This window comes from Myodes glareolus, chromosome 18 (genome assembly GCF_982192425.1).
Source record: "Myodes glareolus chromosome 18, mMyoGla1.1, whole genome shotgun sequence".
Taxonomy (NCBI): domain Eukaryota; kingdom Metazoa; phylum Chordata; class Mammalia; order Rodentia; family Cricetidae; genus Myodes; species Myodes glareolus.
Genome location: NC_142043.1, coordinates 35,407,439 through 35,651,231, shown reverse-complemented (window position 1 = coordinate 35,651,231; position 243,793 = coordinate 35,407,439). Strand labels below are relative to the sequence as shown.

At 44.2% G+C, this 243,793-nt stretch overlaps 1 protein-coding gene and 1 long non-coding RNA gene across 9 annotated transcripts; one reads left to right on the top strand and one right to left on the bottom strand.

Moving 5' to 3' along the window:
• Positions 1-595: 595 nt before the first annotated feature.
• Vwa3b (von Willebrand factor A domain containing 3B) lies at positions 596-190,263 on the bottom strand. 8 transcript variants are annotated; one of them, XR_015735457.1, is made up of 28 exons: positions 182,116-182,245; positions 160,487-160,581; positions 156,525-156,775; positions 154,531-154,693; positions 147,832-148,001; positions 144,697-144,812; positions 112,774-112,899; positions 95,176-95,366; positions 88,764-88,918; positions 82,992-83,130; positions 81,506-81,637; positions 73,583-73,681; positions 67,324-67,503; positions 59,660-59,793; positions 57,442-57,599; positions 51,901-52,035; positions 50,303-50,390; positions 50,052-50,208; positions 37,859-37,977; positions 32,088-32,138; positions 30,685-30,886; positions 18,022-18,133; positions 13,397-13,521; positions 11,981-12,118; positions 10,524-10,624; positions 1,507-1,683; positions 1,067-1,302; positions 596-655 (listed from the first exon to the last, which is right to left on the bottom strand). XR_015735457.1 is itself a non-coding variant. In XM_087898072.1 (28 exons), exons 2-28 carry the CDS (start codon positions 182,228-182,230, stop codon positions 1,179-1,181), a joined length of 3,753 nt encoding a protein of 1,250 aa, XP_087754198.1. In that variant the 5' UTR covers positions 182,231-182,351; positions 190,144-190,263; the 3' UTR covers positions 596-1,178. The 8 variants fall into 8 exon arrangements, 7 of the variants coding, with proteins under 7 accessions (XP_087754198.1, XP_087754200.1, XP_087754197.1 ...); XM_087898072.1 differs by adding an exon at positions 190,144-190,263 and having other exon boundaries at positions 596-1,302; positions 182,116-182,351; XM_087898074.1 differs by adding an exon at positions 190,068-190,224 and having other exon boundaries at positions 596-1,302; positions 154,576-154,693; positions 182,116-182,351.
• A 24,936-nt stretch (positions 190,264-215,199) lies between these two features.
• LOC125397824 (uncharacterized) lies at positions 215,200-223,246 on the top strand. Its single transcript, XR_007231194.3, has 2 exons — positions 215,200-219,825; positions 222,793-223,246. It is a non-coding gene; the product is annotated as an uncharacterized LOC125397824 (long non-coding RNA).
• Positions 223,247-243,793: the final 20,547 nt, after the last annotated feature.

Below are 243,793 nucleotides of genomic sequence, written 5' to 3'. Positions count from 1 at the left end.
GGGACCTACCACCCTTCCTCAGGCTTTTCTCTCAGGACTGAAGAAGAAAGCTGCTTCGGGGCTACCCTGCCAACAAGGGCTTGAGTTTTGTCTTTGGGGCTAAGGTGGGGAGGCGCAACAGGCCTCCCACAGGCTCCCCTGCCTGCTTCCCACGTTCTGCTCACATTTCAGCCTTCAGCGCCATCCTCATTTTCTGATGGGATTCAGCTTAAGCCGGAGCTCATGTTTCTCATTCTCCCATGATTTTAGAAGTGGGTGCCTCCTCTCATTTCTCCAACTTTAGCTTTCAGGAATGTGAACACCATGTTTAACTAGCTTGTCTACTCTCTGAATATCAGAACTCTTTCTCTCTTTTCTTATTAATAACCTGTTTCTTATTAATAACCTGTTTTCTTATTAATAACCTGTTTCTTATTAATAACCTGTGCTGGATTTTGTTTGCTTGTTTGTTTTTCACAGTCCGAGGACTGTCACCGCCTGGAGGAAGGAGACTTCGAGAGAGCTATTTCAGCCCTGAAGTTAGTGAGCAGAGCTGAATGCTTTTGCATTAGCACTAAACATTCAAAGAATACAGTAGCAAAGGAGCAGCCAGAGCAATGTTTCCAATGTAAGATTTTATTCAGCTTCTGTACTCAATAGAGGTACCTACAACAGACTACAGACACAACCAATTAGGAAGGGCTCAACAGAAATGTTCAGAAAACAGTAACACAGAGACTGCTCAGGCTTACAGATCCCAGGCAAGCTACCAACCAGGTCTTAATTTCAGTCTTCATGTTATGTGACAACATTCTTAACTCACAAGGAAGAACCAATTTAAAACAAGATTGTAGGTGTGGGGCCTAACTAAACGGACTCCCCCAAACCCCTGAGAACATTCTGATAGTAGCTCATCAAGCTAGTGCTGCTACGTAGACAGAGTGTATCAAAAGACTGAGAACAATTTGTGGTGTTGGGGAAAAAGCGGGATACGGGATGGCCAGAAAAATCCCTAAGCTCAAATAGCAGGTTCTGGCTGGTTCTCATCAACAGGGAAGGCGTTGATCGGAATGAAGGGAAGCCTTACCTCAGAAGAGAGGCTTGCTCCACAGGGTCCAGAGGCTAGGATCTGAGCAGCCCTGGAGGAACAGTGGCTTGCTTAAAGTTAGCTGCCACTAGGGTGTACGCCTTAGGGTTCCTCAGCGATGGGTCCTCAGCCCCTTGCGCTGTGGATGGCTGGAATCTGTCAGAGCAGGACTGCTTCTGGTGCTGGTGGAGCAGCGAAGGCGAGGTGGGCAGTGTCCTAGGCCTCGAGTGGAGAACCTTCTCTGGGAAAGTGGATGTCAGCATGACTTGGGGGAATGGGGGCTGCTTTGTTGGGCCGGGACCTACGCTGGCCCGGAAACTGGGGAATGATCCCACATATATTATTCTTGAAAGAGGTTTCAAAGTGTCCTATAGGTTCAGGGTGCCTCCCAATCCCCCACCCTGGGCTTATGAAAGGTTTTGGGGTTAGACTCTGGGGACCTGGTGCCATGGGACGAGCCATCTGAATCCGAGGACATCATCTCCCTGAGAGGCGACCTCTTGGTGGGCTTCTTTTTCTTTTTTTTAAGGTTCTCTTGTCTCGATAGTTTCAATTTTCCAGTGTCTTCTTCAATCACTGTCCAGAGTTGGGAAGGTTTGCTTGCCTCTACTTCTTTCCTAGAGAGAGAGAGAGAGAGAGAGAGAGAGAGAGAGAGAGAGAGAGAGAGCAGAGCTTGAGGCTTATTTTAGACACCCTGGGCTTGACTGCTACAGTGTGTCTGCCGAGATCTCCAGCTCATGCCTGTGCAAGTCTCTAAGCCTTGCCCGCTGCCCTAGGTGTTGGATACTTTAGACTTAAACTCCATTCAGTTCATGCCCATAAGTAGGAGTCCCACACAACAGGGAAAACATAACCACATGTACCCAGTCCCTACCCAGTCAGTGAAGAAACAGCAAACTCAAGCTCAGATGCCCCTAGCGCACACTTTAGCACTGCCCACTTGCCACCATAGATGTGCCAGCCCAGGTCTATCACTGCTGAGATTTCTCAAACTACGTAGCTCAATGCAACATCAGAAACCCCAAATGCCAGCAGCGCTGAGACTTTTTATTACATTTAATAGGAAAAGCACAGGTCTGCCTATGATGTCATAGATAGAGACTTATTTAGAAAATGCACCGGACGAAGCTTGTTTATCAAGGAATGCTGGCTTTTCTTCCGAGAAAGCATCTTGGGAACACCATGACTTCATTCTAGCCCACTCATCGTGGCCCACTGATTCGTCAATTTCACTTTTTTCAGACCTCCGGACTGTGTTAAGAGCACTAAATACCTGGGTTTAAACCCTGCTTTGTTTCACATTTCTACACGGCTCATCTTGACCACCCTTGCCTCCACTCAGAAACATTTGGGTTTTGGTTTTGCCCTGAAAAACTTCGAATCATTACTGTTTCCAATTCTTCTGGAAAAAATGTCAGAGAAAAATATGAGCTGAGAAAAGGCCCTTAGTTATTTTCAAACAGAAAATCCCATTATTCAAATTACTCTCTGTAATGGATCAAGATTGTATCACATGTGGTTATTTTTCAAAGACTAGCACAAGACTTAGAAGGGAATTCCCGAGAGAGGCAAAAAAAAAAGAAACCAAAAAACAAAAATTGGCCCTAGCAGTAGCAGTACACAGAATAAAAAGGTTTTCCTGGATCCCCCACATGTGAAGTCTGTGCTTGTGTAGATGCAGCTCTCTGGGAGAACACCTGCCTAGAGATATGGAGACCACACCTCCAGACTGCACCAAGAACACCTGCCTGTGAAATCTGAGCTCTCCTACTCCAGGTCCACTGTTGCTCACGCTGCCGCTTCCCTTGAAGCTAAGTTGGTTCTATTTTGTTTTTCTCCACTGGCCATCCATTAGAATCAGTTTGTTTTATAACAGATGGCTTCTTAGGAAGACAAGCACCAAGTAAAGGGTAGCAGAGGTTTTCCAGATGTGTTAAAAGCACTCAAAGCATAAGCAGAGATCTGTCTACCTGTCTGCAGGAGCTGGGGAAGAGGGGGAGCCAAGGAGCAATACATGTATAGCTTTTACAAGGTTTAGTCCTATGAATGAGTTATAGGTCACCTCGTAATGTAATTTCAGGCAGGCAATAATGAAATAGCAGGGGCTACTGTTATGGAAAGAGGTAATAAATATATTAGTAAGTGGGAAAAGAGTTACAAATGAGAATATTTATGTTTTCATTTTTGTTATTAGAGTTGTGAATAGGCAAAGAAGACTAGACACCTTGAAGCAAACTAGAAACAGTTGCCTCTGGGAAATGAATTCCAATAGAATTGATATGTTATTCACCTTTTTACATTTAAGAAATTACATTTATTTATTTATTTAATGTGCATGGATATTTGTATGTCTGTGTACCACATATGTGCCTGGTGACTGTGGAGGGCAGAGGAGGGGGTCAGATCCCTTGGGACTAGAGATATGAACAGTGATGAGCTTCCATGTGGGCCCTTGGAATGGAACCTGGGTCCTCTGAAAGAGCAGCTAGTGCTTCCAACCACTGAGCCATCTCTCCAACCCCATGTTTCCTACATTTAAAATGTTTTGCAACTGTTACACATGATAAGTAAAAACAATAGCGCTTTTGGCTTTGAAGAAAAACATGAATCAACACAGCAGATGAAAAAATCTAGAGGAGTGCACACCAAAACACAGTGCTTATTTTTGACATGTTAGGTTGTGAATTTAAAAAAAATGTTTTCCAGTTGCTTTTAATTTATAAGTAATATTAGCTGTGCATTACTTTTGGAACAAGAACTAAATAAGACCAGTAGTCAAGGCTAGAACAAGAAGGTCTGACCAGGAGAAAACTTTTTAAAAATATTTGCTTATTTTTATTTTATGAGTGCTTTGCCTGCATGAATTTAAATGCACCATGTGTGTGCACTTCCCAAGGAGGCCAGAAGATCATCAACTGGAGATTGGCTTACAATCTACAAGGGTGATCCTCCACAGTAGGCTGATATGCAAGCTCCTATTCCTGCCCTCCCCCTACATCTTACACTGTTTCTTGGCCACAGCCACTATGGAGGCAGAAAGGGCTGCCATGACCCTATGGATATAAGCCATAACCATGACTGGATGTGATCCACTCAATGACTTTCTTTAGTCCAATCTCACACTAAAGAAGCATTAAACTAGGTAATGCACTAAGTGTTTTAGGTTATAGATTTGATTGAATACAGGGTTAAATGTCCCTTATCCAAAATATTTGGGACCAGAAGTGTTCCAGGTTTTGGATTCTTTGCATACATGAGACACCTTGCAGATGGAACCCGAGTCCCGAGTCGTAACATGGAGTTCAGTTCTGTTTCCCACACACCCCTATGCATCTTGTGTAAGCGGATGCATACTATACCTTTGCTGGCTCTGAACTGTGGTTGCCGCCTGACACCTGAACCAGGTGTGAGGCTTTTCACTCATGGTATCGTGTTTGTTCTTTAAAAAAAAAAATCAATTTTCTGAGTGTGGTAGTCTGAACGGAAAGCACCCCACAGGCTCACAGGACCTGGCACTATTGATAGGTGCGGTGTTGTTGAAGGACGTGAGTCACAAGGGGGCTTTGAAGTCTAAAATGCTCAAGCCAGGTCCAGTGTAGCGTTCACTTCCTGCTGCCTGCTGATCCAGAACACTCAGCTACCTCTCTAGCCCCGCTGTCGTCCCACCGTGATGACAACGGACTAGACCTCTGAACTGTCAACCAGTCCCAGTGAAATGCTTTCCTTTATAAGAGCTTTCTTGGTCATGGTTTCTCTTCACAGCAATAAAACCCTAAGACAGTGAACATGTTGGATTTCAGATTTGGGGATTAGGGATAATATGCAATATACAATAATACAAATTGCAATTCGATAAACAGGATCAGATACACATAGTGGGATAGAATGAGGAGCCAGGCATCGTGTCTTAACTGGTTCAGGACTCATTTCTAGGGAGAAAGTGTTGAGAAACCATGACACATTTTTTTCTGGGTTCAAAATCCACCTATTCAGTTGATCAAGATTTGTCAATACCCTGGCTCTCTTGCTGGCTCCCAGAGGCCTCTTTTCTACATTGTCTCTTTTGCTTAGGAATAGGCACCAGACAGATATCTCATGGGATCAGAAGGCCTCTGAATTGACAACTGAAGGAGAAGATCAAGAGGCTGATACCATTGGTCTGAAAGTCTCTGATTCTTGAAGACACCCTAGCATTCTCTCGAAAGTAGGAAATGGCCTTTGTACTTACGGACAGCATAGGATATGCACAGGCAGATGTATATACACAGTTTTTGCTCTCATCTGACTGCAGGGATGAAGGGATAACGAGACGCCCAGCTAGCTCCCAGGGAAGCTCTGTCAGGAGCGACTACGTCAGAGCAAGGGAAGTGATGTGTTCACACAATGCCAGAAGCAGCTCTGGGCTTTGATGTTTCTCCAATGAGCTCATTCCACCGCTGTGGGAAGGCAGTGTGAGGCTCTTCCGCACTGTCCAGGAAGGAGGCTAAGTCGCTTGGGAATCGGCCCTCCCACGGAAATATATGCCTAAAGCCATGGGAAGTCACCAGGCTGCTCAGAGGAGAGACAATGGGATGCTAATGTTCTGTGCAACAGGGAATAGTGAGCTGACCACAGACTCAAACGACCACCTCCAAGGCCTGGGAAAGTCTTCCTTTCGGCCGTCTCACACACAAGAGGGTCCCCAAGACCCCACAGCGCCAATTGAGCAGCAAGGGAAGACGAGCCCTTCCCCTCAGGTGCCTGATTTTTAATTCCCATCCCATGGATTTTTCTGGAGCCCAAAGAAAATGGGTTAGTCCCACTTGGTTTTCCCACAATCACATTTGGAATACTGTCACTACTGTTGCTATTGTTGTTATTATAACTGGGAAATCATAAAGCCTCTTAAGAGAACATCTTTCTAGAGGGCTGACTTGCCCAGGCCTGGCTCTGTCGAGTGGGCAGGTAGACGCCAGCTCTGCTGGAGGGGTTTGCAGCCAGCTACGGGGCACCAGGTGTGTGGACTCTGCTCAGACCTGCCAGACGCCCAGGTCTGGAGCTAGCTAAGTGACACCTGGCTGAGGGGATTTTCCTCAGGGGAGAAATCCGGAAGCCAGAGCATCAAACCCACCAGATGCCCCCTTCCCCTGCAGCAGAGGCCACGGACCTCTGATAGAAGGGAACAGGACCCTAAAAGAGGCGACCAGACTGGTTGAAAACAGAAGACTGCACAGACTCTAGTTGGTCCCTTTTGATCTCAGTATCCCTCTGACCAGTTTCCACCACATCTTTCACTGGTTACACTCTCCACTGGGTACCAGGAGAGGGATCTATCTGCAGGGAGCACTCTGTTAGTCACAGCTGAAGGCCCCCAGAAGGACGAAGAGAAGGTGAGATGACAGGCACCAGCATGTTGCTCATGCTGGTCTACCCAGGTGACTGGAGGTGACACGCCCTGGCTGATCATCCCTGGATTGATAGGCACAACTGAGTCAATACCTGAAAAGAAAGTCCGTCAGAATCATGACCTGGGGTACATTTCTTTAACGACACATACACACGAGGATCAGGATTCTCCATAATGGCCTCCTTGGCATACAGGCCGGAGGACTCACATAGGCATCCACAAGGTGATGGTGGCACAGGAGGCAAGTGGGAATTAAGTACCAGGGGAAGACCTCAAAGAAGGCAGAGACTAGAAAACAGCTATACTGCACTCTTGTATTCAGCCCTGGTTATGGAAGCAGAGACTCATTAAGCTCTGGAATTAGCAGGTTGAAGATGGCTCCTGCTTGGGAAAATTAAACACGGTTTGTTGCTCCGAGGAAGGCACTGAGAGTGAAAAAAAGGAGAAAGGAAATTAGAGAGTCAATGAACATATCTCCTGTGTGAAGCCCTCGAGGTGAGAGTGGATAATTAGCAGCTGAGAGATGTAAATAAGGCCCAGGGAATGTGAGACACAACGGTTTTTCCTTCATACAGAAAGGAATGGATTTTAATTAAAAAATGATTAACGATAATGCCGAGTTCAGTGAAAATAGTCAATACCTAGACTAATTATTCATATTCCTTTATCATGGGCTAGAATTTAAAAAATGTTTCTCTCCAAAGGTTCATATGCTGTATGTAGGGTTGATCTTTAGTATAGCCATATGGAGAGGTGATGATGGGTCCTTTAAAAGGTGAGTCCCAGTAGGAGACAATTAGGTTACTGGGGACTTGGCCCCTTTAAGAGATTACTGGGGTCTCCTGAAGTGAGCAAGTTGACATACAAGAATAAGTCAAACCCCTCCATAGTCTCTAGTTTCCTTGTCTCTCTGTGTTACTACCCTTTACTCTCAGGACACTATCCACTATGTCCTAACAAGACCAGAAAGGCCCTTACCAGAGGCCAAGTGGATGGAGTCACCTGACCTTGGACTTCCAGCCTTCAAAACTGAACTATAAACATCTTTTTTTCTTCTTCTTCTTTGAAAAGTTCTTTAGCCTTAGGCATTTTGTTATAGCAACAGAAAGTGGACTGAGACAGTCTAGCACTAGGGACATTTTCTATCATGAAAACCTATAGAAGATGTGGTGGGACCACTTTAGTACATTGGAGAAGCTAGCTAGGTACCAGGACATTTCATGGTAGTGGGGATGCTGGTGTCCGATATTAGGATTTCTCAGGTGGCTAAGGAATAGTGTTCTAAGACTGTAGCACACAGTTTATGCAAAGCACGGAGACCTGAGAAAGCATGGCGTTGGGAAGCAGTTAGTATGCCCTGGAGGGCTGGGAGACAGGCTACACCACACATAGGAGAGGGTAAGACAGGAAAGAGGAACCCAGATGGTGGTGAGGTCTGAGGGTTTTTAAGTGAGGGAGACAGTACAAGAACCATTTGCATTGCCTGGGTTGGCAGGCCTAGATGGGAGCAACTCGGTGCTCCTGCCTAAAGCACTGAGCCTCCACAGAGCTGCAAACTATCTCCAAGCCTGGATTGCAATAACATGGAGACAGATGGGATGGGTAACTGACTAGCAGATGCCCGCTTGCACAATTCCATGACTCCTGGGAAGAAGAGGAACCCAGACAAGGAGCCCAGGGTTGGGAGTCGCAGGCTTGAGGTACAAGCTCGGTCTGTATGCATTGAGTTGGAATGATGGCAGGTGCAAAGAGTCAGGGGGAAGCTAGCGAAATGGTTTTATTGCGAAAGCAAGCAGACAAGTTCAAGTTCCTGGCAACTACATAGAAGTTGGACATAGCTACACATACCTGCAACCCTAGTGTTGGGGGGTGGAGACTGGGGGAATTCTGGGAGCTCACTAGTCAGCCAGTGAGAGAACTTGTCTTTAAAGACAAAGTGGAAAAGTGATAGAGGAAGACACCCAACATGCTCTGGTGGCCTCCATATGCACACACATGGACACCTACACACACACACACACACACACAGACACACACACACACACACACACACCAGTGGGCATTTGGGAATAGTGCAATTTCCATGGCGTAGAATACCTACACTGTGACAAGCATAGCCACAGACAGTCCTATCTTAGACCTCTGGTCCATAGGTGGGGCAGGATATGGAGCTAAGACTGTTTCTAAAGTTTCCTCTCCATTGTAGCTATTTACTACAGCTGCCCATTGCTTACACGTGGGCAGCTTTCATAAGGGCTCGCTGGAGGTCCATTCCTAAGCAGAGCCAAAGACTGGGTTAGAGAAAGAGACACAGGGTTCTTGGTGTGAGTGGCACCATGGAAGCAATGGTGTGAGTAAAATCAGGCAGAGAGGAAACCTACAGAGCCATAGCAGGCCTGAGAGGGCAGGTTCATGCGTCAAGGGCAATCCCAAGAGTAAGCATGGCCAGGGTGGGCAATGCCTGAGGCCTGGGACAGGTCTGGGGTCTCAGCTGGCCTGAAATCCCTTTCTGGTAAGGGGTATGGGGAAAACTGATATCAACATTCAGGGAGGGAGCTAAATGGAGTCAAGGTTCTCCAACTCTACAGAAGAGACTGACAGAGAAGGGAAGTGTGAGTTAATCACACTACAGCTCCAGGAGGAGGGAGCGGTGAGAGAGCGGTGAGAGATGGGGGGAGGGATATGTGTACAGGCACATAGTTGGACACTCTGTGGGCGAATGCAGGGGAAACTTGTTTTCCCTCTGAGTGGGGGAAGCTAAGGAAAGAGGATGGTGGAACACAATGGTCACCCTCAGTGTCAGGACCCAGGACATGGAGGAATGGGCTTCCAGAGCGGGTGGGAAGACCAGCTTTCAATTACATGAGACACACTAATGTTCTTTGACATCACAGAGAAAGGTTAAGAGTCCCACATGCCCCAAACTGGGGGATACAAGATGTTTTGTTTCTGTAATGAAGGTGAATGAAGGCTAAAGGCTACCCCCAAAATAAAATAAAAGGTTCACTCTCCAAAACAACACATTCACTCTATGAAAGTGGAAGGTGCTTCCTGAATCCCCTACTACAGCCCTTGCTCAAAACCCACATTTACTTCTTTAGGTGCCTTTAACTCCAAGCTGTGACTTCACCCTTGCTCTTGCTGGCCGCATGGACATGGGTTTTACCTGCTCTTCAGGCCTCAAGTCTTTTCCTGTCGACACTGGGCCAGTCTGCCTGCACATCTCTCAGTAATTCTACTGCTTCAGGTGGAGATTTGTTCACCCCAGTGTAGGCCCTGGGAACCCCAAATCACCCCAACATACTCCTCTGGTAAGCCGCTTCAGTACCTCACTTCTCCCTACTAAATGCACCTATATGGAAGGGACAGTTAGGCGACAGTTCCCAAGTGAGGTTTAAATAGAAGGCCTTGAATTCTTACATACAAAGTGGCGTAATCACCTCTTTTTCATGGCAGGGTTGAATGTGTTTATGAAGGGCCAGTGAAAACAATGTTGGCTCTGAGATTAGAGCCAGATGGAGTGACAAACAGCAGCTCAATGGAAGGAGACGGATTGGCTAATGCTCACAGAACCGAGGCTTCCGTCTCTACCTGTACTCAGAAGGTGTAGATCTCAGCAACAGAATAAAGGTGCAAAGATTTAAGCTGATATTTAAGAGGTGGGCATTTGGGTGGAAACGTCACCCCAGCTCCTGGCATTCATATACCCAAAGAGTCTGGAATGTTTGGGAGGAAGTTCCAGCCCAAGCCCGCTCCCCTGGGAGTTGCCTCAGTCCAGACTCCACCTTCAAGAAAGCCCACCAAATAATGACCCATCCCTAAAGATGCTCAAGACCACTCCCATAGGGTATTTAAACTGCCCTCCACCCCCGAAAACAAACATGTGGTTTTCTGGTCTTTCTTCCCCATCTCCTCTCTGAGGTGCTGAAAGGCTACCCCAGAGTGCTGGTATCCATTAAACCTGGGCTTTCCCTAATTTGGTTTGATTTGGTCTGATTTGGATTATTGCATCGACAGAGAGGTTAATCGGGGTGCAAAAAAGCTTCTCAGTAGGAAGCTGGGTGTACTCACACTGCTTGAGCCTTCTCAACCTGGGACGAATTTATGTGAGAGCAAGAGACAGCATACTTGTTTTGGCTGATCTTTATAAGTGCACTCCGAGGGCAAAATTCCTGTAATCACACCAAAAAAAAAAAAAAAAAAGCCATTGAACCCAAGAAGCCCCCAAGTCATGAACAAGTTTATTCCAGCTCAAGTCATTGACAGCGCCAGTAATCATTATCCCATTGGGGTGCCACGCAAGAGAGCAGGCTAAATTCACATTGCTTTATAATTCTTTGCCGAGTAAGTCATTGTTAAGTCCTCAGTCATTCATCTAAATTCTACGTCACCTGCCAAGTCTACCCAGGTCAGTCACACATGTACACACACGCATGCACCTTTTTATCTTGGTTTGCAACCTCGGGTATCTTGGTTTTAGATAGCTGTGACCATGACCCTGTTGCTGAAAACCCTGTTTTCCCTTGTGAGGTTTCCCAGAATCTTTATGAGAATCTTCGATGTCCTTTCCCCTGACTACAGTATTCTGGCCCCCTAGGGACTTCCTGCCCTGAGAGTCAACTCTCTGGAATCTGAGGCCTTTCTTGAGGGACCCCAGACCATCTGCTGTGCATCTCTCCCTGTCCCGGAGCCATGCCTCAGGACATCACTTCTCATGCCCCTGACTTTCTTTTGCCCCTGTAGATTTTCTCAAGCAGCACTGTGCGCTGGGGATGCTCATCCAACAGGCAGATCATGGGGTGGCAGAGGAAGACAAGGCTGAGAAAGGCCCAGGAGATGCCTGTATTTACAGCGCTTCCAGAGGAGCACAGGCAAGAACAAGAGGTCACACACACACACACACACACACACACACACACACACACACACAGAGTGGTACTGAGGCTGGGGTGGTAACTAAGAGGGTAAACAGATTGTCATGCAAACAGGAGCAGAATTTGGATCCCTAGAAACCATGTAAAAGCTGCATAGGCATGGCAGCCCATCTCTGATCCCAGTACATCAAGGGCAGAAACAGGATCACTGGCTAGCTAGACTGGCTGAATGGGCGAGTACCAGATTTAGCAACAGTAAATAAAGTGGAGGGTGATGGAGGAATATACTTGATGGTAACCCTTGGCTTCCACAATCTGACCATGCATACAGATACATATATTCCATGAGACACACACACACACACACACACACACACACACACACACACAGAGAGAGAGAGAGAGAGAGAGAGAGAGAGAGAGAGAGAATGAAAGAACGAGAACAATCAGAGTAAACCTGTTTAGCTGTCAATTGCAGTTTGAGAAGGAAAAACAAATGACTCTCCCATATAGAAGCAAGAAGAGCACAGTGCTCTCAGCAGGAACAGGGTCCAGACCACAGGGATGCGTGGGTAGGGGAGTAGACACTGTGTTCCCTCAGCTCCCACCCATCCTCGGCCTAGCGAGAAGGCATTTGTCTGGGTGGACACTTACTCTGCGGTTGTTACATTTCAAAACTGTGTAGAATTTCTCTGAAGCCACATCCCGATTTGGAAGTGCTATGACAATGGCGGGGACATAGAAGTCAAATCCTTTGCTTGTCTTGATTTTGGCAAACACATAATCTCCAACCTGTAGCAGAAATCACGTTTCACAGCAAATAATTTATTTACAGAGCTCATACATAATTTAATATAAGCTTGTTTCACAATAACTCCTGATTACTGGCAGGTACTGGTGATAAAATTCTGATATAGAGCTTTAAAAAAATCAGATAAGAAAGAGATCCAGAATTCTCTGAGTTTGTTGGGCTACACCTACAATTTTGAAAAACCCAGCTTTGGTAGGAGTTTGGCAATTGACAAGGGTCCTGGGACAGTCAGCAAGCTGGTTAGGGTTCTGAAACTTAAAGAAATTGGTACAAACAATGACTGGGGCTGAAGGAGCATCTAGGGGGTTTGATATAAAGAAATGGTGGGCGTGTCCTCAGTGTTAGAAGGGCTGTTCCCCAGACAAAAGGAAAGAGTGGGTTTGGTGACCATTAGTCCCAGCACAGACGTGGAGTTCATGGGAAAGGTCACCCAGAGGTATAGATGGCTCTGCAAACGGGCTCATGTAAGGAACAGCAGCCCTGAGGCTTTGAAAGGCTTTCCTTTTTGCCTGGCCCTCTGCCCCATCTTGGTGTCAAGACAGTGGCTGGTGGATGACCCAGACACGGTATAGTGCTTGTTCATTTACAATCAGATGAGAGCATATTCGTCTGTCTCATTTGTGGAACACACACTTGGGGGAACTGCATTATGACATCACAGGTTGGCGGCGGCTGACTGCAGGGTCACAGAAATCCCTCGCTCTGTCTTTAGTACATGTAAGAAAATGCAGTCTTCTGCAGAGAAAGCTTCAGGAGCACTAGGAGCCACACAATTTCCTGCCCCCTTGTGACAAGTATCACAAGATATATAAGCCACTATACACAGTGGCCAGCTACATTAAGAGGAACCTGGCAATCAGTGACAGAGAAATTGCCAAGTGATGGGGAAAGAAACTGGATACTGCTCTTCCTGCCCAATCACAAGCTCCCTACAGGAGCCCAAGAGGGCCATAGGGACCTCTGTTATCCTCTGTAATCCAAAACGCTGTGGACAGAATAAAGCAGTGGTTCTCAACCTTCCTAATTCTGTGATCATTTAATATATAATTACTCATGCTGTGGTGACCCCCAACTATAAAATTATTTTCATTGTTACTTCATAACTGTACTTTTGCTACTGTTATGCATCATAATATAAATAAAATAATCTAAATATCTGGGTTTTCCGATGGGTCTTTGGCAACCCTTGTGGGGCTGTGACCTACAGCTTGAGAGCCACGTGTATAAAAGGGTCCCAGAAGGAACCAGAGAGTAGGTACCTGCAGTTGCGGGCAGGGCATAGCGCCCCCAACAGGTGTGATGAAGGAGATGGGCACCGCCTTGGTTTCTCCGTACCTGAAGTCTACCAGTGCATGGGTGGGGCTCAAACATTTCTTCACGACCCCTGGAGGAATCAAGAGAAACAACACCCGATGAGATGACGGCAGCCGGTCTGCTCCACCCTGTGGTCTGTGCTCAGTCACGGCACATGCCTGTTTAGGTCAGCGCACCCTACATGTCTGTTTAAACCAGTGCACCCCAGCCAGGCTAAGTGTGCACCAGTGTAGATCCGTCTTCAGGCAATGGGCACCCAGCTCACTACTGCAATGCTGCCTGCTGCTAACAGAATTTCAATCAGACCTTTGCTTGAGGAAAGATTAGGAGGTTTAGAACAACAGCCACCAGAAAGAGTCACCAATAAGTTGTCTATTAAAACCAATTTGCCCCCCTTTTTTTTTTTAAAAAAAAAAGAGATATTGCAAACTCATACCAACCATATGGTCCAAATTACTACCACTTAGAGGACAGATGGACATCATGTGCCTCTGGACAGAATGGCACCTGAGTGATATCACCCAGGTTGTCTGGTAGGAAAGAATGCACATATTGACTGTGAGCTAAATCAGACTGAGTAAGGCCATCCTTCAATTGCCCTTGCTTTTAACGTTAGCATCATGAACGTTTACAGAAAAGGTTAAAACAAAATTCTAGACTTAGGAGTGTTGTGTGGTGGCTGTACATACCTTTAATCCCAGCACTCAGAGACAGAGGCAGGCAGATCTCTGTGAGTTTGAGCTCAGTCTGGTCTACAAAGCAAGTTCTAAGCCAGCCAAAACTACATAGTGAGACCCTATTTAAAAAAAGAAATCACTAAGGGGTCATGTTAGCCAAATGTAACATGTGGCTCTGGATTAGGATCTGCACTAAAGAAAAAGTGGAAGGCACTGGCTGGCAAGTGACAAAGGCAGAAGCACATGAAGGTGTACGGTGATGTCAGCGTCCCTGAAGGCCATGCTCATGGTGGTTCTACTAGGTGAGTGCCTGACGTTTCAAGTAGAGTTGTGATGAGTGCTGTCTAACTTCTAACAGTTTAGAAAAGGGGTGTGTGTCTGTCTGTCTGTGTATGTATATGTGTCTGTGTGTGTGTCTGTGTGTGTGTGTCTGTGTGTGTGTGTATCTGTCTGTGTGTGTATGTCTCTATGTGTGTGTCTGTGTATCTCTCTCTGTATGTGTGTCTCTATGTGTGTGTCTGTGTATTCTGTATATGTGTGTCTCTGTATGTGTGTCTGTGCGTGTGTGTCTGTGTGTATGTGTTTGTGTGTGTCTCTGTGTGTGTGTCTCTGTGTGCGTGTCTCTGTATGTCTGTCTCTGTATGTGTGTCTGAGTGTGTGTCTCTCTGTATGTGTGTCTGAGTGTGTGTCTGTGCATGTCTGTGTGTAGGAAAGGAAAGTGAAAATGTGAAAAAGTAAAAGACTCACATTATAAAATGTGACAAAATGTTAAAAATTAGCAAATCTGGGTAGAGTGAATTTAAGAATTCTCCATTTTCCTTATAACTTTTCTACTGTTTTTTGTTTTTGTTTTTTTTTTTAAGAAAAACAGACTCTGGAGGGAAAGTTACAGGCTCTCCAATTTTAAAAAGATCCATTGACTTTGAAGGGTGGAAAGGCACAAAGTCCGTGATCTCCAACTCTCCTGCGCAGTGCACTTGTTTGTGTGGGTGAATGCCGGCGCACACATGTGGAGAGGTCTGAGGGCACCCTCAGGAGCTGCTCCTCTCCTTATCCCTTGCAAACTCCTCTCCCAGGACAGAGCGGGCTGTTAGCAAACCCTTGCCACTTGTTCAGCACACTACCTACACTTGTGAGTTCATCCAGCAGGCTGTGACCTCAACTCCAAACGCTAACAATGTGCACCCTTTATCCCCTGTTGGAGAGCCTCTTGTTCACCACCATCCACGCCAGGGGAGCTGCGCCATGAACTTCCCCTCTGTCTCCTATCTCCCTGTGGGAGTGCCGGCATTCCAGATGGGCACTGTTGCGCCTGACTTAGTGGCAGTTCCGGGGACCTCAAGTCAGGTCCCCATGCTTGTACAGCACGTGCTTTACCCACCAACCGGCCCCACAGACTGACACTGAATTTGGTGGCGTTAATGTTTACTGACAAGCCACAGATCAAAATGACTGGTTCTGTGACTAAATTCAAATGTTTACTTCCTCCACATCAACATATTTGAATTCAATCACAGCTGCAACAAATTTAAATGTTTCTCTCAGGCAGCTCACACGCAGTTATGAGGACGCTTACTGGCTCCGATGGCACGTTTAAGAACAAATTGCCATATGGTCTCAGGGACTTTAGGTGGCTATGACGTTAACCCTGTCTCTCTGTTCCCCCAGCCTGGACACACACAGCAGTGATGCTGGGGAAGTCTGAGCCATTCTTCATTTTCCTAGAGTCCTAGCCAGCAATCAAACCCTACTCTATAAGCCACCCATCTGGAATGCCCATTGTACATTGTACACCCATTGTACATTCCACTTAAACTGCAGATTCACTTAGGATCCTCTCCATGGCTTACCTTGAGAAAGTCAAGATGCCTCCCCAGAAGGGGCCTCCTGTGACCACCCCCCAACCTCAAGCAAGGGGAGCTTCCCATCCCCACCCTACCACTGATCCGGCACAGCACTTTCATGCTTCGGCCTGTGAGCTATTTCAGAGCCTAGTTCTATATCTTTCTGTCCACTAAACTCCAAGTTCATTTTCCGGATTTCAAAGAAGACATCTTAGTCCATAGTTGTAGCCAAATGCTTTGCCGAATTCACTTCTCACGATGTACAGAGATTATCTAATTGCATTTGTTGATGAATGGTGAGGCTTCTGCATTTTAATTGGCTCTTCCTTCCAGGCTTCTCCAGAGTCATCTTTTGCCTGCTCGCCCTTCCCATGTTTCAGTGGCACTCCTTACGTGGTTGTTTCCAGACTCTCTGCCTCCAGAGTCCCTTTCCAGACTCCAGAGGCTTCTCTAACGTTTTCTGCTGGGCACCTTGCAGGCACCCTCAGTGCGATCCTGAGCACATATCCCTGTCTTTTCATCCAGGTCGCGGGGTCGTCTCTCCAGCCCCTCTCCTGGCTTTAAACATAACTTTCTGATGCCCTGAGAGCAAAGTGCAAACTGCTCAGAAGTGCCTGCTGTGAGCGACCCCAGGCTTACCGACCTGGAAAGCTTTTGTGACGGCTAGTTTTATGTCAGCTTGACACAAGCTAGAGGAACTATCTGAGACGAGGGAACCTCTACTGAGAAAATGCCTCCATGGGATCAGGCTGTAAGCAAGCTTGTAGGCAGGCATTTTCTTCATTAGTGGTTGATGTGGGAGGGAGCAGTTCATTGTGGGTGTGGGTGCTATAAGAAAGCAGGGTGAGCAAGCCAAGAAGAGCAAGCCAGTAAGCAGCATTCCTCTGTGGCCTCTGCATCAGTTCCTACCTCCAGGTTTCTATCCTGTTTGAGTTTCTGTCCTGCCTTCCTTAAGCCATGAACAGTGATATACAAGTGTGAGCCAAATAAACCCTTTCCTCTCCAACTTGCTTTTGGCCATGGTGTTTCATCACAGCAAGAGTGACCCTGACTAAGAAAGCTTTATTATTTCTCACTGCTCTCCGGTGTTCCCGGTGCCAACCAGAGTTGCTTTTCTATCTCCAGACACAGAATCTTTACTCCCTAGCTCTTGCTAGGTATTATTTCTGCTGTCTACAAAGCCCTTTTCACACCTCCATTCCCCGCTGAGTTTATCTGGCTGGTTCCTTCAGGAATCACATCTCGCAGGATGTCTTAGGAACATCTCTCCAGTCAAGTGTGCTAGTCTGCTTCCCCTGAAATGGGTTTCTTGCATTTGAGCCTCGAGTCTTTCTCCCAGGTAATCTAATGGTGGCACCTCCTTCTCTATGTCCTAATCATGTCATGCTCCCCAGGAGCCTTTCCGTAAGCACTATATTTAGAATCGCAACCTTCTCCGTGACACGGTTCTCTTTGTGGTTTGGTTTTCCCCTTATGGTACTATACCTACCATGTTAAGTATTTTTACTGTTTATCTGGTGATGCCCTTGCCCTTGGTAAGAAACAGCATCCCTGAAGACAAGAATATCCACGTGTCTGTTCACCATATTACATGGGTACTTCCAGGGCTGGTGAGGAAGCTCGGGAGGTGCTTGTGACCAAGCCCAATGACCTGAGTTTGATCCCCAGAACCCATATGGTAGAAACAGGAAACCGACTGTGGCAAGTTGTTCTCTGATTCCTTCCGGACACACACATGCCATGGCACATATGTCCACCCCTCCCCCACAAATAAAATAAATAAATATAGATTGGCATGTTCGGAATATTATACATATATGCAACATAGTAGTTGTAACAGAAATGTGTTCTCTATACAAATGAGAGATTAAAAGAAATGTTATTTTCTACTACTCCTTTGCCCCACCTATGAGAAAGAACCAGTTTTTGCTTGAGAAGCAGAATATCTTTAGTCAAGCTCACGAAACATCAATGTTCTAGGGAAACTTCGGGTTGAGCCCTCTACTCCCCAGGATCAGGTTGCTTAGCAAATGAGTCTGAAAAATGTACCTGGAAAATAGAAGCCATTCTCCTCACATCTGGCAACGACCTTCTGGCCTTTGAGGGGATCTACTTTCCTTGATTTGGTTTTCTTTGTTGGACACCCTTGTAATTTCTGCTGCTGAAAAAGATCAACAGTAGGAAGTGAGGAGCAAAAGGCAGTGCAGACAGTATTGACTAGAGGGAGCCCCGTAGCCACCACTGCTCATTGTGTGTACCACATGTTCATCTGGACACTTCTGTCCTGCATTAACTAACTACCCTTCCTACACGGGTAACTTTGGGGCTCTCTCTTTCTGTGTCTCGCTCTCTCTCTCTCTTATTAGTATTTCACTCTAAACTAAAATTTATTTATTTATATATTTTATATAATTATATATTATGTAATCATACATATATATAATGATGTGGACATATTTTATATAATTTATGTAATATATATAGTTTCTCTTTTCTTCAATTAGTTATCCAATTTCTTCACTCTAAACTAATTATATGTATTTTATTATATGTTATATATAATTACATATCATATATAATTATATAGTATATAAATGCAAATGTTATGTGTTATATCATATACATATCATATATAATTATATATTGTAAATGTTATCTATGTTACAAATATATAATTATATGTATACTAATTATATATAACATATAATAAGATATATATATATAATTTAGTTTAGAGTAAAAGAATTGAACAACTAATTGAAGAAAAGGGAAACTTTTCAAAAACTGTACATACACCTAGAATCCCTAAGATTCTAGATGGCATCATGGCTGGATGCAGACTACTTGAGAACCATGGCTCAAGCTGCTGCCTTCTCAGAGCTATGAGGAGATTGTGCTTTCAACATAGAAGTCAACCACAGTCAACATCTCTGAGAGGCAAGTGTGAAAACATAGGGGCTTACAGAAACACAGAGGCCTACCCCACCCCTCCATGGCAACGACAAACCCTTAGAAACTCAACCTCACAGAAAAAAAAATGCATGGGCTATGGACTGCATCATCCAAGCCCTCACTTCCCTTGCTGGGAAAACCATCCCACTAGAAGGCAACGGGCCACCCTTTTCCAAGTTCTGGAAGAAAACCCCAATCTAGGATTCTAAACACCAGTAAACCATGAGTCAAATCAAAGGGCAACTTAAACATAAAATCATCTCCCTAAGTGGAAGCATCTCCCTCCAGTTCATCCTGGCTTAGGAAGCTTGGAAATGTTCTCCAGCAAAAAGAAGGAGCAAAGCAAGTAAGAGCAACAAGAAACTCTAGGAGGCAGGATTCAGTCCAAGAGCAGGAAAGAAATCTCCAGGGAATAGCTGTGTGCAGTCAGACCAGCAGGAAATCATGGGGGGTGGAGGGTAAAGACATAGGAATCCTGAAAATACATACAGATAGGGATACACACACACATGTAAACCTAAAGCATACAAAAATCATTTAAATACAGACAAAAGTATAGCACAACCTTACGCACCAAGGGGCAAGAGTTAAGGAAATCATTTTCTCTTGATATTATTAGCAATCTTTGATTGTCTGACTTTAAGACCTTCAAAGAGGCCATGAGCTCTTAACCTATGGTTTATCCTGATTTTGGACAATATAATTATAGCAATGTAGGTGCTACCTTGTGGATTCTTAGAATTTTTCCAATGACTCTTTGGAAGCACACCCGCCAACAGTGTTCTAAAAGCTGCTCTTGGAAGATGGAATTGAAAGCCGAGAGACAAAGTCCTAGTACGGAGGGGCCCGCCATGTGACACAGGAACTGAAGAAAATGGCATACCCAGATATAGGCTTCAGCATGTTGAATATCACAAAACACAAGTAGAAGAAGGGAATGAATGACGAAAGACATTGTCATTGAGTGGGATGGGACCTATTGTTTAACTATGAAGAATAGTGACTTAGAGGATCAATCAAGTGTGAACCGAAGAACTGAAAGCCAACCTCCCCAGGATGCTGCTTCTGAGGCGTGAGACTGGCATGGAAAGTGGAGGACCATTATCACCAGCATCCCCTCGACACTAGGTCAGCTGTTGCCATTTGAAGTATTATGGTAAGATTAAAAATGGGGCAGTCAGTTTCAGAGAGGAACTTGGGCTCACCCAGGAAGTGCACACGTGCAGAAAGGAGAAATGCAGCAAGTGCTCTGAGAACTAAACTGAAATGCAAACCACTGCCCACGACCCAGAGCCCCAGCTAAGCCTCAAGCGATGTGAGTGAGGGCAATACAGAGTGGACATCGGCCTTCTGAAACTGAGCTGACGTGGGGACCCCTGCTAAAGGCTCAGAGGAGAAGAAGGACGTGCCTGTAGAAGAAAAATGCAACCAAGTTTTATTAAAAATGCTCATCCTTCAACAAAGAATTTAAAAACAAAATCTTGAATGCCAATATTCAAAATGTCCATTATACAATAAAAATGTAACATACAGAGTAACACAAGTAAACAATAAACTATGAGCAATTCTTCAGGTAAAAGGTAGCCAATAGGTTACAATATTGAGATACCTAGGTGTTAAAAAGATTGATAAAACTAAAAACCAGCAATTGTAACCATAGCCCAGTTGTCTTAAATGACAATTGTTTTATAAACAGCAGAAACATATAAACTGTTATTCTATATGATATATATGGAAATTTTAGAGATAAAATAGAATACACAGACAAACATTATATCTACTTAATAATAGAACTGTCCTATTAAAGGAAAGATCAGTATACCTGACTAACAAAAGACAGAGAGAAAATAGTGTTTAAGAAGGAGCAGTGTCTATCTTCTGAGTCAAATAATCCTTTCTGGCCCAACTCAGCGATAGCCTTTATTCAGGTCACATTCAGGGAATTTCAAAAAGAACACAGGAAAAGACAATTTTCTTATTTTCAAATGGTGTCATATGAGTTAAAGTTGGTGTGAATGTCTTGACTATGTCTACTACATGAAGAAACTAGTAATATTATCTTACAAACGTCCAAGAGAAACTTTTAATTTTAATTATATGTCTATGTCCACGATGTGCATGTGGGTGCAGGTACCCACAGAGGCCAGAAGATGGCATCAGATCCATGACAGGCAGTCATGGGTGCTAGAAACTGAATTCAGGACCTTTGCAAGGGTAGTACAAGCTCTTAACCACCAAGATATCTCCCCAGCCCAAATCAAAACAGTTTTGAAAAGGAACAATTTGGATGCTTTCTACTTTTCTTTTTCAAAACTTACTTTAACCTACAATAATGAAGAAAGTATCATATTAACATATAGAAGGTCATATGGGACAGCATTAAGAGTTCATTAATATGTTAATAATTATGGTCAATTAATTTTTTATTTGAAAGGAAAATTGATTCTTTCTTAAACAACAAATTTACCATTTGACTGGTAAACAGGCACCTCACTAAGATAAATGGAATCTTATAACCATGTAAAGACATACAAGCAAGTATGATATCAGCATTATTTATGAGGATGAAAAAGCAATCAAGTGTCTACTAACTGGAAAGGGGATAAATACAATGTGGTATACAGTAAGATTTTGTAAGCCACTTACATATGAAACACACAGAGCAAGCTAATTTATAGAGCTAGAAGTTGATTAGTGGCCACCTGGAGCTGAAGGTGTGATCAGATTTTATGATGATGGCTAGCAACTGTGATAGACTGGCTTTATCAACATGACTAACCTGGAACCTGGGAAGAGTCTCAGTCAGCGAAACCCTCCACAATGGGTTGACTGTGGGCATATATGTGTCAGTGAGTGGGGTTGTCATGGTGGATTGAGGTAGTTGCTTTGGGAAGACCCAGCCCACTGTGGGCAGCACCATTCCCTAGGCATTGGCTCCTGAACTGTGTAAGAGGAGGAGGAGAGAGCTGAGCAGCAGGCAAACAAGCAAGTGACCATGAATGCATTCGTTTCTCTCTGCCCTTGACTGTGGATGTGACGTGAGCCTGGAGTTCTAGCTGTCTGGAGTCCCTGCCCCTGTGACTCCCTTGCAATGCTGGTTTGTAAGCTGGGACTGTGAACTGAAATTAAGCATTTCTCCCCCAAAACTGCTCGTCGTTGGGGTATTTTAGCACGGCAACAGAGGCAACTGGAAGAACAACTGGGTCAGGTTTGTTGAAAACCACTGAGGTGAAATAGATAAATTTTATGATGTGTAAATTATACGCCCAACACATCTGCTTTTTGGGGGAGGGGTGAGTAAAAACAGGTAGCCATTTGTTTCTGGCTTGCTCTCTCTAACTCTAGTTGCACATAGTGGGCCAGGCGATGGAATGTGCACAGAAGTTTCCGGGTCTATACCAAGCCACATCCTCCACCCTGAATCTGCTTTTAGAGCGAAATGTGAATGAAACAGCTCTTTCCCACCTCCTATGCTGCACAAGCTGGGGCCGTCTACCTGGGATGTTCTTTACTTTTTTCTTTGTCATCAACTCAGTCATTGTTACAGTGCCCATCAAAGGCATCTTGCAGGTTCTTCTCTTTACAAACTGTCAGATGCCCCCTTCCTCATGATACAGACTGCTAATCAGGGGTAGTTTCCACTGGCATTTTGAGGCTGTCTTTGGTGCTGTGCCAGCCGTCAAACTGTAGCTATGAATTTGCTATGCTATGATTTTATCACAAAGAAAGTATGCAGCACGGTGCTTTATGAGTTCATCTGCAGGCTCTCGCTTTGGGAGGTCTCTAATTCGTGATGGAGATAACCGTAAACATATAAATAACTTCAGGCCATTCCTGAGTCATGACTCACATTCAGTACAGTTTGGGTTCTTTCTGTTAGTTACGTGGTTCCTCTCCTCAGCGACCCATGCAAGTGGGTCCTATGTCATCATCTGTCATCTGTCATTGCCATCTGTCTGCTGACACCTTTATTAAAAGGAATAGACACATGGTCTGCTTCTTCAGAGATTAAAAACTCGGACATGGATCTTCAGAAGTGGCCAATCAGTGAACTAAGGGTTAAGGGGCCTTCAGGATATAATCTATTCCTTAGATGAGTGTTTCCAAAAGCGTGGTCTGAAATGTACAATGTATACTGCTTGTTTGACAGTCCCATCTAGCCAGGGTTTGTATGCCCCCACACCCTTTCTTTGGAACCTGTACACTCACTGATTTAACCCGTCTACTACAGAGAATGCCCAGCAACCCTGGATGGTTTGAATGGATAGAGAGCATCAATGGTGGATGCTACCTCCTTATTTCTGGGCTTTCATACAGAATCTAAGCCCTCATAGGAAGTTCATAATAACCTTCTCCTGACTACAAATGGCCTCTGGAGGATGAGTCTGGACCAGGAAACAGACACCACATCCCTGCGTGCTGTCTGCCTGGTTGAATGATGGGCAGCATCTCTTGACCTTCCTAGAAAACCACATGCTCTCAGCCGTCCTTTAGCTTTCTGTTTCTGTCTGGAAAGATCTGCTTCTGCACTCTAGGAGACAGCTAAGCCTCATGTGTACCAGGACACAGATACCAATGTGTTGCTCATATTTTCAGTGCCGGAACTAAGAACATGAATTCTGCAGATTTTCTCAGCCAAAGCATCTTGCAGGCAAAATTCACTGAAAGTGTCCTTGTAGAATATTCCAGTCATTGGGAAAATTGAGAGACTGGAACATATCGAGTCAAATCAGTGACGGCTTAAAAAAAAAAAAAACTCCACATTGATATAAAGTTTACAATCTCTGTGCTTCTTGACACCCGTGTTCACATCCAAGACCAAGTTGGCTGCCAGGAAGTCTGCCTGCCTCCGAACAGACCACAGCGTGCTATTCCAAAAGCCACATGCGCACAGCAGTTCCAGAGAGGCTGTTGTGGCAAGTTGCTCATTAGAACCCATGTCTGAAGTCCTTTCTTCAGGCTCACAGTTAGACTATCAACATTCATTTAACTCGATTCTTTTTACCTTTGGATCCCAAGCTCTTAATGTTCCAACCAGAAGGCCATGGATTCATTTTTCTTTTGTGTTTTTAAAATGGGTTCATGGTACAGATCTATGAAATCAGCTTGCCTAAAATACCAAGTTCTTTTCTCTTTTTTTCCCCCATTGTAATTCTTCCCTTGTCAGTTCATCTGATGTGCATCAGCCTTTAACTCTGTGGAGATCTTCCTCCACACGGGTGGCAACAATGGGCGGGCCACAGTGGAGAGAGTGCTGGCTTTCATTTTAAATGCCACAAAGGTCTTTCTAAATGGCTGAAAGTATTGTTCCCTTCAAACCGTTCAGAGACATGACTAACACTGAAGTGCCAGTGAGTCCCATTTACTGTTAAGCTTTTCAACTGCTCCTGCCATTGGCAAGAGTTTCTTTCTAGTCGAGTCCACAGCATCTAATTTTATGGAAAGGGCACTCACATGGCTTCCTCAGGGGTATTTTCGTACCTCAGCATGACGGACGAGACTCACAAAGCTGAGTCATCAAGGAAAAGCACATCTCCAGGGCCTGCATCAATACAACAATTTGTGCCTCACAAGCAAAACATGGGCATCCCAGGGTAGGAAGACAGATCATCAGGGCTGTTAGACAAGCTGTTCCTGCAGCCAGAATTTTGACAACTTTTCCCCAAAATTTGATAGCCGATGTTTTTGAACTGTGCTGACGGCTTTAGAGATGCTGCATGGTCCACGACAAAGAACACCTTAGCCTATCCCTTTCTTGCCTTAGCTCACCTAGGTACATGCTCAAAATACAAACCAAACACTGACTTCTACAAAGGCATCCACAGGATGCAAACATTGGAAGAAACAGAGAGCAGAAAATACTGGCCGACACATCTCTAAGCTGAAGCTTGGGCCCCGAAGAAGAGTGCCAACAGGGTCCGCAGAGGAAGTCAGAAGAGCAGCGGCCACGGGGAAAAGCTTCAGCCTTGCCTTCAAAATCCAGAGAATTCATTGACTTATTTTTCCAGATTTGGTCACCAGGTGATGTATGCCAGGATCCCAAGAGATGTGACCCTTCTGCCATGCCATGGCTCCTTTCCAGTTCATGTTCTTGGGATTAAATTGTTAGGAGCAGCATGGTTCCTCGATATTCGGTGCTTTTCACTTTCCCATTCAGTAACAGCGCGCTTCTGCAGCAGCTGTAGCCGCATACCTACAGTTCACTACTAATCTCCACTTTAAAATTATGCAAAAGAACTATCCCTAAATGTTTCTGCTCTCTGGAATCACCGAACTCCACCACACAGAACCCCAAAATCACTTTAGCAGCACCACTGGTTTGCTTAGTAACCCCTGCCTTGTCCTTTGGTCAAGGCGGTCTGTGACTACTGTCATTAAGATAAAGCATGGCAGGCCAGCGTGCTCTGACCTTTCTCTCTAGGGGTCCCAATTATGAGACCAGAAATTTTGCAAACTGCCTTTATGAATAATATTACTCCATCCAGAGGCTTGGTGAATAGGACAGAGCCAGTGTGACGTGACGTGTTCTCTGCCTCCCTCCTCTCCCCCCATGCAGATGTCCTCCAACCCTAAAGACATCCAAGGTCTTTACTCTTTTAAAAATGGACTCCAAAGAGAGAATGAGAGAAAAAATGTAGAGAAAAATGTAGGAGAAGAGGGGGTAAACTCTCTACCAGCTCCAGGAGTCCACTGATGGTGTCCATGGTGTGTTCATCTCAGCATGATTTCTCTCTTTGTAAACTTGTAGTTTTACCAGAAGGTAGATAGTGTGTCAAAGAAATGTGCTCTGAGCAGGGTTTTCTTAGTCCTGGAGAGGAGGTCAAGTCTTTTGGCAAAGGTTGTCTCCAAATAGCAAGTTTGCCATCCTGCTGAAGAGGGACTTTGGTCCCCACCCCTTTCAGTAGTTGTGGGTACTTAACTTGGCTTTTCAAAACCAGAGGGAGGTGGGGTGGCTTCTCTAAAAGAGCTGTCTTCTCTCCTCCTCGGGAAGGGGGTACCTTGAGAAAAACAGCATGAGAAACGAAGGTTCCCCAAACCTCCCTGCAGCTTCTACTTCCCTCCTGGGGTGGGATTCTGGGCAGATCATACACAGGGATTGTCTGGTCTTTTACACATCCCAGTCAGCGACACTTTGTGAACAGCTACTATGATGCTTAGGAAAATGTTATAGGGATGAAGCCCTAAAGAAGAAGAAGACTGGCCATCCCCTCAACACCGAAGACAGCTCTGGGCTCTGGAGGAGACAATCTCTGAAGGCAAGGCCTCCAGTCCACTGTTCTTAGCAACTTCAAGGGCTATCATGAAAAATCACCATACCTGTTTGCTTCTCAAGGGGAAAAATCACAGAAGGAAAACCCCCAATGTCTTAACTACCAAGTGCCGGAAGTCACTGACGCTTGGGGACCTGCCACGTGGATGTCACCGATGCTCCTTTTGTGTCACTGCCTGGCATGTGGCCCAACACCAGTTTCCTGTTTGATGTATGTTTCTCATGTAACTCCATGGTGTACAAATAAACTCTAGGTCTTTAGGAAAACCTCTCAAGACATCTGTGTCTCTGGGCGATTCTCCTTCCACCCACTCATCCCCTACATACACTCTCTGCTCTTCTCTGAGGGCCCTGCTCTGTATCCCCAGACACAGCTCACCAGGGACCAGACCCTGCTTCTCTTACTGGTTCTGGAACAGCAGACTACGGGAGGTACTGACTGGGAACAGAAAGGAAAAGGAGAGAAAATTCAGGGCAGCAGTCTCCCTGTTGTTGGTTTCTGTGGTTTCCACCATCCCTTGCTGTTGTCGGGCTCTAGGTTTCCCATTCTTTCCTGTGGCTGACTCCGACGTCCCTCACCTGAATACAGACCTTGCCCGGATGCTCTTCTGTGTGGACTGACTAAATGGATTGCTTTGTTCCCTGCCTGGGTTCCACTGACATGCTTTCCACTCAGTTCTTGTATTCCGGATAAGTGGGTAAAAACCATTCCCAGACCTGTTTATGGTGCTTGGGCGGCATCTATGCCAGAGCACAAAGAGCGCCTTGGCGGCGGGAGAGCACTAGGATCCATCCAGTAAGAATCTTCAGTGAGGGGGAAGCCTTTAGCTGCAGTGGAAAGTGACAACAGGGATGTGGCTTTTGCCACCTTAGGGATCCTCAAAGTTGACATCTTACTCCGGAACAAGATACCAGTCAGAGGGTTTCTTTGAGTCAATGGCATTTGCGGTGTGTGTATGCACATGTGTGTGTGCGCACACACGTTTTTGTGTGTGTTCTCCTTCCTTTGATTTCCTCCAGTGACCGAAGTTCCTGGGCCGCGCACTCTGCTAAGAACTCTAGCTTCTGTGGTCACTCCAGGGCTGGCCGCGTGTGCTCTCTGTTATCCTCTCTCGCCCACCCTTCCACCCCTCCGTCTGTCCGTCTGAGAGTTTTGCTCATTTAGGCCATCACACCTATGCAAGTTCCAGATCCTAGCCCGGCACTGCACTGCTGTCCGGGGATAATGTGGCTGGTTTTCACATGCAATTCTTTTTCAGCTGACGATACCATTATTGCATAGCCCAGACTTGTGTCCTCCCGTCTTCACATGAGAGGTCGTATACTATCAGAGAATGTTCACAGTGCTAGGGAACCACTGTTCCATTAGATCCAGATGTTAGCATAGCAGACAGATGTTTTCACGGTGGCACGACAGAGGCTCACAAGCAGGGCTAAGCTGTGATGCCCCTTATCCTCTTTAAGAGGGAATCTGAAAACTGTAGACAAAATGGGTTGTAATGCACGACAAACAACTGGTACAGTTACTATCTGGAAACAAAGATGCTATACAGATTCTGACTTCACTTTATACAATTCAAAGATGTTTTCTTCTAGGTCCCCATACCCAGCATTCCTCTGACACACAGTGTTCAAGTCACCACCTGGCATAGGGTCCTAGGTTCAGAGGGTCTCCCCCCCAGTGGCACTTTACCAATTCACTCACACCTCTTTTCTTTGTGAGTTTTCCTAACACTCTACCCTGGAAAAGTTTTCCTAAAGTAGCACACCAAATTCATCATTCATAAAATCCATGGGCTCCAGATTCCGCATTCGCCATGCCTTTGAGAAGCAAACACATGTCGCCAGCTGGGTGGCTACATCCCCGAGGCTTTGCCGGGAGTGTTGATGACAGGTTCTCAGAGCTTTAAAAAGATTTCACGCTGTCGAATCACCCCAGGTGGTCAAGGCCACGGGGATAAAGAGAGCTTTGGATCTTTCTAGCTGTGGATTCTGTGGGATTTGCTATGGGAACAATCTGCATCTTAGGAAAATGCTCAGAACTGTGCATCTGAGTTTTCCTAGACCAGGCTCCCACGGAGCCCACAGAAAATCAGTGATCGCTTCCCCATGCCCTTCACAGCCCAGCTTTGGGGCTGCAGGCTTAGCAAGGGAGAGTGAAATCTGAAATTATGGCAATAAGGTGGTGCTGGGTGAGAGGAGTTTTAAGCACTTCAGACTTAAGGTTTCTCATTATATGGTCAGGGAGCCAAGCATCTACCTCTGGGGACGTCATAAAACTGGTGGATTATGGATCGCGGGGGAAATCATTAGGTACTCAAGCACAGAGTGTTCAGGATGTTTGCAGATCAGTAAGGATGGTAGTTCTCAGCTTACAGTCCTCCATCCATCCATCTATCCATCCATTCTCATCTGCAGCCATCCAAGGATGGTCAGGGGAAGTCCGAAGGTGAAGAGCAAGGCCAGACTCCCTGGTCATAGTGTTTATAGCTCATCTCTTTGCCTTACTATCAGAAGAGTCATGATGCTTCCCCCAAATCAAGAGTCAAAGGGACAGTTACGGTGAATGACAACGCCACTGCAGCAGAGGGTAGGGAAAAGCCGTAGGTCTCCAAACTCGACCACACACTCTAGCTGGTCCAAGCAGTTTGAGAGTGACCTCAAACTTCAGAATACACACGAACATTTCTCATAGATCCACGGGAAGGGACTTGGACCATTATTGTGACACATTAAATTCAGGGGTCTTAGGAATTGAAAGTTTGTTCTTCTCTAACTTATAATCATTGTTCCAAGTCATTGCCCTTTGCTAAAAGAATCTAAAAGAAGACTATACATACGTATGAAGAGGTTGGAATGAGAAAATCTATTATTGGGATTCAATAATTCTCTCTCTCCCCCATCCAAATGAGAGCAGGACTTAGTGTGTTCTAGACACAGCTGGCATCACACCTAGCTCTTTGGAGATGCTCATAAATATTTTAGGTAGTAAACGAAGGAAGAAGTAGACAAAGAATATATTCTCAGGGAAAAGTAGGGAGTTCATGTTCAGTCCTCTGGATTCTTAGGTATCCTTTGACACCCGGCAGTCAACAGAGAAATGCTGGTAGCCAGAGGGAGCCTTACCAGGATGCAGTGAATGCTTCCGAGGAAGTCTCTTTGAAAAACAGGAATAAACATCTAATGCTTCATGATACCATTTTTTTTTCTGCGTAAAAGGTACAGTTTCTCACATTAAGGGGAAAGTACAATTTGTGGAGCTAAAAAAAAAGAACAAAGAAAACAATAAAAGCAAAGGGACCGGAGAGATGGTTCAGCAGCTGAGAGTATATATTGCTTTGGCAGAGGACCTGAGTTCAGTACCCAGCATCCATGTTGGGTACCACATGCACATGTAGAAACCCACATGCAGATACACATGAATAAGTATAATTCAAAGCAAAAGCAAGAATCTAAAATAGTGGCTATGGGAATTAAAGCCAGGCAAACCCTGCCTCATTTGATGGATACTGAAATTAACAAAGAAATCCTGCATGACAGTTGTCCCGGCATGGTTTTCAGACCTTTGTTTGGTGGCTGTATGGAAGCTCTCTGGGATTTTGGATGGACTAGGCCACATCTACAAGTACCTGCACGCAGTCAGAAAGGAGCACTGTATTTAATAACACCAGTGATCATGTTCTGTGGTCCATAAATGCCACTCCTAAGACAGGATGCTCACAAAATAACTGTATGCACCATGGGATTCACAAGAGCGTGAGAAAGAGGCAAAAACAAAACAACCAAAAAAGGCAAAAAAACAACAAACCAGAAGGAGTCAGTTCAGTGAAGAGTTAAATACATCCCGTATATATCCACCAAAGACGTCGGTCTGAAGAGTCCGTGCAAACACAGAGACTGTATGAGATAATGCTAAGTTCAAAGCAGACTATAAAATACTAAAGACTCCCCAAGTATAAGAAAAGAGAAAAGATTTATCTGAGGAGGAAGAAGGGTCAACAGGAAACCTTGCAATGGCGCTAGCTGGACAGTGAGGTGATGAGCTGCTCTCTTTTTAGGATTGTTTTCTTAATGGGAAAACTGATGCCATTTTTGTGGGCTTTCAATACTAAAAACATAAATACCCTTCCTATCTAACAGTGATCCAGTGGGCTTTAATACTCTTAGATATAAAAATATGAATGTTGAAGGAAATGTGAAAAACTGTCCAAGACAGCATAAAGATTAAGTAGTTAAAAAAAAAACTCAGGTGAGTACTCTATCTGGTTTGGATCAAAGTCTGGGCATCTCATCAGGACAAAACGCTACTTTTCAATTTTGCCTCAACTTAAAGATGCCTTATTCTAAAACTAAGAAGTTAAAATCAAATAGTATTTCCTTTTTCTCTCTTATAAAATCAGTATGTGGCGGGTGGGAGAAAGAGGAGGCCCAGGCAGAGACAGTAATGGTGAGAGCAGGGAGGGTGGGGTACAGAGAACCCGGGGACCCACCTCCTCCAGGGTCTTGTTTGTGCAGTTCTTCCTGGCAGCCTCCTGGAGCTCCATCGCCTGCTGGATGTACATTTTCCCAACCAAGATCTCATTTTCTAGCACCGACAGCTCTTTCAAGGAAATGGGCCAATTCAGGCGCTCCAGGGCTTTGTTTAAAACTGCCTTGTTTTCCAAGTATTGCAGGGGCTTGATAGCATCCAACCTGAGAAACACAGAAAGAAGGCAACAGGAATGAAAAGATAAGAGGAAGACAAGAAAAATGTACTCAGTTTCCCAATAATGCTCCTGAGACTCATCTGTTGACGCGGACGTCAGAAGACAGTGCCAGCCGTGCCTCCGGGTCCTCCTCTCCAGCCCTCAAAGGTCCCACTTTTCAAGATTAGTTATAATTAGAAATAGTCCTTGGAATGGATGGAAAACAAGCCTGGGCACTGTGCAAGCCATGTTGCTGTATGACAGAGGTTCCTCAATTACATCAGCTAGCAATATGGCCATCTTAGATGGGGGGGGGGCAAACTGCCTAAGGACCCATTTATCGGTTTGTACAGCTGGACTTAAGTAATTATCATACCCGGTGGTTTGTTTTGTTGTTGTTGTTGTTGTTGGTTTTGTTTTTTGAGGCAAAAATTTTATGTAGCCTAGGCTGAGGTGAGTCTCCCCACCACTAGGATTATGGGTACTCGCCATCACGCCCATCCAGCGGCCAATGGTGAGGACACAGGGAAGTGAGAACGGAAATGCTTGTGCAAAGACAGTGGGACTGTGAAGTAGTGTGGCTGCTGGCAGCAAGCCTGGAGCATTCTCAAAAACCGAAGCAAGAATTATGGTGTGATAAACCTACTCCTCACCATATATGCTAGAGAAATAAAAGTGTGTTCATACTGAAATGTCCACTCACATGAGCACAGTGGTGCTCTTCATGACAGTCAAAAAATGTGGAAACTGAAAGGTTTATCAGTGGGAGTAGATAACCAGTGGTGTGTGTGTGTGTGTGTGTGTGTGTGTGTGTGTGTGTGCACGTGCACGTATATGTGGGTAAAAGAGAACTTCCTTAGTGCGTGCATATATGTATACATGTGCATATATGCTACAACTTTCATGGGCTTTGAAAATATTAAACTTTCCCATTAAGTACTAGAAGACAGAAACAGAAATGTCACGTGTGTGATATATCATGTGAGAGGTTCACAGAAACAGAAACAGACTGGAGTCAGCAGCGGCTGGAGAAGAGAGCGACAGGAAATACCTGCTTTAGGGGTACATAGAAGTCTTTTCCTGGGGTGATGAATATTTGGGGGGTACACACTCTAAACACCGCTGGACCCCATGCTTTAAAATAGCTAACTTCGGTTACATGAATTTCACTGGTATTTCGAAACTGAGGCAGAAATGGAATGACTTACTTCTCTTTTTCCTCTTCGGACAGTGCTTGCCAGACGATTTTATTTAAGCGTCTGTTAAAAAAAATATAATAACAACAATTTAGGAGCAATAACTTGTTTTAAGTAAAAAAAAAATAGTTGACTGCAGGCTCTAAGAGGGGTTACAAAGGGGAGCCCAAGCCAGCTGCCAACCATTATTGGGCCCCACCACTGTCACCTACTTAAAGAGATTGCATAGGCACATCTCCTCCCTAAGCATCACTGAGAAAGCCTGGTCGCTGGGTAGGAGTTGTGTCAAAGTCTTTGCTCACAAGTAAAAGTTGTAAGCAAGTTGGTCCTTACCATCTCTGCATTTGGAAGTTTCTCATTGATCGGCAAGATGGTACAGCAGAAAAGAATGCTTGCTGCCAAATTTGATTTGCCAGGATCCACATGGTGGAAAATAAAAATCGACTCCCTCAAGTCGTCTTCCACACAAGCATTGTGTGTCATCACACACACACACACACACACTCACACACTCACACACTCACACATGCACACACTACTAATGCAATACGAATTACATTTAAAAAACAATTTCAGGAGCTACACTTTTCTTTCTAAGGCAAATGTAAGCACTCTTAGCTTGCCTTCTGCAGACACCCTTCTGCCTGGACTCTGAGAGCAAAGGGAGCTAACGGGACCATAAGCCTTACATTCAGAACTCATGCTATATATCATGTAGTCTAACCACCTTGTCTTCTGGGTAACAGAGCAAAGATGGGCACACAAAACACCTCAAGCATCCACGTGGCTAGCTGTCAGTCAGGGAACTGAAGCCCCTCACTGATCATATCCTCAAAGGGAAGCCACCTGACCAAGAGGAAAGGGAGATGAAGTTCTGGCTCCTTTCCTTCTACCCAACCAATGATGCTTCTTTCAGTGGATCCTGCCCATTCTGCGACAGTATGCCATCGCCTCGGGCTGTATGGACAGCAGGGGACAGAACACTGACTCCAAAGCTTGTGGAGCAGGGAACATTGCCTTCCACAGGAAGCGCTCCTCTGACCACTGAGGCCAGTTGGCATCAGCACGGTATGCAGAGAATACATTGTGGGTGGACACGGGCCTGGAGGGGTTGGGAAGACAAGACAAAGATGGCTCATATGGGAGAAGAGCCATAGCACTGGGACCCAGACCTCAGCTTCTCCCATTCCTGGCTAAGACTTTGGACTAGAATGGAGTCAACCTTTCTGTCAACTCAGGCTGACAAGAGAATCCCCACCCCCGGTGCAGCCATGAGGACTCTGCAAGGACTTGTGTGCATAGCATATATATTGTGTCTGGTATTGGCAAAGTCTCTGAAGTGATGGCAAAAAGTCAGGAAGAATGGGGCTAGAAAGATAGCTCAGCCATTAAGAGCACGTGTTGCTCCTACAGAGGACCGCTGTTCTATTCCCAGCCTCCACATGGTGGCCCACAACCAGCCATAGCTTCATTTACATGGAATCTGATGCCTTCTTCTTGCCTCCACAGGCACCAGGCATACACATACACACATATTCAGGCAAAGCACCCAGAAAACAAAGTAAAACAAATGGATCTCAAACACCACGAGCCAGGAAGAGGGAAGTAGGCCAGCTCGTCCTTTAGTCTTTCTCGAAGGTTTAGGACCTTTGGGTTCCATTAGGAAATTGGGTTTCTTTAGTCACTTGGCTCATGTAACAATGATCAGGGCTTCTGAGACTGTTTGGTTTTCTGTGTTTTTCTTAAAATATGTTCAACTCTCTCTTCAATCAGACTTGAAAGCAAACTCAGTGTAGCGCGGAAGCAGGGAGGGCAGAAGAGGGCTTTAGCGCAACACAGACCTGGGGTCAAGCTCAGCCCCCAGCTCCACCTGGTTGCTATGTGATCCTGCTGGGCAGAATCCTTTGAAGTGCTGCTTTCTCAGGGATAAAAACAAGGCTAGCAGCATCCATCCGTGGCTTTGAGAGGATAAAGGAGAAATATAAGTGAAGTACCAGGAGTACCTCAATGTTCCTCCTCCTCTGGATGGATCAAAAGAAAGGTGAGCCTAGAGACACAGAGAGGCCATAGGTAATGTGGGATTACTGGGTCCAATTCAATTCAGCATGGATTGAATTTGAACTCAATACTTTAGAAAATATTTCCCAGGGGCACATATTCAGAACATGTGTGCCCCCTCTTGTCCACATGCTTTGCAACATTTCAATGCTTTACTCAGTTGGTAGAGTGATTATGGCAAAGCCACCAAGAGTATATGATGACCATTCCTCTGAGGCACCTGGAGGCCATTGAATGTGAGGGTCTTCTGAAGCTGGTCCAGCCCCCGAGTCCTGGCTGCTGGTTTGCATCCATTGGACCTGCTGTAGCTCAAGCTGTAGCAAGAAATGACTTGCCTACAACACAAAGTTTAACTATTGACCCTCATAAACCTGACCAGCAAGAAAGAGAAGACCTTAAACAGAGTCATCGAAGCCCGGCCCTAGAGCCAGACTAGACCTGAGACTTCTCTGTGGATTTGAGGACTGGGATCTTGACTTTGGCAATCAAAAAAAGCTGTAAGAAAAACGCTGCCTCTGAATGTGAGCAGCCCTAGAAACATTCAGGCTTTTGTTCAGACACACAGAGCCCAGACTCTCGAAATCCTGGAACTGAAGGACACTGTGTCAAAAATAGCTCTCCTTTATATACCATTCTGTGAACTTCCATTTGCTTGGTCATCGCTAGCTTGAGTGAACCTATGGATGTATAATATCATTTATTTTCAAAGTGACGTTGGCTTACTTTGGAGGAACAACATCATAGAGATGTGAGAGCGGATGTGGGACAGGATACGTGCCCATCACTCAGCATTTGCACACCATGAGAAAGATACACATGGGAAAACACAAAAAAGGGAACTGGCATTTATACAAACAAAATTCTTCAGTGCTACTGAATTCAAAGGCTCAGGAAACTTTTGTCCTGTATAATATTGTTATTATTAATACTACTGAACATAATATTAAATAATTTAACATACACATCAAGACAACAAATCCAGTATTAGTTAAATAAATAAAAATATTAAACATTAACTATACTAAAGCTAATCTCATTAATGTAAAAATTATTATTACCGAAAGTACAAGTTGAAGATCTCTTATCCATAAATGTTTGGGATTTTAGATTTTGAAATATATTTGCATGTATGTAACAAAATATCTTAAGGATGGGACCCAAATCCAAACACAAAATTTACATAGCTTTCCTATCTCCCTTATATGCACAGCCCAGAAATAAATTTGTGCACAATTATTAGTGCATGCACCAACATTTTCACTGTGGTCTTTCCCATGTGATCAGGAATGGGATTTGCCATATGTGGCATCATTACGGGCACTTAAAAATGTTGGTGTCTAGAGCATCTGAGGCTGGGAACTCTTAGGAGGTTTTGTTCAACTTGTAGCAACAATACTACTCTAGCATTAGCAGAAGAGTTTTTGAGAGTTACTCACAGGGACAAATCACTCACTCTGTCTTTCTCAAGGGAGTGTTGTTCTGCCTGGGAATAGAGGCCTCCCTCCCTTCTGAGATCCTCAGGAAGAGGTGGACATGGTAGAAGGAGTCAAGGGGCTGCTGTGTTGCACACAGTCATGGTTATTTTAGGATCAACAGATTCGGGGTGGGAAGCAGATCCACGCGGAAAGCTTCTTACGTGTGGTCTGAACAACCCTCCCAACAGCCCTGTGCCGTGGGTTCTGCAAATAAGTTATCTGCTCCCAATACCTAGAAGTAGGCACTGGTCTGGGCTAAGGACAAAACATGCAAGCTCTACCTGACCTCTAAGCCTGCACCTCTGTACCCGAGGTTTATAGGCCAAGTGATTATAGAACTCAGCTATCTGAATATTTCAAGCAAATGACATTAGAATTTAAATGGAATTTTATTGCATTTGAATACCCAAATCAAACTTGAACATTTTAATAATGAAACTGGAATCATATCAAATCTGAATGAATTTCAAATAGTCAGGTGCACAGGCCTCTGCTAGAAATACATGAAAAGGAAAACAAGGCTGGCCCAGCTGTAAACTAGTGGACTGGAATGTCAATGAGCTCCAGTGGACAGTGCACTAGCTGAGAGTGTGACAGAACACAATAGGGGAGTAGCTGGGGGGTGTGTGTGTGTGGAGGGGATGTCCTCTCTGAGAAGGCCATTAGGAAGAAGGACCAGTTGAGGGACAGCAGAATAACAGTCCCTGAAAGGGAGGACACTTCATGCAAGCACCAGGGAGAGGAGGAAGCTTAGCTTTTTATCTTTTGCTACCAAGATAAAAATGGAGGACAGAAAGATACAGAAAAACAGACAGAGCATCCCTAATCCAAAGACACCCTAGATCCCAACACCCTTTTTGAGTTCCAACGTGACAAGTAGGAAATCTCACCCGTGTCATAAAACTTTTACTTCTGGCATGAAATTATTTCAAACAGTGAAAAAAAAAGTGTTTGGACTTGAGTCCAATTCCCAGGGCAACCCATTTCATGCATAGTCAAGTATTCAAAGATACGGGGGGAAAAAACCCTGAAATTCTCCTGACCCTTTTTTTCTGGATAAGAGATCACACCCTGTGCTGATGACTCTATAAACACCACTGATGGGGCTCATGTGAGGGGGGACCAGTCCTTCCGGAAGGGCAGTGAAGGAATCTGATACTAAGAAGACTGAGGAGCCATACAGTGGTGGGGAAAGGCCTTTCTGTGGATTGACTGTGTGGGCAGGAGTCGGGCTCTGAGTACACACTGAGTTATGATGGTGGATTATGATGGTTGGGGCCTGGCCACATCACTAACCTCTAACCTCTATGTGTCTTATTACTTATACTCTGATGTGTCGATAACAAAAACTCAACCATGAAGCTTCTGGAATCTAGAATAAGCTTCCCAAAGAAGCTGGGCACCTTCAAAAATTCCTTAAGTGTGCACACTAAGGGTTAATTCTAGGTGTGCAGGTCATGGGCAAAGGTGACAGACAGGCCACCTGTCCCTGAGGAAAGTCTCCACCTTTTGAACTGTTTGAGTGTAGAATTCTCAGTAGTCATCTTAATCATCCTCTTGATATAAAACATGTAAAAAGTAAGCTATATTTATAGAGCTACCCCTCAGTGTTCGTGAGGAAATGATTTCAAGATCTCCCTTTACGGGTTACAGATTTATCAGGGTCATGGACACTCAGTTCTTGCATGTCAATAGCTATTGCATTTGCATATAATCAAGGCACACCCTCCCAGACACTGTAAGTCACATGTAGATGACTCCCAAGACCCAAGATCATGTAAATTGTGTACACATACTTGCTTTGTATTTGGAGGAATGTGACAAAAAGCAGTCTGCCCACGTTCGGGTCAGACACCGTTTGCCTTCCTGGTTATTTTTGCTCTGTGGAGGGCTGAGTAGAAGCAGCAGCTATGTCTCGACTGTGGCGCTGTTAGTTATTTTTCAAAGTGTTAGCCCAGGCCGATGTGATCAAAGCTACTGCGGTAAGAGGAAAATTTGGAAGGTTTCCTGGAAACACAAGATTTCTATGGAGTTTACGATGGGAAGGTGGTTTATTTCAAATTGTTGGAGAGATCAGCTTAGGAGCCTAACCCAGCACCCAGTAGGACCACACGTGAGCTATCGCTTTGTGTTGATACTGGGCCATTTTAAAACTGCTATTTCAGATGAAACAATCTAAGCCAAAACAAGAGAGAGAGAAAAAAAAACAAAGCAAATTATCTTTCAAGAGCTTTGGGGAATAATACTCACTTTTCGTAGGATTTAATGGCCTGTTCCACATTTTGCTTGTAGATATTGAGTTTGACTCCTTGGGGGTTAATTAATATCATCTTATTGGTGTCATTGCACACATGTGCCAGAGGGGACATCTACACAGCAACGGAGACAGGAAGGCAAGTGTCACTTGATGGGTTCACGCGAGCTCTCAAATGTGTATTTATATGGGTACATGCCTTTCTGACTATAAAAACAATGCTGGAAGTGCAGAAAAGTAGAATGTAGTAATTCTTAAAAGTAAGGATAAGAAATATAATTACTAACTTTTCTTTTTCAATTTTAAAAGCTACATATTTTCAAAATCACCACCACAAAACCAACAGAAGAAAACCCAAAACTGTTTCAGGGGACCCTTGTCATCACCGAGTGTTATCTTTAAAAGCTTCTATTAAGTTGGTAAGAGTAGGCAATAAGAAATAGAAATTATATATATAATTATACATGTTATATATAATTATGTTTGCTTATGAGTACATATGTGCACCACACACATGTCTGGTGTCTCTGGAGGGCATCAGAGCCTCTGGAACTGAAGCTGTGAGTGGTTAGAAATCATCATGTCGGTGTTGGGAATCGAACCCTGGTCCTCCACAAGAGCAACAAGTGCTCTTAACCACTGAGCCATCTCCCCAGTCCCAAGAAATTTCTTTTAATAGGGAAATCATTTTACTTTCAAGCAAGGTTATGAAGTTCATGCCGTTTGGTTCCCCAGCTTCTAAAACTGTGCAATAATATATTAAGAAACTAGTGCAAAGAAGAAAGAAGATAGAGCTATAAAAACTGAAGAGAAATGTAAAGAGGTGAATCAGGGTGAAGCTGTGGGTCGCTGACTCTGTGCCCAGTGATAACAGGGCAGTGAGAGTCCAACTCCCAGAGCTAAGTGGGATTATGAGTGTTCTGGAGAACCAGGGTCCAGGTTGGGCTCAGGTTAGCTGAGGTGACTGAGTCCCTCATCCTTGGAAGAAGGTACTGATTAGCAAGAGGGGCATTCACATAGCCTCAGAACCAAGAACCAAGCCTGGGGAGAGTATCAATGTACACACACCTTCTGTGTTGCCTTTATCTACTGCAAGAAGGAACTCTTCCCCCCCCCCCCTTTCTCAGCTGCGCTCAGTTGGGGCTTTGCACTCAACCGAGAGGAGGACCTATTGTTTGGTGTCAATTGGGCCGCACCAAGACAAACAAGAGCTCATTGAAATTCTAAGTAGATGCAATTTTTTTTGAATCTTGGAAGAATGACGTTGGAACTGGAATAAAGGAATGATCTTCATAGATTGAACAAAGTTGAAACTAGGCATAATCACTTAAAAAGAGCCTGTGAAGTAGTGGCTTATAGAGGCCCCCACAGACATAAACACAGGTAAATGGGCGACAGAGAGAGGGATATATGGATAGCTATTGAGAAGCTTCAGTGTATAGTAATAGAAACGTCGAAAGAATACAATCAAAGAGGAAGGGCACACAGGAAGCGACATCTGACGGCGCGTGCGGAAGCTTCACAGATGTGGCCGTAGCGAAGCATTAGACTGCGAAACGGTCGGAAAGACACCATTTGCTGACAATTGACGTTGGTGCTGGCCAAAGTCAAGCTGTTTGCTAAGAAAAGAGCCAGACACAGTCTGTCTGTGTGTTCTGGGGAATGGGAGGGGGGTGTCTGGGTCCTAGTACAGAGAGGGTGCAGCTGTTGGGGATCTTTATTCACTGGGTCAGCTCTCACAGCAGGGAAGGGAGAGTCTGCGGCCAATTCAGAGGTTCAGCTGCTAACCTGTCTTAAGATTTAACAATAGCCTGGCCTCCCAAATTCCATTTTCAGTCCCCAGAATAAAGGTTGCACCATGTTGAATACTTTTTAACAGTAAAGTTTTAGGTTAGAAACATGGCTTAGTATTTTTGTATTGAGGCATATACAGAAACTCTGGTTAAGAATTACCTTTGAGGAAGGAGGGAGGAGAAGTGGTCAAAAAAGGTGCCATGGGGGTCCTTTATATTACTTTTAATTCCTTAACTACCTTTTAAAGTGTCTAAAACAAGTCGGGTAGTTGTGGTGCAGGCCTTTAATTCCAGCACTCAGGAGGCAGAGGCAGGCAAATCTCTGTGAGTTCGAGGCCAGCCTGGTCTACAAAGTGTGTTCCAGAACAGTCAGAGTAACACAGAGAAACCCTGTCTTGAAAAACCAAACCACCAACAACAAAAAGTATCTAAAACATGCATAACATTGGGTTTTAAACTATCAAAAGTAGCTATGCCTAAAACTTGGGACTTCCAGGAGGAAGGCAAGAGTTTAATGATTTTACTGTTTAAGAATTTTAAAATACACACATTTGTCCTAGAATTAAATCACTAGGACCCATATGAGCAAAATGGTCAAAGGTTTGGAAAATGGAAGAGAAAGGCAGGAAGTGAAATGCTTTGGAGTTTAACCAACTACTGAGAAACCACACAGAGTCAGCATGCGACTGCTAAACGCGCCTTTCAAAGGGAAGGAAACAGAACAGGAGGCTAAAGGTGAAATGCCTAGGTTTTGAAACTGAAGATTGCATAAGTGTGTAAAAAAATAAAATAAAATAAAAAAGATGAAGGAGAAAGAAAGAAAAAAAATCAGCCCTCAAAATAGAGCAGTATCACAAAAGCTTGAAAAAAATCAATGCCAACCAAAATGAAAGACAGTTATGCTTTCCAGAGCCTGTCAGGAAAGCACTCCTTCAGAAGTCTGTAAGTGTCTCTCCTAGTTTGCCAGTCTAGCGGTCAACGATAAATCAGTACTAAAAAATGCTTAGTCAAAATCCTGACTCTTGACTTCACCTGCTCAACTAAAGGCAAGTTCATATGGTACTTCCCTCTTTGGTAGGTGTAGATTTCATGCCTGGCATGGCCATCACGGACTTGAGTGTAGCTGTTCAGATTTGACTTGTGTACCACCCACTCGCCTTCCTTTCTGCAGGCAGGATTGGGGGACACAAAGGCATACTCCACACCTTCAGTCTTTTGGTCTTAGTTTACAGCATGGTGGTTACTTAGAGGCCAGATGATCCACCCTCTTTATGATGTCAAATTTAGTGTCACAAGGGGCATTCCAGGGCTTAGGGGATCACAGTCAGGCTGCCTAGCATCTGGGAAGAGTGAGTGGGGAGGGCAGTGAGGTTCATGAAGAAGCTGAGGACTCGGTTTGGGAGAGAGTAAAAGGCATGTGATCACAGCCTCCTTGAAAATGACCTCCTTCACACTTTTATAACAGAGAGGGGGATCCACCTTATTTGGGAATAAGGAGAAGCCTAAGGCGCCATCTTCTTTAGTTCTCTGAGGCAAAACCAGAGTCCTCACCAAATTCATACAACTACCCCTTAGTGACAAGATTTTAACTAGGAGAGCAGTAGGCTAGAGGGGCACCAGGAGTAAGTTTGTAGAGTTGGGGAGGAATAGAGAAATGGATAGAAAGATAGACCATAGAGGTAGAAATTTCTAGAATTTATGGGTAGGCAAAATTGGGCTGATAGTTATAATTGTTCTACTCTTACATATAATACCTTGGACCATCAACTGGAAAGCAGGTTCAAGAAAATACAACAATAACAACAACAACAATAATAATTTATCCCCACTCTCTGCCAGGAATAACAGAGACATTCTCCTCATATGCTCTCATCCAATGCCATTATAGACAAATACATTTAATTGTAGCTTTTGTTATATGGCCAACTAAACTGTCCGCTAAGCTGTAATGTCTTCGTTATTTTATGTATGGGCATTTTGCCTGCATGTATGTCTGTGTACCATGTGTGAGCAAAGACCAGGATAGGGTGTCAGATCCTCGGGAACTGGAGTTACAGGTGGTTGTGAGCCACCACGTAGGTGCCAGGAATCAAACCTAGGTCTTGTGGAAGAGAAGTCAGTGCTCTGAACAGCTGAGCCTCTCTCCAGACCCCTTTAGTTGGCTTTTATAAGGATTGCTTATTGGGGGGGTCAGTGAAATGGCTCAGTGAGTACAGGCTGTTTCTTTTATACAAGCCTGTCTACTTTAGTTCAGTTCACCAGAGCCCATGTAAGCTGGGAGAGCATCTACTCCACAATCTGCTCCTTTCACCTCTACATGCACACTGTGACCTGTGTGCTCTAACCCTATAACACAGATACATTCCAAATTGCTGGTATAATACATGTACTAAACATAAACATATAATAAAATATGCATAATATGTATTGAATAACATGAAAGACTAAAATAGAGATTGATATACTGTAAAATATAGTTAAGTTTAGATTCTGCCAAGTCTGTCTTGTTAGAAATGGAGGCACAGGACAAAGGGAGACTTTATCTGCTGGGTGGGGAGTTTGCCGAAACGAGCAATGTGAAAAGGATTTTGAAGAGATTTATTTCTTTTTCATTCAAACACGGTAAAATACTTGAATGTTGAAATGAAACCATGATGCTGTCACACCGTAATAGAAAAGGTCAAGTTTTTACTGGGTTTGCTGTATGTGTGCATGTCACTGTTTCTTAGTGACATCAGAAAGACAGAGACGATGGGTGCTCTCAGGACTTCATGCAGGTTGCCCCATATGGGAGGAATAGCTCGATATGTTGTCACAGTTTAACTGTCATTTTAAAAAGATATTTTTAAAGTTTTAATTATGTGTAGGTCTGTACATCTGTGTTGGGTATGTGCACACATGTACAGGTACCCATGAAAGCCAGAAGAGGGCGTCAGAGCTCCTGGAGCTGGAGGCATAGGCAGCTGGGAACCATCTAACATGGGCGCTGGGATTCAAACTCAAGTCCAGTGGGACAAGCAGTGTGTGTCTTCGGCTCCTATTAGTAAATGTTATTAAAACTTCTCCAAAAAATCATTATTACATAGAAACATGTTCAGAGCAGAAGCTAGATGAATAAAACATCATGTGTAGTTATGTACACGGCTATTAATTTTCAACATAAATCAGAAGGAATTTATCTGATGACATTAGAAGTGGCAAAGATGAAATTGAGAAAACTGTGTGAAATTGATGGTTTTACATTTCACTGTTTAACCTAGACCAAATTTATGAATTTCAATGTTTTCCAATAAATATCTCAGCACTCAGTGACAAGCCAGGCAAGGGAAAGCTCTAACTGATGTGTCTAATGAAAATGCAGAGCTCCCTGAGTCTCATGTGGACATATTTCTGAATGTGGACACCATGGTGCTCTAGAAATTGCCGTTGTCGAAACTGCTGAGCCCTGAATCTTAAGGGTATGCTCTTCAAATGGCAGCTTCTACAATCTCTGCAGATCAAGTGAAGCCAAGGTTCACAGAACCGACTGGCAAAGTGGTGGTCGATGACATCGCTCAAAGACCATGAAAGTGTGTGACTGTGGTGTCGACTGTCATTCACATTTTAGCTCTAATTTTGTTTTTTTAAAAAAAGTCAGTCAACATTTGCTGACATTGAGTGACACTTGAGGGATGGAAAATAGGGCCTCAAAACTTCATGCTCAGTTTTACTTCGCTGAGGTTAAAATCCGAAGGAAGAACAAAGGACATGTAGGCACCAAAAGAAAGGGCCGGCCAGTCCGTGGCTTCTTTTCCACATAGCTACACTGTTTCATCTTTCTGTGTGATGACTATGTAAACAGCTTTTGTAATAACTGCCATTTAAACATTTTAAACTTTCCATTCAGTAGATTTAAGTCTAATCCTCCTGTATTTACTGTTTGTTTGCTGGGTTGTCTGGTTTGTTGCTGCTTCTTTGTTTGTTTGTTTTGGAGCCCAGACTGGTTTCGACCTCACTATGTAGCCCAGGCTGGGTTACAACTTCCAGTAGTTCTCTTGCTGAACCCCCTAACTATCTGCTAGGGATAGAAAAATCCTCCCATATCTGAAAGCAGGAAAACATAATTTAAACAACACCCCTGGTCTCTTTGTAGCTAATATACCTCTCAGCTAAATGTGAGATGAATAGATTCCTCACAGGTTGCTCTAAGATTTAGGGCAGATACTTTAATGACATCAAATGTTTTTCTCAGAGCTTAAGACATGGTAAGTATTCATCATAGAATAGATTAGAGACCTCTTTGTGGTCCTCCAGGAATAAATGACAGAGATGCCATACAAAGGCACAAGGCTATGCATAGAGCCCAGAGGACAAGGCAGATGGCCTTTATGGGATGCTATAACAGACACAATGAAGAAGAAGATGATGATGAAGATGATGGGTGTCGTCAGCTCTGCAGTAATTCACGCCAATCTTCCCAAATTATCTTTTTTAAAGGCAATTATCAATAAAGAGCTCTGAATTCTAGGCTCATCTAATGGCTAAAGCAATTTTATTCTGTGTATGACTTAGTGATGAATTCATCTTTTTGAAAGAGCTAAGATAAAATTATCTGGCCTATTTTATATCTTGTAATGAACAGTTGCTAGGGCAACCTTCCTGCTCAGCATTTCATTTCCAAGGTGACAGATTTGCTACTGGTCCAGGAAACTGGAAAGCAAAACAGAATTGTGCTTTGGAAGAAGAAAGATCCCCCAAGTAAGCCATGAATGAAACAAAGACTCCTCACAAAGCCGGATGCTGCTTCTTGGCCCATATAGACGCTGCCATGCATTGAACAGAGAGGAGTCAGTTAAAATTCTCAGGGCAGAGAAAAGATTCAGGCCCACCTGCTTGCCAGTTCCATCTTTTTCACAAAATAGTCCTTGCAATTTAAAAAAAAAATCTCTCTAATAAGCTGGGAGACATTTTAGCATATTCTTTTTCTATTCTTCCCATTTATAGCTGAGGGTTGCTTCCAGTCTAAGGAACTATTAGGGAACAAAAGGTACAAACAGAAGGCATTTGGAGTTTACTCATGTAGTCATTTTGCAATGCACACTACATTATTTACTACTGAAGCCGCACACTCTGCCATGCAATAGATCTCAAAACCTATTCCTCCCGTCTGTCTAAAGCCTTGTACCCTTTGATCAACAGCCCCCACTGTCCTCCTCTCCGCTCCCTCCCTGCAGGCTCTGGAACCAGCACTCCACCCTATGTCTAGGAGCTCCACTATTTTAGACTCTCTATATAGATGAGATCATGCACTCTCATCATTAAAACAACAAAAACAAACCAACAAAAAAATAACGGGGGCTGAAAGGATGGCTTGGTAGCTAAGAGCAAGTGCTGTTTTTTGCAGAAGACCCTGGTTCAGCCCTCAGCAGCCATGTCAGGTGGCTGGCACCATGGCAACCATGCCAGGTGCCTTCCTCTGCCCTTTGTGGGCACACTACTTACATGTACATACACACACATATGCACATACATTTTTTTTAAAACATCACAGATAAGCAAGGTGTTGGATATGCTAATTGGCTTGAATTAACCATTTCACATTGTAAACTGATATCAAGTCATCACAGTATGCCCTGTAAACATATAAAGTTAGGATTTGTCAAAAAAAAAAAGGTTAAAAATGTAAAGACATAAAGATGATGAGATTGAAATGCATTATGGTCTACCTCTATTGTCATCTAATTCTTGCCTATCTGTTAGTGATGAAGGGTGAATTGCTGGGCACCACACTATCCTGTTTGGATACTTGGGATGGGAGTGGACGGCACCACAAAAGGTGCCAAGCACAAGTGTCCATGGGGAGATGTCCATCCCCTTCTCTTTGGCCTTGGTTTCTGGAAGTAAAACACTAGAATGTTCTCCTAACTATCAGGATCCTAACTCTTGCTCCTCCCGAATGTTTCTGTTGTAACAACCAAGTCTGGAATCTAGCTTATACTAGCATACAGTGTAGCAGTTCCATTGTGGTATTTTTAAAGCAAAACTGACTTTGTTTCTGTTACTTCTCCTCCCCTATTCTCCCGGGCACTCTTCTTCCCTCTTCCCTCCTCCCATCTGCAGCAGCCACCTTATGTGTCCTGTGCATCTTTGAGCTTTCCTGACCCTTCTGTCCTTCCTTAATAACGTTCTCCTATCTAGTCTCATAGTTTGTAATTCTTCTCCCATCCCTTTATTTACATACTGTAAATATTAAAAGTCAGGATCGATGGTGGCTTGGATAAGATGCCCCCCACAGTCTCGGTATTTTGGAAAAATTTAGGTGATGTGGCCTGGCTACAGAAAGTATGTTGTTTGAGGCAGGCTTTGAAATAAAAAGCATTATACCACTTGTATTTTGTTGCAGTTGTTGGCGTCATTGTTTTCTCTGCTCGGTGCTTGCAGTAAAGGATGGAGTTCCCAGCTTCCTGCTCTGGCCACGCCGGCTGTCCGTGGCTGGCTGCCGAGCCGTGCCTCCCCACCACAATGGACTCATCCCTGGGAACTATAAGCCCAAACTCTCTCATCCTTAAATTGCTTTGGTTGTGGCCTTTATCACAGCAACAGGAAAGTAACTGATTCAGGATCTGCATATGAGAATATGTGGTTTCTGTTTTTCTGAGTCTGGGTCATGCCACTTAATATAAAACTCTCCAGATTCATCCATCTCTCACAAATTTCAGTTTTCTTTAACATCTGAGTAATATACCAATTGTTATATAGGCCACATTCTCATTATCCACTCATCTATTGATTGACACCTAGGCTAATCCCGTTTCCTGGATGTCGCAAATATAGCAGCAATAAGCGTGGAGCTACAGGCTTCTCTCTGGTAGGATATGAAATGCTCTGGGTTTTTGTATTCAGGGCATATCATAGCCCTATTTTGAATTTTTTGAGGACCATTTCCACACACACCCCCGGCAGTGATTCAAGGGTCCCCCATCCTTACATCCTTGCCAGCATTTAGGGTCATTATTTTTATGATGTGAGCCATTCTGACTGGGGTGAGAGTGAACTATTAAAGTGGTTTTAATTTGCATTTCTCTACTGGTTAAGGATGTTTAGGGCTTTTAAAAATATTTTTTGTCCATTTCTGTTTCCTCTTTAGTTAACTTCATTTCATTATCCCATTTCTCAATAGATGCTTCATTTTTATTGTTTAATTCTTTCAATTCTTTATATACTGTAGAATCAACCTCCTTGTTGAAGTATAGCTGAATTTTGTCTGAAGTACAGCAAAAACTTTCCCCCACTCTGTGGGTTGTGTGTTTGTTCTGAGGATGGTTTTCTCTGATGTGAAGAAACATTTTAATCTCACGTCACCCCATTTGTTATTCTTGGGCCCATCTCCTGTGCTGCTAGAGTCCTGTTCAGAACAGTCCTCACTGTGCCTATGACTTGAAATGCGTTCCCTACATTTTCCTCTGGCAGTTCTGGTGGTTCACATTTTAAATGGAGGACGTTGATCCACTTTGAATTGCTGTATCTCTAGGATGAGAGCGGCTGATCTAATTTCATTCTGTTGTGTGGCATATCCAGTCCTGCCAGGACCGTGTATTAAACGGTCTTTCTCCCCTGTGCGCTTCTGATGCCTTCATGCGGGTGAAATCTTGGGACTCTCTGGACACCTCAGCCCCACACCATTCTGTCCCACTGATGTGACTTCACACCGGCCTCCACCTCTGCCCCGTGTCATCACCGAGTCATCGGTGTCTGGACTTGCCTCTTGACTGCCGCGGCTTCTCAGCCTCGCATCTCCACACTGCCTTTTACTTAGGCAGCAAAAAGTCAAAGCTCTTTTCCCCATGATAAAAATCTTTTCTATTTTCCTCAAGACAGAGTTGAAAATCCTCAAGCTCAATTAAAGCTTTACTTTCTCCACACAGACGTAGAAGCCGGAGGACAACTTGCCGAAGCATCTTTTCTTCTTCCTGTTACAGCCAGCCTTAGTGGCAGGTGCCTTCACCCACCAAGCCATCTCGCTGGCTCTTACATTTTTTAAACCTTTCCATTTTGATGGGGGAGAGGTTTGTCAAAATTTTAGTTGTCAAAATTTGTATATTTCTTACCTCATTTACCTGGTTACTACTGAAGTTAAATATTTTGGTGTGTCATTTTGGCTTTTCTCCCTTTTATCTCAGATTTCTCGCTGAAATATTTATCATGTCTATATACCTTCATTGTGAAGATACGCGTGTGTGTGTGTGCGTGTGTGCATACAGGCTGAATACCAATTTATGCACATACTGATATATACTTCAGCAAGTATATTAATAATGTAATTCTTATGACCTTCCTTCATTGTATATGCTACAAACATTTTCATATATCTGTGTTTTACTTCATATATTTTTATGCAGATGTCATTTTTATTAATTCTTTGAGAGTTTCATATGATGTAGTTTGGTAACATGCATGCCCCTCCTCTAACTCCTCCCAGACCAACCCTCCCTTGCCAATAGCTCCTCAGCTAGGGGTAGGGTTTTGTGCCCACCTCCCCTATCGATGCTGGAGTTTGGACTGGTTTGAGCCTGCATGGTCTTGTTTAAGTGGTCAGAACCACTGCAAGTTCGTGCAGCGAACACTGCGGTGTGTGTCTGGAAAAGTATCTCCTGGCCGTCATCCACTGCCTCCGACATCCCTCCTCTGCACTGATCCATTTCAATGTAGTTAGGGGATAAATATTCTCCTTATGGCTTCTTCTTTTGGCCATACGCTTGTATTCCCCTAGCCTGCCACATGTGCTTTTGAGACCTTTCCATTCCAATGTATCTCAAGTCACTGGAAGACTTACAAGGAGGGATGAGATAAGCCCAAGGAAATTCTACTTCCAGGAGGAAGTCATTAAACAGGTTTGTTCCAAATAAATCCCAAATATATGAATAAAAGAAATACATGGAACTTGAAGAAAATGTCACCAGACTTCCTGGAAGAGACAGTCAGTGATCACTCACTTTGTCTTTGGAGCCTTGAGGCAAAAAAAACAGGGCAACCAGTGCCACCCACAACCTCCAGGTGAACAACAGCCAGCAGGGTGACACCGACCTTCATTGGTCACTTTTAAATGTGACTAATGGCTAGCAGAAGAGAATCTGTTGCTCTGTCGGCTGCTCTAAGTATGCTCGCCCCAGCGAGGTCAAGGCCAGTTAGAGCCTTTTCACCAGATGTTCTTGTGGGAAATCTCAAATACAGAAAAAAAAAAAACAGACAGAATCGCACAATCATCTGTCCTCCCTGATGACCTTTTCCCAATTTAAAAATTGCTCCGGTCGCTCTTACCCCCACCCTGTCCCATCTAGACCTCCTGAGGCAAACACCGAGCATCCCATCCACAAACATCTCAGGATGTTCCTTTAGGGATGCCATTCCCTTTAGAGCTGGGAAGCCCGAGGGTTGCTACTTGAACTTTCAGCCTCTTCGTATTTCCCAGCGGACCTTGGTCCTCCTGTTCGCGTCCCCTCTGTGTTTGACATCCCGCTCTAGCGCGGCTGTCTCAGAAATAGCTCTCCCTGAAGCCAGGGAGCTTCTCATCACCACGGGTCCTCGCTGCGGGAGGGCCGGCTCCAGAACATATTGCCACCACTGTCGACACTCTCAGACCCTTCTGCACAATGGAGGGGTTTCTGCACATAGCCTCCCTCCATCCTCATGTCCCTTAAGTCATCGGTGACTCATTAACTCCCACGACAAAGTGCATGATGTGTGAGAAGCTATTATATCGCATGGTTAGGAAGTAATGGGGAAATGTGCATGCTCAGTGTAGATGTCACTTTTGATGTAAGATTGGCTGAAGCCATAGATGAAGAGTTCACAGACACCAAGGGTCAGCTGGACCTAAGGGGACATGCATGGCCTCGGCCACATATACCCTACCTACCACACTCTCACACTAGAGGCTCTTTTTCTTCCCCGGGAGTATGACCATTTCAAATCCAGCCCCCACGCACGCCTCCTCTCTCCTTGCTTGTGGTGGCTTTTATAATAGAGAAGGTGTCATTTAACTTGGGAAAAGAAACGGCCTCATCTCTCTGGCGAAGCCCTCCCTCTTCCCCCGTCCTTTGTCCCTAGGTCCCTGGATGCCCACTCGTTCTCTGGGGAGCTTTCAACAGCTCTGCAGCTCCACACATCCCCACAGCAGCAAGGGGCTACAAACTGCCAGCTCAGCGAAGGCCAGTTCCTCCCGCTCCAGAAGGGAGGGATGAGTGAGGGTCCCCACTTCTCTCCCTCATGTACTACCTCTACATATACCTTCTTCCAAGACAAATACCTCTTCTACAATGGCTCAAAAAATTAAAGCAGGTCATTTTTTATATGAGTAGAAAATAAAAAAAATCATCTGGAGCGGGGGGAGGGGCACCCAAACAATCCATCACATTACCTCATCGAAGACCTTGGAGGCAACATGCTTATTCAGGATGGGGACATAGGTGGCATTGTGGGGCACTGCCGTTCCAGCCAAGGCATCCATGATGGTGAGTTTCTTGGCCACGAGGCTGTGGGTTTGGAGCCAGTTTTCAGAGGACATGTCTGCAGAGCTGAAAACACAAGACCCTAGAATTTAAAACCTGCAACTTAGTCATTCACAAACAAAACCAGAACAAAATGTCCGCCTTGGATTAAAGCACTCACGTGTGGTCAGTAACGTGGCTTCCATTTCTGGTGAGTCTCTCAGACAGTTTGTCATCTAGGTGCTTATTCATCCACAGGATGCTCATTTCTGTGGAGTGAGACGGCAGCCATGTATATTGGGGCTGACATCAAGGATCCATCACTCTTGCTCAGATGGAGGGCTAATGGCAGCCCACACCTCAGAGGCCATAGTTTAACCTACCAGAGCAGGCTTTCAGGCAAAATGCATTAGCCGCTTCCACTGCAGCCCCGGGCCTAGGTGACACAGCCCTGCCTTACCCACTTGCTCCCCACCCCCCACGCGGTGAGCGCTCTCTCCACAGAAGAATCAGATGCACACGCAGTCCCTTTCTTCAAAACGTTTAACAAGACTACGATTTACCAGCGATGGCTCAGCATCAGGACCCCCACAACTACTAGCGGAGGGATTTGATCGACATTTTCGATCTGGACACTTCAGCTTAGTGTGGGAAACCAAAGACTGTTAGAGTCAGTGGAATCGTTAAGTTCAAATTTTGAAATTAGTATTTGGGGTTTTAAATGTATATCCTTCTGTAGCCTTGGCTCTCTAAATGGAAAGGAGTAGGTCCTTCACGGAGTTAGCAGCAGCTAGGGCAGCAGGCGAGGTGTGTGTTGGTGAAGTGCCTAGGAAACCGTGTTCTAGTTGACATGTGCTAAGTCCCATAATGAATGGACTTATATGTGCATGTTAGGCAGCTGAGGACATGCAAGCTAGTAGGCTGCATGTGTCTGACTGAGGACATACAAGCTAGCAGGCTGCATGTGGCTGGCTGAGGACATGCAAGCTAGCAGGCTGCACGTGGCCAACTGAGGACATGCAAGCTAGCAGGCTGCATGTGGCTGGCTGACGACAAGCAAACTAGCAGGCTGCATGTGGCCGGCTGAGGACATGCAAGCTAGCAGGCTGCATGTGGCCGGCTGAGGACATGCAAGCTAGCAGGCTGCATGTGGCCGGCTGAGGACATGCAAGCTAGGTTGAAAGGTCCCCCACACAGTGGCCCTGAAGCAGAGTCTGACTCAACCATGACAAGTTAACGCAGGAGCACAATTGTCACTCAGGGGCGTCCACTACACAAGGGACTGTGTTCTGGGCACAGGATTTAGTAACTAACTGTTTGAACTGTAGAGAGTGCACTATAGGATTCAATTTATTGTTTTAAGAAACGTCATCTCCTAATTAGTCACTGAGTGGACAAGTTCTACCTTCCTCATACTTAGCCTTACGAGTTTGACAGCTGGAACCAGAGGGAGGCTGACTGGGCGGCAAGAGTTTCAGAATTAAAGGACACAGTAGCAAACATTTCTTTTGACATGGTAGTCGAGTGAGCCACGAGTGTGCCAAACACCCAGACACGAGTAGCCCAAATCTAGCCCTAGGAAAATGCAGTGCACTTAAGTAGGTATTCCTGACTTACAAGCCAGCCTGTGTGGGAGGAATCTGTAACACTTTAAGCGTGGCCTTTTTTTTTTTTTTTTTACTACCCCCAACAGATCCCACCCGTGTCTTTCAGGCATAGAACAGTGGGCAAAAAGAAGATGAATGGGGCTTGCTGGGGTAGGGACCCTCTTGTGCTTGCCTCTGTCACTCGGAACAGTGGTGACGCAACTGTTGGGGCTCGAGCTGTCCTTGGTGTGGCTGGAGCTGTCCTGGGTGTAACTGCAGTTCTTGGAGGTGGCTATCTGGCTTCTGAGTTGGCTGGTTTTGGTCGATTCTGTTGACACCACAGAGAGAGGGGTTATAAGAACTGGGGGGTGGACGGAGATGTTTGAGTAGATAGAGCTGCTTTGTTAAATTAATGTAACTTTAGGCTGGAGACGTGGCTCAGTCAATGAAGTGCTTGCTCTTCACTTACGAAAACCTGAGTTTGCTTCCCCAGCAACTATTTGAAAGCAAAAATGCCAGGCGGGGCTGTCATCCTCTCACTGAGGATGTGGCAGCTCCTTAGGGCTTGCTGATCCACCAGGCTAACCTGGTGGGAGAGATCCAGGCCAATGAAAGACCTGCCTCAAGAAAACAAGGCAAAAGGCAGGTGAGGAAGAACACCCAAAGGTGACCTGTCTCCTCCATAAGTGCACACACACACACACACACACACACACACACACACACACACTTAAAAAAATATATATTTAACTTTAGCTTTCCATTTTTCAGAGGATGATCTGCCGTACTGATTGTATTCTTTAGTTCAATTCAAGCTATGCCTCTGTTGAAAAGGAATCTGCTGCCAAACTCATTCAGATTAGAGGAGGAGAGAAGGAAAGGAAGGAGGAGGGAGATAAGGAGGAGGGTGTAGTTTCTTGAGGTTGTAGAGCTGAGGCCCAGCTTTCCACACAGGCAAGGGGTCTTTCTCAGCTCCTGGAGATACTGTGCATATAGCTTACCACGTGAGTCCCCGTCTTTAGGTCAGGCACGGTGCATGGAATTCCCCTCATTGTTTGGGACTCCCTGACTTTCTCTTCTGCCACCAGCCAGAGACAAAGTCCCCATTTTTAAAGGGATTTTGTGTGGTCATACTAAGCCCACTAGGATAACTTTGTGTTTAGGTTAACACAATATAATCCACAATTGCAAGAGTTGTGTGATGTAGGGCAAGATATCTCTACTAGGTCACTTAACAAATGTTGATTATCACGGTTGCTGCCAGGTCATTTACATTACATTATCCTGTACCCTCTGTTGGTCCTTGCCACTAAAGGACAACATTTATCAGATATTGACATTGACTTGTATGCGTTAAGGACTAATGTGCCTATGGCAAGACATTTTGGTTACTTTGCGCATTTCGTAACACAAACACACTGGTGGTAGATGTGTTCTGTGCTCTTTACAAGCTGGAGGGACAAGCACCCACAACGTCAAGTAGGCATTGGTGAATGAATCCTGCTGTGTTCTCAACCTGGACTCGCTCTTCCCCACAAGATAGCAGGAATGATTACAAGTGGAAAATCTTCAAATGGCCAGGTTTTCTTTCCTCTTCTTTTACACACAATAGTAACCCCAGTGAGTTCCATAGCTGGATAAGGGAGCTTGCCATAGGAAGCTCATTGGCTTTCTTAGAGGTCAGAGCCTATCTTGGCTGCTTCTGTAGCCAGGAATTGAAAGAAAAAGAAACAAAGAAAAAAAAGACGCCTTTTCTTGGGAACGGAGTATGTGGGCAAGTGATCAATGAATCACAGAAGAGAGCTAAGTGAAAAACTGTATTTGGTAATGGTGTATCTGTTCCCCACAATGTCTACTCCCCCTCCATGTTTCATTTCTCTTCTGCATTAAACATTAAGGTAAAATTAAATTTAGTACACGGCCGCCTGTGAATATCCAGGATCTGAAGTCTAAGTGATGTGGTGGTGAAAGAGGCAAAGGTCACTAAGACACTTAGGAGAAGTATAAACTAGCAGGTCTAGCCAAAGTCAGGCTCAGCAGAGACAGGATGGCAAAGGATCGGCCAAGGACGGGAATGGAGCCTGTTTGTTTCCACAGGCCTAGCCTGTTTCCCTTCTGGACAGTGTCATCAAAATCAAGCAGACAGGACATACATGAGGCTCAAGGGCTGACTGCCTTGTCTCGCCTAGACTCATGAGACACCAAGCGACAGCAGTGGGAGAAGTCACTCTGCTCCTAAGATACACTTAGCATTCTGGTCTGCAGAGCCCACTGCTGCCACCTCCAGCAGTGCCAGCAGACAGACAGACAGACAGACACACATACACACACATACACAAAACCCTGTCACAAATGCAGTGAAAATTACTAAATCATTGGAACCACAACCCACAAAAACAGGCCACAGTCAACATGTCTGACAAACACAATGGCAACATGTCAAAATAAAAGACCTCAATAGGATCCAGTGTCTCTAATATAACAGAGTGCTCAGGGTACGATTTAAAAACATCACTTAGAGCTGCAGAGATGGCTTGGGTAGTTTTAAAAAGCCCATGATGTTCCTGCACAGGACCAAGTTCAGTTTCTAGCACCTATGTCAGAGAACTCACAACAGCTTGTAAGCTCCACCTCCAGAGATCTGACACCCTCTTCTGGCTTCTGCAGTTACCTACACTCATATAAGTATACCTAGCACACATACATACACACATATGTTACAAACACAACACATACAATCACATACACAGTACTACACACACAACACACACGATTAAAAATAAATATTTTTCAAAAATACATTTTTCTGTCAAGAAAAACACATCTTGAATAACAAAAGGCAACAAAATGTCATCAATGGAAATCAGAAATTAAGATTATTTGATGAGAATTTCAAAGAAGCTGTCCATAAAAAAATTTGACAAATAAATATAAATTCTCGTAGGGGAAATAAACAAATAGAAAAAACTGAAAAATCCCCTAATAAGACTAAATAAAAACAAAAGGAGAGGATAGACACAAATCATGATGTCAAGACATGGGGACATAACTATAGATCTTGCAGAAACGGAAAGTCAATAAAAGAATATGATGAACAACTTTGCCTTATAATGTGAGAATTTAGAAGGAAAATGACCAAATTCTCAAAAAAAATTAGGAATTTCCAAAAACCAGACAAGATGAAACATGATAAGACTATCTTAAAACCACAAGAAATCAAACTCAGATTGAAAAATCTCTTTTCAGAGATTTCTGGGTCCAGTTGGCTTCGTGATCCTCTTACACAACACACAGAAATTGCATCACTTTCTCCCAAGAAAGAAAGAGGAGGAAAACATCAACCCATTTGATGAGAATGGTATTGCATGACATGAAAACTCAGAAAATAGGACTTCAAAAGGAAGGAAACTGCAAACCAGGAACTTCTGTCAACCTTGACGTGAAAGTCCTCAAAATATTTCAGCAACTAGAGTGACAGATTACAACCATTGTACACAGAGACCATTCAGGAAACATTTAAGGTGCTGTCTTAGCTTCACCTGACAACTTGACACAGCCTAGGGTCACCCAAAAAGGGAATCTCAACTGAAGGACTGCTCAGATCACATTGGCCTGGGGGAGTCAGGGAGCGTGGGGGTGGGGGGTGGGCGGGGTGCTGTCTTGATTGTAGGTTGGTATAAGAGGATCCAGTCCATTGTTGATGGGCGACACAATCCTTGTACAGTTAGTTGATCCTTGGCTGTGTGAAAGGCTAGTTAATTATGGGCCTGGTAAAGCAGTAGCAGTGTTCCTCTGTGGATTTGCCTCAAGTCCCTGCTGGAATTCCTATCTTGGCTCCCTCAGTGGTCTCCTCTAAAGTGAAATAAGCCCTTTCCTCCCCAAAGTTCCTCCTGGCCAGAGTGTTTAATCATAGCAACAGAAAGCAAGCTAGAAAAAATATACAAGGCTGCTTCAGTATGTGAAAACAAACAATGCAATCAATCCATCAATAGACCAAAGAAGAAAAATCAGATATGAATGGACACAGAAAAAGCACCTAGCAAAATCCAGCACCCATTCATGATGAAAAATAAGAACCTTGCAGAAAGTTAAGTGGAGCACATTCCCAGCTTGACAAAGAATAGATGAGAACCTGCACAGTTGAAATCGTATTTAATAGGGAAAAATATTGTTTTCCCCAAATACTGGGAAAAAGAAAATGACAACCACTGTTACCTTTATTCAAAATAGTACTAGAGGTTCCAGCCCCTGAAATGAGGTAAGAAAGTGAAATGAAGCCAGAAAAAATGGAAATAAATACAAAAGTGTCCCTATTTATATAGTGTGACCATATAGAACATGATAGGAAATCTACCCAAAGGAGAGCTCTTCATACTACTGACTTTAGTGAAGCATCCAGTTACAGATTCAACAAAAACCAGCGACTGTATTTTATGGGATATGTGGAAAATTACAAAAGGCTGCTGTTAGACATCAAAGAAGACCCAAATGAATGGAGAGAAATTCCATGCTTATGAGTTGGGTGATCTGCCAAATGAAATCATACATTTAATGCAATTACTGAGAAATCCCAGAGAGTTTTATAATAGAAATGGACAAATGTATTCTAGAGTTCACCAATCAAGAACACATGAGAACTCTTAAAACTCACCAATGAAACTCACACTCATTTGAAAATTTACCACACAAACATTTCACTAGAAATGCACACCAGTTGGCGAACAGCAGTAACAAAGAAATGCAGGAAGACACTCAACACCTTCAGCAACTATGGAAATGCAAACTAAAATCACTGTGAGCATGACCATCAGAAAGACTGAGATTTAAAAAAACCATGGTAAAACATTATGCCGTTGAAAATGTAGAATAACCGGTCTCTCACTCAGGCAAAATGGCATGGTTGTTTTGGAAAAATTGTTTGGTCATTTTCTTCACAGTGAAATGGTGAATTACCATGGGATTTGGCAATTGCACTCTTGGCTATTTATCCTAAATAAATGAAAACTTAAGGATGCAATGAATTTGTACATGCATGCTCATATTCTGCTTTATTTATAATAGACTGAACTTAGAAGTAACTTGGGTTAATCAACAGACACACGGTTAAAGCAACTGCGGCTCACATATCACCTGGACTACTCACCGATACAAAGGAATGAACTGTTCACATGTAAAATCTTCTATGTGTTTACAGAAAATCATGCTAAGTGAGAAAACAGTCAATTCTGTGATTCTGTTCCTAAAATATTTTGAAATGTAACAGTTTAGAAAGAAAGCATAGTGATTCCCAAAGGCCAAGGGAAGGTATAGAATTGTGTGGGTGAGACCATAAAAGGGCCCTATAGGGACCTCATGGTGATGGAATTCCCCCACATCCCTACACTTGTAATAAGAACCTAGTCAGACAAGACTAGCTGGGACAAATCTGAGCAAAACCTTTTGGTTTTACCAGTGTCACTATCCTGGTTGTGGATGTCTATGAGATGTTACCATGTGGGGGAACGTCTACAGGGTAATGCTCTGATATCATGCAAACTGTCTTAAGAAAATTCATTTTAAAAAAACACGCATAAGAGGTTCAGAAGTAGTAGGTTTGCCAGGAATGAACAAGGCACCAAAATAAACAAACAACACTTAAATTAGGGTCTTAAAAGAAATCCCATGTGGGTTTGGTATTAGTCCGTCTCGCTGGAGGAAAGTCAGCCAAGGGTGGCGCCATTCTGGGCACAGGTACCTGCATGCAGGAGTTTCTTTTTCTGCGTCTTTCCATCCAAAATCTTCCATGGTCCTTTAGACACCTTGGGGGGTGAAACAGCCATTGAGTCAGCATCCGATTGAGAGTTTTCATATTTTTCTGGGGTTGAAACCATGGAGCAGATTTCCTTTTGATGCCTGTTGAGTTCAGATTTTTTTAAAGTTAGACCAATAAAAAGGAGGGTGAAAGATAATGTGCATTAAGAAGGAAGAGAAGCAGATTAGTACATTCATACTGAACACTGCAGACTTAAAGAAGTGAGCTCCCCTCTCAAAAGGAGGTCCCTTTAACTAAGAGGGCCAGCATACTGGGCAGGCTAAAATAAACGTATTGATCAAGATTCAGTCTTCCGATTATCAAACTAAGCATTAATACGTCTGGGTGCATGGACACAGGAGAGTGTCAGGCCCAGCCCTTGAGTGGGGCAGTGTGACTCCTATCACAGATGTGTGACCTCACTGAAGTCACGAAGTTTCTTCAGTTTTGTCACCTGTCACTTAGGAGCTTCATCTGTGCACCACGACACAGGACTGCCGTGGGGACGAACACGAGGCAGCACACCTGTTATGGAAAACCAATTCTCTAACCGAAGCGTCTTTGATCAAGCTCTTGCACAAGGTGAGACTTCTCAGGCCAGCCAAAATGGCAGCACATGATTGTAGAGACTCTCTGAGACCAGTAGGGATCCAGAAAAGCTCAAATCTCTGCCCACACATTTCTGTGTCTGGGCTCTGGAAAGAGCAGCCGCGGCACAGGTATGTGGATGCATGGGGCTCACAGTAGGGGCCCCGTGGTCTGTCCTTTGTGTGAAAACGTCCACACTGTGCACCCCACAGCAGAAAGGAACCAGGACTCATGCACCCATTTCTCCTGGAGCAGGGTTTGTCCTCGGTGTATTAAATAAATAAATAAATAAATAAAATATTTGGAGGCTGATATGTCTTTTTTTTTTCCTAGTGGAAAACTTCAAAACAGTAGTCTGTGGTTAATAAAAGCTAAGTGGGAGAAATCACTGTCCTAACGCAATTAACTAAACAGTACAGCAGTCTGTAGGCTGAGCCACTGCCTTTTGCTCTGTTAAGTCAGAGTTCCTACTGTGAGCCACAGGCATCCACCCAACCACCTATCACCGCCCTTTCCCACATTACAGATGGGAGAACAGAGGCTTTGCCCAAAGTGGGAAGGCTGCAGTGGTAAGATGCCTCTCACTCCATCAAGCATGCAGTCCTCCCAGCCCTCGAAACAGAAAACACAAGACATCGGGGTCATCAGACAACAGACCAAATCCAGGTTCTAGCACCAGCTGGTCATTTTGTCTAAGGTTTTCTTTGTTTAAACAAGGAAGGCTGAAAGAAGGGAAAAATTAGCTTACACCCAAGGAATGCTTGCTTAGTTGATTGTCAGTTTATCTGTGAAGTTTAGAAACACATTTGTGCTTCTCCCAAATTCTCAAAACACTGCAAAATCACCTTCTAAGAGAATCCACTATAGGACAGGCCTCTTTTTCTCATAACTTGATATCTGTGTTAATGCTTAAGTTGTTAATTGGAAGACTTTGTTTCGATGAATAAAAAAAAAATTCTCGCTAATAAATGTATTTTCAGTCTTTCCGTTCGCTCTCTCCCTATGAGCTATTCTCCTGCAGGATGGGCATGAATATCTGTACAGACAACCCTAAATCACTTTAATAAGATTTGACTCATTTCCTGAGTGTTGGGATCAGTGGCCGTTTTGTTGATACCACCACGAGCAGAAGCACGATACAAGCTGGAGGAAGACTGAAGAAGGGTGTCTCCCCAACCTGCGACCACAGCCTGATCAGGAAACAGATCCAGGTCATGGAAAAGTGTGAGAGGAAGTGAATTGCCTGTCAGTGCTTCACAGACTCAAGCCCAGACCTCAGGCTGTTGAGCCCTGGGCTGTCTCCACCTCAGACACCCCTCTCTGCCCCGCACTGCTCGGCGGGTTCTATACTGGATAGAAAATACAGAGTGCACACGTGACCTCAGGCCAGTTACTAGACCATTCTCTTTCTGTAAAATACCCTAACATGACCAGACTACATGCTTCTTACACTAGATCCCTCAAAGTCCTTCAGAAAGGGGAGAGCAGGAGGAGCATATGGGGGGGGCAAGGGGAGCAGGGAGGGGTGAGGCAGAGTGGGGGGTGGGAGCAGGGGAAGTGGTCTGGCACTCACTTGAAGCCTCCCCCCTTTTCTCCATTGTACCACCAGTCCATGACTAAGGACTCAGAGTAAAGCTCCTGCATCTTCTCCAGGTCGCTGTAGCCCTGTTGCATCTCCTGAATCAAGAGGCTCATGTCTTCATCCTGCTGAGAGAGAAGTGGACAGTCACGGGCAAGCACCTGGGACACAGACTGCATCAGACAGAGCAGAACCTAAAGCATCTCACGGGCTCCTTCACCATCCCATGTCCAACTAGCCTTATGGTCTATTAGTTACCTACGACAAAGAGAATTTACACAGTCACACTTGTGACGTTGTCATGACAAAAGTAGTAAGCATCTCCATCACCACCCTAAAGCACCCCATCCCCGTTTGTAAACCTGGTCTCCTTCGCACAACCCCTCTCCTTCATTACTAAGCAATTACTCAATATATTCTGCCACTACACATGAGTCTGAATTCTCTGCGAATGGAATCATACAACAAAAGCTCAAATCCTCGGGAGCTCCCTCCTCTCACTTATTTTGAAACTCGTTCATAGTATAGTGTGAACCCCCATTCATTCATTGAAGTGTTAAGTAGTTTTCTACTGTATAATAAATATAAAAATGTATCTGTTCACTTGCTTATGGGCAGCTGAACTCTTTTCAGACTTGGGCTGTTGCAGATAAAGCTATGAACCCTTGTGTGTGAGTCATTTGTGTGGACATACGCTTCTGATTACTTTCGGTAAACAGGAGTCTTGGATAACTAGATCATGTAGATGGTGATGTCAGTGTTTGGGACAAACTACCAAACTGTTTCCCAAAATGGTTGTTCAATTTATAATCTTGCCAGTAAGGTATGAGTCCCAGACCCTTCCTATCTTTGCAAATACAGAGCATGGCTGGCTGATGACTCTCCCCGATTCTAACCCTTGCCTAAGAGTGTCTGTTTGTGACTTCACTGTGGATTTCTTGATGCTAATCGGGATGAGCATCCTTTTGTGTTATTTATCATGCACATATTCTTTTGTTAATGTTTTGGTTTTCCCTGAAACAGGGTCTTGCTTTATATCCCAGGTTAGCGTCGACTTCATGATCCTCCTAACTGCATCTTCAGGAGTGGGGTTACAGGTATGCACCCCCTTGATCTGATCCCAACTATACTCTGAGAAAATGTTCAAAAATTCAGCCCATATTTTGAGTGTCCTCATTATTGAATTTTGAGAATTTTTTTAATATTCTGGGCATAAATCATTTAGTGGACATAGAATTTGAAAATCTTTCTCTCCTATTCTACAGCATTTCTTTTTTATATTGTGGCAATCTTTTTAGAGAAGGTTGTTTTTTTGGTTTATTATACATGATCAACTTATTCATCTGCAGATTACAATTTTATATACTACCTAAAAACATATTTATAGTGCATGTATACGTATTTTTTCCAGCTAGGCACTGTGGCTCGGGTCTGTAACCTCAGCCCTTGGGAGGCCAAAGTAAGAGAACCAAGAGTTTGAGGCCAGCCTGGGCTACATAGGGATATCCTGTTCTACAATTTTGTTTTTCAGAAAAGTTATTTTGGTAATAATAAATCCTTGGCCTACCCATAAGATCAGTTTGTGTGTGTGTGTGCCCAGGCATGTGCGTGTGTATGTATTTATGTGTGTTTGCATGTGTGTGCATGTGTATGTATTTATGTGTGTGTGCATGTACATATGTGTATATGTATTATATGTATGTGTATGTACATGGCTGTGTGCGTGGGTGTGCGCATGGGTGTGCACACATGCGTGTGTATGTATGTGTGTGCATGTGTATGTGCTGTGTGTGTGTGTACATGTGTGTGTGCATGTGTGATGCATGTGAATGTGTAGATGCAGGTACATGGAGTTCTGACTTCTGCCTTGAATACAAGGCTCTCAATGAACCAGAGAATTGAATTTCCATTATGCTGGATGGCCAGCAAACTCTCAGAATTCACTTGTGTCTGCCCCATAATGCCAGAGTTGTAGGTGCCTGCAGCAACCCCTGGCTTTTTACATGGTACTGGGGGTTCAAACTCAGGTCCTCATGGTTGCAGAACAAGGACTCTTATGCACTGGCCCATCCATCATTCGAGCTCCAGTGTGTTAGTTTTTATTAAAATCCTGCTTTTATTTTGACTGGGATTGTATTGAGTAACAGATCCATTAGAAGAGAACAGAGAGCTTAATGTTGTCAAGTCTTCCAACACATGTTCAGGATGCACCTCTTGGCAGTGTTTCACTGTGCTCACATATTTTGACAGATGTATCCCCACACTTACTTCTTTCTTTCTTTCTTTCTTTCTTTCTTTCTTTCTTTCTTTCTTTCTTTCTTCCTCTTTCCTTCCTTCCTTCTTTCCTTTCTTTTTCCTCTTCCTCCCCCCCCCTTTTTTTTTACCTCCGATGCTATTGTCAGTAAGTCTATTTTAAATGTCTATTGTTCACTCTGAGATTCCATCTTACACCAGTAAGAATGGCCAAAAACACTGATGACAACTTATGCCGGAGAGGATAAAAGGAACTCCCCTCCATTGCTGGTGGGAGTGCAAATTGGTATAGCCACTTTGGATTCAGTATGGTGATTTCTCAGAAAATTAGGAAACCACCTTCCTCAACACCCAGCAATATCACTTTTGGGTATATACACAATGGATGCTCAATCATACCACAAGAACATGTGCTCAACTATGTTCATAGCAGCATTGTTTGTCATAGCCAGAACCTGAAAACAACCTAAATGCCCCACAACCAAAGAATGAATAAGGAAAATGTGCACATAGTAGAAAGAAATAACAACATCTTGAAATTTGCAGGCAAATGGATGGAGCTAGAAAACATCATATTGAGTGAGGGAACCCAGGCCCAGAAAGGCAAATATAATATGTACTCACTCATAAGTGGCTTTTAGACATAAAGCAAAGAAAAACCAGCCTACAATTCACAACCTTAGAGAACCTAGATAACAAAGAGAACCCTAAGAGAAACATGCATGGATCTAATCTACATGGGAAGTAGAAAAAGACAAGATCTCCTGAGTAAATAGGGAGCATGGGGACCATGGGAAAGGGTGAGAGAGAAGGGGAGAACAAGAGAGGGGAGCAGAGAAAAATATATAGCTCAATAAAAATAATTTAAAAAGAAAAAAATTAAAAAATAAAACATCTATTGTTCTTTGCTAGTAGGCAGAAACAAAGTTTTTGTACATTTCCTCTTATGACTTATAATCTGGCTAAAGTAAATGATTAGCTTCATAACTCCACTGTGTATTCCGTAGTATTTTTTTGACTAGATGATGATGCTGAGTAAAAATAAACACAGTCTTCCGTCCACTCTGGTGCCTCTCATTCCTTCTGCTGCTGATGTGTTAAAGTGGTGAGACCAAGCATCCTTGCACCTTGCCTGGTATTTGAGGATTTAATTTTCACAGAAGTGTTCACTGAATCTGGCAAAAAGTTTATAGTGTATCAACTGAACTGGCTATATTCTTAACTTTTATGTGTATTGTTATACACATAACAATAAAAATAACTTTTATTTTTAATAAAATATTAAATATAAATATAATTTATATTAAATATAAATTTATATTTATATTATATAAATATAATATATAAATTAAATTTATATTAAATATAAATATAAATATAATAAAAATATAATAAAAATAATAAAAATAAAAAAAACTTTTATTGTTTTACCCGCATGTCTGTCTGTGTCCCACCTGCACGCATGGTGCCTGTGGAAGCCAGAAGAGGGCGTGTGGTCCCCTGAAACTGGAGTTGCAGTTGGTGGTCAGCTGCCATGTGGCTGCTGGGAACTGACCTGGGTCTTCTGGGAGAGGAACAAGTGCTCTTAATCACCGAGTCATCTCTCCAGCCTTGAGTTTTGCTTTGTCTTCAATAAGTTGAGGAACTATTGGCTGCTAACAGCTGCTCATGACCCAGTTGATGGCCCTGTTCATGCATGGTCAGCACTAACTGGACTCAGGAAGTTATTAATAATTTTTTAAAAGACATGAAGTCCTGAGGGAGGTGGGTTGGTGGGCCCTGGGAGACTTCAAAGGGGATCGTGGAGGATATGTACATGTATGAAATTTTCAGAGGATAAATAAAAATAACAACATTGGACTGGATAGCTCAGCAATTAAGAGCACTGGCTGCTCTCCCAGAGGAACAAACATCTGTGATCCAGTCCCAGGAGATCCAGTGCCCTCCTCTGGTTTCCAAGGGAACCAGTCATGCATGTGGTGCACAGACACACATGCAGGCAAAATGCTCATCCATGTAAAATGAAACAAAAATAAGCGTGTTGATACGGTGAGTTAAATGCTATACTGGCATTGCATATCTGCACTAAATCCAACATGGTCATGGTATGTCAGGTGTGTTATGTCGTTACAGTTCGTTTGTAACCTTTGTGTATTTACACCTGAGGAACATCAGCTTCCAGCTAGGTTTCTATATCAGGTCAGTGTTTGTCTTAGAGGAGGGTTAGGGAAGTACTCCCTCTTCTCAAAGTTCTAGAAGACTCTATCTACAACCCAGATCCTTGCACATGCTAAGCAAATGTTCTACCACTGATCTGTACCTTCAGCCCTAGAGTTGATATTACTACTTTCATCTTAAATATCTGGTACAAGCTCAGCAGTGAAGTCCTCTGGAGTCACCTTTGAGGAAACCATTTAACTATGAACTCTTTGTTTTTCTCTGAAGATAGAGGGCTACTTATACTTTAAATGAATACAAGCTTTCATTCTCTGAAATGCATGCCTGGTAGACCAAGGACCAGGTCATACAGTAATCAGCTATTTTGCATTTATAGAAACTGCCAGACTGCTTCAGAGCGTGCCTGTATTTTGCACTCCCGCCAACAATGAGCTAGCGGCCTGGTTTCTCATCTCACCAGCACTCGGATGGACGTGGCATGGCAATGCCCGGAGTTCAGCCTGTGTTCCTCTAAGGCCCGTGACATCCAGCCCCTCTGCGTGTTTATTCAGCATTTCCATGGGGGCTCTTCGGTAGCATGTCTGCATGTGTTCTGCAGGTTTTCTAAGTAGACTCTTTGTTTCTATGGCCCTGGGAATTGAACCCAGGATATTGTCCATACTAGGTAAGTGTCTACCACTGACCTCGATCTCCCCAGACTCTCTTTAAGTTTTTCTTAAAGGTCTCGTTAAAGTTCCCAGGCTGACTATTCTAGTTTGCTTTCTGTTGCAGTGATAAAACGTTCTGACCATAAGCAACTTGGGTCAGAAGGGTTTATTTCATTTTATAGGTCACTGTCCTTCATTGAGGACAGTGCAGTCTCAATGGCAGGACTCAAGTAGGAACCCAGAGGCAGAAAGTGAAGCAGAGGCCATAGAGGAGCACTGCTTCCTGGTCTGCTCTCTCTGACTTGCTCAACCTGCTTCTTTCCTCCTCCCTCCCTCCTTCTTTCCTTCCTTTTTTTTCGTTTGCTTTTTTTTTTTTCAAGACAGAGTTTCTCTGTAACTTTGGAGCCTGTCCTGGAACTAACTCTTGTAGACCAAGCTGGTCTCAAACTCACAGAGACCCACCTGCCTTTGCCTCCCGATTGCTAGGATTAGAGGCATGTGCCACTACCGTACAGCTTCAGTCTGCTTTCTTATGTCTCCCAAGTCCACCTGTCCAGGAGTGGCACTGCTTACAGTGAGCTGGGCCCTCCCACATTAATCATTATTCGGGAAAATGCTTGCCTGTAGGCCAATTTGATGGAGGCAATCTCTTCCACCTGGGAAGAAAGTTTGGTTTTCTCTTCCCAGCTGACTCTGGATTATGAGGAGTTGGCATAAAAACAACAATAAAAACAAACAAACAAACAAACAAAAACCCAGCCAGCACAGTGGTCTTGGACTAAACATAACCCAGGCAAGTCTGGAACTTCTGATTCCCCTGGTTCCGCCTAATGAGTAGCCGTAATTATAGGTCTGTATCACAAGGCCTAGCTTCTTTCTAGAACTCTTATAATTTTGTGTTTTATATTCAAGCCCACGGTCTACTTTGCATGCGCATGATCTATCTATATGCACACAAAGACCAGCATTTAGGTTGAGGTTCCTCATTTTGCCTGTGTTTGGTCAGTTGTTCCGACTCTTTGTCGAAAAGGCGATCTTTCCTTCTCTGAACTGTTCTGAGCCTCTGTCTAAAAGCAGTCAGGAGGGGCTTGCTGGGTATTCCTGCAACTCTTCTAATGGTCTATGCAGCTGTTCCTCCACCAAAGCCACGCTGTCTGAATCAGTACAGCTTCACACACACACACACACACGCACACACACACGCACACGCGCACACATGTGCGTGTGCGCACACACACACACTACCATTAGCAACAGTGCTTTTCCCCCTTTCTTTATGGGTAGATGTTTTCCTGCAGTTCTGTATGCCTGATAATATTTGATTGGTTTCCAGGCAATGCAGATATTTTGGTTTCCCTGTCATTATCGGGGGAGTTGTTCTATAATGCATGCAGTTAAGTTACTTGGAAACAGTTTCATCCTTCCAAGCCTTGTTCTCCAGATTTCTACTAAGGGAGCATGACCATTCTATGTACTCTACAAGTACCTACGGGAGGACGGGGTTTCACATTCTCTCTGACCAATGCATCACTATTCCCAGCCTTGGGGGAGCTCAGAGCACAGCTTCCTCTGATCCTCTGCCTGGTTCAGTCCTCAGACTTGGGTAGTCCCCTCTGTCTCAGTGTTAATCAGTTTCTGGTTTGTGCTCATAATATCTTGTTATGGTTCAAAGTCTCTTCCAGGGTATGCAAGAAGGCAAAAGAGCAACAACCCCACATTCCTCTGGCAGAGCCCTTGAGTAATCTTCCTCAGGCCAAGACTGGAGGATTATGGAATACTATCATTTACTCCCTCATCCCCCAGCCCTCGCCCATCAGAGTGAGTTACCTCATCAGATGGTCACATGGTTATATCCCCTGAGAAGCTCGGAGGCAGCTACTTAGCATCTGCAATTTTCTTAGTGTTTCTTACACATGTGCATTTATACAGGAGTAGTTAAAAGTCATTATATGTATGGTCTGGAGAAATGGCCCAGTGATCAAGAGGACTGGCTGTTCTTATAAAGGACCCAGGTTCAAGTCTTAGTAGCCACATGGTGACCCACAAACATCTGAAGCCTTCATCTGGCCTCCAAAGGTATCAGGCATGCAAGTGGCATACAGACATACATGCAGGAAAACACCTAAACACATTAAGTAATATATATTTTTGAAAATTTTTTAAAAAGTCACTCTTTATATATGAATCCCTGGGTTTTAAAACAGACCCCTGAACTTGGAGAAAATGTTCCTAATTGTTGAACTGAGTGGTGATTAAACTGGATCCATAGACCTTCATATTTTTGTGTATATTTGAAACCTCCTATCACAAAAAATAGACAAAAACAAAATGTATTAAGACCCTGAGGTCAATATATCTATAGGACTTCCTGGCTTGTAACCTGTGACCACGAGGTGCACATTGTCACAAGTGTCCTGAGATCCCTGGGCCACATTTGGAGAAACACTAGTGCATTTCAATAATTTCAGCTGCTTAATAGTTTTGTATATGGCTGCCATTTTCCCAAATTGGGGACTGCCCCTGATCTCTGAGACTCAAATGAATGCATGAACCATCTTGCTCAGTGTGCCAAGTTCCCACCTGAACATCCTGAAGGATGAGATCCTTGCAGCCAAAATTATAAGCACGGAACTCTCCTCCGGTCACAGAGGCTAGCTCCTTCAAGAACTCATTTGCAACCTCATCGTTGTAATTGAAGGAGATGGCATAGATAGGAATATTCTGGAAAAGTTTGACGTGGTCCATCACCATTTCTGGTGGCTGAAATGACAAATAAGGGAAATGGGGAAGGGTAGAAGAGAAAGAAAGAGGCATTACATGACACACTCTTCGCCTTTGCCATAGGCAGTCAAATTCTGAGACTGGAATTGCTTACACAGTGAGACACCTTTTGTCTATGTGTTAGTTCACTTCCATATGCAAACCGCCTACTAAAGAGCATGGGGACCCAAAGGCCATGGTCCTGGCCCTCTGAACTCTCACTCTGTGGTAGGAAAGGAAACTTAGGAAAAACGTTTGTCTAACAGAAACACCTCAACCTGAATCGCACCTAAGTGTGGAGGCCATGCCAGCTGGGCTGTGGGCTGGGCTATAAAGAGGACTGGGATGGAGCCCCATGTACATCTGGGTCACTGGGATCCCACACAGTGGGTGCCGTTTCCCAATCTGGCTTCCAAACAGCTCTACCAAAAGAGTAATTTCAGCTTTTGCCATGTTGTAGGCAATTTGCTTGTTAGAGATAGAGGGAAAGAAAAAAGGAAGACCCCCTTGTTAGACGTCTGGCCATGCACTGGGGACTTGGTTTAGGGCTTAAGTTCCTGGCTCCTCCTTACAACCACCAGGTACTCCTTCAGAGCATCTTGTGGGGTAGCTTTGGAAGAAATGACGCCCCCCCCACCTACTATCCATTCCTCTTGCCATTTTAAACTATAAAAACACTGGGTTTCTTTCCATGATAGTAATATTGTCAGCTTAAAAAAAGCATAAAAATCATCAATAATAAGACAGTAAAATCTACTATTCACAGTTAGGAGTGGCCAAACCACCCAGTTCTGACTAATGAGATCCAGAAGTTCTCAGGGAGAGATTCCCTTTCTCAATAAAAAGACAGACAGGAGTCTAATGTCCTTCTCCATTCCTGGGAAATGAACTGTCCTCCCGGGGCAGCTGTGACCGCCAGGATGGAGTGCGAAAACAAGAGAATGCCTGCTCTGCGGGACACACGTGCAGTCGCTGTAGAACTAGGCTGGTTACAGCTGGATTTCTCACCCCTGCAAAGGAAGCTCTCAGTTGACTCCATTTGCCTATGATCCTGACTTTCCCCAGCTTTCCCTCCAAGTGACACATAGCTAGCACCTCCATTTCATGGTGGAGAAACTGAGGCTCTGTATGGTTACGTTTCCCCGTGTCGCTAAGTTCTCAGGTGGCCAAACCGGAGAAGAGGAATGCTGGCAGAGGATTTACTCCCCTGGAGGACGACAGGCATCGCCTCTGGACCACCATCAACTCACAGTACCATTGCTTACCTCCCAGGAAAGAATTCCTCTGCCATCTTCTCCACTACAGCCCAACTAGCACCTTCAGAGACTGTCCCCAGCCGTCCCAAGACACTCCCTGGGTTCTCAGTGTTACAAGTTCCTCTCTGATCATCCAGCTCGCTGACTCCTTCAACCAGTTCCATCTTCTACCTGTGGTTCTTGCCCTTTACCCTTTAACCTTACCTCATTCTTTTTCCCATGAAGCCCCAGGGGAAAGGCGATGAACAAGAGGGGACTGTACTCAGAGCTAGCCGACCTTCCCTAAGGAGGCTTCTGCTTAAATGCTCCCCAGAGCCTGAGCTTGTGTAAGCCATCACTCACACACATCCTCAGTCTGTTTAGCTCTAGCCTTGAGTCCACGCTTACTCAAAGGGAATTTTCTCTGACCATCAGCTGATTTACTTGCCAAACATCAATTCGACGTAACCAACAAGCTGCCGCCCCTGTTTCTTTGGCCAACTACAAGGCCTGAGAGAAGCAAGCCATCCTGCCTGCTCCTGGCTCAGCTCCCCTTTCTGGGGCCTTCCTAGATGTTAGCAGGCTTCCCCAGGCATCCTTCTACAACCTTCAGAGGTAGGGATGCGGCTTTCCCTTCTTACTAGGAACACCCAGCCTCTGCTCCTTGACTCTGCACACCAGACAAGAGACAGACCTCCTCATTTGGGTCATCGAATAAACGGCATCAGCAAGGGCCACTCTTACATTGACTTACAGCTGATACACCCGAGAGGGGAAGGAAAACAACATTATAGTTCCAGCTGCATGCTGGGAACCATAGCGGGCGCCTCCACCTCGTTAGCTATACGACATCATGCATTTATTTGCTCACTGCCTCTCGTTCCACTAAAAGCTTCATCGAAGGTCAGCCCTTTCTCCATCTTACTCACTATTGTAGCTTCAGGCTGAGAAGAGAAGCCCTGGTACTCAGTCAATATTTATGGAGTTCATTTATGGAAATACCGTATCGTTTGTTTTCTCAGGATAACCCCACAAGGAAGGAGGACTAGCCTTAAACTACAGATGAGGAAATGCCAGCTGAAGAACTCTTGTCTATGGGATGCTCTGATGGACAGTGTTGGGTCAGTTCCTAACCCAGGTTTCCACCTCTAAGCTATTCTATCTCGTTAAAGAGCACATTAGAGCAAGATAGCCCACCACCTGCACCCAGCCCCAGACCCCCACAATGCTAAACCCGCACGGTGTTCCAGTGCCCCCCTGTGGCACTAGAGAGCTGAGGCGAGGGATAGCATGTCCTAGACTGGAAAGCAGACTCCACAGCCATCTCTATCTTCTGCCTGCTCTAGACTGCCTCAGCTAGTTTACACCCTCAGAACACCGCAGAGGAAGACTCTGAAGGTCGGCATCAAGCTCTGCCCACAGCAGCCTGGCTTGCTTTCTCCACAGAGGCTTCCTGACAGGGTCCTCTGGGCTGAGGAGTGGAGGAGCCATAGCCTCTCGCACTCCTGTGGAAGCGTGAGGAAGCTTTTCTCATCCCAGGGACTCTCTCCCGGGTTCCTCACGGAGGCCTCCGGCTCTCTCCAGTCCCTCAGAGAAGGCTGAGCAAGGTGCGCAGCTAACTCTCCATCATCAACCCATGGTGTGGGAGAATTGTCTGTATTCTGTCAATCATATTTTAATAAAACACTGATTGGCCAGGCAGGCAGTATAGGCGGGAAAGCCAGACAGGAAGTAGAGGTGGAGCAAAGAGACTGGGAGTATTCTGGAAAGTAGGAAGCTCCCTCTGCAGTTCTGCCCAGATCACCAGAGAGGAAAGATGTAAGCTGCCCCACTGGAAAAGGTACTGAGCCATGTGGCTAATGTAGATAAGGATAATGGGGTAACATAAGTTACAAGGACTAATAAGAAGCCTGACCTAATGGGCCAATCAGCTTTATAACCTATAGAGATCTCTGTGTGATTGATTTTCTCTGGGACTTGCCGGTTGTGGGGTACTGGGCAGGAACAGATACCCCAACAAGCCAGCCCCTCATGTTACAAACCCAGGCCAGCAGCAGGCAAGTGGGACCCTGGATTTCCTTGCTCCCTGTGACTTCCCCATCCTTAGACTCCATAGGGCCTGTGCTAGGCTTTATCCATTATTCTCGTTTTAGAAGGATGCAAAAGTATTCGTCACGTCCACTTGGAAAGACTTTGAAGGAGTCCTAAAATAACTACGGCCAGAGCTGGACTAGACTTTGCCCACGCCCACCAGAGTACAATTGTGTAATGGGACTCTTTTTACCTTAATGAAGACTGACATTTCTAGAATTCTTGGAACATGACGAATTTTAAAGTGTGTCACCTTCTAATGCTGGCCTGACTGTGAAGCAAACGGTAAGCGGATGCCGATGGATCTAGATTGTCCACGTGGTCATCCAATAAGGAAACACTGTTGAGCATTCTGAATCGCACTGGCCCTACACAGTGAGCTTCCTCAAAGGTGGTGAAAACTGACAAACAAGAATGAACCTACCCCATTCCCCTCCAGTTTCCCCCCACCCCACCCGTTCCAGCTAAACTCATAGGAAAAATGTCCTGACAGAGCCCGGGGCTCTGGGGCCAGTGTTAGCTTAAACTTGTTACCACTACTGAAACAATGGTGGGGCTCCTTAATAGATTTTACCCAGAACACAAATATCTAATATCCATTTGCTCTGCTGACAGAATCTTCAGGACAATGCAAAGGAAAGAGACTCGCATGTGAAAAGGTAAACATGAACATGAAACACTTTGACACATTTATAGATTAGGTTTTGAGTAATCGTCCTTCTTGGGATTCTGACTGTTACCTACCTCCTCAGTGCTTCGTGTTCAGATGAAGCACAATCTCTCTCAGAAAAGCTACTCATCTTTAGAAAGCTACATGAATGTATTTGGATGCACTGATGTGAGATTTCAGAACCCTGGAAGGCTATGCTGTGAGAAACCCTGAGCTACTGAACCATCCTCTATTTCTTGGGGCTTCTGGACATCCATGTAGCCCAAGTACACAAATAATATGCTCACCAGAATCCCAACCCTGTCTGCTCTTAACTGAAACTTCCCTTGGGTTAGTAATATCACAATGAGCCAGAAAGCAATTAACCCTTCTAACTTCCTCTGCCTTCTCCTCTCTCCCACTGCCTGCTACCAAGTTGAGCACCAAGTCTCACTGACTCTGAAGAAGTCCCTTCCTCCTCAATTCTCCTGCTGCCAGCTGACACTGCTTACAGGCCCTCATCGAAGCTCCAGCAGAAGCTCTGGCATAGCTGGCATGTCCCCAGCATTATCGGGGCATCATGCTTCCAAACTAGGAAGGAGTGATAAATTGTGCTCCTATGAAAGGTCCCCACTGTGGTGACCTTCCAACCCGCACAACATCCCCGCACACTTCCGTCATGCCCTGATTGTTTCTCTAAGCATGACCCTCATGCCCACCTTTCTGTACCTCCCACCTAGGACAATTTGGCTTCCTCTGTGCAGAAAGTTCTTTCTCTTCTTTCCAGACACAGCATGAATGCCCCCCCCTCTACTTAGAGGACTCTCCCTGGTTTTCTGCCCATCTTGTATAGCTAAATCCATCCCTCTGTGCTGCTAGACATAGACCAGACAATCTCAGCCCCTGGACTGTATCAAAATAGACTGTATACATCTAGCGCCTTCCCTAACGGTTTCCCTAAGGCGAGGATCAGTCAAACCTTGGCACCACCCAGGACACACATGAGAGTGACAGACTGCTTCTGAATAGAAACCACAATGAAGTTGACAGGGAAAGCCTTCCAAATTAAAGTTCCCTGAAATGCCACTTCTCTGCCATGAATCTAATGCAGTAGTAAAATCCGGTGGCTTTAGTATTTAATCCCTGAGTCATTTGACACGGTATTTTAGAACAGGCAGTCTGCACATATAAACATCTTCCGAGGCCGGATACATGTTGATACTAATTCACCTTAGCAGTCAATTTACATTGTGCCGGCCTGGAAAATCCTCGTATTTACTTAATGCCGGGAGTCCTCGTCTTTCATTCACAAAGCTCGAAAGAAACAGAACAGACTCTTCTAAAACGTCTCAAATATTTTCCAGGCAGGCTAAACAAAGCCAAGAATGTCTCAGTTGAAAGGCCTGCTTTTGTTTAAGTGAGGCTAAAGCTAAAATTAGGGCTAGAACCAAGGGCGCGGCCCGGTGACATGTTTAGATTGAGTCCTCAAAGGAAACAAATGGAAGGCAATCTCGGCGGTTCTACTTTGTCATAAAACATAAGCCAGTGTGCAGTGGAATGCAGCGTCTCCTTCCCTGGCGTACTCTCCAGGCCTGTGAATATGGGTCACACTGAACATAAAACATTCACCACCATCACAATGCCCATAAATGTTCCTCAGTTGTAGAAGACAGGGTTGCCCTTTGGTGTCTTGTCTTACCTCAGTTCTGCTTCCCTATGCCAGGGACATACCTCTCGATATCTCTTGTTGGGGTGGTGCTGGGGGCTCTGGATATTGAACCTAGAGCCTCTTGAATGCTTAGGCAAATACTCAACTCTGGGCTATATACCCTTAACCCTCTTTTAAAAAATTTCAAAACAAAATTTTGAGACGGGGGTCTTGCTAAGTTGCTTATGCTGGTCTTGAACTCATTCTATAACCAAGCAGCTGTTGAACTTGTCATTCTCCTGCCTCGGCCTCCTATGTAAGTAGGATGAGAGGTTTGAGTCACCAAGATCAGCTTCTCTGCCTTGTGATGTCCCCTGGAAAGGTCTCGTTCCCCCTCTTGGCATTCTCCTCCACGACATTCTACAACGGGTATTCATTAGTCGTTTTAGTGAGTACCTGATCGGGTCTCCCATCCGTCAAAAGGTAGATGGTTTCTGTTTCTTTGTCGGCAAAAGCAATTTTCAGGGCATTCAGGGTATTTGTGGAACTTCCAACCTATGGGGGAAGAAAAGAGATAGTCAAAACAGTTTGTACAAACAAGTTAAGTGTATTCTCTGCTCAGTGTGGGGGGTAAAAAGCAAAAAAAGGCATCTGAAATAAGAGACAAAATTTCATTGAGAAAATGACTTAAGTCCAGGGATTTCAAGAAACCAAATTCCCAGGTGTGCCATTAGAGTCTCTAGCCAGGTAGTTCAAGATCTGATATGAGCCAAGGCTGTGGGTTTCCTGTCTTGACAACTGGGGTCTTAATGCAATTTTCATCTGTGTTTTTGCGTGAGATACTCACTCACTCGAGGATGGCTTTGCTGTCGGCAGAGCTGGATCAAGCAGCCTGAATGCATCCTGGTTGGGATCATGTTCGTTTCAACTCAGGATTTATTTGTGCCACCCAGTATTCGGCAAACTCGCGTGTGGTCTTATCGCTGGCCTAATGATGAACACACTAATGTTTCTAGCATAAATCCAACCTACAAAGGTCAGGGTGGAACACTGACCTTAACTTGCATGGCATAGTACTAGGTCTTATGTGAATGCATGGGGTCCTGATGTTCTGCTTTGGGTATGATGGAAATAAACAGACATAGCAGGCAGCCTGGATCTACGGGTTCCATACCCCTGGGAATCAATCAAGCATGTTAAAAAATATTTAGGAAGAAAATTACACAGGCACTGAATATCGAAAAAATTCATTATTCCCCAAGTAATATATTATTATAAGCACCCACTATACTATTTTACATATATACTATATACATCACTATATTATGTTACAAACATGTAACTTGAAGGTTATTGAAAAAGATATAAAAGGATATGCATAGTTTATATGTAAACATGCTCCATTTTATATAAGCAACATCTGTCAATTTGGGTATTCGTGAGGAGGGAGGGTGATCCTAGGACCACTTCCCCATGGCTACTGAGGGCTAATTGTATAAATTAAAATCATAATCAATCAAAGAGAATAGATTATGATTTATTTTCTCTCTTACATATAACATTAATCATAACACCACAATTCTTTGTATAAAAAAGAAAAAAAGATAAACATTGCATGTCAAGGGGAAATAATGATAGGTTTTTAACAATGTCACCAAAACACATCAAACAATTATAAATTAGAAAATCTCATGACTCAATTTAGCATGGGAAGAAATCAAATAAATTAGATTCGCTGGAGTGCACTTGATTTAACACACAAAAACAAGCCTTACCAAGAAATAATCTTTGCCAGTAAGACGCACGGGACCTCAAGATTTCCAAAGCCTACTTAAGCCATCCCCTGCATCTCAGACCCAGGGTATCAATTCAGTCAGAGTTGTAAGCTACAAAAACAATCGTGATTGATCCAAGCAAGAAGAATTTATGCAAAGGGCATCTGGACAGCCCACAGGATATCTTAGCATCTGGCTGGAAAACCTGGGACCTCACACCGTGGAGCGGGGGGCCCAGTCCTGCTGCAAGCCTGCTTGGCAGGAGCCCCACTGTAACACCACCAGCACACCAGATGCTGTGGTTAGCCACACCAAACAGGGAACTGTCAGCCATGAGGTGCACCAGCAGTCCACTGCCTCTGCCACCCAAGAAGCTTCGCCAGTCTGCATATGCCACCACTGTTATGGTTCTCGCTGGCAGACCGGCCATCTGAAGTCACTGACTCTCAACTCAAACCCAGGGAGGATACTCTGAGGTTGTGTGCCTGAGCCTTCGTACTTCCTCCTGAGTTGAATGGAGGCCAGAGTTTCCACTTCCATATGGTGAACAGGTCCCACTGCCATTATTGGAATCAGGGTGAGAAGACGGAGATGGGTGGCCAAAGGAATGGAAGTATCCAGCGCATACCCAAATCTTGTCAAGCTTCACTGTGGGCCTTGAATGGCCCTTTCTGCGAGGAGCTGCTTAAACCCAGACACAGGTGGGGGTGCTATGACTCCTCCCACTCAGTTTCTCTCCCCTGGGCCTCTTCCTGCAGCCCCCCACTAACTTTCCACGGGTATTTAATAGGCACCCAATACTCTTGCCATGTATCATGCTGGGATTCAAACGCAACTGACCGGACCAGGCCAACGCTGTCTGGAGAGGGCTTCCGAGGGCAATGCTGAGAGCCTGGAAACACTACCCAGCGCTGGGCTAGCATTGCTCTAGTGATGCCCAGCACAGGCTGTGTTACTCTAGCTGAGGGCATAGCTAAAGACACCTCCAGGTGGAGCTGGCGTGGAAGACGACTCAAAGATGAACGGATGAGCAGGCAAGCAGAGACGACGCTGTGAAGCCCCACTTCCTGATTTGTTCAGGAGTGGACAAGTAATTTTATCACCAGAGCGTCCACATGAGGCAGACTGTTGGGAAAGTCGTGGCAGTGCTGAAGATAATAGAAAAATCTGCTGAGTATATCCTGGGCTAGGCTCGTACAGCCCCTGCATTTTTACCCTGCGGTCGGACTTAGCAATTTCTATTCCCGCGTCCCCAGAAGGTCACCCACCAGAAACAGGCAGCCCAGGGATTTGCCTTGCACCCTTGTGACAGCCCAAGCGGGTACTGAATGGGGGTCCTAGCAGCATGAGGGGGTTCTGAAAACTAAATTATCACTGTAGCAAAAGCCCACAAATGTAAGCCAGATCGAATAGGGGAAACCTAAATACGGTGTCTGCTGGCTAAATAAGACTTCAATGGGATTAGCGCCTCCTGACATAATAATAAAAATTTCCCCAAATGCAATAAAGAAAAATCGCTTGTTATACAATGAGCCAGAAATAGCTCTTTTGTCTTGAGGAGAGTGGTCCAACTGATGCCCTCGGAGATCTCTGAGACAATAAAGCAGATAGAACATTAATACTGTAAGAGTTCCAGAAAAAGAGAGGGGAGGGTGAGGAATTTAAAAATATTAAAAAAAAAAGAATAGCTTTAAAAAAAAATCTCCAAGAGGCTTGAGAGATGGCTTGGAGCTTGTAAGTGTGTACTGTTCTTGTAGATGACCCAAATTTATTTCCCAGCACCCACACTGGGTGGCTCACAAATAGTACAAGAAGCTTTCATGCCAATAATGATTGTATACAGAGCAGTCATCTCCGTTACACTTTTAGTCTGTATGGAGCATCCAGGGTGTAAATTGACCTTGCTCCCTTGAAGGCAGAGCACAGCAGGATCAGGAGCTCTGTGACAGCCCCCGGAGCTGCGATGCCTCTGGCCTATGTGGGTACCACACTTACATGCATAATCCCACTTCATAATACATACATACGTAAACATAATTTAAAATAATAAAATTTAAAAATCCTCACATTTGCAGAAACTACAAAAACTGCAACTCAAGAAGCTGAGAAAAACCCCAATTAGGTCAAAAAAAAAAATCTGTGAAAATCATAGCTAGATACATTGTATGCAAATTTTTGAAAATTAAAGAAACAAAACGAACCCCCTAAGAGCAGTCAAAGAGAAATGGCATATTACAGTATCCATTAAAGAATTTCAATTTGGGTGGCAGCCACTTCTCATCTGAAACCACAGAGACAAAAGGAAGCGGCCCAACTTACTTGGGGTGTTGAAAGAAATGAATCTCCCGTCATAACTCACATCTGGTGGGAACATCTACTCTGGGCTGACGGAGAACTGTGAGATTCTGTTTCTGGGAGTCTCATCTTTAAAGGGCGCTAATGGAAGTTTACGACTCAAAAGAAACGGTAACAGAAACTCAAACCCTGAACATGGAAGTCATCAGAGAAGACCATTCTTAACTCCCCAAGTTCTCAAATCATGTGTTACAGTTTAAGAAGCTTTCATGCCAGTAATGATTGGATACAGAAGAGCCATCTCCGTTACACTTTTAGTATGTATGGAGCATACAGGGTGTAAATTGACATCAGGCTTGGTCCCTTGAAGTCAGAGCACATCAGGATCAGGAGCCGTGATAAATGACAACTTTGCATATAGAGAGCCCCTAGAACAAGCATTCAGAAAACCACACGAAGTGCTACAGTAAAAAGTGAAATGAAGAGTTACAGTGGAACACTGAAAGTACCCAAAGGACCCACAAGAAGGCAAGAGAAATAATGAAACCAAGGATTCCACAATAAGCGAATAACCAAATGGTAGACATTAGCCTTAGATATCAATAATACAAACACACGGTCTTACTACTCCATTACTTGACAGGGATCGGAGAACTTACAAAATCTTGAGCAGATCCCTTAACATCTATTTTTAAAAAAAGCCACTTCAGATACAGCAACACGGCTAAACTGGAGATCAAAGGATGAAAGTGATACATTGTCATAATAGTCTTTTAAGCAGGAATGGCAATGTTAACCGCACACTTTAGGTTTGGGGGGTGGGGTTATTGCTTTTTGTTTGGAGCTTTATTTTTGCTTTTGAAACTAGGTCTTGCTAGTAGATAAGAAGGCTTCCAACTCATTATCCTCCTGCCTCTACCTCCTAAGTTTTGGGGTTTGCATGTCCTGCAAAGCCTGATTCACTCTATGCTTTAGAGTAGTGAAAATTACTAGGGACCAATGAGCACATTAAATAATGACAGAAGACTCGGCTACAAAGATACCAACTCTAAATATATAAGCACCAAACAATAGAGTTTCAAAACACACAAAGCAAAATTTGATGAAGTTGATAAAGAAAAAATAGGAAAGTGACCAATAATGGTTATTTTCTTTAACAGCCAGAACTGTGGGAGCTATTTTCTATAAATTTCAGTGTTTTGCTAAATTTTCCATAATTTCTAATAAATTTTCCATTTTAATGAAACATTTTACAAATTTAAAAATAATTTAAATCATGCCAAGTTTACCTTCAGTCATCATGGAATCAAAATTAATAACAGAAAGACAACTTGAAAATTACCACACACTTGGAAGTCAAATAATAGGTTTTAAATAATTGATGGTTCAAAAAAAATTTAAAACTAACTAGAAATTATGGAAAATTAAGTAAAACACTTAAATCTATGGAATGTGGCTACCACCATTCTGGTGGGGAAATCTGTGCCCATTAGTAGTTCATGCTGGAACAATGGAAACACCTCCAAATGCAAGCTGTATTCTTGACTAAAGAACCTTTAAAAAGAAGAGTAATGCCCACTCAGAGCAAGCAGAAATAAAGAAAAGATACAGGAGCAGAATCAGAGAGATTCAATAGTCCAGAGATATAGAAAACTAACAACAACAGGGTGGCTGTTTTTAAAACTGGGGACAGTGATGCCTGCTATAATCTTGGCTCTTGGGAAGCTAATGGGAAGCTGGATTTGGGCCAACCTGGGCTACATAACAAGAGAAGTCAGGCATGGTGGCATACAACTGTATTCCCAGCTAAAGAGACTGAGACAGGAAGACCGCAAGTTCAAGGCCAGCCTAGGCAACTTTGCAACCCTAACCCCAAACCGAAGATTCTAAAGGGTGAAGGATGGAGTTCACTGAGAACACTTGCTTGGCATGTTCCGATGTCCTGATTCAATTCCCAGTGTCACAAAACAAAACAAAACAAAAAATCAAAAATCTGAAGAACGTTCTAGAAAATACCAATCAGTGTTCTTCAAAAGTGTCAAGATCCTTCATGTCCAAGGAAGAATAAGAAGCTTTCTCCTACTGGGGGAGTCTAGGGAGATACTGCAGTTGGAAATGTTTAAGTGGAAAATCTGATGGGCTCTGACTAAACTGAACTACCATTCTGTTAACAGTACCAATGTGAGTGGAACAGAACCCACGGAGGGTCTCACCCAAAGAGAATGAATGTGTAATACCTCGGTAGACAGTAAGCGCTCCGTTAACAACAGACCTCCTATTCCTGGTAGTTTGTAAAAAGAAGAGAACGTTGGTGATACTGGAAACTTAACAAGTTGAGTATGGCCTTGACACTCTACCCAGGATAAGGTGGCCAATTACTTAAAAATATTATCTTTTTATTCAACGTACTTCCTTCTTTTTCCAACTTAAAAACAACCCCTAAAGAACTTGGGACGGTCCTGGGCCTGCTTAGATGAGTCCAGATTCAGTGAGTTCAGTATTGTCTGGTGCGGCTGCTGGGCAAATCTAGGACTTTATACTCAAGCAGTAAACTATTTTAAGCAACTTTTAAACAGCCCTGTCTCAGATACATAACTGTCTCTCAAATATCTGGAATGCCATATGGTTCTGGAGCATATTCAAGATTAACAGGAGCTCAAGGCAAGAGAAAATTCTAAAAGAAGAAAGTCCTTCCTGGTAGCCCATGTGACAAGAAACGACAGCTTTCCAGGTGTCCAGGAAAAACACAGACCTGAGAAATGACTTCACTGTCTCCCTGGGTTTTCCTTCTCACTCTTCTTGCTCTCAGCTTTAGATGCTCAGACTGTACTGTCTCCAGGAGTTCTGAACAAAGTTCAGTAGGAACACCTGCGTGGCCCCTTGGAGCCTTTGAAATGCCGATGGACTGTCAGATGGAACAGATCTGAAGGCCTGAGCAACCAAAATATTATCTGCTGAAATCTGTTTTTAACATGAGCCTGCAACCTGAGCCCAGGACGGATTTGGAAAGAGAGCCACCTCGCCTTGTCCAAGGGTTATACACCCACAGATTCAACCAACTGTGGAATGATTACACATGCATGTGCACACGCACGTACACACACACACACACACACACACACACACACACACATAGTATGATTAATAAAAATCCAGAGACAAAAACTGAAGGTCAGAAAAGCAAAACAGCCAGCCATGGGGTTTTACCTCTACCTCAGTCCAAAATGACAATTCTGCCTCCAAGAATCTCAGAATGAGACTTGTGAGTGAGAGCTATCTCCTCCCATTTTATAATCCTCTCTAGTGCTGGGATTAAAGATGGTGCACCACTACCGCCCAGTTTCTATGGCAAACTAGTGCGGTTACTGGGATTAAAGGTGTGTGTCACCACTGCCTGGTCTGTAAGGCTAATCAGTGCGGTTGTTTTACTCTCTGAACTTCAGGCGAGCTTTATTTATTAAATAAAGTATCACTACACACCCACATGCTCATTTGCATAGGCTTGTGTACTTCTGATTGATTGTGTCTGGGCTTGGGGAGATGGCTCAATGGGTAAACCCCTTGCTATGTAAATGAGAAGTATCTGAGTTTGAATGCCCAGAACTCCTGTAAAAGCTGGGTGCAATCATGTGCATCTGTAATCCCAGCACTCCTATGGTAAGATGAAAGGCAGAGAATTCCCAGAATCCAATGGGAAGCAGCAAATAACAAAGAGGCCTTGTCTAAAACAAAGTAGAAGATGCGGGCCAATGCACAAGGCTGTTCTCTGGCCTCCACAAGCTCATGTATGCCTGCATTCAAATGCACAATTCTACAGATACACACACATAACACACACACTATGTGTAAATTCACATACATAAAAGATTATCTGTTTGGACCTATACAGGCTTTTCCCCCATTTTTATTATTTAAATTATACAGTATAATACCCGTCACTTGCATTGGGAGCTGTGAGTTTGTGTGGAGATAATTTTTGGCACACGGGGTGGGGGTGTGTGGGCTCTCTGCGAATCTCACAGCATTTTATATTAGGGATTTGAGCATCTGTGGCTCTCATAGGATGTGGGGGAGGTCCTGGAACCAAGCTCCCAAGGATACCAAGGGATGATGGCTATAAATAGATGTTTATCTAGATGTTGAGATCTGACTAATGAGGTTGAATGCATGTGACCTTTGCAGCCAAATAACTGCCCATGTATAGACATGGCCTTTCTTGGAGCTCAATCCATTTCTCGACAACTCCTAGCAATGAGTGAACCCACTACCATGAGACATTCTCAGACATCTCCCAGCCTAGATATTTTACCTTAATGTTTCTAATCCACGACTCAGCCTGTTCCAAATGATCTTCATTGATTTCAGCAAGTTTTTCCCGCCAAGCAGTTGCCTGACCATCAAACGCCACAAAATTGAATTTACGCTTGTATCTCAACTGTTCCTGGAAGAAACAATTATTATTTAGCCATAAAGCCACTCAAATGTCAGCAAAGCTGAAGTGAATCTCTGGGATATCCATTTTTAGCTCTAGAAGCTAGCTGAGAATTATGTGCAATTGAAAAAAAAACAGTTTCTGCTGCAAAAGGCATTTGAGCCAAATTTATAGAGTTTGGATGTTTGGCCTCTACAGATGTTATATATGAATGTGTAGAGGACCGCAACCACATACTCCATTACAAGATGGCGCTGGTATCCGGTTTCACCGCCAGGTGAACAAGGTAACGCACACGTGTTTGGTAACTTTCCACTGCTGCGTCCCCGCCTACTCCCGAGGCATCATCTGGGATAATAGCCAGCGGACCAATCCAAGGGTGACACGTCCGAAGCAAGGACTGTTTCCTATATAAGGGATGGGTTCCCTCATTTAGGAGTCTCCGCCATGTAAGCTTATGCTGTCTCTCTCAAGAGGCATTAAAGCTTTTCCTGCAGAAGGATCCTAAGTGTCCCGCGTGGTTCTTGCGGGCGAGACGGTAGTGTGGGACATGAATGTACTGCTAGTATTATAGGCCACCCATGTATGTGTAGGTAAAATTGTACTGTAACATTTAATACTGACTTTAGTGCTGACACTAATGTAATGCTGATAAGCAGGCTAAATGCATAAAGAAATAATATTCAAAATGTCATCATTTTGGTCACTGCCTCTTAGGAAAGCCTCTTATTTGGTACAGACATATTTGCTTGCCTTTCATCAGCCTACACCCACCCCAGAAGCTGGTTATATTTTGTATTTCTTAAACACTCTACACTCACAGCACAACAGACTCATGACAATATTGTGAGACCTAGTTACTATGTAAACAGGATTCAGAAAGCAGCCTGCTTCCAAGAAAATGATTCAGGGGCAGCCCAGGTGAGTGGGGCAGAAACCGGGTGTCCCCATCACAGGCCTACCCTCTTCCCATCTGCAACTCTGGGACTGGTGCACACAGCTTCCCTAAGAGACATAGGAAATTAAATTAAAAATTCAAGATGATAAAAATCCGGGAAACAACAGAGGTTTCTGTGTATCATAGGTTAGAGACAACTCCAGGCGAAAAGTATAGACACACACCTGAGTGACCCAGGGGTGATGGCGACATAAAGGACCCAATCAGAGGACAGGTCTGATTGCCAGAGAGCACTGAGAGAGTTCTAGAACAGCAGAGGGGGTGCATTTCTGGACTGGCTTTCTCAGGAACCCTTTAGTGCAGTGTGGCCCTACCCACTGCCCAGAGCCACTCCAGACAAGGACTACCGAAAGCGGGTTTATGGGACACCAGCCCAAGCACAAGCCCATGACACTCCCGCCTCACCCATATGAGCCGGATGATCTTATCCTTCACCAGGTCCAGTTTGCTCGTCATTGAGTGAGATGTATCAATGAGGATGTAGATGCAATCTCCACACACTTTCCCAAAGAGGACTCGACTCCCATCTTGCAGCCACTTAATCCTAGACAGGAAAGAGTATCAAAGTAAATAGAGTCTATGGACAAGATTGTCTTCACCGGAACACACGGCTACAGAACCAGAACTCTGCCACACTGTTTATACCTGATCTTTGATGAACGAATTCTTTACTTTCAGGTTTTAATTTTTATTGTTGGTTTTTTGTTTGTTTTTCTGTACATAAAAACCCCTACATTTGAGGCTAGAGAAATGGCTCAACACTGAAGATCATTTGCAGCTCTTGCAGAGGATTCAAATTTGGATCCCAGCATCCACATTAGGCAGCTCGCAATTACCCATAACTCCAGCTCAGGGGGACCCAATACTCTCTTCTGGCTCCTGAAGGCATTCTCGTGGGCACACACGCAAACACACCGCATACACACACACTAATAAAAGAAGAAATATTTTTCCCATAGCCACACTGATGAATATCTTGCATAGCATCATAGAACCTTCATCAAGCGATGGATGGAGATAGAGACAGAGACCCACATTGGAGCACTGGACTTAGCTCCCAAGGTCCAAATGAGGAGCAGAAGGAGGGAGACATGAGCAAGGAAGTCAGGATCACGAGGGGTGCGTTCACCCACTGAGATGGTGGGACTGATCTAATGGGAGCTCACCAAGGCCAGCTGGACTGGGACTGATGGAGCATGAGATCAAACTGGACACTCTGAATGTTGCTGGCCATGAAGGCTGACTGAGAGGCCAGGGACAATGGCTCTGGGTTTTTACTCTACTGCATGAACTGACTTTGTGGGAGCCTGGTTTGTTTGTATGCTCACCTTTATAGACCTGGATGGAGGGAGGAGGACTTCCCACTGACTGCTCTTAAGACTAGAGAGGGAGGGGGAGGTGGGGAAGCGGAGAGAAAAGGGAGGCGGGGAGGAGGTGGAAATTTTTAATAAATAAAAAAAAGAAGAAGAAATATTTTTAAAAAGAAAATTTTGCATTTCAACTGCACTCTTATCAGGCCCCTCCCCTTCCCATAAAGCAAAACAAAACAAAGAAAATCAATATGACAGAAAAACAGATGCAAAGAAAGCCACGAGCAAATAGCTTCCAGATCTCTACTGTGTGGAGGCTCTCAGCTACGACTCAAGAGGTCCTGAAGGCAGCTCACTCCTGAAGCCTGTGGGAATGTAGACAGGACTGAGCGACTCGGGGCCCTGAAACAACTAAGTACCAGGGGGTCGCATTGCAGGGCTGCTGCTGGGGTCAGTACTCGAGAGTTCATCACAGGATGCATTGAAGCTCACGGCTTCAGGAAAAGCCTTGCAGTGAGAGCTGGAGAAAGAGGAGAGAGAAAACGTCTTATGGAATGGAGTTCAGCAAGTCTTAGGCTACTGGGATTTGTAGGGCAAAATGTCAACCGGCAGTTACTGTAGCGAAAGGTAGGGAGACTGGGAGGGATATGGAGCAGGTGTGGGACAGTCATACTCCAGGGTGCACTAGCGGTCTGGATGAAGTGATGATCTGGGCATGTGTGTGAAGAAATTACAGAAGTCGAGGAGAAAAACCATCCAAGAGCGCTCACCGGAGCATACACACCTGAGAACAGCAGCTCATTTCCCCAGCAGTCAGGGCTGAGTGTCAAGTGGAATTCTCACAATGGTGTTACCTCGCTAGTAAAGCCAAGTCAGCCCTAGGATAAAGACGACTGTGGGCTTAATTAAACCTGTGTAACTTAAAATATGGCTTAGACTCAAATTGTCTCTAAGCCATTTAACTCACATTTTATATATATATATATATATATATATATATATATATATATATATATATATATGCAATCAAGCCTATCACTCAACAGCGTAAATATTCAAAATGCCTGGAAATCCAGAAGAAAAGAGAAAATGACTCCCGGGCATACCAAGAAGCAGGAAAATATCCACAATTAGCGAAAATCTGATCAACAGAGCCTCAAGCAACCCAGACACTAGAATTAGCTGAAAAGAAAAGGGTGCTATGCAGTCACTACAAATGTATTTCACGTGTCCAGGAACAGACCCAGAAGAGAAATGGAAGACGTAAAAAAGGTCATCAACACTGCAGAAGAGGAAGTGGAAAGGATGTCAGAGACAACGAATGGAGAAGAGTTCTGAGAAACGCTGAGCCCTAGACAAGACAGTGTTGCTCTCGTGAACTCAAAGCAGCTGTGGTTACCTTCACACAATCTGCATAAAGCCAAGTCAGAAGAATCCAAGCAAGGGTGGGGCTGCGCTCCCGAGGCTCCAGGAGAGCACTTGCTGGGGAACTGTTGGCAGTTTATTGCAGCTGGGGTGGGGGACCTGCTCTTTTTGAGCGTGTTCTCACTGACAGGTTTCCTACGCTCCAGTGATGACCCCCTGCCCGTTCACATAGGGACAGTACTAACTGGTCTTAGTAGTGACAAAGAAGGCGAAGAGAGAAGAAGAGAATGAAGTCAATGATGAGGACAGTGGCATAAAGCATTGCCGTGTTAGGGGTTACAGGTGGAACTGGAGGGGGAAATTTCTATTTCCTTACACATATGTCTTGGAATTCTTAAGTATAAATGCAAATTATAATAAATAATAAAATGTAAAAAACCCTAAGTGGAACGCCTAGAGAGACCTCTGAACTGGAAAGTCAATTATATAGCACTCATAGGAAGCGGGACAGCGAGAAAAAGATCAGAGATTTCTTATAGCACAGTAGTGAGAAACAATTCAAAGTGAAACAGAAAACTAGAAAGAAAGGGTCCTGGAACATACAAGAAATGTGTCTGCAATTAGGCTCTGCGACAGACAGGAAAGGGAGAAACAGAAAAGAGATTCAAAATAATTTTTCTATTTTGATGAAAACAGTCTGCCTACAGATTCAAGGAGATCAAAGAACCTATCAGAAGAGCAGAGAAGAAGCCATAGCAGAGTACATCACAAATTGGATGAAACCCAGTGATTAAAAGCAGCAAGGGGCAAAAAAAAAAAAAAAAATCACAGTGCAGAGGAACACGTCTAAGAATAAAGGTATTCTTATCATAAACCATGTAGACCAGAATACACTAAAGATTTTAAAAAGAAACAACTGATAAAAATTTCTAACTAGAATTCTATGTTTAGCAAAAAGATCTTTATAAAGGGGTGGATGAATTAAAGAGGTTTTCACTCTCACAACGCTAATACAATCCACTACTAACAGACTTCACAACAGATACTAACAAGGCTTTTCAGGTAGAAACGAAGGAGTGCCCAGTGGAAGTCTAGATTTACATAAAGAAGTAAAGAGTAATAGAAATAAGCATGAACAAACACAACATGCATTTATTCTAAGTGTTAGTCATTAGATTAGGGCATTAGACTATTTGTACTGCATTGCTGAATTCATAGGAGCTGCATATATAAAGTTCATGGTAACTATGAGAAAGACAGAGGGGGTGGACATTATAATATTATAATATACACAAAGTGGTATGATCTTGTCTGAAGGCAGACTGAGAGGTTAATATGTATAGCGTAAATGTCAAGTAGTCACATATAGCAGATAGGGCAAATGTGGCAACAGTGGACACAAAGAGAAGAAAGAAAAAGGCCACAGACAGGGACACAAAAGTTTAAAAGTGAGCAGAGAGAAGACAGAGCAAACAAAAAAAAATGATAAGATCCCAGATTTAAATCTAAGCGAGTTAAATGTGAATCATCGTGGCACTACCATCACTGGTCCACATTCTGTCTCCAAGAAGCCCAGTTAATGATGAGCCAGGTAGGCACAGAGAAAAGGAGAAAGATGAACCCTGGAGACTGTGATGATGGCTAAGCTGGAGTCTCTAACTACTCAGAAACCAGAATAAGTACATTTCCTAATCAGGAATTTTAGCAGAGTTGAACAGGGCATTTCATATTATAAAGCCGCTGATCCACCAAGCAGATATAACATTCTGCAGTATACATGCACCAACTAACAGAATTCCAAAGTCGTAAGGAAAAGTTGATAGACCTGAAAGAGCCACCCAGAAACGACTCAGCGATTTCAACATTTTCTCAATAATTTATAGAAGAACTAAAGAAAAAAATCGGTATGAATGACTAGCACAGTACATCCAACAAAATGGAATTTGATATGTAACTAACATACACAGCCTGCTTTCCAAGAAATGTTAATGTTGTACCGCAAAATCTTTCTACAGAGAAGGAAACTCCAGGCTTTAATGGTGAATTCTGCCAAACATCTAAGGTAGAGATGGCGCCAATTCTCAGAGTTCTGCAGGAAACAGAAGAGGAAAATAGCTCCTAACCATTCTCGATACCCGGAAGGTAAGGGACAAAGGGACCCAGAGGCTGGGGTGCATTGCAAGCAGCATGTCCCCTACAAGACTAGAAACACAAACTAAAGAGTCATCTCTGAAGCCATGGCAAGGGAGACTCTCAACACAGAACAGCTTTCTGTGAGTAATCCATTACCATGTGGCCTTTGAGATGCAGGGGCTCTGGGTATAAATACCGGGCAGTTGGGTATCTGTTACATATGATTTTGTAGTGAAAGTGGCACAAGGATAGAGGGGACGCTCATTTTCAAATGGCTGTAGCAGGCTGCCACTGGCTTAAACCCATTAGGTTTAGCATCTGGCATAATCCACAGAGCAGGTTTACAAATGTCATCACTATTTCCACTTTATAACCAAGGAAACAAATGCAAAAAGACATTAGCTAACTTGCCCAGGGCCAAACAGCAAGTGGCAGAGCTGGGATTTTTCATTGTTTTTTAATTTCTTATTTTTCCAGTTCTCTGAGACCTCAGGGCCAGTATCACTAAATGAATTTGATCTCCATGGTCTAAAACTGTCTCCTGACATCTGATACCTGAGGGTGTTAATTTAAATTATCCACATGGAATCAACCCTGAGGTCATGGCATCAGTGCACCATACTCAATGAGCATGGCAGCTTGTAAGAGCAGAACAGGATAAAGACAGATAGGAGGTCATGTATTCGCATTGTTTTCTAAAATATATACAGCATCTGATTATTTTGCAATTTGTCACAGCTATGTAAGAGCTGCCTTGAGATGGAATAGTTCTGTAAGAGAGAGTATAGATGCAATATAGTCTATGATATACCCATGGCTCACAACTGCCCTCCCCAAGCATAGACAGAAGTACCCCTTAATCTCCTAATAGCCATCATTTCAAAATTGCTCCTTTGGAAGCTGAGGAGATGGTGCCATTGACAAAGTGCCTGTCACAAAAGCTTGAGGACCTCAGCTCTGATGCCCAGCACCCACATGAAAGCCAGGGGTAGTGGTACATATCTGTAGCCCCAGTCCCGGGGAGACAGGCAGCACTCTGGAGAGCATTAGCCAGCCATCCTAACTCATCACTGAACTCCAGGTACCATGGGAGACCTTGCCTCAAAAATTAAGATGGACATCAACCTTTGTCTCCCTTCCACATGCATACATGTACATATGTCCCCCCCACCATGCACACACAATAACAACTCTGTGTTCTGTTTCTGATGAAATCTGAATATCAGTATTTCTCTTTTATTAATAATATCATCAATAAACCATCAGACGGAATCTTTGACAATGATGTCTATTGGTCACTTCACTCAGTTGGGCTCACGCGGTATTGCACGAGACTAGCTCACTAGTGACCACATACAAACATACCAACCTCCTCTGGATCCTGGTCAGGGCTGTGTGAATTCTCTCCCTGTACCATCTGCACTTCTCCTTGGTAATGTTGACGTGGACCAAGCTCCCATCCTTCCAGGGAACGTGGATGAATCTGTTGCAGTATTTGGCATGGACTGTCTTCCTATTGGGGTCCTAAAGAAAGGACAAAATCACAGGTTCGAGCAGGTTCTCGGAGAGGGGGGAACCACGCCTCCTCATGTGGGTCTACAAAAATAACTAAAAACTGAATAAAGTCTGGTCATCTCTGTATTCATTTTGTATCTGTCTCCTCTGAAGCCATTACCTGGTAAACCTGCACATTGGGATGTGCCTGAACATGACATAGCAACGGCTAGCATTGCCCCTTCTGCAAGGATAGCGATAAGACCAACTGAAACATCTCACTGTGCAGAGTCCTGTTCCAGATCCCCCCTGATACCACCCAAAAAAGGCGCCTGAAGGTCTGTGGTAAACCTGCAATTCCTCTGGATTCCAGGAACAGTGGAGCCTCAAAGACACAGGACTCTATAATGAGATGCCCTCCCCCACACGGCAGCCATAACAATCTTACAGGAACCAGACCAATCTTCTCAACAATGGCAGTAACAACTTTAAACCTCACGGAACCAGAACTAAGACAAGATCAGCCAGATGGAGTTTGCCCAGAACAGCTGAAGTAGACAGCCCTTTCTCTTTGCCCCAGTTCTTCCTGTATTAAGACTATAGTTCAAGTCGGTACCCCAAAGACAGACTTTGGGGTCAATGAACCCCTTTGTCTACACAGCCGTGTTGATGAAATCATTCGCTCTTGCCTCTCTAAATGGAGTAATGGGATAAGAAGGAGCCTGTTCTGTGAGGAATCCCAGGCCTTGGGCTTTGGGGCTAAAGCTGTAATAACAAGGCCACTCAGAAACCATGTAAGGAAGAAAAATAGCCAAGTAGCACTCCCATCTCTACTTGACTCGTACACCTCTTAGCACATATCTCCATTGAGAGATCATTCGCATCTAAACTCAACAAGCATGTGTTGGGGCCTGCTCTACAGACAGTCCTGTGATGGAGGCCACGGACAAGGTCAGAGGTACACATGTGATCCCATCTGTGTTTTGGAGAAGCCAGTGATGCCTGCAAGGGGAGGGGAGGAGAGGGGAAAGGAGAGAGAGAGAAAAAAAAAGAATAGGGAAGGGAGGTGAGAAAAGAAGGGGAGCAAAAAGAGATGGAAAGAGAAGGGGACAGGAGGGGAAAATGGAAAGGATAGGAAGGAAGGAAGGAAGGAAGGAAGGAAGGAAGGAAGGAAGGAAGGAAGGAGAGGGGAAAAGAGCATTAGAAACTAAGAATTGATCCCTGAATTTAAAATTTCATACATCCCAACTTCCATGGAGAAGTGGGGATTTTGCATAATCAGAGTAGATTCTGAGCACATAGGTAAGGAAGTGAAGAGCTGGAGAAAGAGAATGGATCACATTCGTTGGAAGAGTTGTCCTTCAAGGAGAAACAGGACGAAGCAGATGAGGCACAGGCAGAGGCAGATACCAGTAGTCATTACTCCGTGGGAGTGGGAGACCGTGCACAGTAGGAAAAGGCCATCAAATGCCTGTGTGTAATCAAATATCATACAGTAGCCTAGGGAGACAGCTCAGCTGGTAAAATACCTCCTGCACAGCATGAAGACCTGAGTTCAGATCCTCAACCCTCATGGAAATAGCTGGGCATGGCAGCACAAAGGTAACCACAGTCTGGCTGGCGGAGGAGTGACAGAGACAGGCAGATCCTCAGCACCCTGGCCAGCCAGCCTAGCTAAATCAATGGGTGAGCTTCTGTCCTAGGAAGAGACCCTTTCTCAAAAGAAGAAATAAGATGGAGAGCCATCAAGAGCAGTGCATGACATTGACCTACACACATGCACATGCACACACATGCAGATACACACAATCATAAAATGCATGCTTATAAACTGATGGAAAGCTCTTGAAGACAACATTGAGTGTCTAAAGTAAAAGGGGGAAATGAATGAGTGAGAGAAAGATGAGTCCTGGCATGGAGCGTTAGATGGGAGCAAGGTCAACTCTTCCTGGGAACGGAAGCGTTAATTCAAAGTGAAACTGGGCACTGTGGCTGAGGGTTTGTCCCCAGATTTCTCCAGAACAATCAATGGTCATTCACAGGAAATGGCACAATGTTGGATTTCAATAGCTTTGGGGAAAGTCCTAGAAAAGTTATCTAAGTGGTATGGTTAGAAATGATTGTGTGGGCTATGTTTGCAGACCTTCATCATAACTAAGTCGAAGACACACCTACGGTGTGGAGGAGGAAGTCACTGGAAGAGGGGCTAAAGAAATGAAAGATCAGAGTGTGGTAAGGGTCATCTACGTGGGCCTGACATCCTGAAGAGTGAAAACAGGGGCTGGAGTTCGCAGTGGCAGAAAACAAACTCATCTTCGAGGACAGAAGCAGGTGAAGTGGCTCAGCATAGCCCAAGGAGGCCTGATGATCGGTAAGGCTCGTCAGGAAGCAGCAACAGGAGAAAAGGCTACCACCCACGTCAGGCCAACGGGTCCAAGAGAGAGAGTCCAGCCCAAGGACTCAAGGGTCACACAGGGAGGAGAACCAGGAGACAGGTGGTGGGTCAGTGGTGAGCGACACGTTACCAGGCGGGGAGGAAGGAGCTGCCCTGCACCATGGTGCCTTTCCTCTCCTTCTCCACCACAACCCTGGGGCCGTCCCACAAAAGCATCCTTCCTGCCTATCTCTCAGTCCCGCGATATTTCCCTGGAAGTCTGAAGCACAGCCAAGTGAAGCAACAGCAGGCCACAAAGCCACGGGGAGGCAGGCTACCAGGCAGCAGCATGACAGAATGATTAGAGCGACATCGCAGCCCAGAGGGTCCCATTCACACCGGCCTCTGTCTGTCACAGGAGGACTTCCTACCAGCCGGGAGGCCCAGCAACTTCATCCCCTCCAGGGTAAAACTGAGCGCAAGCAGCTAAGGTATCTTGATGAGACAGAGCACAAAGCACTCCCCAGGCTGATTCTCTACTTGTGACGTCAGTGTCTGTGATAGAGAAAAGACCGCGTCTACTGGGCATCTCCTAACAGCTAAGTTCTGTGCTCAGACAGGCAGTTCCCAAGTTGGACCTGACAATGCCCAGTTTAAAGACAGAAAGAAGGAAGCTACTGGTAGTGAAATGAACCCCGCCCCTTGATCCATCTTGGAAATACTACACACCAAGGTCTTTCTAGTCATTCATCTCTCAGATGTGAACAACTACACCACATTAAATCAAAGTGTATATAGATAATCATATAGGGGATTCACCTTCTGGCTGCCAGGGAACCCTAAGAGTTGACCCATTTTATAGCTACAAAGTTCCCCTATGTAACACAACCTCAGGAGTAAGCCAATTTGGGACCTATGGTCTGAAAGTATGAATAAGCAATGTTTCCCCACCACTGTCTACGAAAATTAATAGTTGGCATAATTCTCAACCTTCACCATACTGTTATGCGTTAGCACAAGAAACGTGAGCTAAGCTCCACATTTATAAGCCTCTTTCTTCAAACTGGCCCTTAAAATTTCATTGAAACTGCAAAGAAGGAAGACAGAGTTCAGCATTAGAGCTGGCCCAGAGTCTGCCACACTGTCAGAAGGTCACAGCGGGCTATGCCAAAATCGGCAAGGATGAATACTTGTAAATACCCAGGACTGAATATTTTCTAAGTGAAAATTTAGTTATGGATGACTTCCTGAAGATGACTGAATGATGTCTACAAAGCTAGAAAACTGTGCTCGGGAGGAAAGCCACTAATGAGATTTCCCCTGTGCGGCAGCAATTACTCTGCCTCCTAGGATACGGCAGGAAGCAAGCTTTTCGTCAATGCTGCATTTTTCTAATTCAATTTATGTATTTTCCTCCTGCAGTCCATCGTAAACACACAGGGGTAAGGAGGTAAAAGCACAACACAGCGGAACCTGAACAGCTAGAGGAAAACAGCCCGACCAGGGAGGGAGGTCAGGCAAGGAGCTGGGTGGTCAGCCAGCGTAGTTACACAGCAGAGTGGGTAGGGTCCCCTCTGGTGGATCTACAAGCCTCTCAGTAATGGCCTTGACCCTGAATCACAACCTTTAAGGATATATGTATATGTGTATGTATATGTATATGTATATGTATATGTATATGTATATGTATATGTATATGTATATGTATACACACACACACACACACACACACACACACACCAAACGACTCAGTATTTGAGCAAGGTATTGATCTTCCCACGTCTTCCATTTCGAACACACACACACACACACACACAATTTTCTGCTTCACAATGTGACACTGCTTAGTCTCTCTGGGTGTATTAATAATTGATACTGAGTATTGTAGTCCCTGCTCTCCATCTACACATGACCATTTCCTAATGTGTAGCTGTTGGTCCTCCACCTTCACCCTCACCTGGATGTCTGCTATGGTTTGAATGTGGTTTGTCCCCATCGTACCGAGCGTTCGTCCCCAACAGGGCAGTGCCAGTAGGTGGTGCCTTTAAAAGCTGATTAACAGACACTCAGGTATTTCTGTTGGCGTGAGTTAGGTGGCTCAGAACTGGGATTCGTTACCCTAAGAGTGGACTGTTACAAACTAGGTCAGCTTCCCTGCCTGGGCTATTTTTCTTGTTGCTGTCACAAGGTACCCAGCAAACCCAAGTTAAGGGAGGAAGTGAGGTTTTGTCGTGGCCCATGGTTTGAGGGTACAGTTCATCATGGTGGGAAGGTCATGGCAGCAGGAACATGGGGCGGCTACTCAATGTCGCATTTGCAGGCAGGGAGAAGAGAGATGGGTGCCGGTGCTTGACTCACTCTCTCCTTTTCAATCAGTCTAGAACCCCAAGCCCTGGACTGGTGCTGCCCACATTTAGGGTAGATCTTCGTACCTCCCTTAGCCCAATCTAGAAACTCCTTCATAGGTAAGTCCAAAGGTTTTCTCCAGGTGATTCTAACTCACGTTGAGACCCATCAACCATTGCAGATCATACTTACCTCCCTTCTCTGTTGTCTCCCCTCCCCTCTCCTCTCATCCGTGACATAACTAACATAAAATTTTGGTACCCACCTCAGACCTAATGACTCAAATGCATGATGGGAGAGTTTAGAAAGCATTCAAACTGAGAATAATTTGGTCTTTGGGAGCCAGAGTCAGACACTGTGAGAAGTTGCATCCCCATGGACCCCATTTGGCACAATGGAACTATATCTCTCAGAGTCTGAAACACAGGCTCATCTGCTGCTAGAAGCCTTTGGAGACTCCGGTTTCATGTTTACTGGAAATCTACTACATGCTGCCAGGTGCTCACTGGAGTAATGCATCTTCAAGATGTTTGAGATTCAAGAGGACCACGGGGACACCTGGTTCTTACATGCTCACCAGCAGGGTCTCCCTTCTAATCAACATGGGAGAACACAGAGCCTCTCATCTGACATAATATTGAACAATTCAGAAACCTGTAAGACTTGAACTTCTATTGGCCCAGCTGGTAGCTTGGGTAAAACTCACTTCTATCTGCTGTTATAGCTTAAACACTTGAGTGTCTCTCCAAAAGGGCCTGTGGTGTAGGCACCCATGGTGGCGGTGCTGGGAGCAGGGAAATCACTAAGAGGTAAGGTCTACTGGAAGACCATGGGGACTGCTGGTGACAGGAAGTCGTGCTGGTCTTGCGGAATGAGATCTGGTTGCGGCACAATGAAGTCATCAGCACTTCAGCCTTCTGCCCATGGCTAGCTAGTTCTGCCCGTGGCTAGCTCGTTCTGCCTGTGGCTAGCTCGTTCTGCCCGTGGCTAGCTACTTCTGCCCATGGCTAGCTCGTTCTGCCCATAGTTATCTAGTTCTGCCCATGGCTAGTCCGTTCTGTCCGTGACTAGCTAGTTCTGTCCATGACTAGCTAGTTCTGCCCATGGCTAGTCCGTTCTGTCCGTGACTAGCTAGTTCTGCCCGTGGCTAGCTAGCTCTATCCATGGCTGCCCATGGCTTTCTGCTTCTCTGTAATACCACTAGGAGCTAGGGAACTGCAGCCGAGGCTAAATAGATGGTACCTACCTGGTATTAAGCCTCCAAAAATGTGAGCTAACTAAAGTTTTTCTTCATAAAGCACCTAGCATCAGGCATTCTGTTTTGGCCACTCATAACAGACTCTGATGTGTAGAAGTCATGCCCAGGCTTTGACTACTCTCGTGGGTACCATCTAGAGAAGAAGGCGGGAGGCAAAGGGACATCTGTTTCACGGAAACCCTGGATGATTCCCTTCCCTGCCATCTTTCAACATGGTCTTTCCCGCGGCTTCTGATCCAAGGGAGGCTTCCTGCTCCCCCACCCCCAAGCAAGAAGAGAAGGCCCTCAGCCCCACCAGCTTTCACCTACCGCACTGGTCTGCACAGACTCGTCTTCCGGTTTGGCTCTTATGTCAACGACTCCGTCAGCGTGGCGGAAGGAGCAGTCAGCAAGAACATCGTAAAAGGTCAGCTTCTGGGCCCCCAAGCCATATTTCTGGAGCCACTGCTGAGAATCCCAGATGTCTTCTGCGTTTTCTTTATTCTCAACAGACGCTGCTCCTGGAATCATAGTTCATCAGCCACTCATATTGCATGACCAGTTCCTCCAACACTCCCACCCTCATATTTACAGGTCTAGAACATTCCTGCTGCCAGACTATGGAGCCCAAGCATCTCTTCAGGAAGTGTACTACAGCGGGACTCTTCATTTTACCTCATTTCCTCTGCTATATGTGTGAAATGGTCTCACACCAGAATGGCTCTGGCTGAGACCAGGACCACATGTCAAGAAAGCATTGAATACAGGGTCAGAAGCTTTGGGTTCAAGTCCTGGCTGTGCCCTCTACTACCTTAGGCAAGTAGCTCAAATGTGATTCACCCATTTGGCCATTCTGAGCTCCGGCAAATATCTCTATCTGCAGATGGAAGACGGTATCTGCTTGGCCTTCTTGGAGAATTTGATTTTGAATTTATGGAGAATTTATTCTATGCCGCCAGGTTATTAATATAATGTATTCATTCTATTGAGTATAGGAGGAGAGTGGGGTTTTCTTTTGACACACTGTTAACTAATCCAGGGACTGCTAATGCCTGAATTCCTATAGACATAGCTCATGGCTTAGGTATAGCTCATGTAAACTAGTGATATAATTTAGAAATGTCTTGAGAGCCGACCCAAAAGTTTATATGGTAGATATTTGGTCCCCAGGGTGGCAACAGGGTCCAAATGAGTATGGCTTCTCATAGTCAATTCTCAATATCAGTGGTTTCTAAACTCCAGCAACATGCATGGGGGTCGGGAGGTCTGAGGCGGAGGTCTGAGGCGGAGACCGGGGTTTTGCATGAATTATGTCTCCGTTCATTTTGTGTTGTTGTGGCAAGCACAGTGATTCAGCGAATCTAGTCACTTGAGCGTGCTTCACAAAAAGGGGATACAGAAGGAGGCTCATGCAGCCTGTAGGCAGGCAAGGTCAGACAACATGCAAAGGTCGCTAGGCCCTGTTGAGAGTGTGGCCCTCCGCTCTGTGGGCTCAGAAACCTCATCTGTCAGCGGAAGTGCCTGGCGCTCTATCTAGAATGTGTCATTCTCTCATCTCACGGGGTACACCCCTCAAGGAGAATGAGGTACATTCTCCTCTGCTGTCTTCCAGAGGTCAGCAGTACCAGTGTATCCCGTCTCCAGGAAGGACTGGTTCAAGGACCGTGCTGTGAGTACCTCAATCAGAGGCTGCTCAAACTTCTTGTGATGATGCATGAAACCGACACCCTTGCCCCTGTATACTTCAGATCATCGCTAGATCCGGTATAACACCCGACACAAGGCAATGCTTGCCAATGGTTGCCATACCGTACTGTTTAAAGAACACTGACAAAATCCCTGCGCATTGCTGGTACAGTGGCTATTTTTTTTCTTAAATATTTTTGATTCATAGTCGGTTCAGTCCTTAGAGCCTGAAACTACAAGGCACTGACTGTCATCAAAAGTTGCTCCTGGGGTTTGTCCTGCTTTGTTTTCCGTTGCTGTGAAAAACCCCTGAACTAACTGCAAGGGTTTATTTCAACTTACCATTTATAGTCCATCATCTAGAGAAGCCAACGCAGGAACCCGAGGAAGAATTGAAGCAGAAGCCAGAGAGAAACACTGCCTCCAAGACTCACTCACCTTGCTTTCTTAGACAACCCAGGACCACGTGCTTAGGGGGTGGTACCGCCCACAGTGGGCTAAACTCTCCCACATCCATTATCAATTAAGAAAATCCCCCACCCCGAAACAAGCCCACAGGCAGATCTGATTAAGGCAATTCCTTTTTTGAGGTTCCCCTTTCCCAGGTGACTCTAGTTTGTATCCAGTTGTCAAAGGCTAGCCAGCACGGAGTTAGAGAGATGACTCCGTGGTTGACAGCATGTACTGTTCTTGCAGGGGACCCAAATATGGTTCCCAGCACCTGTATTGAGCAGGTCACATCTGCCTGTAAGTCCTGCTCTGAAGGTTCCAATGTCTTCTTCTGGTCTTTGAGGGCACCTAAACTCACACGCACGCATGCACACACGATTTTTTAATAAAAATAAATCTTTAAATAAAAGATTAAATTATGCTAGGCTTACCACATTTAAGGGGCTATATAATTAGACCAGGATCTGGGGAAATAAAACAGCTTGCAGCCAATTAGTCCTCGATAATGTGCAAAGAGGCTGCCTGTAAGTGTGTCAGCTGAGCTGCGTCCTCAGATTTTAAAACAATGCCTTGACAGAACTCACTCTGAAACCTACTGGAGTTGGAACTGATTAAAGCAGGCTTCTGCTTTCAAGCTTCAAGCCAATGTGGCATCAAAAGCCCCTCTGAGCAACATCCTGAATGGCAGCCGTTGGCATCCGTGTAAACCACAATGTCTTCCTACCCTTCTCAAGGAATTACAGCGGCTGCCTCCCAGAACATGCAGCCCCTTGAGCTTCCCCTGGGAGCTTGTGGCACCACTGTAAGCAGCTAAAAGATGTGGCTGTTTGTGGGGAGATCAGCATCCTTGGAGATGCCTTCCTATGACTCCCGCAGTCGTTGTTAATCACTCTCTGCATCTTGGGCTCCTCTTTATGTCCTCCTTATACAGCTGGTCCCTTTCCTCCTTTTCCCTGTTCAAATTCTTCATTCAATGATTTCCACAGCAACATGTATCCTTTTGCTCTGTTTGGGGGTCTACTTTCTTAAGGAAAAGATGAAGGTTCTTCATCAAGCGTTAAGTCCAAACATAGGAGAAAAAGAACTTTCTGGAAGCCATACAAACCAATTCTAGCAAGGGTTTTTAAAGAGTCTAAGATGAACCTTCACCTTCCAGCATCAGGCAGGACCAAGGGTGCAGCCACTTATGAACAGGAGCCAGGCTCCCAATTATCATCAAAAAGGGGGTGAAGACCCCTTCCAACCTGAGCCTCATAAAGGAAATCAGAGGCAGCCAAGCAACCAGAGCAGAGAGCTCAGGCGTGCCAGAGCTGGGGAAACGAGGGGAGAGTGAAGTGTTTTTCATATTCATCCACCGCTAATTACACCAATTAGTGGCTGAGCCTTGTTAGTCTGAGGAAGGGAAGGAGAAGGGCATCATCTGTTCATTAGCGTCGCTCACCGAGGGATCCTTTCCCAATTCTCCTGCAGTTATTTTAATTAAGAGTGTCGTATGAATTCTCACCTTCCGAGCCGTCGCTTACGGCAGAGGTGTGAGCTCACAGTGATTCTGATCACACGGCATCCACACCTCCACATGACAGATTGCTAAAGATGTTCTTGGAGTTCCGCGCGAGGGAAGCAGACCGTGGAGCACATTCACACTGTAGAATTTACATGCCTGGTCCTCTCTGTCCTACTGATCAGTCTCAAAACATTTTCCCCCCAGGCACGAAGCCATACTGAATAATGCTTTTGAAAACCATCATGGTATAACCAGGGGCACAATCAAAATGATATTGAGTACGGCTTATCAGCCCCCCCAACACCTTCTGACCCTCATATACACCTACCCTCAAAGTGAGATCCGTAAGGTACCGTTAAGGATTTACTACCTACCCCACACCAAGCTGTGCCCTCTATCCCCTCCACTGAAAGCTCCTCAGCTGCCACATAGTTTCTGCAATGCTAGGTCCGTGAGCTGTCCCTGAATGAAGGCACTCAGTTTCTAGAGATAAGGTCAATCTGATGGCTCTCCTGACAAAGGCCACATGCTCTGTCCCCCACTGAGTGTCAATTGTTGCTACTCAGAAAGAGGGCTCCTTAGGCAAAAGGCTGGAGAACCTAAACACTTGGGGATTATTGATGACTTTATTTTAAGATTTTTTTCTCCCAGAGCATGCGGCTTACCACAAACAAGACTCCCAATCCTACTATTTGGGAATCTGAAGTTATTTAGATTCAGAGTCTCTTTATCCAGGGAATTATGGAGGGCTTGTGGTCTATACACCAGAGCCTGATACACAACGGAAAGGGGGAGAGAGGGAAGAGAGAGGAAGGGAACAGAATTGAGGGCAGCCAGGAACAGAGGGAGACAGACTCTAGGAAATCCCAGTCTCTCTTGCTGGGCGACTCCCTCGGCAGTGAAGAGCACTTACTGATGAAGGGATGTGCCCAGGACCTCACTGGTACCAGGCGGGAGGATGGAGATTGAGGACAGAAACCCACTATCACTCCACAGAGGCTTCTCGGCAAAGATGGAGGTAAATACCCTTGGTGTCTTGGGCACTATGCGTGAGGCACTATTGAGGCCCGACGGGACGCACAGAGGGGCCTAGTGTGGAATATCAGATGTGTGCCTGAGTCCAAGTAGGAAGCTCTCAATCCTGCTCTGAAAGGAACATCAGGTAACTTGCAGGAGCCTGTTTGAAACTCTTAACTTCAAGGGAGAATAAAATGGAGTTCCAGGGAGTTCTAGGCCTGTTCTCCCTTGGAATACTATAAAGTGATTTTATTTATTTATTTACTTACTTACTTATTTTTACTTCCTTCTTGTTAATTCTGTAAAAAATCAAAGTATGATTTCCATTGCAGTGAAGGGCTCTGTCACTCACCCAATTTGTTTATTCCAACCCTCGGGTCACTAGTTCATAGGATTCCCCTGAGAGTGGAGAGGAGAGGAGGAGAGAGAGAAGAATGAGGTGGAAAAGAAGCCAGTTTGAAAAAGAAAGCAAAGTGCTAACAATGAAGAGAGCACAGGAAGGAACAAGGATCCTCACTTGGCTCACTTTCTCTTCTGCTTATCACTCTGAGAGCTGCATAGGAAATGACTTCCAACACAGGCAGCACTGCAGCTGTGAGCGGGGCTGCTTCAGGAGGACACTAAACCACGACGCCCGCCACGGACTACTCAGCGGCGGGGAGCAACAGTTCAGCCCAGGGACAAACCCGCACAGGGTTAAGAAGAAAACATTATCAGGAGCCCAGACTGCAGAAGAATCACAGGCAGCGTGCTCCAACAAGCCTATATGTCATGGCCTTTTCAAGTGGGAACAGCTGAGGACCACTGAGGCCAGCACCAACCTGTACAACTTTTAAAGCAACTGGGCTGGAAGCTAGAGAGATGGCTCAGCAATGGAGAAGTGAAACGTGAAACAGGCCCCCAACAATGCTGAAGCACGCATGGGCAGCCTGTTTATATTTCCTGGTTTCATGGCCTGAGTTGATGAGGAATGCTGACCAGGTCTCTTCCTCAAAGAACAGGTTCCACCAAGGTACAGAATCAGATCGCTGGATTCAGAGTCCAGAGTGTTAACCATTACACCACAGGAGCAGGTGTGTGCAATTGGAAGACCTGAGTTCAATTCCCAGCACCCACGTGTTGGCGGATGACTATTGGATGCTCTCTTCTGGCCTCTAGAGGCACTGCACATGCATAGCTCATAGACACAAAGTACCCATATGCCTAAAATTTAGAAAAATAATAATAATAAATCTTTCTTTAAAAATGTTAAAATAGCCAGGTTGTGGAAATATCTATAGACCAACTTAGGATTTGAATATAAAGTGGACAGATGAGTTTAAAAAGAGGAATGTCTAGAGGGACTTTGGGAGCTTGGGAAATTGTGAGATCTGAAGGTCTCCTAAGTATGTAGTGAAGGCTGGGTTATCAGTCTTTTATTTCCAAATTGTAACCATCCAATGCTTTTCTTCACCTAGAATCTTCACGAATATCTTGTTTCTAACTACGTCCATTCTTAGGTGCCTATTACTTTTTTCCATACTGTCCACTGAAGCATGAAACAGCACACATTTCTGAGGTCCCTATCTTAGCTCACTGTTCCATTGCTGTGAGGAGACACCATGAATAAGGCAACTTGTAGAAGAAAACATGTGATTGGGGACTGGCTTACAGCTTCAAAGGCTGGGTCCATTCTTATCATGGTGGAGAACACAGTGGCAAACAGGCAGACATGGTGCTGGAGAGTAGCAGGCAGACAGGGTGAGCCAGATTGGGCCTCCTGGCACACCTCCTGAAACAAGGCCACATCCACTCCAATGAGGCCACACCTCCTAATCCTCCCCAAACAGTTCCGCTCAATGGAGATCTCTCATTCAAACCACTACAGTCCCATTTATCTTATCTCTGCTACTCTTCCTATTGCTAACAGCCAAAACCACTGCTAAGCCTAAGACAATGCATATTTGTGTGTAGGTTCATTCCAAAGTAATATAATTTAGCTTTTACATTGAGGTATTTCATGCACTATGAGGTAATTTTTTTGTTGTTGTTTATGGGTGAGATAAAAGGCCAAGAGTACTGTATATGCATATATCCAGCTGCTCCCATACCATTTTTAAGGACGGTCATTTTCTCCACATTGAAATGTCTTTGATACCCTTGCCAAAATTAAATCTACAATAGATATATAGATTTATTTGGGGGCCATTCCATGAACCTATGCATCTGTGTTTCAAAGAGTTTTTCTGTATATTCCTGCCTCAGTTGAAACTCACTTTGGAGTCCCAGTTGATTATAGACTTGCTGTCTTCCTGCCTTGGCCTCCCAGACACTGAAATTATACGTCAATGCCACCATACCTGGCCTTCATGCACTCATTTTGGGACAGCATTACACAGCCTTGGTTATTACAGTTTTGTTGTAGATTTTAAAGATGACACACACATATCTTCTAATTTCTTTTTCAAGACCATTCCTGGTTACTCTGTGTCCTTTGCATTTCCAAATTTGTTTAGGAACAGCTTATCAATTTCTGCCAAAAAAGCCAGCTGGGATTTCTTGCAGAGATTGTGTTAAACTTGTAAGTCAGTCTGGAAGAAAGCCATCTCAACAAGCACATCACACAACTTTATTAATTTCAAGGATCTGTATCTTCTATTGCAGTATACAATCCTTACGTTACTTTTATTAAATTTTTCTAGTATTTCAGTGGTTTTGCATGTATATGTATGTGTGTGTTCAGGTATAGGTGGGTGCATGTGTGTGTCTGTGTGTGTGTGGCTGTGTGAACACACGTGCATGTGGGGGTCAGAGGACAACCTCAAGTGCTTTCCCCAGGAACGCCACCCCTTCCTTGAGAGAAGGTCTCACATCAGGCTAGAGAGCCTGGCCAGTGAGCTAGAGATGCCCCTGTCTCCACCTTGTGCTACCATGCCTGGCATTTTACACGGGTTCTGGGAATTAAACTCAGGTCTGTTTAGGAGACAAGCCCTTTACTGACTGAGTTCATTTTCATTTTCATTTTTGGTGGATTTATAAGTGGAATTCTTTCCTTAACCTCACTGATGGTCTCTTGCTAATCTATAGACATAGAATCCACTGTGCTTTGATGTTCTCTCCTGCAACCATGGCAAAATCTTTACTAGCTCCTATAGTTTCTTTGTGGAGTCTGTAGAGTTTCGATATGAGTAACTGTTACCTGTAAATATTGATTTACTTACTGGGTGCCAAGATGGGAACTTATTCTTTTTCTTGGCTGGCTGTACTGGCTAGACTCTCCAGTTTTTGTTTAGAAACAGTGAGAGCGGACATCCTGTCCTTCCTCTGACATCAGGAAGAATAACACCAGGCTTCACTGGTGACTCTACCTGTGTGCTTTTCACAGGTGCTCTTTCCTGGGTTAAGAATGAGACATTAGTGTCCAGAGAGAACACTCAGCAGTTAAGAGCGCTGGCTACTCTTGTGGAGAACCTGAGTTGGATTCCCAGCACCCAGATTAATTGACTCACAACCACCTATAAATCCAGCTCCAGAGACCCAATGCATCTGACTTAATAAGCATCCACACACATGTGACATATACACACAAAGACATATATACATGATTTAAAATAAAATCATGGGTTTTAAAATAAAATCATGGCTGGGGGAGACGGCTCTGTGATTAGGAATATTTGTTGCTCTTGCAGAGGACCTGGAGTTAGTTTCCAGCAGACACATTGGCAGCTCATAACTATCTGTAACTCCAGCTCCAGAGGTTCCAACCCTCTCCAAACTTCCATGGGGACCAGACATGCACATGATACCTATACATCATACAAGCAAAACAGTCATGTGCATAAAATAAATAGAAGTGTAAAAGAATATTGTTTTGGTTTTTCAAGACAGGGTTAATCTGTGTAGCCCTGGCTGTCCAGAGACTCATTCTGTAAGACCAGGTTAGCCACACAGATCCACCTGCCTCTGTCTGAGATTAAAGACATGCACTGGTGCCACCACCACCCAGCTAGAAAAGAAATTTTTTTTAAGTGATCTTAGATTTCTGTTTTCTTGGAGTTTTTTTTTTACTTTTGTTTTGTTTTTATTTTTGCTCTTGGATTTTGTTGAATGATTATCCCATCTGTTCTGAGGTGACTGTGTGTTTCCCCCTAATATTCTGTTAGTATTGTATATGGTATTTGTTGACTTTTAGATGTTAAACCAATCTTACATTTCTTTGATGTCTCTCATTTGATCAAGCTATATAATTCTTTTTTCCAGTGGTTGTAGTTTGCTATTATAATGCAGAATTATTATATCTTTCTTCATAGCAAATATTGAAATTTACTTTTCTCATAGAGTCCTTGGCTTTGGTGTGAAGATGACATTGGTCTCACAGACTGAACTAGGAAGTAGTCTGTCTTCCTCTTGTACATTTTTGAGAAATTTCTAGAATTGGTATCAAGTATTGTTTTATAATTAATATTTTAAGGATTGCACATGTGCATGCACACATGTATGCACCCCCCCCACACACACACGTGAGTACCTGAGGTCCAGAAGAGAATGCCAGGTCCCCTGAAGCTGGAGTTATAGGTGGGATTCTGGGAACTGAACTTGAATCCTCTGCAAGAACATATTCACTCTTAACCACTGAACCCTCTCCCCAGCTCTCTACACACTTCTAAAATTAGTTTTCTTGACTGCTCATATTGTGCTTGCTTAGAAGCTGTGGCACAGATAACATCTTATCGAGAGTCACTTGGCAGCAATAAGCAAAGCCAGCTTTAATATATTTCTAGCTACAATACTCCGCATCTCACCACAGCTCGGGACTACAACAAAATCTTACTGGTTATTACTAGTTATTTAATACGGCACCCACAAAATGACCATCTTCCCTCTCCACTGGCTCAATAAACACGCTTCCTTGAAGGGCTTGAAAGGGCCTTTAGCCTTGTAACATCAAATTTGATATTTTAGAACGAGTCAATATTCAGAGCTTGGGCTCAGAGAGTAAACTCTCATGCTCTTGTTCACAATTAAAACATGAGGAGCCCTTGAGATGTCTGAGCTGTAGCATAGTCCAAGAAGAAAAGAAGTTCGTCAAAATTCTTTGATACTCTATGACAAAGGCCAGATTCTGCCTGGATCCTACATCCAGGGAGTGCCCAGGTGAGTGAGCCAGTGCCCCTGGGCAGCCAGCACCTCCTCCTGGGCTTTATTAATAGCTCTGAATGGAGGTATAATTAACCACAATAGCCAATTACACTTAACTTGTGGAAGCCAGCACCTGCTGAACAGCATGGGACTGGTAAACACTCCCTTCCTGCCATTCCCTATCGGCCATACCCACTTCCTCTCCTCTAGTTTTTCTCCTGTTTTATTTTCATTCAATTTGGTATCTTATTCCATCTCCTTTGTTGTATTGTTTGTAATCCTAGTGATTGTTTGCGGCTTACAGTGCACAGCTCAGCTGGTCATGATCTAATGTCAGGTGACGTATCCCTTCATCAGTAGCATATGCTAATGAGAAGCTCAAATCTTGTTATGTCTAAACAGGTATTTAGCCTGTGCATGTGTGTGTGCGTGTGTGTGTGTGTGTGTGTGTGTGTGTGTGTGTGTGTGTGTGCATACCACGTGTGTGAAGGCCAGAAGCCAGTGTTGAGTATCTTCTGTCACTTCCCACCTTATTTATTTATTTATTTATTATTTTGCGAAAAGCTCCCTCACTGAAGCTGGAGCTAACTGGGTTCCAAATTGAACACATTTGTTTCCTTCTCTTAACGTGATGGTTCGGGCTCACACTTCAAGAGCTGAGTTGAATAAAGGCGATGAAGCGGGCATGCTTGATTTGTTCTAGACCTTCCGAGAAGGTCCATAGAATTCACCTCTCAGCACGTTGTTGGCTGTTGGTATGCTACAAATGGCCCTTCGTGTGCTCTTGTCATCAAATCATCAGACAGAGTTTCTGGTGTTCCATGCTTCAGTCTTGGTAAGTTGCTGTCTAGGAATCTGCCCATGTCTCTCAGGCTCTCAAACTTGCTGGTGCACAGTTGTTCCTGGCGATGTCAGTGACCTCTTCCCTTGTGAAGTGTGTCAGTTCTCCTTTCTCTCCCGGGCCTTGTCTACTGGTGTCACCTGTTCTGTCCTTGCTGAGCCTCAGTCAGTGTTTGTCTGTCTGGAGCGACAGCTCTGATTTGCCGGTCTTTGGTGGGCTTTATCCTTTTTCCTCCCTCTCTGCTCAGATCTTGATTTCTCTCCTTATCTTTATATGGGACGTGATGGGTTCTCCCATCTCCAGCTCCTGGAGAGGCAGCGGTAGGTAATCTTAGCCCTTCGCACTTTTCCGATGGGGGCACAGCTTGCTTGCTATACACTCTCACTTTGCTATGGCTTCTGCTGGAGGCTTTGAGACGTTGTGTCTCCCTTTTCTTTTGTGTCAGGGAAATATATTAATTTTCTTCTTGATTCTATCCTTGGCCCATTGTTTATTCAAAAATAAACTGTTTACTTCCCGGGTGTCATAGTTTCCTGACTCTGGAAACTCAGGCAACCCAACCCAAAATCAGAAACTTGTTTAAAACACTATGAGGGGCTGGAGAGATGGCTCGGTGATTAAGAGCACTGGCTGCTCTTCTAGAGGACCAGGTTCAATTCCTAGAACCCACAAGGTAGTTAATAGGCATCTGTAACTCCAGTCCCAGGTAATGTAATGCTCTCTACTGGACTCCATGGGCACCATACGTGCATAGGGGAAATAGACACAGTTGCAGGCAAAAACGTCCTTACACACACACGCACACGCGCATACACACACATTTAAAAGCACCTTGAACACGAACCTTGTAGATGACAACTGCGTGTCTCAATGTCAAGAGGTTGGACACACCTGCTAGATGCATGTTGACACATGCAATCATGTGGCTGCTTTCATCACTTCAGCACTGGGTGGCACCCAGAGTCTGCTGTCAGCTTGTGGCTACTATTTCAGGAACAACCCTAGCTCGGACTTCTTGAATATGCTGATGGTGTGTTGTTCAGAAAGAACCAAGAAGACAGCCCATCAAGTGAGCAGGCTGTCCTCACAAGCCACGCCCTCCCTGTGACTTAGAAAGGCCCGCATGTCTCATTTCATAGTCACCAATCTGAGATCAGACGCCAGAGGATCCTGTCTGGCTCTAAACACAGTCATAGTGAGTGATCGGTCTCTGGCTATGGCTCCCTAGTCATACCATGGCTACCAATGCCACCAACAACCTGCCAAGACCAGTCCAACAACTAGGCTACAGCCCAGGTTCACACGACTATGAGCTGTCAGCAGATTCGGTGACTCTCTGATCCACGGCCATGCCACCACCACCACCACAGGAGATGGCAGCTGGGACAGTGGTCCCAGTGTTGTGTGTCTTCTAGTATCACAACTACTTCAGAGGTGCCATCTCCTGGCATACCTAGGACGGAGGCCATGAGAACATTGCCAGCATTGGGTTTGACCAGCTGGGCACTCAGCGCCAGGACAAAATCGTGTGATTCCAATGATCGTACTCTCATCAAATGGGATCTTGACCATGATGCTATGATGTTTGAGGTTGAGGAAATGCTGGTGAACGCAGTCCCTTAATCATCCCAGCATATGCTAAGCTAAGCTACCTCTGGGTCTCACAGCTGGAAGTACCCGCACAGTCTTGGCTATCTGAGGCCCATCAGCTGGCAGAGATGTAACCCCCCTCAAAAAAAAAAAAAAAACCTCAAGTATGTCCCCTTGGAACACAAGTGTCTACCAGGTGGTAGAACAGTTTAGCACCTCCGTCTCTTAGCAATGGCCTGGTAATAGTTGTGCCACCCGAATTGGGGGAGGGAAGGATAGAGACACTCTCTTCGGCCATCAGCAATGATGCTAAGATGGGCTGCACCTGAATTCCATAGTGACAGGCGTCTGCAAAGACTCTGGAGGGGTGTGCTTGAACCCACTCCCCCATGGTAAGCTACGTCTTACTCCCTGCTCTGCAGCTGGGGTTAAAGTAGGGGTGAGAGAAACAGTCAACCACGTGCCCAACACAGTTGCAGCTGCCCGTTCTGCAGGTAGCGGCCTACCTGGTGGTGGACATCACATAGCTTTGCCCACCACTATTTCACTATGGCAGATCTGTACTGGGTTCCAAGCCCAGGGCCTCCATCAATCAGGGAGGCATCTCATGCTGGGCTACTTAGAATTGAAGAAGCAGGGATGAGGGCCAGCTGCCCTGGTTTTCCTTACTATTGCTGTGATAAAACATTGACCAAAGCATTCGGGGGAAGGAAAGCATTTATTTGGCTTGGATTTCTACGTCACAGTCCATTATCAATGGAAGACAGGCCAGGAGCTCAAGGCTGGAACCTGGAGGCAGGAGCTGAAGCAGAGACCACAGAGAAGCACTCTGTGGTACTGGCACATATTCAGCTACCTTTCCGATACAGCCCAGGTTCACCTGCTTAGGGAAAGTATTGCCCAGAATGGACTGGACCCTCCTATACTAATTAACAATTAAGAAAATGCCCCTCACAGACATAACCATAAGCCAATCTGATAGAGACAATTCTTTAATTAAGTTACCTCTCCCGCAGGTGACTCTACATTGTACCAAGTTGACAAAATACTAACCAGCACAGGGGACCATTACCAGATGGTCTCTCTTGGCTGCAACATCATTCTGCCTCTCCCTGTCAATTTTGACTGATTTTTTTTTCTCTCTCACTCTCTCTTTAAAGGTCGCCTTCTCTTGCTTCTTCTCCCGCACAATAATCTTTGACTGAATGCCAAGCATTGTGAATTGGATCTTGGTGAGTGCTAAATAGTTCTGTGCCATGCAAATGTCTCTGAGTCCTGTTGTGAGATGTAGTTCCGTTACCTGGAAACGGTTTTGTTTTCTTTTCGCGGCTCACTTTGATGGCATCTGAGGAGAGCCATGAGGCTCCTCTTTCCCTACCAGTAAAGTTAAGACCTTCCCAAGCAGTTCTAACAAAGTCCTCTGACTCTGTTCCCCAGGCGATGTGAGCTTTATCTGTTTTTCTTCTAATACCTTCCAGCAGCCCACCCCCACCCCCACCCACCCACCTGCCAGACAACTCTCTTCTGTGTGTGAAGAGCTCGGTAGTCAGATGAATTCTTAAGGAGGAGCCTCTGCATGCCACTTTGGGCATGCGCTTCTTCCCATTCTGGCATGCTCTACTGTGAGCTACCTTGTTCCTTCCAGACTCTCAGCTCCGTCTCTGCAAATTTAGCAGGTTTTGACAAGCTCCTCCTGGCTTAATCCTCCATGCCCCGCGGCCTCCTTGCAAGGCAATCAACTGGGAAGAGCTAGGGCCACCTCCCTTCAGCCCTGTGCCTCACAGATACCTTGCTGCTCCGTGTCCACTGTCTTAACATTGTTTTATATATATTTGGAGTGGGGGTTAGTTATTTTTTTTTCTTAAGGAATTTCTATGTCCTGCTCTTGGGATTAAAACAAATCAATTCCCAACGTGGGCTTTGCTGCTTTCTTATCCCAGGCTAATGAGTCATCTCAGCCAGATAGTGCACCCGCACCCTATGGTTACATGGGCAGACTAGTCCGTAACCACTGGGTCCCCCAGGGGAGGTGTGTATGGGGGTGAATCAGTGACAAATATGAGGACGGCCAGCTCCTGAGACCCTTTGTTTAATTCATCTGCACTCTACCCAAAGGACAATCCAAGCCTTCCCCATCCCCCACCCCATCTCCTTCAGCCTTTAGGGCTTGAATTGAGGGAATGGTTGTCACCTTCCCAGAAAGCAGACACAGGGTCTTTGCCTCACTGATCACTGGCTGTGACTAGGAGAGGGGTGGGTAGTCAGACATTCTCCATGGAGATGCTGGGGACAAATTCAGACAAAACCTTAGATGACTACCCAATGGAGGAAAGGGTGTGATCAAATTTCCCCTTCAGAATATAAGAGGAACATCCGGAGTATTTTTTTAAATGGCTGCTCAGAGTTATTTTCTTTGGGGGTTATCAATGTGTTAGGTTGAAATGAAGGGTTTTATAGATCATTATAGAATTTCAGACCCACAGCTCATCCATTTTTTTTAATTGTGTGCATGTGTATGTGCGTGTGCATGTGTGTGTGCGTGTGTGTGTGTGTGTGTGTCCATGGTGCCTCCGTGACAAGAACAATACACAGAGAGACTGTAGCTTTCAGGGACTTTAAAACCTGCTCCTCAGGAGGTTCTCAACTGCAACACTCTCTCTCTCTCAAAAAAAAAAAAAAAAAAATCCAAGTACCATTACATGTGGACCAAATCAGAATGTCTGGCAGGAGGAGGCAGACATCAGTAGTTTCCAAGATGGAAAAACTTTATAACTTTCCAATCCAGGGTTTGTCATGTCCTAGCAACGTCACCTTGGGCGAGTTACCCACGTAACCCAAAGCAGCATTGCAGACCCTCTCAGGGGACTGGGGGGACAGCTGGAGAAGGAGCTTCCAGTGAAGAGCCCAGAGCGGTGCCTGTCAGGTAAGGTTAGCTACTGTTATTACTTCATTCCAGCGGAAACCAGGTCCCCCACTAACTTAAGAACTCACAGAGGACGAATGAATGCACCCATCCCCTTAAATTCGCAGGAATAGTGCAGACCTGCTTGGTGCTGATCATGCATTCTTTACCGTCTGCAAAAATCTCCTGGACGGATGTTTGTTGTGGAATATTAGTTTAAGATGCACTACCTTCGTTTATGCTGTGGAACATGTGTTTCACGGTGCAAAGACGTGTTACATTCTTTCATGTTGTATTTATTTAGCTCTGTGAAGCTGTGTTATGCTAATTGGTCTAATAAAGAGCTGAACGGCCAATAGCAAGGCAGGAGAGAGAAATAGGCTGCCAGACAGAGAGAATAAAGAGGAGAGAGAAGAGGGAGGAGAGAGAAAAGGAGGAGAGGAGGACGCCAGGGGCCAGCCACCCAGCCACACAGCCAGCCACAGAGGAAGAAGGAAAGAAAGGTATACAGAATAGAGAAAGGTAAAAGCCCAGAGGCAAAAGTTAGATGGAATAATTTAAGAAAAACTGGCTAGAGACAAGCCAAGCTAAGACCGGACATTCATAAGTAAAAATAAGTCTCCATGTATTATTTGGGAGCTGGATGACTGGCCCCCAAAGAGAAAAGGAAAAATAAAAACTAAAAAACTACTGATGTTCTAGTCATTTTACAGAACGAAGATTGAAGGGGGATGACTTAGGCTAACCTCACAGAGTTAGTAAATGAGTCTGTATTGCTACAAAACTCCAGTCCTTTATGACAAACAATATTTTGTTTGTAGAAGAAAAAGAAAAAATATTTCCTGTCATCTTCTTACTTCTCACCAGTAAAGATACCCTGAGCTTGTTGCTCTGTAATGGGGAAGAGCTTCTAGAAGCCAAGGCAAACTCTCGTTGTTTCAGACTAGAATAGATACAATTCTAACTGGGACACAGCATCACTGCTAACTTGAGAGGGGGTGACAGTTGGGAAGGAACTCCTCTGCTGGCTGTGTGACCCCTGGCCATTTCCATAACCTTCCTGTGCCTTAGCTTCAACACCACAACAGTGATCCCGTCTAGAGGTTTTCGTTTTGTTTTATTTAGGATGAAATAGACTCAACACACGCTTGGGGCAGCACCTGACACCTAGTGGGTGCTCACTCGAGATGCTTGTTGTCTCTGTGTAGCAGATTCCTCCAGATCGAAAAAAAAAAAAATCCTGTGCCGGGGGAAGATCCTCAAGACTCAGGGAGTTCTAAAAGGGGCCCCCTTAAGACTAGGAAAGTATGTAATTCATAAATCTCAGGAAGGCCCTAAAACTTACCAGATACACAAAGCCTCTCCCTCCCCAAGGTTATGAAAGCACATAAGCAGTAAGACGTGCTGAGGAGAGCCTAGGACCAGCCAAGCGGCCTACAGGAGACTCTTAGGTCTGTAGAGCTGACTGCCAGTTGTGTAGTGAGCTCCTGGTTCCAGCTTTCGTGAGCTGTCAACCATTGTTGGTGTGGTCCTTCAAAAAGCATTGCCTTTGAGTTATCCCTTTTCCTGTAAGCAATTCCAATAAACTCATGGATTCATCAAGTTGGGTCTTGGTGGTATTGTTGTTGTGGTCTGTCACATGCTCCCTATCTTGGGCGAATAGACACTTGCTCACATCCCCAGGAATAGTGTCACGCGACAGTTGTCATGGCTACCTAGAGCACCAATGGTCTCTAAAGACTGAGAAGAACAAGTACATTTTAGTAACTTCTTTTTAATACTGGCACTACGAACCCTCACTGACCCTATCCCTTCCAGACTGTGTCTGCATTCAGCGAGTGAAGTTGCGCTGCTCAAAGCAGGGTCACCTTAAATTAGAATACAGTTTTCTTTGTGGTTGTGTGAGGACAAGTGGATGGTGACCTGCCACAGTCAGTCTAGATGTGATTCGGTCTGCAGACAAGGACAAATCTAGCCGAACCATCACTGAGCCCCCACATACCCTGCCAGGTAAAGTGGCACATGCCTTTAATCCCAGTACTTGGGAGGAAGAAGCAGGTGGATCTCTGGGAGTTTAGGCCAGTCTGGTTTATAGAGTGAGTTCCAGGACAGCTAGGGCAACAGGAAGAGACCCAATCTAGAAAACAAACAAAACCCACATGCCTCTTGGAAGATTATCCCCTGAGTAAGCTTGAGTTGAGCTGCTCTGTATCTGCTTTTCAAATAGTCTCAATCTTTGGACTTCAGTATTCAGCTCTGCATAGCTAACAGAAATCTTAATAAAATGCTACAGCCAGAACACTACCTCCAACTGATAAACAATCAAGTTCAATATTTCAATGGAATTCCTCATGCCCACCATATCTGACCCAGCCTTCAGCAGGAATCCTGTTGTGACAGTCCAGACATAAGCCTCCTTGTTCATCATGTCTCCTCTTAGTAATTTTCCATTTATGGCGCCCCTCTACTCCACACTGTGGATGTCTGTGCTGTGTTCAGAACTGAGCCCAGCTCTACACCAAGCCTTGCTTCCTCCTCTTGCTATAGGCAGTTCCTGCCTTTATGGCATTACCTACTGTCCAGCTGTGGTTCTTCTTTGGGAATGAGCACAAGCATGTGTGTATACATATCTGCACACACACATGCACGCACACACGCACACACATTCCACAGCCCCAGAGACTCTCCCCAGAAACACCTCTGAGCTGAGCTAAGGAATTCTGCTTCAAAGCATGGAACGCCACCCTTCCCACCTGTATCCCCAGCCCCTAATATCTCTGACTACTTTGCACTCCAAACTTCAGTATAAACAGCACCTACTGCAGTCTTCAGGGACCACATCCGACTGAGGAGTCTTGTCCACCAGATTCCGGATCTGAACCAGTGTGTTGCAGGCTTCTTCCATTTCTCTCCAAATCAGAAACACATCCTCTCTGACACCAGCACCTGGAAAGGGAAGTACAACACAAGCAAGCAGCTGAGGCAGGCCCCCCAAACTCTGTGGGGTCCTAGCAGTCACGGCACATCAACTCACTGAGGACATCTCTGAACATCCAGTTACATTTCCCCAACTAGTCTCTTTATGAAAACCAGAACTGGGGTGTTCCCCCCACCACCACCACTGCCAAGGCATGGTAGCACACACCTGTAATCCCAGTGCTCAGGAGGCCAAGGTTCCCAGGAGGACTGCCCCAAGTTCAAAGGCAGCTTAGACTACAGGTCATCAATATTCATACCCAACTGAGAATCCTGAAAGCTGCAATAAAAGCCAGCATGACAAGATATGGCCAAGGGTGCAATAGGAGTAGAAGTGTTATGGGAGTAACTAGTCTCTTTCTATTTGGATGTAGGGTCCACTCTGCAGAAGGAAACACATGCTTGGTATTGTAAAACTGGCCAAGAATTCATAGCTGAGGAGCTCACAGGCTCGGAATGAACCTACCGCTTCGATACTGCTAAATGGACCAACACCAAGCTCCCCCTAAATTCACATCTTTAGACTCATAGATTAGTGCAGCTCTCAAACTGCTTGGCAGTTGACAAGGAAACTCCCAACTGGTCACAGTGCAGAGAGTAAGCGTTTACGGAGTGCTCAGCCACAGACAGAGCATCCGTATTCCATTCCGCCCTCCCAGTCTCAGAGACCACTGAAGATGAAGGAGCGGAAGGCTATTAAGAGCCAGAAGACAAGGAGGACCTGACAAAAACAGTATCTTCTGGACATGTTAGGGCCACTGCGCTCACCAACTCACAGCAGCCATAGCTACTTCCACAAGACTGTACAAGATCAAACCAGTCAACCCTCTAGACTGGAGTGGGGAGGAGGCTTGTGAGTCCCTATGCCTAACTGGGAAGTTCTTTGCATTTGCTGGCTTCTACAGGAGGGAAGAGCAGTTTTCTTTAAGGGTGTGGTCCTTGGTAGGTCAGCCACTCTCCAGTGGATGTCCACATACATATGGGTGTAGGGAGAGCATAAATTAGATATCAGGGGTTATATAAAGAATGAAAAAAAAGACACAAAGGTGGGAGGAGGTGTGAGAGCTGGATGTGGGATTTCCCTCTGTGTGCTATGATTACCATTAATGAATAAAGAAACTGCTTTGGACCTACAGCAGGGCAGAACTTAGCTAGGCAGGGAAAATTAAATGGAATGCTGGGAGAAAGAAGGGCGGAGTCAGAGAGAAACCATGGAGCTGCCACCAGAGACAGATGTGCTGAAATTTTGCTGGTAGGCCACGACTTCATGGTGATGCACAGATTAATGGAGACGGGTTAAATTAATATGTAAGAGTTAGCCAATTAGAAGCTAGAGCTAATGGGCCAAGCAGTGATTTAATTACTACAATTTCTTTGTGGTTATTTTGAGTCTAACCTAGCTGAGCGGCTGGGAACCAACAAGCGAACCCCCTCTGACAAGAGCTGGATGGTAGGATGGATCCAGGAGGAGCTGGGGGAATGAATGAGGTGAAGATCATCACAATACATGGATGCACGCATGAAATCCTCAAAGAATTAATAAAAGTATTCCATATTTTTAAAAACCAAGATCAAGTCAAAGAAAGAAAGAAAGAAAGAAAAGAAGGAAGGAAGGAAGGAAGGAAGGAAGGAAGGGAGGAAGAAAGATGTCCCCCAGAGAAATGCTGCTACCTCCATGAGCCACACGTGCAGTGTTGGGATGCACCCAGTGCCTGTAAATATTGTAGCAGCCAGAACAGCTTAATGTAAAAGATACACGATCCTTCGGTAAGACACGGGAAGAAAGCAGAAGTGTCTCCTGAAAGCCACATGAGTGGAACTGAGTCGTCTATGGCAGCAGCATCCCTGCTCCTCCCTGCTGTAGCGGAGGTGTCCAGCCGCCTTGAGACCACTTGCACCAGTCTTTCCTTTGCTCTAAGGTAGCAACGGTTGCTCGGCCTTCTTTTCTGCACATCTGCTGTCTTAGTGCAGGGTGAGGTTTGGTTGCATGGCATTTCTGAAATGATATGGTTCATACAGACTTTTGTGTCTTCGTGGTCCAGGTCTGGGACGACAAGGTGCTGTCACCAAGATTCAGGCCTTCGAAGGCCTTCCCTAGAGGCCAAAGAAGCCTAGGAGCAGGAGGGAAATGGTCATGGCAGTGAAAACACAGCATCATTTCTTTTATTTTGAGATTTAAAAATAGTATGTGGTTGAGTGTTTTTGCCTGTGTGTTAGTGCATCTCCTGCACACAGTGTCCTTGGAGGCCAGGAAAGGATGCTTGATCCCTTGGAACTGGAGTTACACATGGTTGTTAAACACCGTGTGGGTGCTGGGAATTGAACCCTGGTCTTCTGGGAAGAACAGTCGGTACTCTTAACCACTGAGCCATCTTTCCAGCCCAACATAAGAGACCTTAAGTGTATCAAATTAAAAATCCCAGCTGTGGCAACTCCTGTAACTTTTGCAGGATGAAGCCCTCTAAATGGTACTTCACATGTCTGTATTTCTCCTAACTATGCCAATCTACAATTATTTCAAGAATAATTTAAAAATAAAAGTCAAGGCCCACAGTTTATCTTGTTGCCGTATCACCCAGCATATCCCCATCCTAAAGTCACACTAGATTCAAGGTGGCTTCTAGAATGACAGGCGGCACATCCTGACTACAGTTCAGAGGCAGGACAACTATCCCCTAGAGAGTCACTCACTCTCGGGCACCATTCCCTGAAGTTTCACACAGCAGCCTCACTACATACCTGTGGCCAGAGCCTCATCGCAGGGCACTGTCCGACTCCACTAGAAACCGAGTGCACTGTGGCCCTAAGAAAAGCTCAAGTTCTGTCCTAAGAGGGAGAAGACCTAGGTGGCAACTGGCAGCCTCTGCCATATCTACTGAGACCTGTTCCTATGCCGAGTTTGACGGCTCTACTCCTCCTCACGAGAGGGCAGGGTGGAGTCTTCATACCCCCTTTCAGTCAGAAACCTCAGTCATGTTTCCTTCGAGGACTAATTAGGGGTGCTAAGGAAATGCCTCCGTGCTAAAGAGCTTGCTGTGGGGTTTGACCCCACAGTGCATATAAATTTGGACACCGTCGTGTATGTCTGTAGTCTGGGTGCTGCTAAGGCAAAACGAAGGGCAGAGACAGGAGGGGCCCAGAAGTCAGGAGCCCAGGCGGTCTGGCGTGCAGAGTAGCAACAACAAAGAGACCCTGGCAAAAATAGTTGGGAGGCAAAGAGTAACACGGGTTATTTATTCTCTGACCTGCACATGTGTGCTTGCTTACACAGGTGAACATGTACATACATACAAACACATACACACACCAAAAAAGGGGGGAGGGTTGAACAAAGAATAAAAGGAAGGGCAATTGCTGGAGACCTTACATACCAGGCTGTCTTTTGGGTCACCAAGCAGTTTCCAAACCGTGACAAGGAGACTACTTATTAGTCATAAACACTAGACCTAGCTTAGGCTTGTTTCTGGCTAGCTCCTTTAACTTAAATTAACCTATTTTTTTCTTTATTTATCCTTTGCCTCGGGGCTTTTTACTTTTCTTTCCTTCTGTATATCTTACTTTCATTGCTTCTTGTGTCTGGCTGGCTGGCAACTGCCTGGCTTCTTGCCCTGAGCATGTCCCTCCCTCTCTTTTTTTCCCCTTCTCCTTCTCTCGTTCCTCCTTCAAACCTAGATTTCTCTTCCTATTTATTCTCTCTGCCTGTCAGCCTCACCTATCCCTCTACTGCTTCGTTCTTGGCCATTCAGCTCTTCATTAGACCAATCAGATGCCTTAGGCGGGCAAGGTGAAGCAAATGGAACATACCTTTACCTACAGATCCACGCTGAACCCACAAACCACCTTCTATTCTGACGAAATATACTGTGTTGGCTCAGAGGCCACTGGTGATGCTATCATGAATCAACAGAGGAGTCAAACTGTCAGATAACAAATACCTTTGCAGGACACCTGCCTGGTCTTTTTGATCAGGAACTCTAGCAAAGGGGCTTAGTTAGACATCTGAGAGTTAGAGTTGAGTGAGAGAAAGGCTCCCTAGAAATGCAAGGGGACAGAGGAGAGGAGGCACAGGAAACCTCTGTGAGTTCTGCGAATTGGTAATTCACCAGTCTAAGCCAGAGAAGACAAATCCACACGGTGTCCTGTGTCCTGATCACTGAGGACTAGCCCAGTTGAGGCCAGCCTCACCCAGAAACAGTGTATCCAGCTCATAGAAATATCCCAGAGGGCTCAAAGAGCCTTCTGCCCAAACAGCCCTCATTGCACCGACCTCTGACCTCGGAGTAGCAATCTGGAGCTCATATTAAAACATGAGTATCACCTGGAAGAAATAGCATATGAAGGTGCCCTTTTAGATGACTTTGTGTTTCAGAATTCCTATGTATCTTTACATTTTATCTCACCACAATCCTGAAGGCAAATTCTGTTTACTATTTACATCTGGGTAAATGGAGGCCGAGGGGGGGAGGCTGTCAAGGATCAAACCAGAGTGGCACAGCTAGATGACACAACTTGGCTGGCTTGTTGGATTTCCCTAGAAATGGGCCCTGGAGTCTCCCCATCAAAGTGTACATTGGCCAATCCTGTCTACATCATAGTTGACAGAAATGCAAGATTCTATAACCAGGGATGGAGACTGGCCACCACTCAGTCTCTGGGCACCCTACGTGACTTCTCCACTCAGACCGAAGGCCTGACGTGAAGCCATCAAGACAGATTTGTGAAATGCAGCCAAGAAGGGCAGAACAGATGCAAAGGGACACTAGGGTCCTGGCTTTTTCTTAGGTAACGAGATGGACTAAGATGGCATTAATGGCTCTCATCCCGATGAAATGAGTGGCAAGTCTTGACAGAGGTCAGCACAGCTGCGCAGCGATTTCTAGCTCAAGGAGCGAAGCACAAAGTTTCTAGAAGAATCTCATACGGTTGAAATGCAAACCTGAAGACCACAGGACTTGCTCTTCTAAAGTCTCAAGTGAGATAAGGCTTTCCTCTTGCTAATGTCCCTGGGCAGTATACCCAAAGCCACATCAAAGGAAAAGCCTCTAAGGAGGTAGCTTCCTGTCATCCAGGGCAGGAAATCGTGGGTGGTCACAATTGGGTGATCACTCTCTGGCAGGAACTGCGATTTTCACTACAGTGACTGGAGACCGTACTTGGGACACTACAGACTTCTACACTCACGGTGATTAAACTACAAATTGCTTTATGGGGAAGGAAAAGGAGGCAGAACAAAACCATCTGGTAAAAAATCTAGAGTGTATAAAGGCCTGATTCGGGGTGTATCCATTTAACTCCAGGATACTACACAGGCAAGGAGGAGAGTTAGCATTCTGATCAGAGGCTCTTTCCTTCTACAGGGCTTAGCTAGACATCTGAGAGCTACAGCTAGGAGAGGGAGACACAAAACAGAAGTACAAAAGGACAGAGGATGAAGCATGGGCCACCTCAGTGGGTTCTGTAAATTGGAAATTCTTCAGGCTGAGCCAGAGGAGATGAATCTGCATGAAGTCTTATGTGTCCTGACCTCTGAGGACTAAGCCAGTCAAGGCAGGTCTCAGATAGAAGCAAGATGAACACTCTCATAGAGATAGCCAAGAAGCCTCTAACCAGAGAGCCCCATGCTTGTCCCGACCTCTGACCTCTGGGTGGCAATCTGGAGGGCCGTGTTGAAACACTAGCCTCACCTAGGAGCAGTTTCACACATGAGACCACTGTGGTCAGTGAGAACCCAGCACTGACTTCTCCAACTGGCCGGTTTGACAAGTGAAACAAGACCCAGAACAGCTGCACTCTGGTGTGACCGTGCATGCTCCTGCCCAGCATCACCTCTCTCTCAAATCTTCTCCATCCCACTTGCAGGGTGAGTCCAGTTGTCATAGCCAAGTTGAGGTCTGCCTTCAGCAAAGATGTGACAACCTGCGCTGTGGGGATTGTGCTACGTGGGTGCTAAGAATATAGTGATGAATAGGGGAGTACCCCAAGTCCAGAACTCAGGGGTGTCCATTATTGTCTCTCCATTATTCTACCTTTAGGACTCTGCTCACGGCACTGTCCTGCCAGCGAGGACCCCCGTGCTCCCCATCACAGTGCTCAGTCCTCCCTCGCCCACACTTGGTCAGCCCACTCTTCTTCCAAGGCTCACTCCTCACCCCGCCATCATCAATCATTGACCAGCTACCCAGACAACAGAGCTTCCTGCGGCATCCTGACCTTTGTGCCCATGAGATACCCTACTCACAACCACGACGATGGTTACCACTGACGGTCAACTCCACAGGATCTAGAATCATCGAGGACACGAACCTCTGAGCGTGTATGCAAGGGGGTTCTTGGGTAGACGGAAAGACACATGCTAAATGTGGGCAGCACCATTCCATGGGTTAGGGTCCCAGCTGACAGAGATCGAGAGGAGAGATCGAGCTGCACACCAGATTCCACCCCTCTCTGCTTCCTGACTGGGGCTGCAATGTGACCCTCTGCCTTGCACTCAGGTCATCAAGCCTTACCCCTCACCGTGGCGATGAACGACGCCCTAAAACTATGAGCCAAAATAAGCCGTTCCTCCTTGAAGTTGTATTTGTCATCTAGTTGGTCACAGCAGCAAGGAACTGTAACGAATACTTCTCCGCCCATTTGCTTCCAGGACAAACTCACTGCTCTGCTGACACAGGAGGGAAAAAAATGGAGAAAGAAATCCCAGGAATAACAAGATGAAAGGTGGCAGCAATGGAAAGCCGGGCTGACTTTATTAGTCTATCTAAGCTTTGTTCAGGCAGGAGGCATGCTTGGAAAAGCCCAGGCTCTGCCAACTTTGGAGAAACAGGACTATGTTAATGACCATGAGAGATCACTGCAGACTGTACCCCATCCCTCCTCCTCTCCCTTCTTGACATCTTGGAGCCAGGCCACGGGAAAGGCATGGCATACCTCCAGGTTCCTTTGTATCTCCCCTTTAATAGGCTCTCTCCTTCCCCGTGCATCTTTGTGCAGTGTATGGTAAAGAGGTACGGGACCCTGGAAACTTGAGTTTCTGTTCTCGAGCCTCAGATCTGCACCTGTTACACCGCCATCGGCTGTTGGAGCATATTCCTGGCTGTCACTCCAGCCTCAGTTCCAAGAAACACACAGAAGCATGAGCCAGTGCTGGTGCTGTTAGTGTACACATCCTCTCAAGTCCAGTCTAATTTAAGGCAATCCCTCACAAACAAGGAGCTTATATTTAGGAGACAGCTGCTCCTAACACAACTCATCTCTGCAGCCTGGCCTCCAGCCCTGCTCCTGTGTTCACTGCGCAGGCGTAGCTGCTGCTCTGGCTGCAAAGGCTGCCCCAGGCAGAGGGCTTGTGAATGTCTAGAGTATAGACACAATGTATCTGCTTGCTGTGTTCCCTCCATTTCATTCAGCACAGGACCAAGAATTGTTATTAAATCTAATCCTTCCTTGCTTCTATTTGGCGGGTTATAACGAACATCTATTTACCACCTGCTACTTTCTCTCTCCTGGACTTGCCCACATCTGAATGTACGGCTACCATTACGGCAAGAAACTCTCCTGAGTGGTATGTAACCCAGGGGTCATTCAAGAAAATGCCTATGCTCTCGGGAATCCAGACATCAACTGTGGCAGACCCTAAACAAGTCACTCTGTGTCTTATTCTAGGTCTTACACTATGGTGAGGCAGGATTGTCTCGAGGACCTGAAATGCTATGAGTCAAAGGTCAGGAAGGGGAAAACAACCAGAAAGAAAGTGGGTGTGGCCCAGTCTGAGGAACACAATGCAGCCCTGGAAGACGGTGATAGACAGAAGCACTCATGGTGACTCTCAAACTCCAGCCCAGTTCTTAGGTGACCTTTCTTCATCTAAGTGAAGGACTGATCCAGTTGAACAGCAGGTTGGCTGACGCCTATTACTCCTATTTGGTCATGAAGATCTAAAAAAGCCTTACTATGACCATGCAAAGACTGCAGGCATCAGGGAAAAAAGAGCAAAGAGTTTTATTTTAAGAAAGCAATACACTTTTAAAATTATAAACTGTGTTCAAACTTCCAAGAGACCAAAGGGAAATAATGAGAAGGGGGATTCAAATGGAGAGAGCAATGGGGGGGGTCAGAGGAATAGGAGGGGGAGAAGGATTATTAACAATGAGGATGTTAGGAAAAACCATGTTGGAAACTTACTATGTTATAAGCCTCGTACATACATATTTTATATATTATAAGCTTCGTGTGTGTGTGTGTGTGTGTGTGTGTGTATGTGTGTGTGTGTGTACATTCCATATAGAAGAACTTAATTATAATTACCCTATGAAGGAGATTTTGCTCCTACCCAAAGCCATAGGCTGTCAAATGAAAAGGCCAACGGCAGGTGGGGAACACCTCCCCTCTAGTTGTTGGTCAGAGACTCCCAAAATAATACAGGACCTTGCCATTGTTCTTGGTTGCCCATCAGACCTTGATGGTGAGGCCCTACTGCTGAAGACAGCACACACAGGTCACAGGACATGGAGAGATCAAGTTGGTACTGACCAGGAAGCTTCCTCCCCACTGACTAGCTCTCACGGGCTTATGGAAGAAAAACAGTCATCAACAACTTCTACCCCACTGTGAACCCTATGAACTGCAACAACCCATGTGGCCTGGAAGGACAATATTGTGAATGTTACGGATGCAACCAATCGATTTCTAATTGGACTGACGCCTACTCCATAGGATGGAACAAGGGCCTCGAACTGTAACTCTGATCAAGAACCTGTGATCCAAGACCTCGCGGGCTCTACTATTATTCTACCAAATGGCCACAACAGCAAATCCTTCTCAGTTCATTTCTCTCGCAGGTAGACGAGTGCAGCCCTCAGACCCAATCAGAGACGTTTCTAGGTGCCACAGATGATGGTTCATACAGAGATTCACAACTGGTTGAAGAGGAGACGCTAAGTGTCACTAGAGCATTCAGCTAGAATGGGACACCTATTGTAGTTGCCTACAAAAGACATGTTCAGGTTCAAGTCAGCCAACATTGTAGCATGAAGGGGGAGGGGCTCATAAGCCCTTATGCCTTACTGAAGAGCTATGGACAGGTAACGGCCTCCAGGAGGGGAGGATTCAGTTTCCAGGCTACTGGTAGGTTGACCACACTCCTGTGACCGGCTCCACACACAAGTATACAGGCAGTACAAATTGGACTTAGTGATTTTTTTTTTTAAAGAGTATACGAAGTTAGGTGTTGGTAAGGTGGAGGTGGATCTGGGAGGCGCTGGAGTGAACATGATCAAAATGCACTGGGTAAAATTCTCAAAGAATCAATAAATATTTTACAAGAAAGAAAGTTTCTCAGAGACCTAAGACTACTGTGTGGATATGAGAAAAGGGGCCACATTACATCCATGTAAGAAGTGGTGAAATCGGCAGTTTTATGGTAATGAAAACATTCTTAGTGGTGTGACACATGTTAAAATCTGCTGACAGGATCTGGGCTCACAATCCTAATGCCTGAGGCACTGTGTGGAGCGTCACTCGGTTCCACTCTACGGAAATTGCTAGTTAATTTAAAATAAATATAGAGCCATTCCACCATTTAGGAGCAAAAATAAATTCTCTTGAGCCAGGGAATATGTTTGTTTCATAATGGGCCATTCTGTTGTCTCAACAGCAATCCCAAATACAAAGGATGGGCAACTTGAGTTCTAAGCAAAGGTACAATGTGGGACTGTCTGCTGTCCCCCCTCCCCATTCCTCACCCAAACAGAACACTGTAAAGTGCAGCCAGCCAATTGTCCATTCCTGTCCTCTTGAGGCACACACCTGCCCAGGCTCCTGGATGGTACTGGTGAACAGAGGTGGGGACCCGGGCAAAGAGAGAACAGAGACACAAAGAACAAATGGATTCCTGCCTAGATGCCATGATGAAATGCAGGCGAAGGTCCTCATGAGTCAGGGCCAACCTGTTTGGACTTCCAACCTCTCAAGGCGTGAGCTCAGTACCCTGTACCCTGGTTTTGTTGCTGCTGTTATTGCTGTCTTTTGTTAGTTTTGCAAGTGCCCAGCCTTGGGTATTTCACTACAGCAATAGAAAACTGGCCAAGATATCTGACTATGATATCCTTAAGGACGAAACTAATTTTATCTTGTTTTTTAAATAACTAATAATCCCGTGACTCTTGGTTAATACCTCCAAATAGACTGTTCTAAAATCGACTTTTTTAGTCCTTCCCCCCTTTTTACCACTGCACATCCCAGAGCCCAGCACGGCTCTTGACTTTTAAATAACACATCTGGAGGGCTCTCTTAGTCTGAAATCAAAGCAAGGTTATTCAAATGTAATCAGTATTCATACAAGCTCTCTTTTTTCCTAGCAACTCAGTTTAAATTTGAAAAGACCTTTGATGAATTTCTCTACACCTCATGCATGGCGAGGTGAAGCCTGCTGGATTCTTGCATCCTCTCAGTTAGTTCTGGGCTTGACTGCCATGTCTCAGCTAAGACTAAAACTGATCTCACCATTGTCAGTATCAAGTGAACAGGCCACATGGATGCTGGAAGCCCTAACTGGACAAGGATTCCAAGGTGGAGGCAGGAATGCATGGGTCCCTAGCTATGGGAGCTCACTCTGAGTGAGGAAGCAAAACGTACAGAGCCATTGAATCTTCAGATGTGTGAACTAAGTGTTGGAAGGAGGTCGCTTGTTGGTTCCTGGCTGCCCAGCCCTGAAATAATCACACAGAAACTGTATTAATTAAATCACTGCTTGGCCCATTAGATCTAGCTTCTTATTGGCTAACTCTTACATATTAATTTAACCCATTTCTATTAATCTGTGTATTGCTACGTGGCACTGGCTTACTGGCAAAGTTTCAGTACATCTGACACAGGCGGTGGCTTCATGGCTTCTCTCTAACTCCGCCCTTCTTTTTTCCAGCATACAGCCTAGCTTTCCCCGCCTAGTTTTGTTCTTCCCTGCCATAGGCTCAAATCAGTTCTTTATTCATTAACCAATAAAAGCAACACACAGACAGAAGGACCTCCCACACCAACTAAGGGCAGAGGAAGGAGAGTTATAGGTGGGTTGTTCCTACATCAGCTGGGCTCTTGGAGCAATGAGGGAAGGAGCAACTTGAGCCACAGAGCAGAAATGAAAATGGATGCTCCAAGAGTCTGGGGTCCATTGGCTCAGAGCCATGTCACCTATTTCTTTGAGTTTCTTCATCTTTACCCTAGTGAGACTTTAAGTCCCATAAAAGATACTCAATAAACCCTCATTGTAAGAGGCCAGTCTTCAGCAACGATAAGAAATTCAAGGCACCGAACATGCAGGGGGAGTTTGGGGGTCACCACATCTTTCCAGCAGATCAACCATAACGTGACAGTGGCTTTGGGAGGGCAGCTGCTCTGGCCTTGCCCACTGACTTAAGCTCAATTCTAGGGAAAAGAAAGGCGAATTCTGAGAGAGCCTCCTGCTGCCAATGGAAACAGCTACAAACAGGCACCAACCAGGGCTTCAAAATTAAATTGGAGACTGGAAACTAGGCGGCATGGTGCCAGACCTGACTGATGGGCCACTAGACTCAGCGTCTAATTAAGGATCACATGTGTCTGCCAAGATGAGGACGGCTCCTTTTTCCTCTTTGAACATAGCAACCTGATGTATGCTCAAGTAAATAAAATGTAACTTTAAAATGTATACCCTTAGCTCATGCTTTTCCCTCGCCATCAACACACAAAAAAAGAAAATTTTTAAAAATAGCCAACCATTTTTTTACAGACTTTATTCTTTAAAAACAGAAGTTTGCTGCAGTTTCTTTTATTTATTATATGTGCATGTGAGCATACCCATTGCATGAAGGTCTGAGGACAACTCTCAATAACTGGCTTTCCCCTTCCACCATATGGGTCCTAGGGGTTAAACTCAGCCCTCATAATTGGCAGCAAGTGCCTTTATCTGCTGATCCATCTTGCTGGTCCCAGAATAGCTTTTCTATTCTGTACGGTTCTGTCCAAAGAACCAGTGACAAACGAAACAGACCCAGCAAAGTATCGCTGCCTTTTGGTACGACCTTGTGCTATGGCACATTCCTTTTTAATTTGTTCATTACACAATCTTTCCCCCTTATCTGGCAAGCAAGATCTGGTGATGATCACAGCAAAGCCAGTCTGTCATTTTACTTCTCATCAGTGAGCTGAGCTGGTAACTAAGATCTCTCAGCTGCGCTGAGAGTGCCAAAGCCCAGGACAGGCTCAGTAGGAAGAGCTAGTCAGGTCTGATCAGGGACAGCTGCCTAATGAGACAAGCCTAGAAATGACAGATGTGCCTTGTCGTTCCTTCCCATTCTCCTGGAACAAGGAGAGGGTTCTAAGCTGTGGGGACTCCGGGTGGTGTGTATAACATCAAGTTAGCTGATGCTGCCGATGTTGGTACCACGCGATGCTCTGGCTTGATGATGCTCCAGCTTGGAACAGGATCACACAGCTCTGAGTCCGGCTTACGGTCCAAGTGATTATGCCACCCCGAGGTCTCTTGTTTCCAACCTAAAGAGCCTGGCACCTCTGGCCCATCTGAGACAAGTTCACTGTTAGCTTTGATGACCGGTCCTGTGGCTGAGCTAGCTGCATCTGCGTCAAAATTACTATTCCATTTTAATAATGACAGATGCCCGGTGACAACTTGCACTCTGATCTAAATTTATAAATCCACATTCATTATTTCAGCTTGTTTTTTTTTCTAATTTATGATCAAACAAGAATAGGAGCAAAACAGAAATGGAGCCTTCTCCAGATCCTAATACAAGTCTTCTTCCTGACTGAGGGGCACCCAGACCTCTACTGTGGGTGGGCTCACCAACCTTCAGAACCTGAGGGGCAGCCCAGACGAAGCCACCCTCGAATGCACCAGCAGTCAAAGCTTCTTCTAAAACATGCGCAGACCCGGCTGTATGCAGAGCAGTTGGCTCTAGAGGGGACTATCTCTCTTTAGACAGTCATTCTCATGTCCAATTTTACAAACGTCCAGACAGTGTCTGCCTCTCTCTGAGCTCACGCTTACAATGGAGTGGGTGAAATCACTCCCAGAAAAGGCCCAGCTCCTCATTCCTACCCGCCACTGAGTAAAATTCAACTCCCAGGAGAAGAGGGATGTGGGCTCCAGGTTTCCACGGTAGGAATCCCCACCCCACCCCCATAGTTACCCCAGTGCCACCTACAAAGGGCGGTCTCTCCCAGTGCTCCTATCACTCCCTGTTCCGAATCCCAGTTTCCAGCTGACACCACGCAGGCAAACAAGCCTGTCAGTGCGGCGACTTTGTAAACTGTGTGTTATGATAGAGGCTACCATGCGCTCCTGATTAGGTCACGTTCTAAAGCCAGCATCTACAGGAAATGCCCGTTTGGAATTCTAAGAAAGAAAAAGGCAATTGCCAGTAATTGAACGCTGGTTTGCGCTGCACATTTGTGCGTGTGCCCTGTGTTTTAAGACCGCCAACACTCATATAAAGCAGATGTTATTATTCCCATTCTATAAATGAGAAACCATAAAGTTTTGGTAACATGTTAACATCGCATAATTTGTGGCAAAGCCAGTATCTGAACCCAGATCTGATGCCAAAGTTGATTCATTTTCCAACACACACTGTCTCCCGGGGCCAAACCCAGAATTACACAAGAATGAAAGTCTGTGATGGCTTGCATTATTGCTTACCCAACATTCACATCCCTCCTCAGCTTTCTGCTGGTGGAATAGTTTGCCCCACCATTTGCACTGGACTTGATCATGTGATTAACTCCGGCCAATGAACTGCTAGCCTTAAGCGTGCCCAAATGATTGACTTTGGTTCTTATGCAATTCACTACAATAAATAAATATGGCCTGAGTAGCACCAGTTAAATGAGGATAAGTCTGTTTTAAATTAATCAAACCACAGTTGGCCTGAAGCCGTGTGACTTTCAAATAAAATAATGACGGTGACAAATAATTGCTGAGCCCAGCCAGGTGACACAGACTGGTGATCCAGGTGCTCGGGAGCTGGAGGCAGAGGATCACAATTCAAGGGCTGCCTAGGTCACAGAGTGGGTTCAAGGTCAGCCTGGGCAACTTGCTGAGATCATAACTTAAAAATCTTTTTTTTTTTTTGAGTAGAAGGAGGGCTGAGGACATAGCTCAGTGGAAGGGCACTAGCCTAGCATGTATGAGTTCTAGAGTCAACCCCCACTACCACAAGGTACACAAGATACCACTGCCACTCTTGCTGCTGTTGCTAATACTTTTGCTAGATAATGGCTGGGATTTTCCAGACTCAATGAGACAGATAAACTGCGAAGCTCAAGGTACTCCAAGTACAAGGAATCTATCATTAGGAGTAGATGGAGGACTCAGCTCCTTAGAAGAAATAGTGAGAGGTTTCAGAAAATGAAGACAGAAAGAAAGGAGAACCAGAGAGGGTGTCGTCTGCCTCTACTCGCTGCAGCTACTAAAATCCACTGAATGGAAAGGAGAGGGCGGGACTACGCTGGGAGGAAGATGAGCTCCTCCAGGTTGACATGGAGAACCAGACACAGTGCAGGCAAACAGAAGATCCCAGAGGGTAATGGGATGAATAGTTATGCCTTTTCCCTAGAAGTCCATGGAAGTCCCAGGGGAAAGATCACTGGACAGTACTACTAATAATAAAAGTCTCCTGAAGATCAGTAAGGGTGGGTACCACCATCATGTCTGAGTTACATTTGCACTACAGCTCAGAACAGCTCCTGACTCAGTAGGGAACTCTGAACATAGTCCTCTTCTTGTTCTCTGTCTTCAAGTTCCTTCTAGCTAAAACCACAGGTCATAGACGCTCGGAGAATCATGTAAGGAAAACTGAACATGCAATGAACCATTAAGTGAAGGTATTGATCAGATTCTCTACATCTGTGGCAAAATAACAGACATACACAGCTCAGGAAGCAGTGACTGGTTTTTATCTTTTGATTTTAGAGATTTCTACCCATGGTCAGCTGGGTGCCATCGCTGTGGACCTGAAGAAAGGACGTGGCATCACAGTAGGAACAAGAGGCAAGGCAAATCAGCTCACCTCATGGTTACAGGAGAGAGACCAAAAGGAAGGGCTGGGAAGCATAGGCACCCATCAAAGGCCCCAGTGACCTGCTTCCTCCAACCAGGCCTCGTCTTCCAGTGTTTCCATCTCTGCCCATTAACTCCATCAAGTCCATCAAGAGATTCATGCATTCATGAAGCCAGACCCATCAGACCTAATCACTTAATGTGTGCGCTAAGGTCAAGACTTTAAAACACGAGCCTTTTAAGGGGACATTTTATATCTAAAACATGACAGCGAGCCATTCTAAGCTGCATACAGTGTCCATATCAAAACATTTGAGAAGCTTCCCACATCCAAGGAAAGTCCAGACCAAGGAAACAAACAGGAAGAAAAATCAAATTGGGGGAGAAAGTCCAAAGAATTAACACATCTATAAGAAACCAAATAAGCAAAGAATAAATAAATGATTTTACATGAACTGTGTGTGTGTGTGTGTGTGTGTGTGTGTGCGTGTGTGTGTGTGTGTTTTTGCCCTTGCAATGAGGCAAGAAACAAAGCAAAATTCCTCTCAGTCTATAACTTTTGTTTGTTTGGGGAGCAACCTGATGTAAGAAATCATCTCCAAATGCAAGACCTAAAATTTAGTAATCATTCACAAATAATTTATTATATGTGACATTGTTACAGCTTATAAAACCTGCTGCAAGAAATACAAATTCCTAGGTATATCTGCTTAACAAGTATATAATTACTTTTCAGTGTGGTAAAACACCATGACAAAGGTAACTTACAGAACAGAGAGTTTATTGGGCTTACAGTTCCAGAGGGAGAAGAGACTCTCTTGGCAGGAAATCAGAGCAGCAGAGACAGGCAAAGCTGGGAGTTCACATTTCATACCACAAACAGGAAGCTGAAAGTCTGCCCCCACTGGTGTACTTCCTTAATTTAGACTGTACCTCCTAAAAACTGATAGAAGAGAAAGTGGGAAGTAGCCTTCAATGCATGGGCACAGGAGACCACTTCCTAAATATAATTCCAGTAGCACAGATACTGAAAAGAACAATAAATAAATGGAATCTCCCGAAACTGAGACACAGAGGACACAGTCAATAAGACAAAAAGGCGGGCTATTGAATGGGAAAAGATCTTCACCAACCCCACATCAGACAGAGGACTGATCTCCAAAATATATAAAGAACTCAAGAAATTAGACATTAAAATACTAAATAATCCAATTTAAAAATGGGGTACAGATCTAAACAGAGAATTCTCAACAGAAGAATCTCAAATGGCTGAAAGACACTTAAGGAAATGTTCAACATCCTTAGCTATCAGGAAATGCAAATCAAAATGACTCTGAGATACCATCTTACACCAATCAGAATGGCTAAGATCAAAAACACCAATGACAGCTTATGTTGGAGAGGACACAGAGTAAGGGGAACACTCTTCCACTGCTGGTAGTAATGCAAACTTGTATAACCACTCTGGAAATCAGTATGGTGGTTTCTTAGAAAATTGGGAATCAGCCTACCTCAAGAAATACCACTCTTGGTCATATACCCAAAGGATGTTCAATCATACTACAAGGACATTTGTTCAACTATGTTCACAGCAGCATTATTTGTAATAGCCAGAACCTGAAAACAACCTAGATGCCCCTGAACCAAAGAATGGATAAAGAAAATGTGGTACTTTTAAATTATGGAGTACCACTCAGTGGGGGGAAAAAATGACATCTTGAAATTTGCATGTAAATGGATGGAACTAGAAGAAACCATTCTAAGTGAGGTAAGCCAGACCCAGAAAGATAAGTATGGTATGTACACACTCATAAGTGGATACTAACTGTAAAGCAAAGGATAATGAGCCTGTAGTCCATGACCCCAGAGAAGCTAAGTAACAAGGAGAACCCTAAAAGAAACAGATATAGATCCCCCTGGGAAGGGGAAATAGACAAGATCTCCTGAGAAAATTAGGAGCATAGGGGTGGGGGGAGAAGGAAGAGTGGAAGGAAGGGGAGGAGAGGAGAGAGAACTTGAGGAAACAGGACGGTTGAGATGGGGAAAGACAGAGATGGAGAGCAAGGAAAGATATCTTGATTGAGGGAGCCATTATGGGGCTAACAAGAAACCTGGCACTAGAGAAATTCCCAGGGAACCACAATGATGACCCCAGCTAAAACCCTAAGCAGTAGTGGAGAGGGTGCCCGAACTGGCCATGCCCTGTAGTCGGATTGATGACTATCTTAAATGTCATCATAGAACCTTCATCTGACAACTGATGGAAGCAGGTGCTGAGCTCCCAAAGCCCAGTCAAAAAAGTGGGAGGAGTGAGAATACAAGCAAAGAGCTCAAGACCATGATGGAGACACTCACTGAAACAGCTTACCTGAGCTAATTAATGGGAGCCCACCAACTCTGGCCTGGCAGCAAGAGAACCACTATATGACCAAACTAGGCCCTCTGAATGTGGGAGACAGTTGGATGGCTAGGGAAGACTTTGGGGCCACTGGCAGTGAGACCAGAATTCATCCATCCTGCTTGTACTGGCTTTTTGGAACCCATTCTCTTTGCTCAGCCTAGATATAGTGGGGAGGGTCTTGGTCCTACCTCAAAGCAATGTGCTAGACTTTGTTGACTCCCCATGGGAAGCCTTACCCTCTCTGAGGAGTGGATCAGGGTGGGATGGGGGAAGGTGAAGGGAGCAGAAGTAGAGGAGGGAGTGACATCTGGGATTGATATGTAAAATGAGAAAAGATAGTTTTTTAAAGAATAAATTAAAAAATAACAAAAAAGATTTTTAAAAAATGAATAAATTCCAAAGGGAAAATGTCCCTTAATTATTAACTCCAAATGGCATAAATCAGTGAAAGGCAAAAAAAAAAAAAAAAAAAAAAAAAAAAAAAAAAAAAAAGATTGTCCCTCCTAAACCCACCCAAACAGTGTCACCAACTGGGGACCAACTGTTTAAACATCTAAGCCTACGGGGAACATTCTCATTCAAATCATCATGGGTAACAACATAAAGATTGCATGAAATCAGATTTAACATCAACATAATTATCTATAACAAATCCGGGCTCTAAGAATTTAGAGTAGGGCTTCCCAGAATCCTCTGGAAAATTTAGAGAATGCTTTCATAATTTTATAGTTCCAATTGCTAATGGCTACAAATGTAATGTTGTTGTTACAAGTACTTTTACTTCATCAACGAGCAAATCTGAGGTAAGAAACTGCTGGTAACGCTCGCTCTGCCTCTGCCCTTCCCGATTGCAGCACCACAGCTCACTAAAGCTAGACTGAAAACTGGAGAAAAAGGAAGTAAAATGAGAGGGGAAGGAAGACATGTCTGGTGAGAACCCCCAAAAGCTTAGGATAGCAATGGAAACAGAAAAATAAGCTTAGGCTGAATGGAGCAGCTTGCCTATCCTCCTAAAAAATTCAGCTGGAAACATAGCAAACTAAAGTTCACTTGGAGAACACCAAACCCATTCCCATACTTAAGATAAATATACAAGGTGGTGAGGAAAGTCAATGTCAAAAGCTATGCATGAGTAGCCTCGGACTAGACAGGAGAGAAACCATGAAAAGAGCAGGTGGTTCAGGAGCAGGCCCATTGTAGATGAGACTCTGTTTACTACAAAGGATGACACATGGCATTCAGAGTGAAAAGGCTGACTGTTGTGAAGACTGTTGGTGCATTCAGAGGAAAGTCCACTCATCCCAACCCATCCTGTCCCATTCCAACAGACTTCAAAATAAGTCTAGCTAGACCAAAAGCATATTTGTTTTTGTTTAGCCCATACACACACACACACACACACACACACACACACACACACACTTCAGGATAGAAATGAAATCACAAAGAAGCTAGGAGGTACAAGATTTATGGTCTGCCATTGCTGTGTAAATTTAAATTTTTCATATGAGAAACAGTCACATGAAAGAAAACATAATTGCTACTATAAATTACCCACAAGTCGCACGCCTGACAGGAAGGTAATTTATAAAAAAAAGTTAATAAATACAAAATGTGTTAAGTTCACTAATAGTTGACATTAATCTCTTTGTTAAATAAAGCCTAATTGGAACAGTAAGATAGCATTTTGATGCTAATTGAAGTGGATATTTTTCATATACTCTTGGTGTGAATGTTTTATTGCAACACATTTTGAAACAACTCAAAGAAGAGGTTACCCTTTGGTCCAGCATTACATTTTGTTCCAGAGTTTTCACTGCCAGAAATTTGTCCCTTTAAATACTAAGAAAATAGGAGGAAATATACCATACAAAATGTAAATGTAATAGCTCTAATTGAAAACATTAAAATATTACTGAAATGTCTAAAAGACAAAGACTGACAAAATTATACAGCTCAAAAGGTCCTGGATATCTGAATGTCTGTAATATAAAACACTTTATATTAGTTTGAGAAAATACTTGTCATAATATTAAATATAAAGTGAAATATTCAAATTATACAATAATATGATGTTTATGTGATGTAGGTGGGTCTTCTGTCTATGTGTTACTTTCATTGGTCAAATAAAGAGACTGTCTTGGCCTTTGATAGGACAGTAACTTAGACAGGCGGAGTAGACAGAACAGAATGCTGGGTGAAAGAAGCAGAGTCAGGCAGATGCCATGATTCCCCTTCCCAAGACGGACGCTGGCTAGACTCATGCCGGTAAATCATGACCTCGTGGTGGCATACAGATTATTATATATGGGTTAGTCAAGATGTGAGAGTTAGCCAAAAAGAGGCTAGAACTAATGGGCTAGGCAGTGTTTAAATGAATACAGTTTCTGTGTAATTATTTCGGGTTTAAACTAGCCGGGGAGCGGGGATCTCGGCAGGAACACAGCCCACCGCTCCTTTTACTATATTTATATCTTGATTAGTTTTTAAGTATATAGCAGGAAGACTAAAGGGAAAGACCCCAAAATGCTTTAACAGTGAAAGTCTTTGTGTAGCAAGAACCCTGCCCTCTCTGTCTTCCCAGAGTTCTCAAAGTGTCTATACTGACTGACAAGCACAAAGGACAGCCCAGGCTCAGACCTCTGGCTCTGACCTACACCAGCCATGTGCATTCAACAAATTACTTCCAGTCTGTTTCACTCCTGGAAAAAGAATTGAAGATGTTCTGTCACTTCCTACACATGACCAGTATGACGTTCAAAGGAGATGCTGTATGAAATATGCTTGGGAACACTTACTTAAGAGCAGACTAAAGGGGGGGGGGGTAATTATAATGGGAGAAAGACATTTACAAACACACACACACACACACACACAGAGAGAGAGAGAGAGAGAGAGAGAGAGAGAGAGAGAGAGAGAGAGAACAGTTTTATCAGAGGCAGCATAGGGTCAGTATATGTCATTGTTCTCATGCAATAATTTAGAGACAGGATGTAACCCACGTGAATTCTAGGACTCTTTCTCTCACATTCTTGGGCTGGCTCCTCCTGGATTAAATGCTTTCTTTGCTGTGCAGAAGCTTTTCAATTCCATGAAGGCCCGTTTGTCAGTTGTTGGCCTTATTTCCTGACCCTTTGGAGGCAGCCTTTAACCTAGTCTGTTTCTTGAAGTGTTTCACCCTGCATGTCCTCTAATGAGTCAGTGTCTGGGGCCTTCCATTAAGGCCTTTGAACCACTTGGAATTGATGGTCAGGCAGGGTGAGTGGCCCGGATCTAGATGCTCTCTTGTACCTGTGGCTGAGCAGTTGTCCCCAGCACGGTTTGTTGAAGAGCCCACCTTCCTTGCTCTGGATGCTCCTAGTATCTCTGTCAGATTGTGTAGCTGTCTAGGTTTCTACCCAGTGCTCATTCTCTTCCGTTGATCCGTGTGTCTGTCTACACCTGCACCACGCTATTTTAGCTTCTGAACACTGTAGGATAGCTTGAACTCAGATATGGAGACCTCTAACATAATTCTTTATTTTCTCAGGGATGGTTTGTCTACCCAGGGTCTTTTTTGCTTGTATATGAATGTTGAAATTTCTCGCCTTAGCTTTTGTAAAAAACGGAATTGGAATTTTCATGAGTATTGTGCTGCATCTATAGATTACTTTTGCTAATACAGCAATTTTTATAATAATTATTCTAATCCATGAGCATGGGAGTTTGTCTTCTACAGTTTCTTCCATCAGTGTTTTCAAATTTTCACCATGGACACCTTTTACATACTTGTTTACATTGAATCCAAAGTATGTTAAAGGCAACTGTGGGGGGGGGTTATTTTTTCCTTGCAACAAGTTTTCACTATATATCCCTAGTTGACCTAGAACTCATTAATGTAGACAAAGCTGGCCTTGAACTCACAGAGATCTGCCTGCCTCTGCCTCCCAAGTAGTGGTGTGAGCCACTAAACCTAACCTTCCCCATAATTTTTATCTCTATTCAGTAGATTTTTCTAAAAAAATATGCTGAAATACAGTATCCAAATAAGGATATTGCAGGGAATTAAAGAAGAAAAATTGAGCATAAATGAAGAATACATTACTAAAGAAGTTATGGAAGAATATATAAAATGGTGAACACATTGCCATGAGTTAGCATTAACATACACACAGGCATATGTGTGTGTATATATACATGTATGAACATAAATATATACATATATATGCTCACATGATGTGTTGTGGGCCCATCATCTCCATGGTAGAAGACTGTGAACCAGAAATGTGAGAACTAAAGAGTGAAACAGTATATTGTATCTCCCAAGTAAGAAGGTAGAGTAGGGACCTCTGTGTGAACTACAGGGGAATGTCAGAATGAACACACACTATTTCACAAAAGACCCAGGGACAACTGTGAGAAATATGCCTTTGTGTTGTGGGTCAGGAGAGTCCAAGAGACTTCTTAAACAATGTGAACAATTACCATTGTCCTAGTTGCCTTCCAGAACTTGAAGGTAAGACCTATTGCTGAAGATAGGAGGAATCGTAAGGTGGAACTGACCTAGAAGCTCCTTCCTCCCTGGAGACTAGTTCTCTTAGCATCTAAAGGTGCTATACAAGCTGCTAGTGGAGAAAAGCAATTAATAGTCGAACTCAGCTGTAAAGCTTACAGACCACAGCGATGACCAAGGGTGTAATAATGGCACTTATGTCTCGGGAATAACCAAGCGCTGTGTAATTGGACTTAAGACCTGCTCAATAGGAGGGAACCCATACCTAGTACTATAAACCTAGGCTACCACTTATGACTGGAGAGGTCATGAACCCTTAAGGAGAACCTACCACAGTCACTTTTATAAATTAATTTCCAAGTACGTTCTGAACATGTCCTTATATCCTATATGAGTGTGGCTCTCATTCCTCCTCAAGGAAACTGCTTTTCTCAGCAGATGGAGATCATCACAGAAACCACAGTTAGTCAAAATGTCAAGAAGAGCTCATTGTTGAGTGCCTATCCCCAACTGATACATTTATAACATAACCCATACACTTAGGGCTCAGGGAACATTGTGGAAAAGGGAAAGGAAGGATTGTTAGAGCCAAAAGAATAGGGCACCTGGGTGCTGCAAGGATCCAGACAGAACATTCATCTGGCAACAGATGGAGATAGAGACAGAGACCCACATGGGAGTACTGGACTGAGCTCCCAAGGTCCAGTTGAAGAGCAGAAGGAGGAAGAATATGACCAAAGGAGTCAGGACCACGACAGATTGATCCACCCACTGAGATGGTGTGCCTGAACTAGCGGGAGTTCACCAAAGCCAGCTGGACTGGGACTGAACGAGCATGGGATCAAACTGGACCCTCTGAATGTGGCTGACAATTGGGGCGGACTGAGAAGCCGATGATAATGGCACTGGGATTTGCCTCTACTGCATGTACTGGCTTTTTGGGATTCTAGTCTATTTGGATGCACACCTTCCTAGGCCTGGATGGAGGGGGGAGGGCCTTGGACTTCCCACAGGGCAGGGTTCCCTGCCCTCTCTTAGGACTGGACAGGGAGGGGGGAAGGGTGAGTGTGGGAGCGGGAGGGAAGTGGGAGGAGGGGAGGAAGTGGAAATTTTGATTCCTATTATTTATAAAGTAATAAAAAATTATCAGAGGAAAAAAAAAGAACAGGCATCTGCTATGAGACAGTGTCTTCTACATGTGACAGGGAATTGCACCCATGAAATCTTAACATCATGGCTACCTAAACAAGACCGGCACAATGACACCACCAGTTGACATTCCAAGGTGGATGTGGGGGGGGAGGGGGAACCTCACAAAGCCTCTCTAAATGAGAAGATACAAGCAATTAATGACTGATCAGAGAAAGAACTCAGTCTTCTCCAGGGATGAGCCCCCTAAAAGGGTATTCAGTCCCAGTCCTAAACAGATACACATGTGAGCAACACTAAATGGTCTCGTGTGTGTGTGTGTGTGTGTGTGTGTGTGTGTGTGTGTGTGTAAAACAGTAACGTTTAAAGAAGAGATCATGGATCTGAACAGTAAGATGGGATGAGTTGGAAGAAAGAGAAAGGGTGGTATGAATGTAAATACAGTACTCATAGATGAAATTCTGGAGAAAAAAATGAAACACCCAGGAATAAACCTAACCAAAGAGGCAAGAGACCTTGACTTAGTTAGGGTTACCATTGCTGTGATAAAACACTATGATCAAAGCAACTTGGGGAGGAATGGGTTTGTTTGGATTACACTTCCCTGTTGCTGCTCATCATCAAAGGAAGTCAGGACAGGAACTCAAACTGGGCAGAAACCCGGAGGCAGGAGCTGATGCAGTGGCCATGGAGGGTTGCTGCTTAATGGCTTGTTCCCCATGGCTTGCTTAGTCTGGTTTCTTATAGAACCAGGACCACCAGCTCAGGCATGGCACCACCCACAATGGGCTGGGACCTGCCCACCAATTAAGAAAATCCTCTACAGGCTTGCATATGGCCCGATTATATGGAGGCATTTTCTTAATTGTGGTCCCCTCCTCTCAGATGACTTTAACTTCTGTGAGGTTGATATAAAACTATCCAGCACAGACCTCTACCATGTAAACATCTAACACTGAAGACAGAAAGCTCTCTTGAGCTCAAGAATTGGCAAAATTAATCCTGTGCAAAGGCTATAGTACCAACAGCCATCTATAGAGTCAATGTGATCCTCATCCAAATCCAAAGGAGACAAATATCTAAAGTACAAAAGGAATGCTAAAATTCAAATACCAGAGCCAAAATCAAATAATTCAATCAATAGATGGACAAGTGAACTGAGCAAACAGTTCTCGAAGGAAGAAATACACGTGGCAAGTAAATATTCCCTTGCACTCAGCATCCTTTGATTCCAGGAAATAGAAAGGAAACCTGACCGGAGAGCTCCGATCTGGTGAGAAAGTGCAGAAAGAGGACGCCTGTCGCTGCTGCTGGGGATGCAAACTGGTGCTGTTAATGTGGCATCAGAGCGGAGGGTCCTCAAAACACTAGGAGGACTACCACATGTCCCAGTATGCCATTTCTGGGTACCCGGGAAGAACTCCAGCACCCCTGAAAATTCATATCGCCACAGCCACACTAGCCACGATAGCCGGAAAATGGGACCAGCCTAGGTGTCCACCAGCAGCCGAACAGACAGAGCTAGTGTGGCTCATACACAACAATGGAGTTGTGCAGTCCCCTTAAAAGGGCTGCCTGTTCTTCCACACCAACACCCATGTCTGACCACCCCAGACTTGCAGCCGGTGGCCTGAGAAAGTTCTCTTCTCTACAGAGAACCCCGTCTTTTGTACACCTTTAGGTGGCTTCTTCTCAAAAAGAAAAAAAAATCAATCATGACTTTTCAGGATAAAAATACAACTAGAGAGCATTAATATAAGTAAAATATATAAATAAAATCAGCTGGATTCAGAATGATAAACACTGAAGGTATTTAAATGTACAGTGTGTGTGTGTGTGTGCGTGTGTATGTATGTATGTATGTATGTGTGTGTAGGACGTGAAAATAGAAAAGCGACCCATGAAAGGAAGGAGGGGGAGGATAAAAAAGAGGAAGCCACAGAATGCATGGGACATGAAAGCAAGAGTGGGGACATTCTGCAGGGAAGGAGACCAGCCAGTGGGTGGAGAGGTCAGGGTGGATGAATGAGAACAAAGGACAACGCCACGTATGTGTGAAAACAACATAATGAAATCCATTACTTCGTGTGCTGACTTTAAACAAAAGAAATCTGGAAGGCATAAAAATAGAAATAGTCACTGAATATAACAAAAGAAGGCAGGGAAAGAGAAAAAAGAAAGAAGATGCGTGCCAGAGAAGAAATGCACCTGGGGGCAGTCACATGCACCACCGGAGATTTAAGAGCCCACAAATAAGAAATGCAATCAAAATTGCATAGATATAAGAGGAATAAAAATCCATTAGCTGATTCTGAAAATAATAGCAAGGGCATAATAAAAAACATAAGTAAAGGGAAAAAGCAAAATAAGAAACAAAGCAAATTTTACAAAAAAAGGAAATCCAACCCACAAAACCAAGGCATTAGGGTGGCCGCTTTCTGCACACCCAATACTGGAGCCTACCCAGCTGCTGGGGTGATCAGCTGAAGCTGGACAGTGTTCTGTTTCATCTAGTAAAACTGGTGCTGAGCCAAGAGGCCCAACAGCGCTGCCATCCTTCCCCCCTTTGCAGACCAGCACCCTTTCTGACCGCCTCAGATTTGCAGCCTGCAGGTGAGAAAGCTCTTACTCTTTCCAGAGAATCCTCTCATTTGTCCATTGTGAGGTGGTTTATCCTGGAGTGGCAATTTGACATTTAAGTGCTGCCAACGATCTCTGGGTAGTGCCCAAGGCTCAAAAAGGGGATGCCCCACAAGGGCTAGGAATAGTTTCCAGCAGGGAAGAAGGAGGCTGGATCATTATTTTAATCACCATGGATATGTTAGATCCATTTGAATTTTTAAATACTACATTATAATATTTCTTTCAATAGCTAATGAAAAGATAGACATTAAGTATCAAGGAAATGCTTATCAAACCCACACTGAGACACCGTTTCACATCCACTGGGGTAGCCACTATCAAAAACACAGGAAGGGACAAATATTCACATCCACAGACACACATACAACTATTATTCCTTCAATTAAAATTAAAACTACTTTGAGATTCCATCTCACCCCAGTGTGGTAGATAACCTTATGCCAACTTGAAACTAGCTAGAGTCATCTGAGGGGAGAGATCCTCAATTTAAAAAATGCCTCGGTAAGATTAGGCTGAAGTAAGCCTGTGGGGCAGTGGTTCTCAACCTGTGGGTCACGGCCCCTATGGGTATCGAATGATGCTTTCATAGGGGTCACCTAACACCATCGGAAAACATAGATATTTACATTGTGATTCATAGTAGTAGCAAGATTACAGTCATAAAGTAACAAAAAAGTAATTTTATGATTGGGGGTCACCACAACATGAGGAACTGCATTAAAGGGTCATAGTATTAGGAAAGTTGAGAGCCATTGCTATAGGGCATTTTCTTCATTATTGATTGACAGAGGAGAGCATAGTCCAGTGGCATCCCTGGGCCAGTGGTCCTGGGTTCAATAAGAAAGCAGGTTGAGCAAGCCATGGGGAGCAAGTCAATAAGCCACACTCCTTCATGGCCTCTGCATCAGCTCCTGCTTTCGGGTTCCTGCCCTGTGTGAGCTGCTGTCCTCGCTGCTTTTGATGGTGAGATGTTATATGGAGCTTGGAGAAAAATAAACCCTTTTTCCCAAGTTGCTTTTGCTCATGGTGTTTCATCACAGCAATGGTAAAACTAACCAAACACCCCAGTCAGAACGACGATCACCAAGAAAACAAACGCTAGCAAATGCTGTTGAGGGCGCGAGAAAGAAAAGCCTTATTCACTGTCGGTGGGAGAATAAACTGGTACAGCCACTGTGGAAGTCTGTGTGGCGTTTCTTCAAAGGACTTAAAATAGGACCACATATGACCCAGTCCTGGGAATATACCCAAAGACTCTAACTCAGCACAACACAGAAATACTTGAACATCTATGCTCACCACTGCTCGCTTTACAATAGGTAAGAAATGCCCAGAGACAGGTGAATGTGTGAAGATGTGACACATGTACACAACGGCATTTCATTCAATCCCCCCAAAAATGAAATCATGACACTTGCAGGAAAAAGGATGGATGGGTGGAGCTTAGAATTATTGCTTTAAGTGAAGTCACCCAGACTCATGTTTCCTCTTACATGAAGACCCTGGACTTTTAGTTACTATATATATGCGTATATATGTATATGGGGATCATGAAAAAGGGGAACTAGCCAGAAAGGAAAGTGGGGGTGGAGGAGAATCATAGGAAAGCAGGATCAGCAAAAACAAAGAGTGTATAAAATGCTATAATTAAATTATTTTTAATGACAATTAAACATTAACTTAGGACTGAGGAAACTGAGTTCAAATCCCCAATATCCACATCAAAGTTTGGTGTGGGCAAGAATGCCTGAAACTCAACCACTGAGGGGTTGGAGACAGGAAAGATTTCAGGGACTTACTGACCAACCAGTCTAATCAAAAGCTATCAAGCTCTGGTTCAGTGGAAGACTGTCTCAAGGGAACCCGACAGACGGTTAGAGCAAGACATTCGGACTGGAATAACGTGTATCCATACACAGAGATGAGTGTATACCACACATACACACACATGAATTAATTTCATTCTCTCTGTGTGTCCGTCTCTGTCTCTGTTTCTCTCTCCCCGCTTGGTTTTATGAGTGAATGTGGAAGCCAGAGGTCAGTGTTAGGTGTTTCCTTCATCACTCCGTTGCTCTTAAGTCTTATCTTTTGAGATCTGGAGCTTACTGACCATCTAGACTGGCAGACCAGCAAGCTCCACAGCTCCTCCCACCTCCCCAGCATGACAATTACAGGTGTCCAACAATATTCAACCTTTTCACACGAGTGTTGGGGTTGACGTTGGGTCCTCATGCATGTTCAGGAAGTACTTAACCAACTAAGATATTTCTCTGTGTCCAAAAAAAATTTTTTTAAAGCCGTAAGGAAAAAAAAGTTCCATTAAAGAAGAGAGATGACATCACGCTAAATGAAAAGGAAAAAAAGTCAGTCACAGAACAGACACTGTGAAGAGATGGGTGATATGGTTTAAGAGTATTTCCTAAACTCTTACGGTGAGACCTAACACTTGAATGTGATACTATTAGAGGTCAGAGTTTTGGGAAAATGATAATGTCGTAAGGCCAGGTGAGGTGCCACCAAGTCTGATGACTTGAATTTAATACCCAGGACCCACCTGGAGTAAAGCAAAAACCCACTCCTGCAAGTTGCCCTTTTACCTTCAAATGTGCATTGTGGCACAGGTGTACACACACACACACACTATGATTTACAAACTATCCTTTATCTTGGCTGCAGAATGGTCCTTTTGTCTTATTTTTGCTTTGTTTATGGACTAGGGTGGAGCCAGACTTTAAAAATCAAATACATAGAATTCAAAGTCAGTAAGTAACCCCTGGAACTTTCTCTCAGATTGGCAAGTGGGTTCTCTAAGTAGTGCTGTCTAAGTCTTCCCTGGAAAGGCTGTTTTCTACCCAATGAAGATAAAATGATCTCCTAAGGAGTCAGACTCCACCCACCCTGTTGGAGGTTTGGGAGACTGAGGATGTTAAATTCCTGCAGCCGCCGGTGTGGTAAGAGAGGAGAAGGAAGAACGACAATAAAATAAAATAAAATAAAATAAAATAAAATATGCTCCTGGAGCCCAGGTGAGATTGGAAACCACACATTTTCTAAGGCAAAGTCATCTGTCAAAGATGTCAGGACAGTTTTTGAGTGGAAGAAGTCAACTTTGAAAGGCTGGCATTTCTGGGGCATTGTGATGGAGAGGCAAGGTCGCATAAACACCTCCCCCCCCCCCCCCCCGCCAAATTTGGAGCACATGATTACTAAGATGAAGACGTGCCGAACACTTCATTCTCAGAAAATATTTTTATTCATACTGCAACTTGTCTGTTCCCAAAGCTGAGACGAACGAGGGCAGCTGTGGAAATGCTAGCTACATGGACAGATGTTTCCTTTGTCACCCAATGTCAGGTGCTATAGCTTGTATGTGACTCCCCCGAGCACACAGGAGGTAGGACTTGCTAAGGGATGAACAGGTCAAAGGGACTCTGCCCCTGTGAATGAATTTATGACGTTATCGTGGGTGTGGGTTAGTAACTGTGAGGGAGGACTTGATATGAAAGCAAACCTCTCCCCCGCTTGCCTTTCAGCCTTCTTCCCTGGTAGGACGCAGCATAAAAGCCCCTTCTCCATGCCAGCTACAGGCTCTTAGATTTCTCAGCTTTGGGAATCATAAGCCAAATACATCCCCGTCCTTTATAAATTATTCAGGTATTCCGGCATAGCAGCAGCAACAGCAGCAACAGCAGCAGCAGCAGCAAACAGACCAGGACCCCAGGGAACGCACAGGTCAAAATCCAGTCCCATTTGTAACAGCTGACAAGGTTTGGGGAGTGGGTGACAGCACATGTTCTCCATCCTGATCGAAGCCCCCACTGGTTGGATTTCTGTGGCTGTGATAAATACCATGACCTCCTTGGGGAGGAAAGGGTTCATTTCATCTTCAGAGCTTCGAGACCATCAAGAAGGGAAGTCAGGGGAGGAACTCCAGGCAAGAACTGATGCAAAAGCCATGGAGGAACACTGCTTACTGGCTCGCCCTCCATGCCTTGCTCAGCCTGTTTTCTTATACCCAAAACCACATGCCCAAGGGTGGCATTGTCCACAGTAGGCTGGGCCCTCCTACATCAGTCATTAATAACAACAACGACAAAATGCTCCACCGTCTTGCCTACAGATCAGTAGTGTGACAGAGACAATTCCTCAGGTGGTGTTCTGGTTTCCCAGATGATTATGACTTGTGTCAAGTTGACAAAGAAGAAGGAGGAGGAGGAGGAGGAGGAGGAGGAAAGAGGAGGAGAAGGAAGGAGGAGGAGGAGGAAGGAAGAAGAGGAGGAGGAGGGGGAGGAGGAAGAAGAGGAGGAGGAAGAAGAAGAAGGAGAAGGAGAAGGAGAAGGAGACGGAGACGGAGACGAAGACGAAGACGAAGACGAAGACGAAGACGAAGACGAAGACGAAGAAGAAGAAGAAGAAGAAGAAGAAGAAGAAGAAGGAGAGAAAGAAACTATCGGCACAATTAAGCACCAACCGTTTTCTCAAATTAACTGGACATGTCTCCTTCATGATCAGAAACATGTGTCAGTTACCTAGAGCAGTGCTAGGTAGTGGACATTCCTCCCTGGCTATAGTCTCTGGCACATGAAGAATTTGAGTACGCAAAATGTGTGTCAGGTATGGGCTTTCTGAACTGCTGTCCTGCCATTAGCTCCATCTCATAGCCTAGCTGACCACACAAATGTCCTTCTCCTCCTGAGCCCTGGCAATGCTGTTCAGCTTCTTTCCTACACCCAAGCAGTCGCCCTTACCTTGTACTGAAGCTAGAAGCCTGATTAATAACTACAGTTGAGTGGGAGGGTAGAGGCAGGCACTGGATCCCTCAGGCTTCTGTCTGAATTCTCTTTCTATTGTGGTGGGAAAGCACCATGACCAAGGCAACACAGAGAAGACAGGGTTTATTTGGGCATTATTATCCTTTTGGATGGATAAGAGTTCATCACCGTCACGGTGGGGAAGCTGGCAGTAGTAAAATGGTGATGGGAGCAGCAAGCTAAGAGTTCACATCTTTTTGTTTTTGTTTTCAGGAGAGGTTTTCTCTGTGTAACAGACCTAGCTGTCCTGGAACTAGTCCTGTAGACCAGGCTGGCCTCGAACTCACAGAGATCTGCCTGCCTCTGCCTCCCGAGTGCTAAGATTAAAGGCATGCATCACCACCACCCTGCAAGAGTTCACATCTTAAACTGTAAGCAGGAAGCAGAAAGAGTGAACAGGGATTGGTGGGAGGCTTTAAAACCTCAAAGCTCACCCCAGGTGACATTCTTCCAAGTAAGGCCACAACTCCTAAGCCTCTTTAAATGTCATCACTGGCTGGAGACCAAGTTACCTAAACACCTGAGGATATGGCGATGTCTCATTCAAACCACAACAATTTCTAAACAGCTGAGGTGCCATGCTGTGCTGCGTCATGTAATAACCAGACAGGACCTTCCTTCCCCGTCTTTACTGAGTGTCTAGCATTTTGCCATTTCATCAGCCCCAAAGGAATTCCCATCTCTTGGCTTTCTGAGTACAATTCCATTACTGGCTTTCTGAATCATAGCTCCCTTTCTTCATGATTTGTGACCTCATTCACTAGACCACATTCCTGAATGAAAAATGAGGCTCCCTCAGCCTCCATAAAAGTCCCTGTTTAGCCTTGACCCTCACAAGGACAGGCTCATCCTGCAAGTACAGCTTACATCACAAGAAACAAAGAGCGCTATCCTGAGAACCGCAGGGACCCCCAGCTAACCCAGGCAATAAAGTGGCTCAGCCTGCCTTAGATCTAACCCCAGCAGTAGCACGGATAGGGCCACATCTCTAGATTGTTCCCAAGTCAGTAAGCACATATCACTTAGATCCCATGAGTGAGGCATTTAAAGCAGTCTTTAGACATACCCACTCACTGTGAAATTCCAGTGGGCACATCCTCATACCACAGAAACAATACAAAAGATATGGGTGGCCTCTACTTCGCCTTTACTTCCAAACTGCGTGGCAGACCACTTGAAATGATTAAGGTTATAAGTGCCGCTGCTCCTTCAGGAGTCCGGGTACCTGGAGGAAGTCTCCCTTTCAGTTTCCTTGAATTCCAAGTCACTGCGCCATCAATATCCTCTGTGGAAAAGGTAGAGAATTCTAGACACTCTGTTCTCTCAGCAAAGGCGTGGAATCTGAAACATGAAGGGTGTTCTGTGTTAGGCACCATGCCCGTCAATGCTTCCGTTGATTTGCTGTCTTTGGTGCTCCAAATCTTGGTTTTGTTTCTTTTGTTTTCTCAGGATTGGGTCTCACTATGTTGCCCTGAAATTCTAGGCTCAAGCAATCCTTCTGCCTCCATCTCCCAAGTAGCCGTGACTAAGGTATACAATGCCACACCCAATTGCAAGCCTCTTTAGAACTTCCTATTCTCTGATTTCCCTATGCCTTGTCTTGTCAACTTTCATGATCAAAGCCAGGCAGAGAGATGGCTCAGATCAGTTTGTTGAGTAAGCATGGGGACCTGGGTTCAGATCCCCAGCTTATAAAGCCCACATATAAAGCAAGGATTGGAGCATATATCTATGATCTCAATACTGATGAGATATAGACAGATTCCCAGAGCTTGCTGGCCAGCCAGCCTAACTGAATCAGCGAGCTTCAAGTTCATTGAAAAGACTTGTCTCAGAAGATAAGGTGGCAAGTGACCAGGAAAAATGTTCAGCATTGACTCTGGCCTCCATATAAAGCTAGATGCACATACACAAGAATGGTTTGCGACTTTTAGCAGTGATGTGGCTTCTCATTATATTATTTAGTTCAACCCAATGGTATTTCTTGATCATAGGAAAATGGTAGTTTGTGTTATTTTGTCTCTAAGTCTCTATCACATTAACATAGCTTTGATGGCCCAGGCATCAAATGGGGGAGCCCCACTAGCAGCCAGTAGCACCGACTGGCTCAACACTGAAAGCTGGGGGTACAGCCAAGCTTGACTAATTTGCCTATTGCTGAGTGGCCTCAGTCAAGCGTAACTCGGCAAACACATACTGCCCCAGGTTTTGAGCTTAAGAGCTTATGAAAAGAATTCCTGTGTGGGCAAGTTTTGGGGGCCTGCCAGCTCCGAGTGTGGTCCAAGGAACAGCAGCAGTGTCGCCTGGGAGCTGGTGAGAGATCCGTGATCCTGCCTGGACCTGCTGAGTCAGCACATGACTTTAACAAGATCCCCAGAGGATTTGTCTGCACGTTGAAGCTTGCGGCTGCTGGTGTGGCACACCACGATGGGCCTGCCTCTCTTTTTCTTTCTCCCTCCCCCTTCTGTACAGTTGGATCCCAGGCCCTTACGTACACCAGGGAGCTACATCCTCAGCCCTGAAACTGCTTCTGAAACTCCTTCCTGGAACCCAGAAAGTCAGTGATAGGACATTAACTTCCGATTCCCAAAGGTGATCTCTGATTCTTAGGTGATGCTCAGAGATCAGCCTCCGCTTGTCACTGCTCATTCAACTCAGGGATTCCTGCTGCCGGACCACTTGGAGTCGACAGATGGACAAACAGAAGTGGAAGCTGTCTCGGAGCCTCCTGGATTGTGGAAAGACTATCATTTCCTACAGAGTTTCCGGTGAGACTGGCACTCTGACTTCATGGCAGTGAACAAGACAGCCTCATTCATTCCTGCGGCCCTGAGGTCCCTGAAGCTGGGGCACCCAGCCTTGCTATGTCTGCCTCCTGTAGGCACCTTGCTGAGCAGAAAGGGTCAGCTCTCTTCCTTTGGTGACTGCTCAAGGTGGTGGTGGTGGTGGTGGTGGTGGTGGTGGTGTGTGTGTGTGTGTGTGTGTGTGTGTGTGTGTGTGTGTATGTGGTGAGGGGCAGGGGGCGGTCTGTCCTGGCAAACCCTGAGTGCCAAGGCCTTGGATGACTAGAACTTTCTACTCTCTAATCTCTTCTTCAGATTAGAAAAGGGAACAGGGCAGACGTTCTAATCTCTAATGGGATGAGACACAATTATGAAAGGCTCTTTGGAGAGTACTTCTATTATCATAGCACCCACACCCACGCTGATGGCTCCACACGAACACAGTCTTGGACATTAGGGAGGTGAGGATCAGAGTCCAGTTGGAGAGCTCATGGCCTAGGCAGCCAGCAAACTAAACCCAGAAAGACGTTGCTGTTTCCAGTTGGATATTCACTGCCCTCTAGCTGGGTCCAGAAGCCCAGAGCACAAAGGAATGGCAGAAGGCATGGTGTGTTTGAGGCCACAACACAACAGGCAGAAGCGCTAAGGGTTGTGCGTCGGGCTCCTTTGTGAGGGTCCAGAGCACACAGAGGATGGTACACCTCCCCCTGAACATTTCATGCAAACCCGCCACCCTGCAAGAGATGGTCTGAAAATGCAGCAGATGAATCAGTGCTGCCTGTGGCATGTTGTTCCCTGGGCGCTGAACCTCCTGGAGAAAGTTCCCTGGGAGATGGGAGGCAAGGACTAGCTAGAGAGGGAATCCTGCCAGCTGCCTTTCTACCCTGGAGAGAGTGGATGAGGAGCCTCTTTTTGTGTATTTGGGGATACTCAAGATCCGAGGGCCAAAGCCCTGTGCCTGGTGATTTCAAAGTGGTGGAAGAGTTTCCAGAGTGGTGAGTTCAGATTCTCATGGGTCTTGTTGCACATGACAAATCCTGACCCTCTTCATGGAAAATCGGGGTCCCTGGAGCTGTGGGCAAGGACAGCCTTTCCACCAACTCTATCAGGCAGAATGGTGGTGAAAATATGTATTTCTGGCTTGCCTTTGGTATCAATAAAGGCTAAGTCCAGGCCTCGATATCACTAACAATTTCCTCTTATTTAACATACAATAACCTGGATGTTTTTTTTAAAAAAAAAAAGATTGGCTAATATAAAGAACTGCAGGGAGGTATGGATGCAGAGCTATCTCCAATTGTCCCTGTCTGGCGCTGAAGTGACAACTGTCCTGAGCATGAGACCCTGTAAACTCCAGACAGTACTTCCTATCTCTAGGAATTAGCTGACTAGGGCGGGGAGCAATCTCTACAGTCCTCAAGACTCCAAGACATCAGAACAGAAGAACTGGATTGCTGTATAATGAAGAAACGGGTATATGAACCATGGGGACTGTACACAGGGACATACTGCGCAAGCCTCTAGATTGTAAGTTGGCCACCCACGCTCAGGCCCTCTCGAGTCCATTGTCAGCCTACCTGCTGTTGGTCTTGGCGCTCAGATCTTTTAGGAAAGCTACAGTTTCTTCTCGTCTGGCATTGAAGGACACTGTGCAGACTGGATATGGGATCTCTAAAACCCTCTGGAGAAGAAGCTCCTGAGACTCCTTTGGAACATCCCCCACCACGAAGTAATAAATGGCTTCAATCTGCAAGACAGAGGCACCGATGACAACGCTTATTAGCCCGTCATATACCCCAGACTTGCGCCACGTGCATCAGCAACACATTTCCTAATTGATGCAAAAAAAAAAAGAGAAGACAGAACGAATAGAAGCTATGGTCAGTGTCCCATGATGGCACTGAGATACAAGGTCAGCAACTGAATCATTCAAGGTCTCTTGACAATAGCCATGGTGCTGTGGGAGAATGCTTTTGTACACTGTAAAGATTTGTCACTCGTATTGGTTTAATAAAACGCTGATTAGCCAGTAGCCAGGGGCAGGAAGTATAGGATGAGCAATTATACTAAGAGAATTCTGGGAAGAGGAAAAGCAGAAAGCAGACACCAGCCAGGCGCAGAGGAAACAAGATGAGAATGCTGCACTGAGCAAAGATAGCAAGCCACATGGCTAAACATAGACAAGAATTATGGGTTAATTTAAGTTATAAGAGCTAGTTGATAATAAGCCTAAGTTAACAGGTCAAGCAGTTTATAATTAGTAGAAGCCTCTGTGTGTTTCTTTGGGACTGAATGGCTGTGGGACCAGGCAGGAAAGAAACTTGTGTCTATACCATAGTCCTTAGGTGCTGCACAACGAATATAGTTGGCAGATCTGGAGAGCAGTTGCCTCAGACCTACAGGTACACAGACAGAGAGGCAAGGTTGTTTTCCAGAAACAAAGAAAGTTTGGGTCCAAACAGCCACTGAGGGCAGGGAGCACAGTATTATCCACTTCCCCAGGAGGTGCAGAATTCTGCAGCACAAACTCATCTATTATCAGTCTGAGGTGGGATGCAGAAGAGAGGGTGTATTCCCAGTTGGTTCATCCTCTGCTCTCTCCTCACTAGGGAAACACATGCCTGGGGAGATGAGGCCATCCTGATTCCATGCTGCTGGTCAAGAGAAGGATGTGCCCACCTGGCTCTGCTCCACACAACAGGGCCAGAACACAATGCCCAGTGGACTATCCATGTCAGAAGCAATATACAAACAAGCACACCCACATACCACATACCACACTCACACATACCCCCACACCAGACCCCCCACACCACACACACACTGCATATACTGCACACGCAAACACACCACAACACATATATAACACATAATTAACACACATACCACACACCACACTCACACATACTACCCCACACACCATATCACACATGCATACCACACACACTGCTTATACTGCATGCATACAACAACACATACATATACGTAATTAACACACATACCACTTATCACACATACACCAAACACAACACATGCACTACACACCACCCCTGACACACACACCATACCACACAGACACACACCTCACCCCATATACACCACACCCCCCACACCATACAACATAGTACATATACACCATACCCCCATACATACACACACACAAACCATACTACAGATACACCACACACACTATAATCACCACATGGTAACATTACACACATACACATATACCATCACCACCACACAGACACACACCACACAAACACAGACTACAATACACCTTTATAGGTTGGTGTACATTAATTATACAAAATACCGAATTTCATTACATTGTTTCCATGTATCTTCTTGGTATATATAGTCTGATTACTTCTACTCTCTCTGTTACCCTCTCTTATCTCCCAGCTTGTTCCTTGTTCCCTTCCTGATGTAGATTGGATGTGAAATGTTCCCCACTGACTCATTTGTTTTAACACTCAGTCCCTGGCTGGAGACACAGTTTTCAAAAGTTCTAGAAACCCTAAGAAGTAGGGCCTTGCTGAGGCTAGTGGGTCACTGGAGGCAGGCTTTGAGGTTTCGTGGTCACGTTCCACTTCCTGTCTGCTCTCTATTTCCTGACTACTATAAAGCATGTCACAGTCCTGCTTCCATTCCTTCCCTGCAGTGACGGACAGTAGCCCTTCTTAAACTGCGAGCCGAATAAACCCTTCTTTTGCTGAGCATTCTGTCACAGCAGTGAGAAAAGTAACAGACACACCTCTTCTGCGGGCACTCGCCCCAGTTTGAGCATCTGTGAGAGAAAACATGCAAGGCTCATCTTAATGAAAATGACTTACTTCCTTGATCACAGTGACATGCCCATCTTAATCCGGGGATTTTGGGAGATGCACATCTTACCAAAAATAAGTGTTCTTGGCATAACCTAGGGATATGTAAAGCCCACCAAAGAGACCCATGAAATGTGTCCTCAGTAGCACCCCACTAGATCTTCTCCTGACATGAATGCATGAACTCAGGCAAGTGACCTATCTTTAGATCAAAATGAGACAACACAATTTATCCTTGTGGCTTGGTTTTCTGAACTTTGGGATCTACACTAATGTGTATATGTATATTTTACAGAAATCTCTGAAAGTACCAATCAAAGCAAATCAGGAATACACACCATCTGAGCCTGTCCCTCAAAATCACCTTAATGGATCACTCCCACATAGAACTGGGTAGAGGCCTCCACAAACGCACTGTGAGAGTGAGAAGCAGGCATCCTAGGGCCCATGACTTATTTATGCATTAACCTCAACCCCTTATGAGCTGAAGCTAGTCAACAAATGTTTCCCCCTTAACATTGGAATCTGGTAGAGGGGATAGACTCATGATTGGCTGTCCAGTTGGTTAGGAGCCTCGATCTGCAGCAGAAATTTGTGTCTGAGGGGGCAAGAAGAACAGGGGTAGCCAAGGACACAGGTTGGGAGTTAAATGGCCAGAGTGAGAACCTAGACCAGACTACATCAGCCACTACCTCCTCTAGCGGGCACAGAAAAGCCCCACCCCCTCCCATAGCTCTTCCTCCCCAGTCTGTCAACACTAACTCCCAGAGTTTTACAGGAAGTACCTGCTAGGAAGTGGAGCCTAATGAATGCTGTAAATCTCCCACCAGACATCTAGCAGGCAGAAGAAAACAACCCAAGAAGCAGCATTCCATAGAGTGTTAAGTTGACCGAATTGTTTTGTTTTGTTTTTCCAGCGAACTCACCCCAGGCCATTCCTCTTCCTAATGTGACACAGGCCTGGCGCCAGGTGTACAAATGGAGCACAAGCATTTCCCAGCTGCCTCTGTGCCCAAATTTAATGTAGGAATAGCCTCGCATAGGCATCTGTAACGACACATGGCCCGAGTACAGGAACAGACAGAGTACCTTCTAGGGTCTGTGAGAGCGAAAGGCAGATAAGGACCCAGGGATGCAGAAGGCTGTGCCAGCAGTCTCTGCCAGGATGCTTCACTGCTGCTGGCAATGGCCCAAGAAATGGAGACTCTCGAGCAGAGATGTTTTCCTCTTGAGATGTCATTGAACTGAAACCTGCCTTCACTGCACTGAGGAGTAAGCCAAAAGCTCCTGCAATTATTCCACGTAAAATAGGAGGTAAGCGGGGGAGACGGTTCAGCCCATAAAGTGCTTGCAGCTCAAGTAGGAAGAGGAAGACCTGAATTCGATCCCCAACACTCTTGCAAAAGTCAGACTCAGTGGTGAGTGCCTATAATCACAGTGCTTGGGGTACAAAAATGGGGGACCCATAGGGTTCACTGGGCAGATAGTCTGGTCAATCATAGAGCTCCAAGTCCAATCAGAGACCCTGTCTCCAAAAGTAAGGCAGAGAGCAATTGAGGAAGTTATGTGACATCTGAGGACCTCAGACCTTCATAGAAATGTACACAGATATGTATCACCTGCACACACACACACACACAATTAGGATGGCACCTTTAGGTCCTGTTTCAGTCTGGATCATTACATGGCAACCTGCATTCTGCCCAGACAAAGAGACCTTGGCATCCGTCTTCCTGCCATCAGTTTTGGGAGGAAGAAAGACACAGACAAGGAGCAGCTGCTTCTACTCCAGATATCCTCTCTGCCACCTGTCCAAGCCGGCTCTCATCCTAAAGCCTTGGGCATAAAAATCTTCCCTTCTCAAGAAGCACAAGCAGCCCAAAGCACAGCGAGGAGGCTGGCAAAGACTGCCTCGCTCCTCATAACACTGAAGCATCTAAACCATCCCCATACCCGGGCCTCTAACTCCTGGTCCTCCCCGTTTCTCTGACAGCCCTTTCCTTCTTTGGGCCACTTTGATTTTCTGATTCCCTTCATGGTGATGACTCCTCCTTATAGTCAGTATTGGGATCCGTACTAGATCCCTCCTCACACCCCACTGGACCATCACTATCTGCCCTTCCAGGCTTTAAGGTCTATGTTCAGCCCAGCACCATCCACGTCTCTTGTCTCTTCAATTGAAAACCAAAACAAAAAGCCAAAAATCTTGATTCTGTGCAATGTGTTTAGGACCAGAACCCCTTGGAACTATACCCAGTCCCCAAACTCAACCATATTGATAGTATTTCCTTTTCATTCCTTCGCTGACCAATAAACATTTCAGCAGCCCTGATTAGGTATCAGGGACACAATGGAAAAAATTTACACCTGTCCAAACAGCTCTGAGGAAACAAATGAGTTGTCAGTTTTACAGACTGATGGTTTGGCAATTAGCAGGGCAGGCCCCTGGTGGGACTGGGAGATTCTCTCTTTAATTGACTCAACTTAGTTTCCCTGTGAATATGATTTAAAAACCCCCAATTCCAAATGTGTGCCTACCAGGTACATGAAAGACAAATTAAGATAAACAAAAATTAGAAAGTCAGGCATCCTGCAGGGCAGATGGACTTCCGGAAGCATGAATGAAACTCCTCAGACAGCTTTCGTGGGCAACCAAGGCCCAGGACACTGCTGAAGAGCCCTTTCTTTCCAAAGGCCCTGTGTGCTGGGCCTGCTGGTACCGCGGAAACCCTGTGCTGGTACCGCGGAAACCCTGTGCTGGCCAGAACAGCTGGGCTCTCAGGACCCCCAGTCCTCACCTGCCAGGCCTTTCCTCAGTAGCTCCCAGGCTGCCCATCCCACAAACCAGATCCTTCTGCACAAGATACAGTGATGACCCAGACTTCAATTGTGCCTTGTGATTGCTAGTATTGAAGGCACGGTTTAAACAGACCCCTCACACTCTGCCTGGGCTCCTCTTAGACCCCAAGACCCATGCTCAGTCCTCTCTTCTTGTCCGTTCTTCCGGTTACTAAGCCCAGTACTGAACGAGACCAGTGGTCTCCTCCACAGATGGGCTTCACATAATACAGGCTTCCATGTTAAATTTTGGATATTAATGTTTATGAGCTTCAGGGCCCATGGATGGAGAAAGACAATCCAAAGTCGGTTGTCATCAGTAGGAAAAGTCTACGTGGGTATAGTCATTATTCCAAAACTAGCTTGACATTTACGTCTTTTCTATTCTTAGCAGACTACATGGATGAATTGAAACTATGGGATGGTCATGAGGGGCATGAAGCAGAGGAGTGGGCCTTTAGGGATCCAACCTACCCCACCATGCACATGCATGCTGTTTTTCACTCTTACACGACACAGAACATGGCACTTTCTAATACACAAGACAGCTGTGCTTACTAAGATTTTCCCTGAGATCACCCACAGGTGGAAACTCTTGATGAAGGATGTCTGTGGTTTGTGCACATTTTGTGCTTGCTTTAGGCCACAGGTTGAAAGTTGTGGTCAGTACCTGCAGGCACCTTTCTCAGGTCTTCTTCTATAATGATGCCCCTGGCACTCACTGGGTTATTCATATTTTCTAAAGTAGGAATGAACCCAGGGGAATAGAGGAGGAAGGCAAGGTAATCTGGAGCCTAGAGTCATACCAGATGGCCAGAGTCAGAAGTGAAATACAGTCAAGTCCACAAACAGCATGCTCATGGGCGTACACATACACCCCCCACACACACACACACGTACGTACGTGCATGCGTGTATGCGCACACACACCCACATATACACACACACACACACACACACGTGCATGCATGCGCACACACCCACATACACACACATATGCACATCCAAAGCCTGGGAAACGTTCCATTTTGAATGCTTATTAAGACCCAGATGCTTGGAATTTTGCAGATGTCAAAACAGACTGGAAAGGCCAAAGAACAAAGTGATTCGTATTTGGTTCTTCTTTAATGGAAAACATGTGTTCGGCGGGCTCTGCGAGGGGGGAAAAATGTGTTCCCAATTTCAAACCATCACCTTAGTGTTGATAAACATGGGCTGGTGGCCAGCATTTATTTGTTTGTTTGCTTTGTAAAGAAAGGACTCCCGGGGTGCAGCTACATAAAGACAGAAACCTACAGAGAGCCCTGCCTTCCAGAATAGAGGAGGCAAGTATTTAGCATCTATATCTCAAGGGCAAGCAGACCTCCACCTCCCACTCCGGAGGAGCTGAAGCTAGCTAAGGAATTCCTCCCACCCTGAGAGACCCCTTGCCCTTATCTCACTCTCTTCAAGGGTCCCAGAATTGTTTGTGGTTGGGGTATGTTATCATAGCAACTGGACAGGAACCTGAGGCGGGTACTCTCAGTGATGGTGCCAGGAGGAGACCCAGATCAGCAGTGGGAAGACACAGTTAAGTTTGGTGACCTGGGCCGGCCATGGATTCACACTTACAGTTTTGTCTTTCCCAGCTTCCACCAGAGAATCCAGGCAGCTAACCTCTCTCACAGCCACTGGCTCCAAAGCCATTTTCTCCACCCAGCTGATGGCGGCAGCTATGGAGTCTTCGGTCACAGAGGTAGCACACTCCTGCCATTTCACTGGCTCTTCAGAAACCCTGAAAGGAATCATGGGTAGCAGTCACCAGGCCGTGATTAAAGCTACCGCGGAAGTGTCGGCCTTTGGTATCAACCAAAAGTTACCTCAGTGAGAAAGAAAACCAAACTGCCAGGCCCCTGAAGGTTCGCGTGAAAATGCATGAGCCAGTTCAGACACTTCCGTCCTGTTCAGGAAAGTGTACTGAGTGTAATGCATTATTTCAAAGTGCTATGACCTCCCACAGACATAAGAACCAGGAGACCCGACTGGAGTGACATAGAAGCAAACTAAAAGGTACAAGTGCTTTCAAAAGACTAAGAAAGTAGCCGAGGAGATGGCCAGTCAGTAAGATGCCTGTTGGGTAGACATGAGAACCAAAGCTTGCTTCTTCAGCATCCACATCAAAAGGCTGCACCCACATCAAACACTGCAGTCCCCAAAGTGGGGAGGCAGAGGCAGGAGGATTCCCAGGGCCCACTGACCACATAGTCCAGCCAACCAGTGAGCTCCAGCTTCCCTGGAAGATGTCTCAAACGGGGGAAAGAAATACAGTGAAGAGTGACTGAAAAAGGCAGCTCTAGCCTCCACACGTCTGCACACACATGCATGCATGCATGCACACAGGGTAACTGCATATCCCCACACCAACACTAGGAGGAAATATTTTCATAAACAGGCGGGATTATGAAACTATCTTCTCTCAATCGCAAATGCATAACAACTTACAGTATTACGGTTTACACGTTGGTAGCGACTTATTGTTCTAAAGTCTATTCCCAGTGACATTGTTCTCATGATCCTGGCAGTCTCACCAGCTCTGCCTTCTGCATCAACAATATAGTATAGGCTTTAAAATCCTGAGAACATTTGTTTAAACCGTTTATTTAGGGTTTGGAAATGACTGGAGGGCATCCTCACCTCAGTAAGAGGAACCGTTTGAATTTCTCTGTGTTTATAATGTTAAGTAAATTGACTTGACTGTTGCCAATGCCCCATCCTCACAGGGAGCGCTGCCTCATACCTGTGTCCCCTTGCTGGGGCTTCTCTGGGTTAGGAGCTCTGACTGAGTGGCACATACGCCATGGTAAAGAGTCTGAGAAAGGAAAGGTTTTGTGCACATCCAAACTTCGTAACACACCTGGGTCAAAAGTCAAGCTCTGGACTAGATCCCCACCCACAAAGGTGTCCTCTAGTTAGATAAAAGCACAGTATTCAATAGAGAACAACTCAGGCACCTTTCCCTCCGCCCACTCATCCAGACGTTTCTTGTCAAGGAGATGCGGCCACTGATGTGGCTGAGGAGTTAGCACTGCGGCCCCCACTCCTGTGGCTCCAAGAATCCATAAATAATCAATCATGAAAACTCTAACATAAGTGAAATTCTAGAAAGGTAACCACCTGTTGTTCCGATGAAAAGGGTTTAGCTCATAAGAGAGGTCAATGTGTGTCACAGATTCAGTCTGGAAAAGAGAGCCAAAGTCGTGGCCTTTAATCGTGTTATCCAACCTAAAATGAGACTCGCACCTACAGTACATACACACATATATGCATACATAATACGAATATGTAATTCATATTCCCATATTTTGACCTGCCAGTGGATTAAAGAAAAGCAAGCTTCTAAATCTTTCTCCACATGAAACCTAAGGTGCCCTGAGAAATGCAGATAAAAGTTCCCTAGGATTCATTATTCATCGTGGGTTTTCTGCTGAAACTGTATTTTCTGCAGAATTATGATAATCCTCCTCCCTTGCCATCAGGCTAACTGTGTTAGCGCTGCTCCTTAACTTTGAATACGTGCGAGTCGGTATGAGGTTTCACAGAGACCAATGTTTCCCCTGGGAACTCACCAGATGATGTTGAACTTGGTGATGAGAGCCACCTGCTCCTGGAGGACCATTGTCAGCGCGTCCCGGCACAGATTAAGCTCCTCCGTCAGAATGTCACTGAAATCCAGTACTATGGTGACGCTCTGTTCCAAGATGACACCAAAAATCTGTCGGCTCCTGCTGGTAAGCCAGCCCATCCGCTGCTTATAGCTCTCCACGGCCTGTGTTAAATGCTCCACAAACTGGTGAATCAGCTCTGACTTCGCTGTCAGCTGAAGGAAAATACAAACGAAAAAAAAATCAAAAATGAGACAGTAGCCAAATAAGCAGTTAGACCCGCAGTCACGGTAACGCAGCTGGAGTCATGAAACTAGAAAGATTCTGTAGGTGGCCTTCAAACCCCACAGGGCCCAGGAAGATTCCAGTCTCTCAGAAGGATAATGTGATCTCTTCAAACTGTAGTGGTGTATATGTGTGTGGCGGGGAGGGGGGGGGAGGTAGGGAGAGTTTTCAGGGGTTTTATCTTACTTTATAATATATATAGAATACCAGAAAACGGCCAGAGGCACTTATAAAACTGAATAGAAGAAAGAAAACTCAGCCAAGACAGATTTTTTTTTTTAAGTCTCACTAAAAAGTTTTTCTGTGTAAGACACTGCAAACTGTTTCTGCAAACATCTCCAATTCCTTGTAAAAACAGCAGCTCGGTTACTCATTCTAAAGATTGTATCTTGGCGCTCTGTCCTCTCCCTCCTACACCAACCTCGCCTGGACCTGGCTCACCCAGTTACAGCCGCCACTGATACCTTAGGGATGCCCCCAAAGGGGACAGAGACTAGCTGGCAACTTCTTGTGCGTACACCTCCTTCAAACAGACCAGGCAAGCGGACCGCGCACAATCTGCAAGGCCTTTTAGAAAGCAGAGGTAGACAACAGAAAAGAAGAACGAAAAAGTGTGGCCTGTGCTATGAGAAACCAGAGTCTACAAGATCTGGTAAAGTCTTTTCCGCACCCAGTCTGCACCTCTCTATGTCTCCCCTTGGAACTCGCGCCTCAAGACCCAGCACCATTTTCCTGCTGCAACTTGGTGCTAGAGACTTTGAGCATGCTCAACAAGTGCTCTTCCACTGAGCCACGCCCCCGGCTCCCAGATACATCTTGTTGCCTGTTTCAAGACCTCATCAGCTTCCGGAACCTGCGTTATGAGACCGTGTTGTGTAAACATTTCCTCCACTGTGGAGGAAACTTGATAACTGAGCTGTAGGGATGCAGCTTTGCATCACCCGAGGTAGGTACATTGGGCTTTCCCCGGCCCCCAACCCATGATGTGGTTGCCATTGAGATCCTCACGCTCCTTTGAGTAACCCCTACAAATTCACTGGTTCACTAAGCTAGACGAGGATGGAACCCGTTCTTTGGTCTGTAATGGGTGCTCTATCTGGGATTAAACATGTTTGTTCACACCTTTTAAGAAAAGTCACAGCATAGAAAGATCCCGGGATGTGGCAGCGGATTTATGTGGACGAAGACATGTGTTCTGCTCTGCTCTGTGGTGATTTTAGTGTGGACCAGTTAAAAACGGCTCTAGTGGACCAAACTCAGAAGAGCAACTTTAAAATACTAAATACAGTCAGCCCTCCCTACCCACAGGGTCAATATTCTCAGATTTAATCAACCTAGGGTGGAAAATATTTTTTTAAAAATGAACTGCATGCATGCTACCAACAGGCTTTTTTTATTGTTATTATCCCCTAAACAATATGATGTAAGACATATTCACACAGCATTTATATTGTGTCAGGTATTATAAGTTAACTAGAAACAACTTAAAGGAGAATTGAATAGGTTTTAAGCAAATTCCATTTTCTACTATAACTGAATTGAGCATGCTGGATGTGGGTATCTGTTGAGAATTTGATGAATAGTAGTTGGCAACTACATCTGAAATTAGCCCAAATCCAAGCAGCTTGGCACTCCTGTGAGGGAATTTCTTGATTTGGACCATTTAGGATCCGAAGATCCGCCCTAAATCTGGGCCACACCTTCTGATAACCGCCCACATGCGAGGACCCAGAAGAGAGGCTTTTGTTTTGGCCTGTTTGCCCCTCATTCTCACTGGCAAGTTCATCTATCCTGCTGCTGAGGCGCTCCTTAGCAGGGGCTACCACCCACTTCTTCAGGATCCCAATGTAGACTAAAGACCAGCAGCTCCTAGGAATCCTCCGGGCCTCCGGCACCTGACGGACTGCTGAGACATCTCGTCTAATGGACGAAACTTCTTGGCCTTTCCATCTGGAGGTGGCCATTGTTGACAAGAGGAACCTCAGTCTGTGAGCCATTGTAATAAGTGCCCTTTTAATAGACAGATTCTTTCTACTCATCCTATTCCTTTAGACAATTGTGACTAACTGGGGGAGGGGGGTCTCAGAAGGGCCTCAATAATCCTGATGATACACAGATGTCCCTTGACATTTGTGAACATCTACTTCTGTACAAGACCATGAACTCCATTGTAGGTCTGAGTGTGATATGTGTGGACTCAGCTCCACCTGACAGCACTGTCCCTAGTCCTGCGTCAGGTGGCTTCAGAGAATGCTGTCATATTGTCTCTTCTTCACTCTCCTTTTCAAAGTAAGCTGAAGAGCTGGTAAGTAATCAAGAGCTGATCATCAAGTTTCTGATCAAGAGCTTCCTGCTCTTGGCCTTTCTTACAGGTGTAAGATGGAATCTCAGAGTTGTTTTGATTTGCATTTCTCTGATGACTAAAGATGTTGAACATTTCCTTAAGTGTCTTTCAGCCATTTTAGACTCTTCTGTTGAGAGTTCTCTATTTGGGTCTGTACTCCATTTTTTATTGGATTATTTGTTCTTTTGATGACCAATTTTTTGGGTTCTTTGTATATTTTGGAGATCAGACCTCTGTCTGATGTGTGTCTGATGACAACTTATGCTGGAGAGGTTGTGGGGAAAAAAGAACACTTCTGCATTGCTGGTGGGAATGCAAGCTGATGTAGCCCCTTTAGATGTCAGAGTGGCAATTTCTCAGAAAATTGGGAAACAGCCTTCCTCAAGACCTGGTAATACCACTTTTGGGTATGTTCAACCATGCCACAAGGACATGTGCTCGACTATGTTCATAGCAGCCTTGTTTGTTATAGCCAGAACCTGGAAACAACATAAATGCCCTTCAACTGAAAAATGGATAAGGGAAATGTAGTACATTTACACAATGGAGCACTACACAGAAAAAAAATGACATCTTGAATTTTTCAGGCAAATGGATGGAGCTGAAAAACATCATTTTTAGTGAGGTAACACAGACTCAGAAAGACAATTATCACATGTACTCACTCATAAGTGGTTTGTAAACATAAAGCAAAGAAACCCAGCCCACAGATCACAATCCCAGAGAACTTAGACAATGAGAGACATACATAGATTTAATCTACATGGGAAGTAGAAAAAGACAAGATCTCCTGAGTAAATTGGGAGCATGGGGACCTTGGAAGAGGGTTGAAGGGGAGGGGAGAGGCACGGAGGGGAGCAAAGAAAAATGTAGAGCTCAATAAAAATCAATAAAAAGTGGGGGGGGGGGAGCTTCCTGCTTTCAACTCTTTCAGGTCATGGGCTTCCTTCCCCTGCTGCTTAACCACAGCTTCATCATTCTGCCCCTGTCAAAGAAATTCAGAAGCCAGAATCTCCGTAACCCCTGGGATTTTTGGTTTGTTTGTTTGTGTGTGTGTTTCTTTGGTTTTTCAAGACAGCATTTCTATGTGTAGCCTTGGCTATCCTAGGACTTGCTCTGTAGACCAGGCTGGTCTTAAACTCAGAGATCCGCCTGCCTCTGCCTCCTGAGTGCTAGGATTAAAGGTGTGCGCTACCACTGCCTGGCTACTCTCCCCACCCCATCCCCCAGGCTGATATCTTAATGTGACTAAGGCCTCTTTCCATGAGACCTGATCAGTGAGAGAGTTCCGACTTACGTTGTACCGCCTGCCATCTTCTGCTGTGTAGAACTGTGGGAAGAGGCCTTCAGCATACCGAGAAGTCACGAGTCTCCTCAAAGAAGTCACATAATCTGCGGTTTTATAAAGGCGAGGCGGTAAATCAGCAAAGCTTCCCGTGTTTACTTTCAAAACTTTTCTCAATAATTTGTAATTTTGTTATTCTGTCCCAAGTCATAAAACCTTTGCAAGAACTAGAACAAATGTAAGTGTAGAATCTTTGAAATCATGAATGAGTAGGGAGGAAGAATGGGCTCCACTTTCTGGTTCTTTTGTTGTGGGGTATTCACCAGAGGAGACTACTCAGACATGGGTTTAAGCCAATAGAAAGTCTTTATTACCCAGCCTGCAGCTACACTAAGTGCCCGGGATCCCAGAGTCTTTCTCAGAATGGGCTTTTAAACATGAAAACCATGTCCTAGGTTGACATACCTCAGTTAGCAAGAACAGTTAGCCAGAAGCAGAACTATAGAAGCCAAAAAGCAAGGTTAGTACATTTAGAGACTTTCCCAGAACTATATGGACTTTGATGGAGTAGATCCTTGTTTTCATTTTTGGCAAGTGGGGCTGTCTACACTCTGAGTTTACAGATCAAATGACATTTCCTCTATGGAGTCAGTTGTGCTAAGATCTTGGGAACCTACTAATGTTTGGGGCCCCGTTACACTTTTAGCTAGACCAATTAAGGCAGAGTTCAAAATCACAACATGAAAATTGTGCTTAATGCCTGAAATTTTACTGAAGGTTTGGGCTTAATTTACAAAACTTGAAAAAAATTACCAGGTATGGGTAACTCATTCTTTTAGTTCTAATACTTGGGAGTTGGAAGTAGGAGAATGAGGAATTCAAAGTCAACCTAGCTTAAATACTTACTAGCCTGTGTCAATAAACCAAAAGTAGGGGCATATACATGCACACATGTAAGCACACAGGAGCATGTACGCTACACACGCACACCACACTACACACATACAAATGAACATTTCAAAATGAAAGGTTGTTTCTTTGATTGGCCAAAGATAATGAGTAAATGTAAAATTTTAACTTAGGTACTACCTGCTGCTCACGTCTTGATTCATGACTTAGGGAAGTGAAATGAACAAGTCATTGACCTGGGAGAGCCAAACATAGTATCAGAACCACAGGATTTAGCCGAGGCTTGAGAACTGTAGGCCTATGGAAGTCTCAGTAGCTGAACAGAATGCACACTGAGGTCTGTGTCAAATAACTACTGGATTATTTGCTCAGCTGTGCAAACATCTAGGTGAATGCACTAACTGGCACCCGCTGTGTGTCAGAAGCAGTGCATACTGGATGGGAATATGGTGTTGCTTAAAATGCATACCCAAACCCTTCACGAAATTGCCAGTAGACCACAAAGCCTCTCAGGATGAGCTATGATGGTGGGGGAAGATGAGGCAAGGCGTCTCAGAGATATCCTTATAATAATGATGACATGACTAAAGTTGTCAACGTTCAACCACAGAGATGGCGTCCTTGACTCTAGTACTACCTTTGCCCTGACTCTAGGGAGTCCCCTATCTCTGCTTCCTCATCGCTAGAATTGCAGGTGTGTGCTGCTACACTGGCTTTCTATGTGGGTGCTGAGGATCCAAACCCAGGAATGCCCAGCTCTGAAGAGGGAGGAAAAACCCTTTTTAGAAAGGAAGAAAGAATCTGGGCTTGCTTGCACCTAGAGGAGCCACCGCTGGAGGCTCTGTTCCAGAAGGAGCATTCAATAGAGCCACAGCCCTCAACTACACCAAATGGAGGAAGAGAAACCACCTGGAGCACAGGCTCCACCTATACCGACTGGAAGAAGAGATGGGTAGACAACAAGGTAAGAATACACACAACAACATAAAGAGCAATATGGCACCACCAGAAGCTAGCAAAGCCTGAATGACCATCCCAACACAGATGAAGTGGAAGAAAACAACCTTAAAAATAACTTTATGAAGATGATTGAGATCCTTAAAGCAGAAATAAAAAAATTCCCTTAAAGAAGTGGCAGAAAAGACAAACAAAAAATTGGAAGAAATCAACAAGTCCCTTAGAGAAAACCAAAAGAAGCAATCAAACAGGCAAAGGAAATGATTCAAGACTTAAAAACTGAAATAGAGGCAATAAAGAAAACACAAACAGAGAAATCTGGAAATGGAAAATTTGGACAAATGCTCAGGAACCACAAATGCAAGCATAAACAACAGAATACAAGAGCTAGAAGAGAGTCTTAGATGTTGAAGATATGATAGAGGAAATAGATTCATTGGTCAAAGAAAATGTTAAATCCAACAAATGCTTAACACAAAATGTCCAGGAAATCTGGAATACCATGAAAAGACCAAACCTACGAAAAATAAGGATAGAAGGAAAAGAAGCCCAACTCAAAGACACAGAAAATATATTCAACAAAATCATAGAGGAAAATTTTCCCAACCTAAAGAAGAACATGCCTATGAAAGTACAAGAAGCTTACCGAGCACCAAATAGACTGGACCAAAATAAAAATGTTCCCTTGCCACATAATAATCAAAACACCAAATAAAAATACAGAATAAAAAATATTAGAGCTAAAAAGGAAAAAGGCCAAGTAACATATAAAGACAGACCTATCAGAATTATACCTGACTTCTCAATGGAAACACTGAAAGCCAGGAGGTCCTGGACAGGCATTGTGCAGACACTGAGAGACCATGGATGCCAGCCCAGACCACTATACCCAGTAAAGCTGTCGATCACCATAGAAGGACAAAACAAGATATTCCATGACAAACCAGATTTAAACAAAACCTAATCACAAATCCAGCTGTACAGAAAGTACTAGAAGGGAAACCTAAGTAAGTCAGCTACATCCACCAAAACACAGGCAATAGATGACCTCACAGCAGCAAATCCCAAAGAAGGAAAAGACCCACACAATAACAACAACAAAAATAACAGGAACTAGCAATCACTAGTCATTAATATCCTTTAATATAAATGGACTCAATGTGCCGATAAAAACACACAGGCTAACAGATTGGATATAAAAATAGAATCCATCCTTCTGCTGCATGTAAGAAACACACCTTAACCTCAAAGACATTGCCTCAAAGTAAACGATTGGGGGAAAAAATTCCAACCAAATGAAAGCAAGAAACAAGCTGGTGTAGCTATCCTAATATTCAAAAAAATAGACTTCAAACTAAAATCAATCAAAAGATATAAATAAGGACATTTTATATTTATCACAAGAAAAGTCCATCAAGAGGAAATCTCAACTGTGAATATCTATGCCCCAAACACAAGGGCACCCACATTTGTAAAAGAAACATTACTAAAGCTTAAATCACACATTGAGCCCCACACTCTAATAGCAGGAGACTTCAACACCCCACTCTCAATAATGGACAGGTCTTCCAGGCTGAAACTCAACAGAGAAATAAGGGAACTAACAGATGTTATGACTCAAATGGACTTAACAGATAGCTGTAGAACATTATACCCAAACACAAAAGAATATACCTTCTTCTCAGCACCACATAGAACCTTCTCAAAAATTGAACATATACTCGGTAACAAAGAAAACCTCAACAGATACAAAAAAAATGGAATAAACTCATGTATCTTATTGGATCACCATGTCTTAAAGTTAGAATTCATCACCAAGACTAGTTTCAGAAAGACCACAATTACATAGAAATTGAACAATGCTCAACTGAATCACCACTAGGTCAAGGAAGGAATAAAGAAAGAAATTAAGGATGTCCTAAAACTGAATAAAAATGACAACACAACATACCCAAACTTGTGGGACACAATGAAAGCAGTGTTAAGAAGAAAGTTCAGAGAGGGCCTTCGGAGTGATCCTTCATCTGGCGAAGGACGGCGATACAGTCGGAGACCCACATTGGAGCACCGGACTGAGCCCCCCGAGGTCCAAATGAGGAGCAGAAGGAGGAAGAACATGAAAAACGAAATCAGTACTGCGAGGGATGCTATCACCCACTGATACAAGGGAACGGATCTGATGAGAGTTTACCAAGGCCAGTTGGACTGGGACTGAACGAGGACGTGATCTAACCAGATTCTCGGAATTTGGCCGGATTCTCTGACTGTGGCTGGCCCGAAGTCTTTCTGAAAAGCCATTGACTATGACACTGGGACCTGTTTCCTCTACATATACTGGATTTTGGGGATCCAGTCTGTTTGGACACTCACCTTCCTGGACCTGGAGGGAGGGGGAAGGAACTGGAACTTCCCACAGGGCAGGAAACCCTGACTGCCCTGGGGGACGAAGAGGGAGGAGGAGGGGGAGTGGGGGGAGTGGGAGGGTGTTGGGAGGGGGGGCGGAAATGGAAACTTTTATAATTTAATAAAATTTACTTAAAAAAAAAACAAAAAACAAACAAACAAGAAAAAAACAACAAATTCCCAAGTGTAAAGAATGGATTTTTGAGATGATGACCAAGTGACACTTGGGGTCAGCCCAGAATCCTCAATCTGCTCATTTGAAGATAGAGAAGTCAGAGTTCCCTGTGCTGTCTCAGATCTAATGTCCCCTGAATCCCTGACTAGGTTGGTCAAGATGCGGTGTTCTGATGAAAGTGAGGTTCTTAGTGGAGATGGACAGTGGTGACGGGGCACCTATTCAAATAGAAAATATGAATATGATTGCTAATTCTCTGGATCACACAAAACATGGATGTGGACTATGCTCAAAATGCATACTTAGCCACAAAATGTCATATGATACCTATTATTATGCATAGTAGATTTAAGGTAATTTGAAAAGCTTTGCTATTTATTTTTATTGTATATGTATGCGTGTTTTGTTTGCATCTATATATGTGAACCACATGTGTACCTGCTGCCCAAGGAGCCAGAAAAGGTTGATATGTTGTAATTGAAAAAGTGCTGCACAAGACAAAGACGCCATGAACACAAAAAAAAACAAAAACAAAAAAAAAACAAAAAAAAAAGAAGAAGAAAGTTCATAGCACTAAATGCCTACATAAAGAAGCTGGAAAAATTCCACACTTGTGAATTAACAGAACACATGAAGCTCTAGAATAAAAGGAAGCAAACTCACCCAGAAGGAGTAAATGACAGGAAATAATCAAATTAAAGGCTGAAATCAATAAAAATAGAAACAAAGAAAACAATACAAAGAATCAATGAGACAAAGAGTTGGTTCTTCGAGAAAATCAAGATTGACAAACCTTTATCCAAACTAACCAAAAGGCAGAGAGAAAATATACAAATTAACAAAATCAGAAATGAAAGGGGTACATAACAATGGACACTGAGGAAATCCAGAGACGAATCAGGTCATCCTTTAAAAACCTGTACTCCACAAAATTGGAAAACTTAAAGGAAATGGACAATTTTCTGGATAAGTACCACATACCACAATTAAATCAAGACCAAATAAACAAATTAAATGGACCTATAACCCATAAGGAAATAGAAACAGTTACCAAAAGCCTCCCACCAAAAAAGTCCAGGCCAGATGGTTTTATCCCTGAATTCTACTAGAATTTCAAAAAAGAACCTAATACCTATACTCCTCAAATTGTTCCACACAATAGAAACAGAAGGAACACTGCCAAATTCTTTTTAAGAGACTACAGTTACCCTGATCCCTAAACCACACAAAGACACAACTAAGAAAGAGAATTACAGACCAATCTCACTCATGAACATTGATGCAAAAATGCTTAATAAAATACTGGCAAGCTGAATCCAAGAACTCATCAGAAAAATCATCCACCACGATCAAGTAGTCTTCATCCCAGAGACACAGGGATGGTTCAACATATGAAATTCTGTCAACATAATCCACCATATATACAAACTGAAAGAAAAAAAACCACACATGATCATCTCATTAGATGTTGAAAAAAACCTTCGACAAAATTCAACGCTCCTTCATGATAAAGGTCTTGGAAAGATCATGGATACAAGGAACATACCTAAACAAAATAAAGGCAATGTACAGCAAGACAACAGCCAATGTCAAATTAAATGGAGAGAAAATCAAAGTAATTCCACTAAAATCAAGAACAAGACAATACTGTCCACCCTCTCCATATCTATTCAAAGTTCTAGCTAGAGCAATAAGACAACAAAAGGAGAGCACGGGAATACGAACTGGAAAGGGTGAAGTCACACTTTCACTATTTGCAGATGATACGATGATAGTATACATAAGTGATCCCAAAAATTCCATCACAAAACCACTACAGCTGATAAACACCTTCAGTAACATGACAGGATACAAAATTAACTCAAAAAAATCAGTAGCCCTCCTTTACACAGATGATAAATGGGCTAAGAAAAAAATCAGAGAAACATTGCACTTCACAATAACCACAAACAACATAAAATATCTTAGGGTAACTCTAACCAAACATGTGACAGACCTGTATAACAAGAACTTTAAATCTTTGATGGACAAAATTGAAGAAGATATGAGAAAATGAAAAAATCTCCCATGATCATGGATAGATAGGATTAACATAGTAAAAATGGCAATCTTACCAAAAGCAATCTACAGATTTAATGCAATACCCATCAAAATCCCAGCACAATTCTTCACAGATCTCAAAAGAACAATACTAAATTTCTTATGGAAAAACAAAAAACCCAGGATAGCCAAAACAACCCTGTACAATAAAGGAACATCTGGAAGCATGACTTAAGCTCTATTATAGAGCCACAATAATGAAAACAGCTTAGTACTGATTGGCATAAAAACAGACAAGTGGACCAATGGAATCAAATTGAAGAACTGATATTAACCAACACACCTATGAACACCTGAATTTTACAAAGAAGCTAAAAATATAAAATGTAAAAAAGAAAGCATCTTCAAAAAATGGTTCTGGTATAACTGGATATCAACATGTAGAAAAAATGCACACAGATCTTTATCTAACGCCATGCACAAAACTCAAGTCCAAATGGATCAAAGACCTCAACATAAAGCCAACCACATTGAATCTCATAGAAGAGAAAGTGGGAAGTACCCCTGAACGCATTGAGACAGGAGATCACTTCCTAAATATAACCCCAGTGGCACAGATACCGAGAGAAACAGTTAATAAATGGGATCTCCCAAAACTGAGAATCTTCTGTAAAGCAAAGGACATGGTCAACAAGACAAAGTGGAAGCCTACTGAATGGGAAAGATCTTAACCAACCCCACATCTGACAGAGGACTGATCTCCAAAATATACAAAGAACTCAAGAAAGTAGACATCACGGGGAAGGCGGGAGCAGGAGGAGTGGGAGGGGAGACTGGGATTGGTATGTAAAAACTAGATTAATTAATTAAAAAAACTAGACCTAAAACTGCAAAATAATCCAATTTAAAAATGGAGTAGAGATCTAAACAGAGAATCCTCGACAGAAGAATCTCAAATGACTGAAAGACACTTAAGGAAATGCTCAACATCCTTAGCCAGCAGGAGATGCAAATCAAAACAACTCTGAGAAGCCATCTTACACTGATCAGAATGGCTAAGATCAAAAACACTGATGACAGCTTATGCTGGAGAGGATGTGAGGTAAAGAGAACACTTCTCCGTTGGTACAGCTGCTGTGGAAATCAGTATGGTGATTTCTCAGAAAATTAGACATCAGCCTACCTCAAGACCCAGCAGTCACTTCAGGGCATATACCACACTACAAGGACATTTGCTCAACTATGTTCACAGCAACTTTATTCATAGGAGACAGAATCTGGAACCAACCTAGATGCCCCTCAACCAAAAAAATGGATAAAGAAAATGTGGTCCATTTACACAATGGAGTACTACTTACCAGTTTAAAAAAAAAAAATGACATCTTTAAATTTGCAGGCAAGTGGACAGAACTAGAAAAAGCCATCCTGAGTGAGGTAACCCAGATACAAAAAGACAAATATAGTATATACTCATCCATAAGTGGATACCAGACATAAAGCAAAGGATAACCAGTCTACAGAGAAACCAGAACCCTCTTCCAGAAAGAGATGGAAGCAGATGCAGGGATTTACAATTAACCACTGGGTCAAGCTCTCGGAGTAAAATCAAGGTGAGGAAGGAGCAATAACATGATCAAGGAGTCAAGATCATGATGGGGAAACCCACAGAATCAGCTGACCCAACCTCGTGGGAGATTGCTGACTCTGGACTGACAACTGGAGAACCTGCATAAGACAGATTGAGGTCTCCTGAACACAGGTGACAATGGTGTGACTAGGGCAGTATATGGGGCCACTGGCAGTGGGACCAGGATCTAACTCTAATGCAGGAACTGACTGTGTGGAGCCCATTCTCTATGGAGAGATACATTGCTCAGACTAGGCATGGGGGAGAAGGGACTTGGTCCTGTCTCGAGGAGGTGATGGGACAGACTTAGTTGACATCCCAGGGGAGGCCTTACCCTCTCTGAGGAGCAGATGGTAGGTGGGGTGAGGAGAAGGTGGAGGGAGCAGGAGAAGAAGAGGAAGGCGGAGATAAGATTGGTATACAAAAATAAATAAAAATGTTAAAATGCTTGGTTAAAAAAAGAAAAGAAAAGAAATGACTAATAGAGAAATCTTGGTTAGTTCTATTTTGTCAGCTTCATACAAGCTGGAGTCATCTGAGAGAAAAAACTTCACTTGAGAAAATGTGCCCATTAGATTGGCCTGTAGGCAAGCTTGTGGGGTATTTTTCTTGGTTGATATTTAATATGAAAGAGCCCAGCCCAGTGTGTGAGGTGCCACAGTTGGTCAGATGGTTCTAGAGTATATAAGAAAGTAGGCTGACTACAGAATGGGAAAAGATCTTCAATAACCCCACATCAGACAAAGGTCTGATCTCCAAAATATACAAAGAACTCAAGAAATTGGTCATCAAAAGAACAAGTAATCCAATTTAAAAAAAAAAAATGGAGTACAGACCTAAACAGAGAATTCTCAACAGAGGAATCTAAAATGGCTGAAAGACACTTAAGGAAATGTTCCACATCCTTAGTCATCAGAGAAATACAAATCAAAACAACTCTGAGATTCCATCTTACACCTGTAAGAATGACCAAGTTCAAAAACACTGATGACAACTTATGCTGGGGAGGTTGTGGGGAAAAGAGAACACCTCTGCACTGCTGATGGGAATGTGAGCTGGTACAGCCCCTTTAGATATCAGAGTGGCGATTTCTCAGAAAATTAGGAAACAACCTTCCTCAAGACCCGGTAATACCACCTTTGGGTATATACCCAAAGGATGCTCAATTGTGCCACAAGGATATGTGCTCAACTATGTTCATAGCAGTATTGTTTGTCATAGCCAGAACCTGGAAACAACATAAATGCCCCTCGACCGAAGAATAGATAAGAAAAATGTGGTACATTTACACAACGGAGCACTACACAGTAGAAAAAAAAATAACAACTTCTTGAATTTTGCAGGCAAATGAATGAAGCTAAAAAACATTATTTTGAGTGAGGTAACCCAGACACAGAAAGACAATGATCACATGTACTCACTCATAGGTGGTTTTTAAATATAAAGCAACGAAAACCAGCCTACAAACCACAATCCCAGAGAACTTAGACAACAATGAGGACACCAAGAGAGACTTACATAGATTTAATCTGCAGCGCATCACGCCCATCTGCACTCTACGTGCCACCATACAGTTCGTGAACCAGGCAAGGGGCTGGAGATTGAAACACACAACCTTTCACAGACAGAGACACAGGTCATCCTTGATGCCAAAATGCCCCAAGAATACCCCCTCAACTGTGTCCAGGGGCAGCTTACATAGCGATCTTTAACTGATAGCTACGCCCCAGCCAAACCCACCAGAAACCACTCCCCTGCCATCAGGAACTTCTGAGGGTCTCATGCTCAGAACAGCTGCAAGCATTACAAGTTGTTTACCAGAAATTCAGGATCTGGAAAGTTCACAGCTCCCAACACGAATCTGCATGGGAAGCAGAAAAAAGACTAGATCTCCCGAGTAAACTGGGTGCATGGGGACCTTGGGGGAGGGCTGAAGAGAAAAATGTAGCGCTCAATAAAAATCAATTTAAAAAAAAAGAAAGAAAATTCAAGGTTAAACAAAAAAGAAAAGAAAAGTAGGCTGAGCAAACTCTGAGGAGCAGGCTAGTAAGTTGCACTCCTCCAGTTCCTGCCTCCACGCACCTGTCCATCTTGAGTGCTTGTCTTGCCTTCTAGATTAGCTAATTTTTTAATACTGTGATGAAACAACATGACCAAGGCAACTTACAGCAGAAAAACTTTATTTGGGCTTAGGCTTCCAGAGAGCTAGAGTCTATAGTGGCAGGGAATTGTGACATGGCAGAAACATGACATGAACAGGTGAGAATTCACCTCTCAAACTACAAGCAGGAAGCGGAGAAAGCAAACTGAGGAGGCAAGAAGCTCTAAAACCGTAGTGATGCACTTCCTCCAACAAAGACACACCTCCTAAGCCTCCTCCAACAGCAGCCACCAACTGGGGACCAAGTATTCAGCTGTTCGATATCATAAGGGACATTCTCATTCAAACCACTGTAGCTTCTTCCATGGGAGTCTATATCTGGGTGTTAAAAGATGAAATAACTCTTTCCTCCCTAGTTGCTTTTGGCCATGGTGTTTATTACAGCAATAGAAACCAAACTAAGATGTGTCAGGGAGCAGGGCTGGAGAACTGACTCAGGGTTAAGAACGAATGCTCTTCCTGAGGACCTTGGTTCAGTTCCCAGCACCACGTCAGGTGGCTCATGACCACCCATAACTCTAGTTCCAGGGGGACCTTTGACCTCTGGCCTCCTGGGGCACCGCACTCATGTACATATACCGAGACACACACATACACCTAATTAGAAATAATTTTAAAGAAATGTTTTAGAAAGAAAAAGAAAGGGAGCTATCAAGATGCCTCAACTAGTAGAAGGCGCCTGCCAGCTAACCTTGCGACCTTAGTTCAACCCCCATGTCCCACACAGTAGGAGAAAGCCAGCTCTCAGAAGTTGTCATCCACCCTGCACTCACAGCCACGGCACAAGTGAGCATGTACATGTAAATAAAAAAAAATGCTTTTTAAAAAACAAAAAATAAGAAAGGCAGAAAAGAAGAATTTTACAGCCTCCTTAGTCAGGTTGGTCCCAGATCACGAGGGTTATGATAAGATGTAAAGTCTTAAATCCAGCTCCCCCATCTGTAAAGACTAGATCTTTACATTCTATCAATAGCCCCTCCCACCCCCACTCAGCAGACCTACAGACTCTGAAGACTCCAGTTCTGAGAGTTGAGCTTCTTGCCTCCTATTGACTCAGGGACTTCAAGTCAGCAACCCCAGGCTTTCTTTACCACAACATCCATCTTACTTCAACTCCAAAGATGGACGGTGCGTGGAGGGAGGAGGGAGCTAAGTCTGTGGAAGGCTAACTTAGGTGACAGAAAGGCATTGTAAGTTCTGCCCCCAACAACAATGGTGTAGATCTTCGGCTAAACACACACACACACACACACACACACACACACAATTATAAACCCCGAACAAAATGCAAAGACGTCCGTCTAAAGCCGTTGAAGGGCAATCAGAACCAGACAAAGTAAAACCTGGACTTCTCTCCATCCTCAAAAGGAAGGCACTGACTGGCGAGACTGTGTTTAGTGGGAGAGAATTTGGAGTTTGGGTTCTGTCAAGTTCATTTCCAGTTAGAACAAAAACCAGCTTTCCATCTACTGACTGATAATCAAATAAATAAACTGTGGTATGCCTACCCAATGGTGCTGTATGCTTGTTCTTGTTCATTGAAGACCCTTCTCTGCCCACCTGCTGGTCCTCTTCCTCCACCCCCTGCTCCTCTTTCTCTCCGCTTCCTGCTCCTCTGCCTCCTCCTGCTGCTGCTCCCATCCCTTCTCTCCTCCTTCTTTTTCATATGTGTGTTCTACCTACGTATGTGTCTGTGCACTACATGTGTGCCTGCTGCCCAAAGAGGCAAGAAGGAGGAGTTGGATTCCCTGGGACTGGAGTTACAGAGGGTATGAGCCACCATGTGAGCTGGGACACAAACTCTGGTACTCTGCAAATGCGACAAGTTCTCTTAAATACTGAGCCACCTCACCAGCTCCTCTCTGCTTTTAATGTAAGCACTTGTAGCTATAAACTATAGCTATATAGTATATATAAACCTAGAGCTCCCTTCACTGAGTCCAGTCAATTCTGGTAGGCTCTGTTGCTGTCTCCATTTGACTCTAGGGACCTTTTAAGATTTTCTCCTTGGTTTCTTCAATGACCCACTAATTGTTCAAAATTATGTTGTTCAAATATTGTGTGCTTATATAATTTCTGTAGTTCTCCTGCTGTTGAGTTCTTGTTTCATATCACTATGTTCTGATAAGATATTGAACACACACACACGCTCAAAAGAAAAACAGTGGGCAAGCAAGATGGCTCACCTAGTAAAGACACTTTCTGCTAAGCTAAACTGACTTTGATCCCTGGGACCTGTAAGGTAGAAGAAGAGAACCAACTCCAGCAAACTGTCCTCTGGCCTCCCCATACACACTGTAGCACCTGTGCACATGCGTGTGTGCACATACACATGCATGTGCACACTGAGAGAGCTAAATATTTTTTAAAAAAAACTATGAATGCTCAAAGAACAAATAATTCAATAAATGACCAAATATGCTTAAATAGATGCTTCAAATGAAGTACAGTTCGCCAATAACTATATGAAAAAAAATGTTTAATCTCTTTAGCCATCAGAGAAGTGCAACTAAAAAACTAAATAGAAATTCTATTTCACCTCAATCAAAATAGCTGTCATCAAGAAAACACCAACCAAGAGATGCTGACAATCATGCAGGGACAAGGGGGATCTGTTTGCTGCTAGCAGGATGGAAATCAGTCCATCCACGGCAGAAATCAGAATGAAGGGTCTTGAAAACATTAAGAATAGAATTACTATCTAATCTGGATATACCACTGCCAGGCACACACCGGAAGGAATTAGAGTCAGCTGGCAGTAGGGATGCTGGCATGCCTTCATTCACCACAGCGCGATCCTCAATAGTAAAAAGCTACAGAGCTAGCTATGCCCATCAGGGACTGAATCAATGCACAGGGGAAATGTGGTACCCAGGGGAGTGTTCTTTAAGCATAAAGAAGAAAGAAGTTGTGTTGATGATGGACTTAAAGGATATCACGTTACATGAAACAAGCCAGGCACAGAAAGATGAGGACCACACTTTCACTCTCATGCAGAGTAATCATGGCGGAGCGAACATTCAAAAGAATGGAAACTATTTGGGAGGATAAAGAGAAAGTATGAGGGCATTATATGGGTGTGAATACAATCAAAGAACGTTAAATGTACGTATGGAAGTGTCTCAGAACCCATTATTTTGCTAATAATAAAGTTTTTTTTTTCTAAATAAAGGAGAAATGAGCCACAGTTCCTTGCTGGACCTAAATGTTCTCTTAAAAATAGAATAACCAAAATTAAAAACTCAGTCTATGGGCTCAGGAGCAAAACAAAGAGTGAATGAACTTGAAGACAGCAATAAAAATATCCAATCTAAACAAAAGATATAAAAATAGATTGACAAATATGAAAAGGGAGAGGGCCTTCGGTTTGATCTCTGGCTTAGGAAATAAAAATAAGAAAGACACAAGCAGAAATATCTCTAAAATGGTGAACAATTTGGATGAACTCAGTGGTGTAGGACACCAGCATCCTGGGCTCCAGGGCTTGGTGTGGCACATGAACAAAACCAACCAAACTAAGGGGCAAATTTATTCACATACTTGTGAAATATATGGACAACATACTATCAATGCTCTTGAACTAAACAACATTTACAAATATTCTCGAATAACTGTGGAAAACTCATTCTTTTGTATGGGGGCAGGGGTGGACATTCACCAAGATAGACAGTGAGACACAGATCAGCCACCAGCACATTTCCAGAGCCTCAACGTTCACAGGTGATATTCTCTGGCCTCAATAGTGTTAAGTGTGAAAATCAACTCAAACAAGGTACTTTTAAAAATCCTAGGATATCTGGAAAGTAGATAACACAATTCTGAAAAACAAATGTAGCCAAGAAAAGAGCCACGCATGAAGATATTTTTAATTCAATAAGTGGTGAGAACTCTACAAAGAATGGAGAGTTCAAGACAAGCTTGTGCCACAATGCAAATTCCAGGTTAGCCTGGACTAGATAGCAAGGCCAAGAAATGAAAACAAACTGGGCAAGGTGGCTAATGCCTTTAAGCCCAGCACTTGGGAGGCAGAAGCAAAAGGATCTCTATGAGTTCAAGGCCAACTTCATCTACAGTGTGAGTTCAGGACAGCCAAAGTTACACACAGAAACCCTATCTTGAAAAACCAAAGACCCTGCCTCAAGAAAAATAAAAAATAAATAAAATAGAACATTTTTAAAATAATCATAGTAAAAATAAAAACCCCAGCACTCGGGAGACAGAGTCAGGTGGACTTCTGTGAGTTTGAAGCCAGCCTGGTCTACAGCTCCAGTTCCAGGACAGCCAGGGCTACACAAAAACAACACAATATAAAAAAATAAATAAATAAATAAATAAATAAATCCCTGTCTCAAAAAACAAAAATGAAAAATAAATAAATGAAAACAAAACAAAGCAAAAAGATTTATAAAGAGAAATGAAACTTACAAATATTAGAAATAAAAGGAGACACCAATGTAAATTCTACAAGCAATAAAAGCCCATTAGAAATAGCATGGTTGTATGATATTTTGTTTGTGTTCTGACAAATAAAGTTTGCCTGAAGATTGGAGGGCAGAGCTAGCCACTAGTTACAAGTTGGGTGGTGGTGATGGCTCACATCTCTAATCCCAGCACTTGGAGGTGGGGACAGGAAGTGTGATAAGGGGGCTGGAAGGAGGATCTCAGCTTCTGGAGAGAGGAGGGGAGGAAGCAACTGGCAGCTGTTCCTGGTTCTCTGATCTTCCAGGCTTTTACCCCGATATCTGACTCCTGATTTTGTATTAATTAATATTAATTAGATTAATGCTTCATATCATCAGCTTAATATATTAGAAAATATATAACATGTTATATTGTATTAGAAACATTAGAAAATATATTAAGTTGATTATATGAAGATACATTAATATATCTTATTATAATATAACAAGATCTACATGATATGAAGATATATGAAAATATATTAGAAAATCATAGGCAAACTCTCAGTCATAAGTGTGTAAGTAGCTCACAGGCATACTAGATCATGAGAGGGAATAGACAAGAAGGCAGAGCATTGGAGAGCAAAGTCTTGCATTCAGGGAACTCCAGATCAGCCTGTAGCAACTGCGTGATCTAGACTTCAACGACTACCACAGGGCTAACTGCCAAATGAGATGGCAAGGAATTCAGATTCAAAATTTGGTCTTGCTGGCTGCTGAATAAATATTTGCATTATAGACTAATCCAGAATCACCTACATGTAGTGATATTTCATTGTATTTTAATGAACAAAGCTTGCCAGAAGATCAGAGAGTAAAATATCCCCCACTGATCAGCCTTACAAACCAGACAGTGGTGACGCAAACCTTTAATCCCAGTAGCCACACTAGTTTGCCATAGAAACTGGGTGGTAGTGGTATAAACCTTTAATCCCAGCCCTCGAGAGGAATATAAAACAGGAGGAGACAGCTCTCACACAGTCTCATTCTGAGACTCCCGGAGATAGGATCGTCATTTCATTCTGAAGTAGAGGTAAGAGCCAGTGGGTTGGCTGTTTGGCTTTTCTGACCTTCATATTGAACCCCAATATCTGTCTCTGGAATTTTAATTGTGTTACAAATGGCAGCCAACATAGGGCAACTACATCCACATAAAACCCGAGAAAGCCTGGAAAGAAATTCTAGACACAAAAGAACAGAGACAAGCATGGCTTCTTGCTAGCAGCATTTTCTCGGGTGGTCTCTGTCTGCTAGAGGCAAGCAGAGGTGTGGCTCCGTTAAGAAAGGCTTCCTGACTCAGGATTAGCAGCAAAAATTGCATGGTGGCTCTTTGAAAAGGCAGACCCTGCCACCAAAAACTTAAATGATGATTATGAATAGCCAGCAGCATCCTTCTTGGTGGTGGCAGGGACCTAGAAACTCCAGTGTTGCAATAAACATGACTCCTGTCAGTATCTCTGCCATAAAGTTAGACTCCCAAGAAGCCAAGGAATGGGGCAGAGCCAGCGCCAAGTCACTGCTTTAATTCTAGCCACTTAGCTTGTGCTTAGAAAAGAATAGATATATATAGTAAATACAGATTCAGACCAAAAAAAAAAAAAAACCCTCTAAACAGTTTACAGTATGTTTAAAAATATACGTAGGCTTGGGAAAGAAAAAAAAGGATAGAGAAAGTTCTTAAAAAAGAAATAAAGTACCTGGACATGATAGCACACACCTTTAATCCCAGTACTTGGGAGTCAGGGGCAGACAGTTCTCTATGAGTTTGAGGTCAGCCTGGTCTACTGAGTGAGTTCCAGGACAGCCAAAGATAAACAGAGAAACCCTGTCTCCAAAAACTAAAAATTAAAATTAAAGAAATATAGTTTTTTTTTAAAAAATAAGCCATGTAAAGATACAGAGAGAATACACAGAAAATACAGAGAATCTGGATACTGTAGGTTATTGTGTTGTCTTTGAATTGTTTGACTGCTGAGGAAGGAGCAACAGTTGCTAAAAGACATTTGATTATAAATCCTGCTGGATTAATCCAACATATATATTTTAAAAATATATATGACTTGACTTCAAAATTTAAGTCAAAATATATGTTACTTTGGAGAAGAGGTTTTTCTTTTGTCTCCATGGGCAGTGAGGGGCTGTGGATTCTTTCTGGGTTAAGAAAAATAAGGTTTGATCAAGAAAGACCTCCTGAAAAATCTCCAGTGGGAACAGATGACCCAGATGATCCAACATTTTAGAGCACCTCCGTTGCAGTTTCCTCTGAGTTCTACATCCAGAACAGCTTCAAGACTGCTGGCTGAGATGATCCAGCCCCACAGAGTACTTCAGTCAGGACTTGATCATAATCCTGAATTTTCTTTGGATCCCCATAAGATTATCAGCATCCTCAATCATCAGGAAGTAGCCTAGAAAACTATGACCACATTCCTAAAAATGGATTATGACTGTTTGTCTTTGTTTAGAGTGTTAGTTACAAGTTGTTGTGGATAATAGTTAGGAAAAAAGATAAACAAAGGAAATTAGATTAATGTTCTTGTTTTGAAAAGAAAAAAGGAAAATATAGATATGAAAGGATAAAAGGATAGATTATTGAATCTACTCTGAAAAGAAAAAAAAAGGAGGATTATAGACATTATAAGATAAAAAGGTAAATTATTGAATCGACTTTTAGAAAGCAGCTACTAGTTTTAAATGTTTTCCATTTTATTGGACTCTTATATATTATATACAAAATTTTGTATATTTATACAAATTTGTGATTAATTTTGTTAAAATATACTGCACATATGTTTCTAATCTTGTTCAAGGTATTGTACCTATACAGCTCATTTAACAATGTAATGCAAATTTCTGGTCTGTTAAAGTTATTATTACTAACTATTTAGGACAATAGGAAAATGCAAGTTAGCAATTAGTCACCTATTATAATCAAACTTGCAGCCATATTAGGTATGTTTTCAAGGTTAAACAAAGATATGTTTTAGATAAACAGGTCATCTTCAAACACTTCAGAAATCCACTAATATGGCATTTAAGATGTTTTTAATAACCTAGGTTCTTCTTTTTTATGACAATGAGACCTGTCTGCTCCTGGCAGCACCAATCTACTTCAAAGAAGACAATGGGAATTGAAAAAACTACACATAGAGTTTACTTTCTTTTGGCAAAGTAAACCACTTGGCAAGAAAGTGCTCTTGCCTCAACTGCTGACAGTTTGCTGTCCTAATTGGACAAGCATGATACAAAAGAAAATAATTGCCAAACATTGTCAAGGCAAGAATAGACATTCCTTCAGAATATCCTGCTTCACAGAAAAGTCTATTGGATATGCTAGGCCTGTAGGCCAAAGATAGATGCCCAATGTTGCAGAGGAACTTTGGGTGACTGTCCAGGTAGCCAGCTGTTTCTGTCATCTCTCACATTTTTGAAAGTCACTTGCTCACACTTCCTGCTTACTCAATTAATATTATTTTTGTCTTGGGTCTCTGAGGGAGTTAAAGACTAGATAGTTATAGTTTTCCTTGTTTACCAGCTGCAGGAAGCAAGTTATAACAGAAAGTAAGTTAGGTACAAGACTTTGGACTCACCAAGATAGGATAGATACAGAGTATTTCCTCTGAATTTATCAAATGCAAAGGGATTAGACATTGTTGATGTATTTATTGCTTGTATATACTATATATAGTTATTGTACTTATTATATATAGTTTCCTTATATTAGTTGTAGCCTTCTTTTTTATTTTAGACCAAAAGGGAAAATGTAGTGCTATTTCATTTTATTTTAGTAAATAAGGCTTGCCAGAAGGTCAAAGAGTAAAACAGCCTCACTGGTCAGCCTTACAGACCAGGCAGTGGTATCACACATCTTTAATCCCAGTAGCCACACTAGTTTGCCATAGAAACTGGGTGGTAGTAGTGCACGCCTTTAATCCCAGCACTAGAGAGGAATATAAAATGGCAGGAGACAGTCTCATTCTGAGATTCCGGAAGGCAGGATCACCATTTCCTACTGAGGTAGAAGTAAGAGCCAGTGGCTGGCTGTTTTATTTTTCTGACCTCCAGGTTGAACCTCAATATCTGTCTCTGGGTTTTTATTGATCGTGTTACACCTAATTTGAGTTATCCTAAGGGCAGGCCCTTCATGCACCATGTTACAGATGTGTTGGAGCAGGTGCTTCTGTGCAGTGGGCTATCACTTCACACTGACTCAGGAGCCCTGTTTCCCAGGCCCCATGTTTCAGAAAAGCCTCAAGTCAATGCAGTATCCAAAAAAAAAAAATGAAAATGAAAATACTCTCACACATTTCATTCTGCCTAGGGGTGGCGAGTGGATATTACTAAGAGATAAGAACCAATATGATAATGAGGACATCTGAAAATATATGCCTCCGGGCTGGTGAGATGGATCAGCAGTGACCATACTTGTTCTCCACTGTGACAACCTGAGTTGGATCCCCAGAACCCATTTGGGAAAAAGAGAAAGCCAAGACCCACAAGTTGTCCTCTGATCTCCATGTATGCACACTCACAACCTCCCAGGGACATATGCTCACAATGAATAAATAAATAAATTCGCATTTTAAAGCTAAAAATTAAAAAATAAGAAAATAAGAACCAGCCAGGCAGTGGTGATACCTTGGTCTACAAGAGCTAGTTCCAGAATAGACTCCAAAGTTACAGAGAAACTCTGTTTCAAAAAACAAAAAATAAAATGAAATAAAATAAAATAAAATAAAAACCATGAGCCATTAGGCCCCCTGAAGGAAAAATGCACTTTCTTCCTGAGACAGCACACAGCTCCTGTCTTAATCAATAAAGCAATTACTTCAATCAATCTAAAAGGGGATTGCGAATCCCAGAGGATAATCAAGCCCTCTGCTGTGGTGTGAGTATATAAAAGCAGTTTCTATCTTTTCATTACAAAGAATTAAATCAGGCCTGAGACAATGACTCTGTTGGTAAAGTACTTGCCAAACAAACACGAGGGCCTGAGTTCTGATCTTCAGCACTGGGCAAGGCATGGGGCGCAGGGGTGCACACCTTTAGTCCCAGCACTGGGGAGGCAGAGACAGCTGGTTCTGCAGAGCTCACTGGCCGCAAGCTTAGCCAAATACAGGAGCTCCAGGTTCAATGAGAGCTCCTATCTTAAAAAAAAAAAATAAATAAAGTAGAGGGCTGGAGAGATGGCTCAGCAGGTAGAGGCACTTGCCACCAAACCTGGAGACCTGAGCTCAATCTCCAGAACCCACATGATGAAAGGAGAGAACTGACCCCATGGCTTCTCTTCTGACTGCCACATACCCCACCACCCTGCTAAATAAATAAAATATTTTTGAGACAGGGTCTTGGTGTGGGAGGTCCTTCTGTCTATGTGCTGCTTTTATTGGTTAATGAATAAAGAACTGCTCTTAGTCTATGGCAGGACAGAACAGAACTAGGCAGGAAAAAGCTAGGGTGTATGCTGGGAGAAAGAAGGGCAGAGTCAGAGAGAAGCCATGGAGCTGCATGGAATCAGACGTGCCAAAACTTTGCCGGTAAACCACTGCCACGTAGCAATATACAGATTAATGGAGATGGGTTAAATTGATATGTAAGAGTTAGCCAATAATGGGCCAAGCAGTGATTTAATTAATACAGTTTCTGTGTGATTATTCTGTGTGACAGGCGGCTGGGAACCAACAAGCAGCCTCCCACTACAGAGCCTCTTTATGCAGCCCATGCTGGCCTGGAACTCTCTACATAGACCAGGGTAGCCTTGAACTCTCAGAGATCTGCCTGCCTCTGCCTCCCAAGTGTAGGGATTAAAGGCGTGCACCACCACACCCAGCAAAAAGAATTTAATTAATTAATTAAAATGGAGAGTCAAGGCACCATATGAAGTCTTATCCCCATATATACATACACACAAAAAATACACATGTGCAACACACATATACACACAATTCCCCCAGACACAAAGAATGACACTGATGGGCTTAGAAGAGGGCTCACTGATTGGAGTGCTTGCTGCATAAGGGACAAGGTCTTGAGTTTTGATGACCCCCAGAACCCAAGTGAAAAAGCTGGCGTGTCTGAACAAACCCATAATCCCAGTTGTTTTAGTTGCTGCAACAAAACACCTTGACCAAACAGAAGTTAAGAAGGAAAGGGTTTATTGGGCTTATACTCCCATGCTGTAGACCATCACTGAAGGAAGCCAGGACAGGAACTCAAACAGGGCAGAAACCTGGAGGCAAGAGCTGATGCAGAAGCCATGGAGGGTTGCTGCTTAAATGGCTTGTTCCCCTTGCTTGCTTTGCCTGCTTTCTTATAGAACCCAGGACCACCAGCCTAGAGACAGCATCACCCACAATGGGCTGGGCCCTCCCTCCACCAATCACTAGTTATGAAAATGCCTTACAGCCAACTATCATGAAGACCTTGCCTCAACTGAGGTTTCCTCCTTTCAGATAAATCTAGTTTGGGTCAAGTTGACATGAGACTAGCCAGTGCACCAGTGCTGAGGGTGGGAAAGAGAGGAGACCAAAAGATTGCCGGAAGTTCACAGTTCCCAGGCAAACCAGGAAATCTGTGAACTCCAGGCTCGGTGAGAGACCCTGTGTTGAGGAAATAAGGTGTACAGAAATAGAGGGCAACATCCTCTTCTGGCCTACACACACGTACATATACACACATATGCACACACACATGCATGCACACATACACATACACACAAATGAAGCGAAGCGGCATTAATATTGAATCTATGTAATTCCAGTTGTATTTCTATGTGAAGTACATAGATTGTAGTGGAGCATGTGCAAGCACTCCCCCCTGGCAGAGATGTAGAATCCAAGCAAGTGCAGAGGCCTATGGCTTCTCAGGAGCTGAGGTAGGAACCCTGAAGGCCGCCTGTGAGTACTGTACCTTCGCACTGTGGGAATCCAATCTGGGACAAGATCTGCTTCAAGCTCAGCTTCTTGCTCTTAAGCCCATGCAGCTGAAGCCATTGCTCAGATGAAATAAGACTCTGCTCAGCCATGCCTGTCGTGCTTAGTGTTGTGCTGTCTCTCCAGGTTCTGCCGCTATTGCTCCGGAACAACAAAGGAAGATGATCCTGATTCCTCCATCTCTAAGCCAAGACCTGGGTCACAAGGGACTTCCTGCAAGGGAAACGATCAAACTCAGGGGTCCTGAAAACATGGTGGGGTGGTGTAGGAAGCCCTTCTGTAAATGTGTTTCTTTTATTGGTTAATGAATAAAGAATCTGTATTGGCCTATGATAGGGCAGAGTAGAACTGGGGATGAGGGACAACACTAAACTGAATGCTGGGAGAAAGAAGGAGGAGTCAAGAGACACCATGTAGCCACCAGAGGTAAAAGATGCCAGCTACCAACTGGAACCTTGTCGGTAGGCCACAAGCCTCATGGTAAAATATAAAATAATGGAAATTGGTTAATTCTAGATGTAAGAGATAGCTAGCAATATGCTTAAGCTATTGGCCAAACAGTATGACAAATAATATAGTTTCTGTGTGATTATTTCGGGAGTCTGGATGGCCAGGAAATGAACAAGCGGCCTCCCACAACAGGGTGGGGATCTAACATCAACATCACCACTGACTTACTCTGAAACATAGCATAGTCATGACCTGGAATTTTATTTACCCATTAAGATTACAGTATAGATGCATACTACCAGGTGGTTGCCATAAATTATATATCTACATATATGCGTGCTGTGAAACATCTAGAAAGATTAACACTAATGTGCAGTTTTGCCTTTTCCATAGTATTTCAGTTTTTGCATTATTTGAACATTCCTAAAATGGGATTTATTTTTATAATTAGAAAAACACAGGACTCACTCTCCTTGAGTGAGAAAACTTTGAAAACTTTCCAAATTTTCTTATTTGGAAAATAAACAAGGTCCCTGGAAGCCATTTTACACATCTGCATGCTAATTATATTCACACATTGACACAGAATATTTTGAACCCAAGGATAAAGGAGATGAAAAACAAGCAAAACAAAGCCCTGAAGTGGACTAGCCATCTGGGAGGTGAGGGCGGACAACAGCTCAGCCCCACTGGAACATATAGATCTGCATCCTGAATGCTTTGTTTTCTGGGACTTCTCGCTAAAATTGGACTTCATCGTTCTGTCTGACGGAACCAGCTGTTCTGGGATCAACTGGACTCAAAGCAATATGCACCGTATTAAACTCATCTCAACTGGCCTAAATATAGCTAGTGTACATAAGAAGAAGAGACTGTCCAGACCGTAATACAATCTTAACCTGCTCAGCACAACTGGGCAGGGCCTAAAACTGGGAGCAAGTGTAACCTTGTAAGGCCAGAGTTCACCGATTATATATCAATAACTGGGTGGCAGCTAGAAGGTTCTAATTACTATGTAGCCAGTGTTCAGTGTTTAAAAATGGTTTCCCAAGAACATGGAGCCTCTTCAATAACAAATAGATTCCCCTTTTCAATTTCTAAAACTGGATTTCTAGGAACTGGAAAGATGACTGTTAAGAGTGATTGTTACACAACATGAGGACAGAAGTTCAGATGCTACCACCCCTGTGACAAGCCAATGGTGTCTCCCATGCATCCTCATACACTTACAGACACACATACAGACATGTAAAAATAAATCTTTAAAATATATATAGAAATAAAAAATAAACGAAGCTCAATTTCTTCAAAGTCTTAGTGTTATGACTGGAAAGTTGATCAAGTCCAAAAATCAGGTGGCCCCAAGCCAGGAACACTTTGAGAAAAGAAATTAGAAGCATGAATAGTAAACACTTTAGTAAAAATAGTAAAAACTGTTCTGACACATACAGTGTAGTATACATTCTTATAACAGCCTTATGAAGTGGATGGCTCAGTGGGTAAGAAAACGTTCTGCTCTTCCAGAGGACCTGAGTTCAGTTCCTAGCACCCACACTGGACAGTGCACAGCTGCCTTTAACTTCAGCTCTAAGAGATCTGACGCCCTCTTCTGGCCTCCAAGAGCACTGCATACATGTGCAGGAATCCACACTCTGGCACAGCTGTATACATGTAATATTTATTCTAAATTTTAAGAAAATCAGCCCAAGCAACCTTCCAAGACAGATATGACTCTCATTCTCATGTTACTGACGAGGAAACCAAGACAGGGAGATTTAAGAGAACGGCTCCCCATCTCACAGCTAGTGGAGAACTGACAAAGGGTCTGGTTGGGGCCCTTTGGCTCTAGAGTCTGTGTTCTGTGACTTTTATTATGATAGGGACAAGCACTCCAGCAGCTTCCCTTTGGAATCAGCCTTGAGGCCGAGCCCTTTGTTTCTCTCTCTCTCTCTCTCTCTCTCTCTCTCTCTCTCTCTCTCTCTCTCTCAGGTTGCTGGGAACACAGCAGTTACAAGGTGTTAATACCCTGCCTGCAGCTGAGGAATCAGAAGCCTTGAGAATTTCAAGAGCTTTTTCACAGGTTCTGCCATATTCAGTGAGCAACAGGAGCGACATTCAAAGCCATTTGTTAGCCACCTGGTTACCATTAGAAGGAGGTGGATTCCAGTATGACCTCCCCCGTCCTCAGGCAGAGAGCACTAACCTTGATTCTCAAGGCACAGGCTCAGCTCTCAAGTCATGAAAGATGACAATTCCACGACAAGGTTTCTGTGAATTTGTACTAGCCTTAGAGGGTCACTTCCAACGGTCTCCAAACCCATACGACTGGGGAGACTCTTACCTTATGAGAACAAGGTTACAAGACTCATTTTGGATGCGTGGCAAGATGGCTTAAAGAGCATCACGATGCAGGGAAATATTAAAATCAAAATTCAGTGTGAGCCAGGAGTGGTGTCATGTGCCTATAATGCCAGCCCTCGGGAGACTTGGGCAGGAGGATTGGGATTTAGGTGCCAGCGGAAATACATAATGAGACCGGGTCTCAAGCACAAAACAAAAATCAAACAAAAAATTCCTAACAAACTCCAACATAAGCCTGTCCTGTTACCACAGCAACCGACCCCGCCCCTCTAGAATAACACACCTGCATGACACAGTAACTGGAGTATGCTGCCAAGAACAAATATGCCAAAGTTTGCATTGTGTGTGTACAAGCACTTAACATTTTGGAGAGAACTAACGTAAAAATAGAGTATCTAAAAGTTGTTATTCTAGCAACTGTTTTGGCTTCAAGATACACTTTTACTCAAAGCACTTTGTGTGTGTGTTTGTGTGTGTGTGTGTGTATATTCATGGTGTATAGTGTGTGTGTGTGTGTGTGTGTGTACATGATGTATGGTGTGTGTGTATGCATGATGTACAGTGTGTGTGTGCACATGATGTATGGTGTCTATTTGTATATACATGTTGTATAGTGTGTATGTATGTACATGATATATGGTGTGTGTGTGTGTGTGTGTGTGTGCATGATGTATGGTGTGTGTGTATATGTGTGTGGGGGAATGCATATGGAAACCAGAGGCCGAAGTTGGTGTCTTCATAAATCACTCTCCCCCTTACTGTTTGAGACAGGGTCTCTCTCCGGGCCCTGAGTGCACCAACAGGCTATACTGGCTAGCCTTGGAACTCCAGGAATCCTCCTATCTCTACCTTCCAAGGCTGGAGTTGCAGGTGGTGCCACTGCACCTGGCTTCTTATGTGGGCGTGGGCGTGGGCGCTGAGGATTCAAACTTATCTCCCAACAGCAAGCACTGTCCTAACTGAGCCACCTCCCCAGCCCCTCCAAGGATTTTCCTAATCCCTACTACCCAATCATACTGGGCTTTGAAGTCGAGAAGACATCAGAGAGCGTGGAAACAAGGGCAGGCCAATATGCTTGAGCCTGCTTTTGGAGATCTGTCCACAGAGATGGCAGCTGAAGATCTTGCCCTGGTTGTTCCCATAGAAACAAGAGACGCTAAGGAGAATGACCCGGCTGCTTCATCAAGTCCAGCTAATCTCTCACTTCCCAGAAACACAGTCACCTCCTCCATCCTTTTCACTGGGGAGGACTGACTCACCTTGGGTTCTAAAGGGAGCAATTTTACACAAACCAGCCTAATAAGGGTTTCTCACAGACACTCACAACCTTAAAAGCCAGGAAGAAGGTCCACACCTTTGTTTTTTAAGTCAAAGGGAAAGATTCTTTAATTTGCTTGAATCTTCATGAAACTTAAAAGGACACATACTTGGATCCTTTACACAGCAACTGAATCCTCCCACTTTGTTACAACACATGTCCCAGCCCCTTTGGGGGCTCGGGAGAATTTTTGTACAGTTGATTTTTTTTTTAAAAAGATGTGACTGGTTCTATCAGATCTGAGAAGCTGTGTGAGTCATTCCGACTCAGATCTTCACCCTGGGGTTTTATAGCCTGAGAATACGTGGAGAGAAGGGGGCTGGAAGTGGAACTGAGCCGGAGAAAATGAGGAAAGAAGAATAAAGCACTCCCAGCAGGTGGATGAAAGGCTGGCTGGGGACACAGGCCTAACAAGCCCCCTTCCTACACAGCCCACCCACTTTCCTCTTCACGCTCACAGCCATTGTCCAGTGTGGAGTCTTACCCTTCAGCACCTGTGTCAAGAGTGTCTGCCTTCTGAGCCTATAGGTCATGATCCTAGAGAAGCTAAGTAATAAGGGGAACCCTAAGAAAAACATATATAGATCCACCTGGAAAGTCGAAATAGACAAGATCGCCTGATACAATTGGGAGCATATGGGTGAGGGGGAGAAGGAAGGGTGGAAGGGGAAGAAGAGGGGAGAAGGGGAAGGGTGAGGAGAACTTGAAAGAGTGTATTGTAGGGAGTCGCTTGTTTGTTCCTAGCTGCTCAGACTCCCAAAATGATCTCACAGAAACCATATTATTTGCAATACTCTTTGACCAATACCTTAAGCGTATATCTGGCTAACTCACATCTTAAATTAACCCATCTTCATTAATCCATGTATCACCACGAGGCTGTGGCTAACCAGGTAAGCGGGACTACATGACTTCTCCTTGACTCTGCCTCCTTTCTTCCAGCATTCAGTTTAATTTTCCCTGCCTAGAACTACTCTACTCTATCACAGGCCTAAGACAGTTTCTTTATTAACCAATGGTATTCACAGCATACAGAGGGGAATCCCATGTCAGGAATGGGATAGTCGAGATGGAGGAAGGACAGAGAAGGGAGCAAGGAAAGAGATATCTTGTTTGAGGGGCCATTATAGGGTTAGCAAGACTCTAGAGAAATTTCCAGGAATCCACAAGGATGACCCCAGTTAAGACCCTAAGCAATGGGGGGGGGGGCTCAAACTTGACTTGATCTGTATTTAGACTGATAAATATCACCATAGAACCTTCATCCAGCAACTGATGGAAACAGAGGCAGAGACCCACATCAGAACACTGGACTGAGCTCCCAAAGTCCGGCTGAAGAGTGGGAGGAGTGAGAATATGAGCAAAGAGGTCAAGACCATGATGGGGACACCCACTGAAACAGTCTACCTGAGTTAATGGGAGCTCACCAATGCCAGCTGGACTGGGAAGGAACCAGCATAGGACCAAACTAGTCCCTCTGATTGTGGTTGACAGTTACATAGCTGGGGCAGACTGAGGGGCCACTGACAGTGACACCAGGATTTATCCCTACTGCTTGTACTGGCTTTTGGGGATCCTATTCTCTTTGATGGATACCTTGCTCAGCTTAGATATAGTAGGGAGACCCTTGGACCTTCCCCAAAGCAATATGTCTTACCCTCTCTGAGGATTGGATAGGGCTGGAGTGGCAGGGTATGTGGAGGGAATGGGAGGAGGGGAGGAAGTGGTAACTTGGATTGGTATGTATAATGATAAAAAGGTAGTTTGTTCTCTTTTTTTGAAAAAAAAAAGGAGGGGTCTGCCTTCACTGTACCTCTGAGACTGCTCTGAGCAACTCTTAAAAGTCAAGCTTTTAAAAAAAAATTTTGTGTGTCTGTCTATCACATGTATGAAGATGCCCTTGGAAATTCTAGAGCCAGAATTACAGACTGAGAACCAAAATTGGGTTCTCCAGAAGAACAGTGACTCTTTTTAGCCTTTGAGCCATCTCTCTAGCCCCAAAAGTCTAGTTTTTACTATGAGGCTTCATCCGTGTGGCCTCAGACCTCTCTAGCCTAAACGGAAGTTTGATGGCTACAGGGACAGACTATATATATATGAGTTCTTCCGGCACATTGTTACACAATATGCACTACCTAAAATGTTGAGTTAAATCAGTCACTCATAGCGACTGAGAAAACCCTGATTGTCTTCAAACAAGGCAAAACGGGTTCTAGGAAAGTTATGATCAGAAAATAACCACCCTTTTAAACATCAACACACTCTTTCCTGGGTGTGATTATACTGTTTGTTTAGTATAATTTGCTCAGGAGTTGCCTCTGAGGCAGGGAATCCCAAAGGTCAGAATATATCACTCTAAGATGTGGGATAATTTGTTACTGGTGGTAGGGTTTTTGTTGGTTTGGTTTTTGGTGTTTTGAGACAGGGTCTGACTCAGGCCAGCCTTGAATTTATGGTATCCTCTGCCCCAGCCTCCTGAGGACTGGGATTACAGGGATATACTAGTACCTCTGGGTGTCCTCAGTTTTAAAAATTAGAATTGTCTAATGAGCCATAGAGAAGGATTTCCTGAGTGTAGGAAGGAAGTGACAGCTTGGACTAAAACCATGGTCAGGCAAAGCTCCTGGGTAAACAGAAAGATTAAGATGGTCAGAACCTGTAATCCCAACACTCGAGAGTCTGAAGCAGGAGGACTGTGAGCTTGGGGCCAGCCTAGGGCTAAACACAGACCCCTGCACACATGGCAGCATGGGGGATGGTTTGCACAAATCCAAAAGGCTCAACCAAATAAGGGTCCTTCTGTGTCTGCTGCTGGTCTTCTGCCCACAGTGAAAAGCCAAGAGCTACCTCATTGCTGCCCATGCCCTTGACAAGAGTTTAATTTAGACTCTATTAATTTAAGTTAGACCCTTGGTAAACATTATGATCAACACCTCTGAACTTCCTTTGTCTTTGCTAGTTTCTATCAAAAAGGAAATCTGGGCTGGGGTGAGGGGGTTTGTTGTGGGAGTTCTGAACTCTGGTTCTTCTGGGAAGAAAGGAAGCTGGGATAATGTTTCAGGGTGCGTCCTGTTACAATTCTTAACAGTCCCCCATCTTTCTGCCCTTAAAAGGCAAAGCTTGGCTAAGATCATCGCCTTGGATAAACGTGGGCAGAGTTAAGGAGGTTGAAATAGTCTCTCCCACTTGTTGAGAGAACAGGACCAAGAATTGAACATCTAAGAGTCTTGAGTGCTTTGATGAGAAGGAAAGAAACGGCGAGCTCCCAAGAAGATGAAAGGAACGACTACATGAAGTTAAATGTCCATGTGAAAAAGAGAAAGCCAATTCTTCTGGGTGTGGGTGAACACCCCAGAAGAATTGAACTGGAGGCGAGCAGAGGCTTTCCCCAGACTGAAAGTTGCGAACAGCTTTCGCTCAAGAACACATTGCATTTGGGCTGTTAGTTTTGATCATTGCTTCTTAGAAATAAGTTTCTAACGTGCTGATTAGCGTGTTCCATTCTTCCATTACGGTTAGCCTGTGGATAGACATGCATTAAAGAGCTTGTTATCCATCAAGGTACTTAGGAGCTGCAGGGAGTGAGAATGGCTTAAAAGCCCTCTGTGTAAGAAGGGCTGATACATGTTTGCGAGCCTGACCCTGAAAAACAGCCCAGTTATCAAATGAATGAGACCTGGCCGCTGGGCATCTTCAGCAGAAGCGAGATCCAACTTAGAAACTGCAACCTGCTTTTCCCTACACACACGGGTTGGAAACCTGGAAGGTTCTGGCCTGGAAGGAAGGTGTCCAACACTTACTAGGTAATCTGCCAGTTGCAAAGCCAGGCGGGTCGTGTTCAGCAGCGTCCCTCCCACCCTCCAGGGCCTCACTGACCCGAGCAGGTGGGTGCGGCCAGCGTCCCACCGCTGGACAAGGCTGTGACTCCCGCTGGCGCTGGTAAAGGGTCCCCTTTCCGGGGCCGGGGCGCAGGGTTGGAGAAATCCAGTCTCTGTTGACGACCGCATCGCTACGGTTGCCAGGACACCGCCAATCACGGCGTGGCTCGAGATACGGCCTCGCCCATCGCTGAGCCCTGCAGGAGTAAAGAGGAAGTGGGGGCTGCAATGAAGGTGTGGGACACTGGTGTTGTGGAACCAACAGGGACAATCAGGGGCCACAGAACAGAGACAGGGTCTAAGTATCGTCCTTTATGGCTGACCCTGGGAAAGTTGACAGTGGCGAATATTAAGAATTAGATTAACAAACAAATCAAGGATAGGCAGAAGTACAGGCAGGACAGAAGGGAGCTAAGGGAAGAAAAAAGGCAGAAACAGGAGACGCTGTCTGCTGAGATAGTCTGTTCTCCCACATTACTTCGGGCAGATCACCCCAGCTTGCGTCTTTCGTTTTGATTTCCCCCACGGCGTTATAAAGAGATCTTTTCTTTGTTACGCAGTTGAGGGAAAGAAATGTGGAGTTGGAGCAGTTCATTACATGTGCTCAGTTTATGGGGTATGGGCCTAACAGAGATAAAGGGGCGTTCACAATTTCGCCACATTGCAACTCTGGGTGAGAGAGGTGAGAGAGAGAGAGAGAGAGAGAGAGAGAGAGAGAGAGAGAGAGAGAGAGAGAGAGATTGAATGTGAATGAAAACTCCTGAAAAGAAGCTGTGTCTCCGCAGGCTGATTGACGGATTAGATTTTCAGTTCTGCGGGGACACTGGAATGTTGCAGGTCTACAGGTTAGTTACCTCATCTTGGGCTAGTTCTAGCCCCCAGGGACAGCCATTCCTTGCTACCTGTGTTGGAACTAACGTCCTGTGACTCACAGATAGGAAGCTTTAGAATCTATTAAACTAGCAGACGACCAGCTTCCCTTAATCTAAAACTAAGAATGTCAGGTGGCATCTTGAGCCTATAGAAAAACTGCCCCCCCATCTCACTGTCTCAGCCTCTGATGGATCGGCCAATGTATTTCATATTTGCCTGGATTTCTGACTTTCTTTGTTCTGTAAAACTATAAGAGCTTCACGAAACGGCTTCCACGATGGAACATGGAATTTGGGGTAACCTAAACTGTATTCCCAGGCCATGGCCACTCAAAACGGCCCCAGAATAAACTCTTACTCCCTTTAAGATGAGAGTTGCGGTTTTTGCACATCTACGGGTCCGATTGCTGTAGGGATTGTCTTCTCCACTCTCCTTAATGACTCTTTAGCTTTGCCTTACAAGCCTACAATGGCTCAAAATGAGCAGCTCTGGTTCTTTAAACACTCGCGCAGAAAATTGTGCTTCTGGGCATCTGTTAATAAAAGATTCCACAAGCAAGTACTGCCTTAATGTTTGGATATTAAATTATGCTTTAGGTTTTAAAACTGAAGAGCTGGGCAGATCACTGGCATTTTATAAATATACTGTTAATCCCACCAGTTGAGAAAAAGACCACTACCACAATTTAAAGCCAACTTTGAACCAAGCCTGAATTAAATACTGGCCAGGTGGATGGACTCTGGCCAGGTCCATTTCTGGGTTCCCAGAAAATGGCCACGAGTCACATTTTGCAGAGGCTTGAAAAGGTCAACTCGCAGGGTCACCATATTTTTCCATCAGGTTCAACCAGGGTAAGTACACATTCTGATGTATTTCCTGCCCACATGTGTTCAAGCACGTCTGGTGTAGTTGGGTAAAAAAAAAAAAAAAAAAAAAAAAACCTGTTTAGAGGACCAAAAGCATGTGGTTTGCTATCTCCCACAAACAACAGCCTCCAGCATTTCAGGAACTGTCTGTCCTTGGGCAAGGGGCTTGCTGAACAGAGGCAAATTTTTTTGTTTCAAGGATCTCTTAGACACGATAATTAAAACTTAAAACACAACTTTGGCTCTCACAAAACATACATACATGGTTATTGATGTGTGTGTGTGTAATGTGTGTGGTGGTAGACACGTGGATGGAAGTCAGAGAACAGCTTTTGAGAACTGGTTCTTTTCTTCCAGTGTATGGTTTGGGGGATGGGGTTGAATTCAGGCTGTTGAGAGTGATAGCAAGCACCTTTACCTGCCAAGCCACATTGATGGCTCCATTTCTTGGTTTTTGGGTCAAGGATGTAATAAAAGATAACTTGCCTTGGAAATAACTTTGTATCCCGCAGAGAAGTCTACTGTATCCTTAGGGGTTCAGTATTTTTCTTCACGTTTTATTGCCTTAGTAATTTAAAAAGTATTGAAAGGTTTGATTCGAAAGCACAAATCATCCTGTAGAATTATTAGATCCCATACCTTTGGTTACACAAATAACAGCTTCTATTTACCCCACCAAAACTGAAACACATTCAAACAACTTACATAAGCCATGTTTGCCAATACCACAATAATCCTGCTGTCCACACCCTGCGAGAGCTATGGGGGTAACAAAGAGCAGGTAGCTCCATGTCTCCTCCCAGTAATCTCAACAAGCAGGTCCCTCTTCACCTCCACCCATACTTTTCCCTGTTTCTGGGACACTCGCCACAGCCACAGAAGTCACTGTGGTGGCCTGTGGCCTGTTCAATTCACACGACTATAACACACATTCTGATGAAAACGGTAGACATTACTTAAATTGTAGAAAGTCAAAGATGAAAAAGTTAAGGTCATTCTCGAACTGTTTTGATGCCTGCAATCTGGTTGGCTACAGGTGGATTGTGTCCCTTTTGTTTGGTGAATCATTTGGAATGGGGTATTCCTTCAACAGTGCCACACCATAGCTCTGAACTTGGGCAGATTTGATTTGAAGTTACATTTTGACAAGTAGCTGGTGGCCTGCCTTCAACCAGCAACTGACCACTGTCACAGTGCATTCCTGAAGTAATGCAATGCCTAACCTGCTGAGTTGACCACCCGTGGTCCAGACCACACTTCCAGATCATCCTTCTTCCCTACTGCCCCCAATCCCAGCCCCCTCCAAGAGAGATTAACTAACCCTTAGAGGTCTCTCTCTCTGAGCAAAGACGCCTTTACTCTGGCCACCCTCTTCATGTCTGTGGATTGGCACAGCTTGGGAGTAGCAACCCATTGCCTCCTGCAGACAAGTCTTTGCATGGAAACCCAGGCCTGCCTCCCTGCCCCCCTGCCCCCCTGCCCCCCTGCCCCCCTGCCCCCCTGCCCCCCTGCCCCCCCTGCCCCCCTGCCCCCCTGCCCCACCTGACTCCTGCCCCCCTGCCCCACCTGACCCCTGACCCCCTGCCCCCCTGCCCCCCTGCCCCCCTGCCCCCTGCCCCCCTGCCCCACCTGTCCCCCTGCCCCCCTGCCCCCCGCCCCCCAGCCCCCCCTGCCCAGCCTCAGAGCTCGGCTAGTCAGTACCAAACTCTTGGTAACTGCCTTCTGACCGTGACAACCCTGCCATTGTCATTTGACCTTTGAGTTGTTAACTTGTCGGGTTGCACGGCTTTCCTTCTTCTTTGCAGCAGTCGGTCCCTGACACTGCTTTTGGACTTGTGGCTTTAATTAGAACCCTTGGTAGGGACAGGAGGATGATAAAGGAAATGAAGGGGGAAATTCAACTTTCCAAACCCAGAGGAAGCAGAAAATACTAATTTGAGGGAACTGTGCGTGTGTATGAGGAAGAATCTGAAAAGAATTAAAATAGAAGCACAAACCTGAAAGGGAAGCAGGTTTGGGGGACACAACGGAGCTACATCTAGGGACCAGCCCCGCTGAGTCTTTGCTAGAACTCTTGGGGAACGCACCTCAACTTTCAGAGCCGGCCTTGGGAGATTCAGCAGGGGTGTGGGAGGGTGGAGTCCAGACATTGGTTCTACGCCTGTTTCTCCATTTAATAGTAGATTCCATTCCCAATAAACCCACTGCCATAAATTGAAAATATCATAATTGGGAATATAATTGATCTACCGAGCTGACCGGAAAACATAGTGGGGCCACCCAGTTCACTGTAGGGTGTTGAAATCCTTTTATGCTGGTGGGGTTGGCAGTGAGCTGAGGCTCTCGCTGTCTGTTGTTGTCTGGTACCTGAAGGAAAGCCCAGAAAACAGGTTCAAATCCCCAGTCCACAGTACAGTTCCTACTCAGTGCACTTGACTTTGGTTGCTTAGGAAAGTTGAAAAATCAAACATCAAACCATCATAAGTCTGGGGATGCCTGTGCTGTAATATTGAGTTCAGTATTCATTATTGGGGAAGAAAATGGGTTCCAGGATCTGGCCAGCTCTTCTCTCAAACACAGCTCAGAGGCACACACCATCCATCTTTGACAGTTCCAGTGTTCATTTCTCCTTGAGGGAATTAACATTATGAAGAATAGCTATAATTTGTTGATGGGCAAATAGTATTTTAAGTACTTTAAGCCCATTACCTCACTTAATACTGAGAAAATGTCCACAGGGGGTGGGGGACAGCATGATCGTCCTCATTTTACAGAGAAATAAGAAGGGGCTGAGACAGAAGAATAAGCACGTTCCTCCTCCTTTATCATGTTTCCTTTTGAGACAGGATCTCGGGCTATCTATCCTTGACTACACCATCTACTTCAAAATAGCCTCCAACTCAAAATCCTCCTGCCTCAACTTCCAGAGTGCTGACTACACTTTAGTCTTAAATGACACGAAACTATTCTGCTTCCTGTTTGCCTTTTGCCACTTCCTTCCTAACAACACCTTTGAGATGCCCCATTGCTTTTACACAGATCTGGAGCCGCATAGCCATGTCACACAGAGACAGCCGACTAAGAACGGAACAGAACACATTTCCAATGCTCTAACCTGGTAAAGGGTGCTACCTGCAGTGAGGTTTTGATTACATGGAAATGATAAGTATGGACGACTTGAATCTTGCTTGGTCTGGTCAGCCGCTTCCTGTGGTTCTTGAGAGATGGACACACACCATGGATGACCGCAAGAGACTATACGGCCTTTTCTTCTTGGGAGCCTCTACCCCTAGTGCAAGGTCACCTGGTGGACCCTGTGAGGGCACAGGATGTGGGCAAAAGGCTAGAGCTTTTCTGCCTCTGATGCTCAAGTCCTCTTATACACCCCTTTCTGAGCTGGATCTGGGCCGTGCTGCTCGTGCGGGAGCCGGAGAGAAGAGAAGAGAGCCTCCCAACCCCAATCTAGGGTGAATTAGATTATAACTAAATAATAAGAGGAGAATTTCTAAGCTGGGTAGAAAGAAACCTTATTTATTGAATTTTTCTTCTAGACTGTCTGCCCCCTCCCCAGTCAGACACAGGACTTGTTCCCTTGGCACAGTCAGGCCTTGGCTAAAGTCACACACCAGTCCCCCAACCTTCTGTCCACACGCTCTGCTCGACTTTTCTTCGTGCTAAGTCATCACTAGCATCTGTAGCATTGGTGATGTGACTTACTATCTGTCTTCCTGCTCGAGGACACGAGCCCTGGCAGAGCAGAGATCTTTGTTTTGGTCACTGTACAATTACAAGGCCTGGAATGAATGGAGACGTCTCGGTGAGAAGGAGAGCATCAGCTGTGCGGAGAAAATGGCACTAGATCAGAGGCAGCTGTGATCCCTGACTGCTGGAGTAGGCAATCCAGAAACACTGCATCAGACGCAGTGGATGTAAGTCCCTTTCGTGCTCACAGAGATGCCCCCAACCCTAGTCCTCTAAGTCAGCAGTTCTCAACCTGTGGGTCTTGGCCCCTTCGGGAATCGAATGACCTTTCCACAGGGGCCACCTAAGACCATGGGAAAACACAAATATTTGCATCAAGATTCATAACAGTAGCAAAATTACAGTTATGAAGTAGCAACAAAAATAACTTTATGGTGGGTGGTCACCACAACATAAGGGTCTGTATTAAAGGGTCACAGGACTAGGAAGGTTGAGAACCACTATCTGAGAACCCGGGTTCCTTCTTCCTCTAGATCTCCCATCTCTATGAACGGCTTTAAGGAGACAGGAAGCTGGGGAGTGACAGGTGGGAGGGGTTCGCGTTCACAGGGCAGACTTAAAAGAGGCCTTTGTCACTTTCACTTCCAAGCCCTTGGCTATGTTCAGTCCCAGGGCCACTCTTCCAGCCAGAGAGACTGAACTATGAAGTCTGTGGGCCTAGGAAGAAGAAAGAAATGTGTGAATCTGCAGACGGTCTCGCCCCCACACCATCTCACTTGGACTTCCCCGGACTTACTCACAGGTCAACCGAGTACTTGAAACTGAGCGACCTCAGCGCCACCAGCCAAATCTATTAATAGCCATGTGCAGATAATGATCTAGTCAAGGGGGCTGTGTGTTACCGTATCAAATATGTTTCCTTTCAAGTGCAGTCAGGCTGGCTAACCTCTTACTATGTGATTTAAGGTAGGGAAACGTGGGTGTTAAAAGAGAAAACAGTTCTTACCTGTGAAAGCTTGTGTGGACGAGTTGTAATCATCAGATGGAGGTTAGCTACTCTCTAAATACTTTCTCGTGCTACATCAGAATACCTGAGCCCAAACAATGCATAAAGGAAAGGGGTTTGTTGAGCTCACAAGTCTGGAGGCAGAAAGGCTCATGGAGGCCAGAGGACAACTTTGCAGATTGGTTCTCACCCTCCGTCTTGTTGAGGCCAGGTCTCTCTTTTCTGTCACTACACTGAGAACTCCAGGCAAACTGGTCAGAGAACTTCCAGATTATTCTCCCAGGGGAGTGTTAGGATCAGGAAGTACTCTACCACGTCAGAATCTGGGGTTTTTCTGCGGGCTCCCCAGTGATGCTCAGGCAGTCTGTCAGGCCTATATGTTAGATTTCAATCACTGAGCCATATCCCTGGCACTGTAAATAACTTTTTAAAAAACGCAAAAGAGATAAGTTTTAGAAAAAGGAAAAAGCATCACTCTTCATTCAGGTATAGAAGTGAAGACATTCAAGATTTTATTAAACGCATCACATGAAGGAGTCAGACAAGTGTCAGAATCCTTTGAAAAAACAAGCAAGGCAAACAACACAGAGTAATTTGAACTTGCTGGCTCAGGCCATGTATATCAGAGGGTAGAAAGTTATGCCAGCATTTTCTGCACACACCATCGACATCTAAACTTGAACTAGACATGGCCTTGCCCTTCTATGGGTCTGAGGCTCTGGGGCCTTTGGCATGTGTAGCTCATGTCAACAGCAAACATTGACTCGGGACTGTACTCACTCAGGGCTTTCTCTGCTCCCTACATGACCTGAACGTGTCAATGGGCACAGACTGAATATCCATACGGCCATTCTCTAACACAAGGCTTCTTAAACCTTTTCCACCCATGACCCCTTTATAATCATGCAATTCTTACACAACTCCTGAGGAACATAAGTATATAAAATAGGTATGCAAATCAAACACTTACCTATAACACATCATAAAGATTTTTTTCTAAATCTTCACGTGTGTGTGTGTGTGTGTGTGTGTGTGTGTGTAGTATTTATTAAAGACAAGGGCAAACATGCATACTTATGAGTTGGGAATTACTTTCACAGGAATCTTGGCTAAATATTGAATATTACACGGCATCTTTTTTGTTTGTTTGTTGACTATTTGGTTTGGTTTGACTTGATACTTTTGAGATAGGGAAAAGTTGGGGAGGCCTCAGATAATCAAGGTTGGCCTTGAATTCCTGATGCCCCTGCCTCCACATCCCAAGTGATGGAATTGCAGGTAAGCACCACCATGCTTGGTTCATAGACCATTTTCAGTGGTTTTCAGACTTAATCAGTATGTATCAGCATATATTATATACCCAGCAGTGATGATCATGTCATTTCATATCAGCGTGTGGCATAAAATAGCAGAAGCATGTTTAGGACCATTTTAGAAATTCTGTACTCAGCCCAGGCCAAACTTCATTTAATGATTTTTTTTAATGAAACACAAGTGAGAATCTCAAATAGCAATTTTAACATTAAAACAACAGAACATAGTGCCATCCAAAAGTGCTTGATACTTGCAAGCTGAGGAATGACGGTGGAAAAATATTAGGAAGTCCTTATTCCCATAATTCAACCATTATTTTTCTATAGAAACTGAAAACTTTGTATGAACAGTAAAAAAAAAATATTCTGAAATTCATAACACACTTTAGGCTCAAATCTTACGTGATAAGCCGACTTGGGCAGTGCCAAGTGCACATGTGTGTTCCAAACCAAGGTTGCAACAAAGTCATGTGAGGTGAGGCAGGAAGGCCCTTCCAGAAACAACTCAGACTGATTACAGGTTTGATTTCTGTGTTAATTTTTGGCTATTGGCACGTTCAGAAACTTTGTACCATTATCACATTTTTTTGTGGTCACCATACTCAGCTACTGAAGTCCACATGGGGGCCGTGAATCATAGATTTGGAAGCCATGAGCAAGCAGATAATTTCCATGTTTCTCAGCTGCGTACAGTGTCCAGCTTTGTATTAATAAACCCCACGGATGCGTCTGACAGTAAGGAAAGGTGAACACTGGGATGCGGAGTCTTCTACCAAAGTCTTTAAGGCCACCTTGTACCTGAAGGCTGGAAGATGGATGAGCTGAATAAAGCGTGAAGTGCTGCATGCTTCTTTGTTTGCTACTTTCCAACTGAACTGGTTAACAAGCAGACAAACTCTTGAGCAAGAGAGGCTAAGCTAGAATTTGCTTTCTTCCCACAATCAGACTGGTTTCATTTCCCTGAGCAGGAAGAATGGTTACAGTTGAGCTGGGTGTGGTGGCACACATCTAAATGGCTGGCTTGATCCTGTGCAGATCTTGTATAGGTCACCATCACCACAGCGTCTGTGAGCTCTTGTGTGCAACAGCCATGTCATGTCCAGACAATAGCATTTATAACCTTCCCCCCATCCTCTGCCTCTTCCATTCTTTCTGCCTCCTCTTCCGTGATGTTCCCTGGGCCTTTGGGGGTGATGTCAATGTCTTGCCTAAGGCTGAGCCAAGGCCCCACCACTAGCTGAGAAGCTATTTGTAACTGAGAGAGGAAGGGGCACTTTTCTTTGGGAGCATGGTCACTGGTAAGTTCTCCCACGCTCCAGTTGGTCACCTCGCCCTCAGGTACACATGAGCAGCACTAATTGGCCTCAGTTGGTTAAAATAAATGCATAAATAAAAAATTATAACAGGAGAACATGAAGTTGCAAAGAAGATGTAATAAGTGGTTCTGGGGGGGTTGGAGGTGGGGAGGGGGTGGATCTGACCAAGATACATTATATGAAAATTTCGAGAATAAATAAAAATTAAAATTTAATAAATAAAACAATAAAAAAGCAAAAAATGAAAAGGAAGAAGAACAGGTGTTGCCAGCTTAAGGAACAGACTGGACATGGAGGTGTATCTCTGTAACCCAGCATTCAGGAGGCAGAAGCAGGAGGATGGGTGCCTGGACTGCACAAGGTTGAGTGAGACTGGGTCTCTCACTAAACCCAAGGCTCACTGATTATCTACACTGACCGGTAAGTGAGATCACAGTATCCTCTTGTCTCTGCCTTTCAGTACTGGTATTAGAGGTGCGAGCCATTGCCCCTGGCTTTTCACATTGGTATTAGGGATCCAAACTCAGGTCCTTATGTTTGCACACCAAGCCCTTTACCCACCGAGCCATTTCTCCAAGTCAAGAAGCTATTATAATTAAATAAGAGTAAAGCAAGACTTCACCATCTTATGAGCCTGAACATGGAATAGTTAGGAGATAGTGAATGAAAGTGCTCAGAGCTTTCCTGCACTATTTTGCAACTTCCTATGAAACTGTAATTTTTTTAAAATAATTTTTTTGAAGATTAAATTAAAGTTCAACACTGAGAGAGGCATCCATGGATACCATTCTTCCCTGTCCAGCACCATCTGGAAAATCATCTGTATGAGACAGGGACAAGAAAAGGTAGAGTCAAGACTAGAGTCAGTACATCTGCCAGAAAACATCATACCCAAGGAACTTCTGAAACCAAAATAGCCTGCACAGGGCAGGGCGCGGAGAACTCATAGCTGGTAGGAGTCGATCTTAGCAGATGGGCTCGTCCTTTTCCTTAGTTTCAGGCCTCTAATTTGTAGGGTTTGTACCTTCCAATATCAAGATAGCAGGGCCAGAGTCAGTGCCAACTTTCTGGCTTTGATAGTGAACTGCAGTTATACATGGTGTCTCCCCGGGGAACAGACGGGACATCACAAGGAACCCATCCTAACTTTTGTAACTTCTGGGAGTCTACAACTATTTAAAAATAAAAGCTGAAAAGAAGAGCAATGGAAAACGTGGTTGAGCTGCATTTATAGAGTTGGCCTTAGAGCTTTTTCTGACTGTGCCTTGCTTCCGAAGAGGCAGGACTATGATTACTGACAACCAGATCCACTGCAAAGAATGTGAGCCACTGAGAAGTTAGAGTATCACTGCTTCCAAGGACAGATGGACTTCCTTCATGATGTCTCAAGCATCCTTGAAGTTTTGACAAGTGCTTTTTCTGCCCCCTAGAGAAAGGCAAAGTCAAGCAAGGCCTTCCTTCTGTGGATAATGATTAGAATGAGTTTCCAGGAATGGGAAGGCCTTTGTTGTTCCTATTCTTTCTGGGTAAGTGTACCCACAGTCAGTAATAAAAGGTGGCATCTTTCCATAGATTCAAGTCCAACCCATCCCTACCCTAGTGATGCACCTTTCCCTTACAAAAAACTAGGAGCCCAAGTGCTCAGTGATCCCTGATACCACATTTATGGCAACTGGACACTCAATATTCTGGTCCTGATAGGCATCATCAGAGCCAATCATGGGACTCTGTCAACATAACAGGCATATTGACTTGAAATGTCACCTTCCACACACTCACAGACAGAACATCCCCTAACCAGCCTTACCCACCGGTTTTCTGGCTTGTTTGTTCTTTGCCTTGGAAACACCTTTGTCGCCACATGGGGCAACCCACATTAGGGATGTGAAACGTTTCTTTGCAGACCAGACAAGCTACCGAGTCAACTAATGGCCACCATCTTTAAAAATGCCCTTTCTCTGGGAGATGGGGAATCATTCTGAGGAAGTCACTTTTAGCAACACATTAAATGTCATTGTCTTAAAGTCAGTTGCTCAGAGAGCTTTTTAGCTAATGTGTCTGAGCTGCTGTGGGTTCTGGACCAATAGTTTGTCTCAATGGTGTGAAATATACTCTTGTCCCAGAAGAGTGGGAATGAAAGAAAATGTGGGCTTTGTTGTTTGTTTGTTTGTTTTCCAAAACTGAGGTCCTATCTGTGGCTTTGTTCTTAGGTTTAGGACTCAAAGTGACAATTCTTTCTAGAAAAGAAAATGAACAAATTTCGGTGTATCCTCAATGGGACTTGAAATTATTAATGAAAGAGTACTTTTCTGTCTTCTAAAAAAAAAACTCCTTATTACAAACTCAATGTGGGGTTAATTTCATTGAAAACTTGCATTTTCATTGGAGATACAGTCTTAAAATAGTTAAATTCTTTTAGATGGATATTATATTTTGGAAATACATGTAATCAAGACAAGGACATGCTCCACCCTAAAAAAATTTACATCTAAAATCATCAGAAAATAAAATAAATAAAATATATAATATGTATGTTTGTACACATCCATATATGCACTCGAGCAATAGTGGCATGAACACTGTGGGTGTAACAAACCACTCTCTAAGTGCGTTTAGTCTTCCCCACATAATGGAACTCAGCCGTAGTACTGTTATCTGGACCAAAAACCCATGGCTGCTGTCCTAGTGTTTCTATTGCTGTGATAAAACCCCAAGACCATAAGCAACCAGGGGAGGAAAGAGCCTATTTCTCTTGTATTTCCACATCACATTCCATCACTGAAGAAGTCAGGGCAGAAACTCAAGGCAGGAACCTGGATGTCAGAACTGATGCAGAGGCCATGAAGGAATGCTGATGGCTGGCTTGCTTCTCCTGATCTGCTCAGTGTCTTTTCTCACACACCCCAACCATTCACCTAGAGGATGACATCACCCAAAAGGGCCTGGACTATCCCAATCATCAATGAATAAAACACCTTCCAGAGTTGTCTGTGGGCTAATTTATTGGAAGTCTCTTCTCTGTTAAAATTTCTGGCAAGTAGACATAAAAACTAGTCATTAGTGTGAATTTAACGCTATTGGTCTCCTAAATGGACTTCAAAAGAGACTCTCTCTTAAATTCTTGTACCCAGAGGCTAGGGCATATTTCAACTTTCTTCGGGGAAGTTTCTTTTTGCAATAGATGGAGATTAATACAGAAACTCTCAACTGGCTGGTGTTCAGAGAATACGAGACTGGGGAATGGTCAGCTCTAAATGAGACATCATACCCCTGAAACTCAGGGATCATTGGAGAAGGAAGGGTGGAAAAACTGTAAGAGACAGAGGTAATAGATACCTGTGGGAAAACGGTGTTTGGTGAGTGTGACAGTGCTGTACACACACGAACTCACAACAGCTATAACTACCACATGTTCAAGACCTAGGCAAAGTCAAATCAGCCCAAACCTCAACATGGACAGAGGGAGGGCTCATGAAGTCCCACTCCTAGCTGAGGAGCTATCAGCTGATGGCTACTGGCAGAGCAAGGGATGTGTTCTCAGAGAGGCTGCCCATGTTCCAGAAGATGCTCCTAAACACATGCACATACAGGATTCACAAAGTGGACTCGGTGGGTTTAAAATAAAGGACATGAAGTTGGGGTGGGGGATAGGAGGGCAGGGTGTAATTGGAGGGGAGGCATTGGATGAAAACATGTTATGTGCATGTATGAAGTGCTCAAACAATAAAAAATTAAGTAAAATTTAAAGCAAAGAATGCACCTATGATTTCTTGTCTGTACAAGCTAATTCTGGAAGGGAAACTCGAGAGATTGCAATGTTGGTTGCCTCCAGGGACAGGAAATCAGTACTACAGACAGAAAGAAGAATTTTAAGATATTATTTTCCTTTCACTATGAGGCCTATGTAAAAATCAGCTGGACTAAAGCTTGAAATTTAATGTTTTAGCAGTATGACTAAAAGTTATTTTTATCAGTCTTAATCCAGTTCTTGCTCTGATGTCACCGGTGACTCCTCTACACCTGGAATCGCAGTTTGTTCCTGAAGGGTTCCGTCTAATCCACAGTTTCCAAAGCACAGACATGGCTGCTGTGCCCAGGAACGTAAGGCTGTAGCTAGAGCACTGGTTCTTCCATGACTCTGGGGGCAACGGCTGACAAAGCAGCCTGTCAGTTGCTGGGTCTTATTTGCTACTCAAATTATCTGCATCTTAGCTCTCTCTCCTCTGGCGAAAAAGAAAAGAGGGTAAAGGAAATTCATTGATCAACTGACTAGGTAAAATATATTGATCTCAGAGGTTATAACTGACCTCATTACGGTAATGGCCATACCACGTCTTCCATGTATGGGGCTCCTCCATAAATCTTGACCTCCAGCCTGGCTATTCCAGTAAATAGCTGAAGGTTTGTTTCTGTACTCCTGAGGCTCCATCTGCCTGCCCTTTAGGTAAGACATTCCCTAGACCACTGAGACCATGCAGCATTCCGATAGCACCTAGATGCTGAGTAATATTTTCTTGCCTTACAGGTTCACTGTGGTTGCAGTTTTGTGTCTCCAGATAGATTCTCAACTTCCTGAAAAAAGGAACATGACCTTTACTGTTCTCCCTACTAAACCAACCACAAGATACTCATTATTGTTTATTTGACCTACAAGAGAAATTATGCGTGCACACACAACCTTCCCAGGGGCATTACACTCCGCCTCAAGTTCCTCTTATTCTCCACCAGGGAAATTCCTCTTCATTTGGCAAAGCCAAATATGATGTCACTGACTTGATAGAACTTCCCTTTCACCCCTAGAGCACCACACCTCTAGGACTAACAGGAGCACTGTGACTGTCCAGTACAAAGACAGACACACACACACACATTCTCAAATACATAGACACACGTACATACCTGCACACACACACGCACGAGTGCATTTACTCACATGCACTCACATACACACGCACATGTGCACCTATGTGCATGCACCACAAATAAAACCCACACCAAGAAACATTATAATAAAAAAATATTGAAAGAGAAATCTTCAAAGCAGCAGAGACCACTAAGTTACCACACAGGGAAAACCTAAGGAGGATCAGCGGCTACTTTCCATCGGAGAGATGGAAGTATTGAAAGGAAAGAGATATTGATCAACGTGCTAATGCTTATATCCAAGAAAATATTTTGCAACTTGTTCTTCTGTGAAAATTAAGGCAAAAATGAAGACATTTTCGGGTAATGAAATAAAACATAAAGCAGTTCATTGCTGTAAGCTCCACCTTGCAGGAAATATAAATTTCCATACAGGTACACAGGCAAGCTAACATGGAAACACAGATCCACATAAGTGCAGAGCGATGCGCTCCTGTGCAGAGGACCACAAGCTTTTTAAAATAATGCACAAGATGGAGCAATGGCTCAGAGGCTAAGAGCTTTTGCTGTTCTTGCCGGGGACCAGAGTTTGGAACCCAGAACCCACACTAGTGAGCTCACAGCCACCCTTAACTCCAGCTCCAGGGGTTACAGTTCCCTCCCCTGGCCTTCTTGGGCACTGTACTCGCAAGTGCACACTCCCACACAGACACACACATCAACAAAAATAAAGTCAGTGTAAACACAAGGAAGTTCAATATAAACAAACCAAAGAAACTTGGGGAATGGATATTAAACACTAAGAACTCACAAATCAGAAAATACTCTGAGACGACTACAGATGAGAATATGGCAGCATGCTTACAGGATGCAATTAAGGCAGTACCTAGAGGGAATGTCTAAATTTTCAAAGATACCTAAAGTAATAAATTAAAAATATAATTTTCCATCTTACAATGCTGGGGAAAAGAGAAACAAACTAAAAAGCAAAGCAAAAATTAGAATTAGAAAAGAAATTGATGAGGCTTTACTTAGAATTGATAAGCCTTTATTTGTCTAGACTGACCAGAGAGAAGGGAAAGGAAAATCGGGAGACAAATAACAGCAATTATTACCTACATGACAGAAGCAAAAATAGTTACGAGGAAATGCTATGAATACACGTAGCACAATGTATTAGATCACACTTAGAAGAGCACACACTACTGAAACTGACTCCTGACCTGAATAGACCTATACAATTAAAGATATTGGGCTCCCACATCCAGCCCTAATGGGAGAGGAGGTGCCTAGTCTTACTGTAACTTGCTATGCCATGGCTGGCTGGTACACATGGGAGGCCTGCCCCTTTCTGAAGAGAAAGTAGGTGGAGTGGATGGGGGGAAGAAAGGAAGGACAGATAGGAGGTTACGAGTGAGACTGGGAGGAGTGGAAACTGTGATTGGACTGGGACATTAATTAACTAATCAATATATATTTTTAAAAAGAAATAAAAGATACTATTAAAGAATTCTCTTAAAAAGATATTGAACTAACTAACAAACAAACAAAAATCTTAATCTGAATTGCTTTATTAATCCCAACAAATGTCTAAAGAATTAACGCCACCAAGCATGATGATACACGACTGTAATTCCAGCACTCAGGTAGAAGAGGAAGCATTCCAGGCCAACCCGGGAAACATAGATAGTCAGACCCTATCTTTAAAACGAAAGATAGTTCAGTTCTTAGGAGTACTTCCTCTTCCACAATGACTGATTCAGTTCCCAACATCCATGTCAAGGCACCTCACAAATGACACAAACTCTTTTTCCAGAGGGCCCAATGGAATCTGTCAACATGCACAAACCTATACATAGACAGACAGACAGACAGACAGACAGACACACACACACACACACACACACACACACACACTGCTGTGCCATAATCGTTCTGTACACTGTGAAGAGGTGTTGCTCTCATTGTTAATAAAAATCTGATTGGCTGATGGCTAGGCAGGATTTTTAAGGCAGAGAGAATGCTGGGGAGAAGGGCAAAGTCTGAAAAGACAGCAAAGAGATATAAAACAAGCCCCATGGGAAGTTCACAGAGGAGGGAAAGGAGCCTCAGGGCAGCACAAAGGTTAACAGAAATGGATTAAGCTTTTAGAGCTAGCTAGAAAACAAGCCTAAGGTATTGGCCGATCATTTATAATTAATAGTAAGTCTCTGTGGTTATTTGGGAACGGGCTTGAGGGACAAGTCTGCCAATAAATGGTGTTCCAACATGGGACACTCACATCCACATAAGACCCAAGAAACCTTAAAAGATTCTAAACACACAAAAACAGAACCAAACATAGCTTCCTACTCTTCTGTCTCTCATGCCAGCTGCAGAACAGAGACTTGTCTCCCTGCAGCTGCCTGTAGGAGGAAGCCAACCTCCAGCCACTACGTGCGAGCACCATTCACTAAGCTGAGCAGTGCTGGTGGCTGACGTAGAGTTTAAGATTCATCTCATGCAATCAAAGAATACAGATACTCAGTTAAGACAGATCCAGATGGAAAAAAAACCTTTAAATGGCTACAGTGTGTTTAAAATATCCATAGTCTTGGGGGAGAGAAGAGATTAAATAGATTTAAAAATAGTTTAGAAATAATAAAGTCCTTTTAAAAAGAGTAAAATAAAGAAGGAAACTCTACAGAGTCTGGATCCTGTATTGTGATGTCTTTAGACTTTCTGATTGCTAATGAAGGAACAATGGCTTCTAAGATACATTGGATTATAGAAACTGCTGGATTGAGCCAGTCTATATATTTTAAAAATGTCTTGACTTAAAAATTGAAGTCAAAAGATATGTTACTTTGGGAAAGAGATTATGCTTTTATTTCCGGAGGAAATGGCAGACTTTAGATTCATTCCAGGTTGATATGGCTCGGGTTTGATCGGGTAAGACCTCTTAAAAATCCTGACTACAGACATAAAGATATAAACCTAGAAAAACTGTAAAACACACAATGTACACTTTACTTATTCAAACATAAAACAAAAAAGTCATCTTTTGATTTATCGATACAAATTTAAAGTTATTTTTGTTATTCTGTATGTATTTAACTTTGTACAACATATAATCTATACTTATATTAATATGGACATGTAAGTTGTCTTTAAAAGTTTATGTGTTTTCAGAGCAAAGAAACTAGACACCAATGAAAACAAATTTGCCCGGGTGATCCATCATCTCAAAATGCCTCTGTTACAGTCTCCTCAGAATTCTGCATCCAAAACAGCTTCATGGCTGCTAGCTGAGCCAATCTCACAAACTATCCCAGTCAAGACTTAACCTGGTTTTCTCAGGTTCCCCCACAGACAACAGGGAGTAGTCTAAAAAACAATGCCCATATTCCTAAGAGATGGGGTATTGTTTATGCAATGGTTAAGCATATTTGTCATTGTTTAGGGAGGTTGGTTCCAAGTTGTTATTGGTCATGGTAAAAAAAAAAAAAAGTCTAAACAAAAGAGTTAATTTCAAAGATCTCCTTCTAAAGGAAAAAAGGGGAGATATGATATAGAAATGACAGGAATAAAGGTTAGTTCAACCCAAAGTCACCTCATTAGTAGGTATTTTTAATTGCATACTGTTGTTCGTAAATTCTTAAATACTTGTGTGTGTGTGTGTGTGTGTTCCAGAGTATATATGTGTGCACCATGTGTGTACAGAAGCCCCTGGAGGTCAGAAGAGCCAACAGATTCCCTGAAATGGAGTTACAGATGATTGTGAGCTGCCATGATGTTCTAGGAGCTGAACCCAGCCCTCGGCGGCAGCAGCCAGTGCTCTTCACTATTGAGCCATCCATCTCTCCTGCCCTTCGTTAGAAGATGTGTGGAGCAGCAGGCTTTTCTTCTATTAGAAACCTGATTTCAGGAGCAGGATTAGACATTTTTATTTTATGTGCCATCAAAGACTTTATCTCTCAAACTGAGGAGAAAGTTGAAAAACATTTTTTTTCTGACATTTGAGGATTAAATTCCACAACAGTAAATGTATTGAGAATGAGGAGCAGCTGAAGGAATGAGTGCTGTCTTTGGTTGCTCTGACCTGTTTGCTTTGTGTGTGTGTGTGATTTGCCTTGTATATGTCTATGTACGTTCTCATGTTTGAGTGCATATGCGCGTGTAAGGTCATATGAACACATTCCTGCTTGTGTGTGGAGGCCAAAGGCTGATGTCAGTTCCCTTCCACTGTTCGCCCTTTTATTTATGGAGGCTGGATCTCTGTGGCACCAGGCAATTGTTGATTTGGCTTGTCTGACTAGCCAGCTTGCCCCTGTCTCCACTTCCTGCTTGCTGGGGTACATTTTATGTAGGTCCTAGAGAAACAAACTTTGGTCCTCCTGCTTGCCCAGCAAACGTTTTACCCCTGAGCCATCTCCCCAGTGACAATTAGGTAGTTTCTTAGAATGCTCTGGTCTGTTATAAGAGTTTTATGTCAGTTTGTTGAGATCACGGTAAATTTCAGGATGCATTTAAGATAAGAGCAGAAGGCTCAACACTCAATGGCTAAAGGAGTCTCGAGATTCTAGAAATAGAGACGTAGATCCCAGCATGACAGAAACGAGGACTTAAGAGGAAAGGAATCACTTGCCTCTGGTGGGTTATAAATCCAGGGAACTGAACAGGCTCGCCTCATCTATTCCTATCCTCCACCACCCCTTCTTCATTAAACCAGAAGGTCAGAGTGTGGGTAGATGGCATCTGCCTTTAAGCCCACCACGAGGGAGGCAGAGCAGTGGTTCTCTGTGAATTCAAGACTAGCTTGATCGACATAGCAAGTTCCAGGACAGCCTGAATGACACAGTGAGACCCTGCCTCAAAAGGCAACAATAAAAAGAGAGAGGAATACTTATGCCTGACAGGTCAAAGAATTTTTTTGTTTTGTTTTTAAGAGCATCTGACTTGTTGCCCAAATACATGATGACCTGATTTGCCTTCTTGGGTAATGAAGGCTTTATTATTGATTTAGTACTAATAGGGAAGAGAATCCCAACTAAGGTCAAATTCTGCACTCCTGGGAAGTAGGTAAGATAGACCAACTTGTAGACCGCTGGGTAGACAGGAATGTCCCTGCACAGGCAATGAGCTCCCCTGGGAGGGAGCTCATCCTCAGGAAGCGGCACAGAGTAGCAGGTGCCAGCATAACTTCATTGATGAGTTTGGCCTCTGCCCAGGCTTTCCTAAATTTAAGTCTGGGACTCCAGGAGAGACCAGGCTGTGAATGAAGATACAAGAAAACTATCGTGCTTGCCGTATTTGAGGGATGGGAGCAGCCCTAACCAAGTGTGGCATTCTGTTTTCCCTGAGCCGAGCTGATCTCAGGGCCCAACAATTGTGCAGTTATTTTTGGTGTCTCTAGGATTCGCCAGTTGGACGTGGGTGGAAGCTGTCTATTTCCTTCCTTCCCTACAACCTCACAACCAGATGGTGTGTAACAATCAATGTTCGCCTCGGACTAGATTCTGGTGCTTGGCCACACCTTATTAGAAATGAGCCCCCCCAAGTCATACAACCAGGTCTGTGATATCAGTTGAGTTATAACCCTCTTTTACTTTATTAAAGCTCTGATATACTTTGGATTTATTCTCCAAAGCTATAATAACAGAGAACTAGAGTCTTTTTTAAAGAAAAAACATTTTACATTTATTTATTCTCTCTCTCACCTTCTCTTCTTCCTCTCTCCTTCTCCCTTCCTCTCCTTCTCTCTCCCTCTCTGAGTGTGTGTGTGTGTGTGTGTGTGTGTGTGTGTGTGTGTGCGCGCACCCACATCTCAAAACACTCATGGAGGTCAGAGAACAACTTCCAGGAGTCAGTTTTCTCCTTCTACCAAGTGAGTCATGGAGATCAAACTTAGATAGGCAAGCTTGACAGCCAGTACCTTACCTGCCGAGCCATCTCACCAGCCCCTACTATCTTTCTTGGTTATGTTGAACGCTGAGATTAAACCCAGGGTTGTATGTCTACTCAGTAAGTATTCTAACACTGGAGCTCCAGCTCCCGGCTGGAGACAGCAGAAAGTTCTTCTCCCCATTCTGGAGGATGAAGGTCTGCAATCAAAGCAGCTGTGAGCCAGGTTCACTCAGTACCTTCTTCTGCAACTGAGTGGACTCCTTCCTTGGCTCCCTTTAGCTTTTAAGTATTAGCAGGAAAATGCCATGCCCTTTGGCTGGTATCTGTACCAATCCTAGTCTCTGCCTCTGTAGACCATGCCTTTTGACTGGCGTCTGTGCATTCCTCACCTCTGCCTCTCCTGGCCATGCCCCTTGGCTGGCGTCTGTACCATGTCAATCTTGTCTCTTTAGTCACATGCTATTCCCTCACATGTGTTTCTATTTTGCTTCTCACAAGTACCTTAGTTACAGGATTTGCTTAGCTGCACTTATGAAGACCATGTTTATAGTATCCATCTACTCTTGTATGGCATCATCTAAACTTAGTTACATCTGCAAGATCCTATTTCCAGAAGTAACACATTCTCAGCTGCCAGGAGTTAAAACTGAAACATCTTCTTAGAGGACACAATTCAGAAAGGGCAACTCAAAAGCCAGAGGAAACCAAACAGGATACAAATCCTAGAACAGGAAAGCTTTGTGCTCCTGAATCCCCTGGATCTTTTTTTTTTTAATTTTGGGGGATTACAATATAATTACATTATTTCCCAACTCTTTTTCTCCCTCTAAACCATCTTATCTCTCTTCTTTTTTTTAAAATTTGTGTCCTCTTTTTTCTTTTATTCTTTTAATTGTAAGAATTTTTATACAATATTTTGATTATGTTTTTATTCTCCCCCAGTTCTTCCCAGATCCTTATTTATCCAACTTTATGTTCTTTTTTCTCTCTTAAAACAAAACAAAAAGCACACAAACCAAAAAAAAAAAAACCGTAAAAAAGGAAAACAAAATAACCAATAAAAAAAATCAACCAATATGACAAAAAAATGTCTAAACAAAGCAAAATGAGACCAAAAAAGTCTACAAAAACAGCACTGAGTTTGTTTTGTGTAGATCATCTATTGCTGGGCAAGACACTGCCCTGACGTGTGGTAAATATGCCCAGGGAGTCTCCACTGAGGAAAAATATTTTCCTTTGCCATCATGTATCATTCGCAAATAGATTCTTAATTGGGGGTGGGAGCCCATATCCACCTCCCTCATCAGCGCTGGGACCCCATCCACCGTGAACCTGTGCAGGCCCCATGTGTGCAGCCCCAGTCTCTGTGCGTTCATATGCGCCTCCGTCCTGCTGTGTCTGGAAGACACTGTTTCCTTGGAGTCGTCCACCACCTCTGGCTCTCAGAATCTTTCCGCCTCCTCTTCTGCAGAGCTCCCTGAGCCCTGAGGGTTTAACGAAGGCATCCCATCAAGTACTAAGTAGGGTAAGACCCTTGAACACCTCAGACTACAGTAGTGAGAAATAGTTTTGGACATTCCTTGTGACAATTAACCACCTCGGGCCGGGTTTCTGGGTGCCAGGGTTGCTCTTCGCAGTCCGGAAAGCCTTTGGGCTTGGGGATTCCTGGAAAGACGCTGTGTTCTAAGGCTGGTGGCCTGACCAGAACACTAATGATGTGGAGAGGTTGGAGGGTCGCAGGTCCCGAACCTACTACAATTTATCTCGAACCATCTTCAGTCCCCGGGACAGCCATTTTTTGCTCATCTCTGCATCTAACCCAACATTCTGCGGCTAACAAATAAAAACCTTGTGGGGTGTACTAACTTAACAAAACCCTAGTTTCCGCCAGTCGAAGGGCAAGGGCGGTGTAAGGCAGTATCCACGATCTATAGCAGAGTTCCCCCAACCCTACCTGGTGTGCCCACCAATGTATCTGAAAAGTGTTTTGATGTATGGCTTTATTCGTTTTGTTACTATGATTAGCTCACAAAATGGCCGCCTCATTGGCATGTGAAATTTGGGGATACCTGAATCTGTGTCCCCAGGCCATAGTCACTCACATTTCCCTCCAGAATAAATTATCTCTATCACTTTTAAGGTAAGAGCTGAGTTTTGTGTTGTCCCCCTATCGGGAAAAAATGTTTTAAAACTAATAAAATGAAGTGCATAGGAATGCAAGGAAAACGAATTATAAGATATAATTCTCAAAACGTTTTTATTTTTAAAGATTTAGTTTTATAAACATCTTTAGTTTATACGGTGTGTGTGTGAATGTGCTTACCATGTGCTCGTGGAGGCCAGGAGAGAGTGTCATGTCTCCTGTAGCTGGAGCTACGGCTGGTTATGAGTCACCTCATGTAGGTACTGGGAACTGAACTCTGGTCCTCTGGTGCTCTTGGCTGCTGAGCCATTTCTGTAGATCCTTCAAAACATTTTGAAAACAAATTTACTATAGCAATAAGTGCATTTTTCAAGTAAATACTTTCAATAATAAAATTTCACACCCACTCTAGCATTTTCGAAGTAAAAAATCATCATAACAACATCCTGAGACATGTGCAGCAAACATGCCACCAAAAATGATTCCCGAGTGGACTGCCACCGTCACTTTCTGTCTGCAGTTGACTGGTCCCTTTCCTCACGGAAGGAAATACCAGTGTGCAGCCTGAAGAGAGCTTAAAGTAATCAATATGAAATTTGCAAAAAAGTTGAAGCTTACAAAAAAATTTCAAAATTTTCCCCATCCAGATTAATGGACTTCTTGATTTCAATCCTTAGACTCTTAGAAGGTCTATCTGCCAGAAATTTCCATCCCTAAAAGATAGAGAGCATTCTTTTCAAATGCTTTGTTGTTGTTGTTGTTAAATTATTATTAATGTGTGTGTGTGTGTGTGTGTGTGTGAATGTTGGTGCATATGTGTCAAAACAACCATTGGAGATCAGACAATGATTTTGGGAGGCCACTCTCTCCTTCCACCTCATGAGTCCCAAGGATTGGACTCGGGGTGTTAGGGTTGCACAACCATTGATTACCCTTCCCCTCCTTCTGTGCCATCTCACCAGCTCAAGAGAATGGATTCCTAATCAAGGAACTAATGGCCCTAGGGGATGGGTCGGAAGTTAATTCCATTACACGGTCCACATTAAATTATTCCCTCCCTCCTTCCCTCTTCCACACAGGATCCTGGTTTTCTCGGGCCATCTGTGTATCATGAAGGTGGAAGTGTGGCCATCTCTGAGACACAACAGGTCATCCACAGGAAGCAAGGTGGAAATGGGCCTAAAAAAGAACTGAATGACGCAGATGACAGACAGACCAGCAGACAGGGCTGCAGCAGAAGACTCTGAACTGTGGAGATGACCAGTGTCATTTGCTGGACTTGTGAGCATTTGAAAGGCACTCAAGGACAGTCTAGATGTGACCTTCAAGCCTGCCTGCCACATTTCCTGAATGCCTGGAACCAATAAAACTAAGTTTTGCTGAAGTGTTTCAGATGAATTTATCTATACGTACAAGTTTAAAACTCGAACAAATCAATAATTACAACATTGCTGCTATTTCACTATCTACTCAAAGTTAAAGACATGAGCCTCAATTTTAGAATTCATCAGCCTTCTTTGAAGAATTTTCCCTCAGAGAGGGGACATGGTTTGTGTTTGGTTGTGAAATGGACGTCTCACTGTATGGTCCACTCTAGATCCTTCTAACTCTGTGTTAGGTTTACAGGCGTGCATCAGCATGGCCTCTGTGTTGATCTTTTTTTTAAAGCCCAAAAGGACTTTCCACTCATTGTGGAGCCTCCTGTCCACGTACTGTCCGCGTTAATAATAGCCTTTGGGTAAATCCTTCATCATCCCCTGAAGTTCCTCGGATGTAATGGCACAGTGTATTGGGCTGAGGTTCAACCTCATCTCTGGTTCCCATTTGTGCCCGACCTACAGAAGACGTGTACCATGAGTCTGAGCTTTGTGGAAGGAAAGGCAGAGCTCCCAGCCTCTGTTAACAGAAGGCTTTGCCATCTACTCATGTAATATAAACAACCCACTGTCCTGGATCACAGTTCCTCATGGCCGTGCCTTGGAAAGGGGCCCAGGCGAGACTTGCAAGTCACAGTCTAGCTTTGGATTAGTTGCCTGACCTTGGAAAAGTCCTTTAATCTCCTGGGACTTGAGTGTCTTCTCTACTAAATCTCTGAAGAGATTTATTTGTCCAGTTCAAAAATTGTTCTACAACAGCACAATGCTTCAAGAAAAGTCCTCCTGTACCATGCCGGCGTTGTTTTTAGTGATTTTAATCAAAACGTGGCTTAAATATGCAATCCTACAACAAATCATTCCCTTGCGCAGATAATTTCAGAGTTTTGAAACAAGTAAACTAAAATAAAAATAATAAAATTTTAGCTGACACAACTTCTTTTTCTGCAGGTGTATGTCTGTTTCTACATGAGTATATGAGTTCCACATATGTACACCTGCACAAGAGGAAGGAGAGGGCATTGGGTTCTCTATCATTCTTCACCTCTTCCATTGAGGCAGAATCTCTCCCTGAACCTGGGTCTCCTGTTTAACAGCTTGGCTGGAAGTCAGCAAAGTCCCGGTGATCCTCCTGTCTCTGCCTTCAGCAGAGCTGGGCGTATAGGCACACACAGGACACCCAGCCTGTCGCCTGGATGCTAGGATCAACACTCCAGCCTTCACAGTTGCAAAACACACTCTTTAACCACTGAAACTTCTCTCCATGCTTTGTCCTATTTAATTACTTTTATTCGTTAATGATCAGCATAATTAATTCAGTGTAATAGTACTGCCTTGTTGGACTTGAATTGCTGCTCTCACTAGAAGATAACTTGACTGAAATTGGCCCCTACTGGGTGTTCCCTGTGATGCTCAGCCCTCCCCTCCTTTTGAGCAGTTGGGAGTTATCTTCAAGCCAGGGCTTCCTCTCGCAGTCACCTGGGAAGAGTGCTCTGCCTACATTGTATCAGCCTTAGTTCTTTGTCTCCTAACCTTTAATTACTGAAGTAAAACTATGTCGCATCAAAGGATGCTGCCCATGAGGGCCTGAGTTCTACAGACATCCTCCAGATGATCCCAGAACTCTCTCCACGAATGCTTTTGTTACATCATCACTGAAATAAAAGCCCAGGAGTTTAAGATTTTCTCCTAAGTTCGTAGCTCCCTGGAGAGGTAGGTTTGGGTTTCGGTTCGAGGAAGGCTCTTTGATGGGTTGATGGTAGGTTTGATGGAACTGTCCTCTTGCCTACATACACCTCCAAAGGAAGGGTATACAATAACTCTCAGATGTTCGGTTCCCTCTCTTCAAGAGTTTTTGAAGAGCAGAATATAGAATTCAAGATCTACTATGCCGGCGGACATGGTGGCACATAGCTAATCCCAGCACTCAGAAGGTTGAGGCAGGAGGACCCTAAGCTGGTGGAATACCTGGGCTACATAGTAAGACTCCAGGATGAGGGAGGAGCCACATCCAATACACTTATCAAAAGATCTCCAATCCCCATCTCCTACTAACCTGTGGGTGTTTTAGTAAGGAAATAGGTGGAGAAGATCCAAGGCCAAAAGGCATATTACTACAGAGGAAAACCCTGCCATGGGCTTGTAGACATGCCATCTACTGGGGCTTCTTTGCTTATTCATTTTACAGATAAGCATACGAAGTATGTTCCTTCACACCCAGCCTGGCCTCAGCTTCCTGAGGGCTGGGATTACAGATTTTAACTGCCACGCCAGACCTTTTCTCTGTTCCCTTTTTTCCCGGCTGCCATTGTTATTATTTGACTTGTTTAGCCTTTTATTTGGGTTTAGCTATAATTCTATTTTACTGTATACATTTTTATGAATTTGTATCTAATTCATTAATCATTTAAGATAATATTAAATACTTTCTATATGTTCATTTAAAACCACGTCAGAATGTTTTACCGGTTTTGCTCTCATCATCAAACATGGCTTAAGGTCAGGAGGAATGGTTTTAATTTTTAAAAAAATGACATTTTTGTTTGTTTGTTTTTTGAGAAAGGGTTTCTCTGTGTAGCCCTGGCTATCCTGGAACTCTGTAGACCAGGTTGGCCCTGAACTCACAGAGAACCACCTGCCTCTGCCTCGCAAATGCTGGGATTAAAGGTGTGTGCTACCACCACCCGTCTTGAGATTATAATTTAACAACAGCATTTATCCCTTCCCTTTCCTCCCTCCAAACCTTCCCATGTACTCCTCCCCACTCTCCTTCAAAGTCATGGCCTCTTTTTTAAAATTATTATTGCATGCATATATGTATATAAATATTTATAAATATTCCCATATATAACCTGCTCAGTCCATTAGGTTTTTAAGTCTCTTTTCTGTCTTTGGAATTGGGTCATCTCTGTTGCTTTAGCTTCACGTTTTCTTGTTCTTTTTTCAGCTCCTTCCCTTTTACTCTTGAGCTTATCTGTTGTGGTTTTGGTTACTACGCTGATCATTTCTAAAATATTCACTTCCTTATTTAGATTTATTTTATGTTCTAATTTACTTGTGTATGTAGGGGGAGGCATGCGTGTGAATGCAGGTACCCATGAAGGCTAGATCCCCTGGAGCTGGAGTTACAGGTTATTGTGAGTCACCCAACATGGGCACTGGGAACTGTAGAGGACCGCAACCACATACTCCATTACAAGATGGCGCTGGCATCCGGTTTCACCGCCAGGTGAACGCACATGTGCTTGGTAACTTTCCACTGCTGTCCCTGCCTACTCCCGAGGCATCATCTGGGATAATGGGCAGCGGACCAATCCAAGAGTGACACGTCCCAAGTGAGGACTGTTTCCTTTATAAGGGCTGGGTTCCCCTCAGTTCTGGGTCTCCGCCATGTTAGCTTATGCTCTCCCTCTCAAGACGCATTAAAGCTTTTCTGCAGGAGGATCCTAGTGTCCCGCGTGGTTCTTGCGGGCCAGACGGTAGCCTGGGACAGGGAACTGAACTCAGGTCCTCTGCAGAAGCAGCAAGCATTTGTAATCCTTAAGCCATTGCTCCAGCCCCCTCCACACGGTTCTTTGTAGTTCCCGTTCTTGACTGGAATCTAAACGGAGTTCATTTGTTTCCAGCGTATTCATAATTGTTCATTAAAGTTTCTTTTTTTTTTATTGTAGATGCTTTCAAATGTTTTTATTCGATAATCTTGGTGACTATCACCTTAGGCTGGGATTTATTCATTGTTTTCAAATTCAGTTCGTGGACTTTCGGGTTCTTGTTAGAATGAGTGATTTTTTTAAACTGAGTCTCATACTGCTTGAGCACAACCTTAAGAGACACTGGAGCGTACTAAAATTTCCTTTGGTTACTTCTGAACTGTTATCTCTTTATTGCCAGGTAGAGGGAGAAGCCCAGGGACTCCACATGGCTCATTTGACACTGAGGTAGAAGGGGTTCTTCTCGCTACCAGGTTCAGGTAGACATTCTGGATCCTGGTAGGCTGTGCCTTGTTGACAATTAAAGACAGAAGGGTGTGGTCACTGCTCCCCACAGAGCCTTCATGGTTGCAAATGCAGATGACCTTGTTACTAAACTGCAGGAAAAAGGAAATTCAGCCTTGAATTGTATCTACAAAAGAGAAGGCCTCAGCAGCAGGATTCAATTTGGAGAAGATATTCAATAAGAACAATTTCTAACGTGTTCTAAAGGTCCATGCAAATGGAGCAAGTATATTGTTACTGTTGTTTGCAGTACTGGGAATCGAACCCAGAGCTCCCTGTACACCGAATGCTTCACAGCTGAGCTTCCGTTGGGCCTTTGCTTTAGTTTTATCTGAAACCATTAGCATTTCAAGATCTCTAGTTACTGTTATAGCCCTGGAATATATGTATTTCATATATTCATATATATATATATAAATGCGTGTGTGTATATGTACCCATATGTATTTGTAATAATATATGTGCTTATACCTATATTCCATGTATGTCCTAAAGATCCTAGTCCGCCTGCCTTCCCCTCCTCCACCTTCCAGAACCTTTTGTTTATTTGATGAATAATTCTCAGTATGAATAAAATATTAATTTTAATGCATAACTGATCCTTTGTATCTCAGAGTTCCTCATCCTCAGATTCACCCAACTGTGACTAAAAAGTATTCAGCAGAAACAAATAAAAAAAATCATGTTTGTATGGAACAGGTAAGAGCTTGGTAAAGCCAACAACACAAGCTTTTTTTAGAGCCTTGACATTGTGGTAGGTACTTTCAGTCACCTAGACATGATGCAACGTCTGCCAGAAGACATGTGAGGGTTATATGCAAATACTGTGATATTTTATATACCTTGAGCAACCTAAATTCTGGTGCCCATGGGGTTTGCTTCTTTCTGTTTGAGCCTCAAATGACTTACTTGCAAAGCAGCTCCTTGCATGCCCATCCTACTAATGAAGAGGATTAGACTCGGTGAGGAAGTGGTTCATAAATATGTCAGAAAGTCGCCACCAAGGCGGCTTCTCCCACCCCTAGAAATTCTTGCACACGGAGTAATACACTCGATTGGCTCCTTCACTCATAATGTAAGTGCTTCTTCACATAAATGATACATTTAAGAATTTACAATTCTAGCTGGGAGGCTGTGGTGGTGCACCTCCTTTTATCCCAGCACTCAGGAGGCAGAGGCAGGAGGATCTCTGTGAGTTTGAGGCCGGCCTGATCTACAGGGCTAGTTCCAGGACAGCCCAGGGTTACACAGAGAAACCCTGTCTCATAAAACAAAACAGCAAAAGAATTTATAATTTTTAAATTATATCATTTCTCAAACCTGTGCTCATTGAGACGAGTTGGGCACTTTGGCCTTCCACAGCCCACTTCCTGCAGCCTCCCCTCGACTGCCTTGTGGAGCCCATGCTCAGCCACCCCTACTTCCTGTAGCCACTGCCCTCTGCTCCTGCCAGGACCTCTTTCCTCCCTCTATAACCACAAAGATTCACATTTTACTCATGTAGTGACCCAACATACAGGATATACCAGAGAAACGTTCATGAGCCACAGAGCCCACAAGAAAGTCAACTGATTCAACACAGTCTCAACATTGTAAAACATGAAAGTTCTATCTTTAATAGTAAAAGAGGCACCAAAGGGGCATCCAGTCCATCACACTGCCTCAAAGCCACTCCAGTTCCATGGTTCAGTCAGAACTGGACACACCAGCTAAGAAGCCCTTTAAAGGAACTGACTGTAATGGAGCAAGCTCCTCACCCTGTCTTAGGCAGTGAAAGTCCATGGGAAATCCATCACGGTTCTTTGTTCTTCAGCACAGTCCCAAGAAGGGACGTTATAGGACACACTATGAGTTCTGGCCTTATGTTTGTGTTCCAATAAAAAGCAAGAAGGAGCTGACATACTCGAAACCTCAGAAGTTGGAAGGCAGAGACAGCTGGACTGAGAATCCAGGGCCAGCCTGGGCTACATAGGGAGACTCTCTCAAAAGAAACAAAAGAAGCATGAAGTCCAGACTTAAGTTGGCCTCCACTTCCCTGTCAGCCCACCACCGTTAGGACCTGAAGAGTGGAATTTTGGCTTGCCCTTTATTTGGGGGCACAAATGAAACACGTTCTTACCCACAGAGGGCTAATGTTTGCTCCATGTCTGTCATGATCCATGTTCGTTTCCTCTGCTTTCTTGTATTGCTACAGGGGGACTCAGCTCCGTTCTTGTCACAGTTCCCAGCAACAGCTGACTGGCAGGGCGGGCTCCTCCTGGGCCCACATCCAGGCAGCCGGCAAGAGTGAAATCTACGGACTCGAGGCCAATCTAGCAGCGACCTGAGTATAGAAGGAAAGCAGGTGGGCCAGGGAAGGGCAGAGGGAGTGGAGGCCCCAGCTGCCCTGTTACTGAGTGTGGGTGCTCAGAGAGCAGCAGGTGTACCTGAAGGCTGCCATAGGCGCCCATATGCCCATCCATGTGGAGCTGGGATACCACCCATGCAGGAATGGTACACGTTCATGGCTACATTTGCTCAAGGAATTAAAAGCACAGGTGGGAAGTCTACCTGGGGGGAGGGGCCTGTAGAACTGTGAATACAGCTGCACCCAAAGAAAGTCAAGCCCCCGAAGCTAGGTTTTTGTGCAGGGCTGGCAAATGAGCTGGTTCAGACTACTTTAAAGTCCTTGCTTAGCCCACTGGGTACTGACCACAGAAGGCTACATGGCTAGAGCTGTCACTCAGGCATAAAGCAAATAGATGCATTTACGGTACCTAGCTAGAAGATCTTTAAGTAAAAAACAAACAAAAATACACATATATTTATTTATATTTATTTGAGAATCCTGGTCAGTTCATATCTGGGCTCTAAATCACACCACATTCTGGCCTGTAAATCAGTGTTACTGAAGTATAGCTTACATATAATTAAGTACACAGTCTGATGCACTTGACAGATTATCTTCCATGTAGCCCCCATCACAATCACGACAGAGGACATTTCCATCACCCCAAAACTGATCCCCTTCTCCCCACATCTCCCATCCTGACCCCAGACCACAACTGATCTGCTTTTTGTCACGATACACTAGCTTTGACTTGACTGAAATTTCATATAAATATATTCTTTTGTGCCTGCCTTCTTGTACTCCACATAAGGTTTTTTGAGATCCTTCCTATAACCCTCTTTAACATGAATTAAAACAAAACAAACATGTGTCATTGTTGGCTCATCTCAAGCAAGAAAGCCAGCGTTATTGCGAGAACAACTTTCCCAAATTAGGAGACGGCTCTCCTTCATCAGCCTGAGGCTCCTGGCTAGAAATATTTCTCAATAATGTGTTTACAGAAGGATCGTGGTGTAGAATGAGTTATCCTTGATACTGATAAATTATTAATATTTTCACTTTTAATTTAGTATCCTCATTAAATTGAAGGGGCAAGAAGGAAGACAAAGCAAGCTTAGGTTGGAAGGAAAGAAACACGCTAAGAGAAAAAATGTTTAAATTAGAAAACTGACATGCGTTCAGTTTTCAAGACAGGTAAATCCTTAAGAAGAGCAGTCTAGGGGCCAGGGCGATGGCTCAATTGCCCTGAGATTGAAGTTCCTCGTCACCCACAGGAACACCTAGTGAGTGTGGCAGCCTATAATCCCGAGGATTCAGGACGCAGTCCCTGGTGATCCCTGAAGCAAGCTGGCTAGCCAGTAAGCCCTGGATTCCTGTGAGAAACTCTCCTCAATACATTCAGTGGACAGCACTTGAGGAAGACCCTCAGTGTCAGCCTCTGACCTCCACAGATTTGTACGCACATGTCCAACACACACACACACACACACACACACACCCCACATGTATACTATAAACCAGAAGGCAGTATATTTCATCTTATGGCATGAAGTAGAAGCTCAAGTGATTTTAGTGCTCACCCCCACCCTAAACACATGCCTGTATAAGCAATACTAATTGGACTCAATAGGTGTGAGATATATGTGCAACATACATACATACATAATTATGGAATAAAAAAGTCATAAATTTGGAAGGGAATAGGGATTGTGGGAGGAGTTAGGAAGAGGAGGAAAGAGGGGACTGGAAATGATGTACAGACAGTGTAAGAAGTTCTAAAACATAAACAATATATGTTTTTAAGGAAAGATTGGATGAGTTTTAAAATGCTCATAAAGCCCAGGAGCAGTGACCTCCACGGCTGCCTGCATCACGTGACAGCACCTGCCTTCAGTCACGACTGACTGTCACCCTGAAGATTCAGAGTGATGTTTTAAAAATGGTCAGCCACTGGAACGAGATGTGGCTGTTGGGTAACAGCAAAGGCATATGCAAAGAGGAACGTGAGGCTTAGGGACCACTGCTAAAGCCAAACATCTCCCCTCAAGTGGCTTAAGGCCCTGAAGAAGGGCAAGGTAGTGAGAACAAACAGAAGAGGCACATCGCCGCCATGTTTGCCTCCGCCAGAGAGCCAGCAAAGTTTGGTTGATCATCTCCTGAGGCCAGTGATTCTTCACACTCCCCATTTTCAGACGTTTCTAAGAACAGCTTATGGGAGTCTGTTTCTGTAAGCAGCATGAGCAAAAATGCCTGAAGTGCCCCAAGCTTCCCTTTCCCTGAGCATCTCAACTAGGGCTATTTCTCAACTATTTCACCATCCCGACGAAGAAGAGTATCTAGGAAATCTAAACATTTGTGCTTCTTTGCTCTGCATGTCCCAGGCACCATCCTTGTTGCTGTTTCAGTTGTTCCACTCTGAGTATAGTATAGTCTATTTCCCATTACTATAATCAATATTTGAGGCTAGGGAACTTTATAAAGAAAAGAGGATTATTTAGCTACACTTCTGAAGACTCAAGGGCAAGATACCTTCACCAGCTCGGCTCTGGGAGAACTTTATGGTAGATCACATCACAGTGGCAGGAGCGCCTGTGAGAAGAGAAATCATATCTCCCAACAGGACTAGGGTTCCACAGTCTTTTCTAAGCTAGTGTCCCCAGTTGACCTTAAGACTGGTCACTAGGCCTTGGCTTCTTACAGATCGCCGCACTGGGGATCAAGCTTGCAACACATGAACCCTTGGGACACAGACAACATTTAAGCACCAGGTCATTGAATTTTTGTCTCACAAACAGCCTTGGGTCATCCACCCCACAAGCCCAGTTCTCTTCGACAGATGGGTAGCCTCATAATATACTCCTCTGAGTTTATGCAGGGACTTTAGTCTCAATGCCCAATCTAGCCTGCTCTAGGCTCTTCTCTAGTGTCCAGTTGAACTGTGCTCTCCAGAAATGATCAGCCGATTTTTGACTCCTTCTGTAGGACGTGACTTTCTTTGGATCTGCCATCATAGACATAATTAGCGAGCAGGGACTTCTACTGGAAAAGCATGTCCTCCTAATCCAGCATGGCTGCTATCCTACCAGAAGTTGAGCTGTGACACACACTTCCTTGTTATGAGGACCCTGAAGCCATTTGTGAAGAGGCACACCGGGTGAAGAACTGAAGCCTGCTGCCAACAGCCATGTGGGACTGTCTGGAAAGAGAATCCTTTCTGAAGCTCCCAGTGTGGCACAAGGTTATTTCTGTGTTAAAGTCTACAAGACTGCCTGGCTGATGAGAACGTCACTTGTAAAGGCTGTGAGGTTGCAGGTCCAGAGCCAGTTCATCTTGGGCTATTATTAGATCTCTTGATAGCTGTTTGTTGCCTACGACCATTCATTCTCCTAATAGTAATAATAAATAATAAAAATAATAAATATTTTATTGAAAAAATTTATGCAGTATATTTTGATCATGTTTTTCCTCTCCTGACTCTTCCCAAACCCTCCCAACTCTCTATCCACCCAACTTCATGCTTTCTCCCTCTCAAAAACAAAACAAAAACAAAACCCACAAAACCACACAAGAGAAAATCAAAACAGAGTCACTAAAGAACTACAAAGCAAAAACAAAGTAAGATGAAACAAAAGGTCTCAAAAATATCATTGAGTTCATTTTGTGTTGACTGACTATTCCTGGTGACAATAATTTAAAAAATTAATTAAAACAATTATGTTGCAGCTTAGTCCTCAATAAACGGTGTTGGGAGCAAGTGCCTTTAAGAGGTCACTAAGGGTGACTTTAAGAAGCCACTGGCAGTTACTTTTCTCCCTAGTTGATCTGTTTGGTATTTGATTTCTGCTATGGTTTGACTTGTCAAATGGTGACAAAGGTGACTTAAATGACTAGTGTTCTTACGGAGTGAGTTCGGTCTCTGGAGAGTGTGCTTACTCTCTTGGGACTCCCTTGGTCACAGTAAGAGTGGCTTGTTGCCACGTAACTTTGTCTCGCTCTCCTTGCCCTCTCCCGTGTTCCTTTGGTGTGTGATCTCTCTCACAGGCACCTTCCTCTTTGGTACATGACTCTCAGCCCTCTGGGCCTCCTCTATGTGGTGTGATGCCAGTCAGTGTGGCTGTGGCATAGTCACAGGCCAAGCAGAACAGCTCACCAGTGCTGGAGTTCTAACCCCTGAAGCTGTGAGCTGAGGAGCCTTCTTTATTTTATAAAAATGTATCCAGTCTCAGGGGTTCTGACATAACAACACAAAACAAATAAAGACGGTTCCTCCATTTATTTTAAAATGTCAGCTTTTGCAACAACAAAAAAAATTGATGTTCATCTTGGTTTCCTTTCCAGTTACTGTGACAAGATGCCCTGACCTAGAGCACTTTAGGAAAGAAAGGTTTATGTGGCTCACAATTCCAGATTACTCTCTGTCGTGACAGAGAAGTCAATGCAGAGAGAGCTTGAAGCAACTAGTAGCTTCCAGGAGAGAGAGAGAGAGAGAGAGAATGCATACACTTTCTTACTCTCAGTTGGCTCTCTCCCCTTTATTCAGTCCAAGGCCCAGCCCAGGAAATGATTCATTTGGGTCTTCCATACCTCAGTTAACTCAATTAAGAAATTTCCTCATAGATGTGTCCATAAACCATCCTAATCTAGACAGTCCCTCACTGTGACTCCCTTCCCAGGGGACTCTAGATTGTGTCAAGGTGACATTTAACGCTATCTGATCCACAGGACTTCAGCAGCCTGCTGTCGCCAAGCCAAAATGATGTTAGAGTGCTTTTCTACATTTTTAAATTTTCGCTTTATGGATGCATATGAAATGCATGGCGGTTTTCAGCGGCCAGGCCGAGGAACACACTGGGCTGGGCTGCCGTTGCGTCCACATATGCAAGCTTGGCCATCCATGGGTGACAGTGTCTGATCAAGTCTCACTTTCATTGAATTGTTTGCATTGGTAGCACCAGAAAAGACTGAATTTAAATGTGCGTTCAGTTCCCTAATTAGGACTGAAAATGACACTCAAAACACTAGAATGGAAAGCAAAGCTCTCAGGGTATGCAAAACATTTCTGGGCACTGCTGGTTTTAAAAAATGCGATTTGAAGAGGGCAACTTCCCTTTTGTCTGAGAAATCACCCCCAAAGCATAAGGTGAGTGAGAACAGGAACAGGAACAGGACTCTATCGTCAAAGAAATGGAGAGTTATCTGTAACCCTGAATCAAAACAGGCAAGGAAGGGTGTAAAGGGCCAGGCAGCCTCCTTGGGGAGGAGGAAGAGAGGATGGCTGGGCTAGGAACATTCTCGGCAAACCAAGACAAAGAAAGCTGCATTCCTCACAGTAAATGACACACCCCGAGTTGCAAAACCAAGGAGCCCATTTGGGAAGAACGGAAGAACCAGCAGGTTCAAGATTCCCTAGACTGTGAAATCCAGAGTCCTGGCGATAAGAAAGGCAGGGCTGAGAGAGAAAGGGCACAGACAAGGTTGATCTATACAGTGAGGGGAAGGCAGGATGCTGGTTAGGGAGCCAGTCTGGGCTAATATGAAACCCGGTTTCAACAGAATGAAGAGGGAGCTGGAGAGACGACTCAGTGGCCCCAGGTCTGTCCCCCGGACCCACATGGCAGCTTACAGCCATCTGTAACTCTGGCTTCAGTGGGTCTCATACCCTCTTTGGGCCCTTGGTCACTGTACACACATATATGGTGCACAGACATACATGTTGTCAAAACACCCGTACACCTAAAATAAAAATAATTTAAAAAGAAGAGAAGGGGGTAGAGAAAACAAAGCATTATTCAGTTATGAAGTCTGACGAGTACTAACAGGTCTTAATAAGTGCAAGAAGACAGCTTCTACACCCTCACAACTGGAGAGAAGAGGGGGGACCATTTATACATGTTAAGGCATATGTGTTTATTCCTAAGAAAAGACTAAACCATCAGAGCTTCTCTTAGCACCCATGTTCCAGGTGGAGGAATCACATGCAAAAGCATTGAAGTGGAGTCTGGTTTTGTTCAGGAAACAGATGTCATATCACACGTGTTCCTCTCATTGGTGAAGAGCACGCACTCATGGTGCCCACACAGAGATGCACAAGTGACTCGCTCTCTTTGCGGATGCTCACAGAACAGAGCTGCGGAGAAGGGCTGTCTGGGTGATGGAGGGTATGGGTCTGTATCTACGCTGTTTGTTACTAGGATTCTAGTAGAAGGTTCCTGTTCAGGACTTGACATACAGAGAGTGAGACCAAGTTTGCTGTTCTGGAGCCTTCCTTAGATATCTGCTGTGATGGCTTCCTCAGGGTTCCTCCTATCTGCTGTCATTAATGTTGCTGAATAATTCCTATGACAAAGTTTTGAATTAGAAGCCAGTGAGAAGAAATAAGGAAAGTGTCCTGGTCCTCCTACCTTCAAGGAGCTCTCAGTCTAGACAGAACTGACAACCACAGGGCCACATGTTGAGCCCAGGATCCTGAGTCAGTTTCTCAGAAGGGCAGAAGGGTAAGGTGACCTAACATCAATGAGGGAAGTTGATAAAGGGTCCCATGGAGGAGGTACCTGCCACTGTCACAGCCACTGTGGGACCCTGGAACTCACAGCCTACACCCATGCTGCTATTAAATTAAGCCACCAAACCATGACAGAGAATGAACATTTATTTAATTTGGCTTATACCATATTTTATCCCAAGGAGGACTGTTGGAACAAACACACGGCATGACAGGATAAAAATAGTGCCAAGAACCTAAAGAGCCTTTGGGACATCGTCAGTCCTTCTAAGCCTTCACACACATTTCCTGAGAGGGAAACACCCCAGTCTCTTGTGACATCTGGGACTCATGGTGAGCAGCTGGGCACTGGGCAGGTTTCTGACTGTTTGCTTTGATGTTGTTGAGAGTCTACTATATGGTCCACTCGCACCTGGGACTCCAAATCCTTCTGTCTCAACCTGCTGAGTGCTGGGATTACAGATGCAAGACACTCTGCCCAGTGCAGGCAGACCTTTCCAGAATGGCATCCTATCGTACAATTGCCCAAAGATGGAGGCAACTGAGGAAGGCAGCACCATGAAATTCTCCCAGCTCTATAAGCACAAAAGAACACAACAGCAAATCCCAACCCCAGCACCCAGTTATAGGTTGAACTATTCCCCCAGCAGAAAATGTGTTGCAGTCCTAATACCCCAGTACCCCAGACTATGACCATCACTGAACACATTCTCTGCATACACTGTCAATTTAAAATAGGCTCACTGGCTAGACCCTAATATTATACAACTGATGTTCTTATAAAAAGAAGTAATTTGCACACCGGGTAGATACACAGAAGAAGGAGTGAGCCATGTGAAGATGAAGGATCGTAGTGACACATTTACAAGTCAAGAAACACCCCAACCTTCACCACACTTCAGAAGGCAGGTAGCATGAGGCCAAGAAGGTCCTTCCCCTGCAGATTCCAGGGGGAACATGACCTGTGTTCCCCATGGAATTCTAGGCTCTGTTCTAGACTCTCAGCCTCAAGAACTTTGAGACAATAGGTGACAATTGTTCTCAGTCACCTGGCCTGTGGTGCTTTGTTACAGCAGCTCCAGGAAACTGATACTGACAGAAAATTCCTCAGGACAGTTAAATGCAGTGAAGTATATTTGAACAAATATAAAAAGAACATAGGGGGGAAAACAAAGCATCAAATTAGCTAGCCCTCAAAACCTTGAGAGGCTCTGAGAATTGCCCCAACAACATGATCTAACAGCATTGACAGAAAACGGAAGTGTGGTGGTGTGATACTGTGACAATTTGGTTAATTGGTTACAGAGTCATCTGCAATTAACCCAAGTTCAGCTTCGGTAATAAGCTGACTAGGTGGTTGGTTGGGCGGTCTGTTCCCTGGTGGGGAAAAAAATGAAATAAAAGGAGGAAGACATGACTACTCCTAAAGTATGGGGAAGATTTTTATGGTAGATAGAAGGGAGAAAGCAGAGAGAAGAGCCCAGGTTGAACATGGCTGTCAGACTAAACCAGACCATGAGAGGAGAAGGGGGAAGGGATGGCAAGAGAGGAGCTGCCAAACATGAGGCACCTGGGGTCAGGAGACCTAGAGATTAGTATAGCCAAAATGGTTGAGTTATAGAGATCAGGCTGGGGGAAGAGAAGCAGAAGCACAAACCCTGGGAGGGTGAGATGTGCTGGGAGGAGCCACATGACATGAATGAAGCTGTGAGAACTGAGAGAAGTCCTAGGTACTAAGGGATGCTGGGAGAATTGGTCAGTGTCTGCTTTGATATGTCAAATAGGCGTGTCAACTAGCCCATTTGTCTTGAGTTTGAGATCTAAGGATTGTTTGGTTGTTTTGTTGGTTGGTTGATTGATTGGTTAGTTGGTGTTTGGTTGGTTGGTTGGTTGATTGGTTGTTTGACTGGTTGATTGGTTGGTTGGTTGAGGAAAAAAGCTGACACAAAATTATTCTTCAGGAATGAGCTTTTTTAGGAGAGAGGTCCTTGCCACCATGGGAGTCATGATCAGACCTGAAGGTGAGAGAGCAACATCCTATCAGAAGCAACTTGATGGGGCATGAAAAGGAAGGAGAAGCTTTCCTTAAAACCTGAGGAGGACCATCATTAAGAGAGATAGCATAAGGAAAAGTGAAACAGGAGGAGACCCAGTGGAGAGCCTTCAGAGACACTTGTCAAACAATGGAAACTATCTTGCTTCTATGTCCTTTCAGGGTTGGTGGGACCCTCCATACCATGTGATTTAGTCTGAGATATCCACAACAAGCATGGAGGACCAGGAGGAAAAATATTCACACACACACACATGTGCACACACGTGCACACAGTTCACACAACTGTAAAACTGAGTGAGCTCTTTGGCGTGTAGTGGTGTCAGTTCCTGTTTTCACTGATGTACCACAGTCAGATAAGACTTTGCTAATGGTGTATGTGTTATGCCCAAATCTGCAAAGTCCCCCCAAAAGCCAACAAGGAGACCGAGTCCCGTATGTAAAAGCAAAGAACCTTTATTTTATGCAAGTTTGCAAAGTTGGTCTCTCCGCATATCCAATGTATTGGAATTCACAGAGAATGCTGAGCTCAGTTAGAGTTGGATTTTTAAAATAGTAAAGGTGGGTGTGAGGGGTTTCTGAGGTTCAGGACCCCTGATTGGCTGACGTTTGTCTAGGGGTGTCCTGGTGAGTGTGTGCTGGCAGGTGGTTCCATACAGCGGTTGGAATGTTAGACATTTCGTTTGGATGGTCTATTCTTGGGTGTTGGTTGGGTAATCTCAGCTTGTGGTTCTTCCTGCAACCAGGTTGCTTCAGGGTAAACTACTGAGACTCAGGCCTCTATTAAATTTATTGATGGCTGAGTCCTACTCTGGCAGGTGATAATGGTTGGAAGTAAAGAATTTCCTTTTGGTGATCTGTTCATATTTAGTTTATCATGACTGACTCCTACAGTACGTTAGTGTAACTACCGCCACAATGAAGACAGAATCGCCCTGCCACTACTGAGATCTCTCTCACCACTCTTTACGTTAATGTACAGTCCCACCTTCCTGACCTCAGCAATCACCATAGTTACTATTTTTTTCATTTCAAAAATGTTGTATGGACTGGAGAGATGGCTCAGCCGTTAAGAGCATTGCCTGCTCTTCCAAAGGTCCTGAGTTCAATTCCCAGCAACCACATGGTGGCTCACAACCATATGTAATGAGGTCTGGTGCCTTCTTCTGGCCTGCAGGCATACACACAGACAGAATATTCTATACATAATGAATAAATAAATGAATATTTTTAAAAATAATGTTTTATAAATAGAAACACATATGACTTTTTGAGCTTATTTCTTTCTTACTTAATCTTTGTGGCTTATTCACATTGTTGTGTATATCAATATTCGGTCCTTTTTTATTGTGGAGTATTATTCCACATCATGAATACAAGATGATCCTCCCTGATATTATTTTCTCTTTCTACTGTTTCAGTTACCTGTGCTCAGCTACAGTTCAACCATATTAAATGGAAAATGACAGAAATAAAATCATTTGTAATATTTAAATTACAGACAGAATTTTCTATCCCGCCTGGTCCCACAACCATTCAGTCCCAAATAAACACACAGAGGCTTATATTAATTATAAACTGTTCGGCCTATTGTCCAGGCTTATTACTAACTACCTCTCACAATTTAAACTAACCCATAATTCTTATCTATGTTTAGTCATGTGGCTTGGTACCTTTTCTCAGTAAGGCATTCTCATCTTGTATCCTCTGTGTCTGGTTGGTGACTGACTCTCTGCCTTTCCTCTTCCCAGAATTCTCCTAGTCTGGTTGCCCCACTTATACTTTCCTGATGGGTTACTGGCCAATCAGTGTTTTATTAAACCAATATGAGTGACAAATCTTTACATTGTACAAGAGCACTATCCCACAGCATTTAAATCACATGCATTCTGAGTATCATAATGAGAGCTCACACTACTCCATATCATTCAACTCCACCCCACTCAAGGTATGTCTTACCTGTTGCCCAGAGAATCCATGGTGGATACACCAGGCCTCTGTTAGTCACTGAAGAGTTGATTCCCATTGTCACACATATGTAGCTTGGTATTAATATTGTCACAGTTTCTTGCTTCCACTGGGGGTCTGGGGAATGTATCCCTTGACCCTTAGAAACCACCACAATTTGTTTGGTCCCTCATTGAAGGACATCTGGACTGCTTCTAGTTTTAAGTTATTATGAAATACAAAATCAGCTATAGTCAGGTTTCTGTTGAGTAGAAGTCCAAGAGCACAGTAGCCAGATGTTTGACAACTGCATGTTGAGTTCTCTTTCTGAGAGAGCTGCCACTGGGGCTGCACCATTTTACACAGCCACCAGCAAGGTGGGGCCAGCCTGTTTTCTACATGTCTTTGCCAGTATTTTGATGTCACTACTTTTTAAGAATTTTTTTATTTATTTAACTTCATTTTATGTGCATTGGTGTGAAGGTGTCAGATCCCCTGAAACTGGATTTATGGATAGTTGTGAGCTGCCATGTGGGTGATGGGAATTGAACCCGGGTCTTCTGGAAGAGCAGTGAGTGCTCTTAACTGCCAAGTCATCTCTCCAGCCCCATGATGTCACTATTTTAACTTTAAGCATTCTGATAAGTAGATGATGGGCATTCTACTGTGATTTTAATTTGCATTTCCTTAATAGCTAATAATATTTAACACCTTGCCAAAAGTAGCTCACCTTTTCACAGCTAACCTTTGTTTGTTTTCAAGACAAAGAGTCTCTCCATGTAGTCCAGGCTGGTCTCCTAGCTCAGCCTCACAGAGCGCTAGGGCTCCAGCCTGTGCTGCTTTAATGAGATGTTAATTGGGCTGATTTTGCTGTAGAACTTGGAGCTCTCCGTGCAAAGCATTCACAGCAGGCTTCATGTAGCCGGCTTGCTGACAATCTTCTCTTTACTCCCAGCTATCAAGTTTTTAACAAAAGCGAATGAAGCATTTCCCAAATGTTGCTCCTTCCTCAGTTGAGGTGTTCTCGAGGCTTTTATATTCGAGCGTGCAACCTTGCAAATATCAAGCTCTGGTTGATCTGAATGAGGCTTGCGTACAAGGGCTAAATCCCACTGGGATGTGCTGTATCATTCTGTTCACTTATTGCTGAACATGGCTTGCTGATATGTTATAATGGCTTCCTGTAAGGTCTTGAAAGGGAGAGCGGTTTTCTTTTTGTGCTCGTGGAGGGAGACTGTCTTTCCGTAGTTTTGAAGGAAATGAAAATGTCCCCTCCTCTTCCATTGTGTAAAAATTGATACTAACAGACAATGTAGAGGGCTGGTGAGATGACTCAGTAGATACGGGAGCTTGCGGCCAAGTCTGAGGACTTGAGTTCAATCCCCGTCTGGTCAAGGAAAGAAAAGACCCCCACAAGCTGTCCTCTTACCTCCACGTGCACTAGTATACCATCAAAACATCGACCAATCCATGTAAAAAAGTTAAGACAGTGGAGGAAGGTTATGCTGACGTCCCTTACATGCGTAACAGAATCTTCTAGTGACACCACATTCACCTGGATACTATTGAAAACCACCCTAAAATCACAGACTTAGTTTTCTTAATGGCCATGGGGCTCTGCGAATTATTTGGCTTTGTTTTCATGAAGTTTTGGGAGCTCATGCCTTTCAGGGGAACAGTCCACTCCTTCCACATTGTGGATCTGTGAGAATGGAGCTACCTGGAGCCGCCTCCGGCTGTGCTTGTGGGGACTTCTCCACCAATCCTGATGCCACTGTGTTGACCTGGACCATCCTGAGCTGCCTACATTTTTCTCCCTTTGTCAATCACTTCCTAGAAGCTTCCAGTATTATTACGGTTTTTGAAGGATCGGCTCTTTGTCTCACTATTGCCACTTTTGTTGACGTTCCATTGCTGAGCTCCATCATATCACCCCCAAACACCCCCAAACAGTGCACAATTCATTAGTTTCTAGTACCTTCGCAGGGTAAGCACCTGCCACCAATGACCCCGCGGCCCTTCCCCTCCCCCCACAAAGGGACTTAGCCATGATTACTGCCGACAAGCCCACTCTCAGTCCTTGATCACAACTAACCTACTTTGTTTCTCTGCATTTGCTAATTCTGATTCTGGACATCATGTAAACCGACAGGGTCAGGTGTGCTCATAAGCCCGAAGTTAAGAGGCTGAAGCAGAAGGATTGCACATTTGAGGCCAGCCTGGGCTACATAGAGATAGAGAGGAGGGGAAGAAGGAGTGGGGGAAGGAGGAAGAGGCAACTACTGCATGGGGCTTATTTCCTTAACATATTTTCACTGCTGCATCATACTCCATTAATGAAGCTGTTGATGCAAAACACAGGTCTGTCCTCCAAGGGATGAAGAGTTTATTCTGGGCCAGGTGTGACTAACCGTAGTCCAGGAACAGGACAGGCTCAGGCTGTCCCCCAGTGACCTGTCCCATCACAGAAGCGATTACAACTGTTCCATAGCCACAGAGCAAAAGTCACAAATCACGATATATCCAAAATACACTGAAGGGACCATCATGCAGGCAGGCAGGTTACAACACGGCAGGCACATCTCCGCTGTGGGCCTCCTTGGCTATCTGATAGCATTCTTAACTTTTGATTGGTGGAAGCCTGTGGGCTGATAAGAACATTCCAAAGGTTTTATCTGGTAGTCAGAGGATGTCAGGTCAGAAGCAGAGGGGGACAATGAAGGGTTATTAAGGATACTAAAGTAAGTCCAAGATTCTTTTGCTCTGGATTTGCAACATGCCAACTCTTGGCAACCACAGAACTCTGATTGACCCATCAGACTTGTAAATTCTTGAACATTGTGAAGGCTTTCTTCAGCTTGCACAACATAAATCAATGCCTTGTTCCTTTTCAATCCCACCCCCACCCCGCACGTGCACACAGCAGCAGCAATGCTGCTGGGAGTTGGGTCCAGAGGATGTTTGTTGGTCTTTACCTTGACTGTGGGCAATTGGCTTGCCGAGTGCAGAGTGCTAACCATTGCTCAATGGAACTGGCAATTAGTTTTCAGTACCCTACAGAACACGGGCAGTAGGACATAGGGCAAACTGAAATGCCAGAAGACTCACTGTTCTTGCTCAAACCGCTTTGTTTATTAAACAAATATTCTGGGAAGGATGGCAGCCTTTGGTTCATTTCCAGAGTTCTAAAAAAAAAAGTTCTGATTCTGAAATGTCTGCCACTTTCTCAGAGCTTTTGGAAAGAGTTCTGCCTTTCTGACTTGGCCATTTCCGATGACATGGCTTAGCTTTCATTGATTTGGAAGAGTGTTGCTTCTTCTCTTGACACCACTTTCAGATGCAGCCCAAAAAGAGATTGATATGTGTGTTAGTCAGGGTTCTCTAGAGTCATAGAATTTATGGAAGTTATATATATATATATATCTGTGAATGGAAAGTCCAAGACTGGGTGTCTCAGCTGGTCTTCTGCATGTTCTGGAATCCTGAAAAAGTAGGCTCCAGTGCTACTGAAGAGATGGATGTGCTGGCAAGGCAAGGACAAGCAGGCAAAGAAGAATGGACCCTTCTTTCTTCCATGTCCTTATATAGGCTTCCAGCAAAAGCTGTGGCCCAGATTAAAGGTGTGCCTTCAAGCTGCAAAATCTGGATTAAAGGCCTGAGTCATAGAGCCTCAAGATCTGGATCACAAGTGGGCCCTCCGTTTCTGGATTACAGTTCATTCTAGATTATAGTCATGTTGATAGACAAGAATAGTCCTCACAATATGCTACAGTTTATTGTCGTTCTGTACTGTTGCCCCTGAGACTCTCTCGTTGGTCTGTAGATCACTTCAAAATCTTTCTTTCTTTCTTTCTTTCTTTCTTTCTTTCTTTCTTTCTTTCTTTCTTTCTTCCTTCCTTTCTTCCTTCCTTCCTTCCTTCTTTCCTTCCTCCCTTCCTTCTTTCCTTCCTTCCTTCCTTCCTTCTTTCCTTCCTTCCTTCCTTCCTTCCATTCTTTCTTTCATTCATTTATTTGGTTTTTCCAGACAGGGTTTCTCTGTGTAGCCCTCACTATCCTGGAATTCGCTCTGTAGATCAGGTTGGCCTCAAACTCACAGAAGCCTGCCTGCCTCCGCTCCCTGAGTGCTGGGATTAAGAGTGTGCACCTCCACTTCCTGGCTCAAGGTCTTTTTTTTTTAATCCCAGCATTTAAAGTTTCTTATTGACTTTCTGTTTTCCATTCTAGCTCAATATTTCAGGAACTTATTCAGTGTGGTTTTAAGTTTTAGTAGCATGATTTTAGGTCTTTAAAATGTCTTGAGGTTTGTATTTCTTTTTTCAGGATGTAAATGTGACTGTCTCATGGACATTTAAAAAGAATATGAAAGCTGGGAATGGTGGTATGATTTAGGATGCCCTTCTGTACGCTGTGAATATGTGTTGGGTTTTTTTTTTTGGTTGTTGAATAAAGCTGATTTGACCTATGATAGGGCAGAATATAGCTAGGCAGGAAAGCCAAACTGAATACAGGGAGAAAGAAGGCAGAGTCAAGGGAGATGCCAGCAACTGCCAGAGAAGCAAGATGAGAGAGGTAACAAGCCACAAGTCTCATGGTAAAATATAAAATAATAGAAATGGATAAATTTAAGTTGTAAGAGCTAATTAATAATAAGCTTGCTAATAGGCCAAAGAGTTTGTAGTTAATATTAAACCTCAGAGTGGTTATTTGGGAACTGGCGTGTGGGAGAGAAACCTACAGTTACAGTGGCATTATAATTCTAACACTTGAGATTAGGATTGCCATAAATCCAAAGTCAACCTAGGTGATATAGCAAGACCTTGTCTCAAAGTCAAAGAAGAAGAAGAGGGGCAGGCTGTGAAGGAAGAGGAGAAGAAGATGAGGAGAGAAGGAGAAGGGGGGAAGGAGAAGAGGAGAAACAGCAGCATTGCTTTGCTGTTGAGGAGGTTTTTGTTAATAGAACTTAGATTTTGTTGGGTGGTGGTGCTGTTCAGAGAACCTGGATCAGAGAGAGCTGAGGAGATGGCTTAGTAGGAATGTTTGCTGTGCAAGCTTGAGGAGCGAAGTTCAAATCCCCAGCAACCACATAAAAAGCCAGGCATGAGCACACATGCACCTGTAACCCCAATGCTATGGGGAATGGGGACAGGATCGCTGGGGCTTGCTGGCCACCAGCACAGCTCCAGCTTCCAGCACTCTGTGGAGAGACCCTGCCACAAAGGAAAAAGTGGAGAGGTGCTCTCCTCTGGTCTCCATGCATATATGGCCACACTGGCTCACATACAAGGAAAGGCCAATATATCTTTGTGGTCTTTCTTTTTATGTTCTTCTATTAGTTGGAATATGGGCATTACTATTGTTTCTGAACCTGTCTACATTTGTTTATACACAAAAACACACACAAAGAAATCAACACAACTGTTTTAGTTACTTTTCTGTTGCTATGATAAGAGGCCATGACCTAGGCAACTTATTTTTTTTTTTTAAAAAAAAAAAGGTTTATTGGGGGATGACAATTCCAGAGTGTTAGAGTCTATGGCCATCATAGCAGGAAATGCAGAAACAGGCAGGCAGGCATGGCACCAGAGCAGTTGCTGAGAGCTTACATCTGGTCCACAAACACAAGGCAGAGTGAATGCTTACTGGCATTGGCCTGGGCTTTTGAAATCTCAAAGATCAGGCCCAATGACACACCTCCTCCAATAAGGCCACACCTCCTAATCCTTCCCACAAAGTTCCACCAAGCATTCAAATATATGAGCCTGGGGGCAGGGTTGGGGAGCATTCTTAAACAACCCATCACAGTTCTATGAGACTCAGCACAATCTATTTGTCAGCAGTGTGTTTGAGAACTTTGAGTGATGCCACATTTCCACCCAGCCACTTTTCAAATGCAGGTTTACAATGCTTCCTACCTACGTACTAACCACCAAAGCATATAATGTTTGGATTTTTGTCACAGTCTGAGTATTACTTTCAATCTTCAACTATTTATTCTTTATAAATAGTGTTCTACAATAGCATTCTCTTGGTTTTTCTTCGTATAAGAACATTTCTATTTCCCTTTCCTTGATAACAGATGATTTTGTCAGGTGGAGAATTAATGGGAACCAATTTTTTGTTCCAACATTTTGGTCTCCGTGTGGCTGTTGCAACAAGCTCTGAAAAGAATAATTCCAATAGGCATGCTGATGTGGAAGGGGGAAATTACATGGAGACCCATACCTAGACAAAGAACTATAAGCAACTAAGGGAGGCTGAGAGCTAGAAGTGTGGTCTTCTCCTAAGGAAATGCCCCCTAACTGGTTAGTCAATACCAAATGGTCATGTACATGCAAGCAGTCCTGAGAAGGCTCATCTGGTTATAATCATATGTTTAGACATACATACATACATACATATAAGCACACATATGTACATACATAGCAACAGAAATTGAAGTAGAGGAATTCAGGAATTTGAGAGGGAGTTGGACAAAATAAAGAGGATGGAGGGAAATTATGTAATTATATTTCAATAAGTTTCTTCTGTTTTTGTCTTTTTGAGATAGGATTTCTTAGTAGCTATGGAGTCAGTCCTGGAACTCATTCTGTAGACCAGGCTGGCCTCAAACTCACAGAAATCCACCTGTCTCTGCCTCCCAAGTGCTGGGATTAAAGGTGCGTACCACCACCACCCAGCAAGTATTTTTATTTTTAAAAAAATTACACACAATAAATATCATTGTGCCATTTTATTTTCCTTTCTTTATTTCTGTCTGTCTGTCTTTCTTTTCTTGTTTTGCTTTGTTTTTTAAGACAGGGTTTCTCTGTATAACATTCCTGACTGTCTTGAAACTCACTCTGTACACCAGGCTGGCCTCAAAATCACACAGCTCCACCTGCTTCTGCCTCCTGAGTGCTAGGATTAAAGGCATGCGACACCACCGCCTGGCTTCATTGTGTCATTTTCAAACAAAGTGAGCTTTAATAGATTCTTCTCCTCCTCATCTTCATCAGCTGTACCCCCACCCCGATCTGTTTTCCTCTTTCAGGCCCTATATATGGTTTTTGTTTCACCCCATATCTGTCCTTATCACCTATTTTTGAATCTGTTGTTTTACGATTATTTTGTCAAAATTAGGAAATGTTCTGTGGTGGTTTGAATAAGAATGGACTCATAGGCTCATGTATTTAAATGCTTAGTCATCAGGGAGTGAAAATTACTTGAGGAAGATTAGGAGATGTGGCCTTCTTGTAGAAGGTGTCGCCTTGTTGGAGGAAGTGTGTCACTGAGGGTGGGCTTTGATGATTCCAAATCCAAGCCAGGCCCTGTGGCTCTTTCCTGCTACCTATAGATCAGGATGTAGAAACTCTCAGCTACTTCTCCAGAGCCATGTCTGCTTGCATGCTACCATACATGATAGTCATAGATGACACTTCTAAAACTGTAAGCAAGCCCCAATTAAATGCTTTCCTTTAGGTCAGGGGGTGGTGATGTATACATTTAATCCCAGTACTCGGGAGGCAGAGGCAGGCATATGTGAGTTTGGGGTCAACCTGGTCTACAGAGTGAGTTCCAGGACAGCTACGGTTGTTCTACAGAGAAACTCTGTCTCAGGGAAGAGAGAGAGAGAGAGAGAGAGAGAGAGAGAGAGAGAGAGAGAGAGAAAGAGAGAGAGAGAGAGAGAGAGATAGGAAGAAGGAGGAGGAGGAGGAGGGAGGGAGGGGAGAGAGGGAGGAAGAAAGGGAGGGAGGGAGGGAGGGAGGAAGGAAGGAAGGGAGGGAGGAAGGAAGGAAGGAAGGAAGGAAAGGAAGGAGGGAGGGAGAAAGGAAGGAAGGAAGGAAGGGAGGGAGAGAGGGAGGGAGGGAGAGAGGGAGGGAGGGAGAGAAGGAGAGAGGGAGGGAGGAAGGAAGGAAGAGAAAAGAAAGCTTACCTTCATGTGTTATTGTGGTCATGCTGTCTCTTCACAGCAGTAGAACAATGGCTAAAACATGTTCTATCATTATTGCTTCTGCTATTTTTCTGGTTCCATTATCTTCCTCTTCTAAAAGTCTAATGACAGAAATGTTCATTTTTTTCCCACTATAATCTCCAAGCCTCTGTTTTTTGCTTTTGTTTTCTTTTCAGTTTGCTTCCTCTGTGTTGCTCACATTAGATCATCACTATTATTCTATCTTCAGCTTTATTGATTATCTCTTCTATTACATATTTCTTAATGTCGTTGATTTTGTTCATTGATGCTGGTTTATTTTGTTTTGGAGGGTTGTGTCTTCCATTCTATAATTTCATCTATCCTTTGTTATTTTTAAATATCATCCACTTTTCTGAGGTTATCATTTTTGTCTAAGTTCCTATCACTCTTTATTGTTTCTTGAAACATTTTTAAGTTTTTAATTCTGTGTGGAGATATGTGCATATGAATACAAGTGCCCTTGGAGTTCGGAAGAGGGCATAGGATCCCCTAGAACTGGAGTTAAATGCAGTTGAGAGCCACCCAATGTGGGTGCTGGGAATGACGTTCAGGTTCTCTGCAAGATCATTGAGTGCTCTTAACCACTGAGCCGTCTCCCCAGACCCTCTTAAGACACTCATACTGTGTTTGAGACCAGGTCTTACTATGTAACACTGTCTGTCTGACCTACAACTATCTTTGTAGACTAGGCTAACCTCCAATTCATAGAAAATCTCCTGCTTCTGCCTTCTGAGGGTTGGGATTAAAGGTGTGTGTGGTGTCACCAGGCCTAACCTCTTGTTTATTTTTGTTCTATTTTTATGTTTAATTATATGTATCTGTGCATGGGTTTGTGTATATGTGTGCAGTGTCCTCAGACCAGAAGAAGGTATTGGATTCCTGGAGCTGGAGGTATAGGCAGTTGTTAACCACCTAACCTGGGGGCTGTGAACCAAACTTTGAGCTATATAACGTGGGTGATTGGGAATCAAGCGCCTAGCCTCAGTTCTTGTCAGCTGAGCCATCACTTCAGCCCTGCCCTGTCCCTTAAAGCATTTTTATGATGCCTGATTTAAAGCCCTTGCCAGGTAATTCCAACTGCTGATTCATCTCAGAATTGGAATCTGTTCATTGTGATTTGAGGTGTAATGAGTGATTTCCGGTTGTATACTGAACAGTTTGGATTATTACATTTTGACTGTAAATCCTATCCACCCCTTTCTTTTTTTTTTCTTTTCTTGTATTCATTCATTTGAAGTGCAGGTAGAAGTGAGGGTGCGTACCCACCTCCCCCACCCACGTCTTATTTACATCAGTTGAACAGTGACTCATACTGCCTATGAATGCCTTTAGTAGGGTGGAACTTCTCCAACCCTAGTAGTTCCGACTTAGGCTTCCTTGTTGTCTGCAGACAGTACAAACTCTGATCCCTGATAGCCAAGAGGACACGAGTCACTGACCAGCCCTTACCTACCTGCCATAGAGCAAGAAAAGATGGATGCTCAGTCACTCTGGACTCTGCTGATGGTACCAAAGCAAGGAAACTGGAGAACAGATGAAAAGTCTGATCCTCGTCCTTGGGTAGCAGAGCCAGGAGAACTGCTAAGTGTCACACCAGCCTGGGCCAGAAAGCAAGCCTTTATCCAAGGCAAAAGCTGCCAAGACGTAGAAGAATGGTCCTCCCCAGGCTTAGGGAGTACTGGGTGGGGTTCACTGCAGAAGGATGGACCCTTGGACTCTCTTCTCCTGGTCCCATGTCCTAGGGAATAATTTCCTTAAAGCCCTTGCTTTCCCCTCCACCATGCTTCCCGTACCCTGCTGTCTGTAGATGGCAGGTTGTAGGTTTCATTCAGGCTCCACTGAGAATACAGCGGAGGCAAAAGAGAAGGCCAAGGAACTCACTACCAATTCCTGAGGTCCTCAGTCTGCCTGCCCTTGTCCCACCCTTCAGGTTCACCTAGTGCTTTCATGTCGTGCGTGTCTAGAACTTCATAGCTGTGGGAGGGGAGACGTGGAAGGAAGGCAGGTGGTCCATCTAGACTAGAAAGAAGATCGCTGATTATTTTATGTGAAGATTTAGAACAGCATGGGAAAGACATCACGTAAGGAAAAAAGACAGAAGTTGAGGGTGGTATGGCTCAGGCCTATAATCCAAGCTCTTCAAAGGCTGGGGGGGACAGCACTGTCTGTTAGAGGTCAGTCTAAGGAGCCTGAAACCCCTATCTAAACAAGAAAGAAAGGGGGGAAGAGAGAAAGAGAGAGAGAATGTTTGTTCAATGAGGTAAAATAAAACACTTGGAGTGAGGAGGTGTGTGTGATTATTTTTTTCCTCTTGGTCCTCTCATTTTTCTTCTGATCCCAGTTCTGTAAATACAACCTAGCCCAGACTTGATAAAGCATTCAAATAAATCTAAATTCATTTTGAGTGAGTACGCACGAACCTCTCCCTCAGACCACCCCTTGCATCTTGGCCTTCATTTGCTTCTGGTTACAATTCTATTATCTCTATCTCCAGGGTATTTTTCTCGAAAGAATCAGACTATCAAGAGCTGGGCTACAGCTCTGGCTCATCTCCCGACTCGGTTAGCTGCCTATCTCCCCTGCAACAGAGAAACCTGCTCCCTCTCTCAGATCACTTACAACCGAGGCGCTGTTGTCTTGTTTCCACTCCAGCATAATTCCTTAGGCGCCTGTTCCGCTCTCCACGGTACCTGCTGCAGAGCATGGAGCCCAGATGAATGGACGGACAAAAGGAACAGACACGTGTTGGATGACTGAATGGGAGGTTGAGCTGATTTCCTGACATGTCCTCAGGCAATGCTCTATTCCTGATTCCCGTCTGCCCACTTACTTACACCAAGCCTTAATATTTCCCACAAACATTCAGGGTTGTTTTCTCACTGAGATTTGTGCTATGGGTTTGTGAGCCCTCCAGTACACGCAGGGCTGGAAATACCTTCACAGATGCCCACCCAGGCCTCCTCCCCTGTGAGGGTCCATGGTCCTGAAGTCATGCTCTGGGAACACAAACACAGCAGGCTTTCCTCTCCACACATATTTTTCCAGACCCCAGAGCAAGTCTGTGTACCACAAAACTTTCATGTCATGGAGGCTTTCTTTGTTCAGCTCCGGATGCCATTGTATTTGTATAAAAGGAGGAAATAATTTTTTTTTTCTGGAAGATTTGATACTGTGTCATAGCATTGACCCATTTTTTTTCTTTCTTCTATAAAATGATTTTATTTTGTTTTATTTTAAATTATGTGAGTGTATGTGTATTTGAGTCAAGGAACCCACAGATGCCAAAAGAGGCCCAGATCCCTGGAAATCGCTGCAGGAAGTGTGAACCTTCCAGTATGGATCCCGGTAACGAAGCTCAGGTCCTCCCGAGGAGCAACAAACACCCTTAAGTGCTGAGTCATCCCTCGGGCCCCATCTTTTCTTTCTTTTACCTAGTCTTCTATTTCAATTTTATTTATTCATTGTTTGTTTTTGTTTGGTTTAGTTTGGTTTTTTCGAGACAGTGTAACAGCCCTGGCTGTCCTGGAACTCACTCTGTAGAACAGGCTGGCTTTGAACTTAGAGATCAGCCTTCCTTTGCCTCACAAATGCTGGGATTAAAGACATATACCTCCATCGATGACTGAATTTTGTCTGAAACTGGCCTATTGAGAGATGATTGAGCTCCAAACACTTCACCTAGAAAGTTCGCCTGAAAGTAAACAGGATCATTGTTCCCCGTCCTTCACAGAAAGAAACTCACCAGGGTTTATTATTATTATTGATGGTCTTTGTTTATAAGACTTAATAAAATGTTCAGATTTTTCCCCTAATATGTTGGCAATTTGGGATGCTCTTTTAAAAGATCTCTTACTCTGAACTACCTAAAAAAAACTAAATTCAATTGCTTTTACTATGATTTGTATTGTTTGTTTGGTGCACTTTATTGAGAGTCTACTAAGCGGCAAGAACTGTCCTAAGTGCCAGGGATATAGTAGAGAAGAAAACAGACAGAATTCTAGGAGCCAGCAAGATGGCTCAGCGTGTGAAGGTGCTTGCTACCAAGCTTGACAACATGAGTTCAATCCCCAAGCCTCACATGGTGGAGGGAAAGACCCAACTCCTGCAAATTTTCCTGCCACCTTCAATACACACACACACACACACACACACACACACACACAGTGGGACCCGTGCTCCTGACCCCCACCACACACACACAAGTGAAATAATAAAAATGTTTTTAAGAGAATTTCCTATTCTTGGTTGAGGATAGGGCTCAGTGGCAGCTGCTTACCTAGTATTCTCAAAGCCCTGGGTTCGATCCCCAGCAATTGAAGAAATCCCCCACGCTAACAGAGCTTATATTGCGCTGGCAGAAGATAAAATAAATAGCAAGACTGTAACGCACACCAGGCTGTGACTGACCGCTGTGGAGAAAAGATCGGTGTAAGGAACGGAGTGACAGGGATGAACTCCTCTGCAAGAGTGAAGATCAAACCTAGAGAACTGGTGGGTGAGCAAACCGGGACTGGAGGACTAGTGGAGATACCAGGACAAAGAGCCAGCAGACACTATGGCCCTTCTTTGGGGTGTCGGGAGTGTCACACCTCTGTGGAACGCCCTCAAGGAGGCCAGTGCCGCCAAAGGACCTTGACAGAGAGAAGATAGAAGGAGACAAAGGAGAGACATACAGGGATCAAGCCCACTTCACAGATAAGGAAAAGCTAGCAAGGGGTTCTAGCAGAAGCATGGTATGAGCTAACTTACGCTTTGAGGGGTCGCCTTAGTTTCCAGGTGAAAAGTAGACTGAAGGCGTCATGAGGAAAGTTGAGAGGCCCGTTAGGGGTCGTGCAGGAGAGAAGATGCTGGCTGCCTCAGACAAGCCCCTAACATTAGTTTTACCATTGCCCTTATTTTGAGGAAGATGCAGTTTGTTGAGAAAGTTTTAAGCAACTGAGTGACATGACTATCACATTGCAAATATAATATTGTGTTTTATACAGTGTAGACAATTATATAGATATACTAGTGTTTATTATCACTCTTCATTAGATATTGTTTACAGTGCATTGTATAGCATATGAGGTTTACATACATCATTATGCATATGGACATGCATATTTGTTAATTTTTTTCTTTACTTTTTTTAGTTTTTCACAACAGAGTTGGAACTCACTCCGTAGACCAGGCTGATCTCGAATCCAGAGATCTGCCTGTGTCTGCCTCCCGAGTGCTGGGATTAAAGGCGTACGCCACCACCGCCTGCCCGGCTTTAAAATTTCTTTGCTCAGAGGTGGAACACCTGTCTAGCATTTACAAAGCACTGAGTTCAGTCCCCAGTGTTGTCAAAAGTTTCAAATTTAGACTGGGCACGATGATACACACGTTTAATCCCAGCACTCAAGAGCCGGGCGATGATGGCGCACACCTTTAATCCCAGCACTGGGGAGACAGAGGCAGGCGAATCTCTGTGAGTTCGAGGGCAGTCTGGTCTAAGTCTGGTCTAAGAGCTAGTTCCAGGACAGGCTCCAAAGCCACAGAGAAACCC

Excerpts from the sequence above, each read along its gene's own strand:
- Vwa3b (XM_087898072.1), bottom strand. The coding sequence starts at position 182,230 with ATGGCTGAGCAGAGTCTTATTTCATCTGAGCAATGGCTTCAGCTGCAT. Across the intron at positions 154,694-156,524 it reads ACCAAGTTCAACATCATCTG|GGTTTCTGAAGAGCCAGTGA; the intron begins GTGAGTTCCCAG and ends GATTCCTTTCAG. Across the intron at positions 10,625-11,980 it reads TGAAATGTAACAACCGCAGA|GAATTTTGCCCTCGGAGTGC; the intron begins GTAAGTGTCCAC and ends GTGTGATTACAG.